Raw genomic sequence first — 269,583 nt, 5'->3', positions numbered from 1 at the left:
CGTCTCAATTCGCCATGCACACTAAATTGGCGTACTTAAACGCCCACAAAACTGAGTATGGTTCGATGGATACTATCTACCCTAAACGGCTTCATCTTAGTGACGTGGTAAACGGAAGTTACGTCATATATATATTCATGTATATATTCATATACTTACAGGTGTATTTTCAGCCAACAGTAGAAGGATGACACGTCTTCGCTGCTGATACCGGCGTAAATATCTCGCGAATATTTCGATTCTCATATTTTTTCTTTATTTCTTTTTCCAAACTTGCCAAACGTGCCGCCAGCAGGTGGCGATAGCGTTCAAACAGCAGGTTGCAACCATCGTTAAATAGTAGTAGAAGAAGAAGCTGTCGCGTCATTTCCTGTTAGTGCGTAGCAGCAGTGTTTGATTTGAGACATACTATCTGTGGAGAATTTGCGTACTAGCTAGTACGTACACTATCCTGATGCATACTAACTTCTAGTATACTAAGAGAAGTATGTGATTTGAGACACAGCATCTCTCTTGACGGTTAGCGAGGGCGACGCTCTGCAAGAGCCACAGCTGCCGACGATGAGAAATCTACTGCCAGGTATGAAGGTGGGACTCGGCGTCAGCACGTTACCCTTGTTACCCTGGTATTTACTTTTATAACTATTGTTGGACTTAATTACTTAATATTGTTTTTGTTGGACTGAGAGAACGGACTCTAGTTTCACCGCCACCATCGGCTGGACATTCGTTGTATTACACAGTGTACTTTGTATTACATTTTTTATTTTTTTTGTCACCTTAGCCATTGTAATTTTATCATCTTCTATACTTTATCTCCCAAAAAAACAACAAAATAAAAACGTTCCATTTTTTTATAAATATTCAGATTATTCTTTAGCACTTGCTAATGTGTTGTTTATGAAATGATAGATAAAGTTAAGCAAGATAACTTAATCCCTCAAGTGGCCAAATTGTTTTTAGCAGTAATGATGTCAGACTGAACAAAAAAACATACCATGGATTCTATACTTTATTTTTATATATCGTAACAAAAAAATAAAGACTTGCGGTAAAAGTACACTAAACAAACATATCTTGATCAAATAACCAATTTAAAAATATTAGTTATACCTCGTATAATTGAACAGTTTTTAATTCTGAAAATGTAATTGTGTATTTTTAGGAAACTCGTTCGCCTCACAGCAAGAAGGTTGCCGGTTCGCTTCCAGGTCGGGGGGAGGTCAACTTATGACCTTTCTGTGTGTATTTTCTCCTTGTGTCGCCTGGGTTTACTCTGGGCACTCCGGTTTCCTCCCACAGTCCAATAACATACAGAGGTGGATTTGGGAACCTGGGGAAAATGTTTTGTATAGGTATGAGTGTGTGTGTGAATGGTTGTGTGTATTTGTGTGTCCTACGACAGACTTGTGTCCTGTCCAGGGTGTCCCCGACCTTTCTCCCGAAGAAACTGGGATAGGCTCTAACCCCCCACGACCTCTATAACGGATGTGTATAATGTATCTTTTTACTTAAAGTCTGATTTCTTTCATTCTTATTTCTTTCCTTAATCAAACAAAAACACACACAGAAAAAGAAACATTAAATAGAAATACAAAAAAACAAAAGTGTTCTATTGTATTTCTGGTCTATTGTTCTTTTGCTGCTGTAAATGTGGAATTTCCTGTCGTGGGACTAAGAAAGGAAATATTACCCCTTGTGTTATCTCAGGGTCAAGGTAACCTGAAGGCCTGAAAAAACAAATGTGTTTGAGGTATCCCTTGTTTTGTCACTCAACTATAACGGATGTATATTGTGTAATGTACCTGTATATTTTGACTTAAAGTCTGATTTTCTTTCATTCTTATTTGTTTCTATAATCAAACAACAACACACACAGAAAAAAAACAGTGAATAGAATTAAAAAATACACAAAATTGTTCAATTGTATTTCTGGCCTATTGTTCTTTAGCTGCTGTAAATGTGGAATTTCCTGTCGTGGGACTAAGAAAAGGAAATCTTACCCCTTGTTTCATCTCAGGGTCAAGGGTGAAAAAACAAATGTGTTTGAGGTATCCCTTGTGTTGTATCTCAAAGGGCTTAATGAATCAATATTCATCCTGTTATTATTTAGCAATTGATGATGTGTGTTTGTTCACATTTACCAAATATTTCCAAGAGTTTTCTCTTCTTGAAAACCTCCGTGTGATTCTTGTCTTATATTAAATATGTTCCTTATCTTAAAACTCTCGCGTCTTTATGGATCAACGACGTGAACATTTGAGGGTCCCACGCCCTGTCTGCTCGGTCACGGGGGGAGGAGGAGGAGGTGATGGAGAAGAAAAAGAAGCGTCACTGAAAGAGAGAGAGAGAAAGAGAGGGAGGAGAGAGAAAGAGGGGAGGGTCTGATTGCGCGCTCCCGTGCGCGTCCACCTTCTTGTCTTGCCATCCGGTCCAAGCCCTGCTCCGTCCGCTGACTCAGTGCCTTCTAGCAGCATCACGTCTCACCTGGACGGAGAACCGAACCATCCGCGGAGAAACTCGCAGCATCAGCAGCCGCAGCCATGAACACAGCGAGCGGTGAGTGAAGCCACGGGTGGGTGAGGAGGAGGAGGAGGAGGAGGAGGAGGATGAAGATGAAGGGTCTGTGCGGCATCACCTGCTGGTCTCATCACTTCTTAAAATAACGATTCATCGATTGGTTAGATTGTCAAATAGAAGTAGTTTTAATTTGGATGTTTTAATCCGAGAGTCGAGATGATGGATCAGACATTTTTTCCATCGTCACCATCGTAAATAATGTTGTTGTTTTTTTTAAAAATCAGGATTGATCGCATCAGTAATGTTTTTAAACCGATTTAAAGAGAGTAAAAAAGGCTCCTGAATGGTTCCTTTACAGCCCACCTGCGGGTTTTTTTCCTGGCTCCAGCATGCAGCATAATGCAGACGGACCCCGCCCAAGATGCTTCAGCTGCCCGCAGCAGCAGGAGCGGGCGCGGCCCCCCCTTCGGTCTCCTGCACCCACAAGAAAAATAACCTTTCGTTTTTTAAAAACCACGATTCAAAAACGATCTTTTAAATAATCATTCTAGTGAGAGTTTTAAAAATCGTCTCTGATGTCTGTTGTTTTCATCATGGAACCCTCATGAAATATACATCACTGTGAGGCTCGATTAAAGCTTCTTTTTCTATCCATTCTCGGTGTGAATCTGACCTCAGATGGATAAAGGCCTGCGTCAGCCTCCTTACCGTCTGATGGACAGGATCCACGGTAGCAGAATTTACGATGCACTCGACTATTGGCGGTGATATTATCAAGGGGTTTTGAGGTACCAATGTGGTTCTTGGGGGGGAGTCGGGTTGGTGTCTTGCAGCAGGTGAGGAGGCTGGACTGGCCTTTGCAGCAGAAGGCGACACAATCTGCCGTGTTTGAACAAGAGAATGAACCGACGTGAAGCCTGAAGCTAAATTAAACGTGTTTTCGTTTAGATCTCACAACTCAGAACTTACTGGATTTTACCAGAATATGATTCTCCTAAACACCTGATTCATTTTATCAAGATGTAACTCAATACAGAATCGATTGTAGGGCCGAGCAGCAGAAAAAACACTTATTATTACACCTTTGTTTTCGTCTCAGCTGATACCGGATCAATAACAAAATGTCTGATCAGTAAATAATTAAAGAGCGAAGCACTTAAGGGGCCGTTCGCTGCTATGAGAGTTTAACTGAAGACAAACGACATGTAAGGAGACAATATTGATTATATTTATGATTAAATCATGTTTAAAGATGTTAAACATATGTTCAGTGAAGAGGTTGATGCTTTTATAGATTCAAGTTGTTCAAAAATAACTAGAATTTATTTTATATTGTTCATTTAGTATATATTGTTAATGTTTTTGCAGAGTCATAGAACACTTTTAATTCTACTTAAAGATGGTATTTTAGATGGTACTTTCATAATATTATTATATGTGTTGGGTATAATCAGAGAGATTCAAAAACATTGTATTATATATATATATATACATAATATTAGTTAATATAGTTTTTTTTAGGTTTAAATACTGTCTGAGTTTCTGAGAGAGTTTATAAAAAACCTCTTAACGCATGTTTTTAACTTGTGTAAGTGTTTAATTTACAAATGAGTTTAATTGAAGTGTAGATGCGGCCTGTTACCAGTAGATGTTGCTCTTTGTCTGAGACCATGGTTCCCACAACCCAACCCTCCTGACTCACATGTTTCAAATGTTGTCCTCTTCAAGATGAAATAAGTCCCTCATCATGACCATGTTTTGAAGTTATTACTTTAGAAAGTTCTCCCCCGTCTGAAATCTGGGCGAACGAGAGGTTACGAGAGCGAAGTCCATTATGACGATATAATGGCTTGACTCCTCCTCCAGCCAGATGCAATCACGCCCCGCTTTGTTTATACAACGAGTCCCTCTGAGGTGGAGAGTTCTGGGATTGATGATGCGCGGTGACAGACCTTGATGTTTGACCAATCACAGCAGAGTGGGTGTGGTTATGGTAAACACGATTTCATCTCCAGATAAACAGTGTTTTAATTAGGCGGAGCTTAAGATCATTTTCTAATGTAAGTATTTCAATGAAAAGAGGTTTTTGTACAAACAAACACTCTGATGATACAATATAGTCCAAAGATTCTATTTAAGACACACTTAAATCAACACAATAGTTGACCTTTAATCCACAATAGAAAAATACAGGGTGTGGCTGGTGCTCCATCTCCTGGGAGGCTTTGTCAGCCATGATTTAAAATGCTATGACCTCTGACCTCCACCGACAGGATGTCACCTTGTTCAACAAAACAATCTTTTTTTTCTGAATAATGACTTTAAACACAGAAGCTCCTGTTTAATTCCATGTACAAATAAGAAGGATTTATTGTCATGTTAATTCAATATTTGCGTGATTGTATGATGTTTGTAAATGTTTTGCTCATGGTTGAGAATTAGAAAAATTAAATAAATAATGAAATTAAAATAAAATGAATATGATAAATGAGTGATAAAATACAAAATAGTATAAAAATGTTGTTGGTTTTTTGGTTTTAATAAAACAACTACAAAAAAAAGATTATATCAGAATGATTTTCATTATAGTTATTTAAACCTATTGCTTAATTTACTATAAATATTCAAGCAAAAATCAATTCAACATTATCTGTTCCACATTGGAATCACGTCCAGGCAGTTAAGGTGATCAGCGGCACATATTGATCCCGAATCAATACTTGTCAGTGACACGATCCTGATTCAAATGATTCTTTAAAAACAAGATGATGAACGTGATAAATAAACTGAGGTGTTTTGAGGTCAGAGAAATACAATTTAGAGCTATTTTGGACGAATCAATTTGGGTTTTCTGAGTTTGTTTCAGGCACTCTGGCGTCGTCCCACATCAACTTAAAGAGATTTGAGTGATAATCTGAGTGTTTTGAATGTTGTGTTGACAGCGTACAAAGAGAAGATGAAGGAGCTGTCGGTCATCTCCCTCATCTGCTCCTGCTTCTACCCGGAGACGCGCAACAAGCTGGCGCACGAGTTCGAAGGTACGATCCCGGCTCAGCTCATCGATTTCCCATCATGCACCTCCCCCCGCAGCCGTTTAGTTCTAACGCGTGCGTTAGTCATGGCTCGTCGACGGCGTGCTGTGGGTCGTACATGTGAGGAATGACTTGAGGTGGTTTTCTTTCATGTCCAGACATGGAGGTGAAGCCCATCAACAAGCGAGCCTCAGGCCAGGCCTTCGAGGTCATCCTGAAGCCTCAGTCCCCGACGTCTGACGTCGCCCACAATCTCAACTCGCCCCCCAAGAGAGACATCTCGCTGGACGACATCGAGAAGAAGCTGGAGGCTGCTGAGGAACGAAGAAAGGTAGGATTTTAACTGTTACTTCCAAATACAAATATATATTTAACACTTATATTCACACTTATTTAATATAACAACATTACCTTAAACAAATACATTATTATATTCTCATATTTTAAGTGAACAACATATTATTTTACCATAACATTTTTGCTTTATTTATATTCCTATCTATCTATTATATTCTTTTATTTAACTACTTTTCTCACATTTCTTCCCAGAGCATATAGAGAATATTATTTGATTTATTTGAAAAATGATATACCTTAAAAAGATACATTTTCAGTCTGAAGTCTCATTCTGTCCAGAATCACTGAAGCCACATTTGCACAATAACACATACCTACTGTTTACAACTACACTAAAAATGTACAAAAAATGGAATTCATACATGGAAAGTTTTTAGAAATGAAGAAGTATCTTTCTGATCGTCAATATTTTCTTATTACTCAAAAATTGTACGCTAATGCTAACTGTGGTGTACAGTCTAGCAAAGTATTAACGTCAATTTAAGCCATTTGTTTACTTTAGTTTAGAATTTCATCCCCTCTTTTTGTTGTTCTTCAAGTACAGTAAGCTGGACCTGGACAAAGTGTGGCCTGGGGGGTCACATTCAGCCCTTTTGGTTTTATGTGGCCCTCATTAGGATAATGATAATTTAGATTTTTTTATTTTGTAATTATTTCTATTATACATTACTAGTCTCTTAATATGATGATAGGGTTTTTGTTAGGACTTTAGTTCTCAGTTTTTGTTATTTCTGTGAAACTTAAAAAAGAAGAACATTTAAAAAGAAATTGGATAAAAAAGTTATTTTCAAAGTTAATTGCTCACCACTGCCTAATCTTTATTGTTATCCTTACATTTTTCCTGAAAATGTATCTTTATTCTTCACAACCGCTCACCAATAAATGAAGAATCATATACAGTATATAAAAAAAAAGAAGTTATTTTAAGTTCACCTTGGAATTCTGGGTGAAGGAGAATAACAGCTAAATATTTTAATATTTAACTATAAATCACATAGACTCAACTACTTTATTTTATTTATTATTTTTTGAAACATATCACAATTTTTCTCATTACTTTACTTAGATGTTTATCTTACAAGAATACAATTATCTTTTTAGTTGAATCTCATTTTTTTTCACTACTTTCTCAACAACAATTTAATAATTCTCATGATTTTTTTTAATAACCATCTGATATTTTAAATTAAAGTCGACATTTCCATAATGGTCGCATCGTGTGACACCTTCAGCTCCAGGAGTCCCAGGTCCTGCGAGCCCTGCAGGAGAAGAGGGAGCACGAGAGGGAGGTCCTGCTCAAGGCCATGGAGGAGAACAGCAACTTCAGCAAGATGGCCGAGGAGAAGCTGCAGATGAAGATGGACCAGATCAAGGAGAACCGCGAGGCCCTGATGGCGGCCATGATAGAGCGTCTCCAGGAGAAGGTTAGGGGGCGCGGCCACAGGGTCAAAGGTCGACACATTGATCCCCGTCGGTGATAATAACGAATGTTGTTTCCAGGAGAGACACGCAGCGGTGGTGCGCCGGAACAAGGAGCAGAGGGAATAGCCGGGAAAGCATGAACGACGCACAAAGTCCTGACTTTCATCCATCTTTGTCACGCCATCTAACCCCCCCCCCCCCTCCTGACCCCCCACCCCCTCAACCCCTCAACCCTCTTATACCCTCAGACGCCCGACCTTGGAGGACCCAACGCTCACAACACACCACAAACTATCCGTACTACACAAACTCATCACGAGTGATTCATTAAAGGGGAAATGCAAGAACATGTTTCTTTATTCTCTCTCTCTCTATCTATTCTCTCTATCTATCTATCTATCTATCTATCCGTAACACACCTTTTAATTTGCCGGGATTAACATTTCATTTCTCCAATAACCCTGTGTCGTTTCTCGTAGAACTGCATCTGTTGCCGAAGATTGTCAATATGGCGTCTTCTCGAAGAATGATTGTTGGTGTATCTGGACAAGAGTCGCCGCTTGTATATTTAAAAAACACACACGTGCTTAGAACGTGTTTTTTTTCCCGTGACCCAGAATGTCTTGAACGCTTTTTACACACTCGCGGGTTTACCACATATGCAGACGACATCATGTCATTTCTTTATGCGCCTCACTGGTGCAGTTCAGTGTCATAGACAGTAGGGTGTGCTGTTGCTTCAACTTTTCATATCGATCTCACTGCTAGGCGTGTGTGTGTGTGTGTGTGTCTGTGTGAAGCATCACTCACTCTCTCTCTCTCGAGGGATTTGGAAAGAGAATAGATGTTTTCCATTAACCGGTCTCTTTTGAATATTCAACACCAATGATCTCTGCCTCCGTCCTCGGCTGTGTTTCCTCTCTTCATATATTTCTCTGTGAAAGCTTTGCTGAATAAAAGGTTTGGGGTTCTGTGGACATGTGCTTTTTATCTTGAGACAACTTGTTTCCAAAATCTTTTTTTTTTTCCCTTAAGTTGTGATTTATTTCAGAATTACTTTTAATCTGTTTTGAAGGCTTAGATTAAACAACAAAAATTATAGTAACGCAGTTAAAAAAACATCAACATTTCATATATTCATTTTCATTTTTATTATTTTTTATCATTTATTCCGTTTGACAAAAGTAAGTAACGGCATATAACGAAGCTAAAATAAATCTGGCGGAACAATCTAAAAAAAAAAGACAGAAACACAAACGTCGATGTTTCACTCTTATAAAGTTTCATTTAACTATGCGACCACAAATTATTATTAACTTCAGTCATATGTACAACTTGAAGTACTTTTCCATTAGCTTATTTGTTTGCTAGTCAAATCAAACAGCATCCATTAGTAAATGATTGTTACTCGCAGTTAAAAAAGGCCTAAAAAGGAATAAAATCTCAGGAGTAAAAGCGCCGCAGACTTAACCACTAGTGACATTGGCTTGGTAGCGCTCCATGTTTTGATACTGTCTAGCATGTCTAAAGCAATGTTGGATTAACATTAACAGCAAATGTTTTCACCCTATATTCAACTAAAAGTTGAATTTACTTCAGCAATTTCATTGTATGCTGTATTTCTTTTAAGTCAAGTGCTACCTTTGTTTACTAGTTACTGAGCTAAGCATTAGCTACAGCGCTAAGAAGCTACACAAGTCAATGACTTGATAGATAGATATATGGATGGATGGATGGATGGATGGATGGATGGATGGATGGATGGATGGGTGGGTGGGTGGGTGGATGGATGGATGGATGGATGGATGGATGGATGGATGGATGGATGGGTGGGTGGGTGGATGGATGGATGGATGGATGGGTGGGTGGGTGGATGGATGGATGGATGGATGGATGGATGGATGGATGGATGGATGGGTGGGTGGGTGGGTGGATGGATGGATGGATGGATGGATGGATGGATGGATGGATGGATGGATGGATGGATGGATGGATGGGTGGGTGGGTGGGTGGGTGGATGGATGGATGGATGGATGGATGGATGGATGGATGGATGGGTGGGTGGGTGGATGGATGGATGGATGGATGGATGGATGGATGGATGGATGGATGGATGGATGGATGGATGGATGGATGGATGGATGGATGGATGGATGGATGGATAGATAGATAGATAGATAGATAGATAGATAGATAGATAGATAGATAGATAGATAGATAGATAGATAGATAGATAGATAGATAGATAGATAGATAGATAGATAGATAGATAGATAGATAGATAGATAGATAGATAGATAGATAGATAGATAGATAGATAGATAGATAGATAGATAGATAGATAGATAGATAGATAGATAGATGTTTACTTGTATTTATTTATTAATACGATATACAGGCACTTTTTTACCCAAACAGTGTTTGTTTGTATTCAACCTAAATATCATAAAAATGACAAAATTGAAGGAAAAAAAGTCCTAAAACAAAAACCCTCTAGTCATATCTAGAGACTAGTAATGAAAATTTGGAGAATTTGTTTACGGAAGATTTTACAGACAAGGAGACATATTTTACTGAGGCCTATTAAAATACTTTAACAATTTTGTTCTTTATTTTATTTTATTTTTTTACTGAGCATGACCCGACTCCTTTACCTGTTTCTAACTCTGCTGTAGCACTTTGAGGTCATGTATGATGAAAAGTGAAATATAAATCAAATGAATTATTATTATTATTCCATTTAAATAGAACTCAAGAGTCCAGACTGTAATAGTCTTTAATATCTGATGTAAAGTGTTTGTGAGTCAAATGATTATTCATTACTATTTATTATTTACTATCAACTGTTCTTGGAGAAGACTTGGTGTAGTGAGTTGATTTGAACACTAGAGGGAAGTATCTGTCTTTTTTAAAAGCCAATAACTGTTTCATGCGACACAAGGTCAAAAGTTTACAGGAGAATTATCGAGTGTATGGTCGTGATATTTCAAAGGGACATTCATAGAGAGATCAGGAGTCCCACCGGTCTTATTTTTAGCGTATTTAAGTCATGTAAAGCTGTCGATAATGGCCTGTATTAAACAGACATCGTTTATTGAGATGACTCACTTAAGATGGAAGGTCAGTCTCAGGCACATTCAGTCCCACCATTCATTCCCTTTGCTTCCATATATATTTTTAATCATGTACGTGTAGCTGAAACACTTTTCTTGAATCTAAAAAGAAGTATCACTTGGCAGCGCCGAGTGATTTATCAGTCCACATGTCTGTTTACAAGAATCACTTTTGACCCTTTTTCCTGCAATGTCCTCATCCTGTTCACACTATTGTCTCCGCCGCAGACCAACCCAGGCTGGTGAGGTCAGGCCAACATTGTAAAGGATTTCCTCTGGCTCTTAATGATTTCCTGGGTATTCAGCGGGGAAACAATGCTCTTGGATTCAGTTACTCACCTGGCAGACTGTAAGGAGTTTTCACCAGTCAATAAACAAGATAACGTTGCTTTATTAGCCCGAATAGAATCAGGATAGTAAAGATGTGGCCGAAAATAAATGGTCTTTGCTGTAAAAATAAGGAGTTTTTGGTCGATTTATACACATAAAATTCAATTTATTGGTACAAAAATATCTCAAATGGATACAGACACGTTTTGTCAGTTACTTGCTGTGCATGTTCTACGCTTATTAATCTCAACGTGTGCCACGTTGAGCGTGTAAAAGTTAAATACATCTGTGATTGCCCCAAAAAAAAATCCGGTCTACACTCAACAAAAAAAAGGGTAGGACCTCAAAAAAAGAACTAGCCCCCAGAAGGATCTTGGAGCTGGTAACAGTGCATGTTATTTCATCATCTGAAGCTTCTTCAGGAGACGCATCTGTCAGCTACATCCGCCTTGTGACGTCGTAAAAAAAAAAAAAATCAGTTTCTCCACCTGTGGCTCGGGGAAGGACAGCTCAGCTGTCGCCTTCAGTCCAGTTGTCGGCTTCAGAAAGCCCCGATCTCTGTGCCCCAAGGCCTGTAGGGCTTTGAGGCGGCGGAGGAGGGGCTGGCGGCGCTGAGGGCCGCCGGGGTCACCAGGGGGAAGGCGCCGAACGACAGGGGGAAGGCGGACAACGTGGCGAGGGACGAGAGCACGGGCGGCGACAGCTTGGACGCCGGGACAGGTAGGCCGAGGGGTAACGAGCCGTTGGGGGGCACCCTGAGTGAATCCGTGAGCCGGGGGGCGTCCGTGGAGGAGGGCGACGTGGAGGGCGAGGAGGAGGGCGGCCTGCTGCCGCCGCCACCGCCCCTCGACGCAGGTGTCCTGCCCTGAGGGTGCCCCAGGAGCAGGGGGGGGTGGCCGAGATGCGCGGCCCCATAGGCGGACCCCCAGGCCAAGTGCTCCAGTCCGCTCTGCACCTCCCGCTGGGTGGCGTAGTTGCTCAGGTGGGACACCAGGCGGAGGCGCAGGGGGTCCGCGCTGTCACGACCCTCCACGATGCTCAGGAAGCGAGCCGTCTCGGCGAGACACTCCCTGAAGCCTAAACTGCGGTAATCCTTCGCCAGGGCGTGAGCTTCGAAGTAACCTGCTGAGGAAGACAGTCTGTTAGCAAAGTGTTATAACAGAGCAAAAACACTTTATTATAATGAACATTCTATTGATTATTAATGTCAATAGAACACACTCTAGTGTCTTTTATTCTTAATAAATGACATCTGAAGTAACACAAGCTTGTGACACTAGTTTCAGTCAAAGTTACTTCAAAATAAACCTGTAAAGTAGTGAATATTTGTATATGTTACATACCTTTCCCACCAGATGCATGGAGCATCTTCAGATGATCGACGGTCATTTGCAAAATCTCTGCTTTCTCCAACTTGGCTGATCCCTGCCAAAAAAAAAAAAAATTTGATTAAATGTTTGTTTTTTTTGGACACTTATTCAAATCTCCAACAAATACCTGTTTCTCAAAAGCACTTGGAACAAGTCGTCTCAACTCTGACAAACTGTTGTTAATACGATCTCGTCTTCTTTTCTCGATTATCTATAAGAAGAAAAAACAATAAAGTCAGTTATAAAAATAACAAATAAATCATCTTTAAAAATAAAAAAAGTCATCTTCTCACCCCTCTGCGTCTCTTCCTGGCTTGAACCTGGGTAGTTGTCGAAGGTGACATCGAGCCATGAGAATCCAGTTGACTGTCAAAATAAATCATCTATAAATACGTGCTTCATAAACCAAAATAAATATCATATAAATAAAGATCTGAAATAAACAAAACTGACCCATTTTCGTCGCCACTGTCCTTCTCCACCTCGATGTTGTCGTCCAGGTCGCTCTCGGACGAGCTGTAGTTGTGACTTCTCTTCATGTTGCTCCTCAAAGTTTGTGACCCAAAATCTCTCCAGAACCTTCAAAGTCCAGAACCTTCAAAGTCCAGAACTGCGCTCAGACTGAACGACACGGAGGCGCTTCCCACGTTATTTACCCAGCGGAGGGCGGGACTTCGCAGAACCTTCCACCAATCGAAAGCGAGAAGGCGCTTGATTGACGTTTCCACGATGAAAACAAGTTGAACGAGCGTTTATGAACTCGACGTCAAGAAACTGGTAAATAAAGTAGATAAAACATTTTTAAATGAACATCAATCGACAGGTTTGTAACGAATACTTTCATTTTTAATTGGGAATCGAGTTGTTGTTGTTTGCTGAGACATGTGTTTTAAGCTAACAACAAATAGCTTGTTAGCTAAAGCTATGCTAACACATCTTGATAGACTTTAACATTATTTTTAATTTTTTTTAATGGAAACTGTATGATTTGTATTAACTGCTCAGATCAACATATACCCATTTGCTCTAAATCATCTTTTTTTTGCCAAAACTAAAGCCACACAAATGTGTTATTAAACCATGTTTTTTTATTTTATTAAATAACATTATTAATCATTTAAACGTGTTTGCACTTGAATCCCCACCTTGGCTGTACTTGGCTGTTTGATACTGTGTTCAAAACATTCATTTAATTTAATCATTGTCATTTTCTAAAGGTCTCCAACATGTTTTGACGAAACCCATCATTGAAAAGGTATGTGTGTACAATATTATTATTTTAATCCATCAGTATAACCAGTATTATCAGGCAGGTCCTGTAAAGAGGATTCCAGTGATATAGGTATGATGTTCCTGTGATAAATTTGAAGAAAATTATGGTTTATTAACACCGGTTAAAATGAACTAACTTTCTTAGTACTAAGTCAATAGGATTCAATATTTTAGGTGACCTTTTTTTATTATTAAACTTTAATAATGGCATAACTTGTTTAATATCTGCCCCATTCTAAAAAGCTTGTGATAATTGGAAAGCACAGAAAAAGAGGTTTTGTTATTTAATAATGATGGTTAATCATGATCAATTAATTAACGGTAAATTAGAAAATTGCATAGGAAAAGGCAATTGAATTCCTATTTATTGAACAAACACGCCATAGGTTGTTTAAATATGCAATAATGGAAACATAAAGAAGAGAAATGTTGTATTTTTTATTGACTAAATCCATGAGATTAGCACAGAAAGTGATGGAACATTTCAGTAAACACGGCGGGTCGGACTCTACCAGGCAGTCGGCGGGTCCAAAAAATAATATTATCGGGATTCCAATAAACCTCTTGCCTGACTTAGATGTTTTGCAAGGGAGTTTTGAAGAGTGAAAACTTGTTAAATGTTGTCAGAGATTTGTGGCGCGTCTTCTTGTTCCAATCCGAAAATGTTGATATTCTTCATTAACTAAGACATGTGTTCTGCGTCATCTGGATGGTTGTATAGTGGTGAAAACAAAGGGAACACAGTTGAACCGGGAATACAGCCGTACGGTTGCTATTATTCGATCAAACGTTCACCACCATGACGAAGAAAAAAACAATGGATGGACATCATACTTAATATTAGTCTTGTTACGATCATTAAAAGTTCCTTTCATGTACTAATAGGCAGCATCAAGTCACTAAAATTAACATAATATTAAATTAAAAAGAGAGTAGTTGAGAATTTGATTCATGTTTAACCAATTATTGCACAGAAAAAAGTAACCACAAGTTTCTCTTTTGTTTGTAACGAGAAAATATATCTTCACACATGAAGGATTTTTCTGGGCGCCTACTCCGAATATTTTACATTTTAATTCAATTTGAAGTCCTGAGAAGGCAAGAAACTGCAGATTTATAGATGAAAATAGTTTCTCTGTGTGGCCCCGAGACTCTTGGACGCGAGTGAAAAAAACGAGATGAAGCTTTGTCGCCCGCTGGACTCATGGCCTTCAATAGCTTCCCTGCTGCGCTGCCACTCTGTGTGCGACGGGACACATCCGAATGGGAGCGTTCTCCTTCCTCTTTGGTGTTGTGGAGGACACACGGCCTATTAGTAGAGTGTGTTGTTCATTGTCTGCTGTCAGCTGTGTGGTTCCACAACAGCACCGATCAGCCGGGAGGCCCAACATTAGTCAGTGAGCGTTGCCAGGCTCTCCTAGGAAACTGCAAACAGGTCAACCGCCTGGTGCAGCGACAACTTCCCAGGGAATCATTCATCCACAGAACAGTGAACACGGCCGCACCACTGAGAACGATTTATGTCAGAGCCACGTATGAAAGGGAGGTTACACTGTCCTTTTTTTCCTCTTTAATGCTTGTTGATACATCCATAAACCAATAAAATGTTATATCTTTTTTTTATATCTAATTAGTTGTACAAGTGAACACAAAGAGAAAATGTACTGAAACATATTTATTGTCCGTTTTTCCTTTAATCATGAGCAACAAGATCAAAGTAATTCAAGTATTTATTATGAATCTCAATCCTTAATTGTATTATTAACTATATATCTGGATCAGTAGTGGGTAATTACATTTCCTCAGGGGCAACATTTTATACAGTGACGGTGGTGAGTAAGTAAGTTAGTAATCGAGTCAAAAATAATGGAGCGAAAGCCTCAATATATAGGAACACAACACAAACTTAACCAAAGTTACAAAAACAAATCAAATCAAATCAAGATAGATAGGCAAAATTATTATTTTACCATTTTATAATATAATATATATATATATAATTAATTTTTTTTTTTTTAAAGTTATAAAGTAAAATGACCTTTTCAAATGTTTGTTTTTTTTAAATATTCACTGAAATATTTTTATAGAAAAATAAATACTAACAAAAATGTCCCAAAAAGCCATATATATTAGGGGTTATGATGAATAATAAAAATAAGCACAAAAACATTGTTACTTTTTACATTTACTTTTCTAGTTTCTCCTTTAACCTCATGATGGCCACATAAAAACAGTCACAGGACCGCATTTGGCCCCTGGGCTGCACTTTGCCCATGCCCATGTCAACGTTTATTTGGAATATTTGACATATTTATAAACCTCTTATTTTCCTCCTCCCATGCCATCATTATTAGTATTAGTATAGTTTTGTTTGCGAGTATCTTTAAACCTACATTGGTAGTTCATTTTGTCATTTTTGTCACTCATTGACGTATATATTTGGTGTAACTCCTAGTAAAAAGTGTAATTTCTTTTAAAAATGAATCAAAAATTGAATTTTAATCATAAATGGCTCAGCTTTTCACAACATTAATCATCAGCAATGATTTCTTTATTATGGATCTTTTAAATGTTGACTGTAAAATTGAAGTTCAGACCAGGATGTATAAGAAAATGGAGTCCGAGGACTTTTCTGTGGACATGACAGCAGGATAAGTCCTGCACTGACGCGTCTGCTAACACCATCAGCCCCCTGCTGACCCGCTCACTACCTTGTCGAGCAGCAGCTGTCTGAGCGCTCCGTCCGTCAGGTCAGTTGTTAACGTGGTGCAGTGGGATCCTCGACAAGTGTGGACGAGAGCTTGATTCCGGGGAGCAACTGCAGGCCGACATGCTGTTCCCTGAATGTCAGAGGGGTCTCGGTGGTGACAGATACAATGTGCAAGCTTCTGTCACACCGTCCCCGCAACCCCCGGCTCACCCCTGTCAGCACACACTTTCACTGGAAACTACCTTCACTGATTTCATCCATTTCCCCCGGCCAGACTCCCACAGCGTCCATTTATTGTCGCTTACACGTGAATAATGCGGTGCTGAAAAACATCCCGGCACTGCAGAGTTCTGTTTAATGTTTCTCACAGACCCACAGTTTCTATAGAGCAGATTGTGAAGCAGAATTATTTCACTTATAAAGCTGCTACTTAGATCATTTAAGAGCTTTTACCTTGTTAAAAGAAATATCTTATCTCATGTCACACCAATGTTGAAGATGAAATTATGCTATTTTATTGTTTTGTCTATTGTTTAGCCCATAAAATATAAAAATAAATATAAAATAATCACTAGAGCTTCACTGCCTGATCTAACTTTGCAGGTTTACATTTACACTTAAGATGAAATAACCTTACAGATCTTTAACAGCGTCTCTAAAACAACAAGATACACCTTTGTTGCTCTGACATAAGCGTATAAACACGTGTCATCATCATATAGTTAAATGATGGTCCAGAACACACATACAACCGTCCGTACAATAATACTATTTTTAACGATTATTTAATTAAAAGTTTGGCCATCATGAGCTCTGAACCTGAACACTAGTTGTTTTATTTGTACTTATTTTCATTATTCATTACTCATTGAGGTGTAAAGACAACTTACTTACTGATCTCCTTCAATTTTTTGTCTTAATTTTTATAATATTACTTATTATTTTAAGGCTCTTTTTCTTTGTCCCTTGTCTCTTGACGACCCACAGCAAACACTGACAGTATATATAACATTATTAGTAAATTCAAATCCCCACATTTGGTGCGATTGCCAAAAGTTTGTGTTATAAAAGTAAGATGTTCGGCATTGCTTTGTTCCGTTTCTTGCACACGGTACTGCACACAGCAAAGCTACGATACTTATGGTGCCTTCAAAACAGTGAACTCCCATGATGCCTTTCTACACATCGCTCTATTTAGTGACCGCCTATTCGGCACCGCAATAATGTATTTAAATTCTACGTTTCTGTTGTAAGTAAGTAATTTTTATTTGTATAGCGCTTTTCCAGACCAGGGTCACAAAGCGCTTAAACAATCAAAGCAATATTCAATAAAGTATACATTTTAAAGATCAAGATAAAACTGAAAACACAACAGGACCCCTGTCCCTGATTGATTGGCTGGGCGGCAAAGCAGCACAGTTACGGAGTAGGTTTGTTGAGACAGATGACACCTCATGTTCAATGTTGAGTTTGTTAGTTTAAATGAATGTTGCTAATTAAAGTACGTGAAAAATGAATGGGTCGCTACTTTGCCGATTTCGGTGAATTTTTCACAATGTAACGCCCACTGTGTCTGTGTTTAAAGATGCTACATTGCATGGATTAGAGAGAACCTACAAAGTTTTCCCTTGAAGCGAAAAGTCACATGCTTTAAAGAGCCTAGTTTTCTCCTAAAAGGGTTTCGTTAAAAAAAATCCGAACCCTTTTTCTTCACCGTCACGTCGTCAGCGTAAGACGAGCGGTTAACTTTAACTGCATCCTCATGAACTTTCCTTGACTTCCAAGGGCTTAAGTGAATCGGCGGGCGATGACAATCTCCGTATTGTGGTGGAGAACAGGCCGCTTCATGTGGTCTCCATTATATGCCGACACAGAACACTCTCTTCACACCTGACTCCCAAGGTCCTTCCGACATCTCCGCCGCCATTCTCTCAGCCCATTAAACCTAATTAGGATTTTTCTCACCGAAGCCTTGGCGTTTCACCTTCGGCCATCATAACATTTTCTCAGCCTTGACTCCCTTTCATCACGGGGGGGGGGGAAAAACGTCCCTTTAAACGTGTCTTTGGATTATAACCCAATTAAGCGACGTGCCAGCGCTGCTTGTTGACCAGCACCTATTTTCGAAAGCGGCTAATCCGGAGCCAGTGCCAGGAAGCTAAGAGGTATAGGCGAGTATTTGTTTGAAACTGGCGTGTGCCCAGCTGCCTTCCTCCGTCTCCCCTCAGGTTTCCCCTGGTGACTCTTTGTGCGCGAGAGTGTGTCCGCATGTGTTTATGTGTGTGTGTGTGTCCGCGAGTGTGTTTAGGAGGTGCTGTTTCCCACAGCCCCGATCTAATTCCGTGGTAACTCAATCTCCGTGTGAGCACTTCCCGGCGAGTGTTCTCCCACCCGTCCGCGGCCCTCTCTGACTGGCTGGCCGAGTGGCTGAGTGTGTCTGACGGTGGCCCGCCTCGGTCCCATTGGACACCCCACCCCGTCCCCCCCTCCACCCCCCCTTTCCATTCTGCCCATCAGGATTGATTTACTATGTCAACCGCTGTGGCTTGTCTACAGCAGCGGCGCTCGCAGCCGTGCCTGCATCCTGTGTGCACACCATCCTGACATCTTATACCTGTCACTCAGCGACAGCCCGTGCGCGCCCTAATTTTAGTTTTCCTATGATAAATTATGCACGGCAGATAAAATGCCACCCGTGTCGGTTGTAAATACTTTGTCCCGGTAAGGGAAGCGTCGCACAGACGGCTTCCATACAACAATGTTATCCTATGGTCCACAGCTTCCTGGCTTGCCCCCCTCTGGTTCCAGCAGCACCCATGCAGGCGCTATATTGGGCAGGGACCACACCGGGCCTGAGACCCATTCCTTCTCACCGACCATAACACTCACACACCCCCCCCCCCCCTCGCCACCCCCTCGCTCTCATTCTCTGCTTTCCTGCCTTTGTTGGCATCCATTCTCTGTGTGTTTTGTGATAGGTAAGACCAGAGAGGATGTGTTCACTTCCTCATTTCTTTGTTCGGCTCGAGGCTCTTTCGAAAAAAAAATCTCTTTCTCCTCTGAGGACGGCCTCTCGTGCTGAGAAGCTGGCATCGCAGATTTCATAACAGGATCGCCGAGAGTCACTAGAAATGAAGCACATTTGTTGACGTGCGTCCAGCACAAATATTGAGCTGAATTAAGGAATACAAAGAACATGTCTTTTTGTTTTATCATAGTTACTGATGGCAACTTAGGTATAGAATCATTATAACTATGGAATTATAATAAATAAACACCACAAAAAGTTGTTATTATTCTATTATTGGTACATCATAGACCAAGGATGGGCATTTAAGTTTGCTCAGGTGCCACATAATATACAGTGTAAAGTTAGTAAACTACTGCCTATACTGTCTGTACTTTTCTTTAATATCAGTTTTTACTGTTATTGAAAGTCTCTGTATAGTTGTTGACATCCATCATCTCTGTACGTAACATAAACACTGGCATATTTATAATTAATCCACATGAGAATTAATTTACAGACCACATAAAAGTACTACCTTAAGTAAGCGACAAGTGTAGACTCAAGAATATTGTTTCCATTCCTTTAAAAAAATACAGTTTCTTCTGTTTCTAATTCATTTATTTAGTTAATTTATTTGTATTTGTTTTCCACAAGTTTTATTTGCACTCACACATTTTTGTCCATTCGATGAATTTTTTCCATTTTTGGTGTTTTTAGGCCAAAGTAAATCATTTTATTTATATAAACTTAAATCAATTTAGAATAGTTTTGATCTAGTTTATATATATATATATTTTAAGTTGTTTTATGTTATATTTTGTTTCATCTTTATCTTTAACAAATCCAGTTTCCAGTGTATCTGGAAAAATAAAGTTAGGATCTCAATCATTTTGGGAAAGACGCTCCTTTTTAAGATTCTCATGATTTTCTTTGGAGCTGTTCTACTATGAGGGGGTCGACCTATGGTCTGGTGAAGAGTCCTTCAGGCCTGGGACTTCTTACAAAAGAGCTTGACGGGCTAACTGGTGGAGAGGAAAGTCTGGGCCTCTTTGTTTAGGCTGCTGCCCCCTGTACCCATCCTTGGCCCGCCATGTTATATTACGTGGCCCAACGGCCCAATCAAAAGAAGATTATTTTTACGTTGATATGGTTACCTTTAAGATGCCAGTGTTTAAGATAACATAAGGATTTATAACAATTATACAATAATAGTAAGAGTCTGATAATGATATTGTCAACTGAATTGAACAACAACAGAATAAACAACACTTTGTCAAAATGTTCCATCTATACACCATCTTTTCAGTGCATTTATTAAAACTGCAACTACAACATCATTCAAAGCAAGGATGTATTTACTTTGAATTAATTTATACATTTGTTTCTGTACTGTTACACTCTTCATCATGAGGGATCATGAGTGCTCTTCACTGGAGGGCAATCTTTTATATTCCATGCGGCTGCTGACTTGTTGACCTCCAGGTTTGACACGCTTGACCTTGAATGAAACCTTGAAAGCAGAATTAACAAAGCACAATAGTGTAGTGATAAGAGAATATAACTGATATTTCCGTGACACCTCATACATATGTATTCTTTCTGGCTGATGTAAAAAACAGAGATATTTACTCTGTACACCACATGTGTCAAAAGGCTTGGCCAGTATCTACGATAAGAGGAATTTGATATGTTTTTTGTAGAAAAATAAGCGTAGATTAACCCGTTGAGGATGAAAAGATAATATCTCAATCAGACTTATACTTACTATTATAATTTAGTGAGAATTCTGTGTCATTGAGTTTGAAAACCGTAATGTAAACAGACTTTTTGTTCTGCTCTGTCTAAACATTAGTGACACACATACAAGTGTATAACACGTGATGAGAGAATTAATGGCATAAATAGAAAGAGAAAAAAAAATCAAAAGTTTCAACTGTACATGTTGTTTAAAAAAACCCACATGCGTGACCAACAGCGGCCAAATGTTCTGTTTTCTCTCCTACAATGGAGCACACTCCATCAGGGGCCCCTGACAAGTTCATGAGGTTTACCACTTTGCTTCCTCTTACCAGTTAACTTATGCAGGTTCACAATAGAGCGAAGGCAGATCACAAGACCCGTTCCCAAATAAGCGCGACGGTAGACGGCATGTGATGTCCACACTGAGAAAGGGGGACTACGTTTAAGGCCACACATTGTGTTGCCACAGGAAAAACATTGTTTGCATATCAATGGAGCGTGTGTGTGTGTGTGTGTATTCCTGTGTGTGTGTGTGTTTGTTAAAAAAAATGTATCTCATGCTCAAACAAAAGTAAATGATTATGACATTTAAGAAAAAAAAAGATTATTGGAATCTCACGGAGACTAATATTTACATTCAAGACACCACAAATAAATGATACGTCACAAGTTGATCTAAAAAAAAAAATGATTGTGTCTTTGCGGCCGGCTGGTTTCCCAGTGGATTCTCAGTGCCAGCTGTCTGCACTGCAGTGTAGCACTGCTTTCCCAAGCTCAGACCTGTGGGAAAATCTGTTGTGGCCAGTAATTGATTCCGCCCTGCCAGCCCCATTACTCTCCACTGCAGTCAAACTGCCAGTGATCTGCAGAAAGCCTGTTAGCACAACCCCTCCGCCGCGGTCCCCCTCGCTCTCACACTAACCTGCGTCGGAATCCCACCCAGTCCTACTTTTTTTTTCAAAACCGCTGTTATTCCTACCTGTCGCGATTCATCACGCTTTCATCTGATCCACGTGCTCCGCGGGACTGAAGCTTAACTTAACTCGTCATGTGATCACAATAGTTATGACCGTAAAAAAGAAGTATTTTTTTTATAAGTTCATGAATTTTATAAAAAATTAACTTCTTTACATGTGTATTAAGTCAAGTCAAGTTATTTTATTGTCAAATATGCATGTATTAAGACATACAGCATAATTGTGGTCCTCTCTGACCCACGATGCAAAAGACAACAAACACTTAAAACAATTAAAGACTTAACAATTAAAGACTTAAACAGACATTAATTAAGCGCATATAAGCCACTTATTAACCATCATAAAATACTAACTCACACCTTGTTCATTGTGACTATATAATACCCTTAATAGCATAATATTAAAGTGTTCACTCTGAATTCCACCTTTATTATTATTAACAGTAAAGTAAAACAGTAAGTTATTTAAGATTAAATTAGTTTAAAACTAACCTTTCTATGTTTACCTAAGTACCCTGAGAGAAGTAATTCACTATTAACAATATTGTTTCTTTTTAAGGAAAAAAATTAACAAAAATATGGTATTAATATCATTCTTATTACTTTTAAAAGTATCTCTGTGTTTGTCTGCTTTCAAACACTCACCCCTCGCTTCCTTTTCTTCAATATTTTCACTGTAATTGGAAGATTTTGTATAATGATGAACATGATTGTTTCGCTTTTCCAGTTGAGTTTTTACAAAATTCCTGTTTTGATGGTAAAGATGTTTCTTATTCTGATAAGGAAATCTGATATAAAGGAAAAATAATCCACTTTGATTTGAAACAAGCATCTGGTGGGACGCACGAAGCATCTTGGCGCTCCAGATTTGGCCCCCCGAGCCAAGTGTTTGACTCAAATTTCCTAAATCGTGAGTGCGTGTGACTCGGTCTATATCTATATATAACCCTCTGAGGGTTTTGAACCACCGACAACTCTCGTGTGTCAGGGATAAGCAGCGTAAAGTGAGCAGAAGGTCCAGGTTTATCACTGAATTATCACTTTTGTAAGGTCCTGAAAGATACTGAGAGAAGAAATGGAGACTTTTTTGACACTGTGAGAACAAAAGAAGGGTCAAGAGTGTCGATGATGGTCTTGAGGAGGCAGGATCAGTTGAAGTGCACGGCTAAAATCCTCCAAAAGTAGTCTACAAGACTACAGCAGAAGGTTCCATGAAGCCCTGTCATCTTGTTTTAGGCAGATATAAATGTGAAAAAAACCTTGAGTGATTTATATTGTTGTTGAATTTGACCTATTTATTCACTTTCTGGTTGATTAACATCGCAGACGGGACATTATTTAAGAGTAAATAAATGTGTGTGAAGCAAACATCAAAGGATTATTTCTCTAACGTCTTGTGAGCGGCGCAAAGGTCAAAGAGCAAAGAGGAAAATACCCTTTTTTTTTTTACAGTGAAAAGTTCACAGAGTTCATGGAAAGATCCACGTTGAATCAAGAACAATCGTCTTTGAGTTGATGTCGAGTCTCTTAAGATCAAAAGAGGATCAGATACTGCTGCTGCTCTGGATGATGATAATGTGTTGGTTCTTGCAAGAGTAGCTCTGGGGCAAAGTGTGGCCATTATTCATCTGAGCGTCATGACGACAGAAATGGTTATTAAGATACTAAGAACTCCTTCTAGGAATGAATAACAGTTTTAAGACGACTCGAAGCCATTTCAATTGATATGAAACTTTTCAACCATTTTCCTTTTTTGCTTTTATTTTAAAAATAAATATTATATGAATTTAAAAAATAAATATTTATTTTAAAAAACCTGCTAATTTGATTATTTTATAACAATATTGACTTTTTAAATTTGTTTACATTTTTTATGAAAAAATATTTCTTATATTTAACACATTTTAATCTGATTTTATTTTATCCACTATTTTGATCATGATTCATTTTCTAAAATGTGTCATCTTTTTACATATGGATCCATTCATTTATAATATATAAAATATTAATTATGTTAGTATTTCCACTCATTGTATTGTCATTTTTACCCAAATTGAACCAACTTCCTAATCCATGTTACAATAATAAAGTATTTAGCTACAAGAAAACCCAAACATCTGCGTTATTTATTATATAATACTTAATTTTCAATATATATAATGTATAATAATAATATAATATAATTAAATGACGGACACTAGTGCTACTTCCTGGTCAACTTTACAATCTTTATACTACAGAAATATAAAGACATATGTGATTGTTTTTAGTAAATCTTCCCTCAGAAATTGAATAACATGAACCATATAATAATATATATAAAATAAGATAAAAGCAGCTTCTGACTTTTATTTAAAAACAACCCTTAACATGTTTAACGTAATCAATAAATCATTTGGAGGTTGGATTTCGTAGTAGTATGAGGGGTTTCCGGGGGCGACAGGTTCCTCATGTGAGTCGACAGCAGAGGTCAAAGATCACTTGTCAGTTTACTTAAAAACACAAATGATCTTCTGGCGTTTCTCTGAAAGACGATAAATGTGGTCACGGTGAAAGACCTCACGCCACCAAGACCCCCTGCACGCCACGACCCCCCCGACCCTCAAAAACATGCTGTGATATTATCATGAAATATTAAGTGCAGTCATCTGTCTGGATGGGGGAGTCGCCACTCGCCCTCTAACACTTGCCACATGTCCAAATAAAGACCACCCCCCCCCCACCCCACCCACCACCCCACCACCTCCAATTAATCACCAATTACGGGGGTTTTGCTCTGTGCCTTCGCATCTGTGTTTTCTAGTCTGGGCTCAGCAGGTGGGTGGAGGGAGCGGGGATCCCCTCCGTTTGAAGGGGGTCATTAAGCTCGGAGGCGCACAGTCCCGGGGACACATGACGACCATCGACAATTGTCTTCCGTGACAAGACCGTCCCTCTGTAAGTGTCCACGTTCAGGACAAGAGGGTTTCACGACTTGGACTCTTTATATAAGCGGCTCTTTTCCCATGTTGCCCGAGGTCACGGGGGCGGCTCGGCGAGGACTGTGGCGGTCTGTTGTTCGCACAAGAATCGCGTCCGTGGGGAGATCTGACGGCGTAAAAAAAAGGGAAGAGGAGACGAGCCCAGCGAGCGTCGGTTTTAGCTCCTGGTCGAACCCTCCGCCCACCGCCCTCTGCACCCGACGGTGTGACCCACGGCGACTTCTTTCTGGAGCTTCTCTCAGGATTGACAGAACAAGCTGCGTCTCTGTTAGAGCCAGTTAACCCCCCCCCCCTCGCTCGCTCGCCCGTCTCTCTCTCATCCTCTCTCTTTCTGTCTCACACACTCTCATGTCTTTACAGGCCTGCCATCGGTGAGCTGCGAACCAGGAGCCCGGGGCACCAGGGAGTGTGTGGGATGAAGGGATGAGAGAGAAGATCAAAGCAGGAAGCATGAAAAAGCTGAAAGCACACAAGCATGAGGCACCTCGGTGACCCACACACACACACACACACACACACACTCACACACGAGTGGAGAGGGCACATTGCTCAGGTCGTGTGAGTTTCTCAACAGATGGATGAACTCACTGTGAAACTCTTGCGACGCCCTCTGCTGGTGGCTCGGTGCAGTGGTGAACATACAGTATAAAGCATGTGAGAAACAAATCGATTCATTCGAATATTGCTATAGTTTTTTTCACGGTACTGTATCAATATCCAACAGCAGTGTATAGATATTAAAAAATATATATATGTATGAATATATCTTAATATTCTTTCCTCTTTTTTGGCTTATTTGTTCTCTCATATTTTTTATCCTCATTCTTTAATGGTTTATATTTAAATAAAGAGTGTATAAAATTCAATATATTTATTTATATTTATTGACAATTTACAATTAAACCTCAGGACGCTAGATGGCAGCAATCGTCACATCTTAACCGGCAATGACTGAGGACGAGACGATACAGTTGACTACAGCAGCGGATGTTAATACATATTTTGGTTTGAAAACAAATGAAAACAGTTACGACTTCGTCAAGAGTCATGTGGTCTGTAGATCCTGCAACACCAGAGTCAAGTACTCGACAATACTACACATATATACTTGTTACTACAGTATCACAATATATTGCAATTTATAGTATATAGTATTGTTGCCCCTGTTGTCGTCTTGCCAATAAGTCTTGTCTAGTCTAGTGAACATGCATTTGAGTATAGATTTGATCACCAATATTAGTGCAAATGTTTTACACGACTTCAAAAAGCCACTTTCATCTTGGCCTCTAACTCTTGGCCGCACATCAAACCAGAGGCTTGTGTAACAACGTAGACGTGTGTCGCCAACATATGGTGTCGCCTCGCTTTAGATCAAACACAAACTAAATTCCCACATAATTATCAATTCTTAAATGAAAATATTTCATTGTATTTTGCAGCAATTGATACTCGGAATGTTAGTGTTTTGTTTTACAGACTTTGAAGTATTAATGTGGAGCTTTTAGGAAAACTAATCATAGTTTGTCATGTTTCAAATACAACAAATACAATTGTTTTTTTTCTGATAAAGAAACGCAAAAATTACTCACAAATCAAGAAACAATGATTTATTTGTAATTACATTTTTAATGTAACTAATATTTAATCATACATAATAAACGTGTTAGTGAGCTGAAACATTTCCAAACAGTCTATTTTTTTTGTAAACTATTTAGGGCCACCATTCATTATATTGATGGGGCCCTTGTGAGGTCTTAGTGTTTCTGTCAACTAACAATTCAATTTTGTATTTATTATTGTATTAACTCGAACTTTATTCACATCTTTGGTCTTTTTTGTTAAATATTAATTGACCTTTTAAATACTTTCAGTGAATATTGTGATCATATTTTAAAATAAAAAACATAAATATCAAGTTATTTTATATAATTTTAAAGGTTTATACATACTTTTTGTATATATGTGTTTTCCCCCTTTTCTTTTCTTTCCTTTTTTTTTCTTCTTTTTTTTCTTTTAGATTGACGGCCCCTCACAACAGTCATGGGATATAATGTTGCCCCTGAGGAAATTTAATTGCCCACCCCTGTCATGTGGCCTCGAGCCAAACGTTGCCCGAGTGAGATCCATGAAGTAAATAAATCCGTGCACCGTATGTGCTTCATCATCTCCAGAGACGGACGTCACCATCACTGTGGTTGACCGCGGCTTCACCCTCTGACACACACACACACACATCAAGGTGTAGTTGAAGTTCAAGACGAGACAAACTTCTAAATCACTCCCGAAAGATCTTCTCTCCATTATTCATGAGTCCTCCGGTCGGACCCTGGGAACAAGCCGAGCGAGCCCCTGTGTCAATACCAAACACTGGCCGCCACAATGGGCTCAGCCTCCGACTACACTGTTGACAGACACCGACACAAAGGAGCTGAAAGGGGTCCCCCCTGCGTTCTCACACACACCGAAGAATGAGTCAGTGTGCTGCCGCTCAGAGCCGTGTTTGTACAGTATATACAGCTTTTGTCCTGCGCCTCTGTTCTCCCGTCAGTCGGGCTTGAAGTGATGATGAAAACCAGGAGGAAAAAGACTTCCCCGGGTCCGAGGGAGAGACTTCATTTTCATTAGACGACCACTGGGCGGCTCATCAATGTGTTTGTTTACAGATGACCTGCAGTCACTGATAGATTCATATTTTTTTTACACAATACAACATCCAACTTGATCAGAGTATCAAATATATTGATATTGTAATTGAAATAGTGTATTGTATGGCAAAGGTTTTCTGGATTTTTATAAAAATTGTGCCCGACTCACTTTTAAATGGCTCCATCTACTGGACAAAAGTTGTAACTATAGTAGCGTAGGCGGTTCAAAAATAGTCGTTAAAAATAATGTTGGCATGAATGAAGTTTATTGCAAATTAAAAATAAAGTGGAAATATTTTTTATTGATAATACAATAATTTATACATTTGCACAGTGATATAACTTTTTTTTCTTACAAATATACTACTAATATTAAATCAATTAACAATTTCATCTTCAACAAAACAATTTCCCAGAAGAAGACCTCCTGAGGGATCAATAAAGTTCTATCTATCTATCCAAATCCAACAAATGATATGATAAAAATTGTTATAAAATAACAGTGATAGAGGAAAACACAAAGATTTAAAGAAATAATAATAATAAAAAAGAAACAACAAGCAAACCCCAGATTGAAGACTTTAAAGAAAAAATAATATATAAACCACTATATATATATATACAGAAATGTATACTGTATATATAGACATGTTGACTACCATTGAACCCCATCCTTTAACCAGCTCACCCCAGAATCCACCTCATCCAGGAGACACCCACATATGATCTTGTGTTCACTTGTTTATGCATCTTATTTCTTTTTGTTTTTTTTATTTTCAGTCATTAAAGTATTTAGTGCTGCCATTAAATAAAAAGGGAAGTTTTCTTTAATTTAATATGAAAGATTGCTTTCCTGAGGCATTTGAGAAATCACCACAATGTTCCTGTTTGATCACAATCTTATTGATTTCCTCATAGGCGTCAATCATTTGCGTAACAACTTCCCAATTCTGAAGCAAACCGTTTCCTCGCTGCTGAAACTAATCAAGTCAGATTTGCAAAGCACGCCTTCTCGTCAGGCTACCGAGCGCGGCGTCGGGATTGGTCCAGGCGTGTGCCGACTAGTCTTCAAAGTTGTTGCTCCTCAGGTGCGTCGCTCTCACCCCACCTGAGATCTCCTTCTGTGCGAAACCTTCTCCGCGGCATCATGGTCGACCAGTTTGTTGGGAAATGGAAGCTGAAGCAGAGCGAGAACTTCGACGACTACATGAAGGCGATCGGTGAGAAAAACGTTTTTTTTTTTCAAGTTTTCATCCTTCGGTGACACCATGTGGCGTCGCAGGTGTGACATTCGCCATCCGTCATGTGGCCATCGCGCTGAAGCCCGACCTGGAGTTCAGCGTGGACGACGCCGGGGTCGTCTTCTGCATGAAGACGCTGAGTACGTTCAAGAACACTGAGCTCAAATTCAAGCTCGGCGAAGAGTTTGACGAAGTCACTGCAGATGATCGCCATGTGAAGGTGAGAAATGCTTTTAAAAACTAATTTTAATTATTTTGACAAAACTTCTGACACTGATGCCTGCTTTGTCAGACTGTCGTTTCTTTTGAGAATGGGAAACTGATCCAGAAACAGTCCTGGGATGGAAAAAATACAACTCTGGAGAGGGAGATAAGTGACGGCAAATTAAAATGTGTACGTTTTTCTACAAAGTTTCTTCTTTGACCTTTTTATTTTTTTCGTTTTTCAAGTGACCTAAATCCTCGCTCTTGGAAGTTTAGCTCCGATGAATGGGTTACAGGTTCCTACAGGCTCTAGTTGCTTCACTTACAGTCCCACATGTTTGAAAGGACTTCAATCCTCCGCTGTCGTGACATGACTAATTCAGGGTAAAGTTGTCGTGAAAGGAAACGCCCACATGCGATTAACGAGGAAAATCAGTTTCTTAGTATCTTTTGTTGTATTCAATTTTCAGAGGTTTACATAAAAAGTCTCTTGGAACTGATGGTAAATGATATAATGGCTGAATTATGTTTACTTTCCCATGTTAATTCCAATTTTAAGTTATTGTGTTTGTCTAGTTGGTGGTTTTAAGTTAATGCGAGTGTTTGCTTTCCACAGAAATGCATCATGGGTGACATCGTCTCAGTGAGAACCTATGAAAAGGCATAATTCCTGCGTGAAGCATCCGTGTTTGACGACAAAACAAGCCAAATGAATGTTGCCAATAAACAAGCCATGAGCCATGTTTCAATCTTTTTTTTCTACTCCCAACAACATCCTGTTCGTCTCCTAATCTCAATTTTTAAATGGACATTCTTTGAAAACTTTTTTCTCATATCTTTTGTATTTATCAATTCCTTGAACAAGTCGGGTTAAAAATGCCTCAAAGAAGTTTTAACGCTTCAATCTCCAAAAAAATGGTTCCCCTGAAAAGAATCTCTGCGCCCTGGACTTTTGCCTGCAAACATGTTGCCATACAGACACAAGAAAGTACCTTGAAAGTGACAATATTTATTTTTGTATGTTTGAAAAATGCAAACAATGGGTTTTTGGAGTTGATTGTCCAAAGTCTTTAAAACTAATCTTCCTCAAAAGTGAGATTTACCTTTACAATTGTGCGTTTGTATTTGATAGAGCTAGTTTGTTTTGTTTAAACTTAAACTTAAATTTAAATTTTATAATTTCGAAATTAAATTACGTTTTTTAGGCTTTTTTTTCGACCAAAACGACTAAATTAATCAAATTATTACGCAAGTGGACTTTATAGTAGTTTAATTTATATTGACGTAAACGTGGAAAGTGGTTGGCCAGTACCATTTTTAACTCACAGGGGGGGTGTTTGTTTTATTTGCTTTTAATTCCCGTGAAGCGCATATATTCGAAATACGGTATCTCTGGATTTCGTCTACTTTTAAAGTTATTTTTGTTATAACTAGTGTAATGTGTGTTTGTTGCGGCTTCACATTTCACCTCGGGTGGTTCAGTCCGTTCATACGTGCTACGTCACGCGTCGCCTTCATCCAACATGGCGGCGAAGGAAAATACAAACATGGAAGTCGAGAAGGAAGGACCCGCCGCGCCTCGGAGCAGAAAAAACGGCGTCGCGAGGCAGAGCCAGAGCCCGTGTCGCGGGGACGGGAAGGCGGAGGAGAACTGCTCCACGGCGGAGTACTGCGAGAAGCTGCAGGCGTGGATGTGGCAGTACTACAGCGGCTATGTCACCTGGCAGAGCTGGCTCATGTCCTACCCGTGGTGTTTACCTCCGAGCCCCGGGGCGGCGGACTTCAGCCCGCAGCACTGGCTCGGTGCTCCGTTCGGTCTCCCGTCGCCTCCGCCCGCCGTCACCGCCGCCACCAGCCGGGCCACCGCGGTCGCGGGTCCGCCTCAGCAGCGGCCACAGGAGAACGGGAACGCTCGGAGACCAGGTACAGTCTTTAAATCAGCCATTTTATAAACGGATAGATGGAATATTTACCATCAACACACGTTATTAAAACAACATTTAAACCCGCTTATGTTGTGAAAACATTATTTTGTTTTATTTAATTTTAACTCAAATGATTTCCTACATCACTGCTGCATCGTAATGTGTTGAATTCTGCCAGTATATGTGAATGTTTTGATTCAATATTACTTAAGGAAGATATTGGCCCCCGGGGGCCCACATGCTGTTGTTTACATTAATGTGGGCCACATGACTAAAGCTGTAAAACTGACAAAGTAAAAATTAAATTTGTTTTTAACTGAATTTAACTGTCAAAACAAATCGGTAAAGATATTTAAAACAACATGTCTATAAATATCCCGACCGTTATTAGAACCATTTTTTTCAGTATAGATCTACATCAAGTTTTTTTGTTATATAGGATAAACCTTAAAAATATGTAAAATAATACAAGACAAAAACTTATTTCCTGTTCCTTCTGTCCCCGACAGCAGTAAGTAAGTAATTTTTATTTATAGAGCGCTTTTCCAGACCAGGGTCACAAAGCGCTTAAACAATCAAAACAATAATCAATAAAGTATATACTTTAAAGATCAAGATAAAACTGATAACACAACAGGAGTTCCAGAAAATCAAGGAAAAGCCTGAACAAATATAAACATCTTAAGATGTTTCTTAAATTAGTCAGTAGATCCATCAAGCGCAAAGAGAATTATACAGTATACAGTACATTATACAATAAAGCCCCTTAGGAAATTGAGTTGCCCACTTAGTTTTATGTTGAATACATTTCCATCTACACTTTACAGATTAAATGGTGCTATAAAAAAGACTTCCAAAATAAATACAATGAGAGATGATGGGGAGAAAAAAAACGTTCTTTTAACAGTCAGGGACCTGGAGCAGAACCAGACTCTCTGTGACAGCCTTCTGTTGTGATTGTAACATACTATAGGTGTGTGAAAATAGCCATACATTGCAATACTTATTAAGGATACTACTGCATTGATACTCAACAGCATTCATTTGATTTAGGAATTTTTGTTTTAATTTTACAGTTTACAGTTATTTGATGGTTTATATTTCAAATACGTGTGTATAAAATAATAATATTTTTTTTATTTACAATAAACATGCAAATGTTTACAAAGTTCTTCATTTTTATGTTGCAATTAACTTCCGGCCGCTAGATGTCATCAGTCATTATGTCCTCCGTAACTTAAGATGCAATGAAATCCTGCGAGATCCCGGCGAGGACTGAGGACGAGAGGATACAGTTTGAACATATTTTGGTTTTAAAACAAATGAAAGCAGTTACGACTTCGTCAAGAGTCATGTGGTCTGTAAATTCTGCAACACCAGAGTCAAGTACTCGACAATACTACAATCGTGATACATATAACATCACCAGATCCTTACACGCCTAGCTGTGATGTATACGATGGTTTAAAACAGATCCCCAGATTCATTTCATGATGAATTAAATTAATACAGTTCACATACTGTTGCAAATCTCAACTCGTATTTGCCTTTTATTGCATTTTATTCGCATGTGTGCAGCAAGACAAGTGTTGTGTTTGCGAGTAAAGATCTTACAACCCTGTAATTAGATTATGAGATCTAATCCCTGCCTTAACCCTACTACACAAGCAAGGCGAGTTGTAACAATTGTTCCTAAGAGACGCACAAAACCAGTTCATTCCTGTCCATCTGAAAATGTGTGCGCAGTTATGAAGACCCTTAAATAAAAAGATGGGCGAAGGCGCATTAAATTGCATCTTTTTATAGCTTGCAGCTGCAGTTTGTCAGACTGAGCCTGAGAAACCTGGGTGTTGTATTCGACAAAGACATGTTTCTAGTTCAACACTGCAGAAAACTGACAAACTGTTTCTTTCAACTGAGAAAAATCTCTAAATTTAGGAAATTGTGGTCACAACATGATCTGTAGCTTATTGCATTTGTGTCTTCTCGTTTAGACTGTTGCAACAGTTTGTTTTCATGTCTAAACAAGAAGGATCTGTCTCGCCTGCAGTTGATTCAGAACTCTGCAGCGAGAATTCTGACCCGCTCTAGTAGAAGAACTCACATTTCTCCGATCCTTAAATCTTTTCACTGGCTTCCAGTTTCTTTCAGGATCAACTTTAAAATTCTGGACTCCTGTGTTTTACTCTGTGTTGTCTTGACCTTTTAAACATATATTTTATTGGGTATTGTTTTGATTGTTTAAGTGCTTTGTGACCCTGGTCTAGGAAAGCACTCTACAAATATTATTTACTTACTTATTTGAATGTCTCACAGTTGATGTTTGCTTATATACTTAAAATATATTTTCAATATTTGTTTCACTTGTTTATCATCTTTTAAATATATTTCAAAATAGAATTTAAATGTTGTCAGCGGCAGCAGAGGTTTTTTTTCTTTTGCACACAGTCATCTAGTCAAAACTAAGATTATGTAAAATATCTTTATATTTTTAACCTTTTTTCCCCATTATTTTTACTTATTACTTACTTTTTAAACAATTTCCCGAAGGAGACCTTCAATAAAGTTTTACCTTTCCTTACTTGATCCAGAAATATAAAGGTAAAAAAAGTGCCTTTGAACTAGCTTTGTGTTTAATTATTAGCTGACGTTAGCTTAACACTGGTGTACTGGTTTATGACTTTTTAAAATCTGGTGCTGTAACTGTTTTTACTCAAGTTGAACCCTTTTTTTTACTGTAGCAAATTAGTTGGTTTAAAAGTAAAATCAAGCTAATAAAACTTAGCTTTAGCAAACAATCGCTAGCTAGCAATGGCTAACAAATATGGCGCTATTTACGATTTATGCCGATTTACAACTTGAATTTTCTTTTACCTTTTTTTGATCAGTCCATTCTTACTGGAAAGTAAGGAAATATACATGTTTATACAAATACAATTAACACTTATTGATTTCGACCTTCCTACCGTTCACCAGGTCGCGAGTACGGCATTCCTTCGCCGTTCCAGAGACTCCTGGCGGAAATGGTCGACTTCTTCATCCTGTTCTTCATCAAAGCGACCATCATCATCAGCATCATGCACCTGAGCGGAATCAAGTAAGAATCGCATCTGACTCTATTCTGCTTTTATTGCTACGTTTCCCGTCTTCTATTTGGACTGTCGTCTTTCAGGGACGTGTCCAAGTTCGCCATGCACTTCATCGTGGAGGAAATAGACGAGGACACGTCGATGGAGGAGCTGCAGAAAATGATGCTTGTTGCTCTGGTTTACCGGATATTGGTGTGTTTTTATGAGGTAAGAGATGGTTCAACGTGTCTCCACCAAAATCCTTCAATTTATTTCATGAGTCGTGTCCGTTTAGAGGCTATTTTACCAGAATGTAAAGGTTTTTAGGTGTAAATATGCATTAAGCAGTGCAGATAATGAGCTTATGAAGTTATTAGGCATTATTATTATTTTTTTAAATAAGCATTTTTAAATACATTTTTAATAAATCATTTTCGTGTTACATGATCTATGTTTGTGATGAAAATATTGCATTTCATTTACAACATTGTTGTTATAAAACAATTCTAACTGGATAAACCGAATCTTTGCAAAATGTTTAGATCATAAATGATAACATTATCAATGATTTCATGACAAAACAACAACAATGTTTTATTAGTGTTTATAACAACCTTTCCTTCATTTCTGTGTTGTGTTTGCACTTAACTACTGATTATAGTTGTTGTTTTTTTGCCCTTCTACCTTTATTTATTTATATAAATGTTTCTGACTTTAATTTGATTTATTTGACTTTTCATTGCCGTAGTAGAATAGTATATTTATATATACAGTTTATATTTTCATGTTAATCTTTTACTCATCATTATTATTATCATTTTTTTTCATTCATTATTATTATTGTTTATATATTTTATTTGCACTGTATGTTTAAGTATTTATGTTCTTTTCTTATTCCTGTTTCTTCTGTGACCCCCAAACGTTTCCAATGTGGGACAAATCAAGAATATATTACTCTTATTACTCTATTTGCTTTTAAGAATGTGAAAAAAGGCAGTTTGGATGCAGAATTAATGTAAAGTTTTATCCATCTATCTACTTTTAAAACCTTCCTCAGTTCTGCTTCCATTCAAATGCAAACAATTGTGCAAACATGTGACGAGCGACATCTCCTCTGTGCTCAAAACAAACAAACACTATATTCAAAATAAGAATTTCCACACTTCCACACTCTGTCGTCATGGTCATTTAAACCGTGGATTTACATGAGCTTGTTAACTTCGTGGCTTAAGAGCACAAGAAGATATTTGTATAAAATGATTGAGTCGAATGCAGAAGGAAAATGTTTTTGAATAAATGTAAACGTGTCTCTTCAGATCGTGTGTATTTGGGGCGCAGGCGGGGCGACTCCAGGGAAGTTCCTCATCGGCCTCCGGGTCGTCACGTGTGACTCGTCCGAGCTCATCCAGCCCAACAGGGTCCTGGTGGTGCCGGCGTCCAACGTGTCTCTGTCGGCGTGAGTGTCAATCAAATCAACACTAGGGGTGTCGACGTCTACATGTCGTCAATAAAACACGTTCTTTTCTCACCAATATGTTCATGTCTGCTAGTGAGACTGTGGTGTCGATAAAGTTTTGAATCTTTATTGACACAAACAACTCACAAGCTTTTATGAACAATTGTTAAAAGATACGACAAAAACAACAAATGTTTTCTTACACAAGTGTATTTAAATGTGTTTTTAAATGTAAATTACAAAAATAAATATAGTGCAGGGAAATCTTACTGCAGAGACTTGGGCAGTAATACTACAAAGACAGAAAGAGAGTAAGAGTAATTCTACAGATACTCGGAAAGTAATACTATGCACACTCGGTCAATAATTCTATGAGACTCTGGAAGTAATACTACAGAGACTCTGGGAGTAATACTACGGAGCCTTGGAGAGTATTACTACGTAGTCTCAGTGAGTAATACTATAGAGACTTGGGTTGTAATACTAAGGAGCCTCGGGGGGAAATACTAAAGGGATTGGGGAGTGATACTACGGAGACTGTGAGTAATACTACGGAGACTCGGGTAGTAATACTAAGAAGACTCGGGGAGTAATACTACGGAGACCCTAGGAGAAATACTAAGAAGACTTGGGGAGTAATACTAAGAAGCATTTGGGAGTAATACTAAGAAGACTATGGGAGTAATACTAAGAAGACTCTGGGAGTAATACTAAGGATTCTCGGAGAGTAATACCAAGGAGACTCTGGGAGGAATACTAAGGAGACTCGGGAGGAATACTACAGAGACTGGGAGTAATAATACGGAGACCTGGACCATATTACTACAGGGACTTCTGTAGTAATACTATGGAGGCGCACTGTAGATTTTTGACACAATCATTTTTAAGTGCCCTTAAGAGTCTGAAGATTACAATAACTAAAGTTCTGACTATCATTTAGTACCTATTTGAAGTGGGTCTACAAGAATAAATACGTTTTGTCTGATAACTACTGGAAGGGCTTTGCTGTAATTCGATTTGGAGGTATTTTAATGTAGACATCTAGTGGTGATGTAGTGCAACTGCGATGGAAAGATCCTAAAACTCCGGTTACAACACGGTTAGAAGCTTTGGTTACACAAGTGTAAACGTTCACACCCCTCATCACAACACATCTCTGCTTAACCCCGCCTGAGGTTAAACTCTTCGCTGCCGTCCTCAGGTCGACCGTCCGAGCTCTGAACAAGAACTTCTCCATCGCCTTCTTCTTCCCGGCCTGCATCACGCTGCTGTTCTTCCAGCACAACAGGACTGTGTACGACATGGTGGCCGGAACTATCGTGGTCAAGCGCTCCAGGGTCAGATGACGCAACTTAAACGTGGAGCGCCTTGACATTGTTCCTCAACACGTGTGATGCTTTTATAAACCTTCGCGTCGGAAGGAGCGTCGCCATCGGACGGATCAGCTCCGGATCCGAACAGTTGTGTTCATACTGGGGCCGAACCGGCCGAATCTTCTCCATCAAGACTGTGCATCGTTTATTCCTCAGTATTTAAGTTGCTCAATAAGTGTTTATATTAACTCCATATCTTATTTAAAAACTCCAGACTTTAGTATTTGAGTCCGCAGCATTTTCACCGTAAGTCAAACCACAGCTGATGTGTTGAGGAGAAAGATCATCTTTTTCTACTCTGGCAGCATGTGACCCAGACGTTTAATGTGTTTCCAGGTTTTGCAAATGACATTAAACGGAAACGACTATTACTGTCTTGGATCTTTGTACAGCTTTGGAACGATCTTCTCTCTCTTTCCGCTTGATGGATCTACTGACTCCTTTAAGAAACATCTTAAGACGTTTCTATTTGTTCAGGCTTTTCCTTGATTTTCTGGAACTCCTGTTGTATTATCAGTTTTATCTTGACCTTTAAAGTATATACTTTATTGAATATTGTTTTGATTGTTTAAGCGCTTTGTGACCCTGGTCTGGAAAAGCGCTATACAAATAAAAATTACTTATTTATTTATGGTCTGACTATAAAAACAATATGCTCAGTCCAACAATTAAACAGCAATTACTTCATAATTTCAAAAGAATGTTGCGTCAAAAATATATACATTTTCAATAACAATTGGTACCTTCTCTAGTAAAAAAGTTTTTCAGTTTAAAAAAAAAAGGTACTTTAATAAATAAAACGATTGCTTAAATAAAAAAAAATATTTTCTAATCCATACGTATACTATGTTTTTTAATTTTTAACAATGTGAAGTCGTTTTCTTTTTTTATTTCTATCGAAACAACTTTTGTTGAGTAATGAAGAAAAAAAATCCAATATCATCTTTTTGCGTTTTACGTTGAGTTTGGCTCCATCTAGTGTCCGATTTTGATACCACTTGAATTTTGAGGATCGTTTTGAACGTCGATGTGTTGACTCTCGAGGCGTTCCTCTTCAGAAGGTAAGGGTTTTTAAATGATTTGAACATCTTCCTCGCCTCTCCTGAGACCAAGACAGAAGATATTAACTCTTTATTATAACCTTTTGTATTCTTTCAGTTAAATCATTATTTTGCTGCTGCATAGAAAAGTCAAAGGTTCAAATTCAACTTGTATGTTCTTGTGCTCATGTAGGTTTATTCTGAAGATCCAACTTGTGGAATAAAGTCTCTAAATTATTGTTTGTTTAAAAATGTTCTTGCATGGACAGAGTTAGTTTCACGTCCGATGTTTTTAATCTGTTACTTGCCACCAACGAATAACAACTAAAGATTTCGGCGTAGGTTTGACTCTGTTGTTTTCTTCCAGCAGGGCCAGGAACAGATGGTTCCTCCAGATCCCACTGTGACCCACGACACCTGCTTCAACATGCTGGACGACGCCCAGAGGAGGATCTGTGGTGACACATCAATCACCTAAACATTATGACCACATGATGATAGTCCTACCAGTTAAAGGTGGAATACTTAAAGGTAGTATTTGTTAATGCTCACAATTATGAGCTAATCCTTCACATCTTTGTCTCCATGTTGAAGAAACAGGTTTATTTTTAACTCATTTTGTGATTTGTGCGTCTCCCAGCACAGTTTGAAAACCGTCTGGGCTTCACTTCTAACACCGTCGTCGCTGGCGACCAGCCGCGTGCTGGTATCAGCGTTAGCATCAGCGAGCTAATCTTGTGCCGGTTTTGAAGTATCAAATGATAAATAATGAGCCTGAGGTTTGTTGTCCTGCTTCTACACATCCACACAAAAACCGTGGGCCACTTCTTCCTCACTTCAAATACAAAACTATGTAATTATCCGCGTTGCTTTTCTCCCGCCGCCTCATGTTTAGTTTGGTTTTCTTTTTGTTGCCGGAGCAATTAAATGCTTCCCGGGGCTGAGATAAGAGAAAATGAAGGTCGGCGAAGACTTGATGACTCACAAAAGACACAAGCAGAACATGGACGCACAAATAAGTGCATTAATTTATCCGTCTCTTTGAACACACTTTTTTTTTTTCCAAAACTTTATCTAGTTTCACTAGTTTAGTTACAACTCTAGTGAACATACTCATCATTATAGAAAACATGTTAAAGTTCTTCTTAAGAAATACAATTTACAATATTTTATAGATTAAAGGGAGAGAAAACCTTATATTTTTAGACTCTTTAGACTGAACCAAATATTTACTTCACTTACTTTATATATAAATATATATATATATATTTTAGGCATGCTGTTTTTTGGATTATTGTTGAAGTTTTTAATATTTTTTATTGATGTGATTTTGTTGATGTGATAAATTGCAAAGTTTTTTCTTCCTCTTTATTTTGCTAATGCTAATTAATAATAATGTTCTTTCCCACCCTTTACCGCTAACCTGGCGTCTTAATGTTTTTTACAATTCCAAATATTTAAAGTCTATTGCAACCAACTTTACTGAAAAAGAAAATACATTTTCTGTGTTATTTCAGTCGACATTATTACACAGTTATGGAAGTAACGCCTTTGAATATGAATTTCTAGACTGAATTTTTACAGCGTCAAAATCCGACTTTGAATTCCCAAAAAACATAAAACTAATGTCAATATTTGTTTCAATGAATGAATAATTTCATGTTTAAGAAAGTATTGTGTAAACAATCAATGGTAAAAAAGTTAAATACCAAAATTACATGTAGCAGATTTCAATGGTATTTAATTCAGTGTAAGATATTCGGTGTAAAAGCCAATGAGAAGCTGCTGTCAGGTTGATTCGTTTTTTTTACACATTTAATTGAACATCAAATGTATTCATGCATTGAGGAAAAAGAACAATAACAGTGGTTGAAAGTAGATGTTTTTTAAAATTCAAAGTCTGATTTTTGTTCTGTAAAAGTTGTGTGTTGGAAATTAATTTAAAGTCAGATAACACAAGTTTTCTTTCTGAATTCACAATCAATTTCCAGTATATTTCAAAATACTGTCCATATTATAGATGAACTGAGCCACTTGTTTGGTGGTTCACTATAATCAACCAATATTTAACTCTTAATAACTTCTTAATAAACAATAGAAAATATCACAAAAATGAAGAATTCCAAACAAGTATCCAATTTTCAAGATTATGTATCTTGTATTTCAATTAGTTGTCAAATGGATAATCTATTTAATAACCTTATTTATCATAAATATAATAGTTTTTTTTAAACTTCTTCTTAATTTTGGAGTCGGATGATTATTTAAATCCTAAACATGACAAAACTCCATAAACTAAAAATGTTGATTTTCATTTGTCTGACGCTAGTGATGTAAATAACTGATGCAGTTTAAATTTGATGGAATTAAAAAAGAGGAAATGCTGCAGCTACACGACGAGTACATCTTGTATATGGAGAGAGATCTTGTTTTATTCATAAGACCAGGTGAAGTCTGCACTGGGATGTACTGTCTTTAACAGTGACGTTGAATTATGAATGAAGTCATTTTCCAGGCTGATGAACACGTGACTGCGATACTTTCTAGAGCTTCATCTGCTGAAGAATAGATCTGCCGCTCATGCCGCTCTTTGATGCTCCCGTATGGAAAACATTCCCTCTTCCTGTCGTGTTCTTCTTTAGAGTCACAATATTTTTGAAAATACAGCAGTTTCACTCGAGGCGGGCGAGAAAAGTTGAGTTGCCACGACAACGGCGGAGGCTGAGCTCTGGGGATATTTAATTTATTCTCTTCCTTTTTTTTTTTTAACTGTATTTGTGTGCAAAACAAGAAGTCTGGGTGTGAATAACTGTTATGGAAGTGTGGAAAATAAATGGGCTTCTGGAACAAATGTTTAGTGTGATACCTGAGCGTGTGAATATTAAAACAAAAAACCTTTACTTGACTGAGATGATTGTAAATACTGTTAAAAAGTTAGGTTATATAAAGATAAAAGATGATCACTGTGAATCTTTGAATGATTAAAGCAAATACATGGAGAAGTTAAGTTGTTTTTTATTAATTTATTTAAAGTATGTCATGTCAAATCGAGTTAAAAATATAAAAACTGACACATAAGCTCCAATTTAATGACATAAACGGTGTAAATTGAGCTGAACAGCGCCTCTCTGTGTTTGATGATGGTACTGCAGCTACATCATCGAACCGAGTGTAAGGTCAGTGAGTTCCTTCAACAAGAGACTTCTCTCAAACACTCTAGTCTCGCTCAAATATCATAAATCCTCGTCGATGTCTCTAAATTAAATATTAAAAATGTCTCACCGTGATTTACTTCGTAAATTACAAAAAAAAATGAACCGTGCTTTTATTTTGTAGCCTCTGGTTTGACATATTTGGTTTGCTTCTCCCCCGCACACTTCCGTCTGACCGATGACTGTCTAAGATCTACGCAAGCAAAGACTATTTTCAGCGACATAAAAACGACTCGGTTTGACGTGGATCTGTTTTGTTTTGCAGAAAATATATTTTATTTTCTTGTTCTTTTTGTGGCGGAAGCTGCTGTGAATGAATGTTTCAGTGAAACCACCTGCTTGTACAAACCCCTCATTCTATATATACATATGAACAATATGCCATTAATTTTAATCTCAAAATGAACACCTTATTCATCTTCAATCTTAATTAAACCATTTTTTAAAATGTATTATTGGTATTGTCGCCCCCTGTTGGTCAGATTGTTTTTTACCGGTCATTTGAAGTAAATCGTCTTTATAACTGTTATATTGAAGTGTATTTAAAAAAATATTGTTTTATTTTCTTCTTACGTCTCATTTTGTTGTGAATCCTCGACTTTTATATTGACATTAGTCTGAATATTGAAAATCATGACATTTTGTCCAAGATTTATGTAATAAATAATGATTTATCTGCATCACTGTTGTTGAAAAGTGTCAAAACTTAGTTTAATACATGAGTTTATCAGTCTAGCATTTAATACTCGTTCATATCTGTGAGTGTTTATAAATGTGTGTGTTTAGGTTTATATGTATGTATTTGTTTGTGTAAATACAGTGTGTGCGTGTGTGTGTTTATGTATGTGTGTGTGTGTTTATGTATATATATGTGTCTTTGTGTGCGCGCACGTGAATGTGTGTGTATATATATACGTTTGTGTATATAGATAAATAAATGTGTGCGTGTGCACAAGTGTGTTTTTTGTATCAATGTGTGAATATATGTGTGGGTGTTTTTGTATATTTATGTTATGTGTGTACATTTGTGTGTGTGTATATATTTTCTATATATGTGTGTTTGAGTATATTTACAGTATGTGTCTGTGAACGTGTGTGTGTGTATATTTCTGTGTGTGTGTTCACATGTGTGCGTGTACATGTATGTGTTTTTGTGTTTATGTATGTGTGGGTGTTTTTGTATATACTGTATGTCTGTGTGTGTACATTTGTGTGTATATTTTCGATACATGTGTGTGTTTGTGTATATGTACAGTATGAGTGTGTATATGTGTGCATTTGTGTACATGTGTGTATATGTGTGTGTACATGTATGTGTATGTTTGTGTATATGTATATGTACAGTATGAGTGTTTATATTTGTGTGTGTGTGTGTGTGTACATGTGTGTTCGTACATGTGTGTGTGTATAGCTTAGTAAGTAAGTAAATCATTTTTATTTGTATAGGTACATACTTTGTATATTTGTGTGTGTGTGTACATGTGTGTTCGTACATGTGTGTGTGTATGTGTGTACGTGTGTGTGTGTGTGTATGTGTGTACATGTGTGTTCGTACAGGGGTGTGTGTGTGTGTGTGTGTGTGTGTGTGTGTGTGTGTGTGTGCGTACATGTGTGTTCGTACATGTGTGTTCGTATGTGTGTGTGTGTGTGTGTGTGTGTGTATGTGTGTGTTCGTACAGGGGTGTGTGTGTGTGTGTGTGTACATGTGTGTTCGTACAGGGGTGTGTGTGTGTGTGTGTGTGTGTGTGTGTGTGTGTGTGCGTACATGTGTGTTCGTACATGTGTGTTCGTACATGTGAGTGTGTGTGTATGTGTGTGTTCGTACATGTGTGTGTGTGTGTGTGTGTGTGTGTACATGTGTGTGTGTACATGTGTGTTCGTACATGTGTGTGTGTGTGTGTGTGTGTTCTTACATGTGTGTGTGTGTGTGTGCGTACATGTGTGTTCGTACATGTGTGTTCGTACATGTGAGTGTGTGTGTATGTGTGTGTTCGTACATGTGTGTGTGTGTGTGTGTGTGTGTGTGTGTGTGTACATGTGTGTGTGTACATGTGTGTTCGTACATGTGTGTGTGTGTGTGTGTGTGTTCTTACATGTGTGTGTGTGTGTACATGTGTGTGTGTACATGTGTGTTCGTACATGTGTGTGTGTATGTGTGTATATTCATTGGTTTAACTAGTGATTCATTCCTTCTTGAATGTTTTCATCTGGTTCTTCCGAGTCAAACCAGGTTCCAAAGATGGAAAACATGAGCCTGAGTTTCTAGAACGATCTTCATAAACTTGTCTTCATTAGTAACACGTCGCTGCTCATTGGCTGCTTCTCTCCTGTAGTTGTTGTGCGATTGTTGTGATCTTGAAGTCGACACGACTGTGACTCATTTGAAGATTTCGCTTCCATCTTCCCACAGAGCAGGAGTCTGAACATTTCTCGATGACGTTGAGTAAATGTTAAGTCAACAATCATAAATCTTTATTTCCCTGTCAATCAAAAGGTCACCTCTCCCAGGTGGAGGATCTGAACCCCGGGTGTGAGGTGAGCCTGGCTGTCACACTGTGCTCCTGACCAACTGTTGAGTTCCCTGCTCCTCAATAGGCTCTTTCAGCGTGTCGTGCTCCAGCGCCAGTGAGCTGCAGCCACGTTACCACCCATCTTTCTTAATGGCGACTGGAGACTGTGGAGCTGCCTTGTTGCCATGGCAGCAGGCGCTTTCACATTCTCCCCACATAGTGTAGACGCTGCATGTTGTTCCCTCTCTTTACAGCCAGAGACGGACGACGGCTTCGCCTCCGACTCAGACGGCAGATGCCAGCGACTCTTCGAGAGTCTGGATCCGTTTTTAGACTCATAAATGAATAAAACCTGGACCTGATTCTGCTGATGCAGTGAGACATGGCAACACAAATGTAGTTGAATTTGAGCAACTGCTTTGTGGCTAAAATGTTATTTTGTCGAGTAAATTATGAGTTGAGTAAAACTTTTAATAACTTGATCTACTCGTGTGTCATCAGGTCAGAGGTGGAAACATTGTGTAGTGAAATCTTAATAGAAAAAAACTGACGTAAACAAGTGTAATTATACCACGAACGAGACAAATTCAGGTGATATTGAGATACTGCAGGAACGAGGATATATTTGTAGTATTGTCGAGTACTTGACTCTGGTGTTGCAGAATTTACAGACCACATGACTCTTGACGAAGTCGTAACTGCTTTCATTTTAATTTTAAACCATGTCCAAACATCAGCTTTAAAAAGCAACTGGAGTCGACTGTATCCTCTCATCCTCAGTAATCGCCGGATTCTTTGTAGTATTGTCGAGTACTTGACTCCGGTGTTGCAGAATTTACAGACCACATGACTCTTGACGAAGTCGTAACTGATTTTATTTGTTTTGAAACCAAAATATGTCCAAACATCAGCTTTAAAAGCTGCTGGAGTCGACTGTATCCTCTCGTCCTCAGTCATCGCCGGGATCTCGTGGGATTTAATTCTTCCTTAAGCTGCAGAGGACGTAATGACTGCTGCCATCTAGAGGCCAGAAGTTTAATAGCAAAAACAAACGGGTGAATATTTTCATTTGAATGTGGTATATACAAAGAAAAATCTATTAATTTAGTTTTACACACGATTTATTCATTATTTATTTAAATATAAACCTAAAAGTACTATGATAAATAAATAAAAAAACATTAAATAAACAGTACAATATCAGTGCATTGATTAAGTAATAATTTCCCTAGTAAAGTACTCTTAATTTTAATCCAACTGTAAAAACTGTTATATTTTTTTTAACTTATATTTTATTTATTTTCCCAATAAATAACAATACAAAAAAACAGTAAATGCAAAACAAAAATCTTTTTATATATTAAAAATCAAAAACAATACGGATGCATAAAAACACAATGGGTTGAATTTAAAGTTGCCTACAAAACTACATTTAATTCAGTTTGATTGAGTTTTGATGTATTTTTCTGCGACTAAATAAACACGAAAAAGCTGAAAAAAAACGTTTTAAAATCAATCGCAGCTGATATCGATGCTTCAATAAAACCTACCACTAAATAAATGTCCAGGACGCGAGTATAAACGGGTAAAGTTGTTAAAAGTGCGCAGAGTTACATGTCCTGACATGTCTGAGCAGCAGTTCTTGACTGAGCAGCTGCAGGAGAGTCTGATGGTCGCTTCTCTCAAACACAGGTAATGTGATTTATTTTGAACCTTTAAGTGTCTTTTGATTCAGAAACGAGCCAAAACTCGTTATTTTTTAATGATCCTGTTAGTAAAACCGAAAAGTGCATCAATAAACGGATAAAATCTGTGTCCACTTAACTCAAGTGTGTCATTATTGCTTGAATAATTAAAAATAAATCATATAATAAAGCTATTGACCAAACGAAAATGGAAAATTAATGAGTTTGTATGACAAAGCAAATGGAGATATACACAGTAATCTAAAGATGATGTCATTATTGTCGAAAAAAATGTATATTTTTGTAAAGTTTTATTAAAGGAAAAGTAATTAAAGGAAGTGAAGCTTAAAGGTACAATAAGTAAAATTGACACATGCATAATTTACAACAGTGCAGTTACACTGTTCCGACACTTGAGGGAGCCATTTTTAATATTCCATGTAGTCTTTACCAATTTCATGGGTAAAGATTGTCGTGGGTTCAGGGAGTTCTTCAATAAATCTATTAAAAACAGGTTCGTAATGTCACATTTATGCTGTTGACTTTTTAATATCTAATACAAATGTACTATGTTGGTTGAGGTCAGTTGATCAAGTCCACCTCCGAAGTCTGTAAATGCGACACAAATACACAAACTTTTCCATGGAACTTTTCCAAAAAAAGTTCAGGGGTTCAGTTTGCAATGAATTCTCCATTAAAGACCCACACAAAAGATATATATGCAGAAATATATATGGAAAATAAGGTGGAAGTACCCAACCTGGACATATTTAATTAAACTATAATAAAAATATTAATATTTTGAGAAAGAAACCTGATATACTGGGTTAGGGTTAACTGGGGTGCCTCTGTATTTGCACCCTATTCCTGAGAATCAGACTGTATAGTCCCTCCATGTACATGTGTTGGAATGTTGGAATCCTTGGTTGTGATGCATCTTTCCATACCTTTGTAAAAATGCACATATTCCTTTAGTCACGAGTACCCAGAGGAGCGCAAATGTGGAGACTTTTGAGACAAAATTAAGGGATGCCAGATGGTTTGGACTCCGTTGCCACTGGAGATACCAAAGAAAACGGATGCGGTGAATGCTGGATAGGATTGGGTGTGACCACCTTGAGATGGAACAACTTGCTTTGGCAACTTCTTCTTCATGCCAGGTTCTAAGGGTGGTAGCTGTGTTATGAATTCCATGAGTTTTCTTTTCCCAGGCCCCTTTTAGCCAACTCTTGAGTTTCCCGGTGACATCAGCGCTGCCATGATCTCGGTGGTTCCGTCTCACCCCGAGAAACGCCCGAGTGAGATAATTGGATCCCTTTCAAAAAACCTTGTTGTGGGTCGTTTTGGTTCTTTTGTCCAAAAACAATCTGGTTATCGCTGCACACATTGTGTCGGACAGTAGCCCCTCCTCCATAGGAATCTTAGCAGGAGCAACACCAGGAGTTACATAATTCCACCATATGCCCCCCCACCCCCAGATCCCCCCAAAATACCGTTACCAAGGGGACTCCATGCGCCTTCTTCCCACGAAAAGAAGGGAAAAGATGAACCCGGTTCTTGAGTCTGCGTCACAACTTTGGCTCTTGGGTAACCGAGCGAGGGTAGAGGGGTAGTGCCAAGTGGCCGGGTGTGGGGGTGTTTATCAGCGGTAACAGCCTCTTAAGTCGTGGCGTATTTATGGGGGGCGGGGGGTCCGAGAGGTGGGGTATCAAAGGAGGGGACAGGCAGGTTTAGGACGTACTCGATTTTGACCGACTTCAGACAAACACAACGCCGATCGAATCCCTGCTACCGCATCTCCACATTGTCAACATTCATGCAGTATAAGTCTCTCTGAATCCTCTCGCCCGCCCTCCCCCCGTTCCTTTCCTTTTTCCTCCCTTCCTTTTTCCTCCCTCCTTCTTTCTGTGCTGAGCGTAGTCTGGGAGCCGAGCCAAGTAGTGTGTTTTTTTGAATGAATACCTGATGCGCCGATGAGGCTGGCTGGGGGAGGAGCTGTGTCAGTGGAGTACTGAGAGGACGGGTGGGGGGGGGAGGCAGAAACAGAGGGAGTGTGAGAGAGAGAGAGAGAGAGAGAGAGAGGGAAGCAGCCAGGCGGAGAGAGGGAGCTGTCGGTCTGGTGGCCTTGCATAACACACGGTTTGAAGGCAGACTTGCACGCAGGACTTGAGCTCCAGCAGAGGGGAACTTCCTCTCCTTTCCGTCACTGCAGGGACTGCCTCCCCCGATCCAAGGGTCCACGAGGGGGTGGGGGAGAAAAAGGCAAGGCCCCCGACAAAAGGGGTCCACGACAAGGGGGAGAGAATCAGGAAGAGGACTCGTAAAAGGAAACACGTCTACAGGATCCTTGGACATGCTCTGCAAGAAGTGGCTGCTGAGAAACTGGTGAGCTATTCTTAGCGCTCTAAGAGGAGGGTGGGGGGGTGTGGGGGGGGGGGCTTCTCTGTTCAACTGGGTGGCGTAGTAGTATTTTCTGCTACTCTACTCATGCGTGCTCGGTGTCATTGTAAAAGCCCCCCCTTCAGGATAGTGGTCGCAGCATCTATTGGATCTTCTGGTGTGTGGGGATGCAAAGGGGCTCTCAGCGGGGGGGGGGTCCCCCCCCCTGCGTTCACACAGCCATGTATGTGCGATCCGTGATGCAGGACTTTGTAAAAGACAAACAGCCCCCGAAAACCCACTGCCTGTTCTGGAGCTGTCTGCTCCAGAGTCGAGCACAGGGATCGGGACCGCCTCTTAAAGGGACCCACGTCGGTGTTGTGTGCATGGATTAAAGATGCCTTAAGAGTGGAAGGTTGAAACATCTCCTCATCTCTGGGGTTCCATCAAAGACAAGGACGGGGTTCAGAGATCTGACCTTGCTGCAGATCTTGACCTGCAGGTTACCTCCATCCTGTCCTGCCTATAGTCGCCCCAGATGATGTTTTTGTTTTCGCTATATTTAGAAACCGTGTATCTCCGAGGCATCATGGATCTTTGATGGGGTACGGATGCTAACGTTGTGAGGGTCTCTGGGTGAATGTCAACCCTGGGACCGAACTATATCAAACCCTGCATCCGTGGTCTCGTGTGGGAGTATGAAAAGGAGGATCCGCGTGAAAGCGTCATGAGCGGAAAAGACGCTCTTCCCCTCTGTTTTCATCCCGTCATCCCTCCATCCATGCATGACATCCCATAGACGTGCTCGACGTATGTTCAGTGTCGCCCCTCAGGGATCTATTGGATTTTTTTAAGGGGGTCGATGGTGCTTTTCGTATGTGCCGTTGGATGGTCCAGGTCATGTGAGGAGAGACACCTTGAAACCTGGCGACGTCATTTTTTTTATTTATTTTTTTGACCGTGTGCACGATATAGTGGCTTTGTCCCCCCCCCCGCCCCCCGCCCCCCCCACGACCGCTGTAAGACTGTGATGTCATTACAGTGTTGACACGGTGTTGCTGAGGTGGGGTGGGCGCCGCCGAGTAATGCTGCACAGCGTAGCTCGGGCTGTAGCAGCGACTGTGATGGGGGGGGTGGTTGGGTGGGGGGTGGTCTCACGGCGAGGTGGGGGCTGATGCTGCAGGCACTGCTGCTCGATGTGGGTCAGGAGAGCTAGAACTCCGTCTTCAACCGATCCTCTCTTTTCCGATTCCCGCTCCCCATCTTTCTCTTCATCCCTTCGCTTTTATCCATTACATTCTGTCATATAACGCTCCCCTCACCCCTTGCTTTCTGCCCCCCCCACCCCCCCACAGCTCAGCCTCTCTCATCCTTTGTTACATCCGTACATGCTTAGATAAACGACGCTCTCATGTCGCTGCCTTGAAAGCGTTGACCTTGTCACCGCTTTGATTAAAATTAGATCCGTGTAAATAGATGGAAACCAAGGTCGCCTTATTCCTTTTTTTTTTTTTTTTTTCGCTCGAGCCTTCTCTTTACGTAACCGAGGTCTGCCCTCGTAGTATGTTCCTTATTGGATTCAAAAACATGCATCATCTACCGGATGAACGGGTGGATGAACGGGTGGATGAATGAATGGATGAATGAATGGCTAAATGAAAAAAAAAATCTTCTAAGTAAGTAGTATTTATTTATATAGCGCTTTTCCAGACCAGGGTCACAAAGCGCTTAAACAATCAAAACAATATTCAAAAAAGTATATACTTTAAAGATCAAGATAATACTGAGAACAACACAAGAGTTCCAGAAATTTAAGGAAAAGCCTGAACAAATAGAAACGTCTTAAGATGTTTCTTAAAGGAGTCAGTAGATCCATCAAGCGCAAAGAAAACCCTCAAAATAATAGAGAGTAAAGTCCTCTATTAAAGGAGACATCAAGTAGTAAATGAAGAACAAATATAGTTACGCAATGATATCAACTATTTGGAGATAAAGCTTAATTTGCTATTTTTTTTTTATTCGAAAACATTTTATTTTAGGATTTTATATTAAAGCCCTTTCTTTCCACAATATTTAAATGGTTTCTGGAGGACAATAATTATTAGAATTGCCAAAACAAAAAAACGTTAACAGTATATAAGTTAAACTAGTGGCATTTTCAGTTTTACAGTTTTACTCTGACCTTATGAGGGGCCAAATAAGTAAGTAAGTAAGTAAGTAATATTTATTTATATAGCGCTTTTCCAGACCAGGGTCACAAAGCGCTTAAACAATCAAAACAATATTCAATAAAGTATATACTTTAAAGGTCAAGATAAAACTGATAAATAAGGTGTAGCATGTAAGGTAAGGTAAGGTAAGGTAAAACTTTATTGATCCCTCAGGAGGTCTCCTTCGGGAAATTGTTTTTTTCCAATAGCCAATACATACAGCAATTTTTTTAAATAAAAAATAGAAAATAAATCAAAATAAAATAAGGACAAGAACATAAAGAGAAAGAACAAGATGACACAATCTAAGTCTAAAGATTAAGATAAAGAACATAGGTCAAAGAAAGACAAAGGATACAAAGACTAACATAGAACAGAACATCCACGATTTTAAATCCCAATTTAATGAAATGCTTGAACACAATATAACATAATATTTTTTATAACAGTTAAACGTCCATTATTTAATATCATCAGATTCGCCATCACATATTTTCACGCTCCGCACCTAGGTATGGATTCAAGGGAGTGATTGTAGAAAGGGAAGGTTGGACTTTTCAATAAAACTGAGTCTTGCTAAGAATGTTTTCTACTGTAATGGCTTTTTCTTTTTTTTTAAATGTGAGACACTCAGTAATCATTACTTCTCTTCTGTTTCAGATTGTTGCCCACTTGGTTGAAGAATAACCCCAAAACCAGAGATGATTCCCCATGAAGTGTATGAAGCTCAGTCTGGGAGCTGGAGTGACTCACTTGTTTTGAGAAGTAGACTTGTTTCCCAGTGAACGGAGGCCCCGGGTCAGACCCGCTGGACTAGATTTTCCCAGCGACACTGAAGAATAACTCAAGTGCTATCAAGACCCTTTACTGGAAAAAAAAAACCCCAAAATGAAATCCAACCAGGAGCGGAGTAACGGATGCTTGCCTCCGAAGAAGCGCGAGATCCTGGCTCTGGAGCAGCGTCCTGTCGTGGTTGCCACGGCGACCCCTCCGTCCGTCGCGGCAGCCGATCCCGTCCCTCACACGGAGAACCTGGCATGGCTGGCGAGCGTGGCGAGCGAACGCTGCAAATCCAGGGATGCGGAAAGCCCGCGGTGTCCCGTCTCGACCTCAATCGCCTCTTCGGCGACCCCCCTGTCCACGGTCCCCCTGGCGTCCCTCCCGACCGTCTTCCCCACGACCCTCCAGCAGCACGGCGGCACCATCCAGTTCGCCCAGCTCGGCCCGAACGTACAGTTCATCAGCTCGGGGCCGTACGCCGGCTACATCTCCTCTCACATTATCTCGGGCAATGCTAACACGCTACCTAACAGCGCGGCGGCGGCGGTGGGTCGGGGTCCTCACCTGGACGGCTACACAACCGCCCTCATCTCCCCCTCCAACAAAGGCGAGCAGCACATTCGGATCTGTTCCCCAACAGAACACCTCACGCCCGTCTCTCTGTCCAACTCCCAACAAGTCCCCGGCCAGTACATCCATCTGGACAGCAGGACTCCGCTGACCGTAGGGGGCGCCGCCGTCACCTCGACCGCGGGCCACCTTCAGATCCACCCGCACGCCGCCGTCATCCCTCAGACCCTGACCCTGGCTCCCTCCCAGCTCGTCGTCCAGTACGCCGACGGTTCCGTCGGGAAGAAACCGGACGGACACGCCAAGGCTCTGTTCAACGGCGAGCTGGAGTTCGTCAAACACGCCAAAGGCCACCACCAGCCGGGAAACCATCAGCAAGTGCACAACTACGAAGCGAGACACATCCTTCTACCGGCGGACTACGGCCAGAACCCCTCGGGACTCCAGACGTCTTTGGTTCTGGTGGCTCAGCCCAACCACGGCGCCGAGCAGGAGTCCAACTCGAACAAGATTTCCTTAGTACAGACCGAGAAGGGAGGCATTTGTCTCGGGAAGCCGGTGCCAAGAACCTCTTCCTTCACCTACCCGTCTTCATCAGAGGCGGTTAAACCCGTCGCTCCCAACACGGTCATCCACACGACGCTGTCGCACGACGAGCTGCCGTCCAACCTCTTCTCCTCCTCGCAACCGCCCATCATCGGCTACATCACCAGCGGGAGCCAGCACGCCGTCAGCTATCACGCGGCGCTGCCTCAGCACCTGGTGATCCCGAGCGGCCAGTCCCTCCTGATCCCCGTCACCAGCAACAGCTCGGAGATGGAGGTCTGCCGCACCGTGAGCTCCCTGACGACGACCCCTCAGATATCGACGGCCATGCCTCACGCCTATCTGGCCACGGCGCTGTCCAAGTGCGAGGCCCTGGCGCCGGACGGGAACGCCCACGCTTCGGCGGTCCTACAACCCCCACCATCTCTGGCGCCTCCTCCTCCGCCGCCGCCGGTGGTGGTGTCGTCGTCCCCCTCCCCGGCTCCCGCCCCCGTTCCCACCTCCACCTCCACCTCCTCCGTGTCCATCCAGGCGTCCCCGTCCATCTCGTCGCCGTCGTCCCCCGTGGCGCTGCCTCCGTTCTTCATGCGGGGCTCCATCATTCAGCTGGCTGATGGGGAGCTGAAGCGCGTGGAGGACCTGAAGACCGAGGACTTCATCCAGAGCGCCGAGATCAGCAACGAGTTGAAGATCGACTCCAGCACGGTGGAGAGGATCGACAGCGGGCAGAGTCCGAACGCCGTGGTCATCCAGTTTTCCGTGGGGGAACTCAAAGCCCAGGTGAGTTTGGTCGAGCGAACGTTTGTAGACGATCATCTTTAGATACTTTTTTAATCTTAAAGGGCTTTTTTTCCCCCTAAATTTTTGCCTCGGACTTTAGGAGAGACACATAATGTGTTCTATGTTCTTTGATCTATGTTCTTTATCTTTATCTTTTGATCTATGTTCTTTATCTTTATCTTTAGACTTAGATAAAGTATCATTCTTTCTCTTTATTTCTCTTTGTTATTATTTTATTTTGATTTCTTTTTTATGAAAAATTGCTGTATTTTCTGTGGCTAATTGGAAAAAAACAATTTCCTGAAGGAGACCTCCTGAGGGATCAATAAAGTTCTACCTTACCTTACCTTACCTTAATCCCAGACCCAACAAGAGCCTTTTCTTTTAATCCACTTCGTAGATATGCATTCCAATTAATTGTTTGTTGGTGTTTAGGTTGTTTTACTTCAAATATATCTAATACAAATAGGATGGAAGATTTCTACTTTTTTTTTTTTTTTCTCACAAAAAATAGAGTTTATTACAAAATATTATTTTTTGTAAAATAAGGATTTTTTTTAGTTAACAGAACAAAGAGTGGGTCGTAAACGCAGCACTCTTTGTTTTTATATTGAATATGAAGTATTAAGTATTTGAAACGCTTGCTTTAAACGAATAAACGTGTACTAACATATCCACTTGATACTATTTAAAATATAAATATTAAAAGTTCATGTCAAGTAAATATGATGTTCATACAAAACAAATAAATGAAAATATTAAGTTATTTCCTACCGTTTTTTTTTAAACATCTTTTTATTGATTTTCAGATATTAAGACACACACCTTGAAACGCATACGGAAAAATAAATGAATAAATAATAAAAATAAAAGGTATTGGAAGATTTCTACTTTTTTTTTTCTCACAAAAAATAGAGTTTATTACAAAATATTCTTTTTTGTAAATAAAGGATTTTTTTAGTTATCAGAACAAAGAGTGGGTCGTAAACACAGCACTCTTCGTTTATATTAAATATTAAGTATTTGAAACGCTTGCTTTAAACGAATAAACGTGTACTAAACATATCCACTTGATACTATTTAAAATATAAATATTAAAAAATAAACTTCCCTTATTTAGGATCATCGGGATATATTTGAAATATTTTATTCATATTTTTGCTTTATTGAAATAAAACCTCCATAAATATGATGTTCATACAAAACAAATACATGAACATTTTATTTACTACCGTTTTTTTTGTTGTTTTTTTTAAACATCTTTTTATTGATTTTCAGATATTTAGACACACATACGAACAAATAAATGAATAAATAATAAAAATAAAAGGTATTGGAAGATTTCTACTTTTTTTTTCTCACAAAAAATAGAGTTTATTACAAAATATTATTTTTTGTAAAATAAGGATTTTTTTAGTTATCAGAACAAAGAGTGGGTCGTAAACACAGCACTCTTTGTTTATATTAAATATAAAGTATTTGAAACGCTTGCTTTAAACGAATAAACGTGTACTAAACATATCCACTTGATACTATTTAAAATATAAATATTAAAAGATAAACTTCCCTTATTTAGGATCATCGGGATATATTTGAAATATTTTATTTATATTTTTTCTTTATTGAAATAAAACCTCCATAAATATTATGTTCATACAAAACAAATAAATGAAAATGTTAAGTTATTTCCTACTGTTTTCTTTTTTTAAACATCTTTTTATTGATTTTCAGATATTAAGACATACACCTTGACACACATAAGAAAAAATAAATGAATAAATAATAAAAATAAAAGGTATTGGAAGATTTCTACTTTTTTTTTCTCACAAAAAATAGAGTTTATTACAAAATATTATTTTTTGTAAAATAAGGATTTGTTTAGTTATCAGAACAACGAGTGGGTCGTAAACGCAGCACTCTTCGTTTATATTAAATATTAAGTATTTGAAACGCTTGCTTTAAACGAATAAATGTGTACTAACATATCCACTTGATACTATTTAAAATATAAATATTAAAAGATAAACTTCCCCTATTTATGAACATCGGGATCTAATTGAAATATTTTAATTCATATTTTTGCTTTATTGAAATAAAACCTCCATAAATATGATGTTCATACAAAACAAATACATGAACATTTTATTTCCTACAGTTTTTTTGTCTTTTTTAAATGTCTTTTTATTGATTTTCAGATATTAAGACACACACCTTGACACACACACGAAAAAATAAATGAATAAATAATAAAAATAAAAGGTATTGGAAGATTTCTACTTAAATATTAATTATTTGAAACGCTTGCTTTAAACAAATAAACGTGTACTATCATATCCACTTGATACTATTTAAAATATAAATATTAAAAGAAAAACTTCCCTAGGAATTAGTATCATCGGGAAATAATTGAAATATTTTATTCAAATTTTTGCTTTATGGAAATAAAACATGTCCTCCATTATTATAATGTTCATACAAAACAAATAAATGAAAATGATAAGTTATTTCCTACCGTTTTTTATGTGTTTTTTTTAAACATCTTGATACTATTACGAAAAAAATAAATAAATAAAAGGTAGTGAAAGATTTCTACTTAGACGTACTATTTAACACATTTTTCTCCGCGTTTCCCCAGGTCTGTGTGGAGGTGCTGCTGGAGTACCCCTTTTTCGTGTTCGGCCAAGGCTGGTCCTCCTGCTGCCCGGACCGGACCACCCAGCTCTTCGAGCTGTCCTGCGCCAAGCTGTGCGTGGGAGACGTCTGCGTGTCGCTCACCCTCCGCGGGCTCAGGAACGGCGCCGTGACGGACCACCAGACGTTGGGGTCCAAGCTCTCCGACGCCTGTCACAACATGGAAACCGCTCTAAGGACCAACATCATGAGGCCCGGCGCTGCTGGCGGTCACGCCGGCCTCCTCGTCAAGCCCCGCGGCGTCTGCGGGCACGAGAAGGGGACGATATCGGGACCTGAATCGGGATCGAATAGACAACCCGGACTAAGGACTCATTCAGGATCCGGTAAAGACGTTCTTCACGGATCGGTTCTGGCGGGAGCCGCCGAGGCCAGACATGAGTCTTTAGAAAAAGTACAATGCAGCGGCCCGGACCGGGTTCGCAAGAGACGGTGGTCGGCGCCGGAGCGAGACCAGACTGAGAAAGCCGAGGGGGAACCACCTCCGTGTCTCCCCAGACCCTCCATCATCCCTCAGGAGGTCAAAATCAGCATAGAGGGTCACTCCAGTACCGGGAAAGAAGCTTACCTGCTCGGACGAGTCGACTGCTGAGAGATTCCTCGTCTCTTTATTGCGAGAAACTTAAATTCTATTTCACGGCATTTTCATGTGTGTGTGTGTGTGTGTGTGTGTGTGTGTGTAGAGGACGATGTGCAATTTTTGGTCAACACATTGTTGAATGTTTGAGTAGCATCTACGAAAACCCCGTGTGACCACCAATCATAAGCTGGATCTTTTCTTCGTTCAAGTCCGAGCTCCTGGATTCAGACCAGCCCGACCATCACTCCTCATGTACAAAAAAAAAAAAAGAAGCACAGAGCAGATGTCAGCGAGTAGAACGTGGTTTTTCTGTCCATCGGAGGAACCATGAAGATAAAAAATAGCAGAGAGAGAGAGAGACCGTATTTCCACGACCGTATGCATGTTTCTTGCTTCGAAACGTCACGCCTTCGATTCCACGTCTACACGCGTGTTTCTCCGCGGACTTTACCTTGTGTCGCTCGTCGTCCCGGTGGTTCCGGGCGGCAGATGGAGATGTCAGGGTGCAGTCGGCGCCGCCCGGCCCGGTCTGAATGTAAACCCACGGAATATTGACTCAATATTGTGGTGTTTGGCACTGGAGAGAATGTGCGTGGATACCATTACTCTGGCAATATGTGTGTGTGTGTGTGTGTGTGTGTGTGTGTGTGTGTGTGTGTGTGTGTGTGTGTGTGTGTGTGTGTGTGTGTGTGTGTGTGTGTGGCTGCAGTTGCACATTTACAGATTCATATTATTAACTTAAAAAAAACAAACTAAATTAAATATCTTATATATGCTGCGACGACAAGCATGAACATTTATAAAACTATATATGTATTTTTATCAACGTGAAAATTTTAAGGTACTGAACCTCGATCGGACTTTCCAGGAACTTTAGGTCAACCTTTCCAAACTTTAGATATTACAACATGCCTTATCGACCAACCAGCATTCACGTGGGACGACGCCAAGAACAGCAGCTTTTCACTTCAAACGATACAAACTCTTGACTTCATGTACGAAACACTGTATATGTGGTCGACGTCACCGTCGTTGGCCTGTTGTCGCGACACACAAAACAAACTGTGAAGCTGCCATGTTTGGAGCTCGTAGTCGTTTCCATCTTGAAGGGCAACTAATGTGTGGATTTAAGTGTGTCTTTACTGGACTCTATTGTATCATCAAAACTCTCTTTTCATTGAAATATGGACGTTAGAAAAAAAGATCTTAAGCCCCGCCCACTTAAACCACTGAAATCTTGTTGACCATAGCCACACCCACACTCCTGTAATTGGTCAAACATCAAGGTTTGTCACCGCACGTCGTGAAACCCCGGAAGACTCCATCTCCAAGGGACTCGTTGTATAAACAAAGCGGGGCGTGATTACAGCTGGCTGGAGGGGGAGTGGAAGCCATTATTACGTCATAATGGACTCCGCTCTCGTAACCTCTCTTTCGCCCAGATTTCAGAGTAACTTTATAAAGTAATAAGTTGAAAACATGGCCGTGATGATGGACTTCAACTTCAACATTTGAAACATGTGAGTGAAACATGTGAGTGAAACATGTGAGTGAGTCAGGAGAGTTGGTTTTTGAACATTAGTTGCCCTTTAAAAAAATACGGTCGACTTTGGAACATTTTTGATGTTTTTCATCTGACATTATCTTTGTAAATCACACAATTACAAGCACCAACTATTCTTTTTTTTTTTTAGTTGAATTTAAGATTATTCTTTTTTTTCAACCGCAGGCACTAGCTCAATTATATCCTCATCAAATGTGAATCTTTCGGTGTTTTCAATTCTCATCATCCTAAACAACACACAGTCCTTTTTAAAAAGCACTTATTCTTCACTCAATGAGTTTAAAACGTTTAATTTCTATCGATAAGTACAATTGAAATATAGTCCAGTTCATACTCAGGAACCGTGTGTGTGTGTGTGTGTCGGTGGTAATGCATGTGTGTATGCGTTCTAAACAGCAGCACTTTGAGGTCCAGCGGGACGGTGTGTGTGTCATATTGGACCGACTTCTTTTACGGTCACTCTTATTATCGCGGGGAGAAAACTTAAGACGACGACGGGGTTCTTTATTTTTTGGACGGGGCCTGATAAGAGTTACTATTCCGAAGAGAGAGTCGTGGAGTCAAAAGTATCCAGCTAGTGTTGTACAGTAACTTGTATCCTAGAACGTGTACAGTTGTGTGTATAGATATTCTAACCCGTACGTAGCCAATGTACTGTATGTGCGCGAGCACCTCCTTCTCCAACCATTCCATTAACTTATCAAAACCACTTCTTCATGAATGTGATTCAGACTTTAATTTGAGGTGCACACTGTAAAAAAACCCCCCAACAAACGTGGCTGTTTTTCTATCTCCTCCTGGACGTGTCTTTTGTAAACCCAGACTGTTCTCCTTTGTTATGGTTCGACTGCTCAGGCTTGCACTGCCCTGCGACTGTTCTCCAACCTTCACGTCACTTTTTTATACTCCTTTATTTCGTCTCTGGAAAAAAGTGATGTACAGACGAGTTCAAAGAGAGCGAGAGAGAAATACGGACTTAAAGGGAATATTATTATTAGTAAAGCCATATCGGTCTGATCGCATAAACCTGGAAATACAGAGAAAACCGTCAAGCAATTATTCTTTTTTTTTTTTTTTTTTCAAATGCTTCAGTTGTTTAATCTATAAATATTATAAAGATATAAATACAATGTCATGATGTTTTTGGTGTGTTTTTGTCCTTCACTGAACACACTTAATGAGGGAAAACAAACTGTAATTTCAGTTATTTTTTAAACATCCAGGAGTGATGTGTCGTCAGTTCAACACTTGGATAAACGTGGGTTTGGACACAAGATTTCATGTTTTGTCGTCTTTAATTTATTACTTTATATCTTCAACACTAAAATAAACTGGTTGAATAACGTCGGAAGAAATACATTGATCAACATTTATGTTTAGTTTGACTAATATAAATAATATATTTGATGACAAACTCAAACACAACAGGTTTCATTAACTCTTTTTTAAAAGTCTCCAGAGAAGCACTTGAACGCACCACTAAATGTTTAGCCTCTAGCTGTGATGCTAACAAATCTTTTAAACCACTTTTAACATACAAGGCATCGAAACCCTCATTAGAGAAAATGTTACACACCAGATTTAAACAAGTCAACCATGTTTATATTCTTATTTTAAAACTGCACGTTGTATTTGTTTAAAAAAAAAAAGCAGAATAACAAGAAGCTAGCAATATATCAGTAGCAGCGCTAACCCTGATGCTAATGCTAACAAGCTACTGGCGCCAATTTTACATATTTTACACTCAAATATTTATTTATCTTTTCTGACATGTTTTCTTAGAAATTAAAGTATATGTGATCGTGATATTTGGTATATTTTCTGAAGTAGAATACATGCCAAGAATACATAAAATAGTCTAAATCTGTTTTCAGAAATAATTGTTAGAAATTAAATATATGGATATTGAACTCATCGCTATGACCTACTTTTATTGCGAATAAATTATTCTTTATTTTAGTGATTTAAGCTGTAAATGAACGAGTTATGAACAGAATAGTTGGTGTTGCTCATAAAGTTAAGTTTAATAAACCCATGTATCACCGTAGACGTTATTAGTCAATTCTGTATTTAACAAAACATCCCTTACAGCCGAAATTCTCAGCAAAAAAATGCGATTTAAAATATAAATTAATCAATAAATATTGATAAAGTGTCAAAGTAAATTTTCTGTGGGTGTGTTTTGTTTTTAGTGATTTTCTTCTGAAGGAATTCTACATTCATTTGTAAATATATTTATATAACTATTTAATAACACAAAAAGACAAACAATAATAGTAAAAAGTACTACTATACTTAAATTATTTAATAATTTTCTTTGTTTATATATTCAATGATATGATATAGGGATTATATTATTTTGAAATGATAAAAGTATTTTTTTATGTAACTAATTCTGACCGTGATTATGCAGTTCTACCAAATAACCACTAGAGTGTGCTAGAGTACTTCTGTGCTCAGTCAGGACCCCGCATGTGTTAGTAAACACTATAATTCACATTATTATCCCATTTGATTGACTGGAATCGCTTACATTTGAATTTATATTATTGTCTCACGCTTTGATTCCACATTAACCTTTTATTTCCACACATAAAATCCAAACGAAACATGAAAAAAAGCGTGTTCGACAGCGTCCTTCATTTTTACAAGATTAATTCCTTCATAAATCACAAAATAAGTTATGAATGTTCTCCCTTGAAAAAAGCTATTTTGTTTGGGGCCGTGGATCACTCACATACTTTCAGTATATACAAACAAGCTCTAATAAAATAATGCCAGTGTAAACAAGCTTCAGTATCACACAAGTATTGCACGTACATTCATAAATACACACGTCTGGTTTGTGACTTTTTTTTCCGGAGCAACGTTTTTGGGGTTGGGAGACGGGTGAAGAAATGACACACAGGTACACACACGAGTACCTACACACTCGCCAACACGCTCTCACAACATTCATAAAAAGCACATGTGCATAGTTCTCTGGTCTGGTTGTGCCTAATTTGCTCGAGAACAACAATCCTCCGAAATATTAACGAAAAGTCCTTTTTGTCTGCTGACCTCGTCGCACATGTTTCCCATTTAGTCTCTTCATGGTGTGCGTTTGTCCTGCTCAGGTCCTGCAATGTTCTTCAGTCGGAGCAGCCGTGACACCTTCAGGTTCTCAACCTCCCGTTTCGTAAACTCCTGGATGTTGGACGGCAGATAGAAATCTGCGCCGATACACCGAGGAGAGGTCGCTCGTCCCTTCTTTGTAAAGCACGGTTGTTCCAGAAACATCAAGCGTCCCCGGTGTGATCGGACGTCAGCTGCTCTTGATCGGACACGTTGTCGTCGGTCGGCGGTCGCGCCCGGTCGAAGAAGCCGCACTGAGGAGAAACATTTACATTTCAGTCAAGCGTCACCGTCAGAAGAGACAATGTTTTTTCGTACCTTCCACATGGCTAACGTTAGCATGGCCAGAACCAGCAGGCCCAGGAGGATGGCCAGGATGATGACCCAGAGCGGAACGGCGAACGACACGTCTGGGGTTCCCCATAACACCAGGGTCCCCATCTGCGGAACACAACCAGCGCAGGAGGTGAGACCGCGAAACCCGGAATGACCGCAAAGAAGGAGAGCGGACCATTGGTTCGGAAGGAATTCGGTTCTTTGCGGGCCGTAGAAACCCCTTATGGGTAAATGCCGGAAAAAAAAAGAATTCCAAACGTATACTTATTTAAAATTCATCTGATACCTCAAACCTCAAAACCAGTACCATTTTCTAAAAGAAAACTAAAGGCCCTAACAACCCTATTCGAAGACGGTAAAACAAGATGGCTGCCCATTGATAATCTGTGAGTTTTATGTCATATTCTATTAGTAACATGCAGTAAGTCCCTCGTCATGACCATGTTTTGAACTTATTACTTTATAAAGTTGGTTCGAAATCTGGGCGAACGAGAGGTTACGAGAGCGGAGTCCATTATGACGTTATAATGGCTTCACTCCTCCTCCAGCCAGCTGTAATCATGCCCCGCTTTGTTTATACAACGAGTCCCTTTGAAGGTGGATACTTCTGGGATTGATGACATGCGGTGACAAACCTTGATGTTTGGCCAATCACAGCAGAGTGGGTGTGGTTATGGTCAACAAGATTTAATCTCAAGAAAAACAAAGTGGGCGGGTCTTAAGATAATTTTCTAACGTCAATATCTAAATGAAAAGAAAGTTTTGTATAAACAGACACTGATGATACAATAGAGTCCAACATCTACTTGAATCAACACATTAGTCATAATAGAGTCTTACGGAGGTGGTGTGGTGAGGCAGGGCCCGAGGCTGGATGCGGTAAGGCATGGACGTCACCGTGAAGGAAACCGTAGAGTTCAGGATATAAGGGTCATTCCGGCGCTGCAAGAAATAAACGTGGAAAAGCTCAGCGAAATAAGCTCTATTGTAAAAAAAATACGCAGGACTTCAAACACCGACTTGGAGAAAAGTATGAGCCCAAAGCCTGGAGCGGATCTTGATGACGGCACTTTGTCCTCGGAGGAGTCTCCCCACCAGACACGTGATCCTCAGACAAGAGATGTTTGTGCAGTTCTGTGAGAGGAGATGATGGAACTGTGAGATAAAAAGTCAGAGGAGCATCTTCACGATGGTGAGACTCACCAGAGTTTTACCGCTCGAGCTCTGAGTCGCGACCGCCGCTCGCCTGTGGCGCCGCAGAGGAACGCTGCTGTTCCTCAAGAACCCCAATAACTCTGGCGTGTCCTGGACGGAAGTGACCTGGTGGAGGAGGCGAGAAGAATATTAACACGAAGAACAATTAAACTATTCATGTGTTTTACTTATGAAAGTTTCTGCCTCTGTCTTAAAGTGATAGTTCACCAAAGTTTCACTAATTTCTACTCACCCTCATGTTCGACTAAGGGTTGGGATTATTCTCAGAGTAATCGAGTTATAGACAAAAATGTTTGTTCATTTTAATGTAGCGACTGGAGCTCACTTGTCTTTATCTTAGTCCAAAAAGACACTTAAAAACATCCAAATACCTCCATACTGCTCGTCTGTAACGTCCATCTTCTATTGAAGCCTCGGCATTAGAAAATATACCATAAAAACAAAAACAAGTTTATATATAAAGCTAGTTTTTGGAATCTGCTGGGTCATTAGCCTTCACAGACAGGAAGTACTCTGGGTTGATATCGCTAGCTTCTAGGCTAGCTGCTAGCTTCTAGGTTAGCTGCTAGCTTCTAGGCTAGCTACTAGCTTCTAGGCTAGCTGCTAGCTTCTAGACTAGCTGCTAGCTACTAGGCTAGCTACTAGCTTCTAGGCTAGCTGCTAGCTTCTAGGCTAGCTGCTAGCTGCTAGCTTCTAGGCTAGCTACTAGCTTCTAGGCTAGCTGCTAGCTTCTAGGCTAGCTGCTAGCTTCTAGGCTAGCTGCTAGCTACTAGGATAGCTGCGTCCAGTCCACTAAAAACAAGCTTAAAATACAGACTTGTTCAAGTTTTTCCTGGAGAAATCCTCTTGTCGAGGCTTCAATACAAGATGAACATTACAGACAAGAGTCATTTGGATCTTTTAAAGTGTGTCTTTTTCGACGGAGATGAAAACTAAATTTTTATACAAACACAGTCATATAGAAGCAATATTTGGGTTATTTTGGTAATAATGCTCTAATGAAACTAAAAATGTCTTGGTCATGGTCGATTTCCTTGGTATCTTTTTAAAATGATAGTCCTGTGAGCCACTTAAAATATCATTTTCTAATAAATAAGTAAGTAAGTAATAGTTATTTGTAAAGTGCCTTTCTAGACCAGGGTCACGCAGCTCTTTAATTAAAAACCAATAAACACCTACAAAGTTGTTGATTTTCAGCTCAAACAACATTTGTGTGTGGCCCATGTTAAACTTTTCTAGTATTGTCTAGTATTGCTTTACAAACATGTAGTTTGTATTTTGTGCTTGACCCTTAAATGTGTCTCGTTCTCCTTAATTTTATGTGGTCCTCAAACACATTATTTTTTTGGGCTTCGGGTCAACTTGACCCAGAGACCTCACAAGAGTTAGAGACGGTTCAAGACCAAACTTTCTCTTGGTGTAATTCCCCTATAAATGTAGGTCAAAAGGTCTTGGGCAAAGTGACTGTATTTATGCGGCCCTCGTAATGTCAAAGTATGATCATGTATAAATGGTTCTAATGCATTAACAAATGTATTTATTATCAATTTACATTTACACATAACACTTACTTACTTTTTCTCTCTTTTCTTGTGTGAAATTTTTCGAGTACCGGTATATATTAATTCCTCAAAACATTTTTTTTTAAGTGAATTGAAGAAAAGTTTTGGAAAAAACTCCTTTATACAAGAACACAATTGCAGCTTATTATGCTTAATAAAGGCCTAATGATGACATTTTTTTTAGGGATTTTATCGTCTTTTACTTGACGGCCCCTAACAAGATTCACAGAATTTAATGTGGCCCTTGAAGAATTATAATTGCCCACCCCTGCCTTATCAGGATCGTGGGGAACCTGAGCCTGATCAATCTTATCCCCCAATATTCATTCATACATACATTTTACCTTCTCCACCTACTTTAAAAGCTGGTCAAGATTGAGATGCAGAACATCTAAAGTGGCTTCTTGAAGTCAAGCTCTTCTCTAGAGAGAGAACTTTTTTCTGAAGGGTTACCTGAAGGCCAAGTGGATTTAAGCTGGTGTTGGTCTGACAGTGAAGAGGTCCATCTGTTTGGATCTCCATGGCGTACAGCAGGTTCTCATCACGGAAGCGGGCCGGCCAGCCGACCTGGAGCTCGGCTCCTCCGATGCTGCTGGGACCGGAGTTATGAAGCTGCCGGCACAGAGGGAACATATCAAAATATCGGCCTGTCTGGGTTTTGTTTTTTTTCTCCCCCCTAAATTTCTTCTTATTAGTGGGTCTCAAGCGGCGCAGGCTATAATTAGGTTACAATAACCAAGAGATGATGATACAGACCACCTGTTTTACCCAAGACGATGCTAATGCGGTGAAGACTCGCAGGGATTACTGGCACCTGGGCCTGCCGGTCGCCGTCGAAATGAGGACAAATGAACCATCAATTCAATAAATCCCGCTTTTTTTTTTTTTGTTGAAACGACAACCTTGTATCACACACACACACACACATTCTCACGTATACACACATGGTCATTAACACTGAGCCAAGTCTTCCAAACAGGACGTGCTCCCAAAGCCGGCGGGCAGGAATTCTGCGAGAACAAAAACTCCTGTCCCCGGCTTAACTAAGAGCAGCTGGGAACGAAAATCATTATCAGCTGCAGGACCGGCCAGACACCGCTGCACTCGGGTTCAATGAAGCAGTCGCCCCTTAAAAGACATGGCACACGTCTGCCTGTCTACCAACGTTCCTGTATCTCCCTCCGCATCCTCTGCTTGACCTTCTCTTTGCTTTTACAATTATCACTTATGACATTCTCATAAGCAGCGCTCCGAGGACCCCCCCCCCCCCACCCCATCCTCATTTCCTTTTTCCTTCTGTTTTACTCGGGTCTCATTTTCCCGCCTTCATAGCTGCAATTACTCTGAAGCCGGAGACCTTTTGATCATCCGGAGACCAGTCTTTGTAGCGCTACTGTTTTTCCAGAGCAACCTTCGTGACGTAGGAATCGTCTTCGCCAATCAACGAGGGCAACAATAACACGACCCCCCCCCTCCCGGACCTTCACCTTAACCCTGTATCTCAGAAGACCCCTTTACTTCCTCGTTCTGGCTTCCTTTGTGCTGACTCGTGTTTACCTCGTAGATGTGCGTAACCTGGGGCCCCACATCGTCTTCTTTGACAGGTTTTTCTTTGGGCTCCCAGCGTGGGAATGGCAGCACCACCTGAGAGGGGTGGGACACCCTGTGGGGGGGGGGCAAAAGCAGCGTTGTTAAAACAGGAGTTTGGATTCCGACGAACACAAGTTGGTCTGAATTTGTACAGAAGTTCTGCTTTGAAGTACATTAGTTTCAACCACATTTGCCTCGACAAGGATTTGCCTCACAGTCAAACTGCTTGGTCTACTTCCTGTCGCTGTAGCTAGTCAACACGGGAGTTTCCGCTAGCTAGCGTTAGCAGTGATTAACCAAGAGTAAAAGTTTTGTTCCTTGTCCGAAGAACAGAAGAAGTTCCTCAGATGAGGAACGAAACGTCTTCCTTGAAACTCTACACAGTCCAGTTGACGCGCTTTTGAACCTCTTGGATAACCATGACCTGGATGAGAACCTTCACGATTACCAGTGATTATAAACTTTTCACTACTAACAACGACCTTGAGACACTTATTTCTCACTTGAAAATATTCCCCAGTGTGGGATATGTTTAGGGTTCCACTTTCATAGCCCTAGTTCATACCCTAGTAACCCTAGTTTTCTTAGATGAAATACAGTCTGCAATAGGATAAAATAAAATGTAAATCTTTGCTTTATAGAGGAGTATGTCTGAGTCAAGGTGATTGATGGATGGAGCAAGTGTTTGTCAACCATCATCAGTAATGATGTCCTTGTCAGTTCACTTACTGGGTAAAATGCACGATCCTGGAACATATGCCCAATGGTCTGTTTTGAGTCGCCATGTTTTTTATAGCAAACCGATTCTGACCACAAAACGTAGTATTGTACAATATCAGTTCAGGATCTGGAAAATCCTCCGCAACACATATTTATGTCTTAAAACATCGACTTTATAAAAGATAAATAGGAAAACAAATGGAGTCTGTGTACATTTACTCTTAAACATCAGGACTTTTCTACTTGAGTACAATCAGTTGAAACATGACACAATTAGCCTGTGATAAACAGGGATCTTCCAAAATAAACCACCGTTTTTCAGGACAATTGACACAAACAAACAACTGTGAAATGTTTTCCTCTAAACGGACATGCTGGCCAACAAAAACTTTCCCTGGAAAGTATTAATAGTAATCCTGGTTGTAACTAGTAGATTGTATCAATTATTTTCCTCTTATCTTTCATAAAATTGATGCTTTGAGACTCGAAGATACGCTTTGTCAATGGCTGTAAATAAAGTTTTGTATTTTGAATGCAACGCACATGCGCACATGGAATTGTTGATTTCCCAGATCGTGTTCCACGCTATATTTTTTAGTTGCCGTAAAAACATGGAGGATCGAAATATGTCTGCGCATGCGTTCCTGGATCGTGTACTGACAGTCCTCTCTGTACCAATGAAAAAACAGAGCTGAGCCAAAAGACAAGATACAGATTTTTGGATTTAAAAGACCTCCTGAAAACGATCAAACACAAAAGGCCCTCGTTTCATAATACAACCGCTGAACAATTTGTCATCGTGTTTTTCTGGGCCACTACGTAATGTTGTATTTACCTCACATACCTCGCTTTCATATTTTCTAATTACAGCCTGTATTGCGAGAAAACATCGAAAAGGCTCCGTGCCTCTAATCCGAGGCCCTTCTGTGTTTGTGCGTGCAGACGACCACACCCAAACATTGCCGTGTAGCTTCTCTTTGAAGTGTTCGCATGCGTACCACCGGACATTCGGGCATCCGCCGCCAGAGCCAGAGCTTCTCAAATATCCCACATGCATATGATTTGTCCAGATTTATGCCCCATTTTCCGCTGAGGGTGAGTGTAAATATTTGAACCAGCCTAAATGAGCAATAATGCGTGGGTTCGAGAGTATGACGGTGTAAGAGTTTTAAATCATACCTCAGCCAAGAAGCTCATTTGTACGCCACAAAGTAAATAAAGCCTTTTAGATCAATCAAAAATGTCACTGATTCAAGACTAAAAGCTATGTTAGCTTAGCACGGCAAATTGGCATGTGGGCCAAATGCAGCTCTTTGCTATAATTTCTGCGGCCCTACAAATAAAATATATATAATTCTGTATTATACTGTTGTTTATCATTCCATATTTGTATTACTTTATATAAATATATATTACTTACTTACTTACTTACTTTATCACCAACTATTTAGCATTCATAATATGACCTCTTAAAATTAAAACGTTATTTATTTAATCCATCCATCCATCCATCCATCCATCCATCCATCCATCCATCCATCCATCCATCCATCCATCCATCCATCCATCCATCCATCCATCCATCCACCACCCACCCACCCATCCATCCATCCACCACCCACCCACCCACCCATCCATCCACCCATCCATCCATCCATCCATCCATCCATCCATCCATCCATCCATCCATCCATCCATCCATCCATCCATCCATTTTTTTTCGTAACTTTTTGAGTTCCTTGATAATAAAAATCATATATTATACATACATATTTCTTTATTTATTTAATGAATCTATAGGGAAATTGTATAAAAAAAAGGGGAAATCACAGGTATAACATCATATATATATGGTATATATATATATGTATTTCAGAAGTATTAACTAGCAAATTGTAAGGAGCGACAGCAGTTAAAAGCCATACAAATGAATCTTAATCTTAATCTTAAATCTGATCTCAAATAAAATCGTGTTTCGCGTCCCCTTGTCGACATTATCTGAACCAGCCTAAATGAGCAGTAATATCTGACACAGGAGGTTTACGCTGGAGACGACAGCGGACACTTACCCACGCAGATTCATCTGAGCTTGAGCCACGATGGCCAGATTGAGGCTGACAAGGTTGCTCTCGGGGTTGTCCTTGTTGGAGCTGCAAAAGACACGAGATGTTGACTCATCACATGAATCAAATTTTCCAAGTGTCCTCGACACCCTGACAACAAGCATAGGGCCGAAGCAAACACTGGACGTATTGTGTGGACTTTGTCTCCTTTTGTTTTTGCTCTGTCTCTGCGGTTATTTTCATCAGACCGCAGCCCGGCGGCGCGACGAGGACAGACAGGGATTCTATTTACACGACGCCGACAAAAAACACAAGCCGCTCTTTGTTTTGTGGGAGACAGTACAGTGTGTGCCGGAGTGGATGTGTCACCTGTGGATCTGCAGCTCGAAGCTTATCTTGGGTCCAGCATCTTCGAGCCGCTGGACGGAGAACCTCAAACCCACGGAGATCTAGAGGGAGAACATGAGGAGAACAGTTTAAAAATCGGGGGGGCTGACACAAGATGTTCTGGACATCAAAGTGACGGACAGGAAACCCCCCCGCCGTTAGCGCGTACATGGGCAGAAGATCAGGGTTACGTACACCGACGTCTCTGGGAATCTCGCATCTGACACGATCCAGACGACGCGCTTTAAACCCGCGTTTAAGTTGGTTGTCTTTCTCCGGCTTAAATCCCTCGTCCTTCCGACTAACCCGAAACATATGGGAGCTTTAGTCCGATCACGAGGCGTACAACGGCGCGCCGCTGCGGTGTGACAGTGCGGTCGCGCATGTGCGCTCGAGCATGTGGACTTCAAGGCATAAACAGGTCAAAGACATGCAGGATTTTGCCTCCTCCAACACGTCCAGCAAGATGATGCTGGTGGGGAAACAGGAATTTTGTCTGGATGTCTTCAAGGCGAACAATACTCCCTCTGCGACGTCGAAGAGATCATGACTGTTCCGAGGAACTCCTGGAAAAGTCATTTTCAAGCCTCGGGAAATAATTGAACTTGTTTACGAAAGTGTTGCAACAAAAATAGAGACAGTGACCTGTTTTATCAATGTCTAGAACCTTCTGTTGCCAAGAAACCAGTTCAACACATACATTTGTATACGATATTCAGATCATAGCAAGTGTAGGGGCCCCCTATGGTGTGAATTGGGCCCCTACGCTATGCCTTAAGCGGCGTAGGGGGGATTTTCTTTTGTTTTCCCTTTTATGAATCGTGTCTTAATCTAGCGCTGTGATAATGCATGACTTAAATTTGAAACAAAATATCGTCCTTAATCTTGGCGCGCAAGCGAAATTGAAGTGGAGTTTTGAAGCCTGCGAGTACAGGGAAATATAATATAATTAACTCAAGGGCAACATTACTTAAATGTCGCTCATTGACTACCAAACCAAACAGGATGGTCGCAAACTTAAAAAAAAACAACGTTTCGGCACTCGCCTGGGGTCCCCCTACGTTGTGAGGTGAGGACCCTGATAGCTTATTCGAGGCCTAGTGAGAGTAAAATATACATTGTGACGCACATTCTCCTTTGGTTTTTCAGCACCAGAACCGGCCTCTAAAAGAATGCAACCAGCCCCAAATAACAGAAGCAATGCAATATCTATTGAAATGCCATATAGTGGAACAAAAGGTAAAGATCCTACGATATATCTGAAGGTCGAGTTGCCATAGTACGGCAGCGGTGTCAAGCTTAACCCAGGCGGTCTCTGGGTGAACGGAAGGCCCGAAAACAAATGTGTTTGAGGCATCCCTTGTGTTACCTCTGGGCCAAGTTGCATATGTAAGTAAGTAAGTAAGTAATATTTATTTGTATAGCGCTTTTCCAGACCAGGGTCACAAAGCGCTTAAACAAACAAAACAATACTCAAAAAAGTATATACACTTTAAAGATCAAGATAATACTGAGAACAACACAGGAGTTCCAGAAAATCAAGGAAAAGCCTGAACAAATAGAAACGTCTTAAGATGTTTCTTAAAGGAGTCAGTAGACTCCATCAAGCGCAAAGAGAGAGGAAGATCGTTCCAAAGCTTATATTATGTATTTATGGTAGCCACAAGGGAGGTCGTAAACTTTGACCAGTAGACATCACAATGGATACCTCGAGCACATTTGTTTTCAGGCTTTGGGTCACCTTGACCAAAAGACCGCACTAGGGTTAATTTCACAAGGGTGGCCTTTTACAAGAACCACTGCCTGAGGAACAAAGTCGGCTGTATTATGGAGGTTAGGAGGCCGATGTGGCAAGTTCTTGGGAACAAAGTTTGAGGGGAACTAAGTGAAAAACAAACATAGTCAAAGAGACAAAAGTGAAGAGATGGTGAAGGTATAGCAGCAGGCGTGTAGACCGACAGGTTGCCCGCTAGCTAGATGGTATGAAATGGATTTTTTTTTAAAGTTTTGTTCATTCCGTGCCAGAGTTGAATCCAGCTGATCTGGGAACGAGGACAAAGACAGAAAAACAAAGTACAGAGAGATAGAGGCAGACATATGGGTACACATAATAAGGCCAAAATTAATTTTCCTCCAGGCATCCACCTCCCACTCTGTTCACAGAACCTCGCAGCTGCGTCATGAAGTGATGAGAACTCGAACACTAACCAGCGAGAGGCAATATGTTCCACATAAGCCCATGGATTCCTCCAAAGAGAGGGTGAGTTAATAACTCTCATCTGGATGGTTGCGTTCACACGCATGCAACACATTCACAAGTGTTACAATCTAACCCCCCCGAACTGAAACGTGATCACATAATTGATTTATTCAAGCGGCATCGACACCTTCAGCCCGGGATTCTACATCTAAAGCCGGGGCGACGTAGAATAACACGCTTTTGTTTCATGTAGGAAATGACCGAACTTTTCTTTCGCTAAGCTTTAGCTTCCTCCGAGCGTTAGCCGACCACGGATGGACACACACCTAAACACACACACATGGCGCATGAAGGAACGGTCATGGGAGTCAGACGGAGGAATGCGGGTCAAGGTGACGATCTTGTAATCGTTCAAAACGATCACTCAGGCAGCATTAAAGCTGAGGAGTTGCAGAGATTTTTTTCGATTGGGAACAAACCTCCGTTTCGGCCATCATGGGGTTCCCCAGGTCGCACACCACCATCCTGGAGTCGTTCACCATCTTGTACTCGCAGTTGAGCTGAGACAGAGACTGTGAAAGAAGAACACAAAAGACACGACGAGGGGTGTGAGATGACACGATAAAGCACTTAAAAGTGACAAATAGAGTCAAGAGGGCGGCGAGAAGAAAAAAAAAGGGAGGCAAGTATAACAACCTTCAAAAGGGGGGTTTGAAGGGGGGGAGGAAGAGTGATGAATGGTCCGACAGTAACAACCTCATCAATCAAACATCTCCATTACACACTCATTAGTGCAAACACACACACATAATGGTCAACACACATGCAACACTGGCGGCAGTCGACCCCATTTCCGCTGATGCAGCTCGTGATAAAGCGGCTGAGATAGCAGCCATCACTAGCAACACACAAACAAAGACACAACAGGATGTGGAGTCACTGAATAGCTCACTTCCCCTGCAAGGTTCTCCTAAACATCCCCATAATGAGACCAAAAAAACCCCCGCTGACCCCCCGATTACCAATCCGGGGGTAATGGAGTCCAGGCCGCTGTTTGTTTGTTTACCTCCACTCGTCGCTCCACGCCGATGTAGTCGGCCTCCGCCGGGATGAGGGCGTGCAGCTCCGTCTCGTAAGCGCCTTCGCCGCGGTTGACGGCGCTGATGGTCAGCATGAGCAGGTTGTCGTCTCCGATCACGAGCTCCGATCGATCCCTGCGTGGGTTCGAGAGAATGACGGTGTAAGAATTTTAAATCATACCTGAGCCAAGAAGCTCATTTGTACGCCACAAAGTAAATAAATAAGCCTTATAGATGACCTTATAGATACTACATGCTATGTTAGCTTAGCACGGACATAGGCGAATTGGCATGTGGGCCAAATGCGGCTCTTTGCTATTATTTCTGTGGCCCTACAAAATGAAATATATATAATATATTAATAATAATAATACTGTATTATACTGTTGTTTATCATTCCATATTTTTCATTACTTTATCACCAACTATTTAGCATTCATAATATGACCTCTTAAAATTAAAATGTTATTTATTATTTATTTAATCCATCCATCCATCCATCCATCCATCCATCCATCCATCCATCCATCCATCCATCCATCCATCCATCCATCCCTCCCTCCCTCCCTCCCTCCCTCCCTCCCTCCCTCCACCCATCCATCCATCCATCCATCCATCCATCCATCCATCACAGTCACATTGTAAGTTTAATTTTTTTCATTCCTTTTTGAGTTCCTTGACAGTAAAAATCATATATTATACATACATATTTATTTAATTAATCTATAAGGAAATTGTATAAAAAAAGGGGAAATCACAGGTATAACATCATATATATATGGTATATATATATATGTATTTCAGAAGTATTAACTAGCAAATTGTAAGGAGCGACAGCAGTTAAAAGCCATACAAATGAATGACCTTTAAATCTTAAATCTGATCTCAAATAAAATCGTGTTCCGCGTCCCCTTGTCGACATTATCTGAAAATACGATCGAGTAATTTTCTGCCTGACCTCCTTGGCAGAGGTATTGAAATGTAATTCCTGCAGCAGCATGGAATGCATCCTTGACCTTGGTGTGTGTGTGTGTGTGTGTGTGTCAGTCAGATGAGAGTGACAGGATGTTTGCACAAGGCTGCCATGGTGATATCGTGCAGCTGGAAACACTATTGGGAACAAGCTGACACACACACACACACACACACACACACACACACACACACACACACACACACATGCAGGAAAATTAAACTACAAAGTCTCAGGTTTTCTCATCGAGTGAGGGATAGCAGATCTGGTTGCCGTGCATTTGTTGTGTGTCCGTGTGTGTGTGTGTGTGTGTGATTGGGTTGGATGTTTACAGGTTTAGGTCAGAGGACGTGGTCGGGCGACTCTTACATGCTGGCAGACAGCTGGAGGTCCGGGATGCAAATGTTGTCGTCACCACAGTTGAGCAGAATGTAGGCCTGAGAGGAGGGAGAAGAATGTCAGGGAACGAGCGCTTGGACGTCATCCTTATGATCAAACCGAAAATAGGCCGTTCGAAAGCGAGTATCGTTTACGTTCACAAAAAACATCTGTTCTTTTTTTCACCGCCTTTCGTTGCCAATTTCTGCTGAGTTTGTTTAAATAAAATGTCCGTTCCTATGGTTACAAGACTACGCTTTATCTGTGTAAATGCTAATCAAAGTCGACTTTCAGTTGACGAAAGAAAAACACATCAAACGGATCCAATAATTAAAGACATTCAAATACAATCTTCTACAACGAAGAGAGTAGTAATGGACTTAAAAAGACCAAAAGCAATGGACTTGCTGGAATGCTTTTTTTAATCTAACCTTGTAAGAACATAACTTTTGTTTTTGTTAAACTTTTTTTTGGGTGAGGAATTTCTCGTCCGGCTTTAGAAGTCTTTTGCTGAGATTCCTGCCATTGTGTCTTACATCTATGAAGCCAAAACATCATAGTAGCTGATTTTATTCAGACATTTCTATTAGACCAAAATTACGTTTTTGTTTTGTCGTATGACACACTCTGGTGGAGTCAGGCCTGCAGACTTTTGGTCTCATGGCTGGTGCTTTATAATTATAATTGACTTGTGTGTTAATTAACTATGTTCGTGTTGAGTTTTCAAATGACGACGACTAAAGAAAGCAAACATCAAAGTGTTCCCTAGAAAAAGGGGGGCATTAAACAGTTCGCATCATTTATAATGGTGTTTTATTTTTTTCTTATTTAAAAAATAAGTTAAATATTGTAAGATGTAGATTGTAGCTGATCTTTTTTAATTAGAATACAATTATTACATGACATGCTGTGGTGGAGTCAAGCCTGCAGACTTTCGGTCTCATGGATGGTGCTTCATAATTATAATTAACTTATAAATATGCAAGTTTTCAAATAACTACAACTGAAAGGAGCAAATATCAAAATAAATTTTCCAGCAGGAAGGACTTCCCTGTTGAGGTGTCAGAAGTAGGATGTTACCGAGGATATACTCACGTGTTCCTGCACGAACGTGCTGCTAAAGTAGTTGAGGACAGGTGGGAGTGTCTCCCCCTTGGTGGGCGTGGCCAGACTGTAGTTAAGAGCCAATGAAATGGGAGTCAACTTATCCCGGAACTCGTCCTCTTCCTGCATCAAAAGTTACATTTATTATAATGTCAACTGGTGGCCGGTGTTGTGTGCGAGTCGCTCACTCTCAGGTAAATCCAGTAGCTCAGGCAAGCCCGAGGTCGACTATGACCCAGTTTAAGGATCCCGGTGTGATTCGGCTGTTCGGTCTCCAGGAACAAAACTCGTCTGACTCCGCCTCCTCTGCTGCTTTTCGACCAATCCAGATGGAGATCAGCTCTCAGGTCTGAAGCAGATCAAAAAAATATTGACACACACTGAATCCATTTCCTTTTCGTTCGCATGATTTATTTAATCGGTCAGCATGAATTTGACACGTCGTCTGCGGCTCGCACTGATCTGATCTCAAATGATTTGAACAACAAAGCCATCGTGTTTTCTTACCCACTGAGCTGGGGATGGCGACGCCGCTCACCGCCGCACACACATCCATCTTCAGGCTTGAGGAAGAAAAAGGAAATAGTTTAACAGAACATACCAGCAGAACTTTTTTTTCTACATGTCAGAGGGGGGGGGGGACCCCCGGGAGCCCCTCCATTAGACACACTGACATGGGAGACTGCATCTATTTGCACATGTTTGTTATCGCGTCGACGATCCAACCAACAGGAAAAAGCGACTCCCCTTAATTCGACCGGTTCAAGAGGTGGAACAGATGTGACACTTAAAAAATGTACAGAAGTGATCTATCATCAATTATTCGTCGGAGAAAACCAGCCGCAGATGTTAATAAACACATGAAGACACAACGATGTTTGGCTTGGTTTTCCCTCCTTTCGATGTGTGTCATGCAGATGTGATGATAAAATGCAGGTTTTCTATTTTGGATTTCTCTCCCCTGAGTCGTTTTCCCGAGCGTTGCATCTGGCCCTGTTTAATAGGTGTTGATAGGAGAGTGGCTCTTTCATGTATTCAGGTGGGCGTGTTATAATAAGTACTCTGGCTCTTAATGTATGCAGCAGGAAAATGACCCTTATTTAAGCTAAACACACAGCATCAGCGCCCGGGTACTCATTACAGCGGGTCATTTGCAGATGCATCTGCGCTCCACCACCTCGCCGGCCGTTCACTCCGGCACATAAAATCCCTCCTTTAACTGCCCCTGGATCCACTTAAGGAGCTGGAACCTTGCAATTTAGGACTGGTCATTAAGTAGCCGTCCCTCATTACCCAGCACTCCTACATCCGCCGGGTTTTATCGCGAAAAAAAACAACCCCAAACACATCTGTGTCACATTCTGATATGTGTTCCCATGACGATTTGAGTTTCGTTTGCTCATCCGAACCTGCTGTGACATTAAAAGTCAGGTGAAGTCAGAGGGAATAAAAGTAATTGTTCAGTTCAGGACCAACTCATTGTTTTGTTTGGATTTGACCCAAATTTGGTGCAAAAACCAGAGATCAATTGATTAATATTAGTTTAATAATAAATGTTTTAGTTTGTTAATTCACATCGTGTTGTCGACAGGCTGTGATTAGATGCAACATAACTTTTTTAATCCCTTTTTATGGGTCACTTTAAAGGCGTCAGGTCCTTGAAACGTTCCCAGAGTTCATTGGGAGTTTTCTTCACTTGTTCCGACATTCTCTTGGCTACATATTGTTTTTGTTTTTCAATTTTTTGGTCAATTTCTTGGGCAAGTGTATTTTCCACTTTGTCTTAAGTTAGAGTAGAACTTGAATGGTTTCTTGGTGGCTTAATTTCTTCACTTGGTTTCACCTACTGTCCCTGAATGCAACACCACTTTTAGTGAATGAGGGACTGTCACGTCAAAAGGAATACGCCTTAAAATGGGGGGAAACCATTAAAAAAACTCAGGTATATAAAGAGAAAATTCAATAAAATCTTGAATAAAATTATGCCATCTTATTTTAAAAAATATATTTAAAAATATTAAATAAAATGTATTCTTTTAAATCATTTTGAGGGACAATAAAACTGTCAAGAAGAGATTAAGAAGCTAAGGGATATTGTACTGTATGCTGATGACAGGCAATGTTAATTTACAATATTGTAATGTTGGTTTCCACTGATTGTTTCAGGTCGTTTCTTCTCGGATCCTTAGCTATATTGCTATACTTTGCCAAAAGGGACAGAAGAAAACTGACCTAGCCATATATTTTCGTGTGCATCGCTAGGGGTACACGAAAACAAAATAAACAAACAGTTAGCGAACAGATCGGAGATTAGTTGTCGTTAGCAAGAGCTAAGTAGCACAACAAAGCTTACTGCAACTTCTTTTTATTATTGCTGCTCCATAAAACTGTTTTTTTTAATATATTTTGTTTGCAATATTTACTCTTGTTGTCATCGAATACCTTTTAATGTTTCTATGTGGTTTGCTTGTGTAGAAACGAGACCATAGGAACAAACTTGTGCTGCCTTGTTGAGGCTATTAACACCAACGTGTCGACAACCTAAAGGGCAATTTGCGTGTCTGGTATAAACGCTTTGAACTTGGGGACCATTTGGTCGGAAATTCAACTGCCTGAAAGTTTAAAAAAAAAAAGCAGCGACACAATTGCCGCCCGTACTGCTTCTGAATGGTCAGAGCAGAGAATGAATGATTGACGACTACAACTGTGACAGTAGAGAGTGTGAGATGATAGAAATGTTTTGGTTGTTAAACTCAATCACACTCTGGGGCGAGTTGCGGTTCGACATAATTATATCTTGAATGAATGTGTTTAGCTGTCAATGTCTAGACAAAATGATGCTATTTAAATTCAAATCATTCTTTTTTATGATGATAACCTCGAGCAATGTTTTGAAAAAACTGTACAGAGTCAAACAAATACTCGTGCTCTGACAAGCTAGCTTAATCGGAAACCTTTATTTCTTTATCTTTAAACAGACTTATGATTGTTTGAATTAAGTTATTTACAATCGTATCTAGTTTGGTCGAAATACTTGCTTTATTTTCATAATAACATCATCAAGCTAAACAATTTCATACAAGTAATACAATGAAAATCTTAGTTAGAAGAAAAAAAAAAAAGCAATTTATGTATCCAGGTTTGTTTTTTTATTTAACATTATTATTTATATCATGGCGTGCATTGACGTAGACGTACTTTTCAGTCAATTACAAGTAGTTTTAGTCAAATTATAAAGAACACTTGGAGCTCAACATATTAGCACCATGAATAAATAAATAAAGTAATAATTATGATGCTAACCTGAAGGCTATACTTGTAAAGAATAATAGCAGAGAAAGCTAATGATTGCATAAAATGTTTACATTTATGTCCAGATAAATTGTGAAAGATGATAAATAATGATTTAGAATAAGATGAACGTACAATCAAACTTTTGAACAAGTCTTACGACAAATTCAACAACCTATTAATTGTAATGTATTAGTCTTTAAAAAAAACTCAAAGATTTATTCATATTTTTTTGTGGGTAATTTTACTGGTTACCGGAATGGTTTGAAATAAACTACCAACTCAATAGCACTCAAAATGTTGCTAGGTTGCCAGCTAACGTGATTGTTAGTTGTGTTGTATGTTTTTTTTTAATAAACAAGTACAAGTACTTAAGCTTTAACTTTGAAAGTACAGACGACAAAGTGATATATCAGAGAATGGACGACTAATATACTGTAGTTTGTTCACTGGATATTTAAGAAAAAATATTTACGCTGTTTGATTAAGAACTATTTAAAAAATAATCGTAGCATTGCTAGCTTCTTGATGCTAAGATAGCTACTTCACCTCATCGTACTCTGAGCAGCTGTTTCACTCACTGCATCAGTCTGTTTATCATTTTAAACATTTATGACAGCTCTCTTAAATAACTTGTAACACTTTGGCAGAATTCCATCGTTTACATCTATTAGTCAATCCAACGCCAGACGTTTTTTAACACACACACACACGTGTACACACGCCAAATACCCATGATGTCAGCTCCTACTAAAGCTTCATAAGGAATCTGACAAAACGCAGCTGTTAAACGCAGAATGTAATTGGCTAAAATTACAGCAAAACAAATTGCAGCAGCCAATAAATGACAGAAGTGGAGTCGGTCTGAGTGGATTATGACATGGTGGACATGGCGTAGAGTATGTGATTGTTGATACTTTATGATGCAGTAAAAGCACTTGGATTTCGGGGTAAACATCGCCGCCCTGCTGTTCATTAGTCCCTTATTAGATCAAGTGTGTTAGAACTCAAATTTTGTTAGAGTTAAGTTAGAAGATGACGATATTGAGGATTGGAAACATGGTATTTTTCTCAAGTTTCTAATCCCTCGTTTAATTTTTAGGGTCAATGGCCCCCCAAAACGGATACCACTGCATATGTATTAATAGAAGCCAGGGTCGTTCAACTTGACCCAGAGACAACACAAGGGATACCACAAACATGTTTATTTTTCGGGCCTTTGGGTCACTTTGACCCAGAGATAAAACAAGAGTTAAGAATTTTTTTAATACATTTTAGGCCTAAATTAATTTTATTTAATTTAATTTTTATATTCTGTAATGCAACACATTTTTAAAAGTTTTCTGATTATGAAGATTTTAACATGTTATTAACCTCTGGAATGTACAGTAGTAGTAAAAAACAAACGTCATCCAATCAGGTTGAGCGGCCTCCTCTAACTGATTGGCTGGTGATATGTCAATCAAATACAACCGCCGTTTGTCCCGCCCCTATACTTCACTATGTGAACCATTAAAAAAAGCTAGAGTATCCATAATAAACAGCTTTTTGGAGACTTTTTGTTGCTTTATTTGAGAAGAAAATCAAGGTTTTCCTCTACTCACCATGTGACCATGGTGTTGGTGTTCGGCAGAGGACACTGGCGGTCTTCGGGGTTGAGGATTCTCGGGGTCAAGATCATTTCGGCCTCCACGGATACTACAGCTCGAGTCCTGCAGAGACACAACTCAAATCAAATAAGCAGTTCAAGAGTCACCGTGGAGGTCTTTTTGTTACCTGTACACCGACACTCGTGCCGCTCCGAATGACCCCACGATCAGATCTGCACAGGGGGGGGGCGGAGAGAAGAACTTTACACCTTCAAACAACTCCACAGATGGGACCCATTACTTCATCAACGCGGAGATGGAGTCGATATCTCCGACACACACTCGTCGATATCGTTTCTGTGCGTCCAGCTCCACGCACGAACGAGTCCAGACTAAATCCAGCGACAGAATATGTGCCGAGTGTTTACGGGGACGATGCATTCCTGCAGCATTAGTGACTCACACGGGCTTTTAACAACAGAAAAGAAAAAGGCCTGGGCGGCGAAGCAACGACTCCTAATTGTAAGCAGCGACTGATCTCATCTATATAAGTGATTTTATTTGTTTTCATGGGCTCCTCAGATGAACACACACTTTTAATTGGCTCTCGGAGTTGTAAATAGGGTTCGGGGGTTTAATGGGCTGTGGTTAGGGGACACATACCGAGGAGGGGTAAACACACAGACGTGGACACGCACACATTCGTGGTCCTGATTAAAACAATGTGGAAGAGGCCCTAATGGATGCAAGGCCACCACTGCCAGACGAAGCATGGTCGACTTATGAGGCTCCGGCCAATCAGGAGAGAGAGTCACTCACCGAGAATGTCCACAACAGTACTTTTAAATAACACACATTTTTAGGACTGTTTTCTCAAATAGGAACTGGAGGAAGTCTGGGCCTCTTTGTTTCAGCTGCTGCCCCCACGACTCTGCCTTACGTCAGCAGAATAAAAAAGAGGAATCGAAGAGTTTCTATAGCTTTGAAAATTAATAAATATGAGAATAATGAAATGTCAAATATTAGGGAAGTCTAAAATAAAAAAACAAAGCAAACAAGGTGATTAACGGTTAAAGTTAAAAAACATAAAATTCAATTAAAAGTATTACAAATAATATGTACAGTTAACTTAAGAAAGTTAAACATTATTAACTTTTAATTAAAAAAATAAAAGTAATATATCATCAAAATGCACATGTATCGGTTCATACAATAAATGATCTTAAACATAAATAACGCTTGAAGAATATTAAAATGGCAAAAATAAAGAAGTATTTGTTATTTGCTGCCTGTTATTGATGCACTTTTAATAAATATTCATTATATTCAATGTGATTTTTAAAACACAATAAATAACTTTATTAATTAATGATATTATTATAATATCCATAATATCAGGGGAAAACAAGTAAAAGTAATCATTTTACTTAGGTAAAGTAAAATGAACAACAATAATTCAAATAAAACTGAAACATTTACTATCAAAATAAATCAATATTTATCGGTTCATGCAAGTATTTAAAGTGGCAAATTAATTAAGGTTATGAGCTTCTTGTTTTTGATGCACTTTAAAATACACATTATAAAATACTGAGATTAGATGTGATTTGTATCTTTAAACTGTATTTCTGTACATGTTAATAATTAAAAACACTGTTAAAACAAAACTAGAATTCCTATCAAAAGGGTTAGGGTCACATATTAGCATTGAAAAGCAAAAATAGAATTATTTAAAGCATTATTGAATTCTCAAAGTAACAAAATGATTCATTAAATGTTATGATCCTATAGGGGGGGGTGTTCAGGTCAGTGGACGCCTGGGGGGGGATTATTGAACCTCGCCGGTAGAAGTGCTCTCTGATAGAATTAGCGTGTCATTCTGCGCGTGTCTCCTCTCGTGCATAGTTAACTAGAAAGAGACTAAATTGAATCTGAGCGAGGCACATCTGTTTCTACCTCTGACTCCCGTCTCCGAGTCCCCCTGAAACCACAACATCTGATCCCCCGTCCCTCCTCGTGTCCCCGCGCGAAGAAGATGTGGCGGCGGAGAGTTTACAGGTCCGTGCACTTGGCCTTCTCAACCACAATCTGTGCAAGTCATCAGGTGTGTTTTCGGCAGATGGAGGGAGAGTCAGTAAGAAGTTATTTAGTTCCCCCCCCCCACCGCCCCCCGGTCCGCCCCCGCTGGCTCACTCATGTCACCAGGAAATGAATCCAGAAGTCGAAAACCCGGTTAATAGAGCCGCTTCTTTTCAAAGCTTTTCAAACCACAACATGATTTGAGGACAGGGCAGCATCAGGGTTAAGTGTGTGCGAGGGCCCGCATGACTGCCTCTCTTGGCTAAATCAAATAACCTCCCACTCTCCACGTCAATCCCATTACACTTAAAAAACCTGCTACTTTCTATTTGAAGAGGCCGTGGTCGCGCACACTCGACCCATTGATGGGGAGCCGGGGGGGGTCACGGGTGGTAACTGAGCCACCGACGCTCTCTTGTCTTTGGCTGTGAAAACACGACCTCCATCTAGAGTTTAGACAGACTGTCAAGTTGTCACTGGTTGTCTGCCGCGACTGCCGCGGGAAGCCGGCCTCCGTGATCAAAGGTGAGAGGTCAATAGCACCCTGTGGAAAAGGAGGTGGTCGCCACGGAGACGCAGGAGGGTCCTCGAAACCAGTGGAAGGTGGGCTTCGTGCACTGGGATGAAAAGTATCGCTTTCTTGGTACTGCTTCGATATTCAACAGCATCGTATCAATCATTACGTTTTTGCGCCAATGAAACAATGACATCTCGCAAATCCCGCGGAATGAGGACGAGAGGATACAGTCGACTCCAGCAGCTTTTAAAGCTGATGGTTGGACTTATTTTGGTTTCAAAACAAATGAAAGCAGTTACTTCGTCAAGAGTCATGTGGTCTGTAAATTCTGCAACACCAGAGTCAAGTACTCGACAATACTACAAATATATACTTGTTACTACATTATCGGAGTATATCCCATGTATCTTATTGTGATACTGTATCGCCAGATTCTTTCAATTTTCACACCTCGAATAAGTAGGAATTTGTGATGATTATTGGTAACCACTTTCTTGATACAGCATTGATATTCAACAATATTGTATCAATATAAATTCATTACAACTTTGTGGCAAAGCAGCAATGAAATCTCGCAAATCCTGCGGAATGACTGAGGACGAGAGGATACAGTCGACTCCAGCAGCTTTTAAAGCTGATGTTTGGACATATTTTGGTTTTAAAACAAATGAAAGCAGTAACGACTTTGACAAGAGTCATGTGGTCCGAGTCACGACAAAACTACAAATATAGTATAGTATATATATTGTTACTAAATTATCAGAATAAATCCCAATTTATCGTATCGACGTCTTTGTATTGTGATCCTGTATCACCAGATTTTTTCAATTTCACGCCCCTAATAAGTATCAATTTGTGGTGATTATTGGTAAGAAATTGGTAACATAGCTAAAGCATCTTAGCATGTTTTTTTAACAACCTCTGTTTTAGTCCTGGCAATCTTAACTGGTAGAAGAACTGCTATAACATGATCATAAAGTGTACTTTTCAAGTGTGTACTGGTTACTGGTATTGACACTCCAGCAACTCATACAATCCCATAGCACACTGCAACAATTAAAGCGTTAAAAATGGGTTTAAAATACGCTCACATGATATACTCTATTTATTGAAGAGATCAGAATACATAAATACGTTTTCTTTCAACCATCATTTTTGTTATGCTTTGATTGAATTCCGAAAAAAGCTCTGTCCGAAATTTATGATGCTTTAAAAAATTTAATTTCTTAATCAACTTTCATTTACTGTTGTAAAGTCTTCATCAAATTCAATTATTCCAAAAGCTAACACCACCCAACACATGTTTCTATAACAAGCTGCTATGATTGACAAGAAAAACGCTGTCCGTTTTCGACCTCTTGACCCTTAGGCAGCGCCAGAAATGCCCCTTCAGGGAATCTGACCCCAACCTCTACCTCCTGCTTTTTCGCCTGTGTGGCATTTCGGGGCTTAATGAGGGCTAATTCCCTGCAGTGTGGGTGTGCTTCTGTTTCCTACTTTGTCATTTTCCTCAAGCCCGACTCCTTACGCTCAAATAAAAGCTCGATTATAAGACGCAGAATCAACATCTATACCATAAGTTAGTGACTAATTACGTTGTGTGTGTGTGTCTGCCGCGCCGTAATGACATTTGCTGCTGTGATCACATGACTTTCACAGGCCTCCCAGACGCCCGGGCAGTCGTCCCATAATGTGGATCAAACATCTCTGGGATCCTTTGAACCGTGTGACTTTACTATCCGACTAATGACGCGCCACGCTGTACTTCCGGCAGCCGCCTCATTGGTGACAGATGGCAAATGACACAACGGGTCCCCCCTGCACATGTGCGCCCACGATTTTAAACCCCTTGAACATGAGCTCGGTTCTGCCGGAAAAAAAGGGTGTTCGACTCGTAACCCCGGTGGTCAGAACGTAGACCTCATTGAGTCGGAATGCCGGTCCAAGTTGAAAGTGGTTTTAGGGCCTCTTTTAGGGGGGACTTTCTGGGGTTCAGTGGCGAGTGTGAGCTTTTCAAGACGCCGTGTTGGTCTTTTTCTGGTGTAAAAATGAGCTGAGCCAAAAGGCACAGCTCAACTCTACAGGGTTGATGTCCTGGTTGATGAGCTCAATCATCCAGGAGAGGCTCAGAGTAGCACTTCGTAGCATAGAAAGACGCCAATCGAGGTGACATAGTTATTACCTAGTTTGTTGATTTGTCTGTTTTTTATGGGATGCAAAAACTTCAGAGGAGCTAACGAGGGGTTTGTAACTAATTTTTGGATAAGAAAGATGAAGGAAAACTTGGAGAACACAGACCTCCACCAAGCAGCTCATTTATAATTTATCTGTCAGCAAAGTTACTCTTTCAAGGACATATTTAAAGGACGTTTTCAGGAAAATGTTAATAAAAATTCAAATTTCACTCGTTTTCTAGTTGTCCAAAAAGACAAACTTAAAAACTTTCGAATACTTCCATACTGCTCGTCTCTCATGTCCAACTTGTTATCACACCACCACCAGAGAATTTTTTTGGAAAAAAATTAATCAAGTCTACATTTAAAGCTTGTTTGTAGCAGAAGCTCAAATGCTAACATGCTTCCTGTATGTGTAGCAATTTAGCCTTTTAGCTTCTGCTGAAAACAATATCAAATAAACTACCATTTTTCGGAACAACTTGTAATGTTGGGGCTTCAATACAAAAGGGAAGGGACAGACGTGCAGTAATGGGACAACATTTAGGTGATGTTCCTATTTAGATTCACAAATCTTTTAAAAGCTTTGTTACGCTCTGACATGATATATCTGAAATGACTATAAGATAATAATGAGTAAAAATGGGTCAAAATGCATGCATTGTCCAAAGGTCTGCGCACTTTCTTTAAGGTTAATCCAAAATAACGACATACTTTTTTAGCTTTTGAAATATGCCTGCCATTGCTTCTAATCAAATTCAAATTAGTTAAATTGGACTGAAGTCGATATTTCGCACAACCCAGTAGAAATCGTTCAAGCTCCATAGAAAGTTTGATCATCAGTTCCTGAAAAAGTGATGGAGGTCTGTTTGTAACTTTGTTGCGGCAGAAAAAACACAAGTTAAAACACAAAGATTGACAATCTTTTGTTGAAGTTAGCATCTGGTTGACAGGAGTAACTATAAAACTCTCCCTGTTTGTCTGAGAGTTTTATTCTCTAGATTCTCTCCAGACTTTAAGAATGACCTGGTACTTTCAACTGATCGCAACTTGAGCGAAACTAATTCCAAACCCCACATGTAGAGAAATATTTCTTCCTGTAAGCAAGAATGGAAGCATGTTATGCTAGGCAGATGAATAAACGGGATTCTGTAATTTAGTATAATGAGCTGGAGAAATTATGCATTCGAAATGATGAGACAATTTGGTCGTAAAACACAGGTTTCATGGAGCAGCTCTGTTTCACATAAACACTTCATTCTAGAAGGTTTATTATGTTCATATGGAGGATTATGATGGTATCAAATGGTTGTGGGTCCGGTGAAGTCCATTAGTGGACTATTTTTCTTACTGTAATCCGACCGAATGTTGGTTTGTATTCCTAGAGACTAAGGAATATGGATGGAGCCTCAAACGTCTGGCTTGTTCCTAAAGTAGTATTATTCTACTCTCTTTTCTCAATCTCATGTTTTCCTCGACTTCTGTGAATCTCTGAGGAATTGATTTGGCAGAAACGTTACTGGCACCCCGACTGATGAGTTTAGCAGAGAGGAGCGAGGAAACAACAAGGTGAGGGTAGCGGAGGAGAGACGGCAGGCGATGAAATGCGGAGGTGAAAAAACAGGAGATTGTAACAAGAGGAGTTTCTAGAGACTCTCAAAGGGATACTTCACGCAAAATTCAAATTTCACTCGTTTTGTACTCCTATGTCAACTAGAAATTTAAGCAAGCAAGTAAGTAATTTGTATTTATATAGCGCTTTTCCAGACCAGGGTCACAAAGCGCTTAAACAATCAAAACAATATTCAATAAAATATATACTTTAAAGGTCAAGATAAAACTGATAACACAACAGGAGTTCCAGAAAATCAAGGAAAAGCCTGAAGAAATAAAAACGTCTTAAGATGTTTCTTGAATATCCATATGACCTTCTTGTTCAAAAAGACAAACTTAAAAACTTTCAAATACCTCCATTCATCTCGTCTGTCACGTCCAACTTGTTATCACACCACGACCAGAGAAATTGTTTGGAAAAAAATTAAACAAGTGTACATTTTAAGCCTGTTTGTAGCAGAAGCTCAAAATCTAACATGCTTCCTGTATGTGTAGCAATTAAGCCTATTAGCTTCTGCTGAAAACAATCTGAATATCAAGACTTTTTTACATTTTTTCGGAAAAAAAGTGTAATGTCGGGGCTTCAATACAAAAGGGACGGGACAGACGTGCAGTATGGAGGTATTTGGATGTTTTTAGTTTGTCTTTTTGGACGAAGAAAAGTGGGTTCACATCCTTCATATGGATTTAGAATAGGATTTTTGCCTATTATTCCAAAAAAGAATGGATTAGTCTAACAATAATCCCAACCCTTAGTTGACTCACAAGTAAGTAAGTAAGTAAGTAATTTTTATTTTTAAAATGCTTTTCCAGACCAGGGTCACAAAGCGCTTAAACAATCAAAACAATATTCAATAAAATATATACTTTAAAGGTCAAGATAAAACTGATAACACAACAGGAGTTCCAGAAAATCAAGGAAAAGCCTGAACATATAAAAAGGTCTTAAGATGTTTCTTGAATATCCATATGACCTTCTTGTTCAAAAAGACAAACTTAAAAACTTTCAAATACCTCCATACATCTCGTCTGTCACGTCCAACTTGTTATCACACCACGACCAGAGAAATAGTTTGGAAAAAAATTAAACAAGTGTACATTTTAAGCCTGTTTGTAGCAGAAGATCAAAGGCTATCATGCTAACATGCTTCCTGTATGTGTAGCAATATAGACTTTTAGCTTCTGCTGAAAATAATCAGACTTTTTTTTACATTTTTTCGGAACAACTTGTAATGTCGAGGCTTCAATACGAAAGGGACGGGACAGACGTGCAGTATGGAGGTATTTGGATGTTTTTAGTGTCTTTTTGGACGAAGAAAAGTGGGTTCACATCCTTCATATGGATTTAGAATAGGATTTTTGCCTATTATTCCAAAAAGGAATGGATTAGTCTAACAATAATCCCAATCCCAAGTGAGTAGGATATGAGTGAAATTTGATTTTCTTTTTTTTGTGCGAACTTTCCCTTTAAGGGTTTGACTTGTTACCGGGGTACTGGTTGTTGTCCAGGTCCTGGCCTCCTCTGAGAGTGAATCCGAATCCAGGTAAGCCCCCGTTGGGGGCCGGCGCTCCCTTCAGCTCCTGGCTCAGGACGAGGCCACGCGAAGTGACGTCTCTGTTGCCGTTGAAAATCAACACTCTTCCCCCGCGATCCTCTCCGCCGAACGGACAGCCCACCGCCACGTCTGAGAGACACAAGAGTGCACCTGGTTTAGGAATCAGCCGAGTTAGAATCCCGCGGGGACGGAGGAAAAACACGTAGGTAGGACACGGAGAGGAATGAAAAGAGCTTTCCAGCCTTTGGTCGTGAATCATGATTTCTGTAGGATATGGTCATGTCTGGGTGGGAGCCAAAGAACCCCCCCCCCCTCCTCAAAGGAGCCCCGACCTCAGTCACGGTCCATGTCAAATTACAATCCACGCTATTTAGCATCTTAGCCACTAATTCATTCATCACTTTCGCAAAACTTACGACTGATTCTTTTATGCACTGCGGACAAGAAACGGACTGGGTGTTCCACCAAAATATGCTCCACTCATAAGAACAAATATTCCCTTTGAGACGTCGTACCGACAACTCCAGGTGTCCCTCTATCCCCCAAAAAACAATTTTACCAATTTCATGTACACTCTTTTAGCTGATATATGTTCTTACAATGAACTTATGAATTGATAAAGTGATCAAAAAGGACAGATGTGTTACAAAGAGAAGGTTTAATAACCACTTAAATGATATCTTAGGCAGTTGTAACTGCAGCTGTGTCACAAGGATGTGTTAAGGTTTAAAAGTCGTCTTTTAAATTTGTCATTTCATGATTTTTACACAGAATTTAGAGCCACCAGTTTGTTTGATGCTGAGAAGTCTCAATTTTTGGGTCACATTTGTCAGAATTTCATTTTTTTTAGAGTTTGAAAATCACTTTAAATCATGAATGTTGCATTAATCATCGGTTGATAATATATATATATTATATATATATTATATATATCTATATATATATCTATATATATAGATATATATATATATAGATAAATCATTCTATAAGAATAACCACCAAAATAATTCAAAAGTATTCTAAAGTGAGAGCAGACTTCTGCCAAGCAGCTCACACATATTGTGACTTATTATTGGTAACTAAGTAAGTAAGTAAGTAATAGTTACTTTTAAAGCGCTTTAATAATCAAAAGCAAAACACTGATGTAAGGTGTAGTCTGACCATGAATAGATCTGAAGGTAAGAACCAGATTTTTAAAATGGATCTTGAAGAGAAAGAAACTGGCAGCCAATGAAGAGTTTTAAGGAATGTGAGTTCTTCTACTAGAGCGGGTCAGAATTCTCGCTGCAGAGTTTTGTATTAACTGCAGGCGAGACAGCTCAAGTGACGACTTCAAAACATTCGTAGAACCAGATGGTATTTCCAAACACCGCATTATCTCATTATCAAGTTCCCTAAATTAAAAAAAAACCCTGTTTTTAATTTTTTTTGCAAACAGATAAAATACAGATAACGACTTCTACTGTTACCACTTTTACCACAAAATGTTTTCATTGCAGTTTTTCTGAATATTTCCCTCCATACAAACTACCAAAACCATTAATCACATGAATATCTAGTTGTTAGTCAGAATCGAGAGATCAATGCGGCGCTAATGTCTCCACGTTAAAGTATTAAACGGCTGCCAGTCGGGAAGACTGAGTGGCTATAAGTGACTTCCTGCCGTCTCTGCTTGTTTGATTTCCTGGCATGCTTGCGGCTATGGCAAGATTCCAGGAAGTCATTGTTGTGTTGAACTCTGTCTCCCCATCAATTTTCCTCCAGCTCAACCTGAGCCCGAACTTACTTCTAATCTCAGAACGTTTACTCCAAAATACACAATAATAGCCTCACCTAAGCCTCGGACGGATCGAGAAAAACATGGGAGATAGAAGGCTGAGGACGACGGTCAGAATTTCAACCTCTGGAATTTAACATCTGAAGCGCCTTTTGTTTTGGTCCTGAACTGCTGTAGCAACACTTCTGAGATGACGTCTTTATTCCCATTGTCGGTGACGGCAGCGGAATCCCATCGAACCTCACTGTCCGCACACCTTTAGACATCCTGTTTGCCTCCCAAGCCTTTTTCTCAGCCTAAACAACGAGTTCCACATGAAGCAGATTGCGGGGTTGAGAGGATAAACGCAACCATGTGTGTATGCAAGTGTATATACCAGGCCTGCGTGTGTCGCATGTGTGCCTGGATGTCGACTCGCCGCTACATGTAAATAAATGTACACGCAAAAAACATGGATTAACGATGACCCGCACAACACGTATTTGAGCTGCACGCTCAATTGTCGAAAAGTAAATGTAACAAATGAGTAAAGCACTTAATGATTAAATAACTAGAGGCTAAAAATTATGTTTTAACTAAATCACAGATGCACATCATTACCATGGTTTATGAAGAGTGTATTGTTTAAAGTTATGCTATTTGGGGGGAAAACTCAAGATGGAAGATTCAAACACTTCATGATCTGGTGGTGAAGTTGTGCATATTTTGATACTATTTTTTTGTTTAAGGCCCTGATAAAGGTTAGCAGCTACACATATTTCTTTAGGAATTTTCGGTTCCTTGCATGATTAAATGATAACAGTTTAAAAACACACTTTAAATGAGAACAACACTACTTGGATTTACTTTGGATAAAAAAAAGAAAAACTGTTAAATTTTGCAAAAATGCTTTGTAATGATTTTGTTTCTCAAACTATTTATTAAAATATATGGCAAAAGTGAAAAAAATACGCAAGAATTTAAGTTAAAACAGGAAATGTTTTCAGAATTTCTAAACGTTTAGAACTATTTAGAATACATAATTATATTTGTTCTGAATAAAACTGTAGGGGAAAAGGAAATGGTAAATGGCTCTTACTTATCCCTTGTGTTATCTCTGGGTCAAGTTGACCCGGGGGCCTGAAAACAAATGCTGTGTTGCTTCTGATCCAGAGACAACACAAGGGATACCTCAAACACATTTGTTTTCAGGTTCCCTTTTCCATGCCTTTTCAGCACGCCAAGCGCTTTAAAATAAGTCTTGCATTCACACGCTGATGGGAGTAGGCTGCGACGCAGCACTTCAGCTCAACCTTTAGGATGAAACAGGGTAAAGTGTCTTGCTCAAGGACACAACGTCACAATCTCATCCAGAACCTGCAACTTCTCAGGCCACTCTAGCATCTGTGAAACCACCATCATTAAAAAATGATGCAAAAACAAATCTGAAAACAGGATTAAACTCTTATCAAATGGCTTCTTCACTTTGTCTTGATATACGTTAGGTCTAATTGGATACATTTTCCAAGTGGCACTGCAGTTTTCCTTCTTCTGAATTTTGCATGAAGTCATAATGATCTCCTCTCAGGTTGTGTTGCTCTTCAGAGACTCTCACATCCTGACGCCTTTTTGATTCACGTCCATGTGAAAAAAACATGTATTGACTCTTCGGCTATTGATCCGCTAGTTAAAGTGTTAACCAGCGTGGCAACACAAACGCTGCTCATGAATAAGTAACACGAGTTTTCGGTGTCATGCGAGTGCCAGATGCGCTACGTCGTCAAGTCGTTCGTCTTCAAAGATCTCCCCAAAACATTTGGGCTCCAGACCGCGATGGTTGTGTGTCCCGCCGTCCAATCACAGACAGGATAAAACAAACACAGACAATAGATGTTGGATGAAGGACAGAAAAAGGCTCCGGAGATAAATGAAGCTCCGAAGCACATCTGGTGCGGTAAAAATAACTCCATCTGATGCACACGCATACGTCCAGAACTTCCAGAAGGAAACCAGTTCACAGGGACGACCTTTCATCCTCACACTTCCTCATTGGCTGAGGAGTTGAGTTAGGCGGCGTTGGATAGGATTTCCTCAAGCCTAGACCAAACAGTGGATATGAGACAGGAAACACAGACAAAGAAAATTGTCTGTCATTCACCTGAACACATTGTTGATGTAAGAAGTGTTTTTCTACTTCCATCTTCAGAATTTTGTATCACATACTTTTCAGACAAATATCTGCTCTCTGAGGCCCCTCCAGCCTCTTTCTCAAGCCCCTATAAAGTCATTTTAAACCGAAGGACTTGAGAGTACAGTAAGAGTAGGGGCTGTGCAACTAGTTCCTCTAAAATATAAAGTTGTTGTCATGCATTAAAACCATCGCAGAATAACATATCTGGTGTTTTTACACGTTTTTTTTATGTCTACTCATACATAGGGCAGCTGTAGGGGTCACGCTGCTTTGGTAGGGGAAACGGTGGGGGCCCACCCCATACAGGTCGCCTGGACAGCTCCCATTTTGAGCGATTTAGAGACCTTGATTATGCCTTAAGTTTGGGGAAACTTGGAAGGAAACCTGAGTACCTGAGGGAACCATACAGCCACTGGCTTGGATGTTAGTGTATGACATTTTGGTTCTTGATGTTCTATAATACTTTGTGGGATTTAAGAAAGTAAGTAAGTCATTTGTATTTTGTAGAGCGCTTTTCCAGACCAGGGTCACAAAGCGCTTAAACAATCAAAACAATACTCAATAAAATATATGCTTAAAAAGTCAAGACAACACCGAGACGAACACAGGAGTCTCAGAAAATCAAGGAAAAGCCTGCAAGAATAAAAGTGTCTTAAGATGTTTCTTAAAGGAGTCAGTAGATCCATCAAACAAAAAGAGAGAGGAAGATCGTTCCAAAGCTTAGGAGCAAAAGCCTGGAAGGATTTCTCTCCTCTGGTCCTGAACTGTGTGCGAGGAACCATCAGTAGATTCTGATCCACAGACCTCAGAGCCCGAGTTGGGGTGTAAGGCTGGATCAGATCACTTATGTAAGGAGGAGCCTGACCATGAATAGATCTGAAAGTTTAAAATTGATCCTGCAAGAAACTGGCAGCCAGTTAAGAGTTTTTAAGGAATCGGAGAAATGCGAGTTCTTCTACTAGAGCGGCTCAGAATTCTCGCTGCAGAGTTCATCTCACCGTTGTATCCGTCGTGGTTGATATCTCCGAGCGGCGCTATAGCTGTCCCGAAGCGCCCAAAGGTGTATGTACCGGTCAACGCCACAGGTTTGGAGAAAGTATAGGGAGCCAATTGGAGGTACAGGTAGACCCTCCCCACTTCCCTTGGCTTGGTCTCCATTTCCCTCTCCATGTAGAGCGGCGCCCCAACCAGAATATCGTCCGACCTGTGGAAAAAGAACGCTTGTTCATATAGAGCTAGAAAAGATTCCCAGTTCAAATCAGGTCCCGAACTCACCCGTCTCCGTTCAGGTCTGTGACGGCAACAGCGTAGCCAAAGTAGGAAGCCATCTGAAGAGAGGGATAATAGAGTTAAGTGTGTTTTATATCGGCCTGGGAAAAGAGCTACACCTCCGAGACCTAACAAAATGTGAGACGATGCTAATACCTGCTCTCCTGAGAAGTTCTGGATGAAGGTCAGATTCGTGGAGTTGATAATCGCCACCTAGAACAAACGGCGGTGCAACATGACACAGATGTAACAAACCACTTCCGTCCTTGGTTCCACATTGGCCAACGAAAACATCACGCAAAAAAAAAACAACCTTTATTGGTCGAAGCCCTTTCTTCTACTCTACCCCCCCCCCCCCCCCACACCACCACCACCACCGTCTCTGTAACATTTCCCCGTCATTTCTGTCTCCTTTCCCCCCAAACTAACCCGTGGAAGGGGGAGGCTGGGAATTCCTTCATAAGACCTAAAATAACAACCACATGGAGACAGCCGGGGGCTCACTGACACACACTTGGACACACACACATGCAAGAGGATACAAGTTGTCCCGAGATGCTGCACAGACACACTCATGCGTCTGTTCAGCATCTTTATTCAACGTATAATTCACTTTTTTTATGATGCAAAAATACGATTATACACATCGAAATGATCCGGATACATTGCCGAGGATTAGCTACTGAGGCTGTTTGCCTTTGGGGATCTTGTACAGGTTGGGGTCCAGACCCGTGTATGGAGAGGGGTTAGCAGGGGTTAGGTGGGGTCGCCAGCCTCCACGTGAAGCGGAAGCCGGGCGTCATTAGAAAGGATCGACACAGTCGCCCCCGGGGACATGTTCCCATACGAAGATCACGCTGCACAACCAAACCCTTGGGAGGATTCACAAGTTTACGACAACACTGAGGGCTCTATTGAAAAACAACCGTCACAAGTGTCGGCTTTCAATCCCCGCGGCGCTTTTTCGGTGATGGTGGCAGATTATTTATGATCATTTACACTAAGAAACTGTTTTCTTCAAGGGACATCCATGACAGCCAATGACGTCACTCACCAAGGTCTCACGCTATGATTTATTCACTCCTGTTGATAGTTAGAAAAGGGTCTAGTTCGCTTAACTTTGACACCCCATAATACATAGCTAGCTTAAATAGATATGGGGGTCACACTCAATATAAGACTATTAAACATGATTTATGCCTTAATGTTAGCCATTTTATTAACATGTGTGCAATAAAAAAACTTTTTATTGTTATTTAAATAAATAAAATGTAAGGCTATATTCTTGATAAATAAAGCTTTGCATTTAATTAATTTAATTTGAATTTAATCACTTATTATGTGTCTTTAATGGAAGAGAACAGTCACTTTCCACATTTAAATTCAAATAAATGTACATTTTGATGAGTCGTTACGAGTACAATGTGCTGAAGCAACTTTTTAAACAAGATCATTTTGTCTTAAATATTTTTTAGGACAAAACTAATGAAAAAACGTATCATGGTGCTTGAAAATATGATTTCTTTTTAATTACATCAGGGGAATTTTTAATATTCTTAACCACATTTTTTATTTACCAAACTTTCTTTCACTGGAACTATAAAATTCCCATCAACCTCAGTTTTACTCTGATTGAAAGTCTCATATTGTATTATTTGTATAATTATTTAGATCTGTAATATATGTTTTCTTAATCTTATCTTAAACACTGGTCTCTTCACAGGTCACTGTATAAACGTGAACATTCATCTATTTTGTGAACTAATTAAAAAGTTTTATTCATTAAAAGTAATTTGTCCAAAAATTCGTATTTATTATTTAATTTAAATTTTCCATGGGCTGCAGGTACAAATATTGGTTCTGATGTTCGTTGTTCTGACTCCGCTCTCGTCATCCGTCTCCCTCGATATGAAACGTAATGTCTAATAGTTATCGGCCGTTATGTTGTCACGCTTGAGCAAAGTGTTTCCTGTTTGTGGGAGCAGTTATTACTTACGTATCCAAAGTTCTGTGCGCCCCGCGGGACCCCCGCCAAGAGCTCTGTCCAAACAAAGAAAAACACCGAGAGATTAGAATTATTCTCCCGTCAAGCAGCTGTGGAGCTGCTGAGATCATTGATGGACGAGTGCGATCAGAAGAACCAAGAGACCCCCCTACCACCACCCATCGTTCCCCCCCTTCCAGCACCATCTCTCTTTGGCTCGACCACAAACCTTTAAAGGGTTCGTTCCCAACTCCGTCTTCAACCCTGAAGTCTGAAGACAACTCGGGGAGACCACAACAAGTTCGGGACCACAAGACAACACATAAAGAGACATGTGTAACATCTTAAGGATGGGTTTAAAGCGTTCCCGACATGTGTTGAGCTGGAGGGGGTTCATCGGGGGTCCTCGCAGGGAAGGGGGGGGTGAGTCAGAGGTGTGTAAACGGAGGATCGTCACGGTGTTAGACTGAACAAGTAATAATACTATAAAACTGATCGTTAACAAATGTTTCTGATGGATTTTATTACAAGTTCAACTCTTTTTTCTTCCCTTTTATTTGTTCTTTTTTTGTGGGTATTGGATTTATGTTTTTCGTGATGCTTGAATATCATATTTATTCAATGAAATTTACAAATAATTAATTTTTATGGCGTATTAGCGCTTGTTTGATGTATTTTACTTTAAATAGTTAAATAAATTATATTTATATTTATTTAAAAGAAATCTTTAAATAAAATTAATTTTATGTATTAAGTAAAACAGTCACAATAAAATGTAACAGCCCAGCCTTGATCTAGAACCTACGAAACCAAGGTTCTTTACTCTCAAACACCTGGCAGCGATGATGTGTCAAAAGGTCTGGGGGTCGAATCCAGCACGGAATATAGTGTGCAGTGACACATGGCCCAATTATTTTTCACATTTTTTTTAAAAAGAGAAATACTTCCACTTCTCATATGTCAGATCCGATTATGCAGACCCCGGTCAAGGGACCAGTTTCATTCCTTGAGGTATTTGTAACCGGGTCGAAATATATATATTCTTTTTATATAATTTATACACATTTTACTTGATATTGATACATCTATATATCCTGAACTTTTTTGCCTTTAAATCATGTTTAATTTGTCATACTTCTTTTATGGTTTATATTTCCATAAAGTGTGTTTGAAATAAAACAATTCGATTTTTTTTTTATTGACAATTACTTTGTAAATATTCACGGTGTTTGTTCTTTTTTTTTTAAGCAATTTAACTTTTCGCCGCAAGATCGCAGCATTCATTACGTAATCTGCAGCTAATGAAACAAAGAAATCCCTCATATCACGGTGATGACTGAGGACGAGAGGATACAGTGACTCCAGCAGCTTTTAAAGCTGATATTTGGAGAATATCTTGGTTTGAAAACAAATCAAGCAGTTATGACTTTGTCAAGAGTCATGTGGTCTGTAAATTCTGCCACACCAGAGTCAAGTACTCGACAATACTACACATATATACTTGTTACTACAGTTTACAATATGTCTTATTTTTATACCTGTATGTAGCCAGATTCTTGCTGGTACACACAATACACCACCTCAAATATTAATGACTAAAAGTTGTTTTATTTTGAAAAACAGTATTTTAGCCTTTGACTCTTGACACATCATGACCCTATGTTTTGGTCAAATTTACCAAAAAAAAAGAAATAATTAATGTGATTTATTTTGTACTGTTTTTATCTAACAGTCTGTCCGAGAATATAATGCCGACATTTTTGAGGACCTGTGTGATAATTCAAGTATAATTCAAAAGAATAATTCTATAAATACAAATATCTGCTCACTCGTCTCTAGGGGCAGATGAGTGTTATCTCTATTTAAGCAAAGTATTTGAAGCAGACTTTCTCAGGAAATTCCTCTAACTGTTTCTAACACGCTGTTATTTTTGGAAAGTCCGTTGACAAAAGGGGATTTGGAGTTGACCCCAAACGCCCCCCCCCCCCACACACACCTGCATGTTTTTAATCACACAACGTGTCTCCGTCCACACAATACATCAAGTCCAGCAGAAGTCTAGAGGAATCTAATCGGCCAGATCAGAAAAGAGAGGAAATCCCTTTATCAGTAGCTCTCGAGGACCTGTTCCCTCAGGGGTCGTGACCCCTGCTGAGCAGAGACAGTTCTCATTAGAAGACTATCGTACGACTCCCACCCTCAAATGGAGGCAACGATGAGCTGTGAGTGGGAATTTACGCTCAGCGAACCATCTTACCTTGCTCGGAGTCTCCCGTGAACTCTCCCACGGCCACCGAGTAACCTGCGGACAAATGGGGAGCACATGACAACATGTGGCGGAAATTATCTGAGAACACAACATGATGTGCGTCACCATATGTTAGTGTTGATTTATGTCAAGAACAACGCGGCGTCTTCTCTCTTGAGAGTCTTTTTTAGCGTTGATAAAGTGAAGCTTCTTTATTACCTCTGCCAAGGAGGTTATGTGGTCGTCTGTTAGCAAAGTTACATTTTTCTTTAATCAATTTTTCATTAGACCTTCAGGAATTATCCATAAAGAATGGGGTTCTGTAGTTAAGGACGGATTTTAAGAGGCTTTTAGGGAATGTATATTCACTTGTATGGCTACTAACCGCTTCTGTCGGGTTAGTAACTAGCAAATAAACATTAGAAAACTAGTCTTTATACAAAGTGGATTGCTAGCTCATAGCGCTATAGACTCTTGGGCCTCCTGAGGTGCTGGTTAGATTCCAAGTCAGCCAACACAATTCTTTAATCTTGTTATTTGTTGTACTTTTTTGGTTTTGAATGTTATTTGAAGTGAATCTAGTTATTTGGCAGATGTATGTGTAGTCTTAGTGCTTTCCTGGTTTAGAAGTTCTGATTCTGCTTTGAAAGTATCTTACTTCAAGATAAGACAAATTACTTATTTACTTACAAACAGCTCTTCCATCTGTAAAATACTCTGGGTAGAGCCTAGCTTAACATTTTTGTTTGTCTTTGCATACATTAAATATTAACATTTGAAATGCTATACATTTCTTTTTTAGTTGGAAAGCTATATGTGGCCACATAAAATGGCGTGACGTTTACCTCTCGTAAAGTAGATAAAATAGATTACATTTTGTGGAATTTTAGTTATATATATTCTTTTAATATAATGAATGTTTACAAAGAAACAATAGTAAAGAAGGCAAAAATGTCGATCTGGGATCTGATTTTAATCACTAACAAACGAGTGACCTCCTTATTTACTCTGAATAATCATAAAGAGGATGCTAATAATAACGTTAGCATTGTTAGCAACTCGCTAATACCCATAAACAAGTGGGTTATTTATGAAAATATGTGTAATAATGTAAGAAAATAATAATAATTACGGTTAAAATGATGTTATATACGTGTTATATTCGTGTACAAATCAAGCTAGCGCGCTAGTTACCGAGGTAACTGTCGTCGTGAGAGTCCTCGCCGGCCGACGTCTGCTTCTCCCCTGGGACTCGTCTCAGGACGGCCTTCAAAGAGTAGCCGTTCAGTATCTCCGCGACCCCGGCCGTCATCACCTGCCCTGCACCGACGCACACCATAGAGATAAGCAAAAGACAAACACCCGGGGGGTGTCGCATCTTCATCTTAAGAAAGAGAGCGTGACGTGGTCGTCGCACCCGAGAAACGTTAGCTTGCGTCATTGGCGGGAAAACAGGATTTTTAACGCGGAGAAGTCATAGTGTTGAATTATGGGCCGAAAAATAACAGCCCTCTTCTGGAGTGGGACAGCGGGTCAAGCTAACAAACGATTTTATCTATGGCTGCCCTCGACCTTCCATATATCCTTCTCGCACCGACAGGGAGTAATGCCCTCTTGACCTTTCCCCTTCCCACTATTCCCTCTTCCTCACTCCGAGTTCTTCTCCAAGAACAATATATAACTTTTTTTCTCTCTCGTTGTTTAACATTCGTCTGATAAATGAGACACTTTGTTGCTATGCTAGCATAAATCACTGATGCTAATTCAGTGGTTTCTTCCTGGGATGAGGTGATTGTTTACGTAAAAACCTACTGAGATGATTACAGTTAGTCTTACGGCGCCCCGTACTTAATTTATAGTGAAAATACAACGTAAATACTAGGGTTAGGTTTAAAGAAAAGAATCTGGTGATACGATACAGGAGACGAATCACGATACATACTTTAGGAATAAGGTTATATTTGTAGTATTGCTTAGGAGTACTTGCTCAATTTTGTGTTGCAATTAAACCTCAGGCCACTAGATGGCAGAAGTCATTACATCTTCCGCAGCTAAAGGAACAATGAAATCCTGCAAGATCCCAGTCATGACTGGGGACGAGAGGATACAGTTGACTGCAACAGCCTTTATAGCTGATGTTTGGACATACTGTATTTTCAACAGTTTTCTGAATTCAACAGAAACAAAGTGGAGCCATCATTAAAATTCAGTTTCCCCTAAAATTGTTCCAGATATATGCAAATGTATCGAAATATACTGTATCGAATCGTGTATCGAATCATGAGATTAGCGTACTGCTACAGCCCTACTGTGTATTTTTAAGAATCTGGCAATACGTATCATATTGATACGCGCTTTAATAGCTGATAGAGTCGACTGTATCCTCTCGTCCTCAGTCATTGTGGGATTTCCTTCTACTTTTAGCTGCGAATGATGTGGTGACTGGTGTCATTTAGTGGCCTGAAGTTTAAGTAACACAAAAATGAATAAAACGCTGTGAATATTTGTATGTTATGTTTTTTTTACTTTAAGTATAAACAATAAAAGAACTATGATAAAATAGAATGTAATGAATATTTATAAAGTATCCTGAAAAACACATTTTTTCACACCCCTAATAAATACACAACAAAGTAAAAGCTACAAAACCTAGCATTGCTATATGTTGCCTTTAGCAATGCTAACAATTATTTTGTACGTTTCCCTGGCTTCCTGTCTCTTGACCAGATCCGTATCAAAACTACTTTCCTCTTTATTTTAATCCCTCCTCACTCTTTCCGAGGTCTCTCTCGGAGCCCCACGCCGGGGCAGAGGGTTGGTTCCTCCACACTTCATTACCGTCCATCAGCTCATTACAGACCCAAACACTCACTTCCTGTTGCACCGTTACACTCGTGGAGGAAAGGGGCGACGAAGGGGGAGTTGGGAAAGTAAAGTAATGTTACGAGGTGATACTGACCTGATTTTTACCTTATTTTGAAAATAATAAACACATCTTGAAGCGTTGTTTATTTTTTTTGAATAAGGAATAACCTTAACCTTCACTTGTACCTAAGGTAGCTCCTGAACGACACAACATGCATAGTAAACTTGTATTTTTTGGTGAATTTGAATTCTTTCTTTGAATTAGGTCTTTAAAAGGGGGTTTAAAGTGTTACAAATGATTATTTTCTTTTGAAAAGCTTAAAAGGAGGATTATTTTTTAAAAGCTTTGAAGTCTGGTGTTCAGGGATGTCTAAAAATTCATTTTTCTGTATGAAATTGAAACAGAATCTTAGTTTATATATTTTATTTGATCAGGATTCGTCCTCTTAGTTTTTATAATATAATAGGTTTTTTCTCATTTACTGTTTAACGGCAAAAAAGTTCTCAAAATATTCAACTTATTTTCTATATACAAGTTCTTTGACCCTAATTCAGACCTAGGTAAGTTCTGTGATCCTAGTTCATACCTAGGTCTGTGACCCTAATTCAGACCCAGGTGAGTTCCTTGACCCTTATTCATACCTAGGTAAGTTCTGTCACCCTAACTCATACCTAGGTGAGTTCTGTGACCCTAATTCAGACCTAGGTGAGTTCTGTGACCCTAATTCAGACCTAGGTGAGTTCCTTGACCGTTATTCATACCTAGGTAAGTTCTGTGACCCTAATTCATACCTAGGGGTAAGTTATGTGACCCTAATTCATATCTAGGTAAGTTCCATGACCCTAATTCAGACCTAGGTGAGTTCCGTGACCCTTATTCATACCTAGGTGAGTTCTGTGACCCTAATTCATACCTAGGTAAGTTCTGTGACCCTAATTCATACCTAGGGGTAAGTTCTGTGACCCTAATTCATATCTAGGTAAGTTCCATGACCCTAATTCAGACCTAGGTGAGTTCTGTGACCCTAATTCAGACCTAGGTGAGTTCTGTGACCCTAATTCATACCTAGGGGTAAGTTCTGTGACCCTCATCAGTACGTGTGAATGGCTGTCAAAAGCACTACCGAATTTCCCCTCGCGGGACTAATAAGGGAATAAGGGATTCTAATTCATACCTAGGGGTAAGTTCTGTGACCCTAATTCATACCTAGGGGTAAATTCTGTGACCCTAATTCATACCTAGGGGTAAGTTCTGTGACCCTAATTCATACCTAGGTAAGTTCCGTGACCCTAATTCAGACCTAAGGGTAAGTTCTGTGACCCTGTCAAAAGCACTACCGAATTTCCCCTCGCGGGACTAATAAGGGAATAAGGGATTCTAATTCATACCTAGGGGTAAATTCTGTGACCCTAATTCATACCTAGGGGTAAGTTCTGTGACCCTAATTCATACCTAGGGGTAAATTCTGTGACCCTAATTCATACCTAGGGGTAAGTTCTGTGACCCTAATTCATACCTAGGTAAGTTCCGTGACCCTAATTCAGACCTAAGGGTAAGTTCTGTGACCCTAATTAATCCCTAGGTAGGACATGAAACCCATGTGGCACTCTGTGGCCCCTTGCTTGAATGAATCTGGCACTATAGTTTCTACACCAAAACTATGAAAATGTTGGTGTAGAAACTAAGAAAATGTTATGTACATCATTTCCAATACATTTAAAAATATATATATATATATTTCATATTTATATAAGAGTCATTAGTAGCTCGGGCAACTGATTAAGACTGGTGATCTCTCTCAGCTGGTTTGGGAACACCTCGGGGTCCCTCAGTAAGAGCTAAACCATGTAGCCGTGGAGAGGAAAGGTTGGGCCTACTCCATGAACCCGCTGCCCCCTCGACCCAACGATGGATAAGCGGGGAAGCGACGAAAACCAAAACGTTTTTTTGGGGCTTTTGATGATATTTGTGTAGAGATTTGTGCGACTGTTCATCCAGACAGATCACAGATCAGATCTTCTCATCCCTACCTTGCCAGTAGTAGCTTCCAGGTCCTCCCAACACCAGCCGTCCTTCCTGGAACCGAGAACAAAAACCCGTCACGTGACATACATTTGTCACAGGATCGTTTTTCTATGGTGTTTTAACATGAGCGGCGGCGTGTGCGCCGGTTTAATTCCCGCTGTCACGGTTCCAGAGAATGACAGCTTCCTGTACAGAAGGGTAGAGTTGGACCATGAGCCAGAGGTCTAAGGTTCATCTTGACTCTACAGTGAAGGAATGTGTGTGTGTGTGTGTGTGTGTTTAGTCTGTTGTGTAGAGACAGGAGGCTCCTCTTGGGACAAACATGCTCTCGTCTTGCTCCCATCATCTCATAAATCTTGAAAGGGAGTTTTGACTTGCAAAGAAAATTCTCTTCTGGTTGTTGTTTTTTTTACCTTTGTGAAATCCACACTGAAGCCAGCCTGGCAGAACCCCTGCCCCTCTGGGTCCGGGTCATCTGCGAAACACACCAAGAACAAAAATATTTTTTAACAATGACACGAACCTCACGCGGGGATAATGGAGCTTAAAAATAAATGTGGCTTAACGTTAAAAAACAACAGCTGAAGCAAAGTGGTGTTAAAGTGAGTTTTGGGCTCAATTGCCAAACGTGATCGTGCTCAACTAATTGTTCCTTAAATGAGTGTTTTTGTTTTTCTTAGCTCGTGGGTGGCATTGAAACAAGGCGCCTTGAAACACAAAACGAAGGGCTCCACCTGTATTAAGTCAGGCCGGATTATACATATATAGTATATGGCTTGAATTATTCTGAGTTTTGTGTTGGTTTATTGCACGATTTTGGATAAATGTTTCTTCTAAGTAAGAAGTTCCCAAAACTTTTAGCATCAAGATTCAAAACCTTCAGATCTACAATCGATATAAGAATTGTTGGAGAGCATTTCGGGATTTGTAATGATTAGGGAATTGATTTTTAAATTTATAGAAAGGAGAAAAATAATTAAGTTTCTGGAGAGTCTAGAGTCTTAGAGACAAACAATAGGAAATTAGGGATATATAATATAATTGTTTTATTCTTAACCCTTGTGTTTCCTCAGGGTCAAGGTGACCGGAAGACCTAAAAATAACCTTCCTAGCTTCCATAAATACGAACGCAGTGGTGGAGGTCGTTGACCTCGACCCAGAGACAACACAAGGGATACCACTAATACATTTGTTTTCGGGGTCTTCAGGTCGCCTTGACCCTGAGATAACACAAGGGATAAGAATCATCCTATTCTTGTCAAAATAAAAGCTGGTTACATCCCACTTCCCACAAGAAGTTCAGGCAAACTTAAGGCCCGGGGGCCAAATCTGGTCCGCCAAGTCATTCAAAAAATCAACTTATTGATTATTGTTCAAGTTGGTGAACTATGAAGAGTCCAGTGTTTAAGATAAGATAAGAAACAAGGATTATGGACGTCAACAAAAAGTATAACTGATGTTGAAGGAGAAATATTTTATAATTATCATTTATTTACTCTTGTTTGTTTTTTAATTTATTATTCATGTAAAATATTTAAAAAAACAATAATTACTTTAGATGATCAGTTATTATCACTTTAAATATATTTTAATATAAAGTTCTGAACATTATAAGAAAAAAAAGGTATTCTAATGTGGAGAAAATGTAAAAAAAAACTTGTTCTTAAGAATCATCCTACTTTCGTAAAAGAAAAAAAAAAGAAACATCATAAATTGCCTAGAGTAATGTTTTAGTTGTTGCCATGGTTACTCAGCTTCTTCCATCTTGACCTCACTTGATGAGTGACCTCTTCTCTTTTTCATGTCTTTTTCATGTCTCTGAACTCAATCCTTCTAGTCACACCCAATTCAAAGACCCTCTTCATCTCCTCTCTCTTCTCCCTCCGTCGTTCCATCAGAGCTACTGTCTCCACCTGATAGTGAACCCCCTTAACTCTCAAACCCCCCCTTAACTCTCAAACCCCCCGTATCACTGACGGAATCTTGGGAGGTCAAAGAAGAAACTTCAGAAAGGCCGGGGGAGTGACATCTTCTGCATCCTATCCACAGAACAGAACAGATATAAGACCCCGGGCTGATAAGAAGGGGGATGACGATAAGGTCGCTATGGAAACGAAGTGAAAAGTGGTCCCTGCAGTGTGTCCTTCACTGACCAGGTTCTGTGATTTTCATCTCCTTGCACGGCCAGAAAACACAATGAGAGCAGAACGTTTTTAGCTAATTTCTCTGGTCGTAGAAAATAAAAATAACGTCCAATGAAAACAGCGCTCTGCGGTTAAACAAGGGGCCACAGTGTGTGGAAAGAAAAAGAGGCCCTGAGCTTAAATGTAATTTGGTTAAAGCTCTCAAACTCAAGCATGTTGGTAATAATCAGGTAAATGGAGTCTTTGCGTGACTTGATGCTTCGATTACGGAGGTAAGTTTGGAGGGACTGGACTTGTTTAAGGTCATTAGGATGGACAGAAACAGGCAGGGTGGGGAGCCAGGGTCTGCAGCGGGACATGTGGATGTACGCACTGATGAGAAAATGTTTCAATAAAGAGGAAAATAAATGAAATATTTTGAATAATAAATATTATTTAATTTCACTGCTATAACAGTCACGTGTTACTTGTGTCTTTTATCATAAAATCTGAATTAATTAAATAAATAAATCCTTAAAAACATTTTTTAATTAATTAATTTTATAATTTGTCTAAAAATATAATTGAATTCATACAGAGCCTCCATGTTTCTTTTTACAACAATAACAAAATGGTAGATCAAAATGTAGGAATTATTTTTTAATGGAAGTACTTTTTTTTGTCTACTCCACAGTATAGTTATTTTTAGATCTTCAGATAACATCCCTTTAATTCTGTTTAATATAAAAAAAACGTTATACTAAACAGACTTTTCATATAATGTTTAGTATAAAACATTATTTTAAAATAACTGATTTTTTTAACATGGTCCAAAAACGTAACATTACATTTGATAAATTTGATAGGAAGCAGATCTATAAAATGAATAAAAGTGAATACAATATATTAGAAAATCGTTTTTTTCAATTGTATTTTTTTCAAAAGCCTAAAAAGAAGAATACATTTATAGTTCTGGGGGAAATAAATCGTTTTTCGTGTGAAATTGCTGCAGAATCTAATTAAAAAAAGTTATTTGATCTTAATTTGTGCTCTTAACTTCTAGAAAAGTTTGTGTTTTTACTCATTTAATCAAAATATATCACTTTAAGTCGCTTGTAATATAAGGTTCAGAACATTATAAGTAGAAATTTGTACTTTTATGTGAAGAAAATGTACAATAACAACTACATACAATATTTCATTCAAATAACCACGTGTTTTTACATGGTCCAAAATGATTGATAATCATTATTTAAGAACGTATATCTATAGACGTAGATAAATAAACATGGACGAGAGGTTTTCCATCATCTAGAAAAGAATCCAACAGAGCGGTTCGGCGACTCACTGGTCCTGCAGGGCGAGTACTCGGCGTAGGCGCTGAAGTTCTGAACCGCAACATAACACGTCCCAACTGGGTCCTTCTCGGCGCTGACCCTCACCGTTCGCCAGTGGTACAGTGGCGCACATGCCTACAGTTTAAAAAAACAAAACAACCCTTAAACAACACGGCATCTTAAAATGGAAGAAATCAATCCAACACTCACCACAACCTTCCCTTTGTGCGTCCGGACCGACGCTCCGAACCACTGGTGCGACTTGAACTCCAGAGGTTCCCTCGTCCCGTTGACTTTTATCATCCGGTTATCTGACGGAAGAGAGGAAGACGGGGATGAAGTGGAATATTCATCGACTGTTGTGGATGGAAAACCTCTAAACAAGTCTGTAAACTCACTTCAAAAAAACACCATTTGCCAACCTCCGGCAACACACATTTGTCAGGATACGAGACGGTTTTTTTTGTTTTTTAAGTGAAGGCTCCATAAAAGTGAACAACACCTCAGAGAGTGGCACATAAACACGTTACGAGCCGTGTGTGAGTGTTAGATTGGGTTTGACGGTGTTGGTCTGTGGTGACGTTTCCCAGCCGTACCTCCAGACATCTGGGTCTCTACACACTTCTTGTTACACAATTGATCTGAGACACAGCACAAGCTATATGCTAACATATAGCATATTTCGCTTTTAATTTTGACGCTTTTTCTTATGGGTGAACTTTCTGCATTATTTTTAGTTTTAAGCGGAATAATAGTCTCTGTTGCTGTGTCTCAAAATTGTGCACTTCACTAAGTGCACTGATTTAAAGTGCGCAAATTTCGACAGGGTGGTACTTATATTAAGCAGACTTTTTATATAATATTTAATATAAAACATTATTTTAAAATCACTGATTTGTTTACATGGTCCAAAAACGTAACATTAAATTTGTATTTTTTAAGTAAATTTGATAGGAAGTAGATCCATAAAAGGGGCTAAAAGTAATTTCAAGTGTATTTTTTTCAAAAGCCTAAAAAGAAGAATACATTTCTAGTCCTGGGGGAAATAAATCGGTTTTTCCACGTGAAATTTCTGCATAATCTAATTTTAAAAAGTTCATTTGTGCTTTTCGTTTCTAGAAAATATTGTTTATTTACTTATTTAATCAAAATCGATCACTGCCGCTACACGCTTACCTGAAATGACTCGACAGTTTCTTCTTCTACTACTTTTTATCGCAACCAACCGTTGGAACACGATCACCGAAACTTGACAGCGTTTTTTTTAGCAATCGAACCAAGTTATTAAGTTGTGTTTCATCATGTTATTATCGTTGTTGTGTTGTTTTGTGGTAAAATTAGTGTTTTCTCGAGACATTTACGCAGTGACGTAACTTCCATTTAGCGAAGTAGCTCTAAAAATAGCGCCATCTACGTCACTAAGTTGGCGACCGTTGAGGGTGGAAAGTGTCCATCGATCCACACTCAATTGTCTGGCCATTTGAGTGTGCATACTGCACTACATCGTTTTGATTGTTTAAGCGTTTTGTGAGCCAAGTCTGGAAAAGCGCTCTACAATTATAAATGACTTACTAACTTACATTTTTGCACACTGCTCGGTGCAGATTTACAACTCATTCAACTGTTGGATTCTTCTACATTTTATTAACTACCTTGGGCTGGTTTTGTGCAGATGTGTTACTCTACAATCACATAGTCCACCAAATTAGCCATTGGGTTCTCTCTGGGTCAAGGTGACCCGGTGGCCTGACAACAACCCTGACTTTGAGATAACACAAGGGTTAAGCGGGAAATGTTTTACTTTGATTGACCGCAGATATGCTACATGCTAATATTAGCATTCAATAATTAAACCAGAAGCTGATACTGGTTTCTGTTTCAACTCTTATTTTCTGGGCCACAATTGAAGTTTTTTTAATCTTCTTTTTTCTTTTTATTTGGTAAAGTCTGTGGTTCTATTTGGACTCAACAAAGGAGGAACAATTAGCATCCCACGTTTTTTTGATAGTTTTGTTTTTGGTGACCAAAAATGATTTTTATTAACCAAATTATCTTAATATTAAATTCCTTTCATTTGTGTATAATTGTTGACATCTATAATCTAAGCTCCTTATCTTATCTTAATGACTGACATCTTTATAGATCACCACATCAACAGTTCTTCTTCTACTTAAACCGCATAATTAGTGACAAAAACAAGATTAAAATCCTTCAAATCCACGATCATTACAAGAACTGTTGCAGTGCAGTATGGGATTTCCTATTCAAAACGATAGAATTGATTTTAACATTAATAGAAATGAAGATAAATCACATGTTTTTGTTGGAATACTCGTCATATATCTTCGTCTGTACACGACATCTCCAGCATCGACCCCCACCGACCGAACCACCGCTGACACCGTCTGCCTTGTGTCAGGCGAGCGACTCAAACTCAGGTACACACCGAGTCAGGAGATGAAAACCAGTAGTTCACAGATGGTCGTGCTAGCACCTTCCATTTTTCTTTAAGTAGGTCTCATACCTGTAGTAATGGTTCTGCTGGAACTCTAGAAAAAACCCGCCGTGGTCTCGCTCATCCATCAACTTTTGCATAACCTGGTCACACACACACACACACACACACACACACACACACACACACACACACACACACACACACACACACACACACACACACACACACACACACACACACACACACACACACACACACACACACACACACACACTCCTCAGTGTTTATACCGCTGACCTGAACCTCACAATTAACCCCCCGAAAAACACCCATGGTGAGGAATAACCCCCGAATTAACTCCAGGGAGGCGGAAAACTTTGAAGGTTTTGTGAAATAAATCCTCGTGACCCTGAAGAATGAACCGAACATTTGCTTCAGTTCTCGTGAGTCAAAGTTGAAGGAAATATTTGAACAGGGAAATAAAAGGGGAAGTGATGTCATCGTGTTGATATCTTATGTATTTGTATCCTCGCAATTCTTGGACAGGAAGTGATCCAAGAGCTCTAAAGGAAACGAGGCTCGGGGGCCAAACCTGGTCCGCCATGACAATTTTTGTGGCCCATTTTGAAATGGTTGGTTAAGTAATGTCAATTTAATCAGATTTCAAATTTTGTGGCAAGACTTCTTCACTTTTATGTAGAAAAAACACTTGCCGCACTCCGATTAAACAGTTTATAGATTGACCCCTTGACCCAATTTTTTAGGTTCCGGATGTTTGTTAACATCTGACGGTGAAAACCTACTCAGTGTTTTAAATATTTGCTTGTAGTGTGATCAAGTTTGAAACCTCAGTCATTAACAAAAAGTCTCTTAATAGTTAGGTAGGTGTTCTTCAAAACGCTGTGCTTTAAATTCCACTCAAACATTTCAAAATTGTCTGAAGAACAATCTGGAGATTTTGAACAGTTTTGTCAAAAGTCCAACACTTTTAACTTCTATGTCCAGGATCTCCCACACAACTGGCTGAGGGCCCCCAAAAAGTAAATTCTTGTGGTAGTGATGTGTTGATGAAGCTTCATGAAGCAGTGTCATGTTGTTAAGATGTCAGTAGGTGGCGCCATCAGTTTAAACATGACATTATGTTTCATTAGAATAGTTAGATGGATGGATGGATCGATGGCTGGCACAAGGAATGAATGAGTCCCTGAGTCTATTAGTGTTCAAAACAAAGAAAAATAGTGCAGAGACCGCCATCTAGAGGACTCTGAAAATAATGACACTGCTTCATGAAGCTTCATCAACTGTTTTCTTCATGCCATGTCTTTGATATAAATTAGACTTTGTTTTTATTATATTTAAGGGATTTTATGTGGTTTCACTGTGAACTTTTTGGTATAATTTTACGTTTTTTTTATTTAAAATCTGTTCCATCCTAAGTATATAATTGAAAGGATTTAAAGTATAACATTTGATGAGCTTTATTCCATCTCATCTTGTAACTCACCCCCAAAAATAACATGCCACAGAGTTTGAAACCAGAACTATATCAAAAAATCTTGACAAAAAACATGGATTTGATCGAACATTTCAAACCGATTTTCCGCTCAAAAATAAAAAAAAATCTGTCCTTCATCAAACATATTTTTCTCATTTTGTGATCCATGATCCTTTATTTCAAACCTATTCATGCTCTGATATTTTTAGACACTCACAAAAAAAGGGTCAAACTGATGGAGGGCGAGATGGATGGAGAGACAAGAGGAGGGTAAAGCAGACGGAGATGTATTTGAAAGATCTAATAAAAAGCAGACCCTGCTCCAAACCCCCTTTCATCCAAAAAGGGAACTAAATACCCATGTGCATACGGTTTACCCCCCTCTCTCTCTCCCTCTTTTTCTCTCTCTCTCTCTCCCTCTCTCTCTCTTTCCCTCCCTCTCTCTCTCCTCCAAACATGCACAATTAAGAATGAGACGCACACACTGATTGGACGGTCAGCTCCGACGATAACTCATGGAGGTCACCGTGATGAAGCCGATCTCTGGTGAAAACCTGCCAGACCCACATTCAGTCCGATGGCCCTGATGAGATCCACATGGACTTATCTTTCCAGACACACAAACGTCGCAACATCTGGGGGCGACCTGGACCCTGAAGGTCCGCTGGATATTTTACAAGAAGTCACGGTGGAAAAAAAAAAGGGACGCCTGAAGCTTAATAGTGGTTTAAACAGAGGCTGTTGGGTCAGAAATTCTCGCAAATAGTTGAGTTTATGCAGGTATTTAAGGTGTCTTTAGGCAGGAGAATCAATTCATAAGTGTTTTTGACATGTCATGAAGAGAATATATAGGCGTCGAATGAAAAACATGTAGAATATGAACTCAAGCACACACCAAATCGTAAACAAAAGGTAAAAACATAGTTTTCGTGCACTTAAAGATGCTTAAATTAGTTCATGATCACTGAAAATAAGAAGGAAAACACAAGTGGATTCTGGAAAATGACCAGAGGCAACAGATTAAACTGCTTAGAAATCTTTGTTTTTTAAAGCAAAGTGACCCATAAATCCAGAAGTCATTACCATAATAGGAGGGAAAATTGAGGTGTGGGCGTTTTCCTACCGTGACAAAGTAATATTGAATAAATACTATATAACAATTAAGTCTGTAACAGTAGAAGCTCAAAATCCATTAATTCTTTCATTTAATTGGAAAATTAATATTCTGCGGTTTTGCCTTCATGATGTTTAAAATGTATTCAAACTTTGCACATTTTCCATCTATTTAAAACATTTTCATACTTAATATTCAACATTTCTTCCACAATATTTGACTTATAAGTACATATATGGGGTTCAGAATTATGGTTGAGGTGTGTTCTTGAACGCATCATATAAATAAATAAGACGTATTTAATACCTAACTATTGTTTTTATCATCATGTTTTGGCACCCTCAGGCGAAGAGACAACAAGAATCGTCAGGTTAAGATTACAACTTATTTATTTCCCAGCTAAGTACTACGAGTACAAGTACAATAACCACCAAAATAAAATGTTTTTTTCAAGTTTTGGCTCTGAATATTGCATCTTAAAAGAATAATCTGCGTAATACGTTTTGAAAATGAGTCAAATTACACTTAAATATATATTTAATGACTTTTAATTGGAATATGAGTCATTTTTGCATTTAAACTTAATGTTTATTGGAGCTGATATTTCAGTGTATTTTTTGGAAACGCATGGATTATTTTTCTTCTCTGATCTGCAGAAAAATATAATTTCAAGATCAAATCTAATGATGGATCTACTTGACGAGAATTCCAACTCAAAGTGTCTGCAGGAAGAAGTGGATCCGACTCACTTGAACTGTCAAAAGGGATTTGTCTGCAGCTGTCCTGGTGCCCCGGCCAGGGACAGTAGTAGACCGCTCCTGCCTCCACGATGCCCGGCTGGGTCGTGTTTGCCTTCGGGGCCCCCACTAACACACTCACCCTGATGGGAAGATTGAAATCAAGTATCACAAAACGCGCAAAAACGGATCTTATCATCACCTTGAACCCCTAAAAAAGATGATAAGAAAGTCCACTCACGTGTTGCTGTCCGGTGACGCCTGATAAAAGTCCACAGAATACCCGAAGTAACTCCCGCCGGGCCCCCGGTAGACGCTCGGATGCTGCGCGTGGATGTTAAAAGTCCAGACCTGAAGCGGGAACAGGAGCCCGAGAACCAACATCCCTCCGGAGGAAACGAGGTCCCACTCGCGCCCCATCCCACAGACGAATGCCCCTCACCGGCCGCGAGTCTGGGAGGAAGAACCAGGGGGGAGATGAAGGGGGGAGATGAAGGGGGGAGATGAAGGGGGGAGATGAAGGGGGGAGATGAGGAGGAGGAGGCGGGACCGGGGGCTGCAGGTGTGCGTAAAAAAAGTGACTGGATTCTTGCGCTCAGAGCTGCATGTGGGAAAAAAAAAAAAAGTCCTGACGCCCGTGAAGGCACCAGACCTGTCTGCGCGCATGAGCCCCGCCCTCTGGGATAAACGTACCCCCCTCACTCTCACACACACACACGCACACACGCACACACGCACACACACACCAGTAATAATCTTAGAGAGAAAAGTTACTAGAAAATATAACTTAATTTCTCACAATAAAACTTCTTTGATTAGTTCTTACTAATCGTCATAAACGTTCCTTAAAATACATTTCGCAAGATCCTTAATTTACAGGATTTGTTTCCATGATTTAGTTCAAGATTTGAGAATATATAAATATATAAATAGATAGATAGATAGATAGATAGATAGATAGATAGATAGATAGATAGATAGATAGATAGATAGATAGATAGATAGATAGATAGATAGATAGATAGATAGATAGATAGATAGATAGATAGATAGATAGATAGATAGATAGATAGATAGATAGATAGATAAATATATAAATAGATAGATAGATAGATAGATAGATAGATAGATAGATAGATAGATAGATAGATAGATAGATAGATAGATAGATAGATAGATAGATAGATAAATATATAAATAGATAGATAGATAGATAGATAGATAGATAGATAGATAGATAGATAGATAGATAGATAGATAGATAGATAGATAGATAGATAGATAGATAGATGGATAGATGGATAGATGGATAGATAGATAGATAGATAGATAGATAGATAGATAGATAGATAGATAGATAGATAGATAGATAGATAGATAGATAGATAGATAGATAGATAGATAGATAGATAGATGGATGGATGGATGGATGGATGGATGATGGATAGATAGATAGATAGATAGATAGATAGATAGATAGATAGATAGATAGATAGATAGATAGATAGATAGATAGATAGATAGATAGATAGATAGATAAATATATAAATAGATAGATAGATAGATAGATAGATAGATAGATAGATAGATAGATAGATAGATAGATAGATAGATAGATAGATAGATAGATAGATAGATAGATAGATAGATAAATATATAAATAGATAGATAGATAGATAGATAGATAGATAGATAGATAGATAGATAGATAGATAGATAGATAGATAGATAGATAAATAGATAAATAGATAAATAGATGGATAGATGGATAGATAGATAGATAGATAGATAGATAGATAGATAGATAGATAGATAGATAGATAGATAGATAGATAGATAGATAGATAGATAGATAGATAGATAGATAGATAGATAGATAGATAGATAGATAGATAGATAGATGGATGGATGGATGGATGGATGGATGGATGATGGATAGATAGATAGATAGATAGATAGATAGATAGATAGATAGATAGATAGATAGATAGATAGATAGATAGATAGATAGATAGATAGATAGATAGATAGATAGATAGATAGATAGATAGATAGATAGATAGATAGATAGATAGATAGATAGATGGATGGATGTATCGATAGATGTATAGACGGATTGGTGGATGGATGGACGGACGGACGGACGGATAGCTAGTCGGATAGACGGATAGATGGATGGATGGATGGATAAAACTTTATTGATCCTCTGGAGGTATTATGAGAAGAAGATTAGAGAGCGCAGACCTTCGCCAAGCAGCTCGTTCCCACCTTCATCATGATTTTCAGCCATTATTGCTGTCCTAGATTTATTTGATCTGAATAATTTCATGATTTTCTTTTTCATGTATACAAATTGAAATGTACTGACCGAGCAGCAGGTGGCGGTAGTGTTCCAGAACTCGCTCGCACAACCCAGTAGAAAAGCGAGACGGATAAATCGGGTTCGGCAGTCGAGCTAAAATAGTCGTGGCACTGCAACAAAAAAAAGGATCCGGGGGCCAACATTTGGCCCTTTGACTGTAGTTGATGAGATCAAATATCATGTAGAAACTAAACCTTTTGTTTTGTATTTATTTCTTTTATTAATTACTAGTCTCTGAATATGATTGTTTGAGGACTTTTGTCATTTCTGTGAGTATTTATTTGTCCTTTATTTAAGTGAATATAAAAAGTGAATCTATTTAAAAATGTTTAAGGAAAAAAGTAGTTTTGCGATAAAAAAAAAAAAGTTATACAAAATACAATAAAATAATAATTTTAGCTTGATTTTTTTTAACTTTTCCCTTTATTTGTGCTCGATGGCCCCTCACAACATCCACTGTTTAAACTGTGGCCCCTGAGGAAATGTAGTTGTTGGTTTCTTGGATCATTATCAAAACCTTCTTAAAAAAAAAAATCAAAATCTATTCAGTTTGCGAGACAAATGCAGAAAAAAAAGGGCGAATGTTGACAACGACAAAAATAGAAAAACACAGATTCATTGAATAAAGAAAGAAACATTTAATCTTGAGTTTCCTGGTTATTGTGCCGCGAGTCTGAAGTAGAATCTCGTGGATTCAGTCCAAGAACGAAACAGAATAAAACATCAGTTTTTGATTTTCTTTCTTTGAGCCTTAAATTCATTCTCGATGTTTCTTCTTCGCCACAGACACACAAACTTTCTTTGTTTCTCTTTCTTCAGATTTAGTTTATTTTATATGTTTCCTGTACTTCATTGAGTTATTATGGGATATACGGTTTTTATTTATTTTTGCAGATTTTTTATTTTGTGAATTTTAGTTTAAAAAAAAAAATCTCATTTGTATTTTTTTTAATCGGATAAACATAAAAATAACAAAATAAAGCTTAATACAGAAAAATTGTAAATATAATTCTATTTATTTTTTCATTTTATAAAATTTGTACTGTAAATACAATTGTGTGTGTAAATATTATTAAATATACTTTTATTTATTATAAAAATTGTAATTAATCTATGATTTTAAATTAAGATAAATACACAGAAAATATAGATACAATTTTATACATATTTCATTTAATAAAGATTGTACTGTAAATATGATCATATATAATTGTATTTATTATAAAAACTGTACTTAAAATATGATTTGAAATTAATCAGAAAATGTAAATATTATTCATTTTATAAACATTGTACTGAAAATATTATTTTAAATTAAGGCAAATACACTATCATCATATATATAGTTTTAAACATTTTATGAAACCTTAATACCTTAAACATGAATTGAAGCAAAGCTAAATACATTTAAATTAAAATTATAATGATATATCATTTAATTTAATAAACATCATACTTAAAAGAATATTTAAATTTAATTTTTTTTAGATATAATTACAGTGTTATAATATGAATAAATAAATATGAAATTCAATTGTTAGTCATCTAGGACTAGTCTTACTCGCTGACCCCCGACATGAAGTCTAAAGGCCGCATTTGGCCCCGGGGCCGCTGATCTAGATAACACATTGTAAAAGGATTGAATAAGGAACTGGACAAACCAGCCGTCAGGAGAATGTGCAGTGGAGTTATTGGGGCTGAAAGGACGCGGTTATTGTTCGACATAAAAAAGAAAATCAAAGCTTTGATTCGAGTCTCTCACGCATGATTAAGCTCCTGCATCGTTCCGTCCATCGTGACCTTCAGCTCAACCATCTGATCAGATGATCTCACGTTTCCTTCTGTTTTCATCATTCCAACATCCGTCACTCGGACGGCGTAATGGACCGAACCGTGTCGACCGTTCTTTCTTTTTTTTTTACCCAGAAGCCTCTTGATCGCCGTATTAACCGTCACACGCCGTCGACTCTGGACTCGTCCACGACCAGCTTCTCCTTTGTCTCCAGCTTTTATTGTGAAAGGAAGGAAGATTCCGGGTCTGGTTTTCCTCAAGGGGTTCTCCATGAATCCCTGCTGGACGGAGACAGAACCAGAGTCGGACACAAGCGGCTACATCGGCGAGTGACGTTATCGACACACACACACACACACACACACACACACACACACACACACACACACACACACACACACACACACACACACACACACACACACACACACACACACACACACACACACACACACACACGCAAGTATTGTGTGTCTGTTTTTCATCCGACACGTGCTTCAGTTTAGGATTTTACGCACTCGTTCTTCTTCATAAACTCATAATGAGTCCGATCCAGTCGCTCGTCTCTGGCATGAGTTCACATCCTCTTCCCATTAGTCCGGTGAATCCATTAGACGCACTCGTCCAGCAACACAAAAATGATTGTAGCAACAAACACTTGTTGTGCTCGATTTACTGTCGCAACAAATTCATTCAAGAAACTTTAACTGTTTATTTCGTGTTTAACGTTGTCATGGCATCTCTTTGTGATGCTTTCAATGTATCAGGGAGTGATGTGTTGATGAAGCTTCATGAAACAGTGTCATTATGTTTAGAGTCCACTAGATGGCGTCTCTGCACTGTTTTCCTTTGTTTCGAACAACTGTTCTAATGAAACATCACATCATTTTTAAACTGATGGCGCCACCTACTGATCTCTGAAAATCATGACACCGTTTTTAATGAAGCTTCATCAGCAACATCACCACAACTAATTATTTCTTTTGAATGATAGAAATGAAGACAAAAGCAACACAAAAACATAAGAAAAAAAACAAAATAAAAGTGTTAAACCTAGTGATATGTTGATGAAGCAGTGTATGTTGTTTAGAGGTCAGTAGGTGGCGCCATCAGTTTAAAAAAGAGGTTTTCATTAGAACACTAAATCAACATAGTTAAGTTTGGAATCTAGACGAAGCTTCATGAAACAGTGTCTTTATTTGAACCACCAGTTTAAAAATGATGTTTCATTAAAACAGTTGTTTAAAACAAAGGAAAATAGTGCAGACACCGCCATCTAGTGGACTCTGAACATAATGACACTGCTTCATGAAGCTTCATCAGACCATCACTAGTGAAACCCATTTTAAGTTACATCAATCAAAATTTTGTTAACTCTCAAAATGCTTACATTTAATAAGACAAAAATACTTTTTGGTCATTAACATACTTTGTGTGTATTTAAAAAAAAACACTTTGTATCTTTTTATTTAATTTAATTTGGACTCAAGTATATTAACACGAATTCAAGTAAAGCCTAAGATTCTTTAATTTAGATAAAAAATACTTACATTTAGAAAATTCACATTTTTTTTTAACATTTATGGTTATTAATTGAGGCAGTTTTATCAGAAGTTTTAATGTTTAAAATCAAAACATTTATTTTTCTTACCGTTTGTACCTCAAAGGTCACAGATGTGTCTCCAGGTCACGGCCCACTCCAGGAATTCACTACTTAAACCCACCTGTGTCTTTAAATAACACGTAAAAAACATACGTTTATTAAACACAAATTCCTTTGTTTTTCTTCTTTGCATGTGTAAAATCTTTTTCTCTTTCTTTAAAAAAAGCGACAAAAACCAGCGTGAAACTTGAACAGAAAAAAAAGAGGTGTTTATTCTTTTAAGTGCGATAATAAATACATGAGCACTTAAAACGAGGGTGCACTCCACTGCACGTCTTTGTACGTCAGAAACCTTGTGAATGTTGGTCCCTTTTTTTCTTTTGAATTAACATGTTTGCTGTAAACACCTTTTTAGTGACGGTGAGACGAGAGAGAGAGAGAAAGAGAGAGAGAGAGAAAGAAAGAAAGAAAGAGAGAGAGAGAGAGAGAGTGTTCTCGGGCGGAAGGCTTTGGTAGATTCTGTCCTTCAAACAGTCGACTATGACAACAGTCGTTCATCGAGTGACTCGTGAAGTTATGAAGCGTCGAGTTAGCGACTCGTCGGAGAGAACAAAAAAAAAAGTAAAAAGGACCTCAGGCGTTAAGGTTGGTCCGAGACTGTCCGTCATTCATCCGTAGTGCGTGTCCTCCGGGTGTGTGGTCGGGGGTCTGGGGGGGGTCGAGGAAGGGGGTCCACGCTGGCACATGCAGGTTTTTCTTCCGGTGGGTGCTAGTTGAGGGAGGGCGAGCGGTCGGTGGTCCACAGCAGCTCCACGTACGGCCACTTGGTCTGTAGGCAGCGCTTCACCGGGGTGTCGTCCGTGCGGACCATGGGGTCCTCGAAGCCGAGCACCAGCGCCGTGCCCTCCACGTACTCCACCTGCGACCACAGAGACAAATACTTTTATAACGCTTTACTGCATCTGTAAGTACTCATCGTAGTTACTTTACCGTTTATATTTCAATATAGTGTACATTCAATTCCAATTTACACATTTTACATTTTAATTCAACCTTAGGCCACTAGATGGCAGCAGTCATAAGGTCCTCCGCACTTAAAAGAACAATGAAATTTGTCGATTACTGAGGACGAGAGGATACAGTCGACTCCAGCAGCTTTTTTAAGCTGATGTTTAGACATATTTTGTGTTTTCGGTTGAATTAACGTAACCAAAACATAGTTCAATCACAAGATGTTGGTAAAATTCAGTGTTCCGAAAATGATGTGTATTGAAATATATCGTATCTGGCAATATGATGCAATATATCGTGGTACTATATTAACAAGAATATATTTGTAGTACTACGGAGTACTTGACTCTGGTGTTGCAGAATTTACAGACCGCATGACTCTTGACGAAGTTGTTTTGAAAGTCATTTGTTTTGAAACCAAAATATGTCCAAACATCAGCTTTGGAGTCACTGTATCCTCTCGTCCTCAGTCATGTGGATATACTTAATTGATGACATCCATTCATACCTTATCTTAAACACTGACATCTTTATAGGTCACCTTATGAACACTTGATGCGTGTATTGGCAAGACTGTGGTGCCACGATACAGGGGCAGCAATACAATATATTCTGTAGTAACAAGGATATATTTGCAGTATTGTCGAGTACTTGACTCTGGTGTTGCACAATTTACAGACCACGTGACTCTTGACGAAGTCGTAACTTATTTAATTTGTTTTCAAAACCAAAATATGTCCAAACATCAGCTTTAAAAGCAGCTGGAATCGACTGTATCCTCTCGTCCTCAGTCATCGCCAGGATCTTTGTAATATTGTTCTAGTACTTGACTCTGGTGTTGCAGAATTTACAGACCACATGACTCTTGACGAAGTCGTAACTTATTTAATTTGTTTTCAAAACCAAAATATGTCCAAACATAATCTTTACAAGCTTCCGGAGTCTACTGTATCCTGTCGTCCTCAGTCATCACCGGGATCTCACGGGATTTCACTGTTCCTTTAGCAGCAGACGACATAGTGGCTGCTGCCATCTAGAGGCCGGAGGTTTAATTGCAACACAAATCTGAACAAAACTATGATAAATATAAAATATGATTTGAAAGCAAACAAAAATTGACAGTGTTGTGTGTATCAAAAACATCTATAAAAATAATACTGTGACGTCTAAGTGTCACATTAGATCAAGGCGTTCAAAAGAAGTCCCTCATAAACGTCTCCACCTCCTGGATCGACACCAAACTGAAGGTGTTGCAGTCGACGGTGAGATTCTTGACGAGAGGAGCCTCAGCTCTGCACGTCTGCTTTACTCATTTTCCAGCATGGAAAAGGAATTTCGCCGTCGCAAGCTCACAGACGCCCTTCCTGTGTCCGTGTGTGTGTGTGTGTGTGTGTGTGTGTCGGGCACGTGTGCAGGTATGCGAGGTTCCCACGCCGGCGGAACTTGACAGATGATGAAAGTGATATTCCTGAGGACCGGATCTGAGCGACTGCAATCGCTGACATCCATCTGTCGAGCCCAAAAGCCTCCTTAATGGGCCGAGGGGTTTCGGAGCATTCATCACTGACTGTGGGCCTCGTGTGGAAAAAAGAGTTACGAGGGAAACGTGGATGGTTCGGATGAGCGGCGGCCGATTAGGCTCGTGACGGCTACTGGTCCTTCTGCTTGTAACTGTCAGCTTTTATGACTGATGCCAAGACGGTGTCGGTGACGGTTCTTGTGTCATAATAAATAACAAGAAACTGAGGTTAAAAAACGAAAAGGAGAAGAAGCAAAAAGAATCTCGTTTTCTTCAAAAAGAGAGTCAATTAATTTTGTCGGATTTTTACGGAGACACTTGAATGCACCACACAGAGCCGCTAAGCTCAGTCCGTAAATTAAAATTAACTGCTTTGGTCACAAAATCTGGACAGTTATTGAACATATATATGTATAAGTTTTGCCTGAAGGGAATCTGGAGTGAGGAGCTCAGTCATTTTGGAGAGACTCAGGGTAGAACTACTGCTCTCGTGTTAATGGTATTTTTCCACTACACAGTTTGAGTTTTTTATTCGACTGTTGTGTTTCCATCAGCCGTGTTACTAACTCGTGATGGGCGTGGCCAGCAGAACAAAGCGCCGCAAAACAATGCTCCTGTAATTTTATATACAACAAAAAGATGAACAACAAAAACATGAACGTGGTGAACTGTGAGCAAATTTTTATTGATGTTCGTTTTTGGCAATTTTTCGAACTTTTTTGATTGAAAATTTTAATTTTCCGGATTTTTCTGACTTCAGAAAATCTCATTTTCGAAATTTACGAACATTTCTTTGCATTCACATGATCTGCCATGTGACCCAACTTTGCCATATGTTCCCCGTTTTTTTTATGGACGTTAGTCATTTTTTGGGGATTTTTCAGAACTTTTCAGGACTTCAGAAAATCTAATTTTTAAACATTTATTTGTTTTCACATGGTTCACTGTGACCCAAATTTTGATTTTTCAGCATTTTTTCCCCCATTTTCGTAGATGTTCATTTCATGGCAATTTTTCAAACTTTCTTTTTGATTTGTCAGACATCAGAAAATCGAAGTTTTGCAAACTTTACTTTGTTTGTCTGTAGCTGAACTTTATTTTGGTGCACTCACCCCGTTTTTATCCAGCATTGTCCCCCAAAACTTTTTTTCTAGATTCTTGAGGCCTTGAGAAAATAACATTTAGGAAATTTGGGCAAAATTTCTTCTCGTTCATATGATCCGACGTGACCAAAACTGCACATTTTTTTATCAACGTTCGTTTTTTTTAGCATTTTTTAAAACTTCTTTGATTGAGAAAATGTTTTTTGGGGAGATTTTTCAGACTTCAGAAAATCACATTTTCTGAAGTCATGTTCTTCATTGATTCTTTCAGGATCAACTTTAAAATTCTGGTTCTTACTTTCAGATCTATTCATGGTCAGGCTCCTCCTTACATCACTGATCTGATCCAGACTTACACCCCAGCTCGGGCTCTGAGGTCTGTGGATCAGAATCTACTTATGGCTCCTGAACACGGTTCAGGACCAGAGGAGAGAAATCTTTTCAGGCTGTTGCTCCTAAGCTTTGGAACGATCTTCCTCTCTTTGCGCTTGATGGATCTACTGACTCCTTTAAGAAACATCTTAAGACGTTTCTATTTGTTCAGGCTTTTCCTTGATTTTCTGGAACTCCTGTGTTGTTCTCAGTATTATCTTGATCTTTAAAGTATATACTTTTTTAAGTATTGTTTTGATTGTTTAAGCGCTTTGTGACCCTGGTCTAGAAAAGCGCTATATAAATAAATATTACTTACTTACTTACTTACATTTTCCAGATTTCTGTAACATTTCTTTTTGTTCACATGATTCACTGTGACCCCAGAATGTCCGTTTTTATGGACGTTATTTTTGGCTAATTGTTTAAACTTTCTTGATGGGAAAATGTCATTTTTTAGACTTTATAACATGATTTTTTTCAGTTCTGTTTTTGTAGTTTTTCCTCATGATTCATCATCAGGTCTCTTCCCACGACGAAACCATCGTCAGCGTGTCTTAAAGACCATCTTAAGACCATCTTACCCTCTCGTTGAGGTTGGACTGCTTGAGACCGTTGTAGTGGTAGACCGTGAACGAGTCGGGGATCCCTGAATCCTGCGAACAGAGAGACACGTTAATGACGCCGAATCCCTTGAACATTCCTTCATCAAACAGTCATCCCCGACCTTAAATAAAATCCCGCAACCCCCGCCGAGGACAGACTCTCGGATTACGCCGCAGCTTTTCCCAAAAATAAAAGACAGTCATAACACGTTGGAGTATCTCTGACCTCGAGGTGCTTCATGCTAATAGGGGTGTGTTGTCTGCGAGCTCTGTGCTGCTCCGCATGAAACCCTAACCCCCGGCCCTGGTCCCGCGTGGATCCCAGTGCGTGTCCAGTTGGCTAATGGTTGTATAATTTCTGCTCGGCTCGGGGCCAGAAGCTCCGCCGCGTCCCTGAAGCCCTGATCACTTTAACACAGGTCTATAGAAAAGGGATGCTGTTGCTAATCTTTGAGGGGCCGGGAATCATCGCAAGAGTTTGCGTGAGACACTGCAGGAATTTTTTGGCTCGAGAAAACATTTTTTTCTTTTTTTTGATTTACTGAACCAACAACCTTTATATCCTGTAGAAATAGAATCAGGTTTTACAACACGCTCCACAGAAGACGTTTTCCCCTCAATTGCTTATTTTACGAGTCGATGCTTCGCACGTTACCTGCTCGGGGAAGAACTCCAGCAGGAAGGGACCCAGGAGGATGATCCCTAGACTCTCTGGATCCAGTTTACCCTTCACCATGTTGACGCTGAGCAGAGAGAGAGGAGGGGGGGGTTTAAAACATGAAACATAAAAATAATCGAGGGTTGTCCAGGACAACAGTGGGTGCACTTACCAGTCTCCAGACATTCCTTTGACTTAGGTCAGTGTTATTATATGACTTTTTTAAGGCATCGTTGCCCATGTAAGGCCAAACACTAAGACCGGGTCGTGGATTCCTCTGACTCTGACTCAGCTATAAAAGTTGAGATCCTCATAATTTGCTAAACGAAAGGCTTGCTAGAGGATCTTAAAATGGTCACAAGATCAAGTGCGTGTTCGTTCTCGTCACGTTTACTGATCAGCTGATGTTGCCTCTTGATTCGGTTTTTTTTCTCCGACTCATTTGACGCATGGATTACGTTCGTCTGGGAGACGAATATAATAATTAATCGTGACAGTATTGGTTTAACACGGACGTCGTGAGGATATTCACAGTAAAGTGCAGTGGATACTGGGGGTGTTAGAAAATATTGATATGGTTTGTTTTTCCACGATACACATTCAACAACACTGTATCAATTATTATTATTATAATAGGCTTGAAATACTGTTTTATCATTTACCAAAGTTAAATGGTTTACAGTTCAATACAGCGTGTTTAAAATCAAATAATTCTACATTCTTATTTATAACAAACAAGCAAATATTTACAGCCTTTTTTTCATTTTTGTGTTGCAATTAAACCTCCTGCCGCTAGATGGCAGCAGTAGTCAAGTCTTCCGAAGCTAAAGGAACAATTAAATCCTAAGAGATACCGACGATGACTGAGGACGAGAGGATACAGTCGACTCCAGCAGCTTTTAAAGCTGATGTTTGGACATATTTTGGTTTTAGAACAAATGAAAGCAGTAACGTGTAGAGTCAGGTACTCGGACAATACTATATATATATATATAGTATAATATATATTCTTTTTTTGTATTGTGTATTGTGATATGTATCTTATCATCTAATTCTTTCCGATACACACCCTCAGTAATTTAAGAATTGCTCGAAATGTAATATCCTGTCGTCGTTATGTATACTTGCACTGATATATTTTGATATTAAACGTATAGTTTTATTCTACAAACCGAGCGCAAATTACACTTAACAAGCCTTTTTAAAGAAAGTTAAATTATATTTTACCATCTCAGGCATAAATCCCTATGAATTTGTTTTAACCACCCCATCATGGAAAAGATGCAATAATAAAAATGCACAACATTTAGCATTTTCTAGTCATTAAATATGTACTCTTTGATATTTTAAATTGTTGTGTAATAGGAGAATTTTAAATATTCGAAGATACAAAGTGTTTACTTTCACCTCGCTTCAGCTACTGCCATCGACTAGCTTAGCTAGCAAGTGTAGCATTTGGTTTGACATCATTTAATCATTTTAAATTCCAAACTAAAATGAATAAACATGCACTTCCTGTGGGACCTTGGCTCCTGCAAGGGTTTGATTGATGTCTTCTGCTTCATGTACCGTAACTGTCAATGTTCTTGTTAAAAAAGACGTAAAAATAAAAGTGTAAATATATATTAACATTGACATTTAAACATACATTAAGCAATGTAAGACACTTCCATCTGCTTTTTAAATAAACTATTTTGGGGATTTCATGAAAAGAAACTGGAGATAAAAGATGCTGGTTTCATAGAACACACGACATAATCCATGATTTATGATGATCTTTTAAACGTATTTCGGGCTTAGTCAAGACTGAATAGGTTTTCATTCTCTTACTTTACAGACGTTTGTAACAGAATACTGGGCATAATAAGAATAATATTTTTCTTTTTTGAGGACCACTATTTAAAGCACTGATGCTTATGTATCTGCAGAACAAGGTAAGCGAGTCCAAAAGCATAAATATCAACATGAGACGGTTAGTTTCTGACAAGTCCCTGAAGCTAAATCCTGTTCCCTGGCCACAAGTGGAAGCAGCTGACTTGTCAGCCGTACAGGACATCTTCTTGGTGCGGTGTGTCTCCTGAATGGAGCGTTTCTTCTGGGATTTCCACGACTCCACGTGTGGCCCCCCCTCCAAAATGATTAGGAGTCATGGTGTGATGCATGTGCCATCTGGGGGTCTCGGCGGCACAGATCAGTGGTCCGGTAACTCGGTGGGCTACGGGGGGCTTAGAGCCTCTCCGATGAGAACGTGCTTCTGTTTGAAGAGGCGCTTTAAAGCGTTTCCTTCCTTCTTTTTTTTTTTTCCCCCTTTCTTTCTTCCTGTTGTTAACGATCTCGCTCGGAGCCCGTGTCGTCGTTTCACTTTCTTTTATAAATCGTCGGTCCAACTTTTATAGCGGTTTAAAGCAGCAGTGAAACTTGAGGACTGGTTTTTCTGACCTCGCCCCGGCTGTGACTGTGAGAATTCTGGAGGCGCTACAGGTGTCACACACACACACACACACATACAATTGGACATTTAAGCACTTACTACTCTGGCTCCGAGACAAGGTCAAGGGCTTTCATCACGTCCTCCAGCAGAGCCTCGGAGATGAAGCCATTATCTGAAGAGAGAGGGAGGAAGAGAAAAGAGAGAGAGAGCACTGAATGACCCTGGCCAGAACACAGGATGCCAACTTCAGCAAATTACTTGTAAATTAGGCTAAACCTTCACCTCCATCAATACGGGACCCGAACGTCACAGGCGCCTCGAAAAAGGGAAAAAAGAAAACTCCGAAAAAAACACACCTTTGGTCCTTTTTTTCTTTCTCTGACCTACATTCCACGGACAAGATAATTGCTTTACCTGAGAGGCTTTAAGGAGATTTAAATGCTCGCATGTGTTTCTTTCTCTACGTTCTCGTGCATATTTAGGCTCGGCTGTTGTTAAGATATATCTGTTGTGTTCGACGTCAAGATGTCGACCATCAGGGACGGAGATTAACGATAGTTGGATTCGTCTTAAGATCTGTAGCGTTGTCCTAAAAAACACCAAAGCTCAGACATGTGGTGAACACATCGAAATCTCTTCCAATTGTTTTAGTTAATCCACAGTGTGAGAAGAAGCATGTGTTCCTCAGGACGCTCTGGAAACCATAACAAGCTGCTTTTTTTTCTTCTTTAATCAAAGGGAGATATATGAAGAAAAGATGGCCGGCTGTCACGTTTCAGCATTTGCTGGAGTCGCTGAGGTGAATCAGACGATTCTTGTTTGGCGGCGACGAATAATCCGGCCCAGAACGAAACGAGTGTGTAATCTTTCACAAACGAGATAATGAGAGTTGATCTTTTGATGCTTTATCCTCACAAATGAAGAGCTATTTGAAACTCCCTCTTGTCTTGACTTTCAATTGAATTTTCTAAATTAAAACAAGAGACGTCACAGAACGGCTTCATTTCATCCGACGCTCATTTCGTCCTTTTTTTCGTTAACTTTCCCCCAGTGACTCAAAGCAAAGAGCGTGGATTTCAGAAACGAGTAGAAAAAAGGCTGGAGAAGGTTGACTCAGCTGTCGGAGAAGCTGATCCCGGCGACTCGAACAACAACAGTAGAGACCAGGGGAGACCTTTGTACTATATCCAGCAGAACAACACTTACATCCATGAAGTTTTATTGCGTGTCGGAAGGAAATGAGGAGAAAAAAAATATATAACAAATGTATGATCCGTGTCGAATCGATCCGGATTGCGTATTTAAACTCACAGGCAAAACCATAATACACGATGCCAACATAAATATCTACAGAATGTCGAACATTTTGCACGTCTTTGCTACAATTTATGTTAAAGTTCAGGTTGTTTTTCTGTGATACACTCTTTTTATGTGCAATAGAAGTCAGAAAAATGTGCATTTTAAAGCAATTCAGTGACATTTTATCATCAAAACATGTATTTTTTTCTGATAACTTGGGAGTTTTTAGCCTCTTGTCGCAGATTCTTGTCTTTAATTAAATATTGAAATGCATTCAGCTAAGCCAGATACCTAACGTTATTTTGTAAAAATAATAAATAAAGGAAAACAATAATGTTAATGTCTCTGCATGCATGCATTTTTAATAGTTACCTTCAGGATCAAATGACTGGAAAACTCTCCTGGCCTGCTCGGAGAGAGACTCCGGACCCACCAGGGACATCTCCTGTAGAGAAGGAAAGTCAGAAAGGAAATGGAATTCATTAATGGGTCAACATAAAAAAAAACCTGAGGCAACTACTGGAATTCTAATTGAAAATGTCTCATCAGCAAAAAAAGGAAAACAAAACACATTTGTCTGACAATAAAAAACAACTACAAATATGCAGTATATAGACGTTTTATTTTTAGAGAGGGTTATGCCATAAGAAATATAAAACACTAAGGGTAATGAAATGGATGATGATGATAAGATACTTTATTGATCTCAGTAGAGAAATCCACATTCTGACCAGCGAAGATAAACACGTCTAAAAATAACAAAATTCAAAAATAATGTAGTGCAAAAAAAATTCAATGAAATATAACAATAAACAGGCAGGATAAAGACTGAAATTAAAGTATCTTAATTAAACTATTGACAAAATATCAAAGTAAGAGGCATAAAACCTGAATAATAATATAAATATATATAAATTACATATAAATATAGCTCCCCCAAGGAGGTAAGTTAGGTGACTTTAAAAAAATCCATCATATTATACCTCTATATTCTTCTGATCAAGGTATAGCATATTCTTACTAATTAAATCAATGGATATTTGGTTAAAAACAAATATTTCTTTGTGTGAAAATTGTCAATGTTCTTAGTAAAATAAATGACAAAAAAAGTGTAAGTATTGATTTACATTGATGACAAAACATACATAATGTCGTTTTAAATACCTAAATAAGCACTGAGATGGCACATATTTCCCCCAAGGAGGTCATGAAAATACTTTTCTTAAAAAACGATAAATCAAGTTCTATGATTCATGAACAAACTCTAGCTCACGCTGCTCGACTAAAAGTGTTGTTAGCGTCGAGCCAAAAGTAAGCCAAGAGTTTTCAAGGCCCCGACTGGCCCCAGGCCTGCTCTTTACTCCTCTACGGTAATCGGAGTCGCTGCGATAATCATAGAAATGAAGGACAAAGAAAAATGATGTTAAAGGAAAGAATGCATTGAGGTCATCAAGCATCAGTCATAATGTGCTCGGAAAACATAAAAACCTGCAATCAGCATAAAAGTGTGGCCCATGTTTGCTGTAGATTAAAAATAACAATCATGTCGCAGCGAGAGAGAGTGAAAAAAAAGAAAAAAAAAGCAGCATCTTAACGAGACCCAGGAGGTCTCAACACTCCCGTCTCGTTCCCCCCAGAGCCAGTGGCTCAGAAGCATGCTGGTCCAAACCTGGGGGTGTGACAGCATGTACACGTGTTACAGTATATGATCTGAAAAGGCTGTGCAATCACTGGCTTATTAACTGATTTCCTGATAGAGTGCGAGCGCTTGTTTTCACTCCAAACACCCCTTCAGGAAATCAGGTCCTGCAAATACACACCATGATTTATGAGAGGCTCGAGTGTTTGTTTGTTTGCGGAGTGTTGAAAGTACAGTGCTGCCAGGAGGAGCCGAGAAATAACAGAAAACTTACTTCTTTTTTTTTTTTACCACATGTGAATCGACGATGATGAGCCAGATATCTTGATTAACTTAAATATGATTTCTGGACCTTTACGATCATGAGAATATATCTTGAATATTTGATATCAGAATACAACTGACATCAGACAATCTTTTGTCGATGTCAGGATTAAGACGTTTTTCTGCGAATTAATATCGAACATTCAGTAAAAAATTGAAGCTTTCACTGTGATTTCTATTTTAAAAATTACCTCCGTCAACAAGATACCGTTTTTCTCTGTATATGTTGGCAAAATAAGTTCAGGTTCTGAACATATTAATTGACATTTTCAGGGAAATGTCGATAAGAATTATTTTTAAGAAATCGCTGTTCAATCGTATGGCTTCTAACTGCTGCTGCTCACATGCGCGGTTATGCTCAGAACTAGCTAAATAAATGAAAAAATAAAATGGAAACATAAACTTTAAAGCACACAATCAAATTCAGTATTTATTTGACAATATTATGGGTGTTTCTAGATGATAACTTTTGACAACTTGGTTACGTAGCTAAGCTAGTTTGACTCCCTGTCAAGACACTTCAGTATTGGCGTAAATAAACAAAAAGTGTTTAAGTGTTTCAAATATTTATATATTGATTTCTTGACCACCCACACCTAGTTCATTGTGTCTCTCTGTTACCAAGTAAGTAATATTTCTAAATATATCTAACGAGAATTCCAGTAAAATGTTTATCAGAAGATTTTAAAGAAATCATATTAATACATTTGGAAAGTCAATATCAACTACTTGTACTTACATAACGTGTTATTGATTAAATTATATTTTTTATAGATGATTTCCTGAATTCAGAAAACTTGGTAACGGAGTTAAGCTAACATTTCAAAAATGAAATGTATACAATTCATTCTTGATTACTCAGAAATGTTGAAGTTTTTGTCTACATTTTTCAGGGAAATGTCTTTAAGAAGATATTAAAGAGATTGTTGTTCACTTGTATGGCGTTAAACTGCTGCTGCTCACGTTCCCTGATCCGCTCAGGAATACAATATTTTTTTTTAAAAATAAAATGGAAATATTAAGAACACAGCATACAATCAATACTGACAAAATATGTTATTTATTTCATGGTAACTGGGGGTTTCTAGATGATAACTAAACTTGATATCTTGGATCAGTGGAAGCCTATTTTAGAGTTTTACTTCCTGTCAAGACACTTATGTTTTGGCACGAATCAACACAACATGATTCTTTTGACAAGGTCAAACGGGCTCATTGGGGGTGGTATGCACTTTGCCAGTGCCTTTCTATCTAAGGTTCAATAAAACTTCTTATATGTTGCATGATAAAAATGATTTGAATATTTATAGATCGATTTCTCGACCATCGACACCAGTTGTCATTAAATAAATACATTAAATAAAGTATGAATTGAGTTCGCTGATAAGAAACATTTAGGAAAATTGACGATCAGCTGTGTTGATCCAGAGCGGAGGAACATGTCTTATCTCTGTTCATGGCCTTCATTAAAGCCTGATCCTGGGATCCATACAAGCAGCTAAAGTTTCACCGTCCACACATTACTGCTCTGGGCTTATTTAGGGAGATGGAGGGCGAGAGTCGGAAGAGGGTAAAGGGGGGCAATGAGGAGGAGAGATGACTCCCAGCTGCTGAAGGTTCAAGGAAAACACAGATGAAGGAAGACATGCCTACGCAACAATCTGTCACCGACGGGATCTGAGGTGTTAACGTTCGCTAGCTTCATTAATCTCGGAGTGGTTTTGTCAGTCGCTACACTTGGAATGTCGTGAGCCAAAGAAGGGAATTCTCAGAAACCATTATTCAAAAATAAAAAAACATATTTTTGATCGATTATCCGCAAAGAAAGACGGACTGTTCTCGGAAACCGACCCCTCGGTGTCGACTAGAAAACTGCCACGAGGTGCTGAAAACCCGAATTGACGCCGCGCCGTTCCGGATAATCCCCTAATCCACGAGTCTTGTTAAGAAAACCTTAGATAGTGTTTAGTGTCACCCAGGGGAGGAGGAACCCATTCTGGTAAATCATGTGGTTGTGCGACTGTCACAGGATGTCAACGCTACCTAATAAGAAAAACAGAGACGCGCTCAGACAAACGGCTCCTCTGCAGGTAGTCGTAAAAGTTGAAAAAAAAAAAAAAAAAGAATAAACATTGACTCACAAGAGCATCTTAGCATGAACACGGTGCCGAAATGAGAATTGGTGTGTGTGTGTGTGTGTGTGTGTGATGATAGGCCTGCGCCTCCGTCTTTGATCTGGCTTTTATTAGAGGCCTGAGGAAGACCTTGCTGAGTTGGGAAACATGTCATGAGGATAACATGCTCAGCGGGGAAGTGTGTTTGTTTCCTTGTGCCATGACATCATCAGTGTTGGTGTCTGAGTGGAGACAGACCGAGTCTGGCTAATAATTAAACCTGCTACCCCGCAAACATCCATTTGATACCGGAGACGACACACAAAGGCTTCATTTGTGGACCCCTGCATAATGTTCCTGAACCAGATAGAAAGATAATGAAATCTGCCTTGATCTCTATTTTAAGATGAACAAAAAAAAAGGACAATTTTAACTCGAGGCCAAAGGGCCAAATCCAGCCTCCAATGCATTTTATGCGGCCTGTGAAGTGATTGTACTCAAAACTGACTACGTCAGATTCATTTTGATATTAAGACATATTAAGGGATGATTGTACACACAAGTATTGTAAATGTCTTTTCAATTCTACTCTGCACAATGCAAAGAGTTTAACTGCATTTTTATTTACGTTTAAGATTTCATTTGTCATGTTTAATGTTGCACAAATGTACCAGAGCATTTACATAGTTAGTGGAACCCTTCAACAACAATGGCAATAGAAATAATTCTGATTCAGATTTTTTTTTTTTACATAAACTGCAAGAGGGCGCTCTAGGCCTGTGTTGATAATTTCGACGTAGAAGAGGAAGCGCCGCATCTTCTACCTCCGGAGTTAGCGGAGTTGTTTAAAAGTGACACCGATGATGAAGCTTTCATTGGATTTTAGTTATTTGGAGTTACACGGATGGTTTGGTAAACTTCTTAGCATGTTATTTATGCTATAGTTCTCTGAATAACTCTTGATATGTTATGTTAACATACCAAGCACGTTCTCAGTTGTGTCATGTAACGTGAACATACCGTACAATTATTCAGCCTGTTGTTGCCTCTATTTTTATTTTAAATTGCCTTTCAAGATGACGTCTGTTCTTGGTGTTGGATTTTATCAAATAAATTTCCCCCAAACATGCGACTCCAGTGCGACTTATATATATTTTTTCCATCTTTATTATGCATTTTATGGCTGGTGCGACTTGTACTCCGGAGATACTTATAGTCCGGAAAATACAGTACTCAATATGTACAACTTCTTCCTGTTTTTTTTTTTTTTTTTTAAAACTATATATTTTGGCCTTTAAGTTTAATAAAGTTTTGACACTACTGCCTTGAATAGTTTACACAAAAAAAGTAACCAAAAGTCTTTGGCACATGATTGAGCTCCTTTTGTTTCAGAGTGAAAACCCTGTCTTAACTAGAAATTACCGATTTAAAAAAAAAACAACAAACTACACATGATGCCAGTTGAAATTTAGCCGATACCAATTTCACAGAATGCAGCTTGTTTGAATCTTGTTTGTATACATTCTCCAATTGAATTAAGTTACAGTCTTATCGAAGCCCTCCTACTTCACATTGTTTGTACGACAGAATAGACCTCAACTAAAAAGGCCAAACGGCTCATTCAAACACGCCGGACATCCCCGCTGCACTTTCCCACATTCTTCAGCCACTTACATTTCAGTTCACCATTTCCTGGGATACTCTAAGTATTTTCTTTCCGGCCTTGGACTTTTCCCCCCCTCTCGCCTTTTATCAGGCACACACACAGGTAGCAACATTTGAAAGAAAGGTAGGCAGACTTTACTTGAGTTTCTTTCTCTGTCGGACTTCCAAAGCGCTATTGTACCCTCTGAGTGGCCGGAGCGAGTCAGAGGCTGGATCAGTTTCAAGACAACAAAGAACAGATCTTTGGGACAGTGTCTCCTGGCTTGTTCGGCAAAAAAACGGCCATGTTGGGTAGCAATGTGTAAAGACCCTCTGTTGTCGTCCACGTCCTCGGCTACTTGGCGTCTCTTGTGCATACAAGCGACGGCACAAAAGAAACAGAATATTCCGTCGTGTAAGAGGAGGATCATCTGTGGTTATCCGTTTGATATATGACGGGACAAAGCGGTGATTAATGGAGCCGTCTCGCACTTGAAAGGCCGTCGTCTCAGGTGAAAAGGAAGAGACACCAGAGGATAGTTTTATGGCGCTATGATGGGACCCCGTGACAATGACGACAACCCTGGGGGACTTGATGGTTTAATAACGCCACACACACTGAGGAAGACACCTTTTCAACCGCACACAAAGGCTCCAGGTCCGACCTGTCAAGGATTATTAATGACCGTCAACAGACACCGCTTTGTCGGAGTGCGTCTTTGTGTCGCCCTCACCCCGAGATCACACACTTATCGCCGTCACTTAGAATGACTTTTTATCTCGCTTGAATGTACCGCGACAGACGTTTTCTAAAAATAATCAACTTTCTCTTAAGAGCTTCACGGCTGCAAGTTGACTCGGTCCATCAATTAGCGTCTGAACATGTGCTTCCCGTCCCTCCGCCGTCTAATCCTTGAAGGACATTCGCAGAACGAGTGCGTCTACACGAAAGCGGAAACTGGGAGTCTTGAGGGACATCCAGCGCCAGAGAGGCTGATTTCCCCTCCTTGTAAATCACTGACCCGGGACCGGACTACTGTACACAGACGCGCATTTTCTGAAGAGAAAACGGCATCAATCCCTCGAGACCAAGATCTGTTGCCGTCTGTGAACCTCATCACTCAACGGCGAGGATCAATATTGAAAACCGAGGCGGCTTTTAAGCCCACCAACTGTTCATTAACGAACCAGGAGGACGTCGTGAGATGTCACAGAGACACTGATGCCATTTAATAATCAAGATCCCCAAGAACATTCATATCTTTTATTCTTAAATTCCCTCTCTTTCTCATTCCATGAGTCTGGTTCTCGTAGGCCACATGTCAAACTCAGGGCCGGTGGGGCCAATTCCAGCCCACCAAGTCATTTTACAAGGACCGAAAGAGCTATAAACACCTATTCCGGTTCACCCAAAAGTAGATCGCCTGCAACGCTTGCTCATATAATGACCCACGAAGCCTTTCACCAGGTTTTCAAGAAGGCAATTAAGTATAAAAATGTCAAAAATGAATCAGGAAGAAGGAGATGGCAGGGAATCAAATGGATTCTAGTGATTTTGTAACTTTTTAAGCCAATCTTTGTATGAATTAAGAGATAAATTAATGTTTTTTCCCCTCTGTCCACGACTAGGACTATGTTCAAAATGTATGCCTCTTGCATGATCTTAAAGGGTAACTAATGTGTAGATTTAACTGTCTCTTAAAACATATTGTACCTCCATTATACCCGTCAAGATCCGTTTTCATTTAAATATTTACAATGATCTTTAGCCCCGCCCACTGAAAACGCTCAGTTTTTCTGGAGATTAAATCTTGTTTACTATAATCACACCCACTCTGCTGTGATTGGTCAAACATTCAGTCTACCCCAGAAGTATCCACGTCCAAGAAACTCTTTGTACAAACAAAGTGGGGCGGGATTACATCTGGCTGAAGGAGGAGTGAAGTCATTATTACGTAATAATGGAATCCCCTCTCGTAACCTTTGGTTTGCCAAGATTTTAGACAAACTTTATAAAGTAATAAGTTCAAAACATGGTCATGATGAGGGACTTACTGCATCTTGGAGAGGAAGACTTTAACATTTTGAAACTTGTGAGTAACTCAGGTTGTGTTTTGACATTAGTTGCCCTTATAGTTCACCCGAAATTCAAGTATTTGGTTGTTTGGTGTATCTTTTTAGAAGAAGACCAGTAAGCCCCAGTCACAACATAATCATGCATTTCTGCCAGTATCTCCAAGAAGACACAGATTACTCTGGAAACAATCCCAACTCATAGTCGACGTGATGGCGAGTAGAAAATGAGTAAAATATGGATTTTGGGAGAACTATAACTTTTAGGTTATGGAACTGGGAATGAAGTTTTATTTCTTCTGGCATCAATAACGCTTCACTATTAAAGAGATTTATGATAAAGTCAAACTTATTGTTAGCATTTTTGCGCACAAATGCCAATTTCTAAACACGTTTTTCAGATCAGGAAAAAAAACATTGTTGTGTCCGAACAGGAAGAAACGTCTTTTGAGTACTTTTCCATTTTTTCTCCAGACAGACAGAGAAGAAAGAGAAATCCTTTCCTAAACTCCACAATATGGCTCATCCATCATTTCCTCTGTTCACTGTCACAGCCTGTTGTCTGCCTCCTTTTTAAGTTTCTCCTTCCTCTACCGTCTCAGCCACTCCAAAAAAAACAAAAAAAACCCCAGATCCGGTTACATGTCACATACACACACCCTATCTCTCTGTGTGTAACACACACACACACACACACACAATGATACAACAGGAGACAGTGTGTGGAGGGTGCAGGTCGGGATCGGAGAAGGCGGAACGGGCCTTTGTGCACGTAGATTAGATAAAACCTCTAATGCCATTAAGCAGATAGTCTGAAAGCCACAGTCACACTGACGGCAACTCGGGGGAATACACACCCGTCCCAAGTGGCCTGCAGAGGAAGCCACTCACACAGCGCCACAGATCGAATGATCCGCTAATGTGGGAATGGCTCTATATTGGCTCTAAAAGCCACATAACCAGGTAACATGTATTTTTGTCCCGCGGAGCGGCTCGCTTCCAGCAAGCCTTGAATTTGGTGCAGAAGTATTTATCCGTCGGCGTCTCGGAGGGAGGTGACCTCGCGTTGTCTCCTTTAGATCTAGCTCCATGACTTCCTGAAGACTTGGGTGTAATCCGTATACGTCACGACACATGCACGTGTGTGTATTTATGTTCCCTGTCTCCAACCCGGCAAATGGATCCAGATGGGAAGTCTGGAATCCCCGCGAGGAAGCCATCCACCTGAATCCGCCACAGAACTCTAATCAGGATTAGGTTCCCTATACTAATATGTACACGTTTACAAACTGTCTGTTAACATGGTACCGGCAACCTTTTTTTTTTTTTTTTTGGTAAACCATTGCACATGCATGACGGCTATACTTGGCCGTCACCGAATCAACACTGATTCACTGGCCCAGCGGGCTCTCGTGTAATGCATGTAACCGAGCTTTTAATCAATGCTATAATGAAGGTTGGAATTATGACAGAGTTGATTGGTGGGGATCTTTTCTGGGCCCCCCCACCTCAGCAGGGAGAATCGATTGGCGGGAGAAAGTTGCCTCTGAACTGTAGGCCACGGCGATATATACAGTTACCTCGCCGCAGACGATAAACATGTTGGTTTGGTTGCCCTCACTTATGAACCTGCAGCGGCGCTGATGAATAACACATCCGCCGCGTCATTGAAGTCGAGGCAGCCCAGTGAACCTTTAAGGTCTTCATTATGTGTCCTGTGTGCATTCCGTCATACATGTGTACGTCTTAATCATTGCAACATGACCTCATGGTTTCCCCCTGAAGGAATCCCCTGTAGGAATTTGAGTAACCTTGTTGTAGCGGTTTCTCAAAACACAGTTTTCTGACCTTTAAACTCAACATTTTGATGAAAGACTCTGAGGAGGAACAGGTCAGTGTACTCCTACATAAGGCCAGAAAGAAATCAATAATTCATTTCAGCCATTTTTTAATAAAAATTATATATATTTATATATATATATATATATATGCAAACTATCTTTAGTATGGATTTATCTGAAATTACATCCAGTTATAAACATTTTTACAAGAGGGTAACAACACAGTCTTACAAGGCTTGGAGTAACCTGAACCTTAATGCTGAACCTTAATGTATTTATTTGTAGGTAACTGTCAGACTTCATTGTCACTTCAGAGGTGCCAAAAAACAATGTGTGCACCAAAAAAAGCACACAAAGACTAATAAACACATATAATAGGATAATTCTCCTCCAACATTGAGGTATATTCTGTTTCATTTCTACCTTTGTATTGTTGAAGTTCTAGTTGACGTTCCCTAAAACGCAAATATGAGCAAAATATCTTATAAAACTGCTTTGATGTTATGCTCTATAATTTGTTTATAGATAGATTGACTTTATTAATCCCTCTGTAGATCTCCTTCGGGAAATTGGGATTCCAGTTCGCAGCAAGTTTCATAAAAACAAGAACAAGAACAAGAACAAAGGGCAAACAAAAGACAAAGTGAAAATCAGGAGGGCTGGCTCTGTGGTTGGCATGAAGCTGCAGAAACTACTGTCCATGGATGATGACAGTCATCCTCTGAACACTGTCATCAGTGAGCAGAGAAGCAGATGCAACACAAATAGACTCAGGGACTCATTCATTCCTCGTGCTATTAGACTTTATAATAATGAATTTGGGGGCAGGAGTGGAGTGAAAGGATGATGTTATTATTATGTTAATCATCCTTTGTCTTTTGTATTTTTTCATTGTAATATGCTGCATTGGTATTTCCCCAACTGAAAAGTCATTGGTGACAGTGCATGGGAAGTTTGAACTTGACTTCAGAAATGAGGCTGAAAACATTTGTACCCCATAATCTCTTTCGAAAAAATATTGGGAAACCTATTTAAACCTGCTTTCTTTTAATGGAAAAGAAGACAATCATAAAGTGACTGTCTTATTATTTTATGCATGTTTTATGATTTAACCACTGAAGCATTTTTCCACAGGCATCCAAAAAACTAAAATTGTTTCAAAAATAATTTTTTTAGAGTTGGTGACATTTTTCCGACCAACAGTTTATAAAATGGATCTTTTAAAAATCAAAGAGAAGATGTTACTCGGCGTAGCTGCACAAAATCTTTACATTTGTCCATTGACTTTTTCAGTGGCTAATCAATGGGTAGCATGTGAGCAACACTCACTAGTGTCTACTGTTGTGTTACACACTCTTTCTAGACGCATTTCAATTAGACAGAACATATTTTAAATATGAAGGAAAAGAGTTAAAGAGGAGAATGAACTCAGGGATCGGTATGCAGTCGCCCCATTTCAGCAAGGGAGCAGGTACTGTTGACTTTAAACAGCAATTTTCAGAACGAGTTTGGACATATCAATAAAACAATAATCAGTGACTGCCAGAGAAATGTATCACATTGTCTGTGATGTGAAGTTTAAGACAACTGAGCGGCAGCTGAGGGATTAAGTTTTAAATTATGAGACAAGTGGAAAGCCAGGAAAACAGAAACTGGCCATATATGACCATGTCTTGCACTTTTCCTGCCTCTCTTTCGCTCAAACATTGATACCCGATCTGCGCTTTATTAAATATTTTCGGTGGATTACACTCGACGCCGACCATCTCTATAAATTATGTTTTCTTATTAACAATGTGTGTGTTGAACTTGCCTTGGTGAAAAACACAGAGAGATGGGTTTCACTGCCAAGAATCCAAATAGGGAACTTTGGAGACTTCAGGAATGCCCCAACCTGGGTAAAAAAAACAAACTCTTCGTGAGATCAGAATAGCAGAAACAGCTTCGTTTGTTACATAAGCTTTGAAAACTATTTCTTGAGAACAGAACATTTTGAAAGAAAGTACGTTTTTACTTTAAAACTCAATGTACTTTGAGTGCTCCATCTTAGAAGAATAAGACCCTGTCATCATCTGTTGATTGGACAACAGCTGTTCTGTACAGATTGTGTTCACTGTAATCATTTTTAATACATTGACTGATGGACTGCATATGTTTTCTATGACCTGACCATCGTATTCATTTAAATCTTTGGATGTTCCTTTGCAGCTGCACAATATTTTGATACAAGCCGTATTAATGTTTGGAACAGAAATATAGACGGATCAAATTTAATGTAATCACATTAAAGTATTTATCGTCCATATGTATTTCAAATCCCGCAGCGTTTCTTTTCAGGCCATGTGTTGGTGTTTACCTTGCAATATCGTAGCGACTCCATGAGTGTGAGAAACCCAACCGAGGCTTGTTTATGAATACCATGTAGTTCTGCAACACAGAGGCGCATCAGAAACAGACTGTCAGGGTCGTTCATTCCCAGTACAGAGCTTTACATCTGAGATCAGTCACTTACTGACCTCTAGTGGAGAAGATTAAAAATGCGTTTTTTATTGTATGGGAAGCTGATGAAATGAAACTGAAAGAACTCTTACGCATTCCAGAGCACTCCCTGTCTCCATCCCAGACATTAGACACTGCATGACCGGTGACGAGAAGGTTCACGAGGCTTTGACTGCGAGATGAGTTAAAATGAGAAGATCAATTAACTAAATCAATTAAAAGTTACACCAAATATGTGCCATGTAGAAGAATTAAAAAGTTTTTTTTGTACCTGCCATGACCATGCACTGGGTCTATGAGGGGCTCCATTGTGTCCTGGATCTCATTTTTTATATTTTCTATTCCCTTTACAGACAAAAAATGATGGTGAAAATCTCCCTCGAAACAGGTTTAACAAATTATATAAATCATACAAAATTCAGTAGACACTTTAACACATTTATAAGTTAAGATGATTCACATCTTTTATGCGTTTATTGGTTATTTAATCGCTCAATATTACCTTGGTGAGGATGACAGAGTACAGGAAAAGCAAGACTCCACAGCTCCCCCTCCAGGTTTGGTGCAGCGACAGCAACTCTTCTCTAAGTTCGGATGTCGACATGAAAGTGTGCTTCCTGCAAAGCGAGAGAAAAGAACATTTAGTTTCAAGTTAAAACGCTTAAAATCATGGTCTTCGGTTGCCTGGACCTCTGTGAGGTGTGAAATCTAAAAAACAGCCATTTCAAAATTTTATTCAACTTAATACGGATACTCGGGAAAAAAGGATAAAAAAGAAAAAAAGACAAATGCAAAACAAAACCTCTGTTACAACATGGAACAATTAATAGAACCACATGTTAAATTTGTATAATTAACTATGATAACAACGATAAACAACTTCTTGATGAGTATCGTATTGGGATACAATATTTTAGTATATTGTACTTTTTTTTTTTAATACTTTTTTGAGTTTCAATACTTTTGACAACTCAAAAAGTGTTTGTCAAATCAAAATACATGTAGTTAGAATCGAAATAGTGCGGAGTGTGCAAGCTTGCAGATAATCTGCAAGTTCAACGTGACAATTTGTGCAGACGACAAAAAACAAATATGGGATCTTCATGAAAAAATTACAGGATAAAAAAAATGTCGGTCACTTACTGAAGAACACTATGAAAACGCTCGAAGTCAAGGCCCTCGACTGCCAATGGAGCTAGAAAAAAGAACAATTATTGTTAAATGACACACTTGTTTTTGCCTAGAAGAAGCAATTATCACACAATTTATATTATTTAAGGGTAAAAGAAGAAGAAAGCATTTTGTTATGATCATGCCTTTTTTATGCTATTCTAATTTTTCTTTTTTTTTTTGATAATAATCTTAGTTTTGACTGTACCTTTAAATATTATTTAATACTACAATTCTATTAGTTATTTTGTGTTTGTGCAACTTTTTGACTCAACTTTGAAAAAACTATTAAAAAGCAAATATCTTCTTAAAATTTGACCGAATTGTAGCTGCAAAGATAACAAGGCTTTAAACTAAAAATTCACTTTATTACTATTTATAACTGATTCAATTAATAGGTTAAGTGCAAAAGGACTGACTTGGTTGCGGCTCCTGCGATGGCTGACTGCTCTCTGGCATGGCCTGCATTTGCGTTGGCGACTCTGCAACCGTTTGTGTGGTACTAGAGGGACTCTGCCCTTTAGCCCAGGTGACCAGACAGAACCCTGTAGAGGGACTGAAACAAGCAGACTCCAAGATCTCACTCAGTGTCGAACACAAGGCTGTTTTCTGGTCCTCCTCTGGCGGGAACAACAAGGCATGTGAGGTAAACTTAAATGAAGCAACGCTTGAGTGTTTTGTAGTAAAATCACCTGATATTTGTCTCCAGTTAGAACTATCTCGGTTGAAGAGAATATTCTTTAAAAGGAACGCCTGCAGTAGAAAACATCAGTCTTTCCACCATTGTGCTCTTTATCAAAATACTTTTTACCTGTACTGGGGCAATGACGGCACAGGGTCCTCCTTCAAACTGTTCCAGGGCAGAATGCTCATTTTCACAGAAGACAAACCCTGAAATCAACAACAAGAACAGTCGGGGTTTAATTCTTTTTGTATGAAATTTATAAAAAAATATATAAACTTTAAAGCATCCAACCTTGAGTCCATCTCCTGAAGATCGAGGCAGACACTCCCCCATTGGGCGATCTTCCCCAGACAAGATCCAGCAACTCTTTATGCAACTCAGGCATGCTTACCGACGGGGGATCCATAAATACTCCTTCCACGTTTGGATTCCACTTTCAAAGCCTCACTTGGATAACAGTCCAAACCTTTTTTTGCCAATAGATGCTGCGGCATTGGCCACGATGTTTACCGGAGCTCGCGAATCCTTCTGCGCGAGGATGACGAATCAAAAATCAATCAGTGGGAATGACATCACCCTTGGCAAAAAATACTATACTTATAGTTCATTTTTATAATAATTATAATTAAGTATAGTTATATTAGGATTCTAAGATATATGTACTTGAAGTATAGAAAAAGTATACTGATCCGATACTTCTTTGGACTTACATTTCATAGTTCTACATGTACATGAAACCATTAACAAAAACCCAAAACCGAATGAAAAGAACAAGTAAAGTTGAATGTTTATCTTTTTCTTCTGTCTATATATAAAGGTAACAAATACTATTTACTGCAAACCTTAACTTACCTAAAAGTAAATCTGTGTACAATAACACCAAAAGTCAGATTCCGACCATTAACCACCCACTCCCATAATCCTTTGCACAGTTTACTTCTATACCAGGTTAGGTTAGTTTAGGTAGAACTTTATTGATCCCTCAGGAGGTCTCCTTCGGGAGATTATTTTTTTCCAAGTAGCCACAGCAAATACAGCAATTTTTCATAACAAATAAATCAAAATAAAATAAGAACAAAGAGAAATAAAGAGAAAGAACAAGATGACACAATCTAAGTCTAAATATAAAGACCACCACAATAACAAAGTTGCCCAAAATAAAATAAAAGTATACTATACTTATAAAACATTTTTTATAAAGTATACTTGAGTATACGTATACATCAGTGTACTCATTTGAAGTATAGTATGTCAAATGTATGCTTCAAGTATACTACTTAAATTTTAGTAGAAAATATACTTCTTTACTTATACTTCTGCTAAGGGCAACTGCGTGGTGGCAAATCACAATAAATGGTGCACAAATAAAAATTGGAAACTCGCCTTTTGGGTCAAAAGTGACATATTTTGAGTTGTTATTAAAAAGCTGAGCTAGCGGCTAATGGCTACCGACGGCGGCAACAATGTTGGCTACTGGGCACCGCCAGCAGCTAAAATGGGAAATGTCTATCAAATGTTTGTGTTTGGAAGAAAGGATACAGTCTAAAACTAGTGGAGAGAGATTGGAAAAAAAAAAAAAAAGTCAAATGAATGCCGAGCAGTGATAAGTGATGTAGCGATGACCATTAGCATGAGAAGAAGTGGCGGTTAGCCATCCATTGATGTGCTGCTTCTCTTTCACAATAAAAAAAACAAATACATTTTCATTCTTTCATCATTCACGCCCCAGATAACTTACCTTCCACACAAGATCGCGTTCGGGGTTAATTGAGGAAATTTCGGAACGAAAACCACTTTGAGCGACGTCCTGTCATTCGTTTATTTACAACGGAATTGCAGAAATGTGGTGCGTGCAACAACGTGCCTCGCTATTGGTCGACGGGAGGAAGCTTGGTGTGACGTCATTGGATACGGGTTTAAAACGCAATCCTATTGGGTTACAGAGTCCGCCCATTAATAGAGGATAATCATTAAAAAAATAAAATAAATCGTCATTATTTATTTTTTAAACCACTCATTAACGGGGGAAGTTATTAAATATAAAAACAAAACCTCACATAGATCGTGGGGTGTATTTCGCAAAAAAAGGTTAATGGCGTTTGTCCTTTACTGCGCCCCGTAGTAGCCAACGAGTCATTTTTTCTGGGCATGCGCAGTGTATACATCATAGCAACGCGACTTACCATGCGTATTAATCACATTTAAAATAAAATAAAAATCCTTTTTGAACACATATTTCTCAAAACAAACGCCGCGAACTCAAGTACCATGGGTGGACAAGCAAAGGGGAAGAAGACAAATAAGAAGAAGAGGAAAGAAAACCGACCAAACACGGGTAATGTTGGTTTATTTATAGTATTTTCCAGTTCTATAGCTTTTCAGCTTCTATTGCTGTGACTTTCTTTAACTATATGCAAGATTAACGTTGATAAACCTGTCATACAAGCTAGCTTAAAGATAAAGAATGTGTATTTCTAAACTCTTGACTATATCAAGACCTTTACTTTGAAAGTTCGAGATAAGGTTTTGTAACATTTAAAAGATTAATTTCATTAAATCAAGAAACATTTGTGTTGTATTTTATGACTTTTAAGTTCGACTAAAAACTCTGTCTACTCATGGGAAGATACTGGATCTATTTACGGATCTCTTTTAGTTTCACCATTTATTATCGTCCTCTTATTTTGTTAAATCAATAGCTGGTGAAAGAGCCTATCAATAGGCAGGGGACACCCTGGAAAGATCGCCACATAGAGAGGGAAAATACATTTTATGACCATCTCACATCTTCTTGTTTGTTTAAGCGCTTTGTGACCCTGGTCTGGAAAAGCGCTATATAAATACAAATTACTTACTTACTTACTTACTTACATCTCGCAATAAAGAAACCTTGTTGTCTTTTTTTAAACATGTATATTTATTCGACTGTTTTCTCGCCATTAAAGATCCCGGCTTCGTTGCCTTGACTCCTCAAGAGCGTATGAAAGTCAGGATGCACGAGAAGGCCAAGAAGAAGACGGCTGAAAAGTACTCTGCGGATCAACTGCTGGAGAAGGTGATTCTCTCACCTTTTTTTTTTAACCAACTCTGTGCTAAAACAGCGTAACCTTTTGTTTTCCAGACGGAGGAGTGCATGTATAGTTTTGATTTCGAGATGGCGGCTCTCTATTGCCAGCGAGCTCTGGACATCGATGCCACGAACCTTCAAGCTCTGGACATGCTCGGACAGATCTGCTCTGAACTTGGAAACACGGAAAAGGCGAAAGAAATATCCTTTTATGATTAATATTTTGTATGAGAACTCGCATATTATAGATGTATTTGACATGGCTGTCATTTATAAACACGCAAATATAATGTGTTGATGCATCCTTGACTTTCCTCCTCAAGTGTTTCTGCGAGCAGTGGAGCTGAGTCCAGACACCGGTCATAGTAAATACATGTCGCTGGGGCAGATCCACACGGCACAGGAAGCTGTTGACTATTACACCAGAGGCATCCAAGTCCTTCTCTCCGATTTAGACAAACAAGTACAGAACGTGAGTATTTGATACATTTAGATAAGTTAATCTAAATGTAGTTCTATTGTTTCTCACAGGGAGACGCTGTTTGACAATTTTTTAAAACCATTACAGTGTATTCTCAGATTTCTTATTAAGACATTACTAGCAGTTTGGCATTATCATTACAAATCAAAGTTTTAATTAGCATTAAAAATAAAAAACTTATTTTAAAATCCGTTTTGAAAATTGGATATTCACAGGAAACCAGAAAATATATTTAAACTTTGTTTTTAATTATATGTATTCATTTAATATTAATTTAATATTATAGAAAAATCTCTACTGTTGTAAGATCTTGCAATATTGTATAAAGTTATGAGAAAAAGTTAAGAAAGATTAAGATAACACCTTGGTTTAATAAAAAAAACATATTTTTTAAATTAATTAATTATTTTTACTTTTATTTAAACAAGTTATTTCTTGCAAACGTTATTTTGCGAGAAATTATCCATTATTTTTATACGTGTTAGTTAAATATAATGGATATTATTATTATATATATTATAAAATCCTACATTTTCTTTTCTAGATGATTTGAAAAAAATGTTAAGAAAAAATAAATGAATACCATCTTTATATAAAACAGTATATTTATTATACAAACGTAATCACACTTAAGATTAAGATACAACAAGTTATTTTTAAAGAATATACTATATGGGTCATTTTATGTTTTAGTTTTGTTTTATGTAATGGAAAAACTGCAGTGTTGTACATCCTACAGTCTGTTTTGAACTTATTTAATTCTAAAATAGCTGAAAAAATGTAAGTAAGATTAAGCAAATAACTTATTTAAATAAAACACAATATATTGAATTATATTAAAAGATTAATAGATTTAAGATAAAGTTATAACAATTCCTTTTTTTAGCGTCAAACTTTATGTAAAAAAAAAATATAATGCAGATCATTTTATACGGTTTTAATTAATTAATTGTAAACTAGTTTAACAATCCTTTTGTTGGAACTTATTTAATTTTACATTTTAAATAAAAAAAATAAAAGAGATGGAACTAATGCCTTGTTTAAATAAAACGCAATCATACAAAAAATATTTTGTCACTTTGGATAAAGTTAGAACAAGTAGTTTTTAGGTGTGAACTTTATTTAAAAAAAATACTCATCAAATGGGTCATTTATATATAGCACAGCAAAATAAAAGATAAGGATCTTTGAACGACAAGTAAAGAAAACTACAAAGCTCTAGTCCCTCAGCGCTGTGAGGCACTGAATCATCAAAAATATAATTTAAATGAAGGAATATTGGAGTAAACACTGGCTTAAAATGAATGTTAACCAAACATATCGATGAAAGCATGACAAGATACGATCTTTCTGCTCTTACAGGCTCAACCTCAAGCTGCAGCGCCACTTGATGAGGAACCGGAGCAGCTGAGCAAGAAAGACGTGTGTGTGGCCTACTGCTCCGTCGCCGAGATTTACCTGACGGATCTCTGGTACTCACTCAAACACCTCCTATCTAAAGGCCTTCTTTTTGAGCAACGTGTTTTTCATTCTTGTAGCATGGAAGAGGGAGCAGCGGACAGATGCAAAGAGTTCATCGAGAAAGCTCTGCAATACCATCCGGACAATCCCGAGGCTTTACAACTCATGGCCAGTTATCTGTTCAGCATCGAGCAAAACCAGGTCAGTATCCGGGGCGCGCTCACTGGAACACGCGCCGCTGAGTTATCATCACATTAGAAGCGGGGAAATCTGCTGAGCTAATTATTCTCTGCAAATTGAATGGTTCACCATTAATCAGCATTTTTTTTTTCTTATCGAACACGTGCATGGATGAGCGATGCGGATCGGAATGTTAATTACAGGGAAGATCATTATGGTCATGTAGTCATTTGATAAAAGATAAGAAGTGCACCCACCGTGTTATTGAAGGTGAGTTTTTTTTACGATGTATGCAAGTTGTGTTTCAAATGAGAGTTTAACTGGGTTCAAGTTGGGTTAAATATCACATGTTAGAAAAAAAGTCCAAACACCTGCTATATCTGCTCATAACATCGTGTTCAACGTGGACCTGTCATACCGCTGAATGGCAGTAGGGGGCAGACTGGCCCCAACAAGGATTTCGTTTAAACTACTGAACCCCCTTCCATGCAACTTTACCCTTCTAGACATTAAATAAAACGTCAACATCGCTGCTTGGTTTGATATTCAACTCGGCCAAGAAGCATAAATATCACGAACATTTCACAAAAAGCGTTACATTTTAAGTTGTGTTGATACACGATTATTAATTATTGAGTGTGTTTTACCGACGTTGCTGTCTTTAGGAAGGGAAAGACTTCTTGTTAAGGAGTGTGGAATCCTGGCTTCCCGCCCAGAAACAGGCTGCGGTGCCTTCCAGCTCGGAAAATGTCACGCAGGTGAGTGAAAGACATTTAACGGCTCTTTTTGGGATTGCTTATTGTTTTACGAGGCACTTTGAACTATTACTGTTGCCACGGAATGTTTAATGGCACGCTCACATTTGGGGAGTTTACATCCATGTCTCTCTGTCTCAGTATGAAAGTGCTTTTTAAGACTTCAAAGTAACTGTTAGACAGCCGGTGCCAACACCTGAGAGGACTTATTTTTGTTAAATATGACAATATTTTTCAATATTTATCACAAATAGCACATGATATGCAACAAACTTCCTCAGCATGTTACACATCTGAAGGTCATGTTGCTGTTCATCTTATACATCAACAATTAAAGGAAGAACTATGTAACGCTTTAAAGCTTATTTGTGAAGATGGTTTCAATTTGAACAGTCTTGATCCGTGTGTTCAACTCTAAAACTATTATTTTGGTACATGTGGAATGTTGGAGTTGCATTGCTATTACACAGTTCTAACACTGGGGGGAGACAAAAACAAATGTTCAAGCGTGCGTAGTGTGGCTTTTATAAATGGTTATACCTATGAGTTTAAAACAGAAACATATTTTTTTATTCTCGCTAGCTGGATGCTCAAAATGTGCTCAAAACTCCTTATAGTATGAAAATATGGTAGTTTTGACTTGACTATGAAACAAATCTTTAAAGACACCCTTCAGTAGTTAACAATTAGCTTCACCACTTGCTGCGCCAATGTTTCAAAGCCATTTTAGATTACCATGAATAAGGTAAATACCGGGGTCACAAAAGGCTTAGTTGTGAAAATGCCTAGTTTAAGGTAAAGTAGTAAAGAAATCTGTTTTTAAAATTAAATCCCAGCTCATATACCTGTTTAAATACCAGCTGTCATTGTATCTAAAAGCTAACTGGGCATTATTTGAAAAAAGTTGTTGCCCAATGAAGATAATGTCTCTAGAAATCCCGTAGGAATTTAAGTTAATTTATATGTGGATAAAAAAAAAAACGGATGTGAGAGATGTTAGATCCTATTAAAACATTTCCTTGTATTTCTTGGCAAAGAGCTTTTGAAAAGTGGACGACAGCTTTTCGAGCAGCATTTTTGGCTGCTGGGACATTTACACTGGAAACGATGACTAATAGATCAATTTTTTTTTTCGAGTTTAAATCAAGAGCGACATACATTCACAGGTGTCACACAAGTACTCAACTCTGAATTTATTATTCTCATTATATGAGGGAACAATTTCTTCCCACAATTATATTTCTCTTATTCTTGTACTTAAAATGAACTTTGTTACAATCCAAAAATACATTGACACATGTACGTTTATGGACATTTAAACATATTTTTTGGTCATTTCTCTCAGATAAGGGAGCCTCAAACATGTGAAGTAGTTTTGAATAAAAGAACAAACCGTTCCAGGATCGTAAAAGTCACCTTCGCCCAAAGAATTGCAGCAAAAAATCCATGTTAACTTTGGCAACATGAACAAACTATTTTAGGGGTGTCCTCTTGGAGTCACACAGAAAAAGAGTCAATATATGATGTTTTCTGATTTCATTTTCCAGTCTGGCTCAAATAGAATCTTTTGAACATTTAATAGCGTACGTTCCCAGAAGCACCTTTCTTATGGCTCTTATCTTCTGCTGCAGGTTGATATGAACTCTGGCTGCTGACACTTTTGACTCTGATTAACAGCCTCATAGCCGCAAGAGCATTGGGGAGCATGAAATTGGATCATGTTTTTTTATCAGACAATGGAGGGGCTATGTTTATGGATGCTTTTCCTAACAATCGCTGAAGTAGTGGTGTGTTCTTTTTTTTCCTCTCCTTCCTGTCAGACCGAGCTCCCGCCGTACGAGTCTCGCATCGCCGCCGCCAAACTGCTCATCGAGGCCGAGGAATATGAGGTAAAATTGAAGTCATGCCGTTGGTCAAGTGAATTTATTTATGCGCCTTCGATGCGAGTGGAGGCTGGTAATGTTATGTTTTTTTATATTTGTGTATCAATAATTGAAGAAGGGGGATGAAGGACGGCGCCCAAGTGTGATGAATCACTTTAATATTTACCACTTCACATCCCTGTCCACCAGGGGTGTCAGGAAATATATTTGTTGTTTTTTTCCCCATGATAAAATATCGATATTTAACTTAATAATATAAGTATAATTTCTCTTGCTTTCTAATTATATTTTAATTAATGGTTCTTTTATTGTTTATATTTCAATAAGGTTTGTTTAAAATGTACAATTAACCAGCAGATATTCACAGCATTTGTTCATTTTTGTGTTGCAATTAAACCTGTGGCCGCTAGATGGCATCAGACATCCTCTGCAGCTAAAGGAAAAAATTAATCCTGGCGATGTCTGAGTGCGAGAGGATACAATCGACTCTAGCAGCTGTTAAAGCTGATATTTGGAGATATTTTGTTTCAAAACAAATGAAAGTGGTTACGACTTTGTCAAGAGTCATGTGGTCTGTAAATACTGCAACACCAGAGTCAAGTACTCGGCAAAACTACACATATATCCTTGTTAATCACAATATATCGTGACATTTACCTGCTTATCGTGGTATGTATCGCCGGATTCTTGCCAATACACACCATTAATTGGGCTGTGGTTCAAGTGAATTTGTTTTTTATTTTTATTTACTTTGCATGGAGCTGGGTAAGGTTATTTTTTTTTATTCTTGCATCAATAATTGAAGAAGTGGGATGAAGGATGGCGCTCTAGCGCAATAAATCACTTCAATATTTACCACTTCACATCCCTGTCCACCAAATTGCTCATCAATTTCTAATATTAGCGTCTGATTATACAGGCTCTTTGCTTCTGAGCGTCATTAAATCGTGAGATCCTTTTGTGTTCAGCCGCGGCCTGTTGTGGTCTGGTTATTAATTTGCAGTCACTCTCGCTGAGTAGTTTATGGTTATTACTTGGGAGGCTGGAGGAAGCGGCGCTGCAGACTGTCAGGTGTATCAGGAAAATGACATCGTCTCGGTCCACGGTTTCTGACACGTCATTTGTCTTCATCTTCATGTTGGTGTCATTTATCCCTACAACACGAAATGCAATTCTGATGACTTCATAACATCAATATTTTTGCTGTGTGGGCTGTATGCATATTTCATCCGGGCATAAGTCATCGGATCGCTGAAAGTTTTCTGGTGGGATTGAGTTGAAAGGTTAACCTTGTGAAGCAGCATCTGTTGATACTGTTTTACTTGTATGTAAGCCAGGCTGGTTATCACACATCGTCCTTGATGTTGGAATCGCATTAAAGGTTGCAACATATACAAACAGCTACACAGATATGAAATCATAACAAGTAACTGCAAGTGAGTCGTGTGTGTGATTTAGACGGTAGAATTGGCTTTTGATAAAAAGTTTTATAACTTTATAGACAGCGAAAACTTGCAAAGCTTTTACGGACGATTGTTAAAACGATACGTCAAAGTATCACAATTGTTTTCATACACACAGTACAGGCCAAACGTTTGGAAACACCTTCTGGGCTCATTCAAAGTTTGACGAATCTTATTTTCTTAAAATAATGAAGGCAACTCATTTCTCTTTACTCAGCTGATTGGTTCTTTCCATAGAATGAACTATAAGGCTGTCCAATAGAGAAGTATCAACCGGATTTCTTCACAACACAACTAATGGTCCCAACCCTATTAATAATGCAAAGAATTCCACAGGGTTACCCTGAAAAGACACAACTGTAAAGTAAAAAACATTTAGATTTGATTAGATAGACTTTATTAATCCCTCTGGAGAGCTCCTTTGGGAAATTGAGTTTCCAGTTCACAACAGACATAAAAAAAGAAGCAAGAACAAGAACAAAGTCCAAACAAAGAACACATTTCAAGGGATGACAAATTGCAAGTATAAAGAACATAGTTTCAGGTAACTATATTTTTCGAAGGTCATTTAAGAATGCCCAAAGTCTGCATAGTAGTCATCAGAGAAACAAGTTTTGAAGAAACTTCAATATAAGACAAGTCATTTCACCCTCTTTTTTAATGTTAGTGATAGTTCACCCAAAATTGGTTGGGATTATTTTCCGAGTAATCTGTTCTTTTTTCCTTCCAGAGCAGATACGGTCGACTGTCTTTTTACCCGGAGTACTTTAGGAGTACTTCCAGTTTATTGTTTCTTTAGTCTTTCAAGGTCTGCCACAAACGAGTGTAAAATATAGACTTTAATTTTTAATTTATTTTCGGGAGCAGGATGACGTTACAGACGAGCAGAATAGGGCATTTGGAGGTTTTTTTAAACATCTGTTTGGTGGAAGTTTGTCCACTGGGCGCCTGTTGCTTATTAAAATGAACTCTGAAAATAATCCCCACCCTAAATTGTACATGAGAGTGAGTAGAAATTAAGTGAAGTTTGAATTTTGGGCCAACTAACCCTTTAGATACATAATTCCACATGTGTTCAGTCATAGTTTGGATGAATTCAGTGAGAATCTATTATGTAAATAATCATAAAAAAAAAACATTGAATGAGAAGATGTGTCCAAATGTTTGGGCTCTACTATAAGTGTTTATTTTACTTATACAGGGTATAAAATATTCCTTAATTGCATAATAAATATAGCTTTGTCGTATAACTCTGAGATGTGTTACTATGGAGAATTGCATTGCATTCTACATGATTTTTGAGCTTTTTGTATTACATAAAATGGATTAGAGTTCATTAGGTATAACTCTTGATTTTTCTACTAAAACTACTAAAGGATTTAAGGTGCCCCTAAGATTCCGAAAAATACAGTTAATGAAGTGTTATCTGCTAGGTTTGCTATAGTTTGGTGCATATTTGAAGTGGGTCTACAAGAATAACTTTTGTTTTTGTCTGATAACACCTTGAAGGGCTTTGCTGTAATGGGTTTAGGTTGGTTGTGTTTGAATAGAGACGGAACTCTCTCGTGGCTATATAGCGCCACTCCGATAGAGAGATGGCATATCGGACAACCCTAGAGTGCATTTATCCAAATACGACTTTCAAATCTGAAATTGCTTCCAGGCTTTTTCCTGGCGATGCGTCCGCCCCAACAATGAATCGGATCATTACACTACAGCCCCTTTATCTCTGCTTGTGTTGTGTTGGAGCTCAAAAGCCGAAGATTCCAGGGAATGAACAGAAAGATGCTTCTGTTTCTGCGGAGATGAGAGGGTGGATGATGGGAATGTCTAGGATTTTGGCATTAGAGGAAAACTGCTGCAGATTTGAATCTACGGATTGGAAAATGGAGAGAGTTCATCGAATAGACAACAGATTAAAACTCCAGAATTAAGATATGCTGCCATGAGACTTAAGAACATCTGCCTGGGAGCAATGTAATTGAGATATATGGACTTGCGTTAATGCCTTTTTATGTCCCCAAAATAAGACTAAATGAAGCGTTTTAGAAAAGAACAGAGCATCCTTGTAATCGTTCACCGTCGGATATGCTTTTATAAGTAATAGACGACCAGATAAGCATCTAAAGAGAATGTCAAATCCATCCTGTATCAAATGCCATCTTGTTTACTTATCCTGATGTGAATCTCTTGCTTGTACTTTTTGGAAGATAATCAAACAGCGTTCCTACCATCGAAGCGAATGGATGAAAAAAATGCTGATGCCACAACTTTTTGATCTTACTGATGCTGAATGTGGATTCTTGTCACTTCAATTTGATCAAATGACCCAAAATGTTCTTTAAAATGATCTATTTTGCAAGTGTTTGGATGTAGTCCGGTTTAATTTGTGGTATTTTTAGCTGGAGAGATGCAAGAGTGACAACTTCTCATCCATTGCTTGTCTGAGTCTCAGTTTGCAGGAAGGAATCATGCAGTTCTGGGTAGAAAACAGTTGGTAGCACCTTGACTGCAGGCCTACCACAGTGTTTTCATTCAAGGTTAAGAGTTGGGAACGTATCACCGCTCAAGGTTGTTGTGCTCCTTTCACTGATTTGTAAAGTCATCCGTACAAGAGGTACAGAGAATGGAACTTAAGTACAACTGACTTTTTCTTTCAAGAACATGCACAATGACACTTTTCAAGGATCTTGGACAGTGAAAGATAAGACTTGGTAGAAAAACAGACTTTATTTTCCCTCGAGCCAGAGAAATTGTTTAACACAAAAGTATTGATTTATTGCGGCTGTAGGTTTATGTAACAATGGTCTGATTTATGACTTTTTGTAAGGGCGTGAGTCGCCACACTGAAGTGTTTTCATGAAAAATTATTTTAATTAGTGTATCACCTTGGAATTACAACACACTATTTAAAACCCACGACCTCTATCTTAGTGCTTATTATTAGCAGTTTCTATCCCACTTGATGTTAACAATGTGAATCTGTGCAGGTGTGACCTCTAGATTTTAAATGTCGTTCAGCGAATGTTCTTTGAGCAGAAAACAGAAACCTTGTTTCAAGTTGCTCAAAGGTTTATGCGTGTTCAGATGATGTCAAAATATTCCTTTTCAGAGCATACTATACACCATTGGACACTTCATACTTGTTGGACCACTTATAATAAAAGCAAGCGTGAAACAATGACAGGTTTAATATAATGACGCATTAAGAATTTTACCCGAAAGTGAAATGTGTGTGAATGCACTTGTAAACCACTTTAAGGCTTCACTTAAGAATCTGAAGTTTCCCGGAAATGCCTCGGAAAATCATATAATTAACAGTTGTATCCATTAAGTGTAGTTCCAGGTACCAATCTTTGCTCGGGCAACACGTCTACAGTTCTATCTTTTCAAAGGTCAACTATTGTGTTGATTTAAGTGTCTCTTAAATTGATGTTGGACTCGTCACCAGTATGTTTGTACAAAACTCTCTTTTCATTCAGATATTTACATTAGGAATTATCTTAAGCCCTTCCCACTGAAAACACTTTGTTTTACTGGAGATGAAATCTCATTTACCATAACCACACCCACTCTGCAGTGATTGGTCAAGCGTCAAGGTTCGTCACCGTGGGTCAACAGTCCCTCCAAGGGACTTGTTGTATAAACAAAGCGGGGCGTGATTACAGCTGACTGGAGTAGTGAAGCCATTATTACCTCATAATGGCTCTTGTAACCTCGTTCGCCCAGATTTCAGACTGGGTTCAACTTTATAAAGTCATAACTCATATTTGAGAGGAAGACTTTACATTGCCCTATATGTATACGTAGATATATGACAGTTTAAATAAAATAAAGAAGTATAAATACATGTGTTAAAACGGTGAATTAAAATGGCTCTACTGTGTTTATTATTCATTAAATAATAATAATAAGGTTTGACTTGACTTGACGAATGATCAAAACAAATAGACTCAGGGACTCATTTATCCCTCGAGCTATTAAATTGTACAATTCTGAGTTCGGGGGCAGGAGTGGAGTGAAAGTATCTGGATGTTCTGTTCTATGTTAGTCTTTGTATCCTTTGTCTTTGTTGTTTTTCTTTGATCTATGTTCTTTGTCTTTATCTTTAGACTTAGATTGTGTCATCTTGTTCTTCCTCTTTATGTTCTTCTTCTTATTTTATTTTTTATGTATTCTTTTTTATTGTTTATGAAAATTTGCTGGCTATTGGTAAAAAACAATTTCCCGAAGGAGACCTCCTGAGGGATCAATAAAGTTTTACCTTACCTTACCTTACTTTATCTGATTGTTTTCTTGACATTCCCTTTAGCACAGCTTTATCTAGTGGATGCATAACGCAACCCAAGTCAAACGTTTGACTGTATCTTTTATTCTATGCGCCCAATAGTGCGGAAAATACGGTATATGTATTTCAGGTTATTATTTGTTGATGGGCATCTAACCTTCAACCATATTTTAATGGAGGAACTTTTGTAAACCAGATTCAAGGGCAGAGAGACTTTCCAATTGCCACAATCATTTAATGATTCAACCCATATTGAGAGCAAACATAACTAGTACACGTCTCTTTTCATCTCGGACACCTGCTGTGAACTAAATGAAGTCCACCAGGAGAGATGATGTAAGTGAACCAGAGCGGTCGGACCGTACGTCTACAGCGTGTACTGATAGGACGGTTAAATCAGTTTTCTTGCTAAGCTGCTTGAAGCTCCACGGCACGCTGAGCAGTTTTACTTATTGAGGCAATAATGCCGTGATAATCACGTAGAATGAATACCTTTGCGATCGTTTGCATTTTCTATTTCCTGTCCCTCCGAATAAAGGAAACAACACAACGCAATGAGAGGAAAAGCGCTGAGTCCAAGTTATTCTGCCCACTGCCGTTTTAATCCAACAATGAGAGACGAGAGGTTCCGCCATTCTTACCCGGGACTCTGTTTAATAAAATACAAACGCGACAATCAGCCCTCGGAGATCCGCTCCCTCACTGTCACGGGGCGACACGTCGCCATCATCGTGCCTAATTCACTTGCCACGAAAAACAGACAAGAGACACAATTTCCCCCGACAGCTATTAAAGGTGTGTTTTGTCAGCGTTGTCAGAGGAGCTGATGAGCAGTCGCGCTCTCCGTCGTCGTGTTTTCGCTTCATCGTCATCCGAACTCCTCTGTTGTGAGACTTTAGTTCAGGGTGTGAGAGCAGCTTGTGCTTCCCTGTGTTTGCTCGCGAGAACACTTAGCGCTGATGTCTCAGGGATTTATTTAGTAGAGCGAAGATGTTCCCAGATTTCTTTCGCCGGCGTTTATTTTTTCTTCTGGGTGTCGGAGATACATATTGTCGGGCTCGTTATATCATTTGTCTTTCACCTGTCTCAGCTCAGTGCCGGGGTAAAATGATTCCGTTACATAAAAGTGCCCAACGAAGCTATTATAAATGAGTTTGTCTCCCAATATTTCCTCTTAAAGTGAAGACGACAACCTTCGCTGTGTTCCTTTTTTTTATTAGTATGCTTGTGATTTCCTGTTGTTATTTATGAAGATGTTTATTACGCGTTTTCTATTTTCCTGTCCCCGTGTCCTCTCTCCCCCCCTGTGGCTTTATATGAAGATGAATCTTGGGTTCGGAGCATGAGGACGCTTAAGTGTATCTAAATCTTTAATCACTTGCTGGAAGGTTGGCCAGAGCGTTGAAGACGTTGGCTTCTGTGCTCACTTGCCCAGAGGTGTTGTTTTGTTTTTCTCAAACTAAAGTGTGTAAACGCAGAGATATTATGTCAAACCTGCCTATTAAACCAGGGGCCACATGCGGCCATTTAACTGTATCTGCCCCCGCAAGCTTATTTATTTCAATAAATTATTATTTATTCATCTCATAAAAGTTCATTTTTCTTGTTTAACGGTATTTGAAGGTGGTTTTCCAAGTATGTGTAATTGCTCGAGGGCCCCTCATGATGTCTTATGATTCATGAAGCGTCCTCTAGGACGGCCTCGAGTGCAGTCCGGGGGCCGTATGTGGCCCATTGACTTCCTGTATGAGGCCCTCATTAGGTCAGAGTAAAACTTTGACGATGATTATTTAGAAATGTATTTTATTTAGTGATTAATTATCAATAAAAATCGAAATATTACTCTTTTTGTCATTTAGAAATGACAGACTTTTTTTTCTTTCTCTTTTAGATTTTCCTTTTGAGTATTTTTTGTCCCTTCAAATAATTTAATAGAATAATAAAATGAGTATTTTTCAATAATTATCTTACGTATCACAAATGCAATGGTTGTTTAAAAAAATGCACTTTCAATTGAACCTAATTTCATAATGTGACATAATAACTCTTTGTGTTTGTGTTCATGCACAAACTAGTATTTCAATACTTGAACCTTCAGGTTTTTTAAAATGTCAGTTCTAGTACAAGCAGCGTAAGAGTCATGCCACCAGAACTATTGCCTTTATTTGTCCAGTCCATCAGTGTTTATTACTCAAAATATTAATTCAATATTCTAATGTCAAGTAATCGGCAGCTAAGATTAGTCGGCTGGGCGGCAAAGCATGACAGGAACGGCTCATTTGACCTCAAAGTTGGCAAGTTCAGGTACATGTTCTCTAATAAATAAATGTACATTTTTTTTAAAGTAAAACGTATCAAATGCTCATTTAATAGGGAAAATACGGTCCAACAATTTAAAGTGACCCTTTTAAAAGATTGGACAGTTGATATGTCAATCAAATTCAAGTGCCGTTACCGACCTCCAGTTGCATAACTTCTCACTGTCACGATAACTAATTGAACTATTCAAGAGCTACAGATTCATGCGAGTAAATAATTTGGCCACGTGTGCTTCTGTTTATCATCAGCGGTGATTAAGTCGTTTGTTTGCCCGTCTTTAATCAGTCCTTTTATTAATCCAGGCCAATAGGTCCGGAGCTGGTAATTGGTCCAGCAATCAATCACCGCTCCTCCTAAGAGGCTCGTGGCAAAATAAGAAAAATCTCAATTAACCTGATCTCCTCCAGTCGCTTCCAGGAAGCAGACCTCTCATCTGCCAGCGGAACCCTGGCTTAATGAGAAAGCTCCAGACACAAATTTGAAGTCAGGCTCTCCGGCGATTGATGCTGCTTTTTACAAGTGCAGCTTGTTATTTCCTCAGTTGTGCGTCGCTTTATCTTTTTTTCTTTTTTTTTTTTCCGAAGCTCGCGGAAGTGTTTGCCCGGTTTCCATTCTACCTCCTCTCAAGAGGCTTTTGGCTAACAGTCTCCTCCAACCTGGAGCTGACAAAAATCAATACATCATCACCCGAGGCTTCTCCTGCGCACACACAATTACAACTTCACACACACACACACACACACACACACACACACAGGAAGAGAGGGCGACTAAAACAAACTCGCAGCGGGGTAGCGTCTACAAAATTGACCGGGCCGCGACGGATTATGCCAAAGGTCAGGTCGGATTCAGCCCCGGGAAGATCTCAAATCCTCTTCAGCGTCGGGATAAACACTTGAACCGACTGAGGTTTTTCCGCTCCGGGCTCGAGGTGTCGGTTTATTAGTCCGGCTATAGCGGAGTGTAGCAAACATCACAAGTGAATCGAGTCTAAATGTCATTACATTGATGAAGCCGGGTATTGAACCGAGCAACTTAAGTGCTTATTGACTGCGCAATGAGCACCGGTGAGTTTGTCTATCGACCTCCCGTGTCCGTGGCCTTGTTAAAATCGACACGATGGGGGGGGGGGATGCGTTGCCAGCCACGAGGAAGCCCGGAAGACCTTATTGGATCAACTGATTGATCTCGCGTGTCACACAAAGACCCGCACAATAATGTTCTTGATTGTTCAAGTGGAATCGCCGGTTCGTTTTGATCAATGAACTCAACTTTGTTTTTTTTGTTTTTTGTGCTCTTTCAGTTGGTGGTGGACGTCATCGAGGGTCTTCTGGAGGAAGATGATGAAGTAGTTCAGGTGAGTGACGGATCTTTATACATTTATTATTTCGTTTTTTAGTTGACATCATACGTGTCAGACCTTGGCAAGGTGAGGCTTATGGGCCACAAAAGGTCCTTATCCAGAGAAATCTTTTCAGGCTCTTGCTCCTAAGCTTTGGAACGATCTTCTCTCTCTTTGCGCTTGATGGATCTACTGACTCCTTTAAGAAACATCTTAAGGCGTTTCTATTTCTTCAGGCTTTTCCTTGATTTTCTGGAACTCCTGTTGTGTTCTCAGTATTATCTTGATCTTTAAAGTATATACTTTTTTGAGTATTGTTTTGTTTGTTTAAGCGCTTTGTGACCCTGGTCTGGAAAAGCACAATATAAATAAATATTACTTACTTACTTACTTACTATCACGTGGCCCTTTATGAGAAAATAGGAAAAACTGTATTGTATTCTATTGATTAAAAGTTTAAATATTTATACTTTTATTCATCTTTCTTTTTTGTATTTCTCATTATTTACTATTTGTATAAGTTATTAGTATTAGTATAAATTGAATTTCCACCTTATTTACCTGTTCTTATTATTCTTTTGTGATTTATATTTGAATAAAATCTATTTAAAATCAAATGGTAAACATTAAAAGTTTTTATAATATTTATGTAATTTTATTTAGTGATCTGTGGTTTCTAGTTTTACATTCTTACTCCCAGATTTATACTTTTCTACAGTTTTCTTTCAAATAAAATGTATCCAGACCCCAGAGACCTGTGTTAAAACAATATAATTATTAAATAAACATTATATCTCATGCTAAATGCCTCCAGTCTGACATTTATGCCAAAATAAAGCCAGCCTGAAAAGGTTTTTCTGCCGCCTGGATTCCCCAAAGACTATCTTACTATCTCTAAATCTTTAATTTATTTTAAATCTGTAACAATGTTCCACATTCTTTCATTTATTTCTTTCTTACGCAACAAATGGTTGCTGGTCCTGTGAGTGTCATAGCAGGAGCTTTAATTATACTCTTTAAAACGTCTGAAGTTCCCTAAAGGTGAAGTCACATGTGAAGCTCTGCCATAATATGTTCCTTGATAACTATAATGTTTGGTAGTTGGAAGATACCTCGAATGGATGTACAGCTGGTTCAACTACCTCCATACTCACACACACGCAAACTGACACACACACACGTGCATTGCAGTCCTACAGAGGTTTTAAAAGTTTGGTTGCGACAGCTGGTGCTTTTCTTCCGTATAGTTGAGACACTGGTGAATCACATCTTTATAACTATTAACCCTTGTCAGGGTTATGACACACAAAAGTGTCTTTCAGCTCATTATTATTTAATACTTATTTTAATTAAATATGAGTGGGACTTTTAAAAGCATTTATTTTTCTTTACCTTTTCTGTCCATGAAAGTTACATGAAGGAAATATTATAATAAATATTTGTATAAAACATGTGTTTTGTGTAATTACACATTTTGAGAGTAACGCTTTGTATTATCCTCACGGAAAAAGTTTGATGTTACAATATTATTTTATTCTTAAATAGATGGATTGGACTCTATTGTATCATCAGTGTCTGTTTGTACAAAATTCTATTTTCATTGAAATATTTACATTAGAATATGTTCTTAAGCCCCGCCCACTGAAAATACTTGTTTACCATAACCACACCCAATCTTCTGTGATTGGTTAAACGTCAAGATCCTCTCCACCTCCGAGGGACTCCGTGTATAAACAAAGCGGGGCATGATTACAGGCTGGCTGGAGAAAGAGTGAAGCCATTATAATGACATAATGGACTCTCGTAACCTCTTGTTCGCCCAGATTACAGGCGAACTTTCTAAAGTAATAAGTTCAAAACATGGTCATGATGAGGGACTTACTGCATATTGGAGAGGAAGACTTCAATACTTTTATAATGATATGACACTTTTATTCTTTCTTAGAACTTATGTTGTTATAATTAAATACTTTGTTCGCTCGCCCAAGAAAGTAATTTTTCTATGGACAGAGGGTGAAAGATGGTCAAATTTAGTTTTTAATTACATGCCTGACAACCATTTTTAGATCTTCTGTGACCCCATTTAGACCTGCTTCTCTTCATCTTTTGAGGTGTTGTTCACAGCCGACGGATGACATTTGAGCTCCTCGTATGAGGATTCACTGCAGAGCGGCAGCCGTGAAGTGAAATCGGTAAATAAAGCAGCTCGAATTCTCTTCCCACACACTTCATTTTCAGCTCTAAACATATTTAGCACGTTTTCCACTGTGTGTCTGATAAGTAACAGAATGACAGAGTGTACTTCGGGAGGAACTCTGGGGCTGTCAATTGAGCCCCCAAAATCCCCTCTACCTGCAGTGAAGGAAGTCAAGGTGAGCTGCTTCATGTCAGAGGTGCGCCTCGTTGTCTCCTCTTCCCCCCTCCGGCTCAGCCTCCCACTCGCACCCCTTCAGCTGACAGATTGAGAGCGTTCATCGGGGGGTTGAACTTTTAAACTCGCTTCGGAGACGCACAGCTGTGACACCGGGATCCAGTCGGCGCCCCGGAGCCAATTACAGTGGCGTCAACAGAACCGAACGGGTCCGAAAGGTGTCTGTGATGTCAGTTGTAGAATTCTGTGAGTGACAAAACTCTCTTGGACTCTTGGAGAGTCGCTCGCTCTCGCCTCCCCGTCTTCTCGCTATCTCAAAGGTAGAGCGCTCCAGAGTCCTCGCAAACAACTCGTAAATCTTGTTTCAAAGGCGTTTGGTCGATTCATTGTGCTTTTGTTCTTCCAGCGCAGACTCCATACGGGAAGGAAAAATGTTCATTGGCTTTGAAACGACTATTTATTGTCGTGATTTGACTGACAGAAGAAATCTTTTGCTTTTTTCATTCATGCGTCTTGACTCGCTCTCGACGAGATTCTTTGAAAGTTCTTAATTAGCAAACGTTTTCATTTCCCCAGTTGTCATTGTTCTAGCGTTTCTACACTTTTCTATGAGGGAAGATTTCTTTCTTTTTCAATAAAAAAAAAGTAATTTCAATCAAATAAACCCATAAAGAATCAGCAAGTAAATAAATAAAATAATCATTTAAATCAACACAAATAAATATTTAATTACAAAAAGTATTTGAATGCAATATATAGTAAGTAAGTAAGTAATTTTTATTTGTATAGTGCTTTTCCAGACCAGGGTCACAAAGCGCTTAACAATCAAAACAATATTCAATAAAGTATATATTTTAAAGGTCAAGATAAAACTGATAAAACAACAGGAGTTCCAGAAAATCAAGGAAAAGCCTGAACAAATAAAAACGTCTTAAGATGTTTCTTAAAGGAGTCAGTAGATCCATCAAGCGCAAAAAAATGCATTTGAACACAAAATATTTGAAACTCATTTCTTTAATTGAAGTGATCATCTTTGTCTTTAAGCCAATATATATGTAGAACATTTGTGTATTCATTATTTAATTTAATTTTTTTTCTGAATGCACCGCAGCGTCAGTTATATACAAACGACTCTCCAACATTTTTCCCCTTGCTTGCTTGGCCATGACTGGACGAACATCATTGGTGTAGACCCTTGTCACTCAAACATGTCCTACTCTCAGGTTAGGAACACTTTTAACTTAAACAAAGATCAGGAATCGGATCTGGTTTAAAGTCGCACATCTTACTTGTATACAAGTGAGAAAGAACAACACGGAGTTTACATGTCAGTCGGAATTCTTTCTGAAGCACAGAGCTGTTAGTTCGCTGTTATATCTTTGTTGCATTTTCACAAGCCGTTCATTGTCTTACGATTAAAAACATCCAATAAGTGAGATGGTTATATTATATATAGTTGAGTACATTTGATAAACATAAAAGCTCAGGACTTTCCCATCATTGACCAATGGAAAAGCATATTTGATTGAAAATAATAATAAAAAATAATAATAATAACTTCACGGCAATTATAAAAAATACTGCTATTGATATTAAATTACAGTAAAAAATGATAATTGAAGATATTTCTTCTTTGAAGCTACTTTTTGGATTAAAAGAGACACTTTGATTGTAGCAACTTCTTTTTTTTGTTGATAGCAACTTTTCCATTTAATTATATACTTTTCTTATTCATGAAAAATCAATCCTGCCTCAACTGACCCACTTTTTTAAAAATTTGCACGTCAGATGTTCTGCTTCAGTTTTCGCCTTCGCAGAAAGTGTTTGCTTGATGAAGATGTCTTCAGCTGCATTCATCCGCCGCAGCTGTTGTTCTTCTGATAAGTATGGCCGCAGGGTGTAGCCTCCCACATGGCATGCTGAGCGGCAATTCTGAATTCACCGTGGCATCCCTCAGTGCGTTTGTTAGCCAAGCGCCCGAGTATCCGGGGCGCAGGGTCCTACCGCCTGTGCCCTTAATGAATAATGAATAAAGCTAATATTTGCCGTTAGTGCTGATCCAGCAGTGGGTGGATGAACTCTGATGAGAACAACACACACACCTTCAAGTTTCTTGTTTTTTCTTCAGCGCAACTGAACATTAAATTTGAGTGAAATCTTAATTATGCAAGAAACGCATTGAAGGCTCTGATAATGAAACGTCGTAAAAACAAATTAACCGTGACTTTGGTTTGGGGAATAGTTTTTCTATTTCGGTTCAACAATGTTTGCAAGGACGTCGTGCACTCTTGACACAGGCTTTTTCCCGTCTGTGATTGATTGAAATTGACTATTTTTTCAATAGATTTGTAGTCAATACACTGTGATGAAGGCTAAAGATCGAGTCGACCACCAAAAGTTTCCAAGACAAAAACAACAAAAGAACTTTATTGTTCTTCCTGCTGGGTTGAACCACGGAGACAGTCCTTTATAATGAGGAGAGTGTTTGGTCCATCGCTGGTTACCTAAGTGATCGACAATCTAGTGATAATGGAGGCTGCAAATGTGTTGCTTAGCAATCTGACCCATTGTGTTCGGTGCCACGCAGCAGGTTAAGTGTCCAATTACCAATGTGGAGCACTTTATATGACATCTTTTTCTATTTTGAGAAAAAAAAAAAAGCGACGATTGATCAACTCATTTATGTTAGTGTATGTGTACATTCTGTGACCCTTGACTTAATATCTAGTGAGGTTTTGATCTGGGCATCATTCAGGTTGAACATGTCGGACTCTGAACTCTTACTCCGCCTTTACAAAAAGTAAACTTCCTCATATTTAAAGTGCTTTTTCAATTTTAGTTTTGTATTTATGTTTTTATTTGGGCTTAACATGTGGGATACACATGAGGGTTGTTGACGTTTAAGTATCTGTATCCTCCTTAACTTCAAAAATGGAAGTGAACCACCTAATATTCAGAGATTATAAACTTAATATCATGAATAAAACGCATGATAGTGATGTTTTTATTTGGTCATAATTCAGGGGGAACACAACCCCACCCCCCCAACCGCCACCTTATCTTTTGAATAAACAGAAAGTTAACCTCCTCATATTTGAAGTATATTTTAAATCACGTATGTGTAAAAATGCATAATGGTTATTTGTAACAATGAAACTGTCGGATGTCAGGATTCAATCTCTTATCAAAGGACTGTTATTAAATGCGTTTACTTTATGAATTTGTGATGTTTGGACCCCCGCTAGGATCCACACGGCTCTCACTCTTATGCATTTACTGCTAGAGTGGCCCCCTGATGGTCACTAGAAATCTATAAATGTGCTCGGCAGAATCTTTACTTACCTCTACTACCTCATATTCAGAGTTTTTTAAAACTCAATATCATGTGTCGGTAGAGTAACGTACATGATAGTGATGTTTTAATTTGGGGATAAATAAGAATTTGGGGGACACATTGTGACAAGACCTGACAGAATCTCTACCCCCTTCTTCTAAACATACAAAGTTAATTTTTTAACTTTATTTCATGTTTTTATTTGTGCATAATTCACACTATGATTCAGTTCTTTACAGTTTAAGTGAGACTATATTGGAGAGAAGATAAAAATCCCAGCGACTCAACAATGAGTGAATAAAATCTGTCAAAGAATAAGAATGTTCTTTCAGTTTTTACATTAATTTAAGATTAAAAGGCATCAATGTAACAACTCTTTTGTGCTGTTTAAAGGTAATTGCCTACAAATAACGCAAAACAAAGTATCTTGTTATACATGTCCTTGCATTAATAGTATAATGGCATTTAACCTCTTAGTTCCTTGCTACTTTGCTTTACTATTTGACTATAATAGTCTCTTAAATCACCTCTTATTATTGACGTTTCATGCCAGGCTACTGTGATAATAACACTTGCGATGGATAAAGAAACATAGTAAAGAGACTCTGATTCATTAGCATTATACTGCCAGTTTTAAAATGTACTTTCTTTTTTTTTTGATTCACCACGGAGTTGGAAAGAAGAAAACATGGAAATCCAAAAACAATCTTCCTTTAATTCAATAAACTGCCAGTAATAAACCCTGTAGGGGAATATTATTGTTTTTCCTTTTTTTTATGAAAGTAATTGCGTCTGGTGTCGTTTTTCTGGGAAGTAAAACAGTTTGGAACACATTATTCTTCAAGGTTGATGGACGTGCGGTGTTTATTTGCTCGCCCGCATTTGCATTTATAAACAAATATTGCGAGCATCCATTTTTTTTCCCTATCTTGGCAGCAATTATTGTGTCGTCTGTGTCTCGACTACACGTGTGAAACCTGTGAGAACAACGAGAAAAAATTCTGGCAGATATATTCCGCGCGAGGTTTACAAACGTCTGTCACGGCTGACACAAAGAAGGCCGCCGTTTGTTTTCTTACCTGCGACCGTTTGTCTCCGTCCACAGGTGTGGTATCTCTCAGGCTGGGTGTGTTACCTCCAGCTGGAGCGAGCGAAGGAGCAGCAGGAGAAGGAAGGCAGGGGAGCGACAGAAGAGGAGGAGGAGGAGAGGAAGGAGTTGAACGAGGCGGCCAGGGTTCACCTGACGAAAGCCAAGAAGGTAACTGGTTCCAGCGACATATATTTGTCGATATTTAAACGTATCTTGTGTCCAAGAGGAGTGTCAACAGGTTGGACAGGTTGATCAGGAGGGCTGGCTCTGTGGTTGGAATGAAGCTGGACTCACTGGTGACAGTTGCTGAGAGGAGATCATTGAACAAACTACTGTCCATCATGGATGATGACAGTCATCCTCTGAACACTGTCATCAGTGAGCAGAGAAGCAGAATGAGTGCACGAATGCTCCTACCCAGGTGCAAAACAAATAGACTCAGGGGCTATATAAATAGAGATTATTATTATTATTATTATTATTATTATTCCTCGGGCTATTAAATTGTACAATTCTGAGTTCGGGAGAGTACTGAGAGTATCATGATGTTCTGTTCTATGTTAGTCTTTGTATCCTTTGTCTTTGTTGTTTTGTTTTTTTCTTTGATCTATGTTCTTTGTCTTTATCTTTAGACTTAGATTGTGTCATCTTATTCTTTTTCTCTTTATGTTCTTCTTCTTATTTTATTTTTATTTATTATTTTTTATTGTTTATGAAAAATTGCTGGCTATTGGAAAAAAACAATTTCCCGAAGGAGACCTCCTGAGGGATCAATAAAGTTTTACCTTACCTTACCTTATACTGATGACAAAAATGTATATATTTTTTGTCTCACCTCTTTCTGATTTTGACTGTCTGTCACTATCCAGGCAGCAGAGGGGAGTTAGAGAGCTTTGTGGGAAGGGATCCGGCAGATTAGCATTTTCACTTACATCATGTTGCATCACGTTACATTTCCTTATATTTTTTGATTGAAGACACTTCTATCCTACACACAGACTCACAAGTGCATTAAAGGATCACATGGGTTCAAACCCACATGGAGCAGATGAATTCATCTTCACCACACAGTATCTGCACTCGATTCAATATATAAGAAAATACAGTTATTTCTAAACATTTGTTTCATTCTCTCACTAAAACAATCCTCAATTTGCTGATAGACATTTTATTTGTTACTAGATTTAAAAATAGATTACATAAACAAGATGCAAAATATGATGGCGTGGTATATATATTTCTCCAGTGATTAAAACATACCATTTATAATCAAGTATATGTTTTCATAACTATTATATTTGTGTAGTGCTTACAATTCTTCTATTTTATTCTTATTGCTTTTCTGATTATGTTTCTGGTTTTGCTGCTGTAATTTCATCTCGTGGGACCGAAGTAAAATCCTTATCTTATTTCACAGTTACCTCTGCTAGAAATGTACCCTTTCTTTCGTGTTATTTATTAAGTAATTTTTTTACTTGTACCCATTTTTTGTCGTTCAGGGCTTTCAAAAATCAGTCAAAATGTTGCTACTATGGAACATTGCTGAGCAATACTACACAGCCTAGTGGAGTAATACTATGGAGTCTTGGGGAGCAATACTACGCATACTATGTTTTCCTAATCTCTCAGTGTGTGTGTGTATGTATCTTCTCCAGTTGGTCCCGAATCTCCAGCTGGACCAGAATCTAGGGTGTCAGTGATCCTGGACCAATAACCCTTTACGCCACCACACTAAGTAGTATTGCTCCACAATGCTGCATATTATTACTCCGCTAGGCTGCGTAGTATTGCTCTACAAAGCTCCATAGTATTACTCCAGTAGGCTGCGTAGTATTGCTCTACAAAGCTCCATAGTATTACTCCAGTAGGCTGAGTTGTATTGCTCCGCAGTGCTTCATAGTATTACACCGCTAGGCTGCGTAGTATTGCTTTGGAAGGCTCCATAGTATTGTTCCACAAGTCTCTGTATTATGCTCCCCAAGGCTCCATAGTATTACTCCACTAGGCTGTGTAGTATTGCTCCGCAATGTTCCAAAGTATTACTCCGCTAGGCTGTGAAGTATTGCTCTATAAAGCACAGTAGTATTGCGCAACAAGGATTCTTAGTAACACTATACACTCTACTATGTAGTCATATATATGAAATTAGACCAGTTTATTGATATTACGCCTTATAATCCTGTGCCCTTTATAGTCTGAAAATTATGGTAATAAAAAATTACCTCCACCTACATAACAGTGACAAAACAAATTAAATTCAGAAAACTTTTTTTTCTATTCTGCGTTAAAGAGTAGTGAAGTAGAGCTTATTAAAGAAGCACATCATTCATATGTACAGTACTTGTTTGGGTCGACACCTTCTCCTGGACCTTGGCTAGCAAGGTTTTGATGAAGGATAGTTTGTAAAACTAAGGGTAGAGCATAAATCATCAAGACGGTAAACAAAAGTCTTGATCCTTGTCCAAGTCCAGAATCTATTAACAGAAGCATTAATAGGAATATAACTCTCGGGAGTGGATGCTTCAGATAATGTACGTCGACATTCGTCAGATAAATTGCTTGGTATTGACTGTTGCAAATGAAGGATGCTGGGAAATTGTTGAATTGCATTTCATTATGGATCTGGGTCAGAGATGATGACTGATGAGAAGAAGGAGTTAATGCTCGGTAAGTGTCTGAACGTTTTATATGTAAGAAGACGCAGTCTGACAGCAGCTTCTCTCCACTTGTGTTTGATTTTATCAGCCACATACTCGCGATCGGTGAACATAAAAGTTGAAATAGTAACAGGGGAGATTTCAACTTGGAGAAAGTACAGCAAATCCAAGATAACTCTATGAAGATTTCAACAGTACAAGGTACTTATTTAACTAGTAGAACTTAACTCGTAGAAAAAGATTCTCATTAGACTCTCATACCATAAAACACTGATGTTTGACCTCCTTAACCATTTCAGTTTTTTTCTTAGTCCACAAAATTTAAGAAGTTTGAGCTAGCTTAGTATTGAGTAGCGCTCAGAAGAGGTTGTGAATACAAATACAAATCTCAGCCCCACCAATAGACTTGTAAACAAATGATCGAAACGATGACTGTTGAAACTCCTTTTGCTTGTTTTTGTAGTGTTTGGATTCATGATGAACAGTTGTTGAAAGGTTTTCACGATAAGCTTTAGTTAGATTTAGGTTCCTCTATAAGATGTCTATCTGGAGATAGGATGAGAAGCTCAGTTGTCTAGAGACTTAAATTAAGACCCAAAAGTTGGCAAAGGCTTGTACATGTTGCTTATTGTAAAAGTACCATGATTTAAATCGAGATCAATCCAACTGCAATGTCTATTGTACAGCTTGTTAAAAGTCCATCAGCCATACTGTACATTACTGTCCAGATATATTCTTAGTTTGTATTACTTTCTTACTTCCTTGTAAACTCCAAGTCTCAAAGTAAGTAGGGTAAATACAGTTGCTAGTCTTCTACATGGTGTCTAGCTTTGGTGTAACGCTAACTGCTAGCTGTCGGTTGTATTTAATTTGATGTTTAAGGATCAAACAACCAATTCTATACGATAACACTCCAAAACCTAGAGCCATGTGCCTAGAAGAGGATTCGGCATTCTGTGTGCGAAACCTTCACTTACTTGAAAGTGGTTTAAATTAAAGTCGATTTACAGATTTCTTCATGTGATTCAAACCTTTGAGTTGGCTGGCACATTTCAGGCTACATCTTTAGTAACACACACTCAAATTAAAGTTGGTTACATTGGCAAATCAGAGCCCAGATGGTACACGGCTATATGTAGAGAGGGTTGATTCGTCAACAAGAAGAAGTGAAACATGGAAAACCAAAGGTACCTTTACAGGATCTTGTGGACGCAAAGTTTTTTTTTCTTTTTTTTTTTTTAGCTTTTTCCCAAAAATCAAATCGGGTCTGCCTCACCAATTTTCCATTTTGACTTTCCACTAACTCTAGACCCTTACCCCCACGAATATAACGCATTTTTTAAATGTATCGCCAAGTTTCGTTTGAACCAGGCGTGTGTATTGGCAAGAATCTGATGATGGGGTACGTAGCATGATACAGTGGCCACCATGTGATGTTTTGGGATACTGTGGAAACAAGTATATATTGGTAGTATTGACCAAGAACTTGACTCTGGTGTTGCAGAATTTACAGACCACATGACTCTTGACAAAGTCGTAACTGCTTTTGTTTGTTTTTTCAAACCAAAATATGACCAAACATCAACTTTAAACGCTGCTGGACTGTATCCTCTCGTCCTCAGTCATCTTGGGGATCTTTGTAGTATTGTCGAGTACTTGACTCTGGTGTTGCAGATTTTACTCTTGATGAAGTCGTAACTGCTTTCATTTGTTTTCAAACCAAAATATGTCCAGACATCAACTTTAAACGCTGCTGGACTGTATCCTCTCGTCCTCAGTCATCTTGGGGATCTTTGTAGTATTGTCGAGTACTTGACTCTGGTGTTGCAGAATTTACAGACCACATGACTCTTGACTGAAGTCGTAACTGCTTTCATTTGTTTTGAAACCAAACTATGTCCAAACATCAGCCTTAAAAGCTGCTTGAGTCGACTGTATCCTCTCGTCCTCAGTCATTAGCGGGATCTCGCAGGATTTCATCGTTCCTTTAGCTGAGGAGGACGTAATGAATGCGCAAAGGTATACGTGTATATTTTCATTGTTGAATATTATATACAGTATCATAAAGAAAAAAAACAATATGTAAGTGCATTGATATTTTCTTAGCTAGTGTAAGTTAACCGTTTACCAAATACTGCCTTGTTTTCTCCGCGATAAACTTTTTTTCACAAGTTGTAGCTTCCCCTGTCATACCTCCACGAGTGAAACCCCTCATCCGGAATCTGTCCTCTCCTCCACCTATCTTTCCACCTCTCCATCCCATCTCTTCCCCCCCCCCCTTCCCGTCAGCCACATCGTTCTCCATTACAGATGAGTGAGGGCAGGCGAGTGGCAGTATATTGATGTCTGCCTCTCAGGCCGGCAGAGTAGTGACAGAGCTGTCTAAGCGGCTTCCACAGGGGACGGCGGCGACAGAGATAGGAGCAGGGTGGCGATGGAGCTGCCAAAATGCAGAACAGAGAAGAAAAAACCGGGGAGGATAAAAATGTCAGTGGGCACAGATTTGGGAGAGTTGTCAGGGGAAAAAAAAAAAGGGATAAATAAAGTTTCTGGGACGAGATTGTTGCGGAAGTGTTGGCCTCCATGTCCGCGGAACGAAGAGGAGAAATGTATAGAACCCTCTCGTGACTCACTTTTCATTGAGTACTCGTGTCTCTGAAGGTTTTATTCCTCGGATCAGCTCTTCGTTTACAAACGCCAATTAATTATTCAGCGAGTTTCAGTGTTTCCCAAAATGTTCCCCCGACGTATAAACGAGGTCTCGGAAGCGCTCTCCGGTGTGTTTTCGGTATTCTTCACTTCTCCGCCGTCCTACCCTGAGTTTGCCAAAATTCCATATCTGAATATTCAATAAATGGCTTCAGCATCGATCACTGGATCAATACAAAGACACAGACGCACTTCTCTGCTGCTGAAATGCAGTGATAAGACAAAAATAAATGGTTGTGGAGGGATGGAAGAAGGCGTGGAGCGGGAGGAAAAATGAAAAGGGAGGCGAGAGAAGGACCAGATTAAATGCGGTTTCTGTGTGTGTGTGTGTGTGTGTGTGCGTGCGCTGGTTGTGCGAGGGTGTCAGTCACTGGTGAATAGTGGCGAGGGTAAAATCAATAGTAAACCGGACGTGAAATGGAATTTGAGCTTCGGCCAGATAGGGTGCAATTGAGGGAGTTTCTGCCGCATATGCACGGAGCACAAAGTGTGTGTGTAAGTGTGTGTGTAGGTGTGTGTGTGTGTGTGTGCAGTCAGGTGGAGCGTCACGGGCAACTGGAGGTCAAAAGCACGACTGAAAAGGGATCTCATGAACAGGGACTGTCAGCCGGGACGATCCGTAAAGTCTTTGTCTTCCGGGTCTATGACTTTTCGTTCTAAAGTCAAGTGCGTCCTGTTCCTCGTGGCTGGGACTCGACGTTCTTTTCTTAATCCTAATTTATGTTGAAAGTCGTCAGTCAAACGTTTAAGGGATTGTTAAGAAAAGTCCATCTCAGTTCATGTGGTTAGCAAGCGTTAAATACATTAAATTGAATGTGTTGTTTTTGCTTTGGATGCTGGTCAGTCGGCCAGCTTTCCATTACTTGGAAAGGGACTTACTGCAGAAAATGTCTTTGAAGGTTGATCAGGAAGTGACACTTTGAGGGAGAACGTTAATGAGAACGTTAAGACCTTCAAAAGTATAACTTTCCTACTGAGTCTTCGGGTCTGTTCAGCTGCTGAAAACACAAGTAGCAAAGTATTTGTACTTTCAAGTGTTGGCTTGTTTATGAGTTCTACTTTTAACAGTCGAAACACATTTCTTCAAGTTTCTTGAATTGAAGCTCTTTCTTTTTAATTATTAACATATCTTAACACAAGTTTACAAACTATTCAACGTCTTATGCAACTCGGATTAATTTAATTATAAGAAATAATTGAAAACGTAGCTTATCAACACCTACAGCTGCCGACACTTAGAGATAAGCTTATTGTAATATTGTGATTAAAAATTTTATTTTCCTTCTTAATTGTATAGTAAGTGTTTTGATGGATTTTGTATTATATTGTAAGTGAGTAATTAAGTAAGTAATTTATTTTTATGGAGCGCTTTTCCAGACCAGGGTCACAATGCGCTTAAACAATCAAAACAATACTCAATAAAATATATACGTAAAAAGTCAAGATAACACAGAATAATTGTACTCCTTTTTACATCAAGGCCAGGGGACTACAGGTGAAAACTAGCCTTTTGGCTAATTCTGTTTTTTTTTTTAACCATTTGTAATCAAGTCTCTTATGAATTTTTCTCTTCTAATTTGAAAAATTTAAATTTCTCTAAATTTGTATTATCATCATAGTAATTTTATGGTTTATAATTTAATATAGTATTTTCAAAATAATATATTTACGTGCAAATATTCACAGGGTTTGATCATTTTTTTTGTTGCAACTAATTCTCCGGCCACTAGATGGCAGCGTTCATAACGACCTCCTTAGCGAAAGGAACGGTTCAATCTCGGCGATGACTGAGGACGAGAGGATACAGTCGACTCCAGCTGCTTTTAAAGCTGATATTTTGGACATATTTTGGTTTGAAAACAAATGAAATCAGTTACGACTTCGTCAAGAGTCATGTGGTCTGTGAATTCTACAACACCAGAGTCAAGTACTCGACAATACTACACAAATATCCGCCCCGGTTGTGAACACTTGATCTCCTGATGTCTTCTATACCCGCATGTCTTCATCTCAACAGTTAAATCCAATGAAGATGTTAGTGAAGCCTTTAAAACACAGCACAATAAAGACGTGTTCATGGTTGAGAAAGGACGCGGCGCTCGCTGTTATCTCCGGTGTATTCGGCGCCGGTCGACTAATCGCACGTCGCGTTAGATGTGTACCAACATCCTGTTTGCTTTTAATCGCTCGGCCACTTGTGGAAGGACTCCGGAATATTTATCAGCTCCGCGATCCGGGCTCCCAATTTACGAGCGCGAAATGTCAGCGGGATTACCTGGAGCGACCCGAGCTACCTTTGAGTGTGATGAGGGCGGCCATGTGAGCTCGGGGGGCCATAACCGGGGTCTTAAAAAGTGGAGCAAAGTGGAGCATGAAAAAGTTATACGACCAGACTCGCGCCGTCACCCGCCTCCACCGGCTTCTGCTCTCTGGCCCGTGAAAGCGAGATAAGCAAACACCGGCTGTTGTAAATGAGGAGTGTTTTCGGCAACGGAAAAGAAAGCTGCTGATCTCAGCACAGTTAAGAATCTGTTAAGAAAAGCTACTTTTTTTTTTTAAAGGCAGTCTGCAGTTCATCCCGCCATTGTTAGGGGGAGATTTATGAGTCAACCAAGGCTATTCTTTACATTACATTTGAGGGGAAACATGATACTAATTAAAACCTATTTGAACCTTTTTAAACGAAATTATTTGTGCTGGAAATGAGTCCACAAAGAATGGGGGACAATGCAATTGTCTCAACCCGAGCTCTCTTGGACCCTTATTTTCTCAACAAAGCGCCGCAACTGAGCCTCATATCTCGCCGCACAGCATCTCTTTAGAGGTTCAAGTGGTTTATATTCAACAATCCAGGCGGGATTTCTCGCTCTCAAGTGTGTTCCCTGTGGTTAGCAATAAATGACTATGCTTTTCTTTTTCTTTTTACAAAAAAAAGGTGAGAATTGCTCCTTCTTTAAACCATATGAATTATATACAACTCGTCTTTTCTATGACAAAAAAAATACTTTAAATGTCTTCAAATGTAACAACGATCCAAATAAACCGTCAAAAAACCCAACAAAGCCTTTATTTTATGTCTGAAGGTTGTATATCAGAAGGAAATTGTCTCGTAAAATGAGTTTAACATTTAAAAACGGACAATTTCCCAAAGTAGTTTTCAACACAAAATTGAATATTTTCTTCTACTCTCAGTTGCTGAAATAATTGGGGGAAAGTATTCGTATGTACATGTCTAAGCGTCATTATTTTCATTAAAGAAGTATCCCTTTTGTAACATTTTTGTTCAGATTTAAATATATATACTGTAAATAAAGTTAAACACAATTGAACATCTTATTAGCAACCATTACAGGCATGGTAAAAGTGCAGCCCGGGGGCCACATGCGGCCCTTTAACTTTATCTATGTGGCCCTCATTGGTTCAAAGACATTTTTTATTGTGTATTTATTCTTATTATTCTATGTTGGTTCAACTCTACATATGACGACAGGGTTTCTTTTTTAGGGCATTTTATTCATTTTTATAAGAATATATTCAAAAAATGGTGAATATTGAAAACGATATTTTCGATTCGAAATAATTTAAAGTTAAACTATAAAATAATAACTGTAGCCTATTTAGTTTATTTTTGTAACTCTAATTATATTAAAGTTTTTGGTCTTGATTTTTGCTAGTGGCTCCAACAGTCACTGTATAAAAAATGTGGCCCCTGAGGAAATGTAGTTGCCTTAACTAGCATGTTTTCGGGTTGTTAGCAGAAAAATTGAGCAATTAGCATTGCCACTGGGCCACTAGTGATGGTTTGACGAAGCTTCGTGAAGCAGTGTCATTATGTTCAAAGTCCACTAGATGGCGGTCTCTGCACTATTTTCATTTGTTTTGACATTTGTTTTGTCATTTTAAAACTGATGGCGCCACCTACTGACCTCTGAACAACACAACACTGTTTCATGAAGCCTCATCAGCAATAATATTATGGACCGCACAGTTGATGTGGGGGTCCAGATGTGGCCCCCGTGCCTTGTGTTTCTATCAAATAAAGGACAAAAGAGGTAAATAATTTTGTGTCAGGGGTTTCAAATAATGAGCTAATTTAGGAGCAACATTTCGTCACTGGCCATTAAAAAAAAAAAAGTCTTCATCTCTCCTTATCGTCTCCGGGGGAACCGGCGTTGTGCGTCTGCTCAGACTGGGTCAATACTTCTATATGTGGACTCGGCTTCGCTCGCACAACTCCATGGAAATCAGCGACTCTCATGCACAGAAGCCCGAGACCGACACTCACACACACTCAAGACACTCAAATTGCACATTCTTGCGCTTCCAAATGAGTTCCCACGAGACGCTCCGTCTCCTGTCAGGACCCGCTGCTGCTCCCGGGGCCCCGGTCCCGGGGACAAGCATGTCACCGGCTCCTCATCACTCTCTTGACCTTGTTACACTTAAAGTGAGAATGATGGTCGCCACTCGCGTCGGCTCCCGTGGTCGTCCTCCTGTTTTAATCCCTTTCTTCGCTCGAAATCTACTCTTTGAATACCCAGAATGCCGAGCTGCCGGTGTTGTTATCGCTTTGACTTCGGTAATGACGCGTTTAAGAGATAAAACCTGATGCTTTTTTTTTCGTTTGTTTCATTTTAACACAATATTGTGAGGTTTTGACACAGATTTTTTGACCAAACAATCCGACCCCCCCCCACAAAAAATGTGCTGTGATCGCCGAGAGAAAAAACGAGGCCGGAGAGGAAGCGGCTGTTATGGACTGGAAAGCACTCGGAGTTCCTCTGAGCCGCCACTTACTGATGCTGTAGTGCTGCACCGTTAACTCTGCTGGCGTCTGCTGTCAAAACTTCCTTCCATCTCGTTAGTCGGGCTTCTTCCATTAGTGTTTACGCGATTCCTTCTTCCTTCTGTGCTGCAGCTCTACTGGAAGCTGCGCTGCGACGACGAGCCGGTGCTGGTCCACACCGAGCAGCTGCTGGCGGAGCTGGGCGGAGACATGGACGGAGACGAGGACGATCCCGACGTGGACGAGCACTTCGAGCCGACCAGCGACGATGACGACGACGACGACGCAGCCATGGAACATTAAATGTCGTTTTTTTTTTTCCTAGCAACGGTTTGCTGTCTCTGTATCCATTTTTGGGAAAAAACTCCCTTCGCCGGGTTAGAGTTTAACTCTAAAATGATCACTTTATCTACTTTTTAATGATTATAGATTCTAAATTGATCATAAACTGATCGTTTGTATGTAAAAAAAAATACTTTTAATGTCTTCAAAATCCAAATAAACCCTCAAAAAAACCGACAAAGCATTTATTTTATGTCTGAAGGTTGTATATCATAAATAAATTGTCTCCTGAAATTAGTTAAACATTTAAAAACAGACAATATCACAAAGTATTTTTCAACAAAAAATTGAATTGAAGTTTTTGTTATACTTTCAGTAATCGTACGCACGATTTTTTGTAACATTTTTGGGGAAATTATTATTTAGATTGGTTCAAAGAAAAACTCATGTTGAAACTAACAATTTTATTGTGTATTTATTTGTATTGTTCATTGTTGGTTCATCTCTACATATGACTAAAGGGCTTCTTTTTTAGGGCATTTCTTTCATTTTTATAAGAATATATTTAGCATAAAAAAAGTTTAAAGTGAATATGAAAAACAATATTTTAAACTCAAATATTATCATTGTATCTACTTTTCAATGAATATAGATTCTAAATGTGACTTGTTTTTAATCTTTTTGTGTTAGTTTTTCTTATAAACATGCATCAAAATGATGAAAACAAGTTTATAAATATCATATTTACATGTTTTATCTACAGTTACTTTATCATTTATATTTAATTAATTGAAAACTCAATAGATACTGAAATAACGAAGCATTTTCTTGACGTCGATGGCGTCGTCACCAACTGATGATGTCATAGCTCCGCCCTCGCTTTCTCGGTCCTGGAGTTCACTGCACGCACATTTACTACGTCTGGGTTAAAGCTAATTGTCCTTTAAGTGACTGACTTGTTGAAAAGTTAAAAAAGTAGATTAAAAGAAATTGAAAACAAATAGCTGAGCATGTGTTTGCAAGTGGACCAATCACAACAAAGCAGGGGTTGTCAGGAATTAATTCTACAAGAAAAACTTCTACTTCTTTTTATTTTTCTTGTTGTTCTCCTTGTTCTTCCTTTTTTTCTTCATCTTCTTGTTCTCCTTCATGTATTCTTCCTGTTCTTCCTTCTGTCCTTGTTCTTCCTTCTGTTCTCCTTGTTGTCCTTGTTGTCCTTCTTGTTCTTCCTTCTGTTTTTGTTCTTCTTTTTCTCCTTCTTGTTCTCCTTTCTGTTCTTGTTCTCCTTGTTCTTTTTGTTCTTCTGTTCTGGTTCTCCTTATGGTTCTTCTTGTTCTCCTCCGTGATCTCCTTCTTGTTCTTCTTGTTCTTCCTTCTGTTCTTGTTCTTCCTTCTGTTCTTGTTCTCCCTATGGTTCTTCTTGTTCTCCTTCTTGTTCTTCCTTCTGTTCTTGTTCTTCCTTCTGTTCTTGTTCTCCCTATGGTTCTTCTTGTTCTCCTTCTTGTTCTTCCTTCTGTTCTTGTTCTCCCTATGGTTCTTCTTGTTCTCCTTCCTATTATCTTTCTTTTTCTCCTTCTTGTTCCTGTTCGTCATTCTGTTTTTTTTCTCCATATGGTTCGTCTTGTTCTCTTTCATTTTCTCCTTGTTCTTATTCTCCTTCCTGTTTTCCTTCTTGTTATTCCTTTTGTTGTTCTTCTTCTCGTTCTTCTTGTTATCCTTCTGTTCTTTTTCTTTATTGTGTTCTTGTTCTCCCTCTTGTTCTCCTTCCTCTACTTCTTGTTTTTCTACTTGTTATTCATCTACTTCTAATTCCATCCCTTATTTTATTATTTGTTTTAAATGCCAAAAACCCTGACGTGTGCAGGATGTTGCGACGTCACTAAAATATCAAACCTTGAGCCAGATTTCTTTTACTTATTCCTAACAATGGACTTGTCTGGACAGAGAAACACCTGGAATGTCTTTTATTCATTTTATGAACCTTGGCATTCATTTATTTTTTTAAAGTATCTTTTGAATTCACAGGTTCTCTCATGTATTCCACTGATCTATACATTTAACCGTCATATTATGATCATGTATCACTCGGTATCGTCTGTAACGTCTATTTCTTCACATGAACCTTCTCGATGCGAAAACCTTTCATTGTGTTCCGGCCGATGAAAAAAACGTCTCCATCATTCATTTCTCCGAGAATTAAGCGAAAGTCACTCGCGTCTGATGGTTTTTTTTTTTATTCTTCAGAATGTTGAACGGCCTTAAGCGAGGAAGCTGACTCATGCAGCACTCTCCTTCAGTTCCTTTGACTCTCCGATGAGAAGTTTGACACAGAAAACAACAACGTTACTCCTGGGTTAGAAGGTTTTGGTGCTTTTCAAGTTGCCCTTAGATACGACTTGTAGTCATCGTTACCAGCTTTATTCATGATTTTTTCTCTTCTGTTCTCCCTCCCATATAAAAAGAACAAAAGACACATCCCAAATATGTTATTTTTAAATAAATATTTGTATATATATATATATATATATATACAAATATTTAAATAGGTTTCTGAAGACTTGCAATTATAACTGTTTTATGAACTGTAGTTACAATGAACACGCCTTTGCAAGGTTTTCCCAGATTAGTTAAGTAGCTCTTAAGTGCTACGATATTCTTCGGAGCAATCTTAAGAACGATGTGAAAGAACAATGTGTTTCCCAAAGTCTGTCTTCGCTTAAGAAGATCTTTAACTAAGAAGAACATGTAAGATGATCAATGTAGGGGCCGTTAATATTCTTCACTTTTCATGTTTATATATATACTATATATACTATATATATATATAATACAGTTTCAATCAAAAAGGATTTTGTAACATGACATTTAAATTGTAGTAAATTAACTAAAATATTTTAAAAAAAAAACAATGTATACAATTTTTTCAAAAGAAAAAGTATAATTTATTTTAATTTAAGTTGTTTAATTTATTGTTATTAATCTCATCAAAAACGTTTCAAATTATTTTTATGTTCTTCCTGAGCTTGAATGGGTTTCCTGTAAGAACTCCAATTTCCTCCCAGAATCCAATAACACACACAGGCAAACTGAGGGTTTTCAGGGTCCCAGTGTTTTTCTCTTTAACTGGGACATATTTCATGTCTGGAATCTAAGAATCAATTGAGAAAATCGGGTAAATAGTTGCGACGTGTTGATCAATCATTTCTGTTTTTCATACTTCAACATTAGATAGGTCGCCATTTTGATCCTCCACTAACATCAGACCCTCTATCCGACTGACCTACTTTTGTAGAAGCTACTCAAGAGAAGCTGGATGGATGGATGGATAGATGGATGGATGGATGGATGGATGGATGGATGGATGGCTATATTAGTCCCTCTGGAGATCTTTTTCGGGAAATTGGGTTTCTAGCACGTTTTATAAAAACAAGAACAAACTGCAAACAAAAGAACAAAGAACAAGGGATGACAAAGTGCAAGTATAAAGGACAAGGACCAAAAGGATACAAACATTAACATAAAAAATAATTCATAATACTTTCACTTTCCTGCCTCCAAATTAAGTATTATAAAGTCTAATAGAACAAGGAATGAATGAGTCCCTGAGTCTATTAGTGTTGAATCATGGGAGGAGCATTCATACTCCATGTGCTTCTCTGTTCACTAATGACAGTGTTCAGAGGATGATGTCATCATCCATGATTGACAGTAGTGTCCAGAGATCTCCTCTCAGCAACTGTCACCAGTAACACCCTTAAGAACTCACGGAAGACGGCAACTCTCCCTCCTTTGAAGGATCCCAGAGCCGGTAAATAGGAACGTTATCTCCCAGATAACGGGCGCGAGAGAGATATGGTCGCGATAACGTGGGTCTGATTGTGGCGTGAGGCCGAGATACGTCGGCGTTCGTTGCATTTTATCAGCTCTTAACGTGTTTGGAAGTGTCGTAATACTCGGCGATGTCTCATGTTGTTGTTTTTTTTTCCTGTACCTTCAGGACGAGTGATGCTGTCAGGTAGCGTTTGGGTCGAACAATTATAATGTGCGAGCGAGTCCAACGTGTGAGTGATTAATGACTCCGGGGGCCGGTCAGCCATTTTTTTTTCCAGGTTATTCTGAGTCGACCTAGCGTGAGCCGGTGCCGCGGCGGTCACGACGCCTCTGGGTAATCTACGAAAATCCTTGTCCAGACTCTCACCTGTGCCTGTGTTCGCAAGGACGCACACAAACACACCAGCCCGGGAGTCGTGAAGGTCAAAAGAAAGTGAGTAGCTGTGGATCCTGTAATTGTGCTGCAGGTTTTTTTTTTTCTGAACCTGCGAGTTATCTTCGGAACGGTTCGGTCTCCAGGGAGACGGAGCCGTAATTAGTGTTTGTTTGTGCCTGTATGTCTTTTAAATAATTGACGGTAATGAGATGAGCTGAGGGGAATATAATCCCAGATTAGCAGCATGAAATATTCATGCGTATTCAAAAGCAACATTATGATTTGGACCTTATCTACCAGAACACACTCACCGGGCTTAGACTCCGTCCCGGTTGTTGACCTGAGTCGTGCGTTGTCCGAGCGAGCCGGTCCGACGCCGTCGAGGTCTGGTCCATAGTTTTTACCTGTTTTTGTCTTGTTTTTGGCTCTTGGCTTTCCCGCCGAAAAAATGGTTATTATCGCATCATATCACATCTATTTAGTCTCATTAATATTTCACTCCACTTCGTGCAACACTTGACGTGTCCCTCAGACACTGTCCATGAGGTTTGGTCTTCATGGAGGGTCTGGACCTTTTTTTTTTTACCTCTTTTACATGTCAAAATGTTTTTAAAACTGTGTTTCTTTTAGTATTTAGTCCAAGTTTTTTGTAATTTAAACACAATTTGGTAACTTATGTAATCACAGATTTACAATAAATGCAATTTCTTGCCATTACAAAGACTCTGTTTCTTTAAGTGTCCTCGTAAACAGTTAAAAACATAATTTAAACTCTTGTTGGAGCCAAGGTCTCAAGCTGGGAAGTTGTTTTCGTTGTTGTTGGATAATTAAAGGCGATCCTCCCCCTTAGACGCACCTGGGCAAAAGGAGTAGAATTTTATTTTCCGACAGCTAACACTTTTATTTTGTGTTTATTATTGTATCAAATCTAAATAAAACGTTCTTACGTTTTTAGTTTCAGATTTGTTTTTCCTTTTTTTCTATTTTTTTTGTGATTTTTTTGCCCCTTTAAAATAAGTGGAGAAAAGTATTGACATCAAATTTAGAGAAAGAGGTTATTTTCTATCAGTTTCTCTTACACAAAAGGTTTGTAAATGTGTTTTGCTATAGTAAGGTTTATTTTTTGTTCATAATTTTTTCTTAACTATTCTTACTTGCTTTGTTTTCTAAATGGTTATTATCGCATCATATCACATCTATTTAGTCTCATTAATATTTCACTCCACTTCGTGCAACACTTGACGTGTCCCTCAGACACTGTCCATGAGGTTTGGTCTTCATGGAGGGTCTGGACCTTTTTTTTTTTACCTCTTTTACATGTCAAAATGTTTTTAAAACTGTTTTTTTTTTAGTATGTAGTCCAAGTTTTTTGTAATTTAAACACAATTTGGTAATTTATGTTATCACAGATTTACAATAAATGCAATTTCTTGCCATTACAAAGACTCTGTTTCTTTAAGTGTCCTCGTAAACAGTTAAAAACATAGTTTAAACTCTTGTTGGAGCCAAGGTCTCAAGCTGGGAAGTTGTTTTCGTTGTTGTCGGATAATTAAAGGCGATCCTCTCCCTTAGACGCACCTGGGCAAAAGGAGTAGAATTTTATTTTCCGACAGCTAACACTTTTATTTTGTGTTTATTATTGTATCAAATCTAATTAAAAGGTTCTTACGTTTTTAGTTTCAGATTTGTTTTTCCTTTTTTTCTATTTTTTTTGTGATTTTTTTGCCCCTTTAAAATAAGTGGAGAAAAGTATTGACATCAAATTTAGAGAAAGAGGTTATTTTCTATCAGTTTATTTTACACAAAAGGTTTATAAATGTGTTTTGCTATAGTAAGGTTTATTTTTTGTTCATATTTCTTTCTTAACTATTCTTACTTGCTTTGTTTTCTAAATGGTTATTATCGCATCATATCACATCTATTTAGTCTCATTAATATTTCACTCCACTTCGTGCAACACTTGACGTGTCCCTCAGACACTGTCCATGAGGTTTGGTCTTCATGGAGGGTCTGGACCTTTTTTTTTTTACCTCTTTTACATGTCAAAATGTTTTTAAAACTGTTTTTTTTTAGTATGTAGTCCAAGTTTTTTGTAATTTAAACACAATTTGGTAACTTATGTTATCACAGATATACAATAAATGCAATTTCTTGCCATTACAAAGACTCTGTTGCTTTAAGTGTACTCATAAACAGTTAAAACATAATTCAAACTCTTGCTGGAGCCAAGGTCTCAAGCTGGGAAGTTGTTTTCGTTGTTGTTGGATAATTAAAGGTGATCCTCCCCCTTAGACGCACCTGGGCAAAAGGAGTAGAATTTTATTTTCCGACAGCTAACACTTTTATTTTGTGTTTATTATTGTATCAAATCTAAATAAAACGTTCTTACGTTTTTAGTTTCAGATTTGTTTTTCCTTTTTTTCTATTTTTTTTGTAATTTTTTTGCTCCTTTAAAACAAGTGGAGAAAAGTATTGACATCAAATTTAGAGAAAGAGGTTATTTTCTATCAGTTTCTTTTACACAAAAGGTTTATAAATGTGTTTTGCTATAGTAAGGTTTATTTTTTGTTCATATTTCTTTCTTAACTATTCTTACTTGCTTTGTTTTCTAAATGGTTATTATCGCATCATATCACATCTATTTAGTCTCATTAATATTTCACTCCACTTCGTGCAACACTTGACGTGTCCCTCAGACACTGTCCATGAGGTTTGGTCTTCATGGAGGGTCTGGACCTTTTTTTTTTACCTCTTTTACATGTCAAAATGTTTTTAAAACTGTTTTTTTTTAGTATGTAGTCCAAGTTTTTTGTAATTTAAACACAATTTGGTAATTTATGTAATCACAGATTTACAATAAATGCAATTTCTTGCCATTACAAAGACTCTGTTTCTTTAAGTGTCCTCGTAAACAGTTAAAAACATAATTTAAACTCTTGTTGGAGCCAAGGTCTCAAGCTGGGAAGTTGTTTTCGTTGTTGTTGGATAATTAAAGGCGATCCTCCCCCTTAGACGCACCTGGGCAAAAGGAGTAGAATTTTATTTTCCGACAACTAACACTTTTATTTTGTGTTTATTATTGTATCAAATCTAAATAAAACGTTCTTACGTTTTTAGTTTCAGATTTGTTTTTCCTTTTTTTCTATTTTTTTTGTGATTTTTTTGCCCCTTTAAAATAAGTGGAGAAAAGTATTGACATCAAATTTAGAGAAAGAGGTTATTTTCTATCAGTTTCTTTTACACAAAAGGTTTATAAATGTGTTTTGCTATAGTAAGGTTTATTTTTTGTTCATATTTCTTTCTTAACTATTCTTACTTGCTTTGTTTTCTCAATGTTTTTCTATCAAATTTCAGCTTTTCGCTCTTCTTATTTAGATTGACGGCCCTTCAGTCAGAGGAAATTTAACTGCCAACTCCTGATTTAAGGTATAAGGTTATACAAGCCAAATGTCCAAAGTATGGTTTAGGTCTTTTTAACAAGATCCCATGAGTCTGATAAATAAAATGAAGCTGCTAAGTGAAGATGCTAATTTAAAGTAATAAAGAAGTTTTAACCGTCCCTGAAGAAATTCCCAATTTTGTGTAACACTGAAGATATGGACAAACTATATTTTCGAATGTTTGACCTTCTTTGAAAAACACCCCTGATATTATAAATAAATTAAAACACGTTTTTCTTTCTTTAAACGCAAGCGATGGAACTTTAAACTGAATGGTATACTTGCTAGATTAGCTACTACGATACGAGTGTTAGTAAGTTTCATGATACAGTGTCCTCATTTCAAAGACCACTAGATGGCACTATCTGTTGTATAATCTTTGGCTCTCACCCACTGATTAAATGAAACCTCACATTAAATTTCTTTCAGAGTTTGTACATTTATTTCAGAGTTCGTACATTTATTTCATAATGGTATGGAGTTAGATCAGTGCCATAATAATTACAATTTTAGTAATAGTGTGGAGTTAGATCAGTGCTATTATTATTATTATTATTTCAGAGTTCTTACATTTGTTTCTGGGTTCCTAAATTTGTTTCAGAGTTTGTAGATTTGTTCAGAATTTGTAAATTAGTTTCAGAGTTCGTAGATTTATTTCAGAGTTCGTACATTTATTTCAGAATTTGTAAATTTGTTTCAGAGTTGTAGATTTATTTTGAACTACTGGGCCACTGTAATTTATGCAGGTAACTCATGTCTTTATTTTATATTCTTTTTTACTTCAAATTATCTTTTTTAACTTTTTTTTATTTGGTATTTTTTAACCCAAGAGTGAAGTATTCTAACAAACATTCACTTATACTTCGTCGCGTTCTTTACTCACTATTTCCACTTTCTATTCACGTGTCGTCTCCACGGACACTCTTTCTTTTCTTCGTCACAGAATTAACAGCAGATGAGATTAGATTAGACTTTATTCTATAGATGTATAGATTTCTTGTGATGGAGGATTTAAACTAAAGTTGCTCAAGGACATCCCGACTGGCTGTGTCACACATGTGCTGTAATTTAAGAAGATGTCACCGTGATGTGTGTCGGTGAGATTCCACCGATGGTGGAGTCGACACAACAGCAGCACAATCACATAACTCAACAAACAACATGCAAAAAAAACAAAAAAAAAACAGCACTGAACAACACACCAAAAATCAATACCTGAGACTGGAGCGCCGAGAATTAATTATGGGATGAAAATGGCTTTCTTCGTGGCGCGGCCAAGAGAACAAACACCTGTGAGTGAAAGTTTTCTTCGATAAATGTCATCTGGATGAAATGGACTCTGGCCTGTGACATATTGATTTGAATAAGAGACGCACATTTCTCCGCCGCGGAATGAGTTTAATGATCATACGGAGGTGTTCGCAGACGAAATGAATCCATCGAGGGGCAGACGTTGGCGGAGGTCGGCGGAGTCGTGGAGCAGCGACTCGGTGGTTGAGTCTTTCGACTCAAGAGTTGATCAAGTTTGAAATGAGTTTGACTTCAGGAAGAGTCGAGAACAGATGCGAGCGAGTGCATTTTATGAAGCGAACTTAATGAACCTTTAATGACATTTTCAGGACCACGGACAGCACTTCCCGATTTCTCATTGGATAGTTACAGCAGGATTGGGATAAATATTCCACAATTATACCAAATATTTTTGGACACCTGATCAGCATAATTTTATTACAAACTTTCCCTCTTTTCTGTTGTGTTATCAGTTTTATCTTGCCCTTTAAAGTATATACTTTATTGAGTATTGTTTTGATTGTTTAAGCGCTTTGTGACCCTGGTCTGGAAAAGCGCTATACAAATAAAAATTACTTACTTACTTACTGTTTCAAGCATAATTTTTTGGCGCCAACAACATTCCTACGTACCATTTTTTAAGACAAGGTGTTTTCGGAAGAAAAACTAAATAATCCCACATTGACTTTGGGTTGTTCTTAAGGAGCAAAAAGAACAAACAAATTAAAATGTTATTGGACTAAGGGTCATTGTGGACATTTTTAGCTTATGGTTTTCTCTTTGTGTGTTTTTTGTGTTGGATTTTTTATTTTGCACTTTTCAAAACTCTTTTCCAACGATATTTTCGAGCCTCGGTCTTCAGTAACACCAGAATAAAGAGAAACAAGTAAACATACAAACGAGAATATTTATTTAAAGTAATTGTTTTTCTTCTTCCTAAATACAATCACTGCAGCCACGCGTGCACGATTATACATACAGTAGTTAGAAAAATGACGTAACATTAAATGATCTTGTGTTTGATAATACAATTTTGTGTGTGTAAACACATCAAGAATTGTATTCACTTAAAAAAAAAAAACATTACCTAGACAAAGTTACACCTTTGAAAGAACTATTTTTTTAAATCCCTTTATAAGCAACAATAAGACCAATTTAAGTGAATGCTAACCTTTCGGTCAACATACCCTTTATAAGCAACAATAAGACCAATTTAAGTGAATGCTAACCTTTCAGTCGACATACCCTTGATCAATAATGTACTTTAAAATAAAGTACTTACAATTTTTTGAATTGAAAAAGAGATGAACATGTCCAATAGTATGCTACGCAAACATAAAGAAACTCTGGAGGTCGTTCCGCTAGCTTAGGTTGAGGCTGAAACAGCTTAGGCACCGAAAACCAATCGAAAACTTAACAAAAGATGTTTAATAAAGTCTTTTATCTCTCGTAACTTTAGTTTGCATCACGTAATGGCCGCTGGCTACGTAAACCTTTCGAAGTTTTGTGTTAGCGAGGTCGATGGTTGCCGTTATTCAACTTTCTCCGTCAATGATGTTAATGAAACATTTACTTTAAATTATTTGTATTTAATTCTTCATGCTCACCTGTTAAATAATATTTGAAGATTGCGATTAGCATTTAATGCTTATTTCCATTAGCAGCATCTGTTGTCGCTAAGCTAAAATATTTTAGCGTTGATTGTTTTTTTCGTTTTAGTCCATTTGAAGAATAATTAAATATATTTTTTAGTCAGTTTTTCTTCTCCGTTTACTGGATGTTTGCAGCAGCAGCGAGTGGAATATTTCAGCTGAAAACGCAGTGGAAAGAGGAGAACCGTGAGCCAGAAAGGTGAGCAGGGAAAAAAGGTTCATTATGTCTACGGTGCAGGTCTATAGATCACCTCGATGGTCCCGAGCAGTTATTTTTCAGTCTATTCCTGCAATCTAACAATCAAATGCGCCGCTGATAAAAGTGATCCGGCGCCGCGGCGCCGAGCTCTGCCGGGTTTGTTTGACTGAGTGCCAGCTTTAGTTTTTATACCTCATTAATTCACCGGAGCGATTGAGTGAGGGAGCCGTTCACTCTCCGTCATAAATCACGGGGAAAACCAAAAAAAAAAAGGGAAAAGAGCCGGAGAAACACAATAGGAGCGATCGCGGGGCTTAGGTAATGGATTAATCAGTCACTGACAACCAACAGGAATGTTGTGATTAGTAATTTCCGGCACGACCTCTGTGTAAGAAGCTGGTGATGAAGTATTAACCGAGGAGGTCGAGGCAAATACAAGCGTTAAATTAGCAACGCTAGCTCCGGGTTAGCGAGGACGTCCTGTATATGTAATTGGTTTCGGGCAGTGGCTCCCAAACTTAGTACTACATTTAATTGGTGCGAAAAAAACTAGAAAAAGGCGTTTCCAGAAGAAAGTACAGTGTGAATGCTGTCTCTGCTTTGTTGTGGAAGTAGTAGTGGGATTAGTAGTAACAGTAGAAGTAGTAGAAAAATAAAACTAGTAGTAAAACTAGTAGTAAAAGTAGAATTACTAGTAGTTTAAGTAGTAGAAGTAGTAGTGGAATTAGTAGTAGAAGTATAAGTAGTAGGTCAAAGTGGAAATATTTTCCCCATTGGAATGAATGGGGTAGAAAAAGAGGAATAAAAGAAACAGTGGAAGAGATAAAAGAAAGCTAGATCATTTCCCATATTTTGGAATCGAGCTGAATTGATTAAAGTTTGATTCAAAGTTCAAATCTGATAAAAAATTTGTAGGAGGAGAAGCGGCACAAAGTTTAGGTCAGAAGAAAACAGGATCTCAATTGTGTGAATGCTGGGAAGCAATGCTGGGAAGCATCAATTAACAACCTTATGATGCACTGGTGATGCATTATAAGCAAATTAATAGGGAGGGTCCATTGAAGACATGAAATAATGAATACTAAATATAGAATTCAGTTTAAAAGTATTCATTTGTATTGTAATAAACGTTTAATAATCTGATTTTTTCTAAAAAAAAACATTTATTATTTTTTAACCTACTGCTTAAAACAAAAAAATAACTCCACATACAATATATTGGAATTCTATGGAGTTGTATTGATGTCAAAACTTTGCTTTTTCCTTGAATTTTTCCCAAACAAATCCCATTGTTAATTCCGATCTGATGAATAATAAGATACGGCTCAACGCATGATCGCGATGAAGGGAAATAGTAGTTCTAAATTTTGCTGTAATGTATTTAAAATATAAACTAAGTTGTTGCCTCATTATATTTTGAATTATGAAACACAAATCAGAAAATAAAAAAACATGTTTTTTAAGTAGCCTTTTCGCTACAATACATCCATAAAATTAGATTTAGTATGTAAATTATTTTTTGCATGATTATTTCGTGACATTTTTTTTATTTATAAATATGTCAATTCCTTTCGTAAGTTTGTTCTGTGAAATTTGATTTTTTTAATGACTTTTTGGGTAAAATTATTTTTTGACTTTGTACATTTGAAAACTTGTTCTGACACCTTTTGTACTTTTTTGTGACATTTTAATTTTGTTTTAGAAGTAAAAAAAAAAGGGACTTTGTAAATTTACTTAGGAAAAAGCAATCAAAAGTATTAAAGTCTAGGTATATTGTTTTTTTGCTTCATAAATATGTCAATTTATTTTCTAGGTTTGTTCTGTGGAGAATTGTTTCATGACTTTGACTGAATGGCTTGTGTGACTCTGCATTATAAGTGGTCGCTCACAACACTCACTACCTATAATGTGGCCCCTGAGGAATTTCAAATCGTCCACCTCTGTCCTTAGAAGTTTGTGAACACGAACGAAAACCTCCGAAGTTGCTTTCACAATCTCCATCTTGACCTTTCCAGCGCTGAGCTCAAACCATCAACCGTCTTTGTCCTCGCCTCGCACACCCAATCGGGCAATTACATTAACCGCCCCAAAATAAGTTTGACCTTTCGGTTGTCAAAGTGTTTCTCAATGGTTTTCAATGCTTTTTTTTGTTCTTGTGAGACTGAAAATGTGCATTTTGTCTGGAAACTTTCTTTTCTACGTTGATGAATTAGTTTTCCTGTTGTTTTGTCTCTCAGGAGACTGTTGACCTCTCGTCTCGAGTCCATCTCGGACACAAAAATGATAATAAACCACTAATTATTAACATCCTTTTGCAATTATTTGGTCCTTTTAACAGTGTATATCTTTCCTTTCTGGTTCTTGTTTAAATAAAAGTGAAAGCTGGCGTCACATTATTCTCAATATCTATTATTAATTTTCTTCTGGATCGTCCACATTTCATACTTCAGGGCCCATAACGCACTGCAACAACTGAAGTAGTTATGATAGCTTTAAGTAAGTTTAGAAATATTTAATATCAGTCATCTTGTTCAGCCAAAAGATGGTCTTATTTTGACCCCCTCTTTGTAATCGGAAGAAAATAATTAATGCATTTGACTTAATGCTTTTCATGGAGTTTCAATGGAGTTCAAGGGTATTAACTTAAATTCCAGTAACTATGTTTGTGTTGCAAACTGATATGCATTCATGCCATTTCCTCGAGAACACAGATCTACATAAATTCGGCTCAACGCAGATCAAAAAATGAAAATGTCACAAAAAACATCCAGAAATATGTCTTTGTAGAAACAACACACAGAAGTAGTTTGCTTTGTGACTAAGCTTGTTTTATGACATTGTAGTTTATTTAATTTTTTTATAGTATATATGAGTTAGTATATTTTTATTTTTGACTTTTAACTAACAAAAGAACAAAAAAACATGTTATTGGACTGAGGTCTGTGGACATTGTCAGCTTATAGTTCAGCAACGTTTTCTCTTTCTCTCTTTTTGTGTTGGATTTTTTTCTCTTGTACTTCTCAAGACTTTAAACGTTTTTCAAACTATATTTTCAAGCCTGGGTCTTCAGTAACACCACAATAAAGAAAAAACAAGCAAACATAGAAACGAGAATATTTGTTTAAACTATTTTTTTCTTATTCTCCTGAATACAATCACTGCAGCCACGTGTGCACAATTATACATATTTTTGACTGAAAACTGTCAAGTTTTCTCGATAATTTCGATTTTTTTTATATGAAGTGAATTTATTTTGTGACTTTGTACATTTGAAAGCTTGTGCTGATACTTATGGAAGGATTTTTGTAACTTTTCATTATGTTCGAGAAGTAAAAATGAAAAAATGGGACTTATTAAATTTGCTTTGGGATTTGTTAAAAAGTATTTAAAGTCTAAATATGTCAAATTCTTTTGGATGATCTGTGAATCCGACATTTTCTTCATGACTTTTTGACTAAAATTGGTTGTGTGACTTTTTGCATTTGTAACATTGTTGTGTCATTTAATTAAAAAAGTTTAAAAAAAATTTTTGTGACTTTTTAATATTGTTTCAGGGATTTAAAAAAAGAGGAGAAAAAAAATGGGACCTTGTAAATTCAGTTCTTTGAATTTGGAATCCCTTTCATGACTTTTATGACTTTTTTTTGTGACTTTTTAAATATGTTACTTGAGTCAAATAAACACACTTGGAAGTACTAGGACTAGATTGGATTTTTACCAAGTTATTTCTAATTTATGAACTGGAAAATACAAGTTACGTAGCAGGTCTTGAATAATTGTTTGCGGTTCCGTTTATGTTCCTCTTTCACCAACCAGGCGAAAGTGTTTTCATGTTTTATCAAATCCCCGCACTTTGCTCGTCACTTATCTCCGAGTCAGACCCAGGATTCGATCAGGATCCACGAGCCGCACATCAGCTCGCGAGGCGCAGAGATAGAGAGGTTTTGATGCTGTAACAGCTGCTAATTATTGCTGCTCTATATTTCACACAGTGTGTTTGATCTGCCATCCTGTGGAGAGAGATAGAGATTCTCCCCTTTTTTTTCTTCCGCAAAAATGGGCAGCGGAGCTCAGGGGTCACGAGGAGGAGAAAGAGGAATTGTGCTCTAATTACTAATTCTCCGCAGGGGGTGACTTATATTTCCAGCCAGCACCTCAGGACCGGAATACATTTGGTGTCTTGTTTTGTCTTGTATTTATGTCAAGCCTTGATGTAGCACCCCTGCGCGCTGGGCTGTGTTCACTGATATCACAGAGGGCAAATCAATCCAATCTCTTAAAGCTCCCAGGGAAGTCCAAGTCCGGGGTCCATCTGGATGCCGCTCTGCTCTCTTATGCCAAGCCACTGTTGCCGTCGACTCTTTGGCACTTAGAAACAATAAACGCCTTCGCCAATTACCGAGCCGCGCGATAGTTGTGCTAGACCTTGAAAAAAAAAAGACTTGAGTAAAAAGTCAACGTTGCCTTAATGATTATTGAGATGAAGCTTTACGAAATTCTGTTCATCAACTCGGTTGTTTTGGAAGCGGATCAAGGATTTAGTGGCTCGGTTTGTTCCAAGTGCTCTCAAGCAAAGGTCGCTCTGTACGTTACGAGATGATTAATCTTTGATCTTACCATAAAGCGAGCGAAAGCATAAAATGACACGTAGACGTGTTAATGTTTACCTGTTTTTAAGTTCACTTTAAGGGTGTGTTCTACGGGGCGATCGGGCCTCAGCTCTAGCGATGGTCTGCGACATCGGAAGTATCAAATTCTCACGTTAAAAATCGAAACTGCAATATGCTCACCAACAGAGCCAAGATAGAACATTTCAAAAGTTCTGATTGAACAGAAATTACTGCCTCTTTTAATGTTACTATTCCTACTCCACCATTTTGACTTTCCACTACCTTTAGACCCGGCCCCCAGTAGACCGACCTACTAATTTAGTTGCAACTTGAGATACAGCGTTTAGTTTGTACGCTCCTTATCCCTTATGTTGTGACAAAGACAAAAAAGTGATCCCTTGTGATGCCTCTGGGTCAAGTTCATACCAGAAACATTTGTTTTCGGGCCACTGGGTCACCTTGACCCAGAAATAACACAAGGGTTAATGAGCGTCCAAACCAAACGTTGTATCTCATGTTGCAACTATTTCAGTAGGTCAGTCTACTGGGGGTCGGGTCTAAAGGCAGTGGAAAGTCAAAACGGCGGATGCAGAATAGTACCTTGAACACAGTTGTTTTCGGGCCACTGGGTCATCTTGACCCAGAGATAACACAAGGGTCAAGATGAGTAAAAATGTTGCAGCTAATTTAGTAGGTCAGTCTACTGGGGGCCGGGTCTAAAGGTAGTGGAAAGTCAAAATGGTGGAGGAGGATTAAAACCTAAAACACCGTTGTTTTCGGGCCACTGGGTCACCTTGACCCAAAGACCGCAGAAGGTTAAGTAAGGGGTAAGTCTCCTCTGTATTCCCCAGGGCTCAATTATTTTATGTAAAGTAGAGATTACGCCAAACTCAACCAGGAAAACGATAATCTGCAGATGTAAAGTTACTGAAATCAACAAATCATTCACAACATGAGTTTATATCCACTTTTAATTAAACATTTGCCATAACTTAGATTATTTACACGAAAAAAAACCCCAACAACTTCCTGTTAGATATTCTTTTCTTTCTGCTGCTTTTATACAATATAAACTAAATCTTCAGCGACCGAGCCGACGCCTCTTGGTCCCTGAAATGTCGACTTGTAACTTAAAATAAACAACACTGAGACGGGGAAGGTCTGTTTGTCACTCATAACTGTGTTTGTCACTGGTAGAAAAAGTAAATTCAGTGAAGTGCAACTCTCCATTCAGTGTCTGTGAATGGGTTGAAAAATAAATAAATCAAAGCTTTATTCAACACACAAAGGTAAACGGAGCAATTTGAAGGAAAATCGATGTGTCTGTGGGTGTGCGAGCTTGTGCCTGAAAGGTCATATAATCTCCCTCTTTGTATGGAAACATGATTGCGAATCATAACGCCTTCTGCTGGAAGCGCACTGGCCATGCTCTGTCCATAAAAGGTTGAGGGTTCAAGGGTTGCATTTGTAGTGCCGAGAAAGGATCGAGAGGTGTGAAGGCCGGACAAGGCCGCAAGAGATGGATGGGGTGTTGGGAGAGAAAAACGGAGGGCAGCAGGGAAGAAATGGACAGAGGAGAAAGGTGAAGGTAGTGCGTGAGAGACGGGTGAGTGGGTGACAGCGAGAGCCGAGGAGGGTGCGGGTGGGCGCCAGGAGGGGGCGACGTCGCGGCGGACGACGGGACGGTGTGAGCCGAGTGCAGGATGACGTGATGGAGGTTGGATAACGCCGGAGATAAAGACACGGGTATGACAGTTTTGTTGTCCCTTTGGCCGACGTTTGCGACGCCTCCTCGATGCAGGAGTCCCACCTGCAGGGTGTCCATGTGAGGAGTCCTGTAGCGCTCCGATGTTGTGCTGTGTGTGGAGTCTTCGTGAGCGCTCTCTTGAGTCCGTTCCAGGACTTTCTGCATGTGCTTTCTTGCCTCTTCTTGCAGCTGCCGATACTTGTCGATCTCCTCGACGGAAAAGCTGATTGGCTGGGCAGCCTCGTCCATCGTCTGTTTGTCAGCAGCTTTAAGCTCTTCTGGAGAGAACTTGGCTTCGTTTGCTTGGAGAGATTTCTGACCACCAACTATTGCTAAGCTTTTATCTCCACTCGCCTTCTCCTCGCTCTTCTCCTGTATTTTCCTCCTCTTCCTCTCCTTTTTCTGAATTGCTGGTCGTTTACCGATGAGAGGGAAAAGTAGTGTTTTTGTGATTTTACGTTGCACTGATTCCGGTAGCGCTAACACCGGAGTGGCTGGCGACGCAGTGGTCACCTGAGGTTGTGAAGGACTGCTGTCCTGTTTAACTGTTGGTTCTAATACATTATGTGGGACATCTTTTAAAGATTTGCAGGAAAGACTTGCTGGTGCAGGTTTGCTTTGCTTCCTATCTTCCTCTGGTAAGTGTTCCGGTGTGTCCGGGTTCCCTCTGTTGGGGTTGGAAGGTTTTTTGTTCAGTGTGAAACTTGAGCAAGTGCTGCTTCGGCTCCACTCCCAGCTCATCTCAGACATGCTGGTGCTGCTCATGGGGCTGTACGAGCATGGGCTGTGACACGCATTGTCTTCAGCGGGGCTCAGATCAAGTCCGCCCTCTGAGTGTCTCATCCACCACTCCGGACTCGGTGAGTGTCGGGACCGTCTGTTGTCGGAACCTTTCCTCGTGAAACTTGAATTTTCACTCCGGTCACTCTCTCCCTGAGGGCCGGTCTTTCTCCTTTGCGTGTCCCTGTCGTCCCAGCTGTCAGTGCTGCCCCAAGTCCATCTGTCCAGGCTGCACCCGTCCCACTCCATCTCTTCAGGCGTTCGACCGCTCCTGTACCTCCTGCTGGGACAAGGGCTACTCACCCAGTTGTATTTTGCCGCTCTACTTCTTGACGCCAAATCCGCCTTGAACAAGCCATCCTCAGCCACCGTGCCGCTCAGACTATTCCCCCTCAGCCACTCGGAATGCTCAGTCGCAGACACTAAGCATCTGTCTCCACTACCTGTTTGACCTCTCTCCTCTTCACAATGTCTCAAACTGCTCCTCTTGCTGTGAATGTTTTCCCTGTGGTGGATTTTTCTCTTTCTCGCCGGGTTGCTGTTACAGCTGTTGTCAGGGTAACTGCAGTCAATGAAACTCCTGGGGTTGCCATGGTGACCCTTTTCCCAAAACAGCTTTTTGCAATGCGCTGGAGCAAAAGCGTGTATTGAGTTGTGGGTCTGCCACTGAGAGGTCACTACATTTCTTTCCCACCTCCTCTGGATGTCGGGGTCTCTGTCCGCGGGGAGCCTGGTTTGCGGGGAGTATGTGCTGCAGTGCTCTGAAGCTGATCCGAGAGTAAAGTTTCTTCTGATGGATAACGGTTTGGCAGCACATCTCCCAGAGAAAAAGCCGTTCCCTTCATTCCGTCTTCTCTTCCCCCCTGTCTTACTTTCTCTTCTATTAACAAACATTTTTTTATCCGTTACATTGGGAACCGTCATAACCACGCTTCTCAATTTGCACTTCTGCTTTTTGTTCGACGCATTCCCCCTCTTCCCCCTCTTCTTCTTCCCTAACTTATTTATCCTGATTCTTTTCTCAAATGGTGCCGTAACCGTGGTGTCAGCCTTTAATATCTTTGGGCCGCTTTTCCCGGCCACCTGTCTTCCGCAGTCACACCTGGACAACCTGATGCATACGCTCTGCGGGCTAGCTCGGGTGACAGGCTCTAATTTACTGCTCACGACTGCGCTCGCTCCCTCCCTGATCCCTCGTGCGCCCCTTAATCTTTCCTCTTGAGGACACCAGGAGTTTGTGTCAGAGCTGTCACTAGGCACAAATGAATGGGCCACGGCCCTCGCATCTATACTTGGCATGCGTCCCTCTCCATCTGGCGATGAAAGCCTTTTGTTCTCAAGGAACAGGTGTGCTTCTGATTTAGTATCGACAGCTCCCGCCACTTTTGTTTCCCCCTCAGTTCTTTCAGGACCGTTTTCCTCCCGAAACGTGTTCGACAAACATGGACTTTGTTCGTCTGTTGACGGCGAAAGTTTCCCCTCCTGTCGCTCCGGTCCGTGTTGAAGTTGCTTCGGGTTGCAACTGTAGGAGATGTGAGGCTCAGATTTGGTGAACCTAAGCAGGCTGACGGGCCAACTCAACTCGGTGGCGCCGTCTTTGCCAAGAACGCACCTATGTTCCTCTGCTTTTCCTGCATCTTCCTGTTCTTCCTTCTCTCCTGAAGGTGAGTCAGCGATCTCCCTCTGGGTTCCCGCATCTTCCATTTTGTCCACGGACATCGTGGCGCCGTCTTGGATGATCTCCGTGTACTTCCTTTCTTGATTGCTTTCCTCAATCTCTCTGTCTATATCCTTGATAATTTTCTTTATCCTCTCTCTTATTTGTTCTCTTTTCTCTCTTTCTTCCTCCTCGTGGTCGGAGAAGACGGAAGCGGAAGGTTCCAGTCGGGGTCCCTTGCGGGAGAAGCAGAAGGACACGCCGATTCTACCGCCCACTTTCCCGCGCTGGGCATAGGAATCCTGAAGGGAATCCCCTACGCGGGACACCGAGAGTGTGCTTGAGAGTTGATTCAAAGATCCGCAGGAATCTTTCTGACAGCAACCCAGCGTGTGCGAAGCCGAAGGTGTGTCTCGGAGCTTGAAGGGTTTGTCCTCGGGGCTGAGGTCTCTGCGCTCCGTCTCTCGGCTTTTGTTCACCACTCTGACGGCGCTTCGTACTCCGCAGTTCCTGCCTGAAACTCTGCAACCAGAAAGAAAAAAAAAAAATCAATACAACACTTGATTTTGGCTCATCTTTCACACTCCGATGAAGCCCAAAAAAGGGAAAAGTCGGTGGCAGGAGCGATAGAAATTCCTGGCACACATCGCTCCCTGATAATGGGAAAAGTCATTTAGCGGCGGAGTGAGCGGCAGCAATCACGCTGATTATTACCTGATGCATGTTTTCAAATCAGTTGTTGTGATTGCTTCAGGTAGGCGTCCCTGGAGGTGGTTTACTTTCTGTTTTATATTATCTCCGCGTATTTACTCTTCAAAAAAAGTCGCCGGTGTCATGACTGGTGATTTTCTCCTCCTCGTTCAGATGATTCACTTCTCAAGTGTTGAGCCAAAAAAAAAGAACGGATCTTCGTTGTCATTTTCACGACAACCTTCGGACTTTCTAGGTCAGCGCCGCAGCTCCTACATGAGCGGACGCATCCATCACGACCGCAGACTTGACGCCGTGTTCTCTAACCCCCCCCCCCCCCCCACCCCCGGTGGACTCCGAGGCTTTTTCTGTCGTACAAACACAAGAAGGGATGAACGCTCACTCACCGGTGGGTTTCCTGCTGCAGCTGCGCTTGCTGGTGGAGACGCCGGAGAGCTTTCTCCTGTTTGCGCTGGTCCTTCCACGACTTCGAGGCCACGTTACGAGCGAACTCCCTCTGCTTCAGCTCTTTCAGCCTCTGTGGTGCCGAACACAGGAAAAAAAAAAAGGGGTTGTAGTTACTTGAATAATTGATTTAAACATCTCAATACGTGTTTATTTTGACTCACTACACCCAAATATTTTTCTAAAATCAGCTCGTAAAAAGGTGATAATGAAGTGAAGGCACAAAGAAAGGGATCAAACTAAAGATGGCTGGAAATAGAGATTTATTGAGTAGAACTACCAAAAAACACTTTTTTTTACTGACCCAACAAAATGGTTGAAGAACAGAAACATTTGGACAAAACTTTGTTTCACTTTTTGTAGCGTTTTAAAAACACAAAAACAAAAAAACACTAGTTAAGAAAAAATGACAATCCCGCATTTTGAGTTTATTTATTTTTTTTATACTCAAAAATAATATTCAATATTTGTTTATTAATAATTTCATTCTGAATCTTCAAATAATTGTTTGTTAATGGTATATATTTAACATACTTTTTAAAAAAATTTTTTAAATAAATAGAAAATTGACAACTTTCAAACGTCATCAACATGTTTTGTCCTAATCCTTTTTAAGTTTTTTATCTTCAAATAACTTTTTTACATAATAATTATTAATATATATATACTTTGGTAATACTTACTTCAGTGTTACATTCATTTTTTCCTTTTATATTAAGGCTCGATGGGCCCAACACAACGTTTTTATAATGTGGCCCCACTTCCTTTATGGTTTGTCCGAGTCCCATGTGTCAAACTCTTTCTAACTTTCGCCAAAAACCGAATTTTTTGAAATTAAATTGATGTTTGTGCTTTACATCAAAATAAAGTGTAACTGGAGGTGAATTTATACAATTTTTGTCTCTTTTTAATGTTATTTTGTTTTATATTTTAGAGGCACATTTAGCCTAGTGGCTGCCGATGGGAGTAACAAACCAGTAACTAGCTTGTTTTATCAAACAAAATAAGCCCAACAAATACGAGTGAATTTTTCTTTGTCGCTATTTTCAGGCATTCGCACATGAAACAAATAAGATGAGCTGCTGACGTCACATCTCCAAAGTCAATAACGATTTTCTCATTAAGTCAGTTTAGCAAATACAAGTACAGAACGAGTAAAGGCGACAAGTATGATCAAGGTGAACGATTGAGACGTCGTGGCCTGATGGCAAACACCGAAATAAAAAATGATATCAACTTTGTTTCAACTTTATCCTTGAGAAAATAGCTGTCAGGAAATGAGTGAAAATATGTGCTAATGAATCCCTCAATTTGAGTTTGCACTGATGTTTGAGACTTAAAAAGCTAATTCCAAGGCCTGTAAGACCAAAAGGGAGAATATATTTTCAGGGGAGCTCAGCGGGATCCTTCGTTCACTCCACACACATCAATCTGAGGATGTTCCTCTGAAGGATCGACGCCCCTGAACCCCATTCCGGCTGATGAAAGCCAAAGAAAACAGTCTGAAGCAGAAACAACCCCAGGATAGTGGAGACAGTTTAGATGAATGACTGGCTTCTCCACTGTTTTACATGTTGCTCGTGGCTTCATTCCATCCAGAACATCATCATGAGATACATCTGGAGGAAACAATGAAAGTGCTGCTGATTTAATTCCAGCAAACATTAAATGAATCACAGGAAGACATTTAAAAAAAACAATTAATGCTCTTTTACAGACGAGTGTTTATGGGCGTTCGACTGTGTTTGCAGTGATACTTGTTTCCATCCTCTCAGGAAAACAATGAATCTTTCTCTCCGACTTCCTCTCCTGTCACACTTTAATCCCTCCTTTATCCACGCTTGGCAGGTGTGCGCTCGTGCACGTGAGCGTGCACTTCCTCGGGTTTGTTTCCAAACAAGGGAACGATCAAGTTTGCGAGAAGATGCCACATTGTTCAGAAGAATTCTTTCCTCCTCTTTTGTCTCCTTCTCTCTCTCTCTTTCTCTCTTTCTCTCCAGCCGAACAAAGATGTGCTGTTTATTTAGAGGAGGCAAGATAATCATCTTCCATCGCTGACGGAATTAAAATGCAGAACATCTTCCGCAAGGACTTGGTGTTTGTTTGGTGATTAATGGGTGAAATATTGGTTTCTCAGACACGTTTCCTATCAAGAGCTTTTACTAAGTTGGTAATTATTACTTTGGGGATATAAAGTCTATATCAGAGACACTGAAACTGACATCATAAGATAAAAGCTCAATTGTAGGACTTTTATTTTTGGAAGTTAACTTTTCTTTGCGATACTTTCTGGCATCGACGACTGCACGTGATCAACGGATATTATCAAATATAACAACGCGACAAATGATTGACATTTTTTTTAAACGTTTTATTTGATTATATAATATATTTATTTGGTATACAAGTAATTTAGTCATTTGAAGTTTTCAATGTTTTAATTGTTTTGTACAAAAAAGTAAAATTTACAACCAAAAAAAAACCAAAACAAAGTTGTACTTAAATTGTAAATTGTCTCTACCTCCAAGGGACTCGTTGTATAAACAAAGCGGGGCGTGGAGGAGGAGTGAGGCCGTTGTAACGCCATAATTGACTCCACTCTCGTAACCTCTCATTCGCCAAGATTTCAGACAGGGGAGAACTTTATAAATGAATAACTTTAAAACGTGTTCATAATGAGAGACTTTTTTTTTCTGTTTAGTATTAGGAAACACTGGGTACTTCAGCTAGTAATTCATTTAGTAATTCATTAATAAATAAATTGTATGTATTTAAGCAGCTTTCTCCAGATAATAGCTTTAGGTTGAAGAGAACATTTTTTAATATAAATACATTGTAATGTTTTGTCTGTAATCGTCCCTGCCGAACAGACCGTAGAAAAATCGAAAAGCTAAGAACGTCTTAAATGCATGTGTCAAACTTAAATCTGGCTCACTAAGTCCTGCCTGCAGGATTTGTGGGTTCAAAATAAAAAGTACATTTATATTTGTGTCCCATAAAGACGGCCAATGAATAAATCAGGGATTAAGCTAAGAATCTTGGAACAGAGATAATGGAAGTCAACAACTATACAGTTTTTCAGAGTAAAACTGAGAATGAAGGATTCTGATGTTGAATTTAATACAGTTAAATGTAAAATGAATCTAAAAGATTTGTGAGCTTGAGTTTGAACTGGTCTAGAACATCTGGAACATCTCGTACATACGTCTGGTCTGGAACTATTTAAAAAATATCTGTCTAGCATAAAAAACTGCTCATTCCGAACCCAAAATCCCAAAGCAAGGCCACGTTGTACTTGAGGCAGTGACGGCCAAAACCTCACACGAGCTCGTAACATCTGATTTATTCATATCCATCTTCATGCAGCAGACATCACTCATCAGTTTAATCTTTGCTGAGTTGTGCAGAAGACACTGTCAGTCCACATTAGCATTTAGTCTCCTTTCCAAATCCTCCTTAATGTCCTTAAGTACGCTTCCTTATTGTGTCCAAGTCAGGCAACAGGAAAACACTCGTCATGATAGGAAACCGAGACTTTGGTGTAGGACCGGTGGAATCTAACCGCGGCAATCGATGAAAGTTTCTGAGAGTGGTTTACAGAGACCTGCATAAATACAGACGCCGTCTTTGTCCCGTGGCGTCAGGCGGGATATCGTTGCTTTCGGAAACAAATCCCGCTGCAGGAAGACCTGCCGCTAAATTTAGAGCCAAACAAGACGAAGAAAGAATCGCGAGGAGAGGATTTTTTCTCCTTCTTTTCCATGTTCATAAAGAATACCTCTTTTAGGGGATTATAAGCTGATGTCATGTCCCCACCAGCAGGAAGTAATATCACTCTCCAACATGCCCATCCTGATGTGCTCTTTGAAGCCGGATCCGTCCGTCAAGGCTTTTTTTTTTCCGATCAATATTCTTTCAGATGCATTAAAGACAGCCGAGGCAACTGGAGATGCGTGGATTCATTTCCACATGGGAGTGAGAGCAGCATGACTGGGATCTTCTATCTCTTGCTCCGGGTTTCCCCCCCTTTACATATGTGAAACACAACATTCATACATCGGCATCTGCTGTGAGTGTTAACCCACGACTCGCTGACTCCAACACTAAATTCATGCATTACTGCTTCTGTCGAGAGACACGTGGTGTGTCGAGAAACCACTATTGTTAGTTGGTGCTATGAATAAAACGCCTATTTTTACATTCAACGGAGCAAAACGTGCCTGAAACCGTGAGCTTGTCTGCATTTGCAGAACACCAAGAACAGCATCTTCACTCGCTCCAACTGCAGCTAGAATTAAGGAAGGAAAGTACAACCTGAGCGACACATGTGGCCCTTGAACTGTATATATCGGCCCTTTTGAGGTCAATCTTACCTCTTTCTTCTGGGAGTCCGTTTTTCCTCTTTCCTCCCCTTTTTTTCCCTTTTTCCCCTATCCCCTCACAATCCTTCTTTTATATATTAACTTAGTAATTTTAAGGTTTAAAGTTCAATGTAGTGTGTTTGAAATTAAATAATTTGATTTATTTACTTACAATTATCATTAAAGATTTATAGTTTGTTCATTTTTGCGTTGCAATTAAACCTCCACAGCTAAAGGAACACTGAATTCCCGGTTATGACTGAGGACGAGAGGATACACATGCTGCCCTTGAACTGTATTTATCGTCCCTTTTGAGGTCAATCTTACCTCTTTCTTCTGGGAGTCAGTTTTTCCTTCTTTTTTCCCCTGTTCCCTCACAATCCTTTTTTATATATTACCTTAGTTCTTTTAAGGTTTAAAGTCGAATGTAGTGTGTTTGAAGTAAAATATTTTTGATTTATTTACTTACAATTAACATTTAAAAATGTACAGTTTGTTCATTTTTGCGTTGCAATTAAACCTCCGGCCGCTATAGATGGCATTACGTCCTCCACAGCTAAAGGAACAATGAAATCCCGGTTATGACTGAGGACGAGAGGATACACATGCTTCCCTTAAACTGTATTTATGGGCCCGTTTTAAGGTCAGTCTTTGTTCTCTTTGTTCTGGGAGTCCGTTTTTCCTCTTTCCCCCCCCCTTCTTTTTTTTTTCTTTTTTTCCCCTATCCACTCACAATCGTGCTTTTATATATTACCATCGTTCTTTTAAGGTTTAAAGTTCATTGAAGTTTGTTTGAAATAGAATAATTTGATTTATTTACTTACAATTAACATTAAAAAATGTACAGTTTGTTTCAATTAAAACCTCCAGCCGCTAGATGGCATTACGTCCTCCACAGCTAAAGAAACAATGAAATCCCGCTAATGACTGAGGACGAGAGGATACAAAACTCTCCATGGTTCAGTCCTTTTTAGGTCAATCTTACCTCTTTTTTCTGGATGGATGAATTAAAGAAAGGGCATAATTATCATATTTATTTGCAAAGTTTGTTAAGTTATGTGTATATATTGATAAACAAGCTGAAGAACCCGCCGTTGCCCAAGGACGTTCGTAGCCTACAAAACTGCAAAAAATATTTTCAATTTAAAATTCAAAAGGCGATGTTATTGAGTTTTAAATGTTTTATTGTCTCTCTAACATGTTTTCATGGAATTTAAAAGATTACCAGCATCATTTTTTGGTCGATAGCGACAGATTTTGGAGGACTTGCGACCTTCAATAGGATGTAACTTACTTCATATTTAAGCTTAAGAGCTCTACTTTAATTAAAAACTTTCCTTGGATTGAGACAGAGAAAATTAACATATTCACGCTAATATTAATGGAGAAGTTAGCCAGTAGTTTTTGGCCTTTTTGCTGGACAATAGTAGCAAAAGAAGATAAGGCTTAGTCCAGAAACAGAGCAGTTCATGGTGGTGATTATGATCCCAAGAAGTGTCCTACAATTAAATACTATACATAGAAGTAGTACAGTCAATTAAAGTATTTTTTTAACACTGTCAAGGCACAATTCTGCAGGGAAATATATTCTTGGAGATAGTTCGTTTTGGAGCTATAGAACTTTCTTTCCTTTCGATTTTCTACTTGAATACGTTTCCACCACAAGACGAGGCTGGACTCTTATCCTCGGAGAGCAAAGCTTTTTCATTGGATTCCCCGGCTGTCAATTTAAAAAAAGATGATTTGGCGTTTTGAAGGCAAGGCTGTTATCGTGGTGTTGGTTCCGCTGTACTTTTATGACTTATTTCCTGCCTGAACGATCTTTTCAACTTCAGTTGATACAACGTGAAGCTTTTAAAAGAGGAACCTTTTTTTTTTTTTTTTTTTAGCTGCGCTGCGACTGCTTTTGGTTTTAAGTTTTGGTCTGGTTAGAGTTAGAGTTTAGGTCATTTGGGACACAAAGAAGAACTACTTTGATCTGTGGTTCTTCTTCCAACATGGGATTTTCTTGGAGTGTCTCCTTTAAATGATTCTGAACCTGATTTATATATATGAACCGTATACCTCACTTTTGGTCTGCCTAGGTATGAACTTCGGGAATTTAATGTAAACAAGGAAATATGGGTGTCTTTACTAGTGCCCTTGCAACCCTACCTCGCATAATTAACAATTAAAAAGGATGGATACAGAAATAAATCACACTCTTTTTTCACTATACTGTGTATGGTATTTAACAGCACTGTATCAATTATTTCATGAAATAATAATTAAAAAAAACTTTTTTTTGGTATTATTTTGGATTTTTTAATCATCATTTTATTCACTTACAATTAACATTAAAAAATTAACAGATGATGTTCATTTTTGCGTTGCAGTCATTTACCTCCTCCACAGCTAAATTAACAATGAAATCCCTGCGGTGACTGAGGACGAGAGGATACCGTTTACTCCAGCAGCTTTTAAAGCTGATGTTTGGACATATTTTGGTTTCAAAACAAATGAAAGCAGTTACAACTTCGTCAAGAGTCATGTGGTCTGTAAATTCTGCAACACCAGAGTCAAGTACTCGACGATACTACAAATATAAACTTGTAACTACAGTAGCTCAATATATATCACGATATATCGGATCGTTGCCCCCAGTATCGTGATAGGAATCACCAGATTCTTGCCAATACACAGCCCTATTTTTTTTTTTTACTTACAAAGTACATATGAATGCATATGTTTAATATATATATTAACATGTGCTGCTTGCTGCTGAATTTGTCTTGTTCATTATATAATTACACTGTTTTACATCCAACTTTCTGTTTTTTTTTCAATTAAGATTAAGATAAAACAAAGTGACCTAATGACACAAGAGTAAATCACATTGTAGACAATTTGACTCAACCCATAATTCAGGTTTTACTCAAGAAAAATTCTGTTTTAGCCTCTAAAAAAGTTTCCAAAATTCAACTGCACTTGTGTTGCCATGTCAGGAGAATCAGATCCGCGTTTTATTCATTTATGTGTCTACTCCTTTTTCCACTATATCGTATTGTTGACCCAGTATACATATTGTATCTCCAGATTCTTGCCAGTACACACCCCTACTAGGTGAATTTATTTACTAACAAACTAATTCCCCTTTTTTTTTTGTTGCTACACATTAACTACCTCTGAAACAGCGACTTCAGTCGTATCACAACATCACCTGGTGGTTGACTTTGATTAAAGATACAAGCTTCATCTTCTAGTCCACGATCAGAGCTGTGAGCTGTGGCTCCTCAGAGATCAACCTTCCTCTGGTTTTGGACAAGAGTCCATGGTAGCAAAAGCCCCAGTAGCTAGTATCTGCTACGCTAAGTTCGAGACAGGATGTCCTCCCACGGCAATCTTTTCGCTTCACCAAAAACACATCGTGGTCAGAAAAAAAAAAAAACACCTAAGTTTACAGAAACACATCCTCAAAATATGAGTAATCGCCTCAACAACCAGTCGCCACTTCAGAACGCCTACACACCGCGCAGTGAAATAAACATGAAACACAACGGTTCCCTCACTGTCATTGTTCTTTGAAAATGAATTGAAGCAACTGCAAGCCAATGTTAATGCTTTGTTTTAGCCGGCGGCAGCGCATGAAACAAGCTGCATGAGGCGCTGAGCTGACAGTAGCCACTGGCACTGTGGACACACACACACCACACACACACCGTACACACACCATACACACAGCACTTTTGGTGTGCGGATGGAATTCCAGCGGAAGACAGTTTCCTGGCGGGAATAATGGCCGGAGGGAACAAGAGGTTGATTAGGTTTTTGTGTCTTGTAATCGATTCCAAGACAAACATGAATGTTGCAGGAGCCGCGACTGTAACCGTCCCTTTAAATAAACAAGCAATTAGTCTCTGGCTTCGATGACGGCGTCGCTTCCTAAACGTTAGGAATTCTTGGACCTGTGGGGGGGGGGGGGGGTTTTCTTGTCGCTAATAACCGCCACCCCAGGGTATGCTGGGAAATATTTATTCTCTATTTCGTAAATGTGGGGTTACCGAAGGTACGTCTGTACTTTAACAAGACGTGACCCGGGGGCCAAATCTGGCCAGCGGACGGTCGGCTTGAATCAAAGTGGATAAATGTACCACGTTGATTAAGATTGGTTAATAATTGGTTAATATAAGAAACAGAGATTATCGATGTCAACAAGTATTTAGAGATTACTAATAAATATGATGTTGACGTCAAAGGAATCTGCTCGGTGAGTGTTTGATAGGAGGACAACACAAAAATATATATATACAGTATATATATATATATATATATATTGATTGGTTGTGTGAACTGAACTAAACTGAACTCCGGCCCCCAGGGGCCAAATTGGGCCTTTCAGACAGGAAAGTTAGTGACTGAGTCGACATATGAGGCAGAAAAAATAAATTCTAAACTACTTTCTTCAATTATTTCATCAAAAAAAACAAAAAAACACCAGACTTTTCATGTTTTACCAGACATTTTACACACTTGACGATGGTTGAAGCCTGGCCCGCCCTTAGACAAATATTACACTATAGACTATAATATTCCTACAATAAATTCATTAACATCGTTTTAAAGACAAAAATAACAAATATCAATGAACAAAATAAAAGTAATAAAAAAAATCTGAACGAACAACCAATTAAACATTACCCATAAAACACCCCCGTCCAAATGGAACATGCCAACCAACCACCCCTATTTTAACTGGGTGGTTCAGTCCCTCTGGTTCTCTTCCCCAGACCAGGATGTGGTATTTGTGGTGAGTACCTGGTTGTTTAAAACAACATGTGTCACAACAAATGGTCAAAGGAAATCAGAAAGAAATACACTCACAACAAAAAAGCCAATAATACTATCAATAATACTCCGAAAGATTATTTTAGTGGTTTTCAACATCTATCGAACTGTAGTTTACATTAAACTAGACCAGCTACAATGTGAATCTCAGGACAGATGTTTTTCTATGGTACAGTTTTGATGTTTGGACTGAGAAAAAATTGACATTGAAAAAAGAATCTAAAGAGTCAGAAAGGGTTATTCTATCAGCAGTCCCAGGCTCCTGTCTAGTTTTCAGTTGAACATGTTGGCCTCGGGCTTGATGGAGTTTGACACCCATCGACCTAAACTTGAGATGCTTGTTGGTTGTTTTCCTATAAATCCTTTTTATTTGTCGTATTTCAAACATTTCTCGTGTAGCACAGTCCCTCACCTGCACTTTATTCAACCATCAGGTTTTGCTAACTTTGAGGTTGATGCAGGAGATGGTGGAATATTTGTTGTAGTTCATATGTCACATGTCTAATAAATGTAATTTATTGATGATATGAGTCGATGCTAATTGCTGTCAACTCTGCCTCTCTGTAACTAATAAAGACTTGTAGACCAGAAAATAAGAAAATACGTTATTTTTAACTAGTAAAGTAAACCTAAAGTTTACTCTTCATTAGTTTTATACTCACCCTAAAGTCAAACCTAGGGTTGAGATTTGTTTCGGATTTCTTTTAGAAACATTTTTTCTCGATGAGGCTTCAGTGCAAAAGTGACGAGCAGTACGGAGGTATTTAGATGTTTTTAAGTGTCTTTTTGGACGCAGAAAAGAACAAACATTTTTGTCTTTAGCATTAAAAAGGGACAGATTAATCACGATTAATCTACATTAACACTGTGAATAATCAGTTGAAAAAACGACCATAACATCTTCCTGATAGAACAGTTTGGTACAATGTGACTTGATCTGATGTTTGTATACTTTATCATCGACAATTAAGATTTTTTCATGTTTATACATCAGTTTGCACTTTGATTGTTAGTTAAACATCTGAGATAGTAATTGTAAAAACACTTGAAAAAATGTATTTTTATAGTTTGTAAAACATGTGAAATAAATTCAGTTAAATAAATAAAAAAAACTGTGTCACTACAGTATTTAGGAAAACACTTGAATAGATGTACTTTTATAGTATTTGAAACTGTTGAGAGAATGCACTTAACACAACAGTATTAAAAAAAACTTGAATAATTGTACTTTTATACTTTGTTAAACATCTAAGAAAAAGCAGGTAAAATAAATATAAAACTGTGTCACAAGAGTATTTCATTTTTTTTTTGGAAATACTTGAATTATTTTCAAGTAAAATAAATATAAAACTGTGCTACGACATTATAAAAACAATAAATGTACTTTTATAGTTTGTTAAACATCTAAGAAAAACACAGTATAAATGTATTACTCTGCTACGATAGTAATTTAAAAAGACTTGAATAAATAAACTCTAATAGTTTGTAAAACATCTGAGATAAATGCAGTAAAATAAATAAAAAACTTTCACAACAGAATTTTTTATCAAAAATTGAAATCATTTTTTAAAATTATTTTTATGTTTATTTTCACGTAAAATAAATATAAAACTGTGCTATGACATTATAAAAACACTTGAATAATTGTACTTTTATACTGTGGTTTGTTAAACATCTGGGAATTAATATAAAACTGTGTCACAATACTATAAAAAAAAAATCCTTTAATAAATGTAGATTTGTATTTTGATAAATGAAGTAAAATAAATATAATACTGTGCTACGACATAATTTATAAATTAACTTTAATAGTTTGTTAAACAGAGATAAATGCAGTAAATAAATATAATAGTGAGTCACAACAGTATTTGAATTAATGTACTTATATAGTTTGTTAAACAGAGATAAATGAATAAAATAAATATAATAGTGAGTCACAACAATATTTGAATTAATTTACTTATATAGTTTGTTAAACAGAGATAAATTAATAAAATAAATATAATAGTGAGTCACAACAATATTTGAATTAATGTACTTATATAGTTTGTTAAACAGAGATAAATGAATAAAATAAATATAATAGTGAGTCACAACAATATTTGAATTAATGTACTTATATAGTTTGTTAAACAGAGATAAATGAATAAAATAAATATAATAGTGAGTCACAACAATATTTGAATTAATGTACTTGTATAGTTTGTTAAACAGAGATAAATGAATAAAATAAATATAATAGTGAGTCACAACAATATTTGAATTAATGTACTTATAGCGTTTGTTAAACAGAGATAAATGCAGTAAAATAAATATAATAGTGAGTCACAACGGTATTTGAATTAATGTACTTATATAGTTTGTTAAAGAGAGATAAATGAAGTAAAACAAGTATAATAGTGAGTCACAACAGTATTGCTCCTCTGCATGTTCTACCAGTCTGTGGTGGCCAGTGTCCTGTTCTATGCTGTGGTGTGTTGGGGTGGAAATGTGTCCAAGAGGAGTGTCAACAGGTTGGACAGGTTGATCAGGAGGGCTGGTTCTGTGGTTGGAATGAAGCTGGACTCACTGGTGACAGTTGCTGAGAGGAGATCATTGAACAAACTACTGTCCATCATGGATGATGACAGTCATCCTCTGAGCACTGTCATCAGTGAGCAGAGAAGCAGATGAAGCACGAATGCTCCTACCCAGGTGCAACACTAATAGACTCAGGGACTCATTCATTCCTCGGGCTATTAAATTGTACAATTCTGAGTTCGGGGGCAGGAGTGGAGTGAGAGTATCTGGATGTTCTGTGTATGTTAGTCTTTGTATCCTTTGTCGTTGTTGTTTTTCTTTGACCTATGTTCTTTGTCTTTATCTTTAGACTTAGATTGTAAGTAAGTAAGTAAGTAAGTAATATTTATTTATATAGCGCTTTTCGAGACCAGGGTCACAAAGCGCTTAGACAATCAAAACAATACTCAAAAAAGTACATACTATCAAGATAATACTGAGAACAACACATGAGTTCGAGAAATTCAAGGAAAAGCCTGAACAAATAGAAACGTCTTAAGGTGTTTCTTAAAGGAGTCAGTAGATCCATCAAGCGCAAAGAGAGAGGAAGATCGTTCCAAAGCTTAGGAGCAACAGCCTGAAAAGATTTCTCTCCTCTGGTCCTGAACCGTGTTCAGGAACCATAAGTAGATTCTGATCCACAGACCTCAGAGCCCGAGCTGGGGTGTAAGTCTGGATCAGATCGGTGATGTAAGGAGGAGCCTGACCATGAATAGATCTGAAAGTAAGAACCAGAATTTTAAAGCTTTGATCCTGAAAGAAACTGGAATCTTGTTCTTTCTCTTTATGTTCTTCTTCTTATTTTATTTTTTATTTATTTTTAATTGTTTATGAAAAATTGCTGGCTATTGGAAAAAAACAATTTCAATAAAGTTTTACCTTACCTTACCTTACCTTAAAAAGAGATAAATGCAGTAAAATAAATATAATAGTGAGTCACAACAGTATTTATAGTAAATGTCCTTTAATAGCTTGTGAACCAGAGATAAACGCAGTAAACAAAGCACTCGTCCGTGTGCGGCGCCTCTCATGTACCTGCTTGTGAGCGTGGTCGTAGGAGTTGATGTGGTTGTCGAACTCCTGATGTCGCAGGTACTGCTTGTCACAGAGCTCGCAGTAGTAAAGAGCCTTCAGATCCTCCAGCGAGCAGCCATCGGGCCTCTCCGGCTGCTCCTGCCGTGGAGGGAAGACAGGCGGGGAAACGAGTGAATACATGGCAGCGACGACAAAACAAGATACGCAGACGGGAAAACACAAAAGAAAAGGATGGAGGAGAGAGAGAAGCGAATCTCTGGTCCTGGACACATCAGCGGTAATAGCCTCCACGTGTGCTCGGCATTAAACCGTTAAACAGCTTCCCATTAAAGTCCGTCGCCTTTGTTGGCTGCGAGGCTGGAGGCTCTTGAAAAGGCGGCCGAGTGCTTCGCTCGCGGGCGACTCTAACCTGAGATGCACGACCATTGTCACGACTATGGTCGGGACGTTTGAACGATAATCCGACTTTTGCAAACATTTTATTTAGTGGAAATAAACAAGTAGAAGAAAAAAAAGAGAGCAGATGCGAGGATGGTGAACACGAGCTCGGCACCGGTGGCACAGAAACCTCGGGGGACAAATTGCTTGTCTGCATGCTCACATCAGGATTTCTTCTTGTCCGAGGACACGCGGCGTTGTGTGTCGGTGGATGTGTGTGTCGGCGCGAGTGTGTGTGTGTGTACGTTCATGCCATGCTCTGCTTCAGAATGTAATTTCCCTCAGGCTAGGGGTTGCCAATAAACACTATTGAATTCTGTTCTACACTGACATGATGGGAATTTAATTTGAGGTTGTCACTTTTCTTCCTCTCTTTCTTTCCTCCTCTCTTTTCTCTCTTGTCTATCCAAACATCAATTTATTCACATCTCAATGATTTGTTTTAGCGTCGCTTTTATGACTTTACAGTATAGGAGTCACGTTAGATATATTGTGATACTGTAGTAACAAGGATAAATGTGTAGTATTGTCGAATCCTTGACTCTGGTGTTGCAGAATTTACAGAACACATGACTCTTGACGAACTTGTAACTGCTTGAATTTGTTTTGAAACCAAAATATGTCCAAAAATTCAATTTATAAGCTGCTGGAGTCAACTGTATCCTCTCATCCTCAGTCATCTTGGATATATGTTTAGTATTGTCTGAGTACTTGACTCTGGTGTTGCAGAATTTACAGACCACATGACTCTTGACAAAGTCGTAACTGCTTTCAATTATTTTAAAACCAAAATATGTTAAAATTCTACTTTAAAAGCTGTTGGAGTCCACTGTATCCTCTCGTCCTCAGTCACCTTGGGGATCTTTGTAGTACTGACCAATTACTTGACTCTGGTGTTGCAGAATTTACAGACCACATGACTCTTGACGAAGTCGTAACTGCTTTCATTTGTTTTCAAACCAAAATATGTCCAAACATCAGCTTTAAAAGCTGCTGGAGTCGACTGTATCCTCTCGTCCTCAGTCATCTTCCGGATTTTTGTACTATTGACCAAGTACTTGACTCTGGTGCTTCAGAATTTACAGACCACATGACTCTTGACAAAGTCGTAACTGCTTTCATTTGTTTTGAAACAAAAATATGTCCAAACATCAGCTTTAAAAGGAGTCGACTGTATCCTCTCGTCCTCAGTCATCGCCGGGATCTCACAGGGTTAAAGTGTTCCTTTAGTTGCGGCGGACATAATGACTACTTCCGGGGCGGCCGGAAGTTAAAGAGAAATTTTAAAATGCTGTCAATATTTGCATGTTGATTGTAAATTTAAAATAATATTAATAAGTAAGTAGGTAAGTAATTTATATTTATAGAGCGCTTTTTTTTAGACCAGGGTCACAAGGCGCTTAAACAATTTAAAACAAATACTCCAAATATATACTTAGAAGATCAAGATAACACTGAGAAAACACAGGTGTCCCAGAAAATCAGGGAAAAGCCTGCACGAATAATAGGTCAAAGGATTTTATTTTAAATGTTATTCAACTGATGTCCCCATTTTAAAGTCAGTTTTTATGGAGACGACTGTTTACTTCACTTCTGGCTCCGGGTCAGACCTTAACAGAGTGTTTTTAGGCCCAATTTGAATCGATAAGACGCCGGAGTGAACAACACACGTCTGAGCAAATGAGCGAGAGCGCCGTAGAAGAAATGACCCTCCAGAGATGGTGCACGAGCTGATGTATGTTAGCCAAGTATTGACTTCACCTGCAGAACAAATTAACCAGGAAACCAACATTAACAAGAAATTGATTCTCTGAGAAATGTCTTCATACTTTATATTTTTAAAGCCCGTGTTTGCACATTACATTTTCTGACTCTGCTGCTGCGCTCTTTTATAATTCCTCTTCTTTTCAAGTGATTATTTCACTTTTTTTTTTTAGACTTTATATATTACGCCAGGGGCCAAATGGAACGCTAAATCTGTGGCCCTCAAGAAGATATTGAGGAACTATGAGGATAATTATAATTTCAATGTCAATATAGTTTGGTTAAAATAAAACTCACCACACAAACTTTTCATGGCAAGATCACATTAGCGTTAGCATTAGCATCCTTGGCTAGAATATAGTCATAATAAACAAGAAAATAGGTAGTTAATAACGATATTTGATAAATGAGAGAATGATTTGATTTCTTGTAAGACTTCCAAAAAAATAAGCTACTTATTTATTAATAATAATAAAGTAATTATAGTGTTGTTTAGCGTTAGCATATTTAGCTAAATAATAGTAATAATAAACAAGAAAATAGGTACTTAATAATGATATTTGATAAATGAATGATTTGATTTCTTGTAAGACTTACAAAAAGAATAAGCTTCTTATTTATTAATAATAATAAAGTTATTACAGTGTTGTTTAGCATTAGCGTTAGCATATTTAGATAAATTATAGACATAATAAACAAGAAAATAGGTACTTAATAATGATGTTTGATAAATGAGAGAATGATTTGATTTCTTGTAAGACTTCCAAAAAGAATAAGCTACTTATTTATTATTATTAATAAAGTTATTACAGTGTTGTTTAGCATTAGTGTCAGCATTAACATCTTTAGCTAGAATATAGTCATAATAAACAAGAAACTAGGTAGTTAATAACGATGTTTGATAAATGAGAGAATGATTTGATTTGATTTCTGGTAAGACTTATAAAAAGAATAATATTTATTAATAATAATGACGTAATTACAGTGTTGTTTATCATTAGCATCTTTAGCTAAATTATAGTCATAATAAACAAGAAAATAGGTACTTAATAATGATATTTGATAAATGAGAGAATGATTTGATTTTTTTTGTAAGACTTCCAAAAACAATAACCTACTTATTTATTAATAATGATGAAGTAATTATAGTGTTGTTTAGCATTAGCATTATCATTAACGTTAGAATTAGCATCCTTGGCTAGAATATTGTCATAATAAACAAGAAAATAGGTATTTATGAATGATATTTGATGAATGAGAGAATGATTTGATTTCTTGTAAGACTTCCAAAAACAATAAGCTACTTATTTATTTATAATAATAAAGTCATTACAGTGTTGTTTATCATTAGCGTCTTTAGCTAAATTATAGTCATAATAAACAATAAAATAGGTACTTAATAATGATATTTGATAAGCGAGAGAATGATTTGATTTCTTGTAAGACTTCCAAAAAGAATAAACTAAATATTTATTCATAATAATAAATTAATTATAGTGTTGTTTAGCATTAGCGTTATCATTAGCATCCTTGGCTAGAATATTGTCATAATAAACAAGAAAATAGGTATTTATGAATGATATTTGATAAATGAGAGAATGATTTGATTTTTTGCAAGACTTCCACAAACAATAAGCTACTTATTTATTTATAATAATAAAGTTATTACAGTGTTGTTTATCATTAGCGTTAGCATATTTAGCTAAATTATAGACATAATAAACAAGAAAATAGGTACTTAATAATGATGTTTGATAAATGAGAGAATGATTTGATTTCTTGTAAGACTTCCAAAAAGAATAAGCTACTTATTTATTATTATTAATAAAGTTATTACAGTGTTGTTTAGCATTAGTGTCTGCATTAGCATCTTTAGCTAGAATATAGTCATAATAAACAAGAAAATAGGTAGTTAATAACGATGTTTGATAAATGAGAGAATGATTTGATTTGATTTCTGGTAAGACTTATAAAAAGAATATTATTTATTAATAATAATGACGTAATTACAGTGTTGTTTATCATTAGCATCTTTAGCTAAATTATAGTCATAATAAACAAGAAAATAGGTACTTAATAATGATATTTGATAAATGAGAGAATGATTTGATTTTTTTTGTAAGACTTCCAAAAACAATAACCTACTTATTTATTAATAATGATGAAGTAATTATAGTGTTGTTTAGCATTAGCATTATCATTAACGTTAGAATTAGCATCCTTGGCTAGAATATTGTCATAATAAACAAGAAAATAGGTATTTATGAATGATATTTGATGAATGAGAGAATGATTTGATTTCTTGTAAGACTTCCAAAAACAATAAGCTACTTATTTATTTATAATAATAAAGTCATTACAGTGTTGTTTATCATTAGCGTCTTTAGCTAAATTATAGTCATAATAAACAATAAAATAGGTACTTAATAATGATATTTGATAAGCGAGAGAATGATTTGATTTCTTGTAAGACTTCCAAAAAGAATAAACTAAATATTTATTCATAATAATAAATTAATTATAGTGTTGTTTAGCATTAGCGTTATCATTAGCATCCTTGGCTAGAATATCGTCATAATAAACAAGAAAATAGGTATTCATGAATGATATTTGATAAATGAGAGAATGATTTGATTTCTTGGAAGACTTCCACAAACAATAAGCTACTTATTTATTAATAATAATAAAGTAATTATAGTTTTGTTTAGCATTATCATTAGCGTTAGAATTAGCATCCTTGGCTAGAATATTGTCATAATAAACAAGAAAATAGGTATTTATGAATTATATTTGATAAATGAGAGAATGATTTGATTTATTGTAAGACTTCCACAAACAATAAGCTACTTATTTATTAATAATAATAAAGTAATTACAGTGTTGTTTATCATTAGCATCTTTAGCTAAATTATAGTCATAATAAACAATAAAATAGGTACTTAATAATGATATTTGATAAATGAGAGAATGATTTGATTTCTTGTAAGACTTCCACAAACAATAAGCTACTTATTTATTAATAATAATAAAGTAATTATAGTGTTGTTTTTGCATTAGCGTTAGTATTAGCATCTTTGGCTAGAATATAGTCATAATAAACAAGAACATAGGTAGTTAATGATATTTAATAACTAGATAATATGCTGCTTTAACACAATTTAATAAGAAGTTTTTAGACGGATATATGTCTTCACTTGTTTTATTTTCGATGTTATCATTTAGAATTCCCTCCTGTTAGAAATTGAAAATGAATTAAATCCAAACTAAAGCTCAGGCAACAGCTATCAGATGAAGAATAGATGTTATAGCAGCTCAGCTCAAACACACTGATATTGTTTTTAAATTCACAGTCGTTCTCTCTCATAAACATCCATGTAACGACCAACGAAACAATTAACCTCCACACATGTCGACTCAGGCAGCACTTGTCAGGTTCAAAACATCGCCTGCTATTTGCATTAATCCATGAACCGACAACAGCAGGCGTGGAGATTATTTGCATGATTATGTGTTTGTGGCAGAATGTAAATGTGAAAACTCGTTTTTCCTTTTTTTTTTTCTCACTCTACTTTTCAATTACGCTCCATTTGTAAGACAAGTGCCACGGTTTCCTCCTCACACCAGATATGATCGCGGAGCCGAGCTCGGGTTTTAATGAAGAGCAACTGCAGTGCCGAGATTACAAACATGTTGTTGAATGTTTCCCGGCAAATGGTGTTTTTTTTTCGGAGGCTGGAGCAGGAAATTTCAGGGAAAATAAACCAACACTCGGAGAATTTATCGTGAGGAATCTTGTTACATAAAATAACAGCTTTAAATTATTGATGCAATCAACCTGTCAGCACCTAGAAACTGCTTTTTAATGCTGGAAAAAAAAGTGTAAAAATGCATTAAAGCTGACATCCGTGCATTGATTTTGAACTCTCGTATCATGTTTTCGGATGATTTTAACCCCATTGGTTCATTTAATCAATATTTGATTAGAACTGTTTTTTCGTATTACACGTTGTTAAAACCCTGAGCGGAAAAGAAATCTGTTAAAAGAAACACACACACATTAACACAACGTAATGTAAGGAAAAATAAAGACACCAGTCTCTGATGGTTGACGTTACTCTTTCACTTTTTCAAAATGATTTTAACTCCATGAAAATTCATTATTATTATATATATATTCTATTTACTGTACATTTTTATTATAATTAAATATACAAATATATGTATAAAGTATATATATCTTAATTATACATATTAACCAAGTAATTTAACTTATAAAAACATATATAAAGCACAGTCCTGCTTTACATTTATTTTTTTTAATATCTGGATTTATGTATAATTACTTTTTCGTGCTATATAAAAAATATATATATTTAAAGAGATACTAACGTGAAAACCCCACATCTAAGGATTTACTCACATTTTTTTCAAGTTCTCTCTTCATAAAGTTCGTTTGAAATCACAGCAAACGAGAGGTTACGAGAGCCGATTCCATTATGACGTAATAATGGCTTCACTCCTCCTCCAGCCAGCCCCTGCTTTTGTTTACACGAGTCCCTTGGAGGTAGAGACTTCCGAAATCGGTGACGCACGATCACAAACCAATCACAGCAGAGTGGGTGCGGTCAGTGTAAACAAGATTTCATCTCCAGAAAAACGAAGTGTTTTCAGTGGGCGGGGCTTAAGATCATTTTCTTGTGTCATAATGTCTAAAAAAAATGAGTAGAAGTATTAAATATGTAGGAGTTTCGGAAGCTTAACGTCAAAATAGTTTGAGCTGAAGCCTCACAGGCAAGAGGTTGTAGGTTCAAATCCAGGTTGAGGCTACTCCTGGAACTCTATGTGCTCGTATGGAACTCTGGTTTCCTCCCCCAATTCAAAAGCATACATAAGGAGATCATTATTGTCTATAGGAGTTGATATGTGTCGACTGGCGACACGATGCATCTTGTTCAACCCTATGAGGATGAATTAATATCTGGATTTATGTATAATTGCTTTTTCGTGCTATATAAAAAATATATATATTTAAAGAGATACTAACATGAAAACCCCAAATCTAAGGATTTACTCACATTTTTTTCAAGTTCTCTCTTCATAAAGTTCGTCTGAAAACACAGCGAACGAGAGGTTACGAGAGCCGATTCCATTATGACGTAATAATGGCTTTACTCCTCCTCCAGCCAGCCCCCGCTTTTGTTTACACAACGAGTCCCTTGGAGGCGGAGACTTCCGGGATCGGTGACGCACGATCACAAACCAATCACAGCAGAGTGGGTGCGGTCAGTTTAAACAAGATTTCATCTCCAGAAAGTGTTTTCAGTGGGCGGGGCTTAAGATTATTTTCTTATGTCATAATGTCTAAAAAAAATGACTATAAGTAGTAAATATGTAGGAGTTACGAAAGCTAAACGTCAAAATAGAGCTAAAGCCTCAAAGGCAAGAGGTTGCAGGTTCGAATCCAGGTTGAGGCTACTCCTGGAACTCTGGTTTCCTCCCGCAATCCAAAAGCATACGTACGTTGATCATTATTGTCTATAGGAGTTGATATGTGTCGACTGGCGACACCATGCATCTTATTCAACCCTATGAGGATGAATTAACGACGGCGACACAACAATAACATTGTCTTCCGGCGTCATCGACTTTGACTTCTTCTCGTTTAACGACAGCGGGTCTCGATGATTACTGCCTCGTGCGGCTTGTAATCCGTCTTGTGTATCCGTCCTCTGTGATGGCGGCTCTATTGTCTCTGTGGTCACTCTTGTCGTTTCCAATTAGCCGGCGGAATCGGCAGAGTGACGGACACACAGCGACGCCGGCAGCTGCTGTAGATCCAAAACGCTCGACGCTTTAATTACACAACAGCGGGCGAGAATATTACCGACAAATTGTTCCAGAAGGTCTAAATGTTATCGTAAATGATAATTATCCCGGCGACAAAGCCTGGTTGGTTCAATCGTCTCCTCGTCTAAACATTATATTTTGATGATGATTAAGTGCGTTTGAAACATGTTTCCCCCTCGTTTGTGCTTGTTTTTAAAAAAGACAAAAACAAACTGAAAGTAAAAAGTGCTGCACATGCATTATTGATCCACCGAGACAGAAAGAATATAACAGAGCAGCATCTCTGCTGGTGGTTTCTTTGGATTCAACTTCCACTCAGGAACTTTCCTAAAGCCTCGACTGCATTGGAGGGAATCTTAAGACAGCGTAACACCAGAGACGCATTTTGAATTTTGGGTATTTTTTTCATACACAGAGCGTGACAAACATGTACGACTAATTGTTAGGGGGTTATTTTTCAGAGTAACTGAATAAAATATCAAGACTGTTCACCTACCTTTGTAAATTTAAGGGCCTAAAATCTTCATATCTTTAAAACCAGACTTTTTTTAAATTGATTAAATAGTATTTGTATACAGTATGTCCTCACTTTTTTTGTGGATCCGAACCTGGTCCGGGAAAAGGTTACGTGGCCCTTACAGGAAAAGGTTTGGGGACCCCTAGTTTAGGTGGAAAAATGTTTGTTCAAAGGACATTTTTTGTTAGTTTGTTTTTTAAAATGAGGCAATTTATCCAAAATGATGTTTGTATTTTCACATTTGAATTCAGAGAAATAAAGCAAAAAACCCAAACTAGGAAACAGAATCTGTTAGTATACGATAGAACCACAGATCGGTACTAGCGCTGTGTTTTGTAAAGAATCTGTCGATACGTATCACGATACGATATATTCTGAAACTGTGGGAACATGATATATTTGTAGTATTGTCGAGTACTTGACTCTGGTGTTGCAGAATTTACAGACCACATGACTCTTGACGAATTCGTAACTGCTTTCATTTGTTTTCAAACCAAAATATGTCCAAACATCAGCTTTAAAAGTTGCTGGAGTCGACTGTATCCTCTCGTCCTCAGCAGGGATATTATTGTAGGGATGTAATGACTGCTGCCATCTAGAGGCTGGAAGTTTAATTTTTGCTGTTTACAGACCACATGACTCTTGACGAACTTGTAACTGCTTGAATTTGTTTTGAAACCAAAATATGTCCAAAAATCCAATTTATAAGCTGCTGGAGTCAACTGTATCCTCTCGTCCTCAGTCATCTTGGATATATGTGTAGTATTGTCTGTGTACTTTACTCTGGTGTTGCAGAATTTACAGACCATATGACTCTTGACGAAGTCGTAACTGCTTTAATTTATTTTAAAACCAAAATAAGTTGAAATTCTACTTTAAAAGCTGCTGGAGTCCACTGTATCCTCTCGTCCTCAGACATCTTGGGGATCTTTGTAGTACTGACCACGTACTCGACTCTGGTGTTGCAGAATCTACAGACCACATGACTCTTGACGAAGTCGTAACTGCTTACATTTGTTTTTAAACCAAAATATGTCCAAACATCAGCTTTAAAAGTCGCTGGAGTCGACTGTATCCTCTCGTCCTCAGCAGGGATATTATTGTGGGGATGTAATGACTGCTGCCATCTAGAGGGTGGAAGTTTAATTTATGCTGTTAGTATTTGCATGTTGAATGCAAATAAAACATAAAATTATTTTATTTTTGATGGGAAATTTCTAAGCTTAACCACATATCATATTATTTTCTCGCTGATTCTATTTTTTATTTTATCACTGCTAGTGAGAAAAGGTCTTCGTCTCTGAAGAAGTAAACGCCACCTCGACCTTGAGTATAATAACTCTACTGAGTGTGTTTGTTGGAAACCTTTAGAATGAGATAATTAACGGCTTGTGAAACCGCGAAGAAGATACAACAGCGAACTAACAGCTCAGAGAAACATGTAAACTCTGTCTTCTTCTTTCTCCTTGCGAGTAAAATATTTGCAACTTCAAACTGAATCTTGAGTCTGTTTTCAGTCAATTTCCTAACCTGACAACTTTTAACTCACTTTATTGAAATATAAACCATTAAAAAAAACTACGATGGAAATAACGTACGATTTTTTAATATTTTTAAAATAAAACACATCGTTTCAGTGCTGCTGAATATGGATACAGTATCGTGAAATAAATAAAAGATAAGATATTTAATCCTGATTTATGTTTTTCTGTCGCCCCTAATATCCAGAATTTAGTGGATACGTTTTCCAAAAATGTATAATAAAAATTTTACCATGAAAAATATTGTTTAAATGCAAAAAAAGATATAGAATTGTATTAACTCTAACTTGTGTAAAATAATCCAACTGGGAGGAAACCAGGGACAGACCCGGGACACTATTGAACGAGCTGTAAGAGGCTTCTCTTCAGAGACCATCCCGGGCGTCTGCGCTCCGGCTGCTGCCTCCTCGACCCCAAACCGCTCCGAACAGTGAACGACGTCCATTAAAATCAATTGTTTTGACAGCTCTCGGTAATGACGTGAACCACCTGACGCTGGTCCGTGACAAACGCTGACTCGAAGTAATGAGGCGACTTTAATAACGTTTATTAGGCTCAATTAAGAGCGTAATTACCGACAACAATCACCATTCATCAATACCAACAACGAGGGAGCGGATGTTTCCTCTTAAGAGCAATTCTCTCGCAGACTCAAGTGCAGCTTTTTTTCTTATTTTTTTTTTTTTAGTGATGCGAGCGAGTGTAGCTAACGACAGCTGACCTGCAGGCTAAGACGCTTGTTACTGTAATGACCTGCAGATGCCTGACATGCACACACACACACACACACACACACACACTCACACACACTCACACTTGCAGTCACGCTCAGACTGTCGCACAGGATTGGTGGAGTGTTAACGAGCTGATATTTGCTGCCCAAATATATCTCCCCTGACAGCCTGTGATATTCCCCCCCTTTCTTTCTTTCTTTCTTTCTTTCTTTCTTTCTTTCTTTCTTTCTTTCTTTCTTTCTTACTCTCTCGCTCCCAATTTGGTGTTTGGACCGGTTTAATCCGGCTTCTCCTCGGGCCAGCACTACTTCAAATTGTCGTCTCCTGAAAGCAGGTTCTGATAGAAAATATCCTTTTTTTTGTAACAGATTTAAAAGTTAACAAAGTTTGTTTACTTTGAGAAGTGCAAATTAAAAAAAATAATATTATATAAGCTATAAAACTATATATATTTTTGGTGAAAAAAAATCAGGGGAAAAACTCGAAATTAATCAATTATAAAAATGCAATAAAAGTCAGTGTTAACGGTTTAACTTTCACATCCTCCATCAGTTTTAGTTTAATTCAGACATTTGGTGTCATTTATACACAACATTTTTAATTGCAAAAATGCGAAAAAATGGTTTAGTTTGCCAGACAGGCACTTTTATCTGGAAGTTAATCAGTGCCAACAAAAAATTCAATTGTTTTTATATCCTTTTTTTAAAATTAAAATGTTGTTTTTTTTAAAGCATTGGATACTGAGTTGGATCAAAAATAATTTAGTCTTTTATTTAATCTCTATTTTGAAAGGTTGAATTTGTTTTGATTCAATAATTGAGTTACAGCGAGAAGTACAGCGAGAATTCTGAGCCGCTCTAGTAGAAGAACTCACATTCCCCGATCCTTTAAAACTCTTCATTGGATGACTCTTCAGGATCAATTTAAAAATTCTTAAAAAAAAGATCTGTATGTGTACATAGTTTCATTTGAAAATACTCTTCAAATGTATTTATATAAAAAAAACAATGTTGCGTTCAATATTCTAATAAAAAACAAACAAACTATACAACGCTTAAAAGACACAGCATTACAATGTTAAAAAACGTTAAATTCAACCAAACAATTTTCCGATGTCACTGATATACTTCCAAAGGCAAGTTAGCATACAAAACAATTGATTAAAAAAAATGTGTTTATATAGTTTGAAATGGTTTAAAACTTCAGATTCATTCCTTTAGGTCAGTTCATGTTCTTGTCATTACCTGGAAGAGTTTACAAAAAAAAGAAGAGACTTAAAACAAGGAAGAAATCGAGCGAAACAGGGTGAGATTTCTCTTCTTAACAAAGGGAAACAATGTCCCACTTGTCAAGTCTTTCATTATATTGGCGACACAGGAGCAAAAAATACACAAACAGACCAGAGAAATCGTCGGAAATGATGGAATGAAGCTCTTTATAAATTCAATCAAACTCTTTCTACTGTATCGTCGCAGAAACCTCTCGTCTCGGTCGCACTCAAGCGCGTTTTCGAAAATCTTCAGGCGTTTACTCGACTTTGTCGTCTTGTGTTCGGAACCATCGGTGCGCATCTATTGCCTCGCCGTTGTGTTGTGTCTTACTTACCAGATACACAATCCATCCTGTGACCTTTGGAGCCGAGCGGCACGCTCCAAACAAACAGAATAAATAAATGACGACGAGTTTATATTTGGATCGGCGCCCTCTGCCTTTTTTCGCTCGTGTCGAAAACGCTCCATTCAAGATGTGATTATTTACATACAGTTGCGGCGCACACCGAGAACAACATTGAGATTAAATAATATCCTGCATACTCTCACAGTGAGTCGTCCTTGACGTGAATATATGTATATATAAAAAAAAAACATCTGACCTTTTCACTGCGAAACAAGTGTTCATTAATTCCTGCTCTTCGCTGACATGGTTCACGTTTTAATTAACTTTATATGAAGGATCCAAGAATGGAACCGATTTTTCTCGACGCTTTCTTTTCACTGCAAATGAAAAGTAACAAAATCTTTTTTTTTCGGACTTGTGAGCTGTAGATACTTCAAAGGTTTCAGAGGTTGTTTCCTCAGCAACAACTGCTTGAAGATCCAGATCTTTGGGTAAATTGCTAAAACAAAAAATGACAGTCAACATCTTCCCTTTTGTGCAACGTAAGCAGGTGAACCAATACACATTTTTGAAGGTTTATTTTTATATATCATGACTATTTGAGTCTAAAGAAGAAGGAGTTGTCTCGCCTGCAATTCATAAAAAACTCAGCAGCCAGCCAAAAAATTGTTTTTGTATCCTTTTTTAAAAATTGAAATGTTGTTTTTTTAAAGCTTTGGATACAGAGTTGGAATAATAATAATTAAGTAATCTATATTTTGAAAGGTTGAATTTGATTTTGATTCAATAATTGAGTTAAAGCGAGAATTACAGCGAGAATTCTGAGCTGCTCTAGTAGAAGAACTCACATTTCCCCGATCCTTTAAAACTCTTCACTGGCTGCCAGTTTCTTTCACGATCAATTTTCTAAATTCTGGTTCTTAATTTCAGATCTATTCATGGTCAGACCTTCCATCAGTAGATTCTGATCCAGACTTACACCCCAGCTCGGACTCTTAGGTTTGTGGATCATTATCTACTGATGGTTCCTGAACACGCTATCGGATTCATTATTATTGTGTTATTTATTTTGTAGATTGTGTAGATATTTTTTACTCTTCACATTTGCAAAAAAAAGGCTAAATTGCCAATTTTTAACTATTGGAGGAAATCTGACGTTTAAAACATATTGATGGATAAATAAAAACATAAAATCCATTTAATTTAATTCATATTATACATTCTTTTTTTTTACCAATTTCTCAAAGATTCATCCTGTCTTTTTTTGGGATCATCCAACTGTTTTATAACTGTGTTATTATTGGATCAGTTTTAAGTAATCAAAGCTCTCATTATTCCTAGTACTTTACTGGAGTCAAACTTTTATGATTTTAATTATTACTTTTTTTAACCACATTTTCTCATCATTAAATTATCAATTTGTTTCTTATAAATCTAATCTTTCTTTTGTGTTAAATCTTTCTCAAGACAGTTACCAAGGAACTTTAAAACGAGCGTAACTTTAGATTGAGAACGTTGACTGTAAAAGCAAATGTTTTTGTGGTATCCCTTGTGTCGTGTCGTGTTGATTACAAACAGGAAGTTAAAAAAAAAAAAAAAATAATTTAAGGGAAGTAAATCATGAAGGTGAAAATCCTGAGAAAAACTTTAATTTATCAATTTAAAGAAGATAAAAAAAATCCATAATTCTTTGACATTTAAATCCCTGTAAAAATGATTGACTGGAGCATCAACAGAGCATTTAATCCAGTTTCTACTGTAACTCCTGCAAACCAATTTAAACTGATTCAACTAAAGCAGGTTCTTTTTTCTTTCTTTACCCTCAGTTGAACAAACACAACTTTATCGTCACGGGCACGAGCCAGAGAGACGAGAAGCCGGCTTTAAAAATTCCTGAACACAAACTGGTCTCCTCCGAGTCCTTTGATGTATTTTCATGATTCTACAACTTGCGCCGGGCTCTCTTCGGGGACTCGCTTTTGTTTTCCCGGGAAGGCGACGGTTTTTTTACTTTGGCTTCTCCCGGCGCCCATTAAGAGAAACACTATAAACCAATTACGGGGGAAGACAAAGGAGACCGTGAGCAAGATGTGCAGTCGTGTGAGGAGGAAAGAATAAATGGTTGATTGATGGGGACACGAAGCAAATATTTTTCTTGAGATAAAGAAACTAAATGGTCTCATCCAGAGGTAAACTTTGACTTTATTGTAGTTACATTGGATTTTCTGTCTGTGGCTAAATGTCATGCTTTTACCTCCCAAACGGCAGCAGAAATGGAGTTATATGAAGCATGTTGCGCTGACATTCAAGCTCAGGCACAATTGAACAAATCAAAGTGATTGATTATTCACCACGAGGATCATGGCCTTCATTTGAACGTCTTTTGAAAGGTTAGTGCTGTGATTCTTTTGACGGATCATGAAGCGTAAATAAACATGCGCTGATGTCAAAGGAAATTAGATTCTAAACAAAACTGTACTTAAAGTAGAATCACTTCAGCACTAGCCACGCACATAACTTTAATTTACTGATTAATTGAAATATTTTTGTTGTTTTTTTCTTCTTTTCATCTCATCTTGTCTTGTTTTAAAAGATAAAATACACTTTGAGTCGTTAAAAATGTGACTTTATCAAACAATTTTTAGCTGATGACAATGGGCTTAACCCCTGTGTTATCTCAGGGTCAAGATGACCCGAAAGACCCGAAAACTAGTGTGTCTGTGCTATCCCTTTTGTTATCTCTGGTTCAAGGTGACCCGAAAGACCCGAAAGCAATGTGTTTGTGGTATCCCTTGTGGCGTCTCTGGGTCATGTTGATCCGAAAGACCCGAAAACAAATGTGTTTGTGGTATCCCTTGTGTCGTCTCTGGTTCAAGGTGACCCGAAAGACCTGAAAGCAACGTGTTTGTGGTATCACTTGTGTTGTCTCTGGATCAAGGTGACCCGAAAGGCCTCAAAGCAAATGTTTTTGTGGTATCCCTTGTGTCGTCTCTAGATCAAAATGACCCGAAAGGCCTGAAAGCAAATGTGTTTGTAGTATCCCTTATGTTGTCTCTAGGTCAAGATGACCCGAAAGGCCTGAAAGCAATGTGTTTGTGGTATCCCTTATGTTGTCTCTGGATCAAGATGACCCAGAAGGCCTGAAAACAAATGTGTTTGTGGTATCCCTTGTGTCGTCTCTGGTTCAAGGTGACCCGAAAGACCTGAAAGCAACGTGTTTGTGGTATCACTTGTGTTGTCTCTGGATCAAGGTGACCCGAAAGGCCTCAAAGCAAATGTTTTTGTGGTATCCCTTGTGTCGTCTCTAGATCAAAATGACCCGAAAGGCCTGAAAGCAAATGTGTTTGTAGTATCCCTTATGTTGTCTCTAGGTCAAGATGACCCGAAAGGCCTGAAAGCAATGTGTTTGTGGTATCCCTTATGTTGTCTCTGGATCAAGATGACCCAGAAGGCCTGAAAGCAAATGTGTTTGTGGTATCCCTTGTGTCGTCTCTGGATCAAAATGACCCGAAAGACCCGAAAGCAATGTGTTTGCGGTATCCCTTGTGTTGTCTCTGGATCAAGGTGACCCGAAAGGCCTCAAAGCAAATGTTTTTGTGGTATCCCTTGTGTCGTCTCTAGATCAAAATGACCTGAAAGGCCTGAAAGCAAATGTGTTTGTAGTATCCCTTGTGTCGTCTCTGGATCAAGGTGAGCCGAAAGGCCCCCCCAATTTTTTTTGTGGTATCCCTTGTGTCGTCTCTGGGTCATGTTGACCTGAAAGACCCGAAAAAAAATGTGTTTCTGGTATCCCTTGTGTCGTCTCTGGATCAAAATGACCCGAAAGACCCGAAAGCAATGTGTTTGCGGTATCCCTTGTGTTGTCTCTGGATCAAGGTGACCCGAAAGGCCTCAAAGCAAATGTTTTTGTGGTATCCCTTGTGTCGTCTCTAGATCAAAATGACCTGAAAGGCCTGAAAGCAAATGTGTTTGTAGTATCCCTTGTGTCGTCTCTGGATCAAGGTGAGCCGAAAGGCCCCCCCAATTTTTTTTGTGGTATCCCTTGTGTCGTCTCTGGGTCATGTTGACCTGAAAGACCCGAAAAAAAATGTGTTTCTGGTATCCCTTGTGTCGTCTCTGGGCCATGTTGACCCGAAAGACCCGAAAACAAATTTGTTTTTTAGTTGTCCCAGTGACAACACAAGGGATACCACAAAAACATTTTTTTCCCGGCCTTTGGGTCACCTTTATCCAGAGACGACACAAGTGTTAAAGAAGGTTTTGAATCAATTATCGTTCATCCGTATGGCCTCTAACCGCAGCAGGTATGAACTAGCATTAAAAAAGTAACTGAAACATGACAATCAAATCCAACGCGGCGGCAAAATGTGTTATTTTTACCTCAACAACATGTTTTTGAGCTGGTGGAAAACAAATACGAAATGAAACTAAACATAACCACCTGTGGTTTATTCTTAGAAAGGGTAGTTTTGTAGTCCTGTAGTTTTCCATTTATTCATTCCTTTATAAAACATGAAATTAGACCATCCAACATTAATTTTTTCAAAGTACTACAAGGAATATATGCATATCATATTGAAAATACACAAAACGTCTAAAGAAATCAAACGCTTATTTCTTTATGGGAGACTTTTGTGCGAGACTCTGCTTCCTGAAGCATCTTTTCACAGGATTATGGTTCCTTGAGGAAGGAATCAAACGCACACTCAGCACGCCTCCACGCCGGTGCCAGGTTGATTGACTCACCCTAAGAGGATATCGCCTCTATCTGCGTGTGATCGAGGCGGCGCTGTAATCCGCCGGAGAGTGACACTGCAGATTAGGATGAAGGAACTAGTTAAGAAGATGAAGGAAAGCGACAGAGAAACGTGGGATTGTGGGTGGAATAGCAGATTACACTGAAAAAAAACAACCCTGATAGCCTTTTGTTTGGGTCCTGGTCTACCATTTCATCAACCGTTTTCTTTTCACTGATTTCTTTCACGAAACGACTTTCTTTCCCCCCGACAAAAGAAATCCAACAGAAAATCGGGTTCCCGGGATGGTTAATTCTGTCGCGGGGAAGACGGCGTTCTTCGCAGCTCATTCGAATCCCAGCAGGAAGTCCCTGTTTCAACATCCCCGATTCCTTGCGTCGCTTTCTTCTCCCCACTCCTGCTGCCTACCTATCATCCTCGACTTGTACCCGGGCCCTCTCTCTGTTCGTCTGCATTAGGATGTACGGGGCCCTCGTAGGTTGAGAGGTTTATATCTCCTAATAGACGGAGATTTGTCCTGTCACAGCGACGCCCACGCCTAGGACTCAGAGCGCCGGCGATACAATGACTTCCTCCTCTGGAATGTGTGGATGGCGGAACATTTAATGCCGCTATTTTGTCTCCAGAGCGTTTTCTGTAGAGTCGAATCACGAAGCATTCGTTTCCTTTTTTTTTTTTTTTTTTTTTTTCATTCGTCTCCCACACGTCTTATTCGGTCCCTCGCTTCTGATTGGCTCCTGTCATCCGTTCTACCCTCTCCTTTGATCCGTGATTGGATTAGGACCAAAGAAAAAAAAAGGAGGACAGAGATGAGAAATGGATGAGAGGTTATTAAGCAGGTGCGCAAGACATGAATCCCTGTGGTTAGAGAGCAAAGGAAGACGTGACACATTTCCCTATTCATCCTTCGCGGAGGCGACGGTGGGTGACAAAAAAAAGAGGAAAAAAAAAAAAGGTAGGAAGTGAGGCGTTTAGTTGTGAAGCACTTTAATCAAGGGACGGGCAATCCTGCATGACCCGCTCTGTCATCCATTATTGATGCCTGCCTCTGCCAGGCTGATGAATCATTAAGCTACTCATCAGGCCTGGGATTCCTGCCTCCTCCTTGGCCGATGACACTCGTTTACATAAATATCGCGCTGCAATATTTCACACGCTCGCACACAAACACACTCTTGACGCACACACACACACACACACACACACAAACACACACACATGGAGAGGGTTCACTGATGAGCACAGATTTTCCACTGATGTTACACTGAAAAATACCAACAACTGATTCATTTTTAAAGAGCTCGAAAAAAAACATCTTTGGACACAGATTGTGACTTTCAATGAAGACTGGACTCAGAAATTCACCTTTAAAGTCGTAGTTGAACCAAAGTTCGCTATTTTTACGCCGACTAAGGGTTATTTGCATGAGTGTTCATGCTAATGTAGCGGCTGGAGCTCACTTTTCTTCGTCCAAAAAGACAAACTTAAAAACATCTTCTGTACTGAGAGTATCTGGATGTTCTGTTCCATGTTAGTCTTTGTATCCTTTGTCTTTGTTGTTTTTCTTTCCTTGACCTATGTTCTTTGTCTTTGTCTTTAGACTTAGATTGTGTCATCTTGTTCTTCCTCTTTATTTTCTTCTTATTTTATTTTTTATGTATTATTTTTTATTGTTTATGAAAAATTGCTGGCTATTGTAAAAAAACAATTTCCCAAAGGAGACCTCCTGAGGGATCAATAAAGTTTTACCTTACCTTACCTTACTGCTCGTCTGTAATGTCCAGCTTGTATTGAAGCTGTTCTATATTAGTCTTTGTATCCTTTGTCTTTGTTGTTTTTCTTTGATATATGTTCTTTGTCTCTATCTTTAGACTTAGATTGTGTCATCTTGTTCTTTCTCTTCTTATTTTATTTTGATTTATTTTTTATTTTATTTATATTTTATTTTATATTTTATTCAAAATTGCTGTATTTTCTGTGGCTATTGGAAAAAACTATTTTATTTTATTATCAATGAAGTTTTACCTTAAGCCTCGACATAAGAAATTGTTCCGTCAAAAAATAAACAAGTCTATGTTTTAAGCTTGTTTGTAGCAGAAGCTAAAATGCTAACATGCTACATAGAAGTAAGTAAGTAAGTAATTTGTATTTGTATGGCGCTTTTCCAGACCAGGGTCACAAAGCGCTTAAACAATCAAAAGAATACTCAATAAAATATATACTTTAAGTTTAAAGGTGATGATAATACTAAGAACAACACGGAGTTCAAGAAAATCAAGGAAAAGTCTGCACAAATAAAAACGTCTTAGACAGAGGACACTTGGAGCGCACGCGATATTTTGACTTTTACAAAGTTTTTTTCAGAACAATTCTTCATGTCGAGGCTTCAATACAAGATGGATGTTTCAGACGAGCAGTATGGAGGTATTTGGTTGTTTTTAAGTTTGTCTTTTTTGGACAAAGAAAAGTGAGCTCCAGCAGCTATTAGGATGAACCCTCTGAAAATAACCATTAATTGACATAAAACAGTGAATTTATGAGTAATTTGGATGTTTTAAGTTTGTCTTTTTGGACAAAGTAAAGCGGGCGTCAGTTACGATTGTCATGTTAAAATACATTTTTGCCTATAACTCTAAAAATGACAAATAGAAAATGAGTGAAGTGAATTTTGGGTGAACTATGACTTTGAGAGATTCAAATGTTGAAGTCTTCAAGATGCAGTAAGTCCCTCATCATGACCATGTCTCGACCTTACAACCATAAAGTTCCTCCACGTCTTAAATCTGGGCGAACAAGAGGTTACGAAAACAAATCCATTATGACGTAATAATGGCTTCACTCCTCCTCCAGCCAGCTGTAATCACTGCCTGCTTTGTTTATGCAATGAGTCACTTGGAGGTGGAGTCTTCCGGGATTTATGACATGCAGTGACAAACCTACATCCTTGACCAATCACAGCAGAGTGGGTGTGGTTATGGTAAACAAGATTGTATCTCCGGAAAAACAAAGCGTTATCAATGGGCGGGGCTAAGATCATTTTCTAATGTAAATATTAAAATGAAAATATAATGTTGGACACATACTGATGAGTATAATAGAGTCCAAGATCTATTTAAGACACACTTAAATCAACACAATAGTTGACCTTTAAGTATTACAATAACATTTGAACAAGTCGATAAATCATCGACCTTTAACAGGTTTTTACCTTTTATTTTTTAAATAGACATACGTATTGTTAGGTGGTTCAACATTAAGAATGCTGATGATGAATTATACGAAGACCTGAGGTCAGGACAGGAAAAAGAAAGTTGTCAAATCGAAGTGAAATCATGAAGAATGTCGGCCATCATTTCCCAGATGACGATACCTTCAGATGAAAGTTTGATGTCACAGCGAGATGATTGTTTTCCTCCCTATGCACAGGATCACGACAAATCATTCACAGGAAATCATGTTATTGATTCATGTCCTTCATAACGTGGAGGGAAATTGTTTTTTTTAAATTGTTTTCTATATTTAGTGGATCTTCCAACAAGAGGAAACATATGTCTTTGTGCTGATTTTTACTCAAGAAATAAGGGAAAGAAACCTTGATATGCTCTTGGTGATGAATCCATTTCAGATACTCACACTGCTGGACTTTTACTTTTGAAGTCTGTTTCTTCCACACAGGCTGGTTCTGGACATGTATTCGCCACCGTCCGTGTCAAATAATGTCAAAAATGGGATGTTAAAGTGAGGCTTTTGAATGGAAAAACCTAAGGTGTCGCTGCTTGATTCTACCTTTTTATGGTTCAAAATATCTAGATGTGGGTGTAAAATCTGCCGTAAGGTAAGATAATAATGAAAAGCTTTGCCAAAATGTAAAACTAGCAAATTAGTGCTTTGGATACCTTTCCAAGACAAGTTATTATTATTAAATTTGGTTTATAAATAAGATTTTCTCACTCAAAAAACAACATCTTCATCTTCAAACCCAATCGTGTCCCTTTGCTTGAATTAATTATAATCTCTGATTTTGCATTTTTACCAGATATATCTGTTTGAATTATGATGGAAAAACTTACCTTAAAAATAAAGTCTGAAGTTTGAATTTCTTTCAATAAACTTTCCTCTCCATCTCTCAGGTATTTTCTGGTACAAAGTCAGATAAAGACTAAATTTCTTCATTGATAGCATCTGTATCGGGATTTGAAAACTCTGCAATTCTGCCCACAGCAGCGTATATGCCCCAGAATGCAGCGGTGCAGAAATGAATTAAGGTCCACTTTGGCTCCATCTCAAGGGGATAAACTCAGGTCTTCAGTCGGTAGAATCAACAACCTCTTCTTCGGTGAAGAAGAGAAGGATCGACGGTTCAACTCGGTGCTTATATATGATGTGAACTCCGTTTCAAGTCAAAAAATACTGAGGTTTTATACATGGTTTTAGATGAACAAAGATTTATTTGAGTTCTCATGCTGGTACCAAGCATGCGTCTGAACGCCTGACATGAATCAGATGATTACTAAAAATAAGAAGCATGGAAGCCAAATCCGTTTATTCCCTAAAGTGTCTTTCATATCATTTTTAACCAAGGCATCACCAGTAGGAATTATAACATCAAAACAAAATGTTTCAATGTGTCAGTGATATCAGTGCATTTTTTGCGAATTGTGGATCATTTTTTAAGGAAAAAAGCAAAATGTATTCATGAAGAAGATCTTGTTGATACTAATTAAGGATCGATTTATTATATATATTTATATATTTTTCAATTCAATCTGAAGGTTTTAAAGCTGATGTTTGGTCATATTTTGGTTTCAAAACAAATGAAAGCAGTTACGACTTCGTCAAGAGTCATGTGGTCTGTAAATTCTACAACACCCGAGTCAAGTACTGGACAATACTACACATATATCCTAATTGTTTATCAATACTATTTGGTCTATTGTGCTCTGAGGTTAGTCACTGGCTGTGGTCGCTTCACACATCAATGTGAAGTCCATGCCAAAGCATCCATGTACACACACTGGATGACTCTGGTCCTTAAAGTTCTTCTCGGATGGGTCACTACCTACTTAAGTGCTTTCCTTCATCGAACCAAAATCCATTACGCCTTATGTTCCAATAACGTTTTGCGCATGTCTGCTCCACGCACTCGGATTGAAATGGGGAAAAAAAGCTTTCGTCCATAAAAGAGAGACAACAGAAATACACTGAACAGTGTCTATATTTTTAACCCTTGTTATCTCAGGGTCAAAGTGACCCTTGAGGCCAGAAAACACATTGACCCAGAGACAAAATAAGGGTTGAATTAGATAGACTTAATTAATCCCTCTGGAGATCTCCTTCGGGAAATTGGGTTTCCAGTTCACAGCTGAGGGTAAATTCATAAAAAAAAGGACAAGAACAAAGTGCAAGGGATGACAAAGTGCAAATATACAGAACATAGATCAATGGTGTCCAAATTGTTACTGTGACCACATTCTTTGCACGTTTGGCAAGTTGCACTTTTGTATTTCAGTGTTTGTTTTGTAGTTGTTTTCCTCCTTTTTATTCAACTACTATGTGTGCTGCTGCCTTTCTTAGCCAGATCATCCTTGTGACAAATATCTTCATCTCAACACGCACACGGCTCAGGACCAGAGGAGAGAAATCTTTTCAGGCTGTTGCTCCTAAGCTTTGGAACGATCTTCTCTCTCTTTGCGCTTGATGGATCTACTGACTCCTTTAAGAAACATCTTAAGACGTTTCTATTTGTTCAGGCTTTTCCTTGAATTTCTAGAACTCCTGTGTTGTTCTCAGTATTATCTTGATCTTTAAAGTATGTACTTTTTTGAGTATTGTTTTGATTGTTTAAGCGCTTTGTGACCCTGGTCTCGAAAAGCGCTATATAAATAAATATTACTTACTTACTTACTTACTTTTAATCTTGTTGAATAAAGAAAAAGTTACTGCTTTTATTGGTTTTGAAACAAAAATATGTCCAAACATCAGCTTTAAAAGCCGCTGGTGTCCACTGTATCCTCTTGTCCTCAGTCATCGCCGGGATGTCGCGGGACTTTCTTGTTTTTAGCTGTTGAGGACGCGATGACGGCTGCCATCTTGTGGCCGGAGGTTTAATTGCAACTCAGAAATTAACATTTAATTAATTTTAGGACTACAGATGGAAAGAAGCATTGTGCTAAATCTGGTGCAGCCATCTTTTTAATGTAACCGCACATTGATCTTTTAAATAAACTGATAGATTGATTGATTGAACAGACGCTGTGAATATTTTCATGATAATTTTAAGTATAAAAAAATCAATACAGAGCTGTAAAATATCGATACAGTATTAGTACAGTATATATTAGACAAATGTTGTGATCTTTAAAGCGATTTTCGCTATTTTCTTTAGCCACTACAGTCTACACATCGAAGACTGAATTTGTTTGTACGTTTGGTTTGAGCATGAAAAGCAAAGCTTGACTTTCAACCTTTTCAAGAATCACAAAAGAGGCAGAAGAAAAAGTTTTTCTCAACAGAAGAAAGTGAGGGAACCAGAAATAGGTAGAATATGCGCACCATGTGGAGTTTGTGTTTACTTCTTGCCTCTGGGTTTATGGCAGAAGAAAAGTGGTATCGTGCGGAGATTGATGAATACCATGACAAGCGGATACACACGTTTACTTCTTCACACACACTTGCAACACACACTTCATCCTCCCACACAATTTTTTTTCTGGGGCTTCACATCTCTACTGCTCTCCTGCACTTCTTAACGTGCTCTCTTGAATGTTTCAACTAACTGAATGAACATCCATGAAGTCGTTCAACACACACATTTGCAAGTCCACAGCCGCTCTGCCGCCCAGCCGTCAGGAAAGCCAGGACATCTCGGCACAGTGTCAACTCCGGGTCATTGCTGTAGGTTGTTCTCTGCATCGGCAGGTCGGCGCAAACGGCATGAATTATTAGTGTGTGCATCTCGGTTCATGCTGGCGGAGGTTGTTGCTGATGCATGAGGAACGTTGTAAGACTGTTCTCGCAGGTACTGTGATACATAAACATGTGACACGACGCGTATGGCGATGTCATGCTGGGACTATTTCTTCAAAGACAACAAGAAGCTAAAAATATATACAATACATCATGGTTCTTGTTGAAGTGCGTGGAAGATGGAAATTATTATTTATTATTTTTATTTATTTATACGAGCATCATATTTTAATAATATACTACAGAGACGCCTGGAAATACTTTGGTTAGTTCCTATAGTTATTACAGTTTATTATTGTTATATCAAAGCAAATGAATTTCTCGAACTCCTGTGTTGTTATCAGTATTATCTTGATCTTTAAGTATGTACTTTTTTGAGTATTGTTTTGATTGTTTAAGCCCTTTGTGACCCTGGTCTCGAAAAGCGCTTTATAAATAAATATTACTTACTTACTTATATCAAAGCAAATGGAAGTACATTGAAAAAACTTTGTTAATAGACAAATTAATTTTAAATGAATCCATGTATATTTAATTTAGAAATATTGTAATGATTTGAGGTGTAATTGGGGAAGAAACCAAGTAGCCTTGGGTCACATGCTTGCCTGCAGTTTCTTCAAGAACCCCTGACTGGTCATTAGATTAGATTAGATTAGATTAACTTTATTAATTCTTCTGGAGATCTCTTCCGGGAAATTGGGTTTCCAGTTTTGGTAGCAAGTTTCATGAAAACAAAAACAAGAATAAGAACAAAGTGCAAAAAAAGAAAACAAAGGGCAAGGGATTACAAAGTGCAAATATAAAGAACATAGATTAAATGAAATAACGCAAAGAAAGTAAGATTAACATAGAATAGATTAACATCATCTTTTCACTCCGCTCCTGCCCCTAAATTCAGAAATAAACAGCCTAATAACACGACGAATGAATGAGTCCCTGAGTCTATTAGTGTTGCATTATGGGAGGAGCATTCGTGCTCCATCTGTTTCTCTGTGATGTCATCATCCATGATGGACAGTCTGATCTTGATATTGTCTTTTCATTCATAATATCTTTCCCTTATCTTCTTATCTTATCTTTAAAACCGGCATCTTATTAGTTACAATATCAACATTAAAACGTACATTTTCATTCCATCATCCACTCCGAAGGGCCACATTAAGTTTGCTACTCACTGTTTCGACTCAACGATTTACAAATTGCTCGACAACATCACAGATGCTACGAACGGCTAGCGACTGTTTCCCTGGTTAAACAGCTGCGCACGAACACGCTCGACAATCTCCTCGACGAACACAACAAACTCTTCAGAGAGAACGAACAGAAGACAGAATTCTTTACTTTTCTAAAAAAAAAAAAACCTTCCTGATGATGACCCAGAATGAACCAGTTTCCATACAAATCACTGTTGTGCTCAGATTTAAAATCCCACAGGGACACAAACCAGCGGAAGGTAGGGATGAGTTACGTTCTTTTCATTACACCGAATCCTTGACCTTCAACGCTGACCCCCCGTTTTTCTTTTCTTTTCTTGTTTGCTGTCATGGCCGTTCTTTAATTTGTGTCGAAGGAAGGTGAAGGACTTGGAGGTGAGGGATCATGAACATCAACTTTGAAGTGGATCGTTTTATTAAATATATTCTTAACTTGATGCTTTTTCGAAAAAGGGTAAAAAGGAAAGAAAATAAAAACCTTGACAAAACATTCTTACAGAATTCTAATGGATCTCAGCTTATGATGTTATGACTTCAAGGTTTAAGAACACAATAAGTCACCTTGGTTCTGGGGTTTTTCTTGGACTCAAAATGACCGCCATGAACAGTTCTGTGTGTTTCCGAAAACAGCCCAGCAACTAACTATTACCTTAGGTTTGGAGCTACAATAGCATGAAACGTTAGCGTTAAACTAAATAAAAAATAAAGTTACAGCGTTTTGAAATAAGCAAGTCTTCCGACATTTCTTGAACTTCTTTTAGCCCTTAGACAATTTTCGGAATCTGTCAAGATCGGCCGAAAAAAAACGCAAGCGCAATTCAATATTCAAATAATGCTGTCATTGTTTTTAAACAAAGTCTGATTAACAACACAAACACGTTAAATGAGTTCTTTGATCCATATTTAACTTCTTAATGTCGAAATATAGACCTATGTCGTAATAGTCTAGCGACACAAAAAGATGGTGTTGGGTTGGTCCTGGGGCCTCCTCCTAGTTACTTGTATCAGGACATCAACTGGTTTCTCTTAAACGTCAACGAATGTGTTGATTTAAGTGTGTCTTAAATATATGTTGGACTATTGTATCATCATTATGTGTCTGTTTGTACAAAACTCTCTTTTCATTTAAATATTTACATTAGAAAATGACCTTAAGCCCCGCTCACTGAAAACACTGTTTTTTTTGGAGATTAAATCTTGTTTACCATAACCACGCCCACTCTGCTTTGATTGGTCAAACATGGAGGTTTGTCACCATGCATGATCAATCCTTGAAGACTCCACCTCCAAGGGACTTGTTGTATAAACAAAGCCGGGCGTGATTACAGCCGGCTGAAGGAGGAGTGAAGCCATTATTAGGTCATAATGGATTCCGCTCTCGTAACCTCTTGTTCGCCAAGATTTCAGATGAACCTTATAAAGTAATAAGTTCAAAACAAGTCCAATAAACCCAAACCTCTTCATTCATTTTCAAAAATGTAATGAAGAAAAATAATAACAATAAAAATGTTATTTTTCTTTATAATTGTCGGTGTGTCATGTGGGTCCATGTCTCACATGAAGGACCAGTTCAAGGTCATCTGTCGCCCAATGAATATTTCAGCATATGGATCAGCACGGCGGATGTGTTGTGCATGTATTCATATCAAACGATCCATAATGTATTTCGGCCGGTCTGATTAATTAAGCGGCTAACTTGTGTTTAGAGAAGCGATGAATGAAAGGTCTGGACGACTCGGGGAGCTCAGCGAGCTCCATAACAACCTTCTCTGTGTGAGACTCCGGCAAAGCAAAAAACATTAAAGCCTTGATGCAATGTCAACGACTGCTGGGAAGTGCAAGTTGTTCGAGTGCATTTAAATTCCTCCGCCACTTTGATCTATAAATGCAAAGTGCCTGCGTATCTCTGAACAGTTATTTTTATAATGAAAAGGGAAAAAGGGGGCCTCTGCACATATTAAAAGTGGCAAGTTAAAAAAAAAAAACAAGATCTGAAGATCAACCCCAGGATCACATCCAAGTTACCTCGCTCCTCTGTCAGTCTCGTAATCCGTCAGAAGGAGATGCTTGAGCGACTGGCGTCTCCACCACAGGACACATTATTCATTTGTCTTAACCTCGACTGGCGCACGGACGAGCTCACGACTGCCAATATGTAACGTTCAGACTTAAAAGAAAATGCCAAAAGCAAGATACAACAAATTGGGAAAGGAAATCAAATAAACCTTCTTTTTTTTACCCCGACTTATACATCTCTGGAAAATCACTCTATTATCACTTCAGGCGCACACATTAACCACGTGATAACATCCAGAGCACACACACACAGACTCACACACAGCATAAACAAACACTTTCTTCTAAAGGTAAATCCCCTTCACAATCAAAGGACTAAACAGTTGACCCTTTGCCCGCACTAAAAAATGAATGCTGCAGGAGATGAGAGACGAAGTAAAAGGTAGAGGTCTGCGGTGTAAAAAATGGATGAGACAGTGAAGGGCTGCAGTGTTTATAAATGTCATATTTTTTGGGGGTGGATATAAATCTATAGATGTTATCGTTGTCCTGCAAAACAAACCTAAAAGAAAGTCTTTCAGCGAGATGCCAAGGAGGATGTTTACCTGGAGGCAAATTGTCGCCCTTTAGCTGTATATATTTCTCCAAGTTTTAACAGTTTTACTTTTTGTTTCAGGTGAAAACGTCCCTGAACAAAAGTCACGGCTTATTTGTTACAATTCATCAAATTCAATCAAACCAGTAAAAGCTTGAATTAACTTTATTTTAAAGTGTATGGAAGTGAGTTGACCAAAACAACAACAATTGTCAGATTAAAAAAAACAAGTTTTAATGGCTCAAGGAAATGGCATCAAGACAACGGCCTTTTGTGTTAAAACATTAATTGTATTTATTCCGAACTGGTTTTATTTAAAATTAATTAAATGAATGAGATGATAATGATAAAAGGGTGTATTCGGTCGATTCAGTAATTTTATTCAGCTTTACTTTATGGGGAGTATTAGATAAGTATCACGATACAGGGGCAGCAATATAATATATTGTGATACTGTGGTAACAAGGATATATTTGTAGTATTGTCGAGTACTTGACTCTGGTGTTTCAGAATTTACAGACCACATGACTTTGACGAAGTTGTAACTGCTTTCATTTGTTTTGAAACCAAAATATGTTAAAACATCAGCTTTAAAAGCTGCTGGAGTCAACTGTATCCTCTCGTCCTCAGTCATCTTGGGGATCGTTGTAGTATTGATCAAGTACTTGACTCTGGTGTTGCAGAATTTACAGACCATGTGGCTCTTGACAAAGTCGTAACGGCTTTCATTTGTTTTAAAACCAAAAATATGTCCAAATATCAGCTTTAAAAGATGTTGACTGTATCCTCTTGTCCTCAGTCATCGCCAGGATTTCATTGTTCCTCTGGCTGCGGAGGACGTAATGACTGCTGCCTTGCACTTTGTGACCCTGGTTTAGAAAGGCGCTTTACAAATAATTATAACTCACTTACTTACTTACTTGTAGAGGCCAGTAGTTTAAATGCAACACAAAAATGAAAAAATGCAGTGAATATTTGCATTTACATTGAAATTAAAAAAAAATCGAATGCAACATACTTGAAATAGAATTGAATTGAAATATAAACGAACTAAAAGAACCATGACAAAACGAAAATATTATTTACATATATGTACACAGTATGATTAAAAAGAACGTTGTGATATATCAGTGTGTCTCTTTTTTTCTCACACCGTTATACCATCACATTGCAAATACACAACACTCAACACAACCACTCACAAACACAAGGACTATTTACAGTCTTTCACGAACCTCATCAAAATGTTTTTAATTAAGAATTTCTCAAGGCAAACTGCTATCTATAGCGTGTATTGAAAAAATAACCTCCATGTAAAATACACTCGTCTCACAAGCGCCATAACTCAGATGCTACAAAAGCTCAATGTTCCCACGGAAGGCGATATAGAAAGTTAAATAAAAGGCAGGTGACACCCAAGGGCGCCTCATACATCTGTGCCGGCACTCAAAAGGTGAAACGGTTTCAGATTTGAAGACACTTTGTATCTGACACCTCATGCATTGTCTAGGACGTTTTCAATCCCTCCGTCCTTTGACAACTTTCGTTCTACCTGAGTTAGTGTTCCAGATGGTTTATCAAACATCTCGCAATTATCAAACATGCTCTAATTGCACGCCGGCGTGTGTGTGTGTGTTTATGTGCCGGTGTGTCTCCGGGTAATTATCAGACGCTGAGCTCGCTAATGACCACACCGTCCCGAGTTGATGCGCTAAATGAGCGACGGCCATCTGTTGCTCCGAAAGTGTGACTGTCCGCCGTGACTCAGTCTTATCTCTCTGGAGAACGTTCTTCTATTGTTTGGGTAAACAAAACAATTCTTGGCAGTTTTAATGTATGTATGTAAAACTTTTTAAACGCTTTCAAAACGTCCCTTTTTATGAAGTGATGACATATAATTCAAATAAATGTATTTTTAGAGATGAGCTAAATATCCCCCAATGACTTGTTAGCAGTATAATAGCTATAACTGCTAATCTCAAAACTTTTTGGGGGACACTTTTTTTTAGAGAGGGACCCCTTAATAATTCTTATAACCAAACACTAATGTTAGGTCTGACCATAAATAGATCTGAAAGTAAGAACCAGAATTTTGATCCTGAAAGAAACTGGCAGCCAATGCAGAGTTTTAAGGATCGAGGAAATGTCAGTTATTCTACTAGAGCAGCTCAGAATTTTCGCAGCAGAGTTTTGTATTAACTGCAGGCGAGACAGATCCTTCTATATCTAATATCAAATTTGCATGGTATAAGTATTACTTGGAGACCTCTGGTAATTTGTAATAATTATGGAGAATGTCTGAGTTTTAATCCCGTGCGAATGCGCCATGTCTGTGATTTGTAATGTAATAATTCAGTCTCAATTGACCGACTGTAATTCGCCAAACACAGACGTCAGGTAATAATACTAATCCCGGGTGAATCCGAATGTCTGTGTTTGTATTTCTGAACGCCACATATATGCCACTTTAACGGACTTCTAGGCAATCGCCATTGTGTTAATATTTACTTCAGCTGTTTTATTTTGAAGGGGTTGAAAAGGAAGTAAATGGAGTTCATTGTTGTTGTGGATGTGTTCTAAATGAATAAAGTAAAGAAGGCGCGCTGCACAGCTACAAACTAAGTATAAATACACCCGGTTACACTTCTGTAACCAACTGTGTCTCTTCTGTAAGAATAATGTTGGGGCAAATTGAAATAGTAGGTGTAGGTTGCCAATCAAATGAGCCATATTTGATACTCAAGAAAAATAATGCCTGGCACTTGGTCTTGGGAACGGAAGAACTTCATATTTGAGCTTTAACATTCCTTGTTAAACTTGTGCTTTCTTAACAAAGGTCATTTTTTTAACATCAATCAGAAACTTTTGAAGAGAGAATTTAACTTCATTCTATGATTTTTTTCAAGTACAACATATTTCTTCAAGATTGTCATTCGAGCATATTCAGCACTTTAAATGACCTTGAACAGCAAAAGATCTTGAGATCATTCAAAAGTCTCTACTGTGAACGCTGTAGATTCAAATACCTGAAAAAAATGTTCTAAAAACGCATGGTAAGTTTGAAAAGAACAAAATGTTGTGCGACGAATGTACATTAATTAGGATGGAAATGATGTCGAACAAAGAATGTCTTTTGAAAGGGTTTCAATGGGGATTCATTACGTCCCAATCATTCATCTGTAAAATGGAATAAATAAATGATTTATTTCACTCATGAATGTTTTAGGCTCGCATTCATCGCGGCCATTATGCTTTTTTTTCAACACAAAGGAGAAGAGTATCTACGGAAACAGGAGGTTTATTTTCGAATAAGTCTAAACATCCGCGGAGGTTCATTCGGGTTATCAAATTATTGCGCAATGAGGCAGCAATGAATTCATTTGCTAAATGAAATGTCTATAACGGCTGGAGGAAGTTAAAATCAATGACGACTGTCTCCTTCTCTCTCTCTCTGCCATATCTTCCCCTTCTTTCTGTCTCACCCATCCGTCCCAATTATACACCTTTCCTTACATTTGCACACACACACACACACACACACACACACAGGCAGCAGTTTAGCGTTGAGGGGCGGCTGTGATGGAGGACATTAGCGGTGATCAGTGGGAGCACTTTGCAGCGGTCAGCAAGAACTGTAGAGTCATGGACTACTTTAGTATTCCGTAGTACTCACCTGCTTCAGTCAAACTGCTCCACTTGGGAATGATGGCAAAGCAAGTGTGTGTGTGTGTGTGTGTGTGTGTGTTAGCTTAATGCATGGGAGTGACTGCAGCGTCAGGGCCATTAACAGTTTCCCTACTTTAATCGCCGTGACACCATCGGGGTTGAGCGCGTGTTCTTAAAATATGTTTGTGGTCGGATTTTGAACGACTCACTTCTTTTGATTCATACCATTGTCAAGTGGTTAAGGTTTCGTAAAAAGCTTGGAGGGTCGTCACGTCTATCATAGAGGCGACTGCTCAGAGCCGATGGAGAAGTTACTCTGGTAAACGTATCTTTACCAGAGTAACGTATTCGTACCTCCTTAAGAACGATTGAATCTGGGAAACACAAGCATCTTGGCGCTCCTTCTTAAGAGCCTTTATACGTCATTAAGAACGATTGAATCTGGGAAACACCTGTATCTTAGCAGAACCAGTCCTACAAGCCTTATTACATTCTTAAGAACGATTTAATCTGTGAAACACCCGTATCTTAGCCCTCCTTCTTACGAGCCTTCTTACATCCTTAAGAACGATGGAATCTGGGAAACATCTGTATCTTAGCAGAACCAGTTCAACAAGCCTTCTTACGTCCTTAAGAACGATTGAATCTGGGAAACACCCATATCTTAGCACTTCTTCTTACAAGCCTTCTTACGTCATTAAGAATTATGGAATCTGGGCAACACCTGTATCTTAGCGATCCTTCTTACGGGCATTCTTACGTTATTAAGTAAGTAAGTAAGTAAGTCATTTTTATTTGTATAGCGCTTTTCCAGACCAGGGTCACAAAGCGCTTAAACAATCAAAACAATATTCAATAAAGTATATACTTAAAAGATCTGGTAAACACAAATATCTTAGAGCTCCTTCATAAGAGCCTTCTCAAGCCATTAAAAATGATTAAATGAGGGAAACCCCTGTATCTTAGCGGAACCATTCCTACAAGCCTTCTTACGTCCTTAAGAAAGATGTAATCTGGAAACACAAGTATCTTAGCGCTCCTTCTTAAGAGCCTTGTTACGTCCTTAAGAACGATAGAATCTGGGAAACACCTGTATCTTAGCGGAACCATTCCTACAAGCCTTCTTACCTGCTTAGAAAGATTAATTTAGAATCTGGGAGACCCTGCAATGACGGTTTGGGAAAGGTCTATAAAGAGGGAAAGGAAGGATATAAACGGTCCCTATTTTGCCAATTTAGTTTATAACTGAGGATTTTCAGAATGTAACCCGAACCAATTTATATCTATATATATACTGTATATGTCCATCTATATATCTTTATATATGATATTAAACTATGTGTACGTCAGTGCAAACCAGGGCGTAGCAGTCGACAGTTCAAACTGAAGTCGAGGAGCAGGAACTCTTTTTTATTGTGTCTTTAGAACACTTGAAAATAACCACTTCAGCGCTGGAACTCACTGAGCTCAACCTCGCAGAGTGAAAGACGCCATAATGCAACATATTTATTGTACTCTTCTGGCCTGACCTTGGTTTCTCACAAGCAACAAAGAAAAATGTCTTTCACGTCAACTTGACCGTGAATCGAACAAAAGTGACTGTCAGTGAATCTCACACAAGATGCTCTTAGCGTGCGGATTTCAAAAACATTTCTGTGAGTGTCGGTATTATATAAAAATCTTGAAGCCACTCATGTTTAGATACTTTTGTGGCTGGAAATCTTTTCATATCTAAACCAGAATACAATGAAATGAAAGCACAGTATGTGAAGAGAACGTTTATGATATAATGAATCCCACTGAGGATGTTGTGAATTGATGAAACTCACAATAGTAACTTTAAATGAAAGATCTATTTCTAATTATAGGGCGGGAGAAGAAATAATAACATCCGGTCATGTATCTTGTCTATGCTTTCCTAGAATCTTGACAAAAACAGTTATTATAGTATATTAGGTTCAATACAACCTCAGGAACGAACACAATAGACACCATTACAAACCCCTTCTTATCTCAACAAACCTCTTAATGATCATGTCAAATAACATGAATCGAGAAACAAACAATTCCCTTTTACCGCTTTTTAATTAAGAGCAGAGACAGGAAGAGATTTGCTTCCTTTCCCCCGCTTCTTTCAAGAGATGAAAACGATGCGCGACGCACTAAACTCGCGCCCAGATGTTCGGCACCGCTTCTCCCATATTGTCTTTAAGCTTGTTGCGCTGACACCCCCTGCTGCTTCCATCAAAGGGCTGCTGTTGCTACCAAACAAAACACTGCTTCTACAAATACTTGGCGACGGAGCGCTCTCCGAATATGTTGTTTAGTTTTTTGAATATCCGGAACAGATGAGGATACAATCCTCGGGATTATGTCCCCGAGTCTGTTTTTGTTTTTTCCGACGTTTTCGTGAAGGCGAGGAACATCTCATTAATGTCAGTTTCTACATTTTAAAATCAAGAATATGTTCCGGATTATCATTTACAATCATATCCGATCAAACACGGTTTGTTTATTTTTAATAGCTTTTAGCCGAAAATGCTCAGGTCAAGGTTGTGTTAATTAAAAAATTCTAATGAAAAACACAAATTTACCCATAAATGATAATTATGAATTATTTAATTAGAGGCTGAAAAGACAAAATTACATGAATAGAATAAAAGATAAATTAATAAACATGGGTTGACATGAGCTGCTTGGCAGAGGTCTACTCTTAAGAATGTACCATGCATGGACTGGTTAATTAAATGATATTAACAGACAGTTCAAAACAGTACAAATAAATCTTAAAGAGCTTGTGTTTCACTTATTTTTTAATAGTTTTCCAGTTTATTTTTTGAGTAAACTTGACTGAAACAAGCGTCTTGACTAGTCAAGAGTCACATGTTCATGTTACTTCAGTGGAAATAATCAACTTTCAGACCGCAATAATCGATACAAGACTGCCTTAAGAACATTAATAGCGTTTCATTTTAAGATGTTTCAGGTCATTAAAAGTCATCAACTCCAAATATATTTGTTTTACAGTTTTAGGTTAGAGGTCAGTTTCCTTCTTTTGGCAACAAACATGAATCACTTTGTATTTTTAAATAATATTTTGAGAAAAATCTCCATCAGGTTATTCAAGGGAAAATTACAATAAAGTGTGTATAAAACAAAATAATTCTGTTTTTTTATTTATTTACAATTTACATGAAAATACCAGCATTTGTTTATTTTTGTGTTACAATTAAACCTCCGCAATCATTATGTCCTCTGAACCTAAAGGAACGCGATCCAGGCGATGGCTGAGGACGAGAGGATACAGTCGACTCCAGCAGCTTTTAAAGATGATGTTTGGACATATTTTGTTTTTAAAATAGGAGCAGTTACGACTTCGTCAAGAGTCATGTGGTGATGTTACTTCAACTTCCAGACAGTAATAATCGATACAACTCTGCTCAAGAAAAGTAATAGCGTTTTTTTTAGAACAATGTCAGTCCAATTTTTTTTCGTCTTGAATAATCTGATGGAGATTTTTAAATGGATTCATGTTTGTTGCCAACAGAGGGGGAAACCGACCTCTGACCTCAAACCGTGACCGAATACATTTGGATCCGATGACTTAATGACCCGAAACATCTCATGTTTTTGTTGCACTAAGCAGATATCTCAAGATAATTCCCCAGGACGTGTGTTTAAAGGCCACCGCATTTACATAAACACTGTTCAGCTCCCAGTGGAATCAATGGAAACACGAGGGTGCACACACACACACACACACACACACACACACACACACACACACACACACACACAGTGATGTCCACACACACGCCCGAGCGTTTGCACTCGTTTTGACACCACGCTGTACAGGCGGTGATTCATCTGTTTTCTGCAGCGCCAGTGAAATATACATCAAAGTGTTCTTCAGCGGATGAACAGAAAAGCGTGCACGCACACACACAGTGGGGAAACACACGTGCACGCGCACCCACTGTTATTCTACAGAGAAGGGATTTCTGATGGGATTTTCGATTTTTTTTCCGGAAAAGAATGGAAGGAAAGTAAAGTGTTTGTATCAGAAAAAGTCCTGAATTTCGAGATGCACTTTTTTTTTACTTTAATTTCCCGCCATATTTTCCCGCCATTGATGCCGACACCCCCCGACAAAAGGTGCTTTTGAGGTGTTAATGAGTTCGAGCGACGGCTCACCCGGGATGATTAAGCACTAATGTGGATAAAGGGAATTTGGATTCAGCCCGACGTGACAATGACTTATTTAAGGAAGATGAAATGATGAGATAATCAAGACATGCCCGGGGACTCTCCACGGGGACGAGGAGAAAACATCCAAACACAACATTAGAAGTCAAACAAGATGATATGTCAGCCGACGGGATAAATAATTGAGAGTATTTTGAGGAACATTGAGGAGTTGTTAGTGGAAGAACATGAATGATCTGAAGTTCAGCTGATGAATGCAAGTAACAAACTTAATAATAGTAGATCAATGTTCTAGTTTATATTATGAGAAAACATTTGGCTTTTAGATTTTCGTCATTTTTTATCATAGTTCTTTTCATTCATTCATTCATTTTCTGGGGTTGGGGTCGATCCTAGTTTCTTTGGGTGAGAGGCAGGGGACACCCTGGACAGGACGCCATTGTGTCGCAGGACACACAAAGACACACAACCATTCACAAACACACTCATACCTAAGGACTATTTCCCCAAGTTCCCAATCAACCCCTGTATGTTTTTGGACTGTGGGAGGAAACCGGAGTGCCCGGAGTAAACCCACGCAACACAGGGAGAAAATACAAAATCCACACAGAAAGATCGTGTGATATGTTTCTGTTACGATTAAACTTCCGAAGTCATTACGTCCATTGCAGCTAAAGGAACAATGAAATCACTTGAGATCCTGGCGATGACTGAGGACGAGAGGATACAGTGACTCCTGCAGATGTTAAAGCTGATGTTTAGACATATTTTGGTTTGAAAACAAATGAAAGTAGTTACGACTTCATCAAGAGTCATGTGGTCTGTAAATTCTTCAACATCAGAGTCAAGTACTCGACAATACTACAAAGATCCCCAAGATGACTGAGGACGAGAGGATACAGTCGACTCCATCAGCTTTTAAAGCTGATGTTTGGACATATTTTGGTTTTAAAACAAATGAAAGCAGTTACGACTTCGTCAACAGTCATGTGGTCTGTAAATTCTGCAACACCAGAGTCAAGTACTGGACAATACTACAAATATATCCCTACAGTCTTGCAATATATCGTATTGTTGTCCCTGTATCATATTGTCAGATTCTAGCCAATACATACCTCTGGTTGATATTGTGATTTATTAAGATATTAGTACTTAAGCTAAGATTACTGAAAGATTATTGACGTCCACAAAAATACAGAGATTTCCAGTAACAGTACAACTGATGCCAAAGACATATGCATACTGTTTTCTGAAACTATTTAGGACGGATTAAGTCTCTAAAATTTAAAATACAATATCGTAACCAGACACATACTTGCTGAGAAAACCCCTGGTTCATATACTAGTGAACATTCAAGATCCAAATAACTAGTATTTTACAGATCCTTTTCATTCCTGGATGGATTTACTGAAGTCGATTTTTCAAGACGTGACGCTGTTTAGTAACAATGAGTCATGATGTCATTGCGTAACTCCATTATATTCTCACAGTCGTGCTCACTTCCTGTCCTGCTGCCGTTCTTCTGTTCTCCCGTCTTAGAGCAATATGTAGCTTCCTGATTATGCAGAGTGTAAATGTTAAAGACCTCTCCGAGTGCTCCTGCATTGACCCTGTTTCTCATGCGCGGCATTTAATAAAAAACCGGGGCGGTTATAAGAACCGCAATAATATGTATGTATATCATCGTATCTTCACGCCACACAATCACAGGGAGATTTTAACATTTATTACAAGGCAACAAAGAATGTAAAACATCTTTTCTATAGTTTATTAGTGTCTGTATTAGTGTCTGAAAGGTGTTTTATTTAAAAAAAAAAGGTATTTTCTCCGAAGTAACATTATTCTGTGACTCTTGACGAGTCAAGAAGTTCGTTTCAGTCGAGCTTACCCAAAAATAAACCTGTAAACTAGTGTAAAAGTTTGAAACACAAATGTTTTATGATTTATTTCTACTGTTTTATCTAAAGGTCAGTGAATATAATGCCCACATTAAACTGGTCTGCGGTAAAAAAAAACCTTCCTGAACTTGAAACAGAAAAAGAAACACAAAATAATAAGTGAAGAAAAGATTAAATAAAGAATATCTATTTATAATTCATTTTCCCGCTTGTAAACTAGACCAGTGGTTCCCAACCCAGGTCCAGGGACCGGTACCGGTTTGTGAGGCATTTTTTTTACCGACCCGACGGAAAGAAAAATGTCTTTTTATCATTTTTGTTTTATGATACCTACAGTCTGAAAGATGCTTTGTGTTGAAAAGCATGTTATTTTCTCTAAAGTAATATTAGTTAGTGACTCTTGACATGTCAAGACCCTTGTTTCAGTCAAGTTTCATCAATAAATAAACCTGTAAACTAATGAACGATAAAATTGATGAATTAATTTTTACTGTTTTTACCTGAAGGTCGGTGAATAAAAATGCCGTCATTAAATCAGTCCACGGTGCAAAAAAGGATCGGGGACCCCTGAACTTGACTCCTTTTTATGATAAAGAAACACATCGTGATAAGCGAAAAAAGATGAATAAATATCATCTACATGTAATACATTTTTATTAATTTTGCCACACTGCTTGTAAACTAGACCAATGGTGCCCAACACTGAAAAAATATTGTATTTTCTCTGAAATAACATAGTCTGTGACTCTTTACACGATTAATTTAAGTCAAGTTTACTGAAAAAGTAAATCTATAAACTAGTAAAAATGAAAGAAAACCAAACTTCATACTATATATTTTTACTGTTTTTATCTAAAGGTTGGTCTGTAAATATAATGCGTACATTAAATCACCCCACGGTGCAAAAAAAGAATCTCAATCATTATTTTTTATAAGAAATAAACACAAACTAAACAAGTGATAAACTAAAAGATTAATTTAAAACCAAATTCGAAATATAATTTATTTAAAGATAAGAAGATATATGTAAAATATTTTTACTCATAATATTATTGACTACAAAAAACGATTTAAAATATATCTTTTTAAGTTATTTTTACTAATTGGGCCTGAAAATGATCATCAAGGGACGACATCAGGCCCCCTCGCCATTTAAAAGTATATGACTTTTAGACACCTATAAGTGCTTTAAATGTATTAAATGTGGTATAAATCAAATACCCTTCTAAGTGGTACTAACAATGTTTGAAGTTCAGATCCCAATCTGTCCTGATACACTTACACGTTCAATAATCCTTGCGGACGAGGTCCTGCTAAACCACAATGGGCTTGTAATTACCCAGCATTCAAATGGGGGACACCTCTGACGACAACAAAGAAAAAAATGAACTACCCTTGGGAAATCATCGGCGTACATCTACTCGCCGGAAGGTGTACAATGGAGCGGACAGGTGAGCAAAAAATGCGGACCCGGCGTTAAACTGGCGTGGCTGAAGGACTTCATTTTAACATGACACCCAAGGTTACGTCTGGACAGCTTGACCATAAGCTCGGCCGGTTTATCACGCTGACAGGTCCATAAATCGCACCGTGTCCACCGTAATGCTGATAAATGTGAGCGTCAATCTCTTTACAAACAAGGGTCGCATTTTCTCAGCTTGTGTATTTACGAGTGTGAGAGTATTTTCCTTGTTGCTGTCAAGGTCTTGTATGTCAGTGACGTCCTTCAAGTTACACTAGAGAAGTAACTTCAACAATAAACATGCTATTTTTAATAGACATGTTTTATATATATATACACACCAAAAAAAAATACTATCTCAGTTTAAATATATATATATATATATATATATATATATATATATATATATATTAAATTTTAACTGAGATAGTATTTCTTTTTGGTGAATTTATGCTTAGCTAAGCAGGAAATTAACTTCAAATCTGCCAGTTTGCACTTCAACTCATAGCTGGCGGCGTTAGCAAAATGCTAGTTTAGTTGGATGCGTTTTAACTTACATGTTTCATCAAAATTAAATATATATACTAGCTGAAAAACCCGGCATTTCCTGGGAATACAAAGCCACTAAAATACTCTAAATGAAAAAATGCAAAGACCATGTCATTTAGATTTTAATTGTCTGTTTAACATGCTTACATGTTTACATACTTGAAAGTGTGCTATTGTAAACTTTTTGTCCAAACGCTAGTCAGATTCCGAAAAATTACGCCGAAGCTGCTAAAGGCTAAAAAAAGGTCAAAAAGGGTTGGATAACTTTTAAATGGCTGCTTAATATTTGAGCCACAGAGCTCATTGGAATAAGCCTTATTAAATTTGCTAATAAATTGTTGTACTAACAATTAAAAAGAACAAAACATTAATATAGACTTATAATTTCAATTATTTATTTGTAATCTTTATTATCGTTTTTGCTATTTTTAAAAATGTGTACTGTATGCCTTAGTAAGTAAGTAAGTAAGTCATTTTTATTTGTATAGCGCTTTTCCAGACCATGTTTGTATGTATGTAGTATGTAGTATGTATTAATATGTTTGTATTTTTTTGTTTGTCCAATTTCTGTATCGTGGGGAGAATAATGTTAAATCAATCAGTCAAAACTCCAACACAAAGTCGTAGAAGGTCTTCAGGAACGACCTCTACAGTCCCTGAGCATCAGCTCTTTTAAACTCAGTCAACAATATCAGTTTTCCCTCGACATCTGAGTCCCCCGTGAGACTCCACACATCCTCAGTCCAATGCTTGCATGTAAAAGGCATCAAAAGATGTGAAGTCTGTGGACCATTGGTGGCTTTTTGCTAGAAGATAATCCACTGGCAACACTTTGTGATTCAGATCTCCAAAGTATCTTGCAAACTTAAAGGTCTCTTAAATAAGACAGCAAACCACACCACACATACATTCTAGTAAAACACTGCATAAAACTGACCAGAAACTGTTTTCCTTCAACTGAGAAAAATCTCTAAATTCAGGAAAATGTTGTCACAACATGATCTAAAACAAGAAGGATCTGTCTCGCCTGCTGTTCATACAAAACTCTGCAGCGAGAATTCTGACCTGCTCTAGTAGAAGAACTCACATTTTACCCGATCCTTAAAACTCTTCACTGGCTTCCAGTTTCTTTCAGGATCAATTTTAAAATTCTGTTTCTTACTTTCAGATCTATTCATGGTCAGACTCCTCCTTACATCACTGATCTGATCCAGCCTTACACCCCAGCTCGGGCTCTGAGGTCTGTAGATCAGAATCTATTAATGGTTCCTCTCATAAGGTTCAGGACCAGAGGAGAGAAATCCTTCCAGACTGTTGCTCCTAAGCTTTGGAACGATCTTCCTCTGTGTTTGATGATCTACTGAGTCATTCAAGAAACATCTTAAGACATTTTCATTTGTGCTTTTCCCTGATTTTCTGGGACTCATGTGTTGTATTATGTGTCTTGACCTTTTTAAGTATGTATTTTGTTTTTGTTTGTTCAAAGCAAGGCGCTTTACAAATAACATTTACTTACTTACTTACACTATTACTATTAAATACCGTTATTAAAGAAATGCTGGAACTTTAGGGGCTGGGGTTTCAAAGTGATGAAGTTTCTAATATATTTAATTTTTGGGCGGCCAAAAATGCTTCAACAGAAATTGATTTTATTGTGATATTAATTACTTAACAACATTACAACAACAATATGCTTATTTTTTTGGACAAAAAATCTCTTATTTGAGCATCAAGAGTACTTTAATATCTTGTGAAAACAGCAAAGCTTTAATAATGTCAGCTCCATCTACTTCTATAGGAGTCTTTTAAGGAACAATCTTTTCCGATGAAGGGAGGAAATTCCTGAGTTAACTATCTGCTTTAATAAAAAATAGAAAACAGAGAATAAACTAGATACTGAGATGATTTATGACAAAGAGAATGCTGTTCTTCAGACGACCTTCGTGTAAAAATCATTTCTAAGCTCATATCTGTCCTTCCAGGCGTATTGATTATTTCATATGAATGTAACATACTTTCCCATTGTCATCAAAATGGATTGTTTTGTTGTATAAAAGGTTACTTGGTGATTTAATTATTCATTTTTGAAGCAAATTGATTATTTCCTTTTCATTTTAAAACACAATAACTAAACCGAGAATCGGTTGCAATTTTTCTAAGCTGTGAAGTTATCGATACCATTGGGTATAGTTTAGAGACGCAGAAAAAAGGTATTGGTCGACAAAGTCTTCAGTAAAAAAAAACAATGAAGCTCTTCTAACAGCATGTTGTGAGATAATATTTTCTAAAAGTTTAGAAACGCTCGCAGTATTCAGTGTCCAGAAACTACTCAAATGCATCAGCTTTTCATATAAAACTAGTTTTAATAGTGGTACAACTTTTGGCCATTGAACAAAACAGCTCCTGACTGTCCCTGATGAGAACAAATATGAAACATGTTTTTAAGACTTGCATGGTTAACCCAATATAATTGTGTGTTTGTTGAGTTTTTTAAGCCAGTTGAGAATAATCCTCAAATTTCTCTTTCGTGTCTTTCAACGTTACAAAACTTTCTACTTTTATGATGTGCATTTCTTGTGTTTTATGCATTTTTACCTACTTCTTTGGGTCAAGGTGACCCTGTGGCCTGAAAACGAATGTGTTTGTGGTATCCCTTATGTTGTCTTTGGGTCAAGGTGACCCAGCGGCCTGAAAAAATGTGGTTGAGGTATCCCTTGTGTTGTCTCTGGGTCAAGGTGACCCAGTGGCCTGAAAAAATGTGGTTGAGGTATTCCTTGTGTTGTCTCTGGGTCATTCAGACCCAATGTCCTGAAAGAAAATGTGTTTGAGGTATCCCTTGTTTAGTCGCTGGGTCAAGGTGACCCTGTGGCCCCAAAACAAATGTGTTTTAGGTATTCCTTGTGTTGTCTCTGGGTCATTCAGACCCAATTTCCTGAAAACAAATGTGTTTGAGGTATCCCTTGTGTTGTCCCTGGGTCGAGGTGACCCTGTGGCCCCAAAACAAAGGTGTTTTAGGTATTCCTTGTGTTGTCTCTCGGTCAAGATGTCCCTGAGGCCCCTAAAAAAATGTGTTTCAGGTATTTCTTGTTTTGTCTCTGGGTTAAGGTGACCCTGTGGCCCGAAAACAAATGTGTTTAAGGTATTCCTTGTTTTTTTCTTTGGGTCAAAGTGACTCAGTGACCTGAGAAAAATATTTTTGAGGTATATCTTGTGTTGTCTCTGGCTCAAGGTGACCTGGTGTCCCAAAAACAAATGTATTTGTAGTATCCCTTGTGTTGTCTCTGGGTCAAGGTGACCCAGTGGCCCGAAAACAAATGTATTTGTGGTATCCCTTGTGTTGTCTGTGGGTCAAGGTGACCCAGTGGCCCGAAAACAAATTATCATCCCATATTTCATTTATATCAACTTAAAGCTATAACATCCAGTTAAACTCCACCAGTATTTATCAAGGTTGAATGTCACCGCGCTCAAAATCTTTACATGTTCAAAGTGTTTCTGCAAAAGTACTTCCGTTATCTTCTGCTCCAGTGACACGTTTCGCAGCGACGACGTCTGTCCATCAAGATTTACACATCCTGAGTCACTGGGCGCCGCCTGCGGGGTATAAGCCGGCTTTGGTGGTCTATTTAAGGCGTCAGTCACGTCTCCTATATGTTATCTGGTTTAAATTGCTGACGCAAAAAAAAAAAAAAGGAACAACCTCAAGCCTTTAAACTTCACACTGGCAAACATATCACATAGTCATCTGTGAGTGTTTGTGGCAGATCTTCCGTGATGAATTACCAGCGGACCATACTTGGATTCGCCAAGTTTCCCTTAATGTGACTAAATGAATACATGTATTTTTTTTAAAAAGGTCAACACAGAAGGCAAGTGATATAAATAAAAAAAAGGGAGTTTGAGTTGACAACAAAAAAGGGAAATTTTACTGACAAAAAATGTGACTTTCTGTAACAGCAAAGGTCACATTATCGTCTCCTGTGAAGTAAATTGAATACAATCCCGAGCAACATTTAAAGATGCTCGACAACACCAGACAGTTTGGAATCTCTCTGATAAAACCGTTCCAGGCAAAAATGAGATGTACAGGAAGTGGCTCGTGCATCTGTTACGCATTGATCAAACATCTGTGACGCTCTCGTCAATCTGGGTCGTCGTTCAAGTTTAACTATGTTGTGATTTAAAGCCTTACATATGCTAGCATCTTCTGCTATGTTTTGTTTGGAATTCTGCTCGCATGAGTGAATCTAAAGATGTGTTGACATCCAACTCTCCAGAGAATAAATGCTAATTTAATAAAAACGTATTTATTTGAAGCCTTGGTGTCTCGTAACAATAACTTTTGGGAGGCTAGTGAAAAGAATGATGTGTTGTTTTCCGAGAAAGGGTTGAATTGTCTTTATTACCTCTGCAAATAAGTTGTTTTTTTTCTGTCTCTCTATCGTGAAAAATGAGATTGTTTTATGAAAGTTTCAGAAAATATATTACAAAATTACTGAATTGATGGACTGATGACGTTTCATGAAGCCTTGTCCTTTCTTTTAGAGCCCACTAGATGGCACTATCTCCACGATAATCTATTGCTTTTAACACTTTTTCTATAAAAATCTCAGATTATTAAAAAAAAAAGCAACTGTTCCGTTGAGCTTCGCCAGCCAATCTCTAGAAATAACCATCTGGATTCCTGAACCATTTGAAGAATCACACAGAGAGACACTCTTTGTGGTGCAGAAGAAGATGCAGTATGCGATAGGAGTGTGTATTGGCAACAATCTGGCGATACGATATGTATCACGATACAGGAACAATGATATGATATTTTGTGGTACATTGTGATACTTTAGTAAATTTGTACTATTGTCGAGTACTTGAGTCTGGTGTTGCAGAATTTACAAACCACATGACTCTTGACGAAGTCATAAGTACTTTAACTTATGTCCTAAAATCAGCTTTAAAAGCTTCTGGAGGCAACTGTATCCTCTCGGCCTCAGTCATCTTGGGGATCTTTGTAGTATTGACCAAGTACATGACTCCGGTGTTACAGAATTTACAGACCACATGATTCTTAACAAAGTCGTAAATACTTTCATTTTTTGGAAAACCGAAATATGTCCAAACATCAGCTTCAAAAGCTGACGGACAGTATCCTCTCGTTCTCAGTCATCAGAATATAATCAAACCTATAGCTGCAGTGGCTATAAATCCTGCTGCCATCTAGCGGCCGGAGGTTTAATCGCAACACAAAAAAGAACAAGCACTGTTATTTATGCATTTTTAGATATATAGAAAAAAGATGTATAATAATAATAATTATTATTATTATTTTTAAGTATGCGCCCCTGATCTTGCTCCCCTAGTGGAACCAAACTACCTTAGCATTGAACTCGTCGCTACCAAACATATTTCTAATGTCTCAAAAGTATTATACAGACAAAATAATTGTGTGGAAAATGTATAATTTAAAAAAACATAATGTGGGTGTAATTGAGTGGCTGAGTTGCATGATTCTGATATGATTTTTTAGGTTCAACCATCTTCAATTCTGATTCAGAATAAGGTTTGATTGGACGCGTTTATTTCCGTCCACGACGCAATCAACACAAACAATCTAATTGCACAAGTCCGACCTTTTCCTTGCAATTACGCCTTCGCTTATTTCACCGTCTGTTTTGGAAAGTTTTACGTCTCGTCTTTCTTTTCTCGTCCAATAGCTAGTTCTGATCACACATGACAGACTGGTGATGACTTATAGTGTGTTGCACACACACACACACACACACACACACCAGCTGCTCCTTTCCTCCTGTCTCATCAAACTTGTCATCAGCTCATCAGTTTGTCTCATCTCACATTAAGATCTCATGAATAACGTGTGATTACAGTAAACCCCGGAGCAACACACACACAGATGGAGATTCACTCGCTGGAAAATATCATGCATGTGCAAAAACACAGAGTGTTTATGGGGGAAAATGCCAGGTTCGGCGCCACAAAAGAAACCTTTGGTCACAAAGGAAAAGGTCATAAAGTTCCCTCCCGGGCTGACCCGGGTCACGCAGGTGCTCCGAACAAAAGCAGAAAAACCAAACACTCCCCAGGCAGGTGCTCGGGAATATTTCCTCCAGAGCGCTAATGCAATGTGAGTCTTTTAATTCCCAGAGCAACACATTTAAACGGACAAAAGGGGCGGACAGTGGCTGCACGGTTGGATTCCCAATTCCTGCTGTTTAGAATGTGCACAAAACAACATTTTAAAAATAGAAAACTTAAATCCGTGACTCATAATCCTCTTTTTTTTTCTGAATTTAAATGGAACTGCAGGTGGATTCTAGCTGTGCCAGAGATGAGTGTGTGTGTGTGTGTCGGTGCATCATTATACCCCCCCGGCCACAATAAATACAAATAAAAAACACTTAAAAATAAATTATTTTCCACTGCAATAGAGCCAAACACCACTTCAATTATTTTATTCTGTTGAAAACGGTGCACAGGTGGCAACATAAAAATAAAAGCCAAATTAAAAAAAAGAAAATCCAGTCAAAAACATATAAAATAAGGAGGAAACAGTATCATTTTCTCATTAACTTGAATATGAACAACTGTCAACAGTGGCCATCATCCTAAGAAGTACTCTCAATTTCTAGTACCACGGTCAGCGTTTGACAGAGGTCGTCCAGTTCTGGACTGAGACGCTTGAGATGACATGTCCAGTAGATTTCTAATGAAATACTAGACCTAAAAGCAGCTAATATAATAAAAAAAAATGTAAGGTATGTCAATCATCATCAAGGTTTGCTTTGAATATGTTAGATTTTCGTCATGTTTGTTCAGAGGGATCAAGAAAAGCTCCACGTTTTCCAAGATTTTGAATTAAATGGCAACTTTCGAGGAGCTAAAAATGAAGTTTTATCTTGATAGTTTTGATTAAATAGCTATAATAACTAACTATAATAAGTGTCATTAAAATGAATCAGGAGAAAAGATTCAACCCTTAAGTGAAATACTTCAGGGGTCTGCAGTAATTTGACCACTTGCAAAGTGAATCTGTATCATCCGTCGCTTTCATCTCCCCCCTTCCTTTGGTCGGACCACTGGATCCACTCAGAGCCGACATTGGATTCAGGTTAAACTCCCACCTGATTCCACTCTGAACACAGCAGATTGCGATTCCACTGAGGTTATTAATAATTCACAGGTCAGTCTTCAGACGTGTGTCTCTTGCTCACCGACCACTTCTCAATCATTCATGCACCAAAAGTTTGGCATGATGTCTAACATTTTCATACTTATTGGTTAAAACTTTTGCAAAGTAATTTGAGTCACATATCAGCATTTTTTTTAAACATTTTTGACTTGTCAGGTCATTTAAAAAAAAAAAAAAAGACTCATATATTCAAAGTTATACCATTAACAACGTGGTGATCAATAATAGAAAGTACACTTTTTTTCTGAAAAACCGCAACGAATGATGTTTTTTCTGCAAATTCTTTATGTCTTGATAAAAGATAATTTCTTACACCAATACTGTCAAATCATTGCACATTTATTGAAACATATGATCAGATCATAAACCTTCTATTTTTGGGGACATTTTTCAAACTCCAGGAAACATTTTTGTCGAAACCCCCCCCCCCCCACAAAAATATAACGGGACACTTTAGTCTTACCGGTGAATCGCTCCCATGACACAGGGGTCCCCGGAAGACCCCCTTGACTCGACGAAAGTGTCCGTTGCTCAGGTGAGTGGAGCTGATGACCAGGTAGTAACACGCCATCCTCGCAGGTGGTGCGTCGCGTCCCCCAAAAGTCTGGATGTGGCGCAGGTGACGAGCGCAGAACCGACGCGTCTGGAGATGATGGGGGGCTCGAGAAAAAGGGGGTGGTGGGGGGGTCTGCTCGAGAGTTGATCTACAGGGAAAGATGTCGTAGGAACCCAGCTCCGGATTCATGCGTCTGGCGTGTCGCTTAAAATATATGAATGAGGGTCTTCAGGGTGCAGGAGCTGCAGCCTCTCTCTCTCTCTCTCTCTCTCTCTCTCTCTCTCTCTCTTTCTCTCTCTCTCTTCCTCCTCTCTCTTCTTCAGTGAGACACTAGAGATCTAAAAAAAAAAAAGAAAAAAAGGGGGGTTCCAAAACTCCCCCTTCGCTTGAGAAATGTCGCAGACTGAACCCCAACATCTGCGTGTTCATCTCTGGTTTGTTTCAAATCATCCGAATGATATTCCCTGGATAACGAGCTGGAAACATGTCGTAGATCCATTCAGAACACTTGTGATCCGGATCCAGCTCCGGCTGGAGGTTCTTCACATCTTTCCTCCACAGACACACACACACACACACACACACACACGGACACACACACTCTTCCTGTCGCCGTGAGTGCGCCTGTGTGTCCAGCTTCACACTCGTGTCCAAGCGTGGGATAAAGTGGGACTTGCTTCGATCCACGATGTGCCTGAGTAACTCTGAATTGAAGGAGCCCTCCTCCTCCTTCTCCTTCTCCTCCTCCTCCTCCCTCTCCTCCTCCTCTTTCTCCTCCTCCTCTTTCTCCTCCTCCTCCTCCCTCTCCTCCTCCTCTTTTTCCTCCTCCTCCTCTTCCTCCTCCTCTTCCTCCTCCTCCCTCTCCTCCTCCTCTTCCTCCTTCTCCTCCTCCTCCTCCTCCCTACCTTCCTCCTCCTCCTCTTCCTCTTCCTCTTCGTCTTCATCCTCCTCTTTCTCCTCCTCTTTCTCCTCCTCCTCCCTCTCCTCCTCTTTTTCCTCCTCATCCTCCTCCTCCTCTTCCTCCTCCTCTTCCTCCTTCTCCTCCCTCTCCCCCTCCTCCTCCTCCTCCTCCTCCTCCTCCTCCGCCTCCTCCTCCTCCCTATCCTCCTCCTCCTCCTCTTCCTCTTCGTCTTCCTCTTCCTCCTCCTCCTCCTCCCTCACCTCCTCCTCCCTCTCCTCTTCCTCCTCCTCCTCCTCCTCCTCCTCCCTCTCCTCCTCTTCCTCCTCCTCCTCCTCCCTCTCCTCCTCCTCCTCTTCCTCCTCCTCAGCCTCCTCCTCCCTCTCCTCCTCCTCCTCCGCCTCCTCCTCCCTCTCCTCCTCCTCTTCTTCCTCCTCCTCCTCCTCCCTCTCCTCCTCCTACTGTCATCATTTAACAACTTTACAGTAACCTTTAGGAAAAATAAGTACACTTGAAGTAAAGGTAAATGTAGTTTTTGTGTACTAAAGTTATACTAATGTGATACTTCTTTGGGCTTAATTGGAACATTATAGGTTTACAGAAGTATACTACCAGTGAACTAGGTATACACTCAGAGTCTAAAGAGTAGTTTAAAGAAGTAAACTTAAAGTGTACTCAAAGTGAACTATCATATATACTACCAATGTGCATGTGCATACTTTAGTAAAATACACTACATTGAACAAAAAGTGGAAAATTGAGTTTTCCATATTCTTCGACCATTACAACACTGTACGTCACCTGAAGTTTCTGGTGTTTGGATATACATAAAATATATTTACATAAGAGTAAAAGTATTTTCAAACCCTTTTGAAGGGGACTTGGTCAATAAAAAGACAAGTTGCCTAAAGCCAAAAGTTGTATACTGTACTTGAAACTAGTGATGGTCTGATGAAGCTTCATGAGGCAGTGTCATTATTTTCAGAATCCACTAGATGGCGGTCATCTTCCTTTTGTTTTAGTGTTTTAATGAAACCTCATTTTAAAAATGATGGCGCCACCTACTGACCTCTGAACAACATGACAACGCTTCATGAAGCTTCATCAGACTATCACTACTTGAAATACATTCCATAAAGTATACTTGAGTATGAGTTTATATCAGTGTACTCTTTTGAAGTGTAGTGTGTCAGAAGTAAACCTCAAATATCCTACTTTACTTTTAGTATAATATAAGTATAGTACACTTGAATATACTTATTTTTGCCAAGAGATGTCAAAAGTAAACTTCAAGATTACAACTGCAACTATAGTATCAAATAAGTTTCCTTGTAGTACAATTGAATATACTTGTTTTGCTATGGGAAGTCAAAAGTATACCTCTTAAGTTTACTACTCCACTTTTTAGTATAATATAATATAGTATAGTATATTTAATAATATTTATTTTCGCTGAGGGATGTCAAAAGTATACTTTAATAATACTACTTCACTTTTTAGTATAATATAGTATAATTATAGTTTATTTTTATATATTTATTTTTTCAAAGGGATGTCAAAAGTCAACACATATACTGCCTCAATTTAATATGTCTACTCGTACAACACCTGAATATACTTTTATTGGCCAAGGGAAATCCATTGTTTGTTACGTACTTTGTTGCTACTATGTTAGCTAGTTAGCTGGTTAAAAATTGGTTCTGATAATACAATACATAAGTTTCAAGATCATCTCTCGACTTCTCCTCCATGCCCAAAAGTTTGGATTTTGAATCCTCCCACGACCCTGCCTACTCTGTTGCAGTCGGTCAAAGGTTAAGGGTCACATCCAAGGTCATATCATCAACTTTCGCCAGATGATACAGAGTGCATGATTTTGAGTCTGTTAAAAAATGTAGAGACTCTGCAGCGAAACCATCTCTTGCTCAGGTCCGGGTGAGTTTTAGTGACTTAAAGAGATGAAGAATGTATTCACCTGTTTCATCATGTGTCTCTAATAATATCATAATAAAGAGTTTGCTTTGGAAAAAAAAAGATAACCAAATGAAAAATGGGGTTCAAAAAGGGTTCAAATTTTCGATTAAGAGACCTTTAAGGTAACCTGGAGTAACCCCTTAACCCAGGATAGGATTTAAATTAGTTAAATTGAAATATTCTAATTGAATTTTGAAGTTAAATGTTAATGTTCATCAAGTTTGCGGACCACACAACTGTGGTGGGTCTCATCAACAACAGCGATGAGACGGTCTACAGGAGTGAGGTTAACGTGGAGCAAAGACAATAATCTCCACCTGAACGTGGAGAAGACTAAGGAGGTCATTGTGGACTTCAGGAGAGTGCACACCCAGCATCTACCACTACCCATCGACGGAGCTGCACTGGAGAGGGTTCCTGGGTGCGCACATCTCTGAAGATCTGTCCTGGAGCCACAATACAGCATCACTGGCCAAAAAAGCCCACCAGCGCCTGTACTTCTTCCGCAGACGGAGGAGAGCAAGAGCCCCACCACCCATGATGCTCAACTTCTACAGAGGCACCATCAAGAGCATCCTGTCGAGCTGCATCACTGTGTGGTACGGCGCCTGCACCGTGTCCTGCCGCAAGAAGCTGCAGCGCATCGTGAGAGCAGCTGAGAGGATCATTGGTGTCCCTCCTGGATCTAAACACCTGGATCACCAGCAGGGCCATCAGGATTGCTGGTGACCCCACTCACCCGTCCCAAAGACTGCACAGTCTTCAGGCCAGAACCAGCAGGTTAAAGGAAATCTTTTTCCACCTGGCTGTCAGGAGACTCAACTCCCTCCCTGTCCTACCATCAATCTCACCTCTGCTTTAACTTCCTGTGCATTAACTTTGTTCTTAGTTTTTTGTTTATATTCTGTTTATAAGTTGATTGTTTAAGTTTGTTGATTATTTATTTCATTTTGTTGCTTATTTATTTTTATTTATTTTCTTAAATGTTTTAATTAATGTCTCTTTAAGTCTTTAATTGTTAAGTCTTTAATTGTTTTAAGTGTTTGTTGTTAAGTTTTCATGTTTTCCATTATGGGTCAGAGAGTACCACAATTTCATTTATGCTGTATGTCTTAATACATGCATATTTGACAACAAAAGAAGTTTATTTGACTTAATATTGATATTTTGGGAGCCATTAGGAGGAGGAACTGACGTGGTACACAATTATCCTTTAATCTCGAGGGGTCTTCAAAGATACATCGAACCAAATCCAATTTCAAGTCGTATTCCTCTAGAGCTCTTCATGCCAGAACAAACCAACTAGTCATTTGGAGATAATCGAGATCTCCGTAATCGAATCTGTGGCTTACAAAACCTCAATAAATAAATGAAATAAAACTGAAGTGTTTTAAGAATAGCAAAAATAACAATGTTTTGGTGCCCAAATACAATTGGTTGAATTTGAGAGATTTCTCCAGTAATTTTTGGAAGAGCTATTGAAGGAGGCACATACAACCAGTTATAGATTTCTCTGGAATGATCATAAATATTGAATATTTATCCTTATAAATAAGAAAAATCAGTGTATTCAGGAAACACACATGTTGCAATACTTAGTGTACAAACAAATCTTTACGCACATGGTAGCACAAAATAATGAAAACCATTTTCTGTCAGAAGGTTACCCCGATAGGTCACCCATGTTTATGTTGCATATGTAATTACTGCAATCCTGTTTTCATGCATAAATGTGGCTTGTTTATTGATTTTGGCAGTGGATATATTTTCACTCAGATATTAGCTCAGACATGGTTAAAGTGCAGCCCTTTGACTGTATTTCTGTGGCCAACATGAGGTCGAAGATCACTTTAAAACCAACTTGTTGAATTGTTGATTGTTGAAACTATCGTCTGCTGTGAACTGGAAACCCAATTTCCAGAGGGAATAATAAAGTTAAGCTATCCATCTATCTAGTTTTCTCTAAATTTGACTAGAGAGCTTTTGTTTTATGGTATTTTGGGACAAAATTTAATAAAATAATAATTTTGGTTTATTTAGCTTGTTTTTAGTTGACTTGCCCACCACTGTATGTATTTAAGTAAGTAAGTAACAGTTTGTAAAGCACTTCACACAATCAAAAACAATACACAGTTAAAAATACATACAAATTAAAAAACTCTAAAAGGCCAAGACAACATAAGACAAACACAGGAGTTCAAGAAAATGAGGAAAAAGCACAAATAAAAATGTCTTAAGATGTTTCTTGAAGGAGTCAGTAGATCCATCAAACACAAAGAGAGAGGAAGATCGTTCCAAAGCTTAGGAGCAACAGTCTGGAAGGATTTCTCTCCTCTGGTCCAGAACCGTGTTCAGGAACCATTAGAAGATTCTGATCCACAGACCTCAGAACCCAAGCTGGGGTGTAAGTCTGGATCAGATCACTGATGTAAGGAGGAGCCTGACCATGAATAGATCTGAAAGTAAAAAACAGATTTTTAAAATTTATCCTGAAAGAAACTGGTAGCCAGTGAAGAGTTTTAAGGATCGGAGAAATGTGAGTTCTTCTACTAGAGCGGCTCAGAATTGTCGCTGCAATGTTTTGTATTGACTGCAGGCGAGACGGATCCTTCTTGTTAAGACATGAAATATAAACAACAATATTACTAAAGTCCAAACGAGAAAAAAAAAACTCTAAGCTCTAAATCCTGTTGTTACACCGTTTTCCTAAATTTAGAGATTTTTCACAGTTAAAGGAAACAGTTTCTGGTCAGTTTTCTACAATGATGAACTAGAGACATGTCTTTGTCCAAATACAACACCCAGGTTTCTCAGGCTCAGCTTGACAGACTGACCTAAGTCACCCAAGTACTGACTCAACCCTGGAACTTTATCCTTCAGTAAAACATTTAATAGAAAATAAAGAAAAAGTAGAATATTTTAAGAGTTATCTAATCGAGCAAAATCTTTAAAGTTCAACACAACCCGAGCTGAAAGTTTCATGCTGTGTCATGCAAATTCAAAGACAAAAAAGTCATCACTAACCTTCTCCCTCATTCCACATACTTTCTTTTTGTTTCCTTTTTTTTGTAATCAATTCCGAGTCGTATTGACTTTTGGACAGTCGTCGCCTCTTGTCTTGAATGAAATATGTCTCCCGCACAAACGCTCCGCCTCTTTCCTGGCAAGAGTCTGGAGATTGAGAGCAGCTATCAAGTCGCTTGAAGGTCTTTAAAAAATCAGCCTTCAGCGACTAAATCAAAGAGAGAGAGAAAAAAAAAAGACTTTTGTCAGGATGCATCCAAACATCTTTTATTCAGCTCAGGGATAAAGGTCACCTTTCAAATAACTTTCTTTGGAAACTTGCTTTGATGCAAACCTGCTTGTCCGGTAAATATTTCACTCTCAGACGCCTTCTGTTGCTCTCCTGCAACCTGCTCCATCTCTGCAGCATTTCCTGGTCGCTGCCAAGTTTCTGTCCAGTCCTTGAGGTTCTGGCCTCTGGTCAGCTCTGAGGAAAAAAAGTCGCTGCATCTGTGCATTAACTCCACGCGGATCACGTTTTGATTTAGAAAGCCTGTGATATCGCTGTTTTATCTGGAACACAAGGGATACGCTCCTCAGGGGAAACTCTGCTGTTCTCACTTTGCCCAGGAGAAAATGAAGCTTGCATGTGCTCATCTGCACCGTCCCTGCGTACACTGGCGCCGCTAATGGTCTCTTCTACGACGCCGACATATATTTACAAGGCACATCTGTTTGTGTTAACATCTACATCTGCGATGACCCCCGCGGAGCCTCCGGAGACTCTGATGATGAATGACACGCCGGCGACGCTCCCTCTGCTGATTTGAGACAAATAATATAAAAAAATATATATAATAGCCGGCCGTGGAGGCGCCACACATGTGTCGGATTGCGTCGAGAGATCATGTATAATGGACGACGCGGAGCCGCCTGTGTCTGTCGTTACATCATTTTTTTTTACAAAGACACGTTTTTTTCCTCTGTTCTCGCAACACGCTTTTCATGTCTGTATCTTGGCCAAAATGTGAACTTTCTAAGGATTTTTTTGGACTCATTCAATGCGTTAGTTGAAAAAGAATATTGCAATAATTTCAAGTTTCTAAACATTTTTTGGTTTTAAAAGCACGGGAAATGTGCATGCCTCCCCCAAGGAGCTCAATTGGCTTCATAAAATTGCTGCACCACCTTAAATCTTTCAAATTACTTTCATGATTTGTTATGTTGTGTGTAAAAGTAGGTCAAATAGACTATTTGTTTTAACTGTCACGTGGATTTTTACGTGGTTAAAGGGTTAGTTCATCATTTTCTACTCACCTTCATTTCGACAAAGATTATTTTAAAAGTAATCTGTTCCTTTATAGTCAAAAATGCATGTTCATGCTAACGGAGCGACTGATGCTCAGTGGTCTTTGTCTTCATCTTCGTTCAAAAATACACACTTAAAACAATACAAACATCTACTTAGAGCTCGTCTGTAACCTTCCTCATGTATTGAAGCCTCGCCTCAGAAATTGTTACGGGAAAAAATGTTGTACGTCTTTATTTGACGTTTGTTAGCAGTGGAAGCTAAAATGCTAACATGCTACACAGACAGGAAATACTCCTGGTAAATATCGAACAAACTCTGAGCGTCTACTGTCTTCGGAGCTTGCACAATATTTGATATGGAGTTTTTTTTTGTTTGGTAGCATGTTAGCATTTTTAGCTTCTGCTACAAACAAGCTTAAAATATGAACTTATTTAATTTTCCTATGGAACAATTTCTTTAGTCGAGGCTTCAATACAAGATGGACGTAACATTCGAGCAGTTTGGAGGTATTTGGATGTTTTACAATGTCTTTTTGGACGAGAAAGACAATGAAAAGTAAGCTCAGTTTGCGACTGTCAACAATTCCAACCCTTAGTCGACACAAGGGTGAGTAGAAAATGAGTGACATTTTTTATTATGGGTGAGCTATCACGTTAATCAAAAAACTTCTGAAAGGGACAGGATATAGTTTACCGTTCATCCCATAATGGTTTCAAACCATTATGATACCTGTATTGCAGAGGGTTTGAGAAACACATGCACTTGTTCCAGAAATTTGTTTTCATATTTAATGTAAAATCTTAATAAAATCAATGATTCAAATTTTTTCGGTTTAACTGTCATTACTGTTTCTTTGTCTTTCTTGATTTCGGGGCTAATGACAAGTTTAACCTCGGAGAGAGTCAATATTCACTCAATCATTCGTATCCTAGCTGGTTCCATTATTTCGTTCCAACTTCGACGTGTTCCCATTTCTTGCTATCTCTGAATTAAAAAAGAAGAATCCTTTATCTCGAGGGGTCTTTAAAGATACATCGAACCAAATCCAATTTCATGTCGTGTTCCTCTAGAGATCCTAATGCCGGAACAAACCAACTAGTGATTTCGGAGATAGTCGAGATCTCCGTAATTGAATCTGTGGCTTAGAAAACCCTCAATGGATGAACGTCCCTGAAAAAGAAAAGTGTTTTTTAACAACAAAAATAATAATAATACAATTGGTTTTGGTAGTAAAATACGTCTCAGAGGAGCTTTGTTAAACAAATAAAATTGTTTGAATTTGTGCGTTTTCTCCGGGAAAACTTGAGGCCAACTGTTGATTTAAGTGTGTGTTAAATAGATGTTGGAATCTAGTGTATCATCAGTGTCTGTTTGTACAAAAATCTATTTTTTAATGGAAATATTAACATTAGAAAATGATCTTAAGCTCTGCCCACCTAAAACACTGTTTATCTGGAGACGAAATCTTGTTCGCCATAACCACGCCCACTCTGCCGCGATTGGTAAGTAAGTAAGTAAGTAAGTAATATTTATTTATATAGCGCTTTTCGAGACCAGGGTCACAAAGCGCTCTAACAATCAAAACAATACTCAAAAAAGTACATACTTTAAAGATCAAGATAATACTGAGAACAAAACAGTAGTTCGAGAAATTCAAGGAAAAGCCTGAACAAATAGAAACGTCTTAAGATGTCTCTTGAAGGAGTCAGTAGACTCCATCGGTCTAGCATGGAGGTTTGTCACCACGTGTCATCAATCCTGCAAGTCTCCACCTCCAAGGGACTCGTTGTATAAACAAAGTGGGCCGTGTTTACAGCAGGCTGGAGGAGGAGTGAAGCCATTATTACCAAATTAAATAGGTTTAATTTGAGATTTCTTCAGTAATTTTTTGACTGAGGTAACTCTAGTTCAAGTCAGAGATGGTTTCATTATCCAGTTTCAGAATTTTTACAAAATTCCATTTCTTACAATCCCTGGAACCTTTATGAAAATACATTTGCAAACCTGTCTACATACTCTGTTTACAAATAAACAAACAATACATCAACAACTTTTACCGTTGCCTCGACTCCAGATATGGTGGAAGGCAGTAATTTGAGGCTGAAAACCCCAGCTTTCGGCTATAAATCCATACTTTCCGTGGCAGGTGCCTCGCCCTGCTGCAGTGACTCAAAAACATCAGACGGACTCATTAACTTGTTTAGTGCATTACTCAGAGGAGCCTAAAACATCGCCTCCACAGTGTGTTTTTTTCATTTTATGAACTGTGTTTGACAGCTGTTTAACTCCATCACTGTCACCAAGCTACACTTTTCATGCTGTTCCTCAGTTTAACTGCTGCCTCCGACATTCTGCAGCCGTCAGCCCCGAAGAGAACACAAGTCGAGCTGATGAGTTTTTACAGCCGCACTGATAAGATTGGTCATTTTTAGCACCTGGGGTTACTTTGTTTTATTCCTGCACAAGCTCGATCCGACTGCAAACAAGAAGAGCTACTCGCTGAAATGTTGGTTTTAGAGACTCATAATTATGGTGTCATTATGAGTCAAATTTGTGTTTCGCTCAAAATCAAAGTCAGTTAACGTTCATGTTGATATGGCAACCTTGACAATTATGGATGTCAACAAATAAAGAAGTATTTTTCCCACTGGGTAAGTTATACTGACGATAAACGACACAAAGATAATTAAGATAAATTGACCCTCAAATACATATCCTATGTTGCGATTTACTTATCTGACTTACTGCTAAAATACTTTTGTGTACATGAATACATGAATATTTTATACATAATATAATATAATAATACATTTTTATTTTATATTTTTTAAATTTTTATATGAAAAAGACACTTATTCTACCAATAATGTAACAATTTATCAGAGAAGTGATTAAGTATCCTTGTCTATTAATTAAACAAAAAAAAATATTTGATTTGTATTTGTATTAGCACTCTTTCACCAGGTACTATTACATGAAAAAACAATACACTTAAACATCCGACAAGTATTACCCCCATATTGTATTGATATTCAACAGCACTTCATCATATTAAAATAAAAAATGATTTTAACAATAGTTTGAACTATCGTTTATAAAATAGTAACAACAATTAACGTGAAAATATTCACAATGTTTGTTCATTTTTGTGTTGCAATTAAACTTCCGGCCGCAAGATGGCAGTCATTACGTCCTCCACAACTTATGGAACAATGAGATCCTACGAGAGTTTGGCGTTGACTGAGGACGAGAGGATATAGTCGACTCCAGCAGCTTTTAAATCTGCTGTTTGGACATATTTTGGTTTCTAAACAAATGAAATCAGTTACGACTTCGTCAAGAGTCATGTGGTCTGTAAATTCTGCAACAACTGAGTCAAGTACTCGACAATACTACAAATATATACTTGTCCCTAAAATATCACAACATATCGTAACGTTACTCGTGTTATGTCTCAAAATCTTGCCGATACAAAACACTGAGCTATATTTTTTAAAGTGCCATGTAGTGGTCATAAAAACTACGATAAAATATGAAAATAAATCGATCAGATGTGATATAAATTGGTGTTTGGATAGACAAGAAATAAAGAATAGAAAAACCTGAAGAAAGAAAACAAAAGAAAGTGACAACCTCTGATTAAATTCCCAGTCAGTTTTTCCACCGCAGCTAAAGGTACCATGAAATCCTGTGAGAACCCGGCAATGACTGAGGACAAGAGGATACAGTGACTCCACCAGTTACTTTTAAAGCTGATGTTTGGACATATTTTGATTTCAAAACAAATGAAAGCAATTACGACTTTGTCAAGAGTCATGTGGTCTGTAAATTCTGCAACACCAGATTCAAGTACTGAACAATTCTATGAATATATACTTGTCCCTAAAATATCAGAACATATCGTAACCTAACTTGTGTTATGTATCAAATTCTTGCTGATACGCAACGCTAAGATATATTTTTAAAATGTCATGTAGTGGTCATAAAAGCTACGATAAAATATGAAAATAAATCAAACAGACGTGATATAAATTGGTGTTAAGATTAAAGAAATTGAAGAAAGTGACAACCTCTAATTAAATTCCAAGTCAGCTAAATGTACCATGAAATCCAGTGAGAACCCTCGGATGACTGAGGACGAGAGGATATAGTGACTCCACAAGTTACTTTTAAAGCTAATGCTTGGACATATTTTGGTTTTAAAAACAAATGAAAGCAGTTACGACTTCGTCAAGAGTCATGTGGTCTGTAAATTCTGCAACATCAGAGTCAAGTACTGAACAGTACTATGAATATATACTTGTCCCTAAAATATCAGAACATATCGTAACCTAACTCAGGTTATGTATCAAATTCTTGCTGATATGCACCGCTAAGATATATTTTTAAAATGTCATGTAGTGGTCATAAAAGCTACGATAAAATATGAAAATAAATCAATCAGACGTGATATAAATTGGTGTTAAGATTAAAGAAATTAAAGAAAGTGACAACCTCTAATTAAATTCCAAGTCAGCTAAAGGTACCATGAAATCCAGTGAGAACCCTCCGATGACTAAGGATGAGAGGATACAGTGACTCCACAAGTTACTTTTAAAGCTAATGCTTGGACATATTTTGGTTTAAAAACAAATGAAAGCAGTTACGACTTCGTCAGGAGTCATGTGGTCTGTAAATTCTGTAACACCAGAGTCAAGTACTCGACAATACTACAAATATATCCTTGTTACTACAGAATCGCAATATATTATATCGTTGCCCCTGTATCGTCATATGTATCGTATCGCCAGATTCTTGCCAATACACAACACTTCTCCACAATTGAAATAAAGCTTTAAAAAAAGGTTGAATTCCAACAGTCCTGCCCATTTACACAAATAAATAATTTCCCATCTATTCACCCGTCCAGATACATTGTCTCCGTGCCACACTTCCCACCCGGGGAATTCACTTCCCTCACGCTAGAAAAAGGAAACCAATTTCACGGAGGAAAATTACCTTCCATACTATCTCCTGGCAAAAGCTTTAGTTAATGTCTTATACACTTAAGCACTGCTAGGTAATGCATTTCTCCAACGTCCTGGAGAGCCACCGGGAGCCCCTGCAGTAATGAGGGGATGCAGGAACGACATCCGGCACCAACACTCGTTGGTTCGTTAACATTACTCTAATAATGTCACGGAGCAATAGTGCCTTGTGACTCGCCGGCGACTGATCTGCTCGCGATGAGAGGGAACTGCGATGTATATTTTAAACATTCCCAAGAGCATTCGTTTCTCATTGTTGCTCGGCGTGCACTCATTACCGCTGGAAATGATGCAGTATCATGAAGGCGGTGGGAAAAAAAAAAAAAAAAAGCAGAAAGTAGCTGGAATATTGGAGAGAAGGTAAAATCATGTCTGTTTTCCTCTAGTTCCTGCCTCTGGCGCTATCACTCCCCCCCACCACTCCCTTCTCGCTGCTTATAAACTGCTGAAATATTACAGTTTTGGGCACATATTGCCGTCTTTTATACACAGCGGAAGAGATTGCTTCTGAATCTATTATGATCCAGGCGTGTGTGTGTGTGTGTGTTCCTTCTGTGTGAAGGAGTCTCCGGGAATTGACCCCCATGACATTCCTTTTAAAAGAAAATCCCCCAAAGATACTTCTCGTTAAAACCAACAAGACTTCCTTCAAAGCATTGCTTTGAGTATTTACAAACCAATCTTGACGCCTCTTAACTCCTTGGGAAACAACACGTCGTACGTTGTTTTTTTTCGACGGCGAAAATTAAGATTTACCGCTCTCATCCGCGCATTCGTCCACGTACATTGAGATTCATCGCTCGGCGTGTAAATATGTCACAGCTGTATTTGCGCGTCCAAGCGCGAGAACACCGTGTCGTCTGCATACAGGGGAGGTGGGGGCACATGGATTGCAAGAAATGAAATATTCCGTAATCTAAATGGAAATGGAAATGAAATTTACCGGTGGGCTCCAAGCAATTACCGTTTGCCACGATTTATTAGACCTGTGTTTGTCTAAGGTGGAGGGCAAGACAGAAGAAAACGAGGCGGCGGAGAATAAAAAAGGCACTTCTTTGGTAAAGACAGTAGCGAACGGCTTGTTTCTGTCTGAAAAGATCATCCAATTTTTAAACCTGATTTTGACTAAAAGGATATTTGTCGACAAAATTCCTAGTAAATCCAACTTTTACCAGACATTCTGAAAAAACATGTTGCTCTCCATATTTATTTTCCTGAAGCTGTCAGTGCAAAAAAAAAATCTTTCCAAACATCTCGACAGTTTTGATTTAATAATCAATTTGTGGAATAGCAGGCGATCATAGAGTCTAGAGGTTTTAATCTGACTCCTTAGTCGATACTTAAATACTTTTTTTTTTACTTCACAAGAATGTAAATAAAGCGCTGCCTGGAGACGTTGACGACTTTTCACTCTTCGACCATTTCGCCTCAGAAATCCACTGGAGAGTCCGAGAAGGTCATAGAGCAAAGGTAAGCCTGCCTCTGAATTTGGTCCTTTGACTATTCTTTTATTGATTTTTTTTTCCATGTTTTTGACTCCAAATAACCCAAATCTTAGCAGATAAGTGGATATAAAAGACCTCAACCAAAGCCTCTCACATGATATCAGATTTCTTTTTTCACTTATAGACACTTTTATCGTCCTTTTTCGGCATTTGAAAATGGATTATTAGCCAAAATCTGATTGTTATTGATTTGCCTCCCAGGAACAAGTTACACCTTAAACAAACAAAAAAAGTTTTGGAGCTCAACAAACATAGAGTGACGACTCCTTCAAAAGATTAGAGGATCCAGATGGCAATGAAAATATAAAATATTAGCATAGAAGTCAATATCAATATCCCACTCACCTAATTTCAGATTAGTTTTTAGTTGCTTTTTTAATGTTGTTGCCCTTTTTCGGCATTTGAAAATTCCTCAATAGTTGAAATCTGACTCAAGGTTTATATGACTCAACCCTTCAAAAATTGGGTGCATCCAGATGGCAATAAAAAATTAAATTTAGCGGATAAGTCGATATTAAAGTAAACCTCGGCCAGAAAACTTTTTTTAAGATGCTTTATTTGTATGTTATTGTCCTCATTCATATGGATTTCCTTGTTCATTCTTCTTCTTCGAAAAAAGTTTTTTTGTTTTGTTAGATTTTTTACAAATAAAAAGTCCCACATCTACAACTTGTTATTATTATGTCACAAAAGTCACATAAATGTATATATATTTTTTTGTAAATTAATACAAAATATATATGATAAATACATTTTTTTAAAGTTATTTTGTTGACGTTTTACTTAAAAACAAGCTTTACTTTAAAGAGAAAACCATCCACACCTCAGGTCTGACGATCTTCTTGACAGGAGTCTTTTGTTCGGGATCAGGGCCAACATCCAGGCTCTCCGGAGCAACAATCCGACTATTTGAAGGTGACTTGAGAGGTTGGCCGGCGTTCAATTAGTGTCTCTTTAATACGGATTGTTCTCCGTGACGACGGCAGTTGTAGTGAAGGTGAGAGGTCTGCTCAGAAGCAGAAGGTAGAGGAGCATCTTTAAGGTGCATCTGCAGACCAACACTATTAATGAGACTGTCGTCCTCATACATATGCAGCATCTGCATCCATGTGCACAAGCTGCTCAGATTCTCGCCTCAATTTGTCTTGTATT

General features: G+C 38.5%; 9 protein-coding genes and 1 long non-coding RNA gene across 11 annotated transcripts; 6 read left to right on the top strand and 4 right to left on the bottom strand.

The window, feature by feature from the left end:
- Positions 1-2,393: 2,393 nt before the first annotated feature.
- stmn2a (stathmin 2a) lies at positions 2,394-8,308 on the top strand. Its single transcript, XM_087778810.1, has 5 exons — positions 2,394-2,559; positions 5,463-5,558; positions 5,711-5,883; positions 7,142-7,333; positions 7,410-8,308. The coding sequence occupies exons 1-5, from the start codon at positions 2,544-2,546 to the stop codon at positions 7,455-7,457; spliced, it is 525 nt and encodes a 174-aa protein (XP_087634936.1). The 5' UTR covers positions 2,394-2,543; the 3' UTR covers positions 7,458-8,308.
- A 2,647-nt stretch (positions 8,309-10,955) lies between these two features.
- On the bottom strand, positions 10,956-12,747 carry LOC148062779 (hairy/enhancer-of-split related with YRPW motif protein 1-like). 2 transcript variants are annotated; one of them, XM_087812651.1, is made up of 5 exons: positions 12,598-12,747; positions 12,438-12,510; positions 12,272-12,355; positions 12,118-12,199; positions 10,956-11,899 (listed from the first exon to the last, which is right to left on the bottom strand). In XM_087812651.1, exons 1-5 carry the CDS (start codon positions 12,681-12,683, stop codon positions 11,316-11,318), a joined length of 909 nt encoding a protein of 302 aa, XP_087668777.1. In that variant the 5' UTR covers positions 12,684-12,747; the 3' UTR covers positions 10,956-11,315. The 2 variants fall into 2 exon arrangements, with proteins under 2 accessions (XP_087668777.1, XP_087668779.1); XM_087812653.1 differs by having other exon boundaries at positions 10,956-11,896.
- A 125-nt stretch (positions 12,748-12,872) lies between these two features.
- Positions 12,873-25,869, top strand: LOC148062778 (uncharacterized). The gene is made up of 4 exons (XR_015713611.1): positions 12,873-12,967; positions 13,362-13,399; positions 25,194-25,487; positions 25,743-25,869. It is a non-coding gene; the product is annotated as an uncharacterized LOC148062778 (long non-coding RNA).
- A 2,593-nt stretch (positions 25,870-28,462) lies between these two features.
- On the top strand, positions 28,463-29,653 carry fabp4b (fatty acid binding protein 4b). Its single transcript, XM_087812270.1, has 4 exons — positions 28,463-28,698; positions 28,761-28,939; positions 29,012-29,113; positions 29,540-29,653. The coding sequence occupies exons 1-4, from the start codon at positions 28,626-28,628 to the stop codon at positions 29,588-29,590; spliced, it is 405 nt and encodes a 134-aa protein (XP_087668396.1). The 5' UTR covers positions 28,463-28,625; the 3' UTR covers positions 29,591-29,653.
- Positions 29,654-30,447: 794 nt separating this feature from the next.
- On the top strand, positions 30,448-37,116 carry LOC148062776 (protein FAM8A1-like). Its single transcript, XM_087812661.1, has 5 exons — positions 30,448-30,846; positions 33,825-33,945; positions 34,021-34,144; positions 35,233-35,372; positions 36,574-37,116. The coding sequence occupies exons 1-5, from the start codon at positions 30,471-30,473 to the stop codon at positions 36,716-36,718; spliced, it is 906 nt and encodes a 301-aa protein (XP_087668787.1). The 5' UTR covers positions 30,448-30,470; the 3' UTR covers positions 36,719-37,116.
- Positions 37,117-47,348: 10,232 nt separating this feature from the next.
- LOC148062775 (ataxin-1-like) lies at positions 47,349-58,433 on the top strand. Its single transcript, XM_087813260.1, has 3 exons — positions 47,349-47,577; positions 50,442-52,457; positions 55,093-58,433. Exons 2-3 carry the CDS (start codon positions 50,670-50,672, stop codon positions 55,738-55,740), a joined length of 2,436 nt encoding a protein of 811 aa, XP_087669386.1. The 5' UTR covers positions 47,349-47,577; positions 50,442-50,669; the 3' UTR covers positions 55,741-58,433.
- Positions 58,434-60,159: 1,726 nt separating this feature from the next.
- On the bottom strand, positions 60,160-110,880 carry itga8 (integrin, alpha 8). The gene is made up of 30 exons (XM_087812361.1): positions 110,678-110,880; positions 110,449-110,579; positions 104,843-104,943; positions 104,644-104,767; positions 101,586-101,647; positions 101,178-101,223; positions 97,476-97,601; positions 96,291-96,335; positions 94,046-94,089; positions 92,206-92,262; positions 92,056-92,108; positions 91,779-91,984; positions 86,765-86,962; positions 79,081-79,126; positions 78,909-79,016; positions 74,521-74,576; positions 74,202-74,362; positions 74,005-74,136; positions 72,901-72,968; positions 71,546-71,693; positions 70,959-71,051; positions 68,262-68,341; positions 67,899-67,979; positions 65,077-65,182; positions 63,973-64,131; positions 61,946-62,062; positions 61,763-61,876; positions 61,583-61,684; positions 60,725-60,847; positions 60,160-60,660 (listed from the first exon to the last, which is right to left on the bottom strand). Exons 1-30 carry the CDS (start codon positions 110,854-110,856, stop codon positions 60,571-60,573), a joined length of 3,156 nt encoding a protein of 1,051 aa, XP_087668487.1. The 5' UTR covers positions 110,857-110,880; the 3' UTR covers positions 60,160-60,570.
- Positions 110,881-116,436: 5,556 nt separating this feature from the next.
- On the bottom strand, positions 116,437-141,041 carry mindy3 (MINDY lysine 48 deubiquitinase 3). Its single transcript, XM_087813255.1, has 16 exons — positions 140,919-141,041; positions 139,472-139,708; positions 139,307-139,386; positions 139,188-139,248; positions 138,915-139,115; positions 138,469-138,520; positions 137,828-137,942; positions 137,597-137,670; positions 137,418-137,497; positions 137,183-137,253; positions 136,640-136,720; positions 125,564-125,636; positions 123,992-124,064; positions 121,459-121,546; positions 120,783-120,854; positions 116,437-117,112 (listed from the first exon to the last, which is right to left on the bottom strand). Exons 2-16 carry the CDS (start codon positions 139,584-139,586, stop codon positions 116,963-116,965), a joined length of 1,386 nt encoding a protein of 461 aa, XP_087669381.1. The 5' UTR covers positions 139,587-139,708; positions 140,919-141,041; the 3' UTR covers positions 116,437-116,962.
- Positions 141,042-141,341: 300 nt separating this feature from the next.
- On the top strand, positions 141,342-173,908 carry LOC148062772 (uncharacterized). The gene is made up of 11 exons (XM_087812362.1): positions 141,342-141,515; positions 142,126-142,235; positions 142,302-142,448; positions 142,570-142,719; positions 144,091-144,200; positions 144,267-144,390; positions 145,035-145,127; positions 146,945-147,013; positions 156,381-156,434; positions 163,230-163,382; positions 173,499-173,908. The coding sequence occupies exons 1-11, from the start codon at positions 141,449-141,451 to the stop codon at positions 173,667-173,669; spliced, it is 1,248 nt and encodes a 415-aa protein (XP_087668488.1). The 5' UTR covers positions 141,342-141,448; the 3' UTR covers positions 173,670-173,908.
- A 16,091-nt stretch (positions 173,909-189,999) lies between these two features.
- Positions 190,000-254,826, bottom strand: znf804b (zinc finger protein 804B). The gene is made up of 4 exons (XM_087812736.1): positions 254,620-254,826; positions 207,165-207,302; positions 194,328-194,458; positions 190,000-193,752 (listed from the first exon to the last, which is right to left on the bottom strand). The coding sequence occupies exons 1-4, from the start codon at positions 254,725-254,727 to the stop codon at positions 190,440-190,442; spliced, it is 3,690 nt and encodes a 1,229-aa protein (XP_087668862.1). The 5' UTR covers positions 254,728-254,826; the 3' UTR covers positions 190,000-190,439.
- Positions 254,827-269,583: the final 14,757 nt, after the last annotated feature.

This window comes from Callionymus lyra, chromosome 17 (assembly GCF_982586985.1).
Source record: "Callionymus lyra chromosome 17, fCalLyr1.hap1.1, whole genome shotgun sequence".
Taxonomy (NCBI): Eukaryota; Metazoa; Chordata; class Actinopteri; order Syngnathiformes; family Callionymidae; genus Callionymus; species Callionymus lyra.
Note: the sequence above shows the minus strand (reverse complement) of the source record. Positions and strands in the feature narration are given on the sequence as shown.

Excerpts from the sequence above, each read along its gene's own strand:
- itga8 (XM_087812361.1), bottom strand. The coding sequence starts at position 110,856 with ATGGGGCGCGAGTGGGACCTCGTTTCCTCCGGAGGGATGTTGGTTCTC. Across the intron at positions 86,963-91,778 it reads CAACCACGACGGATACAACG|ACGTGGCGGTGGGCTGTCCG; the intron begins GTGAGATGAACT and ends TGTGTCTCTCAG. Across the intron at positions 79,017-79,080 it reads GCACGAGTGTCGGTGTACAG|GACTCGAGCTGTAGTATCCG; the intron begins GTAACAAAAAGA and ends GTGTCTCTGCAG.
- znf804b (XM_087812736.1), bottom strand. The coding sequence starts at position 254,727 with ATGGCGTGTTACTACCTGGTCATCAGCTCCACTCACCTGAGCAACGGA. Across the intron at positions 194,459-207,164 it reads ACGACCACGCTCACAAGCAG|AGGCTGAAAGAGCTGAAGCA; the intron begins GTACATGAGAGG and ends TCGGCACCACAG. Across the intron at positions 193,753-194,327 it reads CTGCAGCAGGAAACCCACCG|AGTTTCAGGCAGGAACTGCG; the intron begins GTGAGTGAGCGT and ends TTCTGGTTGCAG.
- LOC148062779 (XM_087812651.1), bottom strand. The coding sequence starts at position 12,683 with ATGAAGAGAAGTCACAACTACAGCTCGTCCGAGAGCGACCTGGACGAC. Across the intron at positions 12,511-12,597 it reads GACAGTGGCGACGAAAATGG|TCAACTGGATTCTCATGGCT; the intron begins GTCAGTTTTGTT and ends TTATTTTGACAG. Across the intron at positions 12,200-12,271 it reads CAAGTGCTTTTGAGAAACAG|GGATCAGCCAAGTTGGAGAA; the intron begins GTATTTGTTGGA and ends TTTTTTTGGCAG.
- LOC148062775 (XM_087813260.1), top strand. The coding sequence starts at position 50,670 with ATGAAATCCAACCAGGAGCGGAGTAACGGATGCTTGCCTCCGAAGAAG. Across the intron at positions 52,458-55,092 it reads TGGGGGAACTCAAAGCCCAG|GTCTGTGTGGAGGTGCTGCT; the intron begins GTGAGTTTGGTC and ends GCGTTTCCCCAG.
- LOC148062776 (XM_087812661.1), top strand. The coding sequence starts at position 30,471 with ATGGAAGTCGAGAAGGAAGGACCCGCCGCGCCTCGGAGCAGAAAAAAC. Across the intron at positions 33,946-34,020 it reads ATGCACCTGAGCGGAATCAA|GGACGTGTCCAAGTTCGCCA; the intron begins GTAAGAATCGCA and ends GTCGTCTTTCAG. Across the intron at positions 35,373-36,573 it reads TCCAACGTGTCTCTGTCGGC|GTCGACCGTCCGAGCTCTGA; the intron begins GTGAGTGTCAAT and ends TGCCGTCCTCAG.
- fabp4b (XM_087812270.1), top strand. The coding sequence starts at position 28,626 with ATGGTCGACCAGTTTGTTGGGAAATGGAAGCTGAAGCAGAGCGAGAAC. Across the intron at positions 28,699-28,760 it reads CGACTACATGAAGGCGATCG|GTGTGACATTCGCCATCCGT; the intron begins GTGAGAAAAACG and ends GTGGCGTCGCAG. Across the intron at positions 28,940-29,011 it reads CAGATGATCGCCATGTGAAG|ACTGTCGTTTCTTTTGAGAA; the intron begins GTGAGAAATGCT and ends CTGCTTTGTCAG.
- stmn2a (XM_087778810.1), top strand. Across the intron at positions 5,559-5,710 it reads GCTGGCGCACGAGTTCGAAG|ACATGGAGGTGAAGCCCATC; the intron begins GTACGATCCCGG and ends TTTCATGTCCAG. Across the intron at positions 5,884-7,141 it reads CTGCTGAGGAACGAAGAAAG|CTCCAGGAGTCCCAGGTCCT; the intron begins GTAGGATTTTAA and ends TGACACCTTCAG.
- LOC148062772 (XM_087812362.1), top strand. The coding sequence starts at position 141,449 with ATGGGTGGACAAGCAAAGGGGAAGAAGACAAATAAGAAGAAGAGGAAA. Across the intron at positions 145,128-146,944 it reads GCTCGGAAAATGTCACGCAG|ACCGAGCTCCCGCCGTACGA; the intron begins GTGAGTGAAAGA and ends CCTTCCTGTCAG. Across the intron at positions 163,383-173,498 it reads ACCTGACGAAAGCCAAGAAG|CTCTACTGGAAGCTGCGCTG; the intron begins GTAACTGGTTCC and ends TCTGTGCTGCAG.
- mindy3 (XM_087813255.1), bottom strand. The coding sequence starts at position 139,586 with ATGGATCCCCCGTCGGTAAGCATGCCTGAGTTGCATAAAGAGTTGCTG. Across the intron at positions 139,387-139,471 it reads CTTCAGGAGATGGACTCAAG|GGTTTGTCTTCTGTGAAAAT; the intron begins GTTGGATGCTTT and ends TGTTGATTTCAG. Across the intron at positions 120,855-121,458 it reads TGGAGTTCTTCCCCGAGCAG|GATTCAGGGATCCCCGACTC; the intron begins GTAACGTGCGAA and ends CTCTGTTCGCAG.